The sequence below is a fragment of the Haliotis rubra genome, unplaced genomic scaffold (genome assembly GCF_003918875.1).
Source record: "Haliotis rubra isolate DU_JTF1 unplaced genomic scaffold, ASM391887v1 Scf353, whole genome shotgun sequence".
Lineage (NCBI taxonomy): Eukaryota > Metazoa > Mollusca > Gastropoda > Lepetellida > Haliotidae > Haliotis > Haliotis rubra.
In genome coordinates, this window is record NW_025767028.1 from 353,819 (window position 1) to 591,498 (window position 237,680).

The following is a 237,680-nucleotide window of genomic DNA, read 5'->3' on the forward strand; positions in this document are numbered from 1 at the left end:
GATCACTGGATTGTCTGGTCCACACTCGATTATGTAAAGACCGCTGCCTTATTGCTGGAATATTGCTGAATATGACGTTAAACAACAATCCCAGCCAAAACCAAACCAATATTTATACCACAGTAATACTAATAGTATCATCATGGCATGGTAGTACAAATAGTAATGTCATGGTTATACCAATTGTAATGTCATTACTACCAACTACCGAAATGACAAGTGGTGTTATTGATGTAAAACATATAACCTGGGCGGGGAACACCAGAAATGGCTTCATACGTTGTACCCATATTGAGAATTGAACCCGGGCCTTCGTTGTGACGAGCAAACACTTTAACCACTAAGCTACCCCACCGCCCCCTAGACTAACGCTTAGTCTCTGAATATATATAATTCTGATAGCAACAAACAAGCCCATTTTAATTGAAAAGGAGCCCAGGGAGACCAGAGATTCAGACCAGACTTGCATTATTTAGGGCTTTAGCACGGCAGATAGGGCTTGGCAGTAAGGAAAATAATGTGGTTCAGGGACTGTGAGACAGACTTACTATTATCCAACATGTTCTGCTACCATTAGCCTAGTGGTTAAAGCGGTCGCTAGTCACCCAGAGACGCGGGTTCGATTCCCACATGGGTACAATTTATGAAGCCTTTTTACTTGTGTCCCCCGCTGTGATGATGGGATGTTGCTAACTCACTCACTCACTTGTCACATATGGACAAATATACGCACATACACACGCCATATTGAGTTTTGTAGTGCTCCTTATATGAACAATGTAAATACGCGGTATATTAGTGACGCCCACGGGAGAACACGTATAGTTTGGTTGGTACTTTCTAACATCACGTGACACATTTAAACACTGGCATATTTAGTGGCATCCGAGAGGCGAGGTATATTCTGGTACACTCGGGCTTAACGTGTTCTGTTACCGGTTACATTGTGAGATTAGGAGGATATGAAAGTGACTCAACTTTATCCCGAGAACACAACTGTGTGTCTCTATAACGATGCAGGTAACCCATGGTGAAACAGGCTGTACCGCGAGAAGAGCTGTTTACTAACATACCAAGAATAACACTAGCACACGACGCAAACTTGGAGTGCAGCGGTTTTATTCCATGTTGATTGGTGTACATACCGCGACGGAAGCACATGGCCCATTTCCCATCATGCATTACGTTAATAGGGAGCTGTCATTTACATCCGGTAGTTAAGGGAGCATTACGAAAAATGTCAATTACGCTACATTACTACAAATACTTGGGATTCGAACTGACGATCAGAATATCCTGGCGGATGCAGTGCATCGTGGCACATCCCAGCTGATAACCCCATCAGCCAGAAAATATGCTGAAGCATTTATACCAAACACTGAAAGTGGAAGACAGGGACCTCATAATTGGTTTGTAAACATGCATGCAAGATTTATCTCCCTTATACTTTCACGGTCATGTTTCAGTTCATACATTCATTGCTTTTGACTGACTGACTGAGTTTGGTTTTACGCCGCTTTTAGCAATATTCCAGCAACATCACGGCGGGTGACACCAGAAATGGGCTTCACACATTGTGCCCATGTGGGGATGAACCCGGGTCTTCGGCGTGACGAGCCAACGCTTTAACCATTAGGCTACCCCACCGCCCCTCATTGCTTTTGAACGAGAAGGGGATAAATGTAGCCAATTATGAAACCCCAAAACAAACATGAAGATGAACAATGAGAAAACCATTACATATGCAAAGGTGAAAGTTTACAACATGTTGGGTTTTGCTCTCAGCCAAGGAAATCAGTGACAAGTTTGTTATAACATGACGTCGTTGCTCTGTTATATCATGACACTATATGACGTCACGTCAGTGTTACCTTATGACACCATGTTACGTCATTTCACTGTTACCACTATGTGACGTCATCGATTGAATGTAGCTGTAGGCTAAACAAGGCGAATAAAGAATTGTACTGTTGCATCCATTTGCGCAGATAGAAGTACACATACAGATTAAGATACAGATTTGATGCGTTTCATCAACACGACGGCAGATAACATTTTGCAATAAAACAATTTTCACAAAATAGTTAATCAAGATTTGCGTATTCAAAAGTATACGATCATTTTCGTTTCCTAGTTTGCAGTTTAGGACATATTACGTTTACTACTGTCCTTACATACTGAATTCGGTAATACGTCTCTCCGCAGTAAATAAGTTTAATAACATTAAAGAAATTAAACTCATTCCGCCTCTGGACATAAGTCAAATAATATAAATCAGAACGCATAAATATACTTGTATATAATATTTTATTTCTTTTTAAATACATTTGGACTTAAACAGCCATTTCGTTAAATGAAAGCAGGACTTTATATACACTCACTCACTCATTGTTCCTGCCAGGTTGTAGTGTAACGTTGTTTTCACCAGCCTAGATTCAGTACTACAACACCTCCAGAGACGTGCACAACGGCAACGTGTCGCTTGGAACCACACCATCATACATGCATTCTGATGTCTAGCGCTAGTTTAGAGAAGAAATTATAATTCGATACTAAACCATCAAGGTCATACAAAGACAGATAAATCTGAAATCAAAACTCAAATTTGTGAATGAGATATACACTACTCAAAAGGAGTTAGGGAGCGCCAACAAACCCACTAGCCATAACTACAGTCAGTTCTTTAACTTCTTATGAGCAGTATATGACAGAAATCCAGGCCTGTGAAGTAAGATGCGACATTTCCTGGGTTTGGTTCTACAGTAGGATCATCAGAGTCGCTGCTGCCTCAACAAACAGAAGTAACGAACACATGTACAAATACAATGTAATTATCCGCACGCATCCCTATTATAAGGTTTTGCATCTTAAACACATGTTAGAAGACGAAGAACATGTTGTCTCTCAAAATATATTAAATTTATAAAATCTTCTTTTATCCGACAATGTTACGAATATACACATAGCCATGTTATTGTTTAGTAGCTATTCATACAATGTCTGAATGCTGAAGGAACAACTATCCACGGTTCTTCGCAGATATATTCTACATGTCTCTTCTGTGGGAAGTGTGTATGGGTGTACAGATCACGGCTGTGAAGCACTGTCAGTGTCGATGTAACAAGCCGGACTATAGCCTGGAAACTCCACACACTGATGTTACAGTTGAGCCTCTGAAACAGAACAAGGTGTATATGAATTACGCCATAACATGGACTTGTTAAAATATCGAAACGCAGTTTACACACAACTACAGCAAAGCCTACAGTGTAAGGACTGACTGAGTTTGGTTTTACGCCGCTTTTAGCAATAGTCCAGCAACATTTTACGGCGGGGGACACCGAGAAATGGGCTTCACACATTGTACCCATGTGGGATTCGAACCCGGGTCTTCGGCGTGACGAGCCAACGCTTTAACCACTAGGCTACCCCACCGCCCCTACAGTGTAAGGAAATGTGTACATGTTTTTAACAGATCAATTCGTGTTTGTTTGTTTGTTATTTAACGCCGCACTCAGCAATATCCCAGCTAGGGAAGGATAACAATATATGGATGAACAACTTCTGTATTGCTGTGAGAGCGACGTTCCGGTATAGGTTCTAACACCGTTATCAAGCAAGTGATGAACAACTTCTGTATTGCTGTGAGAGCGACGTTCCGGTGTAGGTTCGAACACCGTTATCAAGCAAGTGATGAACAGCATAAGGATGAAGGAGCTAAATGCCTCTCAAAGAAAATACCCCAGCTATATGACGGGAGTCTGTAAGTAATCGACTCTGGACCAGACAATCAACAGCATGATCATTGATCTACGCAATTGGGATACGATGACATGTGTCAACCAAGTCAGCGAGCCTGACCACCTGATCCCGTTTACGGCAAGCATGGGTTCCTGTTCACGCATTCCTTACAGATTTACCAAGTTAAACTGATACTAAAGCCCAAAAGAAAACATAGACGTTTCTCATCGTTACCTGAAAAAGTGTCACATCAATATTGAGGTTTTTCTTTTCGGTTGCGAGCAATTAAATATCATGAATATATCTGACGTCATATTATGCTTTATGAATGGTTTTTCGTTTGGTTGGTTGGTTGGCTGTCTGTTGAAGCTGTAAATAATCGTGTCAGGACCAGACAATCAATTGACGGATGTTGTCAACGACCTGGACGTGTTGATACGTCATCAACTACGTCATCAGCTACGTCATCGAGCCTGACCACCACCTTCATTAGAATACATCTTTATACAAGCAGACTGTCCTCCGGATCAGTCCCAACAAAGAGCTATTGCAGAAATATTGCTACAAATCGGAGTAACACTATACTCACTCACTCCTACCCAGATCTAGAATCCTCATTGGGTTTCAACATTGATGGGACTATACGATGCTTACCGATATTATTCACAGAGAACCCGCGTGGTACCGATGTAGAACTCGTTGCTGCAGACCCCGCCGCAGTCGTTGAGGCTGAAACAAATAATCGTCTTCATTACAGGTGATGTCAGTATCACACTGTCGTTGTTTTGTTTGAGAATGTTTGTTCGCTGACCGTGTAAATGTTTTATTCAAACATATGTACCAGTGTGTAGGTATAAGTAACAGCAGTCATTACATTCACCTCAGCATTGAAACTAGGGTGTGTGGTCCTGAGATAGAGCTCAGATCACAAACCAGTTGAAGTTTAGCAACGCTGGGTGCGGAGACTCCTTGGATGGGTAACCGTGTGTGACAGCCTGACTCCTGAGAGTTTCTCGGACTTCAGTCCTACCCCACAACGAAGCACACGTGATACATGTGGTCTCACCTTAGGCAAGTGAGTTTGTTCAAAATTGCCTCTGTTTACCCAGCAGAAAATGGGTACCCGGTGAAATAAGTCACAGGCAGCTTGGGTTATCCAGTGTAATAATCATCAGATTGTGTGCTTTGAGCAGGATATCTTGCCAGGAAAAGGAGCGTTATAAATAGTCTCATTATCATTAATACATTCATCATCCACTGTGTACATTTATCTCGTACACGCCCTTGGTGACAACTATTAAATACTTACATGCATTCCGCTGTTGGATTGTTTTTACATCGGCAGAAATCTCTGTTCCATAGGTGCATGGCTTGAAGAGTTTGGGTACAGTCGGCCCTCGGGCTGCCCGCGTAGCAGCCTGGGAATAAACAATGTCATGTTAAACTTCGTTCTGCATGATTCAGTACAGATTGTACAGTCTCCTCGTACAGTTATGTCAAACACAATGCTTCTCGTGGAAGTCAAACGGCGCGAAGATGGGAAGTTCTAATCCATTCGGTATGGAAGGCGTGTGGAGGGTGAACTGATATACTCACTGGGGACCCGGGGCAGTGTCTTCGTAATTTCAATGACATCTGAAAATACACAGAATATAGGAGTGAGGAGTGAGTGAGTGGGTGAGTGAGTGAGTGAGTGAGTGAGTGAGTGAGTGAGTGAGTGAGTGAGTGAGTGAGTGAGTGAGTGAGTGAGTGAGTGAGTGAGTGAGTGAGTGAGTGAGTGAGTGAGTGAGTGAGTGAGTGAGTGAGTGAGTGAGTGAGTGAGTGATAAATGAAAACAGTCTTAAGGGACGCAACTTAGCACACCGACTTGACGCTGGATAGACAAGTCAGTTATGTATTTAATACACGTGAACTGTGTTGTACTACGCTAAACGTTGTTGACCTCTGCTGGTCTGCGCCATAATATGTTGTACTATAGTGTATTATCCTGGCCCCTCTTTCACAAAGCGGTCTTAGTGCTAGGCCTTTTTAAGTCTCAACGGTCAACCTATACCCGATTGGTTAGATCGATGCTCATGATGTTGATCACTGGACTGTCTGGTCCATATAGCTGGCATTATGTGGAGTGTTGCGTTACACAACAAACAAACAAACAAACAATGTAGTACTAAGACCGCTTTTGGTAAGTGGGCCTGTTCTGTGTTGAACTATATATGTTGTACTATACATGTTGTACTATACTATATATGTTGTACTATACTGTACTGTGCTGTTGTATACTTGCTGTAGTATACACGTCTGTATGTACTGTACGATGTATTACGGTTCAGTATGATATGCTGTACACTTCCCTGGAGTTCACCTTACCGAACAACCTGTACACGTGTAGTCCATCTGGAACACAGAACAGAAACAAGGTGAGCCCAATCGTCAACCCTGGCGTGTACTAGCACGCGTTAATGCACAGTATGGAATGGCCTACATTGATACACATAAAATAACATGAGAACTATGGTAAAGAAATGATGAACATGGCCAAGTCCGAGGGGTGATTGGTATGTTCTGAGATGTTCATTGAAACACTGGACTTCAAATGCTGTATGTTCTACACCTCCAAGATAAACTCTCAGGTAGAACGATACAACAGCAGCGCACGTTGAGCAGGTATTACAGTACATGCATCCCTGTGGACCATGGGGCTTTAGATGCAGACAGACTTGTCACTTGTCACGCTTGTTCTACACATATTCAGTTGTACCAGCGATTTTAGAGGGATTTCATCCTCGTTAAGAAGAAGTCATGTGAGTGAATGAGTATGGTTTTACGCCGCTTTTAGCAATATTCCAGCAATATCGCGGCGGAGGACACCAGAAATGGGCTTCACATATTTACCCATGTGGGAATCGAAACCAGGGTCTTCGGCGTGACGAGGGAACGCTTTAAACACACACAGAGAGAGAGAGAGAGAGAGAGAGAGAGAGACGAGAGTGAGACGCGCACGCAGAGCACGCACGCACGCGAGCGCGCACACGCGCACGCACACGCACACACACACACACACACCCCAAAGTCATGTAAAAGAAGCAAGTCTGACTTAACCAGATCAGGAGAGTAAGGTTGACGCTGATGGAGTTCAAAGTCAAACTTGTGGATTGTAGCCATGGCAGTGACGTGTTTACTCGACGGACGAGCACACGTTATCTCGGCTTCCCAAGTTTCTCGGTCGTCATTTAATGCCTCACAAGTGCAGCATTTGTTTGTACCATTTGATTTGATAATGCAACCATATAATGAGGATCTAAGACCACGGAGTCCATACCCTTTCCGGCTGATGAAACATGCCTTTGTGTTGAAGCTTTCAATGTTTTGGTTGGTGTTTAGGTGTGAACGCATGCTTCATGTATCAGAAATCGTGCAAGAACCTTTCTGGACCAGCTTCAGTCCTAGCCAGACTGCCACGACGTAGATTGTGGCTGGTGCGGTTAAGTTGTTAGAGGATTTGCAAACCAGTGAGATACCCTCATTGCGACAGTGTCTGAGATTATGGACTGCATTCTCTGCTGGAAAATACCTACATAGCTGGAGAAGGTAATTGCTGTATCATGGATTCTCTGTATTATTTCCGGTATTGCTGACGTCACAGGCCTTCCAGGACAGATGACGCCTTCACGTTCTTCCCCTGCCAGCCTTAAACAGCGCTGCCCACGTCTGCCTAGAAGGTGACACTGGACAGACTATCCTTCAACAGTGTTGTACTAGATGGATCTTGCTGTTAAACCCTTGCTAAGGACACTTTCCTCAATTGTGTCATTTTGCCAAAGTCTCAGATCGTTGCTGATGCTACTGACTAGTCACTGAACGATCAGCTCCACCGGCGTGGGTATTCCGCTAATGTCCACGAGGAAATAGTTCACATGTACACAATTCCTTCTGTCCTAAGCTCAGCACCAATCAGTCAACCGAGTGAGTGAGTGAGTTTAGTTTTACGCCGCACTCAGCAATATTCCAGCTATATGGCGCCTAGTCCACCGAGAGGTGTGCGAATAGTGAGCAACGGAACCATTCCAATGCTCGGCTTGAGCAGAGGTCAGCGAGGTAAGCTTTGGGGTGCTGCGGCCAATAATAGGCTAGGATAGGCGTGGCCAATGTAAGCTCCATGAACACTTAGAGGAGAGACATTGCTGAATATCACCCACGGCAGACAAATAAGTAGGCAGAATATGATTTATAACGTGATATAAACTTCTGAACAGGACAGGAAAACTTACCTCCATTATACCGACACAGGTCGGGGATGGTTGGGTTCATCACACACGGCTGTGTCTTCTGCCAGGCAACGAAGGCGGGGCCAGGAGGGGGGGGCGGGGCATGGGTGCAGCAGGGGCCATGTTGTAAGAATTATAACCAAAGGTGTTGTTAGGCGGTTGTGACTGGTATGGTTGTTGGGGTGGTTGATAAGGCCGGGGGACCTGTGGTCTCTGTGCAGGCTGCGGTTTGGGCTGAGGTTGGGGTTGAGGTTTAGGCCGGACTTGCTGTGGTGGTTGTTGTGGTCGAGGCTGTGGTCGCTGCTGTGGTTGTGGCTGTGGTTGCGGTTGTGGCTGTGGTTGATTGGGGTAGGTATTAGGGTAGTCCCTCACAGCGCCAGCAGGGGGCGCCGAATTCCGGCCGCCCTGATTGGATGACGGTGGTGCGAAGAAGTTATTGGGTATATCGGGATAACCTAAGGTGGAAGAATGCCATAATTAACATTTACAATCATACACATTGACAAGTATGAGCACTTTATACTCACCGAAACATTTGAATTTTGACATGGAACGTACTTAAATGAATGTCTGCCGCTACCTGATAAATATTTGGGTGTGTGTTCTCCTATACAGACACAAGCCCGGACCACAGTGTGACGTAAACAACAAGGAGATCTCAATATGTGAGACGGAAGTTACAAAACATATCATAGAATAATGTGAAGCCCATTTCTGGTGTCCCCCGCTGTGATGTTGCTGTAATATTGCTAAAAGCGGCGTAAAACCAAACTCAGACTCAGTATCACAGAATAATCCATTGTATACTGACGTACTGAAAAAAGTACACACCTTGTGTTTGGAGACTCATTTCATAAGAAGAGAACGTCAATATTTTGAAAATTGTGTTTTGAATTATTACTTACAAGTCACAAACATTGTGTACGTGTTGCCTGTTCTGAACTATTCATTCCTTGTTCCACTAAGATAAACCTGTTATCATTATTCACACTCAAGACACAAACTGTCAGTTTTAAAGATGGACGTTTATATATTTTACGGCTATGCCGCTTGTGCTTGTACGAATGTTATCTGTACGGGATATAAACATCATGCATTTTAGAGGCGTTTTCACATTCCATCGCTGTCCACTCAATACACCCTGAATGGGGATGTGAGACTAACTACCCGCGATAAACTCTCAGTAAACTGGTCATGTAAGGAGGAAAGAGCTAGCGGTCATTTACCTGAGTACTTTCTAGATTCGTGATGCACATCATGCCATGTTTCAGCGATAATCGAGTGAGTGAGTTTAGTTTTAAGCCGCACTCAGCAATATTCCAGCTAACGTTTCGAATTTTGATGCTAAAAATTATTTTTAGAAAAATATATTCATGTGCAGATATTGGTATGGAAGTTTTCAGGGCCCGAATTTCATCCCCATTTTAGCAATCATATAACAGCTATACTCATATAGGTTTTACAGCTGTGGTTGTATAGACTTGCCTCCTTGCCAGTGGGACCCGCCGCCAGGTTGGGCTGGAACAGGGCAACAGGATACATTAGTGAGCATCAATACAGTCACGTGATAAAACTATTAAAAACTGTGAATCTAACACAGAACTAGGTGTTTATGTTGTTTGATATCTTAATTAACATTGGTATGTTATCTTTATTTGTATTAATTTTGATAAGAGATAGATAGAGATCCATGAGCAAGATATTGTTTTTATGTAAGAAACTGTATAGTCGAGACAGAATGAAAAAAAAGGCTTTGATTAGCGCGACGTCACACTGTGACGTCACACAGCGACGTCATGAGGGTCCAGTTCGAAATACCATGGTTACATGAATATGTATGAATGATCGTCTATACATGTTGGATGGCAACTGCAACCTCTAAAAGCACATTGAAGCATTAGCTTATACAGCAAGTGGTTAGTGAATATTGTATGATGTTATATGTTTTATCACATAAAGTCCGTGGATCGCATCAAACTTGATTGTGCTTCTCTGGTACGGACTGTAGGGAACTTTAGAAGAAGTACAACAAAAATTATGGTTCTCCTGCGATATATCCGTTAAACTCCATATCGATATACCATATCAGTATATTGATACTCAATTGATAAAACTGTTTTTTCTCTAACATTACAACGTAGTTTTATTGATTGTAAATTGTGTGTTGTCAACATATAAAACAGAAATAAAGACTGATTGTGATACATACGAATTTACATGCATGGATGGACTGTCACGCCATTATATTAATGAAGTGAATCGCACAGAAAATTCGTGGGGCGTGACATGATCTGGCCTGCCAGTGATTGGAGACCAAGGATGATATGAGTGCCTGCATACCGGTTATATTGTAGTATCGTTATGTGGGTCATTGGCAAGGTTCGCACGCTGTCGCGTGACGACGTGGTATGTGGAGCCGGGAGTGACATTGGAGGCGCAGGATCCTTGGGGAGCCGCTGGAGCTGTTGATGAGCCAAAGTCAGCGTCAACCAACGGGCTACCTTCAATCAAGTCTTTTATACTGTATATATCAACGTTTGATTACAGAAGCAATATCTTGTTCCACACCAGCTTTATAGTGTCTCCACAAACTGCATTACCCATTTCCCATAGCTTGATTATACTACTCAACCATTGCTAGGGATCACAGTTAATATTTCGGGAATGACATCATGAAGGAGACACACGACATTCTTTTTCGGTTCAATGATGTCGATTCATATGCATAATTGGAATTTAATGTTACACTGAATCAGGTTCATGTGGAGAGAAGGCAGAATTATCCTCAGAATGGTTTGAGTAGTATAAGAAATGCCCTGCTGCACCCAGAATGCGTGAACTGACCAGGAGTATCTGCAGGGTCTGCTGTAGGCGAGCCTTGTTGCCATGCCGGTCCGTCTGAAATAATAACCCATGTTCCCAGGATATGACCTTTCACACATGACATTAAAACTCTAGTTGTTCCACAAACCTTCATCAACCTATCATTTGCTGTTTCCAGTCGCTAAAACGCACAATACATAATTAAACCTTGTCAACTCCGAGTGTGACTATATATTTTCTTGGTAGGGCATGTTCACGCAGAACATATTTGCAGAAACTTTGCAATTCTTAACCAGTCGGGCAGTCAAGTAAATAAACGTATCAGCCAAGGTGGGGAAGGGTGACTGTTTCTGGAACCTCGCTTGGTGTCTCTTTTGGAGATATAGACACGCCGTATCACTCGTTAATTAGGTATTAGTCTTACCTACATGGTACACAGCGACACTGAATGATGAGTACATGCGTGTGAGGAATAGATGACGCTAAAGGTAAACAAGTATATGACGAGTACAAGGGAGATTGGGTGAAGCAATGAACGCCTACATCAGTTAAGCATGCTGCTATGATAAGTTAAATAAATGATGTATATGAAAGTTAAAATGATCTTTGGAGAAATTGGCGGACTTACTCTGTTGTCCCCACGGCTGCGCGGCTGCAGGAACTGAGGAGGGTGAAGAAGACAAAATCCATTATGCTTGACATATTACACATCCTTGAAGGATTAATTATCACACATCTTTGCAAGATGAATTTACTACCAGATGAGTGAGTGTGTTTAGTTTTTCGCCGCTGTTAGCAATATTCCAGCAATATCACGGCGGGGGACATCAGAAATGGGCTTCACACATTGTACCCACGTGGGGAATCGAACCCGGGTGTTCAGCGTGACGAGCGAACGCTTTAACCACGAGGCTACTCCAGTCCTTCTATTACCAAATGAACCAGGTATCTAATGGAAACAGTGTCGACAATGACGACATGCCGATACATAGGCAAGCTCGTATTATTAAGCTTAATATAACAAGAACATTCACCCGTTTACACAACAGTACACATAATCAGTCGGCGATGTTGTAGCTATTCTTTGTCTCGTCGACAATTAGGTCACTAGGTAATGACATGACATACATTTGCACTTACAAACATGTTTTAGTAGTCAGGTATATTGTATGTTTTGTACAAGCATCACAAAGCTAAGTGGCATTAGATATAATAGCCACTGCGTATGTGATCTGTCCAAGTTCAAGGTTACGTGATATATTATGTCAAGGTCACAAGGTTACCATCGGGCGGGTCAGCTGGATCCGGCATTGACGATGGGTCAATCCCTCCCGGTATGACTGGTCAAAGGTCAGAGGTCAGAGATTATTTAGAGTACATTTTTAGCTACGTAAACCGTTACAAAATATGCTTCGTTTTTTAAACTTTTATTATTTTATTAATTTCTTTTTACATCGTTTATTATTTACACGCACGTCTAGCTTACAGTTACTTACATTTAAGGCCATTGAACATAATTATTAGCAAAGATTTCATCATCGAGCACAATTGTTAGGGAATGGATATAATTAGCTTGAATATATTTCGTGCTAATACTCAAGCGTAGATATTTTGAAAATAACAGACAAATGCGCATGCATGTATATGTTTATATACAGTTATTATGCGTTCAATGTATTGATAAATCCAGAGTTATATAGACCTATTAAAACATGTCGCTGAATCATTGGTGGAATCCGGGTTGACATATTCCCAAGCTACCAATGACTGAAGAGACTGCATATACTAGGTATAGCTGCAGTGTTGTGCTGATATACACATCACTATACATGGTATACTTCATACATACCTACCGCTATAGTATTGTATACACTCACTATTTACCAAACCTATACCAGGCAGCTATACCACCCTGTAGCCCTTACCCTATGCAGTAAGAACATAGTTTCCATATATACCGATTGACGTACTCCTACAAGGAATTATTCATGGCCAGTATCGGCGTCTATATACCTCCATATATAACAGCAGTGTTTAATGGCCTGTATGCCCTGGTCAATGACAGCGTGTTCCTACCTGTCTGAAGCAATATACTCTGTAACTGTGTAATACCCAAGTTGCTTTGCTTTATCACACTTTGCATCCAATACAATTTAATTGAATAAGTATTATAATAAATATGTTATAATACGTAAACATGGCAATCAATGTGCACACTCGGGCGGTTCATTCAGGAGCAGGTGATGGTTTGAAGTAGGTCACATGTACGTGAAGATGGACGATGCTATTACGGTATAACAAAATGACACTCTATTGGGATTGTATTGGCGTACACCTCTTGTTATTTTCAGATATCAATACAGATTTGAAAACTCTGCCGGTGGATTATTTGTATATCTAATAATAAATGGATATGCGTATATATATTATTATGGTCAAAGGCCGTTTCGCGCAGGCTTCATGCAATAATGCTACATTATAACAAATGATACAATAATGCTACATTATAACAAATGATACAATAATGCAGCGCAGTGTTATGTTGTTGTCACAGTATCAAGGAAGTATCCAGCATTATTACCTACGAGGGCGAAAATATCGGGGTTCATATTTTTCATACGATGCCCTAGGGCAAAACATCACTTTGTCATGGTGACGTGACGTCATGGACAATGCTATGGCGTCACGTTTCTTCTGTGACGTCGCGTTCTACATACGGCAACGGCGGGTAGCCAGCCTATGTATGAAAATAGATTTGGGTTTATTTTCCTCAATTCGTGCCAATAGCATACTATGTTTGCGACACGAGTGCCTAAATATCGCGATATCCCTCGCTCTCGCTCGGGAAATACCAACATTTGGGGCTCGTGTCGTAAACATAGTATGACATGGACACTCATATATTATCCTCTATTTAACTTGATGAAGTAAATGTGTTGTAACTGTGGCCGGTTCAGGTATATTGACACTCTGTGACAGTGTGCACTATACGTGTTTGACGTTCGCTCTACTGGAACAGACAGAACTTGGTATATGCCTGACCACACCATGACTGACATGCTACTCTATATGCATACATCCAGACACGCCAGTAGACTGTTGAACATACCTTGCAGCCATGGCGAATGAACAGTATGAGCATGTCTGTTTGCACGTGGCATGTTTACACGTGGCAGTCCGCTACCTAATGCGAGTCCAGGTATTTGTCTTACTGCACATTTTGAGCAATTGTTCCAATACAGTGACACTTCTAAGAACTACTGGCACTACGGCGAAGCTATCATTAGTGGCACTAATGTGACTATACAACGACATCATAGTGGCACTAATGCGACAGTACTACGACATCATAGTGGCACAAATGTGACAGTACTACGACATCATAGTGGCACTAATGTGACAGTACTACGACACCACTGTGGCATTAATGTGACAGTACTACGACGCCACTGTGGCACTAATGTGACAGTACTACGACGCCACTGTGGCACTAATGTGACAGTGTGGCACTAATGACGCTACGACGTCACTGTGGCATTAATGTGACAGTACTACGACGTCACTGTGGCACTAATGTGACAGTACTACGACACCACTGTGGCACTAATGTGACAGTACTACGACGCCACTGTGGCACTAATGTGACAGTACTACGACGCCACTGTGGCACTAATGTGACAGTACTCCGACGTCACTGTGGCACTAATGTGACAGTACTCTGACATCATAGTGGCACTAATGTGACAGTTCTGACTACTACGACGTCACTGTGGCACTAATGTGACAGTACATGACGCCACGACGTCACTGTGGCACTAATGTGACAGTACTATGACATCATAGTGGCACTAATGTGACAGTACTACGACATCATAGTGGCACTAATGTGACAGTACTACGACGTCACTGTGGCACTAATGTGACAGTTCTACGACGCCACTGTGGCACTAATGTGACAGTACTACGACATCATAGTGGCACTAATGTGACAGTACTACGACACCACTGTGGCACTAATGTGACACTACTACGACGCCACTGTGGCACTGATGTGACAGTACTATGACGTCACTGTGGCACTAATGTGACAGTACTACGACGTCACCGTGGCACTAATGTGACAGTATTATGACGTCACTGTGGCACTAATGTGACAGTACTACGACGTCACTGTGGCACAATGTGACAGTACATACTACGCCACTGTAACATTAATGTGACAGTCACGACGTGGCACTAATGTGACTACAGTTACTGACGACGTCACTGTGGCACTAATGTGACAGTCCTACGACGCCACTGTGGCACTAATGTGACAGTACGACCACTGTGGCATTACGTCACAGTACACTGTGGAACTAATGTGACAGGTATCTATGGCACGACGTCACTTTGGCACTAATGTGACAGTTCTACGACGTCACTGTGGCACTAATGTGACAGTATTATGACGTCACTGTGGCACTAATGTGACAGTTCTACGACTCACTGTGGCACTGAGTTTAGTTTTACGCCGCTTTTAGCAATATCACAGTACGGGGACACCAGAAATGGGCTAATATGACAGTATTGTGCCCATGTGGGGAATCAGAACCGGGTCTTCGGCGTGACGTAGCCAACGCTTTGACCACTAAGGCTACCCACCGCCCGACAGTTCTACGACGTCACTGTGGCACTAATGTGACAGTACTACGACATCACTGTTGAAATGTGACAGTACTACGACGTCACTGTACCAATGACGTCACGACGTCACTGGGACTAATGTGACAGTTATCGCTGACGCCACTGTGGCACTAATGTGACAGTACAACGACGTCACCGTGGACTCACGTCATATGGCACTAGTATTACGACATCACTGTGGCACTACTGTGACAGTACTACGTCATCACTGTGGCGCTAATATGCCAGTAGTGCGGACCACTGTGATACTACTGCGACACGATTCTACTGAAATTACAGTGACATTACTGAGGGCACTACTGCAACACTACAATATTCCGCTACTGGCGGCGCTCTGTAAACAATACTGCCGCAACACGACGTCCAGTAATGCGCCACTACTGCAACTACATCTGCGACATTACTAAGGCGTTACTGCGGCCTAATGCGCCACTACTGCAGCTTACACTGCGACATTACTACGGCGTTACTGCGCCCCTAATGCGACAGTACTACGACACCACTACACTAATGTGACATTACTATGGCGTTACTGCGGCCCTAATGCGCCACTACTGCGACTTCACTGCGACATTACTACGACGTTACTGCGGCACTAATGCGTAACTACTGCAACTTACTGACTGCGACATTACTGCGGCGTTACTGCGGCCTAATGCGCCACTACTGCAACTACACTGCGACATTACTGCGGCGTTACTGCAGCCCTAATGCGTAACTACTGCAACTACACTGCGACATTACTACGGCGTTACTGCAGCCCTAATGCGCCACTACTGCAACTACACTCCGACATTACTACGGCGTTACCGCGGCCCTAATGCGCCACTATTGCAACTACACTGCGACATTACTACGGCGTTACTGCAGCCCTAATGCGCCACTACTGCAACTACACTGCGACATTACTACGGCGTTACTGCGGCCCTAATGCGTAACTACTGCAACTACACTGCGACATTACTACGGCGTTACTGCAGCCCTAATGCGCCACTACTGCAACTACACTGCGACATTACTACGGCGTTACTGCGGCCCTAATGCGCCACTACTGCAACTACACTCCGACATTACTACGGCGTTACTGCGGCCCTAATGCGACGCTACTGCAACACTACCGCGGCACTACTGCGACACTACTGCAACTACACTGCAACACTACTACGGCGTTAGTGCGCTACAACTGTACAGCGTCTCTGCATGCAATCACATACCTTGCTGCCACTGAGAATACGGAAAAGCTGAACACAAAGTCAAATTCAAAGAATAGGATGAAAAGTTGATTTTTAGCATGAAACTGTGAGTGAGTTTAGTTTTACGCCGGTTTAAGCGATATTGCAACAATATCATGGCGGAGGACACCTGAAATGGGCTTCACACGTTGCACCCATCTGGGAAATCAAACTCGGGTCTATGGCACAACAAGTGTACGATTTAGCCACTGGGCCATCCCACCACCCTGAAACTGTGGGATGTATGTGTGTGCACAACATGAACAAGTTTTAGAAACAAGAACTGCATCTATATGCAAATGAATTAATTGTTTCCAGGTTAATATAATCTCCAAACTCTAACATGATGGAGTCGAGTTAATATCTGAAAAACTACTACCATCAACTTTTCTACCTTTATACTTTTCTGTGTTATTTTTACAAAATAGTAACATGAATGCTTACAAACACTAGTCACCCTATTCAGTTTTGTCGTTGCTGTTTTACCTGCTTCTTTCTTTAAACAACATTACATGTTCTACAGTTTGTCGCTGAACAACCGGAAGTAACATTCTGAATACTGAAACAATAGTACGCAATTGAGGTGAACACCGCTTTGGGATATATTCCACTTATATCTCACCGTGTGGTGAGAAGAAGGCACAATGTGTATCTCGGACGAAGCATACGAGCACGGTGATTACAAGCCCCAATAACAGGATCCTTGTCAGTCTAATGGGACGTAACTCTGCAAATCTAGTTCCCTTGTCTTATTCAGGAAATGACTGCATGAGTTACGAATTCCTTCTTTAAGAACAAACTTATTGCTGGGACCTTTCTGACCTATGTACAGACGACATATAGGTTACATTGGCAGTTGTCTGATCTTACTGTCGGGCTCCTACTGGCCCAGGCCGTGGAAGTGTCATGGCTTATGTTACTTATTGGCATTACATTTGAGACATAACTATTGCAATTCTCCGGATATTTTCCGAAGAAATAGATCTCGGGGGAATAGCTATGTTGCATCTATTGTCTGTCTCTTCGTTGGAGTGGACAAAATGAGGTATTTGTTCAATGTTGGCCTATAGGATACATGTATAAGACGTATAATTAGGTATGCAATGAGATAAATTCATAATCCACCGGTTATATGGGTTGGTGTTCCCGGAAGTATCCGGAACGTAAACTTAGACTGCCATCTTAAGTCCCGAGAACAAATTATAAGTTGTTCACTGGTCACGAGGAGGCAATGGGTTGATGTACCCTCGATGTTTCTTATGTTCCCCTCGCCCTTCGGGGATCACGGGCTGATGTTCCCTCGATGTTTGTTTATGTCAACCCATGGCCCCCTCGTGACCAGTGAACAACGTATTTATCTTACCGAACACATCAATGGTAATTTTGAACTGTTTGAAGCAGGGGTATCGGATCATAGTATGGAGTACCAGGCGACAAGAAAAACAAATTTAGAGTTATCTCCCTTCCATCGATATACATTCGCAAAACATCGGTAATTTCCGTACATCATACGTGATTCAATCTTATTCGAGATAAAGAATTACTACTACGAAGTACCAAATGAGTTTGGCATTCCCAGCGGGGTACATAGAAAATGTTACTCGCTTGTAAGCGGGGTACATTGAAATTAATAGAAGAGCGCTCAGCCAATCAGAAAACGACATTTATGTGTCAGGCAAGATAACATAATATGCATGTCGATACTAATCAGAGACATGATCACATCTGTATTATCAATTGTAGGATGAGGGTAAGGCATTTTACTCACCCATGTTGTATGTAGGTTGAATATACAATTGTGAGTGAATAAGGTTTAGCGCGGCTTTAAGAAATATTCCAGCAATATCACGGCGGTGAACAACAGAAATGGTCTTCGGTGTGGCGAGCGAACGCTTTAACCCCAAGGCTACCCCACCGCACCAAAACTTACAATTTTTTTATCACATACACATGTGATGCAACATTAAAAGTAAACATTCTGGCCCATGGGCCGTCCCTTCAGTGAGTTAGTTAAAATTTTGAGGTTTTATTTTTCATTTTTTAATCCTCAGCATTTAGTCATGATAACTGCCAGTTGAAGTTTAGCAAATCCTTTGTCAGAAACTGGCCACAGTGCGGATAGTTTCTGGACTTTTGGGTTTCCAGAATTAAATTGTGACGTCATATTTGAAATAAAATGTACATGCTTTTGTGACAGTAATACAATGACATATGTCGTCACTTACCTGGTTGTTGGTAGGGAGACGGTTGCTGGTTGGCTGATAAAATAGAATTGATACAATAAGCAAAACTGTTCTTGGGATAGTACAAGTGTACACCATATGAACAGATCTAGGTCAGCATTCTTCACGACAATTAGTGCAAAGTAATTAGTCAATAGGATTTATATTAGTATGTTGCTAACTATGCAGCTCGGGGAAGTTGTGATGAGTTGTGAAAACATGCAGAACTAGAATGCTATGATTAGTATCACAAGCTAACGCTGGTAAACAAAGGTAATTACTGTACTTTGAGGTAAAGAGACACTGAATGATGAACGATCACAACCAACCTCCCGCGGACTGGCTATTCGGGGATGGCTCCCATCCGGGTGGGGGTTTGTCAGGCGGTGGTTGCCAGCCAGATATTGCGCCATCTGGCGGTGGGTGCCAGCCTGGTGGTGGACCATCTTGCGGCGATTGCCATGGATGCGGGGGTTGATCTGGCCCTGGTTGCCATCCCGGAGGTGGACCATCAGGCGGTGGTTGCCATCCAGGAGGTGGACCATCAGGCGGTGGTTGCCATGGTTGCGGTGGCTTATCAGGAGGCGGTTGCCAGCCAGAAGGCGCACCATCAGGCGGTGGTTGCCATGGTTGCAGATTTTGATCTGGCGGTGGCTGCCATCCAGGAGGTGGACCATCAGGCGGTGGTTGCCATGGTTGAGGTGGTTTATCAGGAGGCGGTTGCCAGCCAGAAGGCGCACCATCAGGCGGTGGTTGCCATGGTTGAGGTGGCTTATCAGGAGGCGGTTGCCAGCCAGGAGGCGCACCATCAGGCGGTGGTTGCCATGGTTGAGGTGGCTTATCAGGAGGCGGTTGCCAGCCAGGAGGCGCACCATCAGGCGGTGGTTGCCATGGTTGAGGTGGCTTATCAGGAGGCGGTTGCCAGCCCGGAGGTGCACCATCAGGCGGTGGTTGCCATGGTTGTGGGGATTTACCAGAAGGCAGTTGCTGGCTTGATGCATCTGGCTGCGGTTGCCATGGTTGCGGGGGTTTATCGGGTGATGGCTGCCAGCCTGGAGGAGGGCCGTCAGGAGGTGGTTGCCACACTTGGTTTGGACTATTTGGTGGTGGTTGCCATGGCGGGCTCTGGTGGTGATGGGGTGACTGCCACCTCCCCCCACCCTGGCTAGGAGCATCTGCGGGTGGCTGCCACCCCGTCCTGGAACCACCTCCTGTGGAAGTGGATGGTGGATCCCAGCCACCAGGGTTGGGACTATTAGGGTATTTCGGCCACGCCCGGCTCTGCTCACTTTGCCAACCACCTTGGTTTTGTGGATTGTTAGGTGGCTGACCGCCTGAAATATTTCAAACGTAGGACAAAAACTTATATCCTGCCTTAAAACTCTCCACTACTGCTCCCATTTCAGTCGTAATAACAAAATAAACCTTCCTCGGATCAAAATCTGCATCCATAACGTTCTGATTTCTTTCCAAGTGAGCGGGTTTAGTTTTAGGCCGCTTTTCGCAATATTCCAGCAATATCACGGCAGGGGACACCAGAACTAGGCTTCGCACATTGTACCCATGTGTGGTATCGAACCCGGGTATTCAGCGTGACGAGCGAACGCTTTAACCACTATGCTACCACGACGTCCTTTCTACCATAGAACGTATCGTTGACGTTATGTATGACATTGAGTTATTTCCATGACATAATTATACTTCAGTCAGAATATGGGTACGGTGCATCACGGTGGAAGGCTGTATTGATTACCTAAGCTGTCTGGGAGATCTGGGGGTGGGGCTCCATAGGATGGCTGCCCCGGGGGTGAGGCAGTGTGACCTTCACCTCCAACAGGTGCTGCTTAAAGGTTAGAAGTGAAAGTTATACAAGTGCATCTATAACAACATGCAAATATTATTAAAACTAGACTAAGAAATCTAACGCACGGTCATCACTCACAGTTTACAAGTTCATATAAAAGTTTGATTGACGGTTGAGTTCACGCCGAAATGAACATTGCTGTCTGTCAAATGTAATTCGATTTAGAGAGGACTAGGGGAATAATGTGTTACCCTGGTAATCTGGCGAGAGTTTTTCCGAGTATTTAACGAAGTATTTACTCTCTTTCTTTCTCTTTCTCTCTATCGTTTCGCTCCCCCCTCCTCCAACCCTTCCAGACTCTATTCTTGTCCTATCTCTGCATCTTTGTCTCTCTTCCTATCTCTTCCTCTCCCACCCTATTTTTAATGAGGGCGTGGGTTTACTTTTGCGCCGCTTTTAGCAATATTAACACTTTGTACCCATGCGGGGGATCGAACCCGGGTCTTCGGTGTGACGAGCGAACACTTAAACCAATAGGCTACCCCACCGCCCCTTAGTTATAAGAATTGTTACAAATAACTATACAATACCAGCAAAATATGAGTTGAAACTGTGGGTGATGATCGAACTAGACGTAGCTAGTTGACATGCATCTATGTGAGGAGACAGTGAGGGGTAGACGTAGCTAGTTGACATGCGTCTATGTGAGGAGACAGTGAGGGTGGTCACGCACGTTAGTCTAGTCTAATGTATTAACTACATAGAGCATCACAATAGGTGAGTGAGTGAGTGAGTATGGTTTTACGCCGCTGTTTAGCAATATTCCAGCAATATCACGGCGGGGGACACCAGAAATGGGCTTCACACATTGTACCCATGTGGGGAATCGAACCCGGGTCTTCGGCGTGACGAGCGAACGCTTTAACCACTAGGCTACCCCACCGGCCCCATCACAATAGGTAACTACTATAGCATCACATTAGTAACTAGGTAACTACAGTCTATACAGTATGTAGAAATATAACATCAAAATAGCTAGTATTATATCGTTCATGAACATGCATGAAACACAATACACAGAATAAATATTACATTGTTAAGATGTAAATACAATATAATAAGAATCATGTCAGCTGTATTCAGAAGGCACTGGTAATAATTGACTAATCCACGGATATAACGAACTCTGACAGCCGAATTCGTAATACCCGTTGTACGCTTTCGCGCTAGAAGTGACGTTACTACGGCCGTGTGCACAAAATGACTATAGTGTTACGTCTGTTGTATGGGAACACGCCTCTACCTAACTGAGAGTGCGAGAACATTTGCGGCAAAGCATCCGCTCTCTATGTGGCTCACATAGGATGCTACACGGCAGATTAACACTCATTGAGAACCTTTATTTAGAGCTGATGTCTGTTTCATACAGGGTTCTGTCTTCAATAGTTATTGAGTGAGTGAATATGGTTTTACGCGGCTTTTAGCAATATTCCAGCAATATCACGGCGGGGGACACCAGAAATGGGCTTCACACATTGTACCCTTGTGAGGAACCGATCTCGGGGTCTTTGGCGTGACGAGCGAACGCTTTAACCGCTAGACTACCCACCTCCCTACAGTTGACAGACAGAGTGTGTACATCATGGCAGGTGGAGACACTGCCGGTAGACTACCCACCGCCCTACAGTTGACAGACAGAGTGTGTACATCATGGCAGGTGGAGACACTGCCGGTAGACTACCCACCGCCCCACAGTTGACAGACAGAGTGTGTACATCATGGCAGGTGGAGACACTGCCGGTAGACTACCCACCTCCCTACAGTTGACAGACAGAGTGTGTACATCATGGCAGGTGGAGACACTGCCGGTAGACTACCCACCGCCCCACAGTTGACAGACAGAGTGTGTACATCATGGCAGGTGTAGACACTGCCGGTAGACTACCCACCGCCCCACAGTTGACAGACAGAGTGTGTACATCATGGCAGGTGTAGACACTGCCGGTAGACTACCCACCTCCCTACAGTTGACAGACAGAGTGTGTACATCATGGCGGGTGTAGACACTGCCGGTAGACTACCCACCTCCCTACAGTTGACAGACAGAGTGTGTACATCATGGCAGGTGGAGACACTGCCGGTAGACTACCCACCTCCCCACAGTTGACAGACAGAGTGTGTACATCATGGCAGGTGGAGACACTGCCGGTAGACTACCCCACCTCCCCACAGTTGACAGACAGAGTGTGTACATCATGGCAGGTGGAGACACTGCCGGTAGACTACCCACCTCCCCACAGTTGACGGACAGAGTGTGTACATCATGGCAGGTGTAGACACTGCCGGTAGACTACCCCACCTCCCCACAGTTGACAGACAGAGTGTGTACATCATGGCAGGTGGAGACACTGCCGGTAGACTACCCCCACCTCCCCACAGTTGACAGACAGAGTGTACATCATGGCAGGTGTAGACACTGCCGGTAGACTACCCCCACCTCCCCACAGTTGACAGACAGAGTGTGTACATCATGGCGGGTGTAGACACTGCCGGTAGACTACCCCACCGCCCCACAGTTGACAGACAGAGCGTGTACATCATGGCAGGTGTAGACACTGCCGGTAGACTACCCACCTCCCCACAGTTGACGGACAGGTGTGTACATCATGGCAGGTGTAGACACTGCCGGTAGACTACCCACCTCCCACAGTTGACAGACAGAGTGTGTACATCATGGCAGGTGTAGACACTGCCGGTAGACTACTGTGTACATCATGGCAGGTGGAGACACTGCCGGTAGACTACCCACCTCCCTACAGTTGACAGACAGAGTGTGTACATCATGGCAGGTGGAGACACTGCCGGTAGACTACCCACCTCCCCACAGTTGACAGACAGAGTGTGTACATCATGGCAGGTGGAGACACTGCCGGTAGACTACCCCACCTCCCCACAGTTGACAGACAGAGGTGTGTACATCATGGCAGGTGTAGACACTGCCGGTAGACTACCCCACCTCCCCACAGTTGACAGACAGAGTGTGTACATCATGGCAGGTGTAGACACTGCCGGTAGACTACCCACCTCCCCACAGTTGACAGACAGAGTGTGTACATCATGGCAGGTGGAGACACTGCCGGTAGACTACCCCACCTCCCCACAGTTGACAGACAGAGTGTGTACATCATGGCAGGTGGAGACACTGCCGGTAGACTACCCCACCTCCCCACAGTTGACAGACAGAGTGTACATCATGGCAGGTGTAGACACTGCCGGTAGACTACCCACCGCCCCACAGTTGACAGACAGAGTGTGTACATCATGGCAGGTGGAGACACTGCCGGTAGACTACCCCACCTCCCCACAGTTGACAGACAGAGTGTGTACATCATGGCAGGTGGAGACACTGCCGGTAGACTACCCACCTCCCCACAGTTGACAGACAGAGTGTGTACATCATGGCAGGTGGAGACACTGCCGGTAGACTGACTGTGTACATCATGGCAGGTGGAGACACTGCCGGTAGACTTACCTTGGGGCCACTGGTGCTGCATGGACTGAGACGGCACTGGATCAGACGCAAATTCATGTTAGAGTTCGTGACACAAATATATATATTCGAACATTCATTAAATAAAACATTAATTACTGGAAATAAATGTTTCGACACCTATTGTTACAACGTCGTGGCCAGATTTCAATGTTGAAGTATATATGACTGAAAACATTCGCACTCATTACAAATTAGAGTCAAGTATGGCTGTATGCGGACTACTTACAGGCCCGTGGTCATCAGATAAGGAAAATGTCTGATTAACTGATTCCTCATCGATAGTGATAGCTCACTTACATTTACATACTTACACTTGGTAGTAGGGTGTTAATACACTAACTACACAGACATGGGTCTAGGTCAAGTTATATATACTCTCATGCTACGAAGGTAAACGGTTTAGTAGTTTTATATGCATATACTTGCATTGTACGTAAGTGGGATGGATTAATCATGTCAAATGATTGTATATCAGTAACAGTCAGGTGGGGGTCACCAAATGGCCATCTTTGACATTGCACTATAGCTTCGTTCTACAGTAAAGAGCAATGAATGTTACGTATTTACGGTTTAAGTGAGGTTGTAGTTCAACAGTCCAGTATAGACCAGACAAGCCCGTGATTGATAGTATCGTAAGCCATTCAAGCACTAATTCTCGAGCTATGGAAGGAGGGGGGCATTCTGCTCCTGAAGTCCCGCGGGTGGTTTAAGTGAAGTTGCTGTTTCAACAGTCGAGTATGGACCAGATAATCACGTGACTCATAATATCATAAGCCATCCACGCTCGAGGTATGGACAGCAGGACTTGGGACCAATACTGCCCCTGGAGCCCCACGGGATCATGGGAAAAGAACCATACCTCGTACCAACGCATACTATACTCACAAAACACACGATCACTTTACATTGCACTCGAATACCCATAGCTTGGTTCTAATGAAAGGAAATGTCTTTAACACAATGACAGTCGATGTTGTTTTAGGTGACATGGTTGTTCACCGCCACTCTGAGCAATATTGCAGCGACATGACGACAGTCAATAGTCGAGTGTGGACGAGACAATCCGGTGACTGATAATGTCAACCGCCATCCACGCTGTCTGGTACAAAGGCACAGGACCAAACACGTCACTGTGGTTGACAACCAGTGCCACCAATTCTCGTGCAATGGCCACCAGGCGTTAGTGGGGCCTAATGTGGCCCCTCAAAGTCCACGGGGGTATTAGGACAAGTACCTCACATCGTAGCCACTCATGCTATACTTATATGACACGTAAAACCAGATAGTTTGACAGTTGTTGAGAAAGGTCAAGGTCACACAGTTTACTGAAGGTCATGGGGTTGGGACGCATGCAGTGACCTTGGTTGTAGTGGTAAGGACATTAATCAAGGTTAAGGTTACAGTTCTGGGGAATTTCGGGAACATCAAATAAGTTGTTTTGTTGCAAAATTATAAAATATATTAGTTGTATCACGTGACACGCGGTATGACATTGCATGCAAAATATAAATGATATTTGTCTTGTATCTAACATGCACATTAGATTATAGCACAGGATCTACTACACACATGGATAAGTTGCTCTAATAACTCTTCCCCAGATACAGTAGAACGAAACTTGGTTAATCATTAAAGTGGTCACTTTAGAACACCAAAATATTAGCTTCTTTCATCTGATATTTACTACGAGAAAAAACACACAATACACCCAAGGTCGCTAAAAGAAACAAAACAAGAAAAATATATTCGATGAAGATATATTTGACACGGTGTCATAGTTATGTTTTGGACATTTTTTTCCAGCTAAGTGATACTTTGTTAACAATAACTATTTGATAGTCAAATACACTGTTCATGTACATGCTTGCTTCTGCAGGCAGTGTGTAATTGCTCTGTTTTATAACATCTGTATTCAGGGAAAGCATGGATGTACAGTCATGCATATTTGTAATAAGGGATCCCAGCACTGATGCAATGCAGGCGTTCAAGCTGGTGATTCTGACCCGAAATAACTGTAAATATAGTCATTATTTTGATTGATAACACGTTGTAGATTTGAGCCAGGTGACCGGTTGCATTGCGAGACAGTGCTGGTTCTATCTACTGTACACGGGCGAGCTACAACTGGGCTCTGTCTTTACTCATGTGTTCGTTACCCGGAGCGTGGGTATGTTCCCTGGAGAAAGAGCGGGGAGATCAAACTGACGAACACAAATCCAACACAACCACGTTGGCGAGTTAATAACCATTCGAACATAAACAGAGCGCGGGTAGAAACTGTTCCGCGATCACAAGAGAAATGAGCGGGAGCGATCAAAACTGTTTATGAACACAAATACCAACGCATTCACGAACATAAACAGAACGCGATCACAAACACGTTTATGAACGCGATCACAAGCATGATAATGAACGCATTCACGAACATAAAAAGAACGCGATCACAAACACGTTTATGAACGCGATCACAAGCATGATAATGAACGCATTCACGAACATAAAAAGAACGAACGTTTATGAACGCAAAAGCATGTAATGAACATGACGCGCGATTGCATACATATGAACGCGATGAACACTCATGGCAAAATGTTCATGACGCCCACTAACACACTAACAGACAAACACGCTTCCAGACAAATTCACGAAACCGAGCATGTGAAAGTCTACACACAGAACCAGGCAAGACTATTAAGCAGAGAAAACCCTTCACGCTAAAAGTTAACCTGAAAGTGTAAACATTGGGAGTTTATCAACTAAGCAATTCCATAGATTACGGCTATGCATCACATCAGTACAGTAAGTTGCCACGGACAACTAGCTACATAAAATACCCTATATTAGTGACCTGGGCTAGGAGGCGAACAGTGAAGGGATTTCTTCTACATGTCACGAGATCGTTCTTACACAACGCCGACACAAACTACTGCAGATCTAACACAAAGTAGTTTACACTTACGATATCGACTAACACTATCATCTGAAATGGATTAAAAGAGGGCCATCTATGTTATAGACTAAAGTGACATTGTTTAGTTTTACGCCGCACTCAGCAATATTCCAGCTATGTGGCGGCGGTCTGTAAATAATTGAGTCTCAACCAGACAATCCAGTGATCAACAACATGAGCATCGATCTGCACAATTGGCAACCGATGACATGTGTCAACCAAGTCAGCGAGCCTGACCACCCAATCCCGTAAGTCGCCTCTTACGACAAGCATGGGTCGGGTCTGATATAGCCTAAACTAATCTCGGTAATGTAATGATCATGTATGTATGTATGTATGTATGTATGTATGTATGTATGTGTATGTATGTATGTATGTATGTATGTATGTATGTATGTATGTATGTATGTATGTATGTATGTATGTATGTATGTATGTATGTATGTATGTATGTATGTGTGTATGTATGTGTATGTATGTATATGTATGTATGTATGTATGTATGTGTATGTATGTATGTATGTATGTAATTTGCGTGTGTGCGTGCGTGCGTGCGTGTGCGTGTGTGTGTGTATGCATGTCTGTTTGTGTGCGTGTGTGTGTATGGATCGATAGATTGATGCAGATATGATAGGATGGATGGATGGATGGATGAAGAGATGGATGTGTTATGCAGAGATGGATGGATGGAAGGGTGAGTAGATTGATACAGCGACAGCCAGGAATTATGTTTTGTGTTTGCTTTTCAGAAATGTTTTCTTTGTGTACATTGGGTCAAGAATGAAAACCTTCTACTAACAGCGTACAAACCAAAATAACGACACATGTTGTACATTTAGACATGTCTTTCTGTGTGACAAATGTTATATTTGGGATTACACTTTCTCAGTAAAGTACAGATTCTAGTACTTCAGTACTTTTTGGGGTTGAGTCCCATCCGGGATTCGAACCCACACCCTCAGAGTCAGGCGCCTAATCGCCAGCACACAAAGTCAGACGCCTAGACCGCTCAGCCACCGCGGCTTCCACAAAAATGGAAGTCGGACAATTGGTAGTCATTGTGTATTTCAAGTCTTTCTGTACTCAGTATTAATGTACAGAGCACAAACATTTATACCAAAATAGAAGTTTGCGTGTCAACACGCCCGTCTTATATATAGGTAAGCCGCATCTTAAATCACAAGGATGAATACGTTATGAATCTAGAATATTCGTGTTGTAGGATGTTACTCCTGTAGATTGCTGTGGACATTAAACAGTGTGTCACAAAGCTTCCCATGTCTGTGGATCCGAGCAGGAACATATTTCAGCCCAGCTGTATACTTATATCACACGAGTACCGTGCGTCCTTGTTCTCGTTGGTGATCCTGTTCACGTCAGAGACGAGATTTCGGCTATATTTACACATTAATAGCAGGCCTCGTAGTTTCACAAGACAGAACATTTTCTGTTTTCTTCATTGTTCATTTTTTTGGGACATTTCTATAGTACGATCGCCATGACTTCAGGTAAAACTGACAGTCTACCAAATATACTGACTGTTTATGACAACATTTGGATTTGAAATCGCACTGTATCAGGAATTTGGAGCGTTTAACGAATTTTAACAATTTTTGAAAGGTAACAGTATATATTTCCAAAGATGACTCATGAAGTTGAAATAGAACATGCTGAGTAGCATACACAATGGGGCTACGGGACCAGGTCCCTCCCAAGGGCTCAGTTGATAAATTAAGCCCTTGGGAAGTCCCTGGGTTAACAGAAAAACAGCTATTCTAACATCTGACATAGACTAATGTGTAAGTAATGAAGAACGCTATGTAGCCTCTGTATGTAGATGGTAGGAAGTTCAATCTATCATCATAAGGTAAACATTTAGAATTTGCAGAATATGAGTTTGTGTCATCAGCTGCCTTCACTTCCTGGCTGCATATCTGTAAAGTTTCATTATGAAATATACAACTTTACTTTTGATAGGGGTAATCTGATATCTCAGAAATATTAAGATATACTCTTGTCATTTGAGAATAATTTTGGAGTAAGATAGTAAACTACAAATGTCACTGTCAATGTTCACTGTGAACATCCTGAGACGCCATGGTCACCTGGCAAGGACTATACTCACATCCTCCTTGGGCGTCCACCATCCCTACAACAGAGACAACACGTGAATAAAGACTGATCATCTCACGGTGTTCAGTCAACAGTCAAGACCGCATGACAGCAGGGATATTTTCAACTTTCCAAGTTTTACCTTTATGCAGGGCATCATTCAAAATGTCCAGACTTGGGTGTAAGAATTTCACTTTGAGGTGCAATCTATGTGTGCTTTCTCAGATGTTGAAGAGCTTGAAAACATTTATAAATGACAAGAGAGGGACATTTGTAACATTGATGCATGCACATCATCCACTCGCAATAAATAATATACCTAAAGAGGATATGATTTGTAAATTTTGCAACTTAAATGTAAAAGAAGATGAATTCCACAGAAATACATTAAAAATTGTATTTTTGTAATGTTTGGTATACTTATGTCTGATAGTAATAACGAAAACTGCGTGGGGAACGAATGCGTGGAACGTATGCAAATTTTGTAAACACACCATTTCTATTAGATAAGAAAAAAAATAAAAGACAAAATGTAAACTATAAATGCCAAAAAAGTTAAACTTCCATTACCAATGTATATATGTATGACATTATGTTTATTTGTGTATGGCCCCACATGGGTACAATGTGTGAAGCCCATTTCTGGTGTCCCCCGCCGTGATGTTGCTGGAATATTGCTAAAAGCGGCGTAAAACCAAACTCAGTCAGTCAGTCAGTCAGTATTTGTATATGGGGCTAAGGCCGCGAATACAATATACTGAATTGATTCTCTGTGGTAATGACGTCCAACAAGTCTGTCACGATGCATCCACATACAGCTGTTTCTGTTGGATGAGCGGTTGATATGCAAAACTATCTCCACCAAATATTGAGTAGTATCGTCGGAAGTGTATAGTGGATGCACCTTTTAGAAGAGGTATGCTTGAAATTGTTTTGTCTCTGATGCGTCAAATCTGAGTACGTCCTTCACATATCTACCGAGACATTTGAAAGATTTACTGAAGTTTTGAATGTTTTGAGCAAGAGTCGTATTACTTTGAAATCGTCCAAGAAAATGCATCTCCGATTACACGTCAAAAGTATTGAAATATAGACAAGTTTGAAGCGACTGGAAAATTGCTCAACATAAAGGTATAAAGTTGAGTACTGGAGAGCTGAGGTCAGCCAGGTCATGCAGGTTTGTGGGGATTGTTAGCGTGTGCAAGCATGTATTGAAATTAATATTTCCTGGTCTGGTCATATAATTCTCAACAAATAGAAAAACATTAAAAGGACATGTTGTTTTGATATGATGTTCACGTACGCCATCTTTACTCAAATAGTTATCAGTAAAGGCTATGCAATCTGCAATTCCTAAACATATTGCGTGATTTTCTAGCGACTGTTTGAAACAAAAGAACATTGATTAATATGTAATACAGTAAAAGTTGAAATGGTAATCTATAAAATCAGTTTGTCAAAAGTGTATACACTTTAAAACTGAATTGGGCTAAAAGATTATATACGTTATCAGAACGGTACTAGGATGAAAGCTGTCTCTAAAAGACTCAAAATGTAAGGTGTACAACATAATAAGACCCGTAAATAGATTCATCAAAGTCGCTTAAACATAAGCCTTTTTTAACCAACTCTAAAATTGTGAAAGTATGCTTTCTTTTGTGCTGCAAATTTAGTTGCGCTAAATCTTCGCCATTGCGCAAGAAAAGAATCAGTCGATGTTCAAAGTGATACGGCACTGTTCATCATGTACGAGACAGTCATTAAAAGGCAAGATGTTTCATATTTACCCGTCAAGCATGTCGACACCAGTGCTGAAAAACACAAAAGGGAATCATGAATAATGTATTTAAGCCTGCACACAACACATGGAGGTGTTCATACCACAACCAACAGAAGAATCCTCTCTCAGAACATCCACACTCCTTGATTGGCAGTCTAGATACTGGTCAGTTCATAAAAGTAAACCCATCTAACTTTAAGGAAGCTCAGGTTATGAATTAAGATGTTTCTAGAAAACGTTATGTTCTTTTATTCAGAACATCTATGTTGAAAAACACAAGGTCTATTCTAAACAAGGTCCCATGGTAATGAGGTTTACGCTGTAGGACTATAACAGACAAGGTCTATTCTAAACAAGGTCCCATGGTAATGAGGTTTACGCTGTAGGACTATAACACACAAGGTCTATTCTAAACAAGGTCCCATGGTAATGAGGTTTACGCTGTAGGTCCTATTCTAAAGAAGGTCCCAGGAGGTTTACGCTATCTATTCTAAACAAGGTCCCAGGGTAATGAGGACTTTCTACGTCCCAGGGTAATGGACTATAACATTCTACAAGGTCTATTCTAAACAAGGTCCCATGGTAATGAGGTTTACGCTGTAGGACTATAACACACAAAGACAAGGTCTATTCTAAACAAGGTCCCAAGGGTAATGAGGTTTACGCTGTAGGACTATAACACACAAGGTCTATTCTAAACAAGGTCCCATGGTAATGAGGCTGTTATTCTAAACAAGGTCCCAGCGCTGTAGGACTATAACACACAAGGTCTATTCTAAACAAGGTCCCAGGGTAATGAGGTTTTGCGCTGTAGGACTATAACACAAGGTAGGACTATAACAGACAAGGTCTATTCTAAACAAGGTCCCAGGGTAATGAGGTTTACGCTGTAGGACTATAACACACAAGGTCTATTCTAAACAAGGTCCCATGGTAATGAGGTTTACGCTGTAGGACTATAACACACAAGGTCTATTCTAAACAAGGTCCCATGGTAATGAGGTTTACGCTGTAGGACTATAACAGACAAGGTCTATTCTAAACAAGGTCCCATGGTAATGAGGTTTACGCTGTAGGACTATAACACACAAGGTCTATTCTAAACAAGGTCCCATGGTAATGAGGTTTACGCTGTAGGACTATAACACACAAGGTTACGTGATGACTGTTTATACAATGCAGGGCTATAATAAATAGAGTGAGTGAGTGAGTATGGTTTTACGCCGATTTTAGCAATATTCCAGCAATATCACTGAGGGGACACCAGGAATGGGCTTCATGTAATAACTAGAAGCGACAAAACCCTTTCCACACCCATAATAACATCTGCTAAAAGTATAGTCGACTGTACAATTCTGACTATAGACTAACGCTTAGTCTCTGAATATATAATTTGGATTGTTACAAATAACCCATTCAAAGTGAAAAGGAGCCCAAAGGAGCCCAGAGATTCAGAACCTGGGGAAGTCTAGACTAGCTTCATTTAGGACTTTAGCACTGCAGTAGACTGTAGGGAAACTAATATGGTTCAGGGACTGTCATACAGACTATTCTGACCACATCATGATTCTTTCTTTGTTTCAGCAGTATTACATCTGTACGGTATTCTTTGTAAAAAATCGAGTCTGGATAAAGAGTGAGTGAATGAGTTTAGTTTAACGCCATACTCAGCAATATTCCAGCTATATGGCGGTGGTATGTACATAATCGAGTCTGGACCAGACAATCCAGTGATCAACAGCATGAGCATCAATCTGCGCAATTGGGAACCGATAACATGTGTCAACCAAGTCAGCGGGCCTGACCACCCGATCCCGTTAGTCGCCTTTTACGACAAGCATAGTCGCCTTTTGTGACAAGAATGGGTTGCTGAAGGCCTATTCTATCCGGATCTTCACGGGTCTCGAGTCTTGATAAAGACAATCCAGTGATTGTCACTATGCGATACAATGACAGAGCATGTGTTTATGAATCATTATGAAATAGTCATGATACCTGGTGTTCGCTTAAAGGTGAGCGTATCCTGACCTACCGTGGCACCCGTCATAAACACATGCAAAGTCAATTGTTCAGGTATGGTACGAGTCACAATAAGGAACTGCATCGGACATTTTTCACTGATGCATCAAATTTGGAAATGGCATCCACATGTCTGCTATACTGTCTACCATAAAATGTTTTGTAAGTTCCTTGAAACAACTATTGAGCAAGAGTGGTGTGACATTCTTTGAAAATGTGGAGAAAAGAACACGCTCGACTGTACCTCACAAGTTGTGATCTGTAAACACTGAAGGCAGGAGCTGTTGGAATATTGTTGATAGGACAGTTGACTGCTGGGGGGGGAGGGGGGAGGGGGGGATGTGTGTTGTCACTGAATCTTGTTTGATCGGCATTATAGAAGTTTGTTTCTCAAAACTGAAACATACAACTTTATGGATGACAACTAGAGCGACGTTTCGATGTAGATTCTCACATCGTTATCCGGCTAAAGTTTAGCTCTTTGTATTAAATAGGAAGTTGTCATCCATAAAGTTGCATGTTTCATTTTTTAACTCTGAATCTTTATGCATAGATGTATATATGAAACAGTTCAGGGTGGTCTCACTGGTCTCCATAATTTTAATTTCAGCATCGATGGGCGCGGAGAGTCTTTGGATGGGCGTTTGACAGCTTGACTCCTGATAGTTTCTACGACGTCAGTCCTGCACCACAACGAAGCACGTGTGATACATGTGGTCGCATCTTAACAAGTGAGTTTTTTGTTCAAAACTGCCTCTGTTCACCCAGCAGAAAATGGGTAACCGGTGAAATAAGTCATGAAACTATTAATCTTCTAGCGCCTCACAGGCAGCTTGGGTTATCCGGGGTAATAATGACGGACTGTGTGCTTTGAGCAGGATATCTAGCCTGGATAAGGCGCGTTATAAATATTCTCATTATTATTATATTATTATACATCAGTGGAAGGGGATTGGCTATTTCGTGGTTATTGAACGGTATTAGATCATCGATATACTCGAAGCTTAAGGTAAACTTCTTGGCCAAATTAATTTGTTTTGATTTCGCTATCCGAAGCAGAAATTCTGATTCATGTACATAAAGAATCAGATCCGCAAGGAGGGAAACATAATTGGGGCCAATGAGGATGTCTACTTCAATTCTTGTCGAAATCTTTTGCCCCAAACTATTACAAAACAATGCACGACTATATTTCACAAGGTCCCATGGTGATGGTTTGTACGTTGTAGGTCTAATATAAACAAGGTCCCGTGGTGATCGTTTATACGTTGTAGGTCTGTAATAAGCAAGGTCATATGGTGATGGTTTACACGTTGTAGGTATATAATAAGCAAGGTCATGTGGTGATGGTTTGTACGTTGTAGGTCTATACTTAGAGAATAACCAACGAGGGACGAGTGATTACGGGAAATATGCCCGAGTTGAAATAATGTTCACAGTGCCGAGCCTTGGCGAGGCACTGAACATTATTTTAACGAGGGCATATTTCCTGCAATCACTCGTACCTCGTTGGTTATTCTATTTATTACCCATAATGTAATTTAAAAGGAAGAACCACGAAATAAAAATCACCCGGAGACAGGACTTGTGACCTTAAACAGCTGATTCATGCGCGTATTAAACCTAACTTCTCCAGCGGTAATAACATAACTACGCTATGGAAATAGTACATCATAAACTCGCTTTAAAATACAACAAAATTATTATGCCTGGAATAATTAATTAACATTTGTTAATTTGATAAAAATGATCTTTTAAATATATCACTGAACTTAATAACAGCTAAACATTTATTCGACCAAGTCAGTGCGACGGAACATCGTTCATTCACGACTGACGTGTTTTCTAGTGACGGGTGACGGTGTAGTGTTGAAACACACTGTCAAACCTGTCAATTTTTGGGAAAGTCAACGGTTAAAATGTGGGAAATCTAAAAGACAACCATCCCACGAATACATCTAGAAAAAGTTTTCTGTCAAGAAACTCAACAAGTTTGAAGATTAAACAACAATTTGTTCTGTGGAAGGCGTGTTACACTCTCGTCTTAGTAGAGTACAGCAGTTCCAAGAAGGGTAACTCTAGTCGGAATCCGAGTCTATGAAATGTGTCAATCTCTGCATCGGCTACTGGGACCAACCTCTCGGATTGATTAGGAATGCAAGGATATAAAAAGTCATCTTGAAAAAAAACATTTAGCACTGATTCCGGTAAGAAAGGAGCTGTTTTCTGGTTCGATGGCATGGACGCCGTGTCCGATTTACTTGTTACACTTTCAGATAACATCTTTAGTCGGTATCTTGCTGTTTCTATTTCCCCGAATTCAGTTTCAACAACAAACAGGTTTTGGGAATTCAATGGCTGTAAAATTCTTATCACTCTTCCTATTTGGTCACCGTCAACTTGAACTAGGTAAGTGACCGTGATCGGGGTTAGCCTAACGGCGGCCATGTTTGTTTACAAACAATGCAAACGATTGTTTGGTTTTTTTAAAGAGTATATAATTTAAAAAGACTACTATTTATAACGCAGTTTTATTCCAAATTAATAACGTCTAATAAAAGAATATTCATATTCTTTAACCTTAATGTTTTCTTTTTTAGATCTCGGAATGTGTGATTACATTACATAATGTCAATTTATCAATGAATCAATGAAACTTTATGAATGAACGTAGTGTGTGAAAGTAGTTCCGGCATCCAATGAAACTGTACAAATATACGATCAACCAATCAGCGTCGAGAATCACTAAATTGCACACTGTGCAAATATCAAAAAGATATTACACGGGATCTCCTCACCCGTATGGGTAATAATAAACAATAATAGCGCTCAGGGACTTGCATCCATAACGACCGACACTTGTGGTAAATATATACTTTCAGCAACACTTTCCTGTGCTGGTATTTACACTTTCTGCGACAGAAGTAAACACTGCCCCATACTGTAAACACTGCCCCATACTGTAAACACTGCCCCATACTGTAAACACTGCCCCATACTGTAAACACTGCCCCATACTGTAAACACTGCCTCATACTGTAAACACTGCCATACTGTATACTGTACTGTAAACACTGCCCCATACTGTAAACACTGCATACTCGTCATACTGTAAACACTGCCCCATACTGTAAACACTGCCCCATACTGTAAACACTGCCCCATACTGTAAACACTGCCCCATACTGTAAACACTGCCCCATCTTCTGTAAACACTGCCCCATACTGTAAACACTGCCCCATACTGTAAACACTGCCCCATGTGCATTTCTACTATTATAATAAACACTGTCCTATGCGGTTACAGAGAGGAATACCGTTCTATACACAGAAAACATAGACAGTGTCCTATGCTATTCCTTATACATTGTTCAACAATAACACACCCGATCTTATATTATTCTGTTTACAATACTTTTGAGTCCCATCCGGATGTGAGGGTGTGGGTTCGAATCCCGGATGGGACACAACCCAAGAAGTTATCCCAAATATAACATTATGTTAAAACACTGTCCTGTTCCGTTCTTTACATATTGTTCAACAATAATAAACACCGTCCTATTCCTTTATTCATACATTTTTCAACAATAAACCACACGATCCTATGCTGTTCTTTATACATTGTTCAACAATATAACACTGTCCTGTTCCCTTCCTTACACATTGTTCAACAATATAACACTGTCCTGTTCCCTTCCTTACACATTGTTCAACAACAATAAAACACTTTCATGTTCCCTTCCTTACACATTGTTCAACAATAATAATCACTGTTTTGTATATTTCTCCACACATTGTTCAACAATAAAACACAACGCTAAAACACACGATCCTATGCTGTTCTGTATAATTTGCTCAACAATAAAACTGTCCTGTTCCGCTTCTTACACATTGTTTAACAATAATAAGCACTGTCCTATTCTTTTCTTCGTACATTGTTCAACAATAAATCACATGATCCTATGCTTTTCTTTATACTTTGTTCAGCAATAATAGGCACTATTCTTAATGCGTTGTACAACTTTAGTAAAAACGTTTCTATTCTGTTCTTTAAACATTGTATAATTGTCTTAAATACTGCTCCATATTGTTGTTTATACACCTACACTGAGCATAAACAATGTCTTATGTTGCTGTGTTTACATACATGTAGTACAAACAGATGTGTTGTTGACGTACAATACAACTATCAACAATCTAGCTGTCCTGGCGCAGCTGACAGCGAATATCATGTAAAACTCTGTACCGTCCAACGTGAAACTCTGACCAAGGTCATATACATGCCTGGAGTATCATGTACTGCATAAGACCTTCACAAAGTGTCTTATTTATTGTTATATTTGTTTATCATGGTTAAAACCTGAAATAGTCAGATTATGTCCTCCAGAGTTACGAATTTCCAGGCTCTCCCGTGTATTTATTACAAGCAGAATACAGCAGAGCACGAACAGAGCATAACGGGCTATGACTTGGGCCAGTGCGTTAATGAGTGGAATACTGTCCGCCTCCTGCCAGACATCGTGCCAGATATATAACACTTTCCTTCATTCTGCAGGTTATAGCTTCACGCCAGTAAAAACAGGGCTGTCGAGCACTCATTATTACCTCGGCTACAGCAGTGACGTACTCTCATGTGACGTACTCTCATGTATTTGTACGTTTATAATTCTGCAATGTCTTGCTCTAAGTTTGTCATTTCTCAACTGTACTATCTTTGTATCGTTATTTATAGTTTGGGGCGGAGGGGATAGCGTAATGGTTAAAGCGTCCGCTTGTCACGCTGAAGACCCGGGATCGATTCCCCACATGGATTCAATGTGTGAAGCCCATTGCTGGTGTCCCCCGTCGTGACATTGCTGGAATATCGCTAAAAGCGGTGTAAAACCATATTCACTAACGAACTCGCACTTTATCTGTTGTTTCGTGTTTTGCCGCTTTGCGTCAGGTAGCACCACACTGAACATGGCGTCTTGCATGTTGTAGTTTTCTAAGTTCGTTATGTCGGTGGCATGCATTAAACCACCTTTCTGAAGATCCCGTTTGGTATTGGCCACCAGAACCAATACTGGTTGTAAGAGGCTGATATCTGATGGAGTAATGCATGTCGGTCTATCCTGACTGAGTTAATGCTCATGGTTTCAATCAACGGGTTGTCTGGCCCAAACTCAATTGTTTACAAACAGCCGTAATGTAGCTGCAGTATGGTGAGGTGAGGTGAGGTGAGGTGAAAGTTGGGTTTAACGTCGTGCTTGAGAATATTTCGCTCATATGACGACGTGCATGCGTATGTGTATGTGCGGCTGCTTGTACTAGCCGACCAGTCCTCGTTGTACCCATAAATGCCGAGCGCCAGGCAGGGACCAACAAGTACCATATTTTAACGTCTTTTGGTATGACGCGGTCGGGGATCGAACCCGCGACCTTCCGCTCTCCGGGCGGACACTCTAACCACTACACCACGGAGGCGGTCAGCTACAATATGGCGTCAGTATAGAATTCACCATGACATAAAGAAAACTAACATCAAACATTATAAAGGGAGACTATTACCCCGATTACAGCAAAACCTCGTCCATGTATGTACCACTTATAACTCGTGGTCGGTTTCAGCAATACGAGTCTAGAATAATGGGATTCTGGACAATTGGGCCCTCTCTGTTGTGGATTGAATTACGTGAGTGAGTGTTGTTTTGCTTCCCTTCCAGCAATGTTCCAACAGTAACAAAGCAAATCACCGTGAAATGAACTTAACACATTCTTCATGTGGGAATCAAAAACCCAAACCTGACAAACCACTGGACTACATCGTTCAATTTAAATCAAAATATTGTACGAAACGGTCAAAACCGGATATGAAGACATCCAAAACGACCCAATCAGTTCCCAGTGTGTCTATGGTTCCTGGAGACGCGGTATGAGACAGTGCTGGACTTCGTTATAGTCACAGTAAGAGATGACATGTTTTATAATGGATGGTGGGACATTAAGCCATACGACAAATTTAACGTCACATCAAGTTGACGAGACGTTCACAATGACATTAACAAATAGCCGGAAACACCACCACATTCCGAATCTGTGATATGTCACTTTAATGGCATCACCAGAAAACATGACAAATTGAATAAGCGTGAATTTCACCGTTAAAAACAGAAAACCAAAAAATCGGAAGAACCTACTAAAGTGAATAACTACTGTTTAGTATCAGGTGAAATAGAAATACCTTTTAACACGATAGAGTTAATTTTCTAAGCTGTCCAGGTTTGCGTTTTGTTTAATTATTCATAACAAAGTTCATGTCTAATAATTGCTGCTTGACACTTCTACGATGTAGTTCTCCATGACAGGCATACACTGCCTGGGCATTAAAAAAGATGGCGAATGAGACTTTGGGTATAAACTGATATTCCTGATATTCCAGATGTTCTATCAAGCTGAATTGACCTACCCCATACAACGATTCCGACCATTGTCCTCGTGTCCACAATGGTGTCCAGTCCAAACAGTGTCCGTCAGTTCCTCGTGAGCTGTATAACACTCCGGACACAGCTTTCCTTCCACCTGTCACGTGACGAAGCCGACTGTTACTTGTCACTCAACCCGTGGACGTGTACATCACCCAACTTATACAGCCATGACGGGGCTGATTGATGTTGGTGAACTGTAAGGATATGGTCGCCGTGCTTCATCAAGGAACCGTTGTCCTTCGATAGGTGATCAATTGATGGACAATTGATACATGAACCTGTCAATCATTGTTATCTAACTCACATGTCAGAAATTACTTATACGTTGGGGTAACACAGCTGCCCTTTCTTTCCCTAACATGGCCTGGGGTGGTAGAATGTTTTATGGCATGCCCATCTTGATGTCTTGTTTCTGCATACAAATGTTTTGTGTGTTCTACAGGTAGGTGGAGGCATTGTTTGAACACGAGGATACACATATTAAGTTATTTCTAAAGAAACACAGAACTTCTATAAACATATCTTTCATTCCCTCAATGATTTTTAAATGTCTTTCACAGAATTATATTTTACTGCAAATATTTATATGGACTGATGCGTTTTTCTAAAAATATCATTTAATAATACACAGATACCCTCTTAAGAAGATATCCCATCAAATCCCGACCCCTGCAGCAACTATGGTGTAGACCAGGTACACAGACCCTGTGACTTTGGGGAACCTACAATTGTATTCTACAGTGTCTACTTTGTATATCGTACCATATATATATATATATATATATATATATATATATATATATATATATATATATATATATATATATATATAGATACTGATTTACCAGCGACTACAGCATCAGGACAGTGCATCTATACTGTTTGTGGATTCTTGCACTGGTCAATATATTTCTTTGGTCGACAACATCAACAACGGAGGACTGATGTCAAAGGAATTGTACATATGAGTCCGTAGCTTACACACGTTGTCTAAATACATACCCGTGAAGATCAGGGTTAAAACTGGTCTTCAGTAACCCATGCCTGTCTATACCCGTGAAGATCCGGGTTAGAATTGGTCTTCAGTAACCCATGCTTGTCGTAAGACGCGACTAACGGCATCGGGTGGTCAGGCTCGCTGACTTGGTTGACATATCTCATCGTCGATGATCGATGCTCATGTTGTTGATCACTGGATTGTTTGGTCCAGACTCGATCATTTACAGACCTCCGTCATATAGCTGGAATATTGCTGAGTGCGGCTGTAAACAACAATCAATCAATCAATCTAAACAGTATTATCTTATAAGGCAAATATAGATGGTGCAAATCTATCTCCAAATTACTCATCAGTAGTGAATGAGTGAATGTTGTTTAAAGTTTCACACAGCGACATTCCAGCTAAATGATAGAGACATTTCACAATTGAGTCTCCACGTGAACAGCCGGGTTAAAGTTTGTACTGAACAACCAATACATGCTGTTGGAGGTTAGGCTCAATGACTTGGTCGATCGTCTCCCAACTGCTTAGATTGATGTTAGATGGATTCTCTGATCTGTACTGAACAACCAATACATGCTGTTGGAGGTTAGGCTCAATGACTTGGTCGATCGTCTCCCAATTGCTTAGATTGATGTTAGACGGATTCTCTGATCTGTACTGAACAACCAATACATGCTGTTGGAGGTTAGGCTCAATGACTTGGATCGATCGTCTCCAACCAATTGCTTTGGAGATTGATGTTAGCTTAGATTGATGTTAGACGGATTCTCTGATCTGTACTGAACAACCAATACATGCTGTTGGAGGTGAGGCTCAATGACTTGGTCTATCGTCTCCCAACAGCTTAGATTGATGTTAGACGGATTCTCTGATCTGTACTGAACAACCAATACATGCTGTTGGAGGTTAGGCTCAATGACTTGGTCGATCGTCTCCCAACTGCTTAGATTGATGTTAGATGGATTCTCTGATCTGTACTGAACAACCAATACATGCTGTTGGAGGTGAGGCTCAATGACTTGGTCGATCGTCTCCCAACTGCTTAGATTGATGTTAGATGGATTCTCTGATCTGTACTGAACAACCAATACATGATGTTGGAGGTGAGGCTCAATGACTTGGTCGATCGTCTCCCAAATGCTTAGATTGATGTTAGATCGATTCTCCGGTCCATCAAACAAACACCAAACATGACAACAGAACACAATTGGGTATGTCTCAACGAGGGGAACATCAACATGATGTCCCTATACTTGTCCCTTATGTAGCTTATCAGAAATATTGAAAGTAAGGGAATAGAAATTAGTTTTGCATCTGTAGATTTCCGAAAAGCTTTCGATAAAGTTTGGTGTTCAGGTCTTTTGCAAAATATATTACAATATAATATATCTGGGATTTTTTCAAGTTGTTTTTATTATTTATCAGTATATCAAATCATGCATCTCTTGTAATGGAAATATCACAAAAATCTTCCCATGGAAATCATGTGTAAGCCAAGGAGAAAGCGCATCGCCTCTTTTGTTTGCATGCTTCTTAACGACGATGAAGGGCGCTGGGGTGGCCTAGTGGTTGAAACGTCCGCTCGTCACACCGAAGGCCCAGGTTCGACTCCCGACAATGCGTGTAGCCCATTTCTGGTGTCCCCCTCCGTGAAAATCCTGGAATATTGCTAAACTCGGCATAAAACCAATTTCACTCACTGACTCACTAACGACGATGAAACATTCCTCATGGGTGACTCTATAAAGGTGTTGAGATAATCAATGAATGTTATGAACGAACAGAAAATGTTGCAGCTATGTTAAACTTTGTATCATTATCTGCAGTACTGTTTGGGTGACATGTGAAGGATTTACAAAATATTTCACACTTAAAATCTGAACAGATTTGTCTGAGAGCCAGGAGACCCGACGTCGGGACCGCACTATATCGTCACCATCGCACTCATCGTCTCCGTTATCTAAAATTATCCACTTGGTTGTATAGACATTACCTTTTTCTAAACTGGTGTAAAAACTCATGCACTAAAGATTATTTGTGGACGAGTTATGCATGTTTGAAAATACAACATTTTCGCAACAGATTTCTGGCCTATACGTTTCTTTCTTTGGATAGTATATTATATTGTTTGGCAGAGGACCGTTTATCCCAGGGGATGTCATCTGGCCCTTGGTGACCTCATGGCTAAACCAATTCCAGAAGCTAGACTTGGGCAAACGAAAATCTTTCCTTCACAGACCCTATTTGTCTTAGCTTTCTGAAGCTCTTTAGGTCACTGGGGAGAGAGAGTTACTAATTGTATAATGTATGGGGCGGTTCTCATCTCTCTAAGGTAGTCACAATTCAAGTGCTATCTTTTTGAATACTTTTGAAAACAACTAAGTTATTTGTCATTAAGTTTTGGTTACTTTTTCAATGATATTATAATGGGAACAGGCTAACATAAATAGACAACATGCCTGAAACAAATATTTGACGAACGTCCTTGTGGATTCTTTGAAAGGCATTCAGATGTGATACACGTAAAGGCGATCATTTATGGATGTCAGCTTCTTTACTGGAGAAACGGGGTGGTGGGGTAGTCTAGTGGTTAAAGCGTTCGCTTGTCACGCCGGATGCCTGGGTTCGATTCTTTACATTGGTACAATTTGTGAAGCGTAAAGCCATACTCAGTCAGTCAGTTTCGGGGTGTATTCTTACATGTACTCCATCATCAGGTGAATGAAACAATTAGGAAACAGACAGCCACATGTGTACACTTACTGGTGGGTATTCCAAAGTGTCTATCTAAAACTATAGATAAAGTTAAACTCCGTGATATTCATCTACAGGAGATAAATCTTTTTCAAACAGTTCAAATAGTTTCATATTGTGAACTGTACAAAATGACTTTTTTGAAATTTTGAAACGATTTAATTAACATAGCTAATACCGTTTCGAGAACTTGACTTGAGCAGAAACATCCAATCACAATTAACAGGTTGAAACAAGCAGGTGGAGGACAGTCACTTGTCCGTCATTTGAAGGAGAGGAAAACCACACTCAATAATACTTTAAACTTCAACATAAATAAAATGAGTTTATTTTTTTAATAGAACAAAAATGGCAGCATTAGGAAAAAAAATCTGACAATGGAAAATAAACAAGATAATTTTCAAAACAGGAAATAATAATTCGAGAATATACATAAATGCTCCGATGACTTCAGTAATAGATCCGTCTGCATGAAAATATGTTAATACACTGTCATAGCTTCAACAATATGATCATCACTTGATCTGCATGATCATCACTTGATCTGCATGATAATCACTTAAAACTGTATTATCATCACTTGATCTGCATGATAATCACTTAAAACTGCCTTATCATCACTTGAACTGTGCCTCTGAAGTCACTGCTCCTGACCTGTTGCAAAGTTCAGCTCAGTTCAGGGGATCACGCCTCGGGGCACATGCTGTCATACTTGTCAGGATTAACCTATTGAATTGTTGTGGCTTGTAATCTTGTGACATCACAACTATCTGATTGTACCCGTATCCTTCATGGGTTGTACTATTTCACCTGAATGCAGATTCTTGTACCGTTGTCATGCAACTCCTGCTTGACAACGGTACAAGAATCTGTATCGAAACGTCGCACTGACCAAATAAAGAAGTTGTTATCCATAAAAAATCGTTCTATATATTTATTCACGTCCTCACTTCACGATGCTTAGTGATAGACAAGCCAGGAATTACATTAGCATTTTTTTATTTAAAAACATTTTTAATATTTTTATTCATTTCAGATAGGTATACAAAGACAGGGAGTACACAACTCCATGTTAGGGCTGTTTACATTTTGGCAACAAAGAGTTACAAATTTTCAAAATAAGAAAATATAGTTACTAGTATACAAAGTCAGGGCGTGCACAACTCCAACAGCAAACTTCATGGGTTACAGGCATGTTCTAGCTAGTTATACATCAGCAACAGAGATTTACCAATTTCGAAATGTGGAAACATAGGTACATAAAGTCAGGGAGTGACGGGTAATTCGCCATAGACACACAGGGAGGGAGGGGATGTAGCTCTGACAGGCCACAAACCTTGTGTCCTGACAGTAAACAAGCTGACATCCATGATACTCTCCTCTATGTGTGTAACTTATAATGTCATTAAAGGATATTCCTTCCCTGTTTTTCCATTTTAAATGACCCGCTGTAACGCTGACGGGAATGTTTACAGGTGTTGCTACATATGCTTGATAGATATTTCTCTAAGAAAGTTATTATACATTATGGATCACAACTTGGTTTTTATGATACAAATTCTTATATCGTTGTCTCTGGTTCGAGCAGACTCAAATTCTTTATAGACTTACGTGAAATTTACTTTAAGCACATAGAAAGAATATTGACACATGGATTCTGAAATAAGTGCAGAAAGACATGGGATAGTCTACCCGTTTACCCAGACATCCAAATAAATACAAATCACGAGACAAAAAACCTCGGATATCCAAGGCCTATGTGAGAGGTGTTAAGACTGGTGTGAGGTCTTGACTTCTACATGACCATAAAGCGAGGAGACAGCACGTATGTCACTCAGTCCCAGGTTCACGTGATGTATCAGCTTGTCATTGGCGGCAATCAATGTCTCATGTCGCAGTGTGTGTTCTGAGTAGACAGGGAACATCATTAAATACAGATATGTGGTTTATTGTCTTTAGCTGAACACACTTTGATGTCGAAAAGACAAGGCTAAATCACATCGTAAAAAACCTCGCAGCACTGTACACCTAACGTCCTTAGTCAGGTTTTGTTGGTTATACATTGAGGTGAGGTAAGGTGAGGTGAGGTGAGGTGAGGTGAGGTGAAGCGAGAAGTTGGGTTAGGTGAGGTGAGGTGAGGTGAGGTGAGGTGAAGCGAGAAGTTGGGTTAGGTGAGGTGAGGTGAGGTGAGGTGAGGTGAAGCGAGAAGTTGGGTTAGGTGAGGTATAGCGTGGCGAGGTGAGGTGAGGTGAGGTGAGGTGAAGCGAGAATTTGGGTTAGGTGAGGTATAGCGTGGCGAGGTGAGGTGAGGTGAGGTGAAGCGAGAAGTTGGGTTAGGTGAGGTATAGCGTGGCGAGGTGAGGTGAGGTGAGGTGAACCGAGAAGTTGGGTTAGGTGAGGTATAGCGTGGCGAAGTGAGGTGAGGTGAGGTGAGGTGAAGCGAGGAGAAGTTGGGTTAGGTGAGGTATAGCATGGCGAGGTGAGGTGAGGCGAGGTGAGGTGAAGCGAGAAGAGGGGATTTTCGTAGAGCCGTGGAATAATCTCATGTTCGCAGAAAACACAAACATATGACAAGATATATTCCTGGTCAGATTAGTACGTCTCTGTGTATGCCTTTGTAACGTACATTAGTAATTGACGTGCGTATACGTGGCATATGTCTCAACTAGGCTGTTGATAACGGACGCTCGGTGGACGAGTGAGTTAGTGAGTGAGTTTAGTTTTACGCCGCACTCAGCAGTATTCCAGTTATATGGCCGCGGTCTGTAAATAATCGAGTCAGGACCAGACAACCCAGTGATCAACAGCATGAGCATCGATCTGCGCAATAGGGAACCGATGACATGTGTCAACCAAGTCAGCGAGCCTGACCACCCGATCCCGTTAGTCGCCTCTTACGTCAAGCATGGGTTACTGAAATCTATATTTTAATCCAGGATCTTCACGGGTCCCCGGTTTACGAACTGCTGGTGATAGCATAGATGGTCCGTATCATTTGTTTATCTCAATACTGTACGTGAAAAGGTCAATACTTAGTGTCAAGTTCTAAAATCAGCCTGTAGGATATATTTCGGAATTATCCTTTTACGTGGTTAGGTTATAAGCCTAAAATATGGAAGCTTTGAAAAGAACAAAGTCGCTTTCTTGTTCATAGACGTTAACTCCTGCAAATGTCCAACTGGTCTCCGCAACTGACACTTCACAATTTAACCTGATTTGTGATCAGTGATATGAATACACCAACCCGCACGCACGCACGCACGCACACACACACATCCTCTACACCAAACTGTAAGATATTTGGTGAATAAGGAAACTTCTATATCCCCATGGTAATGGTTTTATATTGTTATGTCAGTCAGTTGGAAGTGTAGACATATGACTTAACGAATTTAGAACTCGGGTCTGTAAATATGCTTCACCAGGAATGGCATTTCACTTTAAAAGATAGCCCTTCATATGTTTATAACAAAACTTTCAAGACTTAATTCAACAGGAAACGTAGAAAATTTAAGGAAACATTTTATCAAATATCGGCCAAGTTTATTAGACCTCTTTGTAAATTGAAACATCGAAACGAATATGTCAATAATGCGATATGGAAATAGAAACTGGAATTCACTTTGTGTTCGTCTGTCCATTTTATACTGACCTTCGAAAGAAGTATATTAAAGATTATTTGATTATTTGCCACGATTGAAAGCTCTCGTGTATATTTTAACGACGAAGAACGAATCTGCTATATTAAATGTTTCACTATATATTAAACTTGCGCTAGTTACAAGAAATGAACTGTTTAAAGAACGTGTATGTAACTTCCTGTGTATAAAGTATGATATATATACATATATGTAGAATACTCTCGTGTATATGGGGCTGAGGGCTTCAGTACAATAAACCTCTTTGACTTGACACATACAAACAAACACACACGTGCGCGCACGCGCTTACACTCCCACACACAAACAAACAAACAACCTCAATACAATCACAATTCTGTAAGAAGGGTCGGAACATTTGACAATCTGGAAGTGGCCTTCGAAGGCTTGAATGTATCTTCGTGTTTCACAAAACAAATTCGTTCGTTTGACATGCTGCATGTGCTCACAAAAAATAAAGGCTTCAGAAATTATTGTTAAATTTTAGTGTCTCAACGTCCTACCCCTACACTAACACGTGGACCGCCTGGTCCCATTTCTTCAACCCCGCATGATAGGATGTGATAGTCGTGTCACAATGTATCTTCTAGATCATCATATGCAGCTTGAGTTGTAAACATCCCTACATACATCAAGACAGACCAGTCCCAGGCCGTGTCCCCAATCTGACAACTCTAACCGGATGTCACCGGAAGGTGAAGGACGTTCCGAATGGAGAGCAGTCACCGGAAGGTGAAGGACGCCCCGGTGTATTTACGATGACAAGTGGTAACGTTTTCACCCTTGTTGTTTCACGCTGGCCTACATTCCAGACGGACGATATAGGTGTGTATACAACGGAGAACGAACGCTTTATCACATATCTACTGATGCAGTTTCACATATATTTTCCGAAGGTGTGAGTGAATATTGCTTTAACTTTCGAAGCAACTGTGCAATTATCAGAAAGACAATTTACTCGGACTTGTTTATCGAAACGTATGTACTGTATTTGAAAAGTTGCACAATATTGTGGTGTGTTCATGTAAAATATCACTAACCATGCAGAATTTTTGTTTTTAGCACTAAAGAGCAAAACTAGCGTTTTATATTCTCCCTCTCCCCACAATCCGGGGCAGTGGGGTAGTCTAATATTTAAAGCGTTCTCGGGTTCGATTCCACACATGGGTACAATGTTCGAAGCCCGTTTTTGGTGTGCCCCGCCGTGATATTGCTGGAATATTGCTTAAAGCGACGTAAAATTTTACTCACTCACTGACTCCCCACACTCGTTCTCCTAAACAACAGGAAAAGTCAAATTAACGTCGCCACCCGAATCGTCTAAGGTAAAGGGCCATAACTCGCTGTACAGAGTTGCGTCCCTTGCGCACACCAGGCACCTACGATCCTGCGTTCGAATCACGCACGTTTCTACGTTTGTCACTGCACCAGTCCTTGTGGATTTTACCAAAGTGGAAGCGTCTGAGATTTTTACTTTGGGCTCCCTTCCCACATCAATAGACAGCCCACTGTGAACACTATTCAAAGCTACGTTCAACCAAACATAAGCCCTTATTCACTATATTATTCATAAGAAATTACCTCAATGAGCTTGAATTTTCTTAAAATCTAATTCCCGAACTCCCACCCAGGTGGCCCGAAGTATGCTGACGTTGTATGCGCATGCGCTGTTCGAGTGCATATGTACTCACGTGACTCTGAAGGTAATGAAACTACACCTGGATCAACTCACCAGGCGCCATGTACAAGTTCACATCACGTGATATACGGATAAAGCAGTATACATGACATTGACAACGAAATTAAACATATTTGCTCACATGGTGTGTATTTCCTGAATATGATTGATCGCATTCCTATTATTAGAAAATACCTCTTCCCCCTGTTGAGGTTAGTGCAAGACCTCCGTTAGCACCGTCTTGTAAGGTCTCATCAGACAGCAATTGTTGAACTTCGAAACTTGCATAAAAACGATCAAACTGGGAGGCATTTTGAAACACAATTGAAATATCATATTACTCATCCATAGCATGCTCATCCAATGGCATTTGATTGTTTGATTGTAAATATTTATTTAGTCAGTGAGTGAGTTTAGTTTTTACGCCGCACTCAGCAATATTCTAGCTATATGGCGGCGGTCTGTAAATAATCAAGTCTGGACCAGACAATCCAGTGATCAACAGCATGAGCATCGATCTACGCAATTAGGAACCGATGACATGTGTCAACCAAGTCAGCGAGCCTGACCACCCGATGCCGTTAGTCGCCTTTTACGACATTCATTGATTGCTGAAGACAATTCTAACCCGGATCTTCACGTGTCTCAGGAAGGGGATTCACACAGGATATTTGGGAAGGCCGGTGGATACTTGACAATCGTATAAACATATGAGGCGACATATGTCGCCCGCCGTGATATTGCTGGATTATGTTTATTATCGCGTGACCTCGTGTTGAGGTCAGTTATTCGCGGAGTGTCGGCCATCGCTGCAGTACGTGTTGTAACAATGTTCTATCCGACGTTTGCATTTACTTTCTTAAATTAATTTCTTAAAGAGAGTCATTTCAAATTCTTTTCATAGCCAAATTGTTCATGATATTAATATGTTAAACGGGAATATAGGAGGACACACATGATACTGTAGGAGGTCCTACAACTGACGCAGGTACTCATATAAACTTCTACATATAAATATATATGCATTCACTTTCAACCTATTTATAGGAGTGCATTTAACATACTCTTGGCCTGCCCATTTATCTACTAGATTCTATTTTTACACGAAGTGAGCCACATCCTCACCCTGTCGAGCCACTGAAATGTATTTATAGAGAAACAGCCACTTTATGATTCACCGCCAAGTAGGTTTATATCAGTAGGTAAATGTTGTGGAGCTTTGATATCAATATTATTTAGTCATTCACTAATCGATCACCTGTATCATAACGATCTCGTCCCCTCTTTCCTCCATCAAAACTGTTTCATGTCACGAGCTATTCAATTAAAGTACGTTACAGGTTAATACGTCAACATAATGCTGCAGTACGTCATGGCGGCATTAGCTGGTCACGATACGGCAATAAACATCCCCGTGTGTGTGTGAGTGTGACGGATGTTGACGGACGGTACGCCGATGTGACGGCGAGGAGGTCGTTCAGGTAAACGTAACAGCGTTGTTTATGTGTAGAACATAGTTAAGAAAGCATTAACAACATAGCTGTTCCATATTTAACTGGATTTGTTATGCAGGAATGTTTAAATGGGAATTAGTCACATAAACTGAGAGAAGGTAACGACGGACGGCCAACAGAGCGAGATAATTAAATGTTTTCCTGACTTGTGTGTATGTTTTACGTTATGGACTGGAAACAACTGCCATATATGGTGTCTGACTTCTCTCATGTTCGTACTTTCGCACCTATACTACAAGCATCGCGCTATAGGCTGTCGGTGTATATAGGACATATAGTAGGTGTATATGGGTGAGGTGAGCTGAAATTGGGTTTAACCAGAGACCATATCTCTGGTTTAACGTCGTGCTTGAGTTTATTTCGCTCATATGACGACGTGCATGCGTGTGTATGTGCATGTGCGGCTGCTTGTACTAGCTGGTTTTATAGTGCTAGCCCACTGAGATACCATGCCGCAGTGAAGCATGAATACCCCACTCAGACACATTATACTGACTCCGAGCCGATCAGTCTTTGTTGTACCCATTAATGCCGAGCGCCAGACAGGGACCAACAAGTACCATATGTTAACGTCCTTTTGTATGACGCGGCAGGGGATCGAACCCGCGACCTTCCGCTCTCCGGGCGGACGCTCTAACCATTACACCACCGATGCGGTCAGAAGGTGTATATAGGTGAGGTGAGGTGAAATTGGGTTTAACGTCGCGCTGGAGAATATTTCGCTCATATGACGACGTGCCTGCGTGTGTATGTGTATGTGCGGCTGCTTGAACTAGCCCAGACTGAAGCTGGTCTTATAGTGCTAGCCCACTAACATACTATGCCGCAGTGAAGCATGAATACCCCACTCAGACAATTTATACTGACTCCGAGCCGACAAGTCCTTGATGTACCCATTAATGCCGAGCGCCAGGCAGGGACCAACAAGTACCATATTTTAACGTCTTTTGGTATAACGCGGCAGGGGATCGAACCCGTGACCTTCCGCTCTCCGGGCGAACGCTCTAACCACTACACCACGGAGGCGGTCAGGTGTATATAGGACATATAGTCGGTGTATATAGGACATATAGTCGGTGTATATAGGACATATAGTCGGTGTATATAGGACATATAGTTGGTGTATATAGGACATATAGTTGGTGTATATAGGGCATGTAGTGTAAATTGGGACGGATCCCATGGCCGCGACACCCACAATGGCGGTGGCTGAGCGGTCTAGGCGGCTGACTTTGTGTGCTGGCGATTAGGTGCCTCACACTGAGGGTGCGGGTTTGAATCCCAGATGGTACTCAACCCCAAAAGTACTGGAATTTGTACTTTACTAAGAAAGTGTAATCCCAAATATAACATACAGTATGTTGCATTTGACCACTTTCTAAACGGCATTGTGCAATCATAAGTTACGGCTGTCTAAGATATGTCTCTCTAAGTTTTAGGAGATAACCCCTTAGCCTTTACTGGCTAGTGTAAAATTGTCGATTTTGATAGCAATCAAAATTTGACCTGAGAAATGGTGTCTGCATTAAATGTGTTCCAGCGACACGGAAGGGTGGTATTCAGTTGCAGGTGGGTAAAGGAGAAACAATGCATTTTTACACACATGTATATATTTTATTCACATACTAGCACAGTGGACAGTTACGAAGAAATATTGTATTGTTTTTTAACAAGACGTTCAACATACATATCACTGATATTGGCAACAGTCGTCGAAAGGCGTTGCAAGTGTGTGCCGAATGTTTGGATTTCTTTCCACCGAACACCACAACGAAAACTAAAGCGTGTTTACGAGTAACTGCGTGTAATGATAAAGTGCATTATAAGATTAGAGCCAGCGTGTTTTTCTTTGAAATACGTTGACAAGATGAGGATAGGTGTTACAGCATCTGTGCACGGCTAGAGGCGCCATGAAAGGCAATGCACTTTGAACGCCCACAACTATTGGGTCACATCTTTGCGTGGCATATGTCAGGGTGTTTCTACTGTGGGTTTCTTGACCACTGTCCCTTCTGGACAGGGCAGTCGACGATGACGATGCTGTTGTTGTTGACTTTGTAGAACTCGGTGCCGCAGTCGGATCCACAACCGGTCACCCTGAAATTACAAGTCGTTCAACCATGATTCGTTTGTCTCAGACTGACTCACGTGTCTCACATTTTATTCACATGTCTCAGATTTCAGTCGAAGGTCGAAGGTCTCCCATGTGACGCGCCCAGTGCTGACAAATCGGTCACATTGTCCTCATACATGACTCACATTTGACTCACTTGTGTTGGAGTGGGCTGACATATGAATACTCACATTTGGTGCATATGACTCACAGTGGACGCACATAAACTGACATTTGGATCCCATTTGAGCAAGTTTTAATGTCACTGACTCACATTTGGACCACGTCGACTCACATTTGGACCACGTTGACTCACATTTGGACCACACTCATCTCACAGTTGGACCACACCCAGTCCTCATCTGGACCACACCCATCTCACATTTGGACCACAAACCTCTCGCTTTTGAGTCACGTTCCACTCACATTTCGTTTACACTTGACTCACACGGTACTCACAATGTGTGGCTCACATTTTATAGAAGACGCAAATGTATGCAAAATGTGACAAGGGACGTTGTACTTGACAAAGAGAAACATTTAATGGATGTTTCACAGGACGCGGTATAAGGCGGGACTTGGAAAACCTGTGATACAATGGGCCACCTTCTAACGCTGTCAGGGGACGAGAACCTGCAGATAACCTACTAACACCCCATTCCATCCCCTAGCAGTAGGATTACCCATGAAGCCAGCCACCCTCTATCTGCAGGACCGTTGGACTCCGCCCCTAACCACCCCCACCACCCTACCCCATGACGTGTTCTACTGCCATGCACCACGTACCTGCACAGTGCCTGTCTGCCTGCCTGACAATGGTTGTACCAGCACTTCCACTAACACCCCCACGGCCTCCCCCTCCCGATCCCTTCCCCCTTCAAATGCCATGCAACACGTACCTGCACCGCGCCTGTCTGTCTGTCTGACAATGGTTGTAGAAGCAACTGCACGTCGGTTTCTGGTCCTGGGGACAGGCTGCAGCCAAAACACATATTTACAGTTCACAATTAGCCTTTTCATCAACATTGGAGCAATACTCCAGTCGCATACAGCGATATATCACTAAACGACTAAACCCGCAGCTTCCAGGAGGGACCAAACTGAAGCATTCGTGAATAAGCACACTTGAGGGCTGAAACATTTGGCTTGCTTTAAACAGAGAGGGAAGGCAGTGAAAAGTGGACAATATTTCTACTTTGATATCACCTCGGTGAGACAATCATTGAATACTGGACAATATTTCTACTTTGATATCACCTCGGTGAGACAAGCATTGAGATACTGGACAATATTTCTACTTTGCTATCACCACAGTGATCCAAGCTTTGAATACAGGACAATATTTCTACTTTGATATCACCTCGGTGAGACAAGCTTTGAAAACAGGACAATATTTCTACTTTGATATCAACTCGGTGAGACAAGCATTGAATACAGGACAATATTTCTACTTTGGAATCACCTCGGTGAGACAAACACTGAATACAGGACAATATTTCTACTTTGATATCACCCCTCAGTGAGACAAGCATTGAATACAGGACAATATTTCTTCTTTAATCACCTCGGTGAGACATGCATTGAATACAGGACAATATTTCTACTTTGATATCAACTCGGTGAGACATGCATTGAAAACAGGACAATATTTCTACTTTGATATCACCTCGGTGAGACAAGCATTGAACACAGGACAATATTTCTACTTTGATATCACCTCCGTGAGACATGCATTGAATACTGGACAATATTTCTACTTTGATATCACCTCGGTGAGACAAGCATTGAATACTGGACAATATTTGTACTTTGGTATCACCTCGGTGAGACATGCATTAAATACAGGACAATATTTGTACTTTTATATCACCTCGGTGAGACATGCATTGAATACTGGACAATATTTCTACTTTGATATCACCTCTCAGTGAGACAAGCTTTGAATACTGGACAATATTTATACTTTGCTATCACCACAGTGATCCAAGCTTTGAATACAGGACAATATTTCTACTTTGATATCACCTCGGTGAGACAAGCTTTGAAAACAGGACAATATTTCTACTTTGATATCAACTCGGTGAGACAAGCATTGAATACAGGACAACATTTCTACTTTGGAATCACCTCGGTGAGACAAACACTGAATACTGGACAATATTTCTACTTTGATATCACCCCTCAGTGAGACAAGCATTGAATACAGGACAATATTTCTTCTTTAATCACCTCGGTGAGACATGCATTGAATACAGGACAATATTTCTACTTTGATATCAACTCGGTGAGACATGCATTGAAAACAGGACAATATTTCTACTTTGATATCACCTCGGTGAGACAAGCATTGAATACAGGACAATATTTCTACTTTGATATCACCTCGGTGAGACATGCATTGAATACTGGACAATATTTCTACTTTGATATCACCTCGGTGAGACAAGCATTGAATACAGGACAATATTTCTACTTTGGTATCACCTCGGTGAGACATGCATTAAATACAGGACAATATTTGTACTTTTATATCACCTCGGTGAGACATGCATTGAATACTGGACAATATTTATACTTTGGTATCACCTCAGTGGTACAAGCATGGAATTTTCTATTTGGGACGAGCTTGGAAATATCTAGCATGGACTAGTCTACGCCATGACAGCCCAAATGTTAGAAACAAGTTGACTCACGTGATGCCGACCAAGGGATGTCACACTTCACTTCTCTGTTACCAATGAACCACTGAGCTCTGCACGACCCGCACTTGGAATATCTATATAAATAACATGATATATAATAACAAGAGTGAGTGAGTGAGTGAGTGAGTGAGTGAGTGAGTGAGTGAGTGAGAGTGAGTGAGTGAGTGAGTGAGAGTGAGTGAGTGAGTGAGTGAGTGAGTGAGTGAGTGAGTGAGTGAGTGAGTGAGTGAGCACCATTTGAGTTAAATATGATGGAGGAAAGCCCAAACAATGCATGTTTGAGAAATGTCCACACGATGTGTGGTATGGCGCTGAACAAGCATACAATGTAAGACGAGATTTAAGCGTACATTCAATGTGCCAAGGAAAAAACAACTGTTGTGCATTAGGCGAGTGGACCTACCGTACCCCGATATTAATCATAACAACAATAACAATCAATATTTTGGGGACAACATCTGAAAATGGTTTCTAACTATATTTCTGCATCCCACTATGAAATGCGATAATAAAGGGCCGATACTACAATTCTTTATAAATATCTCACTAACCAGCCAAAATGTCTTCAAGTGATGCATTCCATATGAAAAGAGGGTCTTATCATTATTTCTGTTTGTTTTAGTGTTTTTACAAAATATCTGGCAATATATTTCTTTGTGATTATGTCATCTCCCGATTTACGTCCAGCCTAAAGAAGTTCTGTTCTCATCATTTCGACCTTTTGAGTTTTGGGTGAAGATTTGGACTTTCCCTTTCCAGGAAGACAACCATGCTGAAGTTTGACAGGATTATGTTCCCAGAAGGGAGGTAACTCTGTCTTGTAGTTTATACAACTGTTTCACTGATACAGCAACCATTGCACTTCGACAAACAAGGAAACAACTGTACATGCGAGGCATGAACATGACAACACCAACTACCTTGAACCTTTGGTGAATGGTGGGTTACCTCAGTCATTACCTGAAAACTTTGATAAGGGTTCACTTGAGTGAATTATTTTGGGTGTGGATACATTCCTTTGCCTCCACCACAGAACAGACGGATGAAGAGCTTAATGGATGATGTACATATAAACTTTAAAAGTGCAAATGTGTAAGAAACGAACAAAACCCCATCCATTGTTCAATTCCGACGACAGTTTATGTTTATGAATCGCTGACACTTGGTGTTGCAAAATGTTAACCGTTATTACAAACGATGAGACAATGAGACCCACAAACAAGACAAGCACATGCAGATCAATTGCTGACTTAAACAAACTGGGGAACATGAGCTCTCGGTAGTGAGTATATACCTACCTGCACAAGGTGTCGGTCGGGAGGGCGGGACATGAGCTCTCGGTAGTGAGTATATACCTACCTGTACCCGGTGCCGGAGGGCGGGGCATGAATACGGAGTGTAATGACTATATATCTACCTGCGCACGGCGTCTGGGAGGGCGGGGCATGAATACGGAGTGTAATGACTATATATCTACCTGCGCACGGCGTCTGGGTGGGCGGGGCATGAATACTGAGTGTAATGACTATATATCTACCTGCACACTGCGTCTGGGTGGGCGGGGCATGAATACTGAGTGTAATGACTATATATCTACCTGCGCACGGCGTCTGGGTGGGCGGGGCATGAATACTACCTGGAGTGTAATGACTATATATCTACCTGCGCACGGCGTCTGGGTAGGCGGGGCATGAATACTGAGTGTAATGACTATATATCTACCTGCGCACTGCGCGTCTGGGTGGGCGGGGCATGAATACTGAGTGTAATGACTATATATCTACCTGCACACTGCGTCTGGGTGGCGGGGCATGAATACTGAGTGTAATGACTATATATCTACCTGCACACTGCGTCTGGGTGGGCATGGACATGAATACTGAGTGTATGACTATATATCTACCCTGCGCACTGCGTCTGGGTGGGCGGGGCATGAATACTGAGTGTAATGACTATATATCTACCTGCCTGCGTCTGGGTGGGCGGGGCATGAATGCGTCTATATATCTACCCGCGCACCGCGTCTGGGGCGGGGCATGAATACTGAGTGTAATGACTATATATCTACCTGCGCACTGCGTCTGGGTGGGCGGGGCATGAATACTGAGTGTAATGACTATATATCTACCTGCGCACTGCGTCTGGGTAGGCGGGGCATGAATACTGAGTGTAATGACTATATATCTACCTGCGCACTGCGTCTGGGTAGGCGGGGCATGAATACTGAGTGTAATGACTATATATCTACCTGCACACTGCGTCTGGGTGGGCGGGGCATGAATACTGAGTGTAATGACTATATATCTACCTGCGCACTGCGTCTGGGTGGGCGGGGCATGAATACTGAGTGTAATGACTATATATCTACCTGCGCACTGCGTCTGGGTGGGCGGGGCATGAATACTGAGTGTAATGACTATATATCTACCTGCGCACTGCGTCTGGGTGGGCGGGGCATGAATACTGAGTGTAATGACTATATATCTACCTGCACACTGCGTCTGGGGTGGGCGGGCATGAATACATGAATACTGAGTGTAATGACTATATATCTACCCTGCACACTGCGTCTGGGTGGGCGGGGCATGAATACTGAGTGTAATGACTATATATCTACCTGCACACTGCGTCTGGGTGGGCGGGGCATGAATACTGAGTGTAATGACTATATATCTACCTGCGCACTGCGTCTGGGTGGGCGGGGCATGAATACTGAGTGTAATGACTATATATCTACCTGCACACTGCGTCTGGGTGGGCGGGGCATGAATACTGAGTGTAATGACTATATATCTACCTGCACACTGCGTCTGGGTAGGCGGGGCATGAATACTGAGTGTAATGACTATATATCTACCTGCACACTGCGTCTGGGTGGGCGGGGCATGAATACTGAGTGTAATGACTATATATCTACCTGCGCACTGCGTCTGGGTGGGCGGGGCATGAATACTGAGTGTAATGACTATATATCTACCTGCGCACGGCGTCTGGGTGGGCGGGGCATGAATACTGAGTGTGTAATGACTATATATCTACCTTCGCACACTGCGTCTGGGTGGGCGGGGCATGAATACTGACTGAGTGTAATGACTATATATCTACCTGCGCACTGCGTCTGGGTAGGCGGGGCATGAATACTGAGTGTAATGACTATATATCTACCTGCGCACTGCGTCTGGGTGGGCGGGGCATGAATACTGAGTGTAATGACTATATATCTACCTGCGCACTGCGTCTGGGTGGGCGGGGCATGAATACTGAGTGTAATGACTATATATCTACCTGCACACTGCGTCTGGGTGGGCGGGGCATGAAGCAAATACTGCATGAATACTGAGTGTAATGAATATATATCTACCTGCGCACACTGCGTCTGGGTGGGCGGGGCATGAATACTGAGTGTAATGACTATATATCTACCTGCGCACGGTGTCTGGGTGGGCGGGGCATGAATACTGAGTGTAATGACTATATATCTACCTGCACACTGCGTCTGGGTGGGCGGGGCATGAATACTGAGTGTAATGACTATATATCTACCTGCACACGGTGCGTCTGGGTGGGCGGGGCATGAATACTGTGTGTAATGACTATATATCTACCTGCGCACTGCGTCGAAGGGTGGGCGGGGCATGGGTGTAATGACTATATATCTACCTGAGTGTAATGACATGAATACTGAGTGTATCTACCTGCACACTGCGTCTGGGTGGGCGGGGCATGAATACTGTGTGTAATGACTATATATCTACCTGCACACTGCGTCTGGGTGGGCGGGGCATGAGTACACGGCACATGGGTTCCTGGGACACGCCACTGTTATCTGAGATTCTGTACACCCTGTGTAAAGATAAATATACTGAAAACATTGCAGAAATACCAATTCATTTAACAACCTAAAATTTAGAAAAACAGTTAATGAAAAGTCGAAATTTGCTGATATTTGGTATGTCATGCTGTAACAAGCACAGCTGGCTTTAGTGCACTGATTACTAGATATCCATTGTTGTTAATCTCCCTTCATGCATTCCATTTGTATGTATATAAGTCTGTTCTGTGCTGTAGTACTTCAGTAATGCTTGACAAAGCTATAGGAATCAAGGCGGAAGCGTCGCGTCATAACTTATGTAGAATCTGCCACCCATGAGGTATCCTGCCATTTGTATGTCTCCATCAAGGAACAGGTAAACCTAACAATAGGATTAGAACATATTCCCTCAACTGTCAAGAAAAACCAAAGGAAACAACAACAAATATTACGAAAACGATATTTTTCCTCCCCTTAATGGGGCATGCGCAATGTCCATTTGGACCGCGAAAGCGGCGCCATCTCGACCAGGGGTGGTTTGCAAAGTTTAACCTATGGGAAGCGACACCTAAGGGACGTCACTCTGTATACACGATCATGTTGAACAACACCCCAGAAGGCCCGTCCCCCAACACCAGTGCACGACGGTGCTACCCACCTCCTGAGCAGTCCACCTCCTGTCCGTCTAGGTACCACCGGGCGAAGCAGGAGCCGCAAGCATTCGGGCTGCACAAAGAAAGGTATGTTAGTTTTCTTTTTGGTTGTGTGTGTGTTATGTTTTAATATATATTGTATGTGCTTTGTTATTTGGAGTAGCCCCCGTTATCCAGCTGCTAAATGGAACATTTACAGGAGAGGTGTCTAATACCATTAGTGGGAAGATCTCTCCATGTCGGCGCGGTGGGGTAGCCCAGTGGTTAAAGCATTCGCTCGTCCCGACGAAAACCCGGGTTCGATTCCCCACAAGGTTCCAATGAGTGAAGCCCATTTCTTGTTTTCCAAGCCGTGATATTGCTGGAATATTGCTAACAGCAGCGTAAAACCCAACAACTCTTCTTTCTATGGCATCAATTCCACACAATTTCCTGCCTGCATACGGCGTCAGTGATGATTCATCATAAACGCCGCTTTTTGGTTGTTAATACTACCTTCGAGTCAATCTGTAACGCATATAAGGCCTTTCAGATACGAAACATTCCCGGTATAGTCAAATTCTTAAAAGAATATCCCTACAAACAGTGAGATATTTTCCATTGTAGAGCAAGTAACACATGGACCATTCGAACCCGTTAGTCGTCAGTGGTATATGTGCCATATATGGAACTAGGGGAGGTAACTCTCTTTCATAGACAAAGGATATCACGTGCATAAGACTCATGCAACCGAGTATGCACGGGTAAACCGTTAGCCATGGTGCTATACGCAAGAGGCACTGTAACCCCAACCGAAATAAATATCTGACCCCGACGTCTAACGCCTCATACTAACGTCCGTATACTACGGATACAACACCGTCTCTTACAACAATCATCCGTGAAAGTCCGGGTTAGAATGAACCTTTAGTAACCCATGCTTGTCGTAAGAGGCGACTAACGGGATCGGGTGGTCAGACTAGCTGGCAAGGTTGACACATGTCATCGGTTCCCAATTGCGCAGATCACTGGATTGTCTGGTCCAGACTTGATTATTTACAGACCGCCGCCATATACTAGTAGCTGAACTATTGCTGAGTGCGGCGTAAAACTAAACTCACTCACTCTTACAACAATCATAGGCAGCTGAAGACGAACTCTGTCCTTCGTGGTTTCCACGGTAGGAACTAACTTTGGCCTTGCAAGACATGGCTATTTCAATCTTGGCACCCATACTGCATGGTGGTGAATCATGGGGTGTGGCAGTTGAATGCCTGATACATACATGCAGGTTGCCCCCGGGATGTGGCAGGTCTGGTTGGCGCAGGGGTGGGAGGAACATATCGCCGGGGACGTACCCGCGGGGCAGGTTTCAGCTGAAACAACATATACGGGTTAGTACATACCGTGTATTGAATGTATAACATTCCTATACGCCACTTTTTGAGCGGTGGGGTAGCCCAGTGGTTAAATCGTTTGCTTATCACGTCGAAGACTCGGGCTCGATTCCCCACATGGGTACAATGTGTGAAGCCCATTTCTGGTGTACCCCTCCGTGATATTACTGAAATATTGCTAAAGTATATTGTAGAAAAAGTTGCTTACTCCTTTACAACTTCAAAGAGTAATTCAGAATTGATAGTTGTTTCGAAATATTAACAATATATGCACACACAGGTTCTCATAAACAGGCATTGACATTTATACTGTTTTTAACATTCTAATATGTTCGGGTGTAAGCCTCTTCAACGCGGCTTTGAACAGACCTCATGTGACTGTTTAATGTTGGAGGAAATCCCGAAGTACTCACATTTACAACTTTTGTCAAAACCCATGAGAACAGGTGCGTGTTGACAAACCTACTGGCATTATGAGGTGAGGTAGTGAGTTTATATCTCCCGACTGTACACACGGTGTATGGTGGGGGCGGGACATGAATACTGAGTGTTGGGAGTTTATATCTCCCGACTGTACACACGGTGTCTGGTGGGCGGGGCATGAATACTGAGTGTAGGGAGTTTATATCTCCCGACTGTACACACGGTGTATGGTGGGGGGGACATGAATACTGAGTGTAGGGAGTTTATATCTCCCGACTGTACAAACGGTGTCTGGTGGGCGGGGCATGAATACTGAGTGTAGGAGTTTATATCTCCCGACTGTACACACGGTGTATGGTGGGGGGGACATGAATACTGAGGGTAGGGAGTTTATATCTCCCGACTGTACACACGGTGTCTGGTGGGCGCAGGACATGAATACTGAGTGTAGGGAGTTTATATCTCCCGACTGTACACACGGTGTATGGTGGGGGGGACATGAATACTGAGTGTAGGGAGTTTATATCTCCCGACTGTACACACGGTGTCTGGTGGGCGGGGCATGAATACTGAGTGTAGGGAGTTTATATCTCCCGACTGTACACACGGTGTATGGTGGGGGACATGAATACTGAGGGTAGGGAGTTTATATCTCCCGACTGTACACACACGGTGTCTGGTGGGCGGGGCATGAATACTGAGTGTAGGGAGTTTATATCTCCCGACTGTACACACGGTGTATGGTGGGGGGACATGAATACTGAGGGTAGGAGTTTATATCTCCCGACTGTACACCACCACGGTGTCTGGTGGGCGGGGCATGAATACTGAGTGTAGGGAGTTTATATCTCCGACTGTACACACGGTGTATGGTGGGGGACATGAATACTGAGGTAGGAGTTTATATCTCCCGACTGTACACACGGTGTCTGGTGGGCGGGGCATGAATACTGAGGGTAGGGAGTTTATATCTCCCGACTGTACACACGGTGTCTGGTGGGCGGGGCATGAATACTGAGTGTAGGGGTTTATATCTCCCGACTGTACACACGGTGTATGGTGGAGGGACATGAATACTGAGGGTAGGGAGTTTATATCTCCCGACTGTACACACGGTGTCTGGTGGGCGGGGCATGAATACTGAATGTAGGAGTAATACTGAGGGTATGGAGTTTATATCTCCCGACTGTACACACGGTGTCTGGTGGGGCGGACATGAATACTGAGCGTATGGAGTTTATATCTCCCGACTGTACACACGGTGTATGGTGGGGGCAGGACATGAATACTGAGTGTAGGGAGTTTATATCTCCCGACTGTACACACGGTGTATGGTGGGGGCAGGACATGAATACTGAGTGTAGGGAGTTTATATCTCCCGACTGTACACACGGTGTATGGTGGGGGCAGGACATGAATACTGAGTGTAGGGAGTTTATATCTCCCGACTGTACACACGGTGTATGGTGGGGGCAGGACATGAATACTGAGTGTAGGGAGTTTATATACGAATGGACATAATTGGACCAAAGGTAAGAACAAGGGACGTAACTTTGCATTATGAATCCGGTTCCTCCAAGAATTTAGACAGATTGAATATGAGAAAAAATAATATATTTCATAAGAAGTTCATTGTTAATGTGTGTGCCAGTCAGAAAGGAATTATGTAAGGTGATTTGTAGAAAACAACTTTTAATTTTTTAAAAACATTTAAAACGGTAATATTTTAAAATAAGTTGTGGATACCTGTGGTTGGGACGAACAGTCCTCTTTGACTCGGCAAAGGTCCAAGAGACGTCCTCACAACACCGCTCTGTCCACCAGCGGGAACCAGTGTGCTGCCTGTGGCGCCGGATCTGGCTCTCCAGGCCGCTAGGTTATTCTGACCTTGACCTTGTCTCGCCTGCCATGCTGTACCAGCGGTGGTGGTGAACGAGGAAGGAGGGACGACCCCAGAACCTCTGCTGAACGACTCCTGTCCAGTCTGGCCCTGAGATCCGAAATTGTTCTGTGCTCTGTCCATGGAATTGGTCGGAAGTGGGCCGCCAGGTTGCGATGCTGAGGATACCTGTGGGGCAGTGTTCTCATCGGGAAAGAGGGCTCCAAGTCCGAACACATTCTGTTGCAGTGCTAGGGCGGCGTCACCACGAGACTGGGACCGAGAGTTCTGTGGGACGGTGCTCTGACTGGACACACTACTAGCGAAAACTCGGGGACCGGTAGCAACACTGCGTGGGGTAACTTGAGTGATACGGGTACCGTCAGTCCATGGTGACGGTGGTTGGGTGAGGCTTGGAGAAGGCTGTAGAACCTGGGGGCCTGTCCACCCAGGGGCGGGGCCTGGTACCTGGGTGAAGGGATCAGGGCCTGCAGGGATGATCGGGGGAGCTGAAATCAGCATATTGAGAACAGGATTGTCAGTGACACATGTTTGTGTTGTTGAAAAGGACGAATGCACGTGTTTGGTTTTCGTTAAGGACGATGCACGTGTTTTTGTTGTCATTGAGGACGGTGCACGTTTTTATGTTGTAACTGAGGACAGTGCACGTGTACTTGTTGTCACTGAGGACGGTGCACATGTGTATGTTGTTACTCTGGACGGTGCACGGGTATGTGTGGTCACTGAGGACGGTGTGTGTGTTTATGTTGTCACTGTGGACGGGGCGCGTGTTTATGTTGTCACCGACGGTGCGCGTGTTTATGTTGTCACTGTGGACGGGGCGCGTGTTTATGTTGTCACCATAGACGGGGCGCGTGTTTATGTTGTCACTGTGGACGGTGCGCGTGTTGATGTTGTCACCATAGACGGTGCGCGTGTTGATGTTGTCACTGAGGACGGTGTGTGTGTTGATGTTGTCACTGTGGACGGTGCGCGTGTTTATGTTGTCACTGAGGACAGATGCACATATATAGCACGTCTCTAACGTAGAACACCGTATGCACTTACGTTGTCTCTAGCGGGGAGCACCGTATCTACTTACGTTGTCTCTAGCGGGAGCACCGTATCTACTTACGTTGTCTCTAGCGGGGAGCACCGTATCTACTTACGTTGTGTCTCTAGCGGGGAGCACCGTATCTACTTACCTTGTCTCTAGCGGGGAGCACCGTATCTACTTACCTTGTCTCTAGCGCGGAGCACCATATCTACTTACGTTGTCTCTAGCGCGGAGCACCATATCTACTTACGTTGTCTCTAGCGGGGAGCACCGTATCTACTTACCTTGTCTCTAGCGCGGAGCACCATATCTACTTACGGTGTCTCTAGCGGGAGCACCGTATCTACTTACCTTGTCTCTAGCGGGGATCACCGTATCTACTTACGTTGTCTCTAGCGCGGAGCACCGTATCTACTTACCTTGTCTCTAGCGGGAAGCACCGTATCTACTTACCTTGTCTCTAGCGGGGAGCACTGTATCTACTTACCTTGTCTCTAGCGCGGAGCACCGTATCTACTTACCTTGTCTCTAGCGCGGAGCACCATATCTACTTACGTTGTCTCTAGCGGGGATCACCGTATCTACTTACGTTGTCTCAAGCGGAGAGCACCGTATCTACTTACGTTGTCTCTAGCGCGGAGCACCATATCTACTTACGTTGTCTCTAGCGGGGAGCACCGTATAGAAGTCTACTTACGTTGTCGACCCTTGCTATTGGTGTAGGCGCTCCTGTCCTTCACCATGACGGACGCTGGGTCAATGAGTTCCGGGAAACTGGTCCGTCCGCACTGTACTCGCATGCCTTCCCTGAAGAATTCGGCCATGCAACCTCCACAGTAGTTGGGTCTGCAGAGGGGAAAATATCCTGACACTTGGCGTAGCGTAACAAATAGAAGTGTATCTGATGTACGTATGCCGAACAGTATTTCAGTTACTTCACATCACGTCAGCTTTATGTGAGAAGAAAACCCACAGCCGATCTTAGAGGTGTAACACTCTCATAACACTGGCTGCCATTGGTTTGATATTCCCAGAACAATTATTGGGCTTATGGGAGGTGATTGTGATGAGCATATTCAGACTGTGGAGCCCGTTTGGCGCAGATTTGTCAAGAAACATACTCAGGCAAAAAATTGGATTCTAATCCTTCATCATCAGTTCCGAACACGTGTAAGGGACGCAACTCTGCATAGCTAATTGCAGCCTCGTGAATTACTCATGTTCACTATTATTATATCATAATTACAGAAATAGTATCATCACCGTCATCACCACCACCATGATCAGCAGCAGCAGCAGAATCGCCATCATCACCATGAGGGGGTGGTGAGGTAGCCTAGTGGTACCGAAGACCCTGGTTCAATTCCCCACATGTGTGAAGTCAATGTGTGAAGCCCATTTCTGGTGTCCCCCGCCGTGAAATTGCTGGAATAGTGCTAAAAGCGGCGTAAAACCATACTCACTTACTCACTCTTCACGACGACAGACGTACCTGCACACAGCATCCGGCATGCTCCTGCAAGATGTCCGCATGCATGGGTCGTCACGACACCGCACATGCATCACTTCCGGTGGACAGTCTGGAATAGCAAATGACATCGGACATTATTGGTTGTAGGAAGCAACATAAACACGTGTTTCAGAAGGTCTATACTCCACGTGGGTGGTTCGGGCTCCACCGGCTTCATATAGAAAATACCTTAATATATGGTACTTGTTGTTTCCCTGACTGGAGCAGAAGCTGGTGTCTCTGAGTGGGCTACACAACTGGCATTAATTCAGACTACTAAAAGCAGACCAATACACGTGCAAGCACGTGGCTATGTTGCAGAAATAATCTTGAAGGCGATGTTTAACTGTATTACACCTGGCCATACCTCACCTTACCTCGCCTCACTCACCTTACCTCACCCCAACTTTTCAGATATTCTGCCAGTAAAAGCTTTTCTATCATATTATGTATACCAGTAATAATGGTTTTTCATCCAACACAGTGACACACACACACACCCACCCCTCTCAAATTAAAAATTGAAGGGGTGACAACCATGTGGCATGAGTATATATGTATTTACAAAGTATTTTGGCCTATCTATCTTCGAATCTCAATAACAAGCTGAGACGGTGGGGTATCCCAGTTCGTTCGCTCGTCACGCCGAAGACCTGGGTACAATGTGCGAAACACATTTCTGGTGTCCCCCGCCCTGATATTGCTGGAATATTGCTAAAAGCGGCGTAAAACTAGACTCGCTCACTCAGTCAATGACAAGCTACCATGGTTCCAGTTATTAACCTTGATGTACAAGAGTGGCAACGCTTCCCATAATATCTTCGAAAATGCCTGGAAGCTTTAATCCGTTCGGAGACAGGGATTTCAGGCTAAACATCAAACCCTGATATGTTGACCGTTATGTATTGTCTACACAAGAAGAATTATCAGTTTTGTAAGAATCTACATATGTTTAATGATTCAAACAGATGTTGCTACTTTTGTGCATGTTACATGACTGGTAATATGAAGTATTTACATTCGTTCAGTCTGTATGCACAACAAAATCAAAGCCCTTACCATTCTGTGGCAGCTGTCTCCGTTCTGGCACAACTGATAACAAAACAAATCAAAAGTCAGTCAACTATATTTTTTAAAAACTTCAAGTAAACGTTTAACGTCTCATTCAACATTTGGTCTTCTATCGGACAAGGGCTATATAATCGAACCTGGACTAGACAATCCAGTGATTGGTGTTGCCAGATTCGATCCATGTCTTCGGGTATAAGGACATGCAGTCACTGACGTTGACCACCTGTTGGTTTAAGTCGACCATCTTTATGTCACTGGGGATCTTTCTGTTTTGTCCACTGTCGACGGGTTGTGACCATTTCCGTGTGATTGCTTCAATACAAGACACTTCTCTCTTGTCGAGATCGCGATTTTACCTCATTGATAGTAATTAAACCCTTTGGAAAATCAAAAAGGTGCGCTGTGTCCAGTGTTGGTCCAGTGTTGGCCGGCTAACAGGGATCTGCACCTGCCTGATTGTGGCCATCATACTCTGAGGACTTTAGACCTTTCATCGCTTTGTCACTCATCAGTTTTTAAACTCATCTCACTCACTCTGCTAATGCACATCTCACTCACTCTGCCAATGCACATCGAAAGAACTTACCTCGTTGCACAACGGGTGTTGATGGTGCCACTCTTACAGCGGGAGCTGACAACATAAGATGTTAACATATAGAGTTGGTCAGAGCATATCATGGCAACAATAATATCATAACAACAATGGTTTGATGAAGCAGAAAGAACTACCCCGATAACGCTGCATGGGACCACTAGTACAACCTGTTGCCGTTGTGTTTGCCGTTGTATCGTGCAGCAACCCGTGTATGTCCACACACCAAGACACATTCGTTCTTAAGTTCATAAAGAAAGTTTTACTAACCGGGTAATCTTGATGACGCCACTGCGACTTCTGAAAGGACAATGGAAACAGGTGAGTTTGTGTCATGTCCGTTATTGAAGGGACACTAGAGTCTGGCAGCCCCAACAAATTGGATCGAAGCAGATGAAGGCAAATTATCGAAGTTGACGACTCTGATGCTGGCTGATTGTTGATTATATAATTATTGATCAGCTGATAACGATTGCCATGACTGCACTAAAAGAATGTCTCAGTTTCATTCAGGGCAACCACAACGCCATCTGGACCTAAATCGGAAGTTTGCACCTTACGCTAGAGTAATCTCCCTTGCCTTCACATTAGCAATATGTTGCATTTATGTATAACACTGGCTAGGTGCATTACGAAGAATACCACTTTATGTATAACAACCTTTTGTTTAAAGAATGGTGATACTTTTATCACTTGCTGGAAAACGACATTAGAATCTATGTCGCCTTTTACAAAAAAAGAATTTGTATATCGATAAAAAGCACCATCATTCTTCATCACCACAAATTCTAAAATGCCCATCAAAGAAAAAGGTTGTATTTATTGTACAGAACGACTTTCCTTGCACGGCTATCAAGCAAAACGTGACTCCAAGCAGGCGGTGAGAAGCTGATATGCTTCGTATGTAGTAACAAGCAGCAAATTACCATTAACAACAACAGGTAACTGATAACAAGTAGCACGCAGTTGGGTGAGACCAGGCGGAGAGTAAGAAGAAAAATTAGCACAAGTCTTGAAGCTGACAAATAGGAAGCAATAAATTGTAAACAAGCAGAATGGACGCTCATTGAACTGATTGAAACTCTCGCTTGATTCGCTTCGTATGTAATCCCCTTGATATCTGTTGATCACAGTTTTGTGATTATAGGTAAAAACGGTGCCTCCCAAGAGTTTTCTCTCAGTTGTTGTTGGAATTTGGGTTATGACCATCCGATTATTGCTGCCTCCCCATCCATCAGCAACTGCCACAAACCCCATCAAACAGTGGGGTGTAGGTGGATGATTTGGGAATTGTTGGAAGGTGTCATTGCTGTTGATGGAGGGTATCAGGTTGTTCATACAATGATACAACCACCATTTCATATTAACACTTCACGTGGAGAGAAACCCTTGTGCTGCTTTGTCCGGTTTAACGAGGTTCTGGATTACGGGTATACGATCTATATACACTTCAGATTTCCCCGGTACTCTTCCTGACTGTCTGGTTGGGTTTTTGTTGATGTTGTTTTGTTTTTTTTGTTGAACGCTGCACTCAGCAATATTCCAGCAATATGGCGACGGTCTGTAAATAATCGAGTCTGGACCAGGCGATCCAGTGATCAACGGCATGAGTATCGATCGACGCAATTGGGAATAGATGACATGTGTCAACCAAGTCAGCGAGCCCGACTACCCGATCCTGTTAGTCGCTTCTTGCAAGGGTTGCTGAAGATCAATTCTAACCCGGATCTTCACGGGTGTAGACAAGCATGGGTTGCTGAAGATCAATTCTGACACGGATCTGCACGGGCTTATTTTTCCTAAAAGAGTGTTTCTTGATCAACGGGGTTTGCACCGAGGTGGTCGCTAAGAAGGGCTTCTGGATTAACGAGTCTGCAGTGTATGGCAGGTATTTGTCTGAAATGTCCCTAAAGCATTGATGAAATAGGCAAGCAAGGCCTGACAGCTTACCATGTCCAAGTCTGATTCGCGCTGTGAGAAAAACAATAACACGAATCAGTTGAATTTCTTTTTCAGTTAAAGTTTCTACAACAGGAATAATTGTAAAATATGTTTTGAAATAGTTTTTTTTTGTTTTGATTCTTGTTAAACGCCTTGCTCAAGTTTATGACGGCGGACTGTAAATAATCGAGCGTGGACCAATGATCAATGTCATGAGCATCGACCCACACAGTGTAACACGATGACATGAGCATCGATCAACCCAGTGGAACACGATGACAGGCATCATCCATCCAGCGAGATATTGAGTGAGTGAGTGAGTTTAGTTTTACGCCGCACTCAACAATATTCCAGCTATATGGCGGATCTATTGAAGGAAGGTTGGCTGGTTGATGAGTTATTTAACGCCGCACTCGGCAATATTCCAGCTATATGGCGGATCTATTGAAGGAAGGTTGGTTGGTTGATGAGTTATTTAACGCCGCACTCGGCAATATTCCAGCTATATGGCGGATCTATTGAAGGAAGGTTGGTTGGTTGATGAGTTATTTAACGCCGCACTCGGCAATATTCCAGCTATATGGCGGATCTATTGAAGGAAGGTTGGTTGGTTGATGAGTTATTTAACGCCGCACTCGGCAATATTCCAGCTATATGGCGGATCTATTGAAGGAAGGTTGGTTGGTTGATTAGTTATTTAACGCCGCACTCGGCAATATTCCAGCTATATGGCGGATCTATTGAAGGAAGGTTGGTTGGTTGATGAGTTATTTAACGCCGCACTCGGCAATATTCCAGCTATATGGCGGATCTATTGAAGGAAGGTTGGTTGGTTGATTAGTTATTTAACGCCGCACTCGGCAATATTCCAGCTATATGGCGGATCTATTGAAGGAAGGTTGGTTGGTTGATGAGTTATTTAACGCCGCACTCGGCAATATTCCAGCTATATGGCGGATCTATTGAAGGAAGGTTGGTTGGTTGATTAGTTATTTAACGCCGCACTCGGCAATATTCCAGCTATATGGCGGATCTATTGAAGGAAGGTTGGTTGGTTGATGAGTTATTTAACGCCGCACTCGGCAATATTCCAGCTATATGGCGGATCTATTGAAGGAAGGTTGGTTGGTTGATGAGTTATTTAACGCCGCACTCGGCAATATTCCAGCTATATGGCGGATCTATTGAAGGAAGGTTGGTTGGTTGGTTGATGAGTTATTTAACGCCGCACTCGGCAATATTCCAGCTATTCCAGCTATATGGCGGATCTATTGAAGGAAGGTTGGTTGGTTGATGAGTTATTTAACGCCGCACTCGGCAATATTCCAGCTATATGGCGGATCTATTGAAGGAAGGTTGGTTGGTTGATGAGTTATTTAACGCCGCACTCGGCAATATTCCAGCTATATGGCGGATCTATTGAAGGAAGGTTGGTTGGTTGATGAGTTATTTAACGCCGCATTCAGCAATATTCCAGCTACATGGCGGCGGTCTGTAAATAATCTTGTCTGGACCGGACAAGCCAGTTATTATCAACCTGTTGAAGGAATGGAATAGGGTGTTGACAAAGTCGTTAATGCCTTACGTGGACCGTTACAGTTGACTTGACCGAAGCTGGTGTGCCATACAGCCCGACATCCGCATCGCAGGTATAGCAGACTGAAAGTGGAAACACGTGGGTGAGTGAGGGAGTCTGTGAGGCGGTCATAGTCATAGGCTGTGTAATATAAATCACAGCTTGCATGCGTTTGAGTGAGTGAGTGAGTGAGTTTTACGCCTCTTTCAGCAATATTCCAGCAATAACGCGGCCGAAGTCACCAGAAATGGGCTTTATACGTTGTGTCAATGCTGGGAATCGAACCCGGGTCTTTGGCGTGACAGGCAAACGCTTTAGCCACCGTATACACCATCGCCCCATTTTGAGTTTGAACACGCTTTGTGTAGGCATATTTATTTACCTCCAGATGTTCTTGATTCACCCAAAGTATCATGCATAGCTTGTTTATACTATAATCATTGATTCAAGCAAAGCGGACCTACATCTCCTCCCTCACCCGTGAGATAACTGATGTTCAAGAACGGTAACTGATGTTCAAGAACGGTAACTCTACCTGCATCTGGCTTGGGGATACAGCGGACACACAGATGACCTGCACGGGTTGAACCAACAGGTGATGATGTCAACAAACGTGCAGCGGGTTCCTGTAACAAGTGGCAATATCATGACGTGAAGACGTTTTGACGATAGGTAAAGATACCGTAACTAAACGTGAGGACTGACTGACTGAGTTTGGTTTTACGCCGCTTTTAGCAATATTCCAGCAACATCACGGCGGGGTACATCAGAAATGGGCTTCACACGTTGCCCATTCGAGATTCGAACCCTTGTCTTCGGCGTGACGAGCCAACGCTTTACCCATTAGGCTACCCCACCGCCCCAAAGGTGAAGACAGTGATTGTAGGTGAATATATTGTAATTAAAGGTGACTGACTGAGTTTTGGTTTTACGCCGCTTTTAGCAATATTCCAGCAACATCACGGCGGTAATTAAAGATGAAGACATTGTGACAATAGGTAAAGACATCGTGACAATAGTGAAGACATTGGACAATAGGTGAATACAATGTGAATACAATGTGCACACACGCGCACACCGACACACACAGACGCACGCACACACACACACACACAGACCCAAACACACGGATCGTGGGGACGGGGTAGGAGTATCAGGGGTTACACATAGCAGTATATTTGTCTAGAGATATGTAAACATTGCATCCGTGATCGGGAAACGTCACATCAAATTACTTACTTTCTGACAGGAAAGCTGTGGTAGTTTGTGTGATGCCTGCAACATAACAAGAAAAGACTGTATTGATGGGCAACTTGGTACTCTGCGGGACATTTCGCCAGCACGGTCCTGACACTTGCACTATTTTTCCAAAATCGTGTCAATCGCATTGGTGTCAAAAGCTACAGTGAATTCAAAGATATAAATAGTTTCATTTAATGTTTTTTTTAAAAAGGACATGGTCAGGCGTGTTGGTCTGGCTGTATACAAGCCAGTTCCAAAGAATTCCAATCCTTTCCGTTCCCAAGCCACAAACACGGCGAAGACAGTGACAACATCGTCGATACTGTGTTTGTACCAAGTCCGGGCATCCACGGGCAAGAAGTTGGACAGTCTCATTACATTCATTACATAATCTACATTTCACATGTACATTTTGATACTAAATTACATATTGACGGGTGCCTTCTTATTTACTTTTTAGTCCAGCTCACTTCATTCAAGTGAAGGACTCGGCATGGTGGCTTTCCTCCACCCACTGCACATAAATACAATGTGCTGGGTATGCGCCAGTTTCACGTGGATCTCGTTGACACTCAATTCTGTACAGAGCTGTTAGTAGAATCTACATTGACATTAGGATCATATCCTACACCCAGGGTTCATCAGAGTAATAAATATGTACCAAAGTGCACAAAACTATTTTGAGTTATGCCTTTGTGTTCCCCGGTTTCAGATGTACTGTTGACACCACAATTGCTCGTGTTTGTGAGTGACTGTCTGGTTGGGTTTTTGTTGATGTTGTTTTTGTTTTTTTTGTTGAACGCCGCACTCAGCAATATTCCAGCTATATGGCGGCGATCTGTAAATAATCCAGTCTGGACCAGACAATCCAGTGATCAACAGCATGAACATCGATCTGCGCAATTGGGAACCGATGACATGTGTCAACCAAGTCAGCGAGCCTGCAATTGTTCGTGTTTGTGACGGGTATAGTCAGATGTACAGGTAACACCACAACTACACGTGTTTGTGACGGGTATAGTCAGGTGTACAGTTGACACCACAACTACACGTGTTTGTGACGGGTATAGTCAGGTGTACAGTTGACACCACAACTACACGTGTTTGTGACGGGTATAGTCAGGTGTACAGTTGACACCACAACTACACGTGTTTGTGACGGGTATAGTCAGGTGTACAGTTGACACCACAACTACACGTGTTTGTGACGGGTATAGTCAGGTGTACAGTTGACACCACAACTACACGTGTTTGTGACGGGTATAGTCAGGTGTACAGTTGACACCACAACTACACGTGTTTGTGACGGGTATAGTCAGGTGTACAGTTGACACCAGTATTACACGTGTTTGTTACGAGTATAGTCAGGTGTACAGGTAACACCACAACTACACGTGTTTGTGACGGGTATAGTCAGGTGTACAGTTGACACCACAACTACACGTGTTTGTGACGGGTATAGTCAGGTGTACAGTTGACACCAGTATTACACGTGTTTGTGACGGGTATAGTCAGGTGTACAGTTGACACCAGTATTACACGTGTTTGTGACGGGTATAGTCAGATGTACAGGTAACACCACAACTACACGTGTTTGTGACGGGTATAGTCAGGTGTACAGTTGACACCAGTATTACACGTGTTTGTGACGGGTATAATCAGATGTACAGGTAACACCACAACTACACGTGTTTGTGACGGGTATAGTCAGGTGTACAGTTGACACCACAACTACACGTGTTTGTGACGGGTATAGTCAGGTGTACAGTTGACACCAGTATTACACGTGTTTGTGACGAGTATAGTCAGATGTACAGGTAACACCACAACTACACGTGTTTGTGACGGGTATAGTCAGGTGTACAGTTGACACCAGTATTACACGTGTTTGTGACGGGTATAATCAGATGTACAGGTAACACCACAACTACACGTGTTTGTGACGGGTATAGTCAGGTGTACAGTTGACACCACAACTACACGTGTTTGTGACGGGTGTAGTCAGGTGTACAGTTGACACCAGTATTACACGTGTTTGTGACGGGTATAGTCAAATGTACAGTTGACACCAGTATTACACGTGTTTGGTACGAGTATAGTCAGATGTACAGGTAACACCACAACTACACGTGTTTGTGACGAGTATAGTCAGGTGTACAGTTGACACCAGTATTACACGTGTTTGGTACGAGTATAGTCAGATGTACAGGTAACACCACAACTACACGTGTTTGTGACGAGTATAGTCAGGTGTACAGTTGACACCAGTATTACACGTGTTTGTGACGGGTATAACCGTAATTGTAATGGCGACTCTGATTTTGAAGATATTTCTGATGCATATGGGTTTTGTCACTCTTTACTTTATCCATGTTCTGTAAATGGCGCCAGCTAATGGCGGGGTAGGATAGTCTACTCCTCTCTGAAAGCGTGGGACTATTTTAGTTATCCATTGACACAACTGGCTATTCTCGACTTGAGACTGTGTAACTGAACGTTCATTGTGCGTGTTATGTTAGTCATCATAGAGGCAGTATGTTTATTGGAATATGTCCCTCACATGTCGTAACGATGTCCTCTGTCAGTAGTCTGTTTGATGAGGCTGGTGATTGATCGCCTGTCCCCTACTGATCTATTGGTGAACAGGGCGGGGTGTGGATGCTCGTTATAGCATTGCTGAGATGAACAATCAGGTCACGTGACAGCACTTCCAGAATGACATTGCGCTTTTGAAAAGTCACATTAAAACTTTTACAGTGGATGTGAATAGCAGCAAGGTTTCTGGTTCAGTGCTTGTCAAGGCCAACGTAAAATCTTGAATACACAAAACCATTTACAAAGCGTTCATACGTAACACGTGTTATATGTGGGATTACTTTCTCTGTAAAGTTCAGTTGTAAGTCACATCCGGGATTCAGCACACAAAATCAGCCATCTAACCCACTCAGCTATCTAAACCTCTCAGTCATCTAACCCTCTCAGCCATCTGACCCTCTCAGCCATCTAACCCTCTCAACCATCTAACCCTCTCAGCCATCTGACCCTCCCAGCCATCTAACCCCTCTCAGCAATCTAACTCACTCAGCCATCTGCCCTCTCAGCCATCTAACCCTCTCAACCATCTAACCCTCTCAGCCATCTGACCCTCTCAGCTATCTAACCCTCTCAGCCATCTAACCTCTCAGCCATCTAAACCTCTGAGCCATCTAACCCACTCAGCCATCTGCCCTCTCAGCCATCTAACCTCTCAGCCATCTAAACCTCTGAGCCCTCTAACCCACTCAGCCATCTGACCCTCACAGCCAAAGTAGGCTTCCACTGAGTGGGTTAGATGTGTGTGCTGGCGATTAGGTTCAAGAGAGTGTGGCCTCGAATCCTGGATGGGACTTAACCAAACAAAAGTAGTAGAATCTGTACTTTACTGAGAAAGCGTCATCCAGAATATAACACCTGTGTAAAATCAGATTGAGCTTTTGGTAAAAGCCGTGAACCTAAGCTTGATAAATGGATCGAAGAAGCTATATATCGGTAAAAACCTAAACACATGACAGACGGACGCACAGACAGACAGACCGTCCGATCCCTATTTCGGTGGTCTTACGGCTAGTATGAGGACTTCTTCATGCCTGGTTTCATGGTGTTTTTATGTGCATATGGTCACGGGTCATACATGTACAAAGGAGTAACTATACAATAGGTTCATCGTTCTTCACAATGACTTGACTCAAGACGCCACCTGGCGGCCCTGTGTTGTTGACTTCTTGCTAATTAATCACGGTCTGTGAGACACTGTATCCGTTACCGCAGCCCGAGGCAAGGAGAGTAGGTAACAGGCCAACAAAGCATGGCGTGATACTCATCCTTACGTCCTACCTGGAAGTCGGTCATGCGCGGAACATACTTCCGGTTATCTGGCTCGGAAGATAAATGGCATGTTTTCTTCAAGCGGAAACGTCACTGCTGAGATATGGGAGGTCGTAAAAGTCATATTTCTACATCGTAATACTTTTCACCCGGTCAGTGTGTGAGAATAGGCTTCAAAAAGTGATACGAGCGGCTTTGTGGTTATCTGTCTTTCATGTTTTATTCTGAATCTAAATATTGTTCACAGTTGAAGGCTAGCTTCGCAGACAATCGTTAAGCTGCCGTACAATCTGTCGGACGTTGTCGCAGACTGTGGTTCCGGAGCTGGGGATGATGACGTGGAGGAGGACGAGGGAGCAGGATCCACGAAGATTTTCAACCAGCACCATCTGTCGGCGACTATCCGCGACGGCCAAGTATACGTATTTTGTCAGCGTCGGAATGACACCAGTAACTTCATCTCCTTCTTGGATATAGCGCACGAGTTTCCACGAGAGAGTCGTTTTTCACATGATTCAAGTTGGGGTCAGAGTGAGTGAGCTTGGATTTACGCCGCTTTTAGCAATATTCCAACAATATCTCGGCGAGGAACTCTAGAAGTGGGCTTCACACAACGTACCCATGTGGGGAATCGAACCCGGATTTCAGCGAGACGCTTTAACCACTAATCTACCCCACCGCCCCAGTTGGGATCAGAACAACGATCAAGGCCTGTGTAAACACCATCATTTAATACAGACATGACACACATCATTTGAGGATAAGGAGTTAATATGCAAACATGGCAATTATGCTCGTTTAAACGCACGTTTTGTGTTATGACAAGAGGAGAACACTTAGGTTAGTCAAGCCATGTTTAGGGTACATACGGTACAACCTGGCGCGACCTTGTGCGGCTTGGGCGCCCGTCTATGACAGTTATTAATGACTGGATGAAGAAGGCTTCGGAACATCCAAGCACTGACAAGGAGACAAGAGGCCTCTGTCACGTGAATGAGAAGGGTTACCGCACAATGGGTGTTTGTGACAATCTGTTCTTGTCATGGGTTTGATGACAAACGCCTTTAGTCTATGTATAATATTGTTTATCGCTTTGATTGATTAAGTAGACAGAAAATACTGAATGTTACATAATGATCCCTACATGTGGGACACACGCTATGCAATGTATAGTCAAAACAATTCGAATATAGCAACTTGTGATGACCACAAATGTAATCATGGTCGATGAATACAAATACCAGCATACATCCAAAACAAATCTCTGATAGAACGATTATGATGAGCAAGTGTTTATGAATCACTATCAAACGGTGATTATCCCAGATGTTCGGTGGGAGAAACACACGCAAAGGCTCGTCAATTGTACACCTGAAAACAACTCAAAAATGAAAACTGCATCGGACATCATTTGTGTCAATGACATCTCAAACTTGAAACTGTCCTCAACATGCCCAGAACTTTGAGAAACTCTACTGAGACATTGGATGTTGTACATTGATCGAACACCTTCTCAGCGAGTGTCGTATGGAGCTAATTGAAATCTCGATGAAAAGCCTTCTGGATTATATAACAAAAGCTGTGAACTGTAAACACCACAGGCCGGCGTCCCACCCCTTGTTGTATAGTCTTGGGTAGACGGGTGTCACTCTATGTATAGTGAGTGAGTGAGTTAGTTTTATACCGCACTCAGCAATATTCCAGCCATATGGCGGCGGTCTGTAAATTATCAAGTCTGGACCAGACAATTTACTGATAAACAGTATGATCATCGATCTACACAATTGGGATACGATGACCTGTGTTAACCATGCCAATGAGCCTGACCACCCGATCCCGTTAGTGGCCTCTTACAACAAGCATGGGTTTCCGAAGACGAATTCTAACCCGGATCTTCACGGGTCCTCTATGCATAGATCTAAGTAGGAAACACATGAAGCGGCTTCACAAGTCTCTTCTAATTTAAGTCAGTCAGGGAACTGCCATTACATCTTGGAATATATCTGTGAGTAAAATGAGGTCACACCAGACATTTTTGTTCCAATACACATTACATTGAGGTTTAGGCAACTATGATGGTCTCCGCATTAGAATATGTTCACATAAATCTATGCAGGGGTACTTCTTAGAAAAGGTCCCCATCAATCTATGCAGGAGTCCTTCTTAGAAGAGGTCCTTAGCAATCTATGCAAGTGTCCTTCTTAGAAGAGGTTCTCAGCAATCTATGAAGGTGTCCTTCTTGGAAGAGGTCCTGAGCAATCTATGAAGGTGTCCTTCGTAGAAGAGGTCCTTAGCAATCTATGCAGGTGTCCTTCTCAGGAGAGGTCCCCATCAATATATGAAGGTGTCCTTCTTGGAAGAGGTCCTGAGCAATCTATGAAGGTGTCCTTCGTAGAAGAGGTCCTCAGCAATCTATGCAGGTGTCCTTCGTAGAAGAGGTCCTGAGCAATCTATTCTGTTCTCCAAGGGAAAAATGTCCCAAGAGTGGTCAACTTGACGGGTCAAGTGGTCATTTTTGCTGCCTTGATTGACGATGTGTCGTGTCGACCGCGAGGAGCGTTGTTTATCATGAGTTTGTTTGGTCGATATTTGATTACAGCTTCCATCACATACCTGGAAATGTGGTGAGTGTGTTGCCAAACAACAAACAAACAACATCCCAGGTGTGTTAGTAAAACATTCACATTCACCAAAGAATCACCAGTGACAAAATGCTGATAGGAACAGGGTCATTGCAGCTGTGTTGCCCAGCATACAGCAGGAGGTTCTATCTGGCTATCTGGGCTTGGTATTCGTGGAATATTGTTGTGTGTGCACTGATTGGGGCCGTGGTTCACGACTCGTCAAGTGACATTGATGAACATACTGATGAACGATCGCTTGTATTTTTGTATTTTATTTTCGTATTTTATTTTTCTTTACTTCTTTTCGTTGCACTGACACACACGCTATCAATGTACTTTGAAAAATAGTCGAATATTCAACATTATATTTTCAGTAACATTTGACATTATTTAAAAAAATAGAATATATTCTTAAAACACGTGTATGTTGTATGTGAATCGTTTTAATGTTAAACATAATATGTTAGCTTTCGAAACACGTCATAACATTCTTGCCTTGTGTGCTTTTATTCCAGTGTTATTCAAATGGATTCAACACTACATATTATCAGTGATAATGCAAAGCAACTACGTTCTTACACCCGGCTTTCTCACACCCGGATTTCTCAGACACAGGGATATTATTAATTCTATAGTAGTGAAGTAATAAAGTTGACCGAAAGTTGTTAAAAACCCTGTAAATTTCGTCAACAAATTACACCATGTCACGATAGGACTCAACCGACATATGACACGGCCTTGACAGCACACAAGTCATCATCTCGACGACAACAACAATCTCTCAGACAAGTATGAACGCAGCCTTTACACCACACACGACACAACAACAATATAAATCCCGTCTACTCACATAGTAAAGCGAAAATCCTAATGGCGAGTGTCCACTTCATGATTATCCTGTAAATATAAGTCCTGGCTTCAGGAGAGTGTTCTGGGATAGTGTTGTCGGTTCAAGCAGCTGCCTTGTGAGCTTGTATTGAGCTTATGCTCTGGTGTTCCGTGGGAGATGTTCACAATACCTGCTTGCCGTGACGTATATAGGCCTTTGATAGATTGTAGGTGTCTAGCTCGCAGTCGATCACGATTGTGACGTATCGGTACGTCATGGACGAGGGGAGTGTTTCTGAAACAGTTTCCCAAATAGTCTGACATATATGTGACGGAAATTTTGTATTTGTGTATCTGAATAATACCCTTTTTCTTAATTTGACCTTGATTGTCAAACGACTGTCAGCGAAACCACTCGTGTGGTTGTGTAGTCTGCGTGATGGAGCATAATGGCAATATTAATGTCATGGTTCCACACTTCATCATATTTTATCATACTTTGTGGGTGTCGAAATTTTATAAAAAAAGATTAGTGATGTTAATTCAGTTTATGGGTGTTACGCTGGTTAGCTTCCACGCCGCCTTGACGATAGAGACCGAGTTATACCGCAGTATAAGAGGAAGGCAGTCACCTAGGACGCAGGTTGATCAGTATAACAGCACGGGCTTTTTTATTGCTAGAGGCTGTGGGGAAGACCAAGTAATCATCATTGTATTTTTATCACACGGACAACTTGATGAATATATGAGTTTAGTTTTACGTCGCATTTGTTTAACGTTTCTGTCGCAATAGCTCTTCATCAGGTTGTTCACCGGTGAAGATCCGGGTTAGAATTGATCTTCAGCAACCTATGCTTGTCGTAAGAGGCGACTAACGGGATTAGGTGGTCAGGCTCGCTGACTTGGTTGACACATGTCATCGTATCCCAGTTGCGCAGGTCGATGCTCATGCTGCTGATCACTTGATTGTCGGTCCAGACTCGATTATTTACATATAACTGGAATATTGCTGAGCACGGTGTTAAATAACAAACCACACCAACAACCCTTCGAGACCCTCTGGTTTCCTCAACGATAATATACTGAACAAAAATAGTTAGGGAAAAATGTAAATTTTGAAATTATGAATAATGATGTATAAAATATCAATCACAAAAATACCAATATCCCTAACTTATTTTGTCCAGTATATGTTTATCCACCTCCAATTACCGTCCAGTTGAACGAGGAGTTTTCTTGTGCTATATCCATCAATAACACCCACTGATCCCTTCTAAAGCACACACATTTTACAGTTCTAATAAGGGCTGTGCAATATTACCGGTAAACCGGTATATACAGTATCTCGCGATACGATTATTGCGATATGGTTGAGATTCTGCAATATAATGGGTCATCCAGAGTTAGCCCCCCTTTGAATTATATGCCCTTGACTTCCATGGCAACAATATGTGCTCTAAAAGTTGAAGTATCTTTGTAAGTGGCTCCAAAGGAGCCAAATATTCTACCAAGTTTTGTGGGTTTGAATGGTTTCATATGTGACAGTTTGGAGGAATTAAGTGGCCTCAAATGGGTCAATGTTTTATTTATTCTTGTTAGTAGAGCTTCTGGCTCTGAGGGACCATTTTCACAATTCAAAATATTTTATTATTTTTGTTTGTTTCATAATGGGACATATGTTATCAATTTATCATAAAGGCTTAAGTCTTATAAATTTTGTAGGACTGTATAATGAAATTTTAGTCAGGATCTTAGCATTGGAGGTTACATGAGTTTTTAAGCTCAGGTAGTTAACCTAAATCATGTTTTTGTTTCATTTTGTTGATGTTAATACATGTTTATATTGGAGTTGAATCTGAATGAATCACTGACATACGAGGGGCGATAAAATAGGATGTAGAATCACCAAGAAAACGATACGAATGCAGTTATTTTTATGTTTTATGTTTCTACATATTGTTTGTCAAGCTCATGCAATTTGGTTTTGCTATGTTCCAGTCTCACGATGCCCATTTTGTTTGACCTTTTATCTTGGTACCCTCAAAAAACGGAAAATCTATAATAAATGCATCAAAAACTTCAGAAAACAAAATATGCAAGAAATATTTTGTGTGTTTGAGATTGATAGAAGTCCCCTAGAATCACACTTAGATATTAAAGTTCATGAAAAAGCAATTTGAAATTACAACCGCTTGTTAAAGTGACTCCCCCCTTCATGTTGACTGAAAGAGCTTGTTTTGGAGACACTACCCATCCCCCTATGGGGAATCGTAATCATAAGGGCATAGCTTATTCAATACATGCATACATGATACCAAGGGTTCAACCTAAATACTGAATGGTCACACAAGTGTCAGCTCACAATATATTGTAAACTGTGCGAGCTTGAATATCTGGACACAATGTTTTGAAAGATTAAAATGGGGGTGTCCTTACAAAATAGCCCCCGACTAAATATAAATCAGGCAATCCAAATCTTTGACTGTTGATCATGACGGGAAGTTATCCAATACTATACTGAACATATTTTATATGACATTATCTGAGGACTTACCATTATCCCAGAGGTACCAAAAGACAGATCGTTTTTCATTTTCTGCAATTTTGTTAGAAATATTATACTCCAATGTGTTGTGATGACAAATATCTGGTTAACCACATTACCCACACATGTGAAGTTTTGGATATGGCTTTGCTAACGATTCCTTCAAAATAAAATGGAAGCTTTTCAAACATTGGACATCGAGAATATAGTTAGGCTACGTACTTTTTGATCGACCCTCGTACCGTAACAATAAGTACATCCTGCATTGATGTGTACTCTGTTGAAGCAAACAACACTGACCTTGAAAATCATGTTATACTATTACCTTTATCATTATGTTCGCAAAACTTTGTTGCAATACTTCAATTAAATATTCCACATAAAAGCTTTATATCAGTTTATTTATCTGTACACCACTGGCATACAGCCATACACAATGGGGACGGGGAGCCTGAAAGTATGGTGTAACAGCAACTAAGAAGATTATGTCGCACACAGAGAGCTATTATGAATTTATGATGTACGCACTTTTAATATTTAATAAAATATATACACGTGTATTTCGAAATGTTTGTTTTTTCCATTTACGTTGATTTGATGCCAAACAGGTGCGCGTATTGTTTATATTAAGACACACAGTCAAACCACCAATTATTTATCTATTCGAGCAGGGGAGACAACTCAAAACCGTAACTACGGACATGCTTGAGTCTTCTGCACTGAAGATTTCATCCTTAGTTAGGGTTGTCGCTAAGTATTGTTCCAGAGTTAAGGTTGTCGCTAAGTATTGTTCCAGAGTTAAGGTTGTCAGTAAGTATTGCTCCAGAGTTAAGGTTGTCAGTAAGTATTGTTCCAGAGTTAAGATTGTCGCTAAGTATTATTCCAGAGTAAAGGTTGTCGCTAAGTAGTGTTCCAGAGTTGTCACTAAGTATTGTTCCAGAGTTAAGGTTGTCATTAAGTATTGTTCCAGAGTTAAGGTTGTCCCTAAGTATTATTCCAGAGTAAAGGTTGTCGCTAAGTATTGTTCCAGAGTTGTCACTAGGTTGTCAGTAAGTATTGTTCCAGAGTTAAGGTTGTCAGTAAGTATTGTTCCAGAGTTAAGATTGTCACTAAGCTAAAGTATTATTCCAGAGTAAAGGTTGTCGCTAAGTATTGTTCCAGAGTTGTCACTAAGTATTGTTCAGAGTTAAGGTGTGTCAAGGTTGTCAAGTATTATTCCAGGTTGTTCCCTTCCAGAGTTAAGGTTGTCGCTAAGTATTATTCCAGAGTAAGTTAAGGTTGTCGCTAAGTATTGTTCCAGAGTTAGGTTGTCACTAAGTATTGTTCCAGAGTTAAGGTTGTCGCTAAAGTAAGTATTGTTCCAGAGTTAAGGTTGTCGCTAAGTATTATTCCAGAGTAAAGGTTGTCGCTAAGTATTGTTCCAGAGTTGTCACTAAGTATTGTTCCAGAGTTAAGGTTGTCGCTAAGTATTGTTCCAGAGTTAAGGTTGTCATTAAGTATTGTTCCAGAGTTAAGCTTGGCGCTAAGTATTGTTCCAGAGTTAAGGTTGTCGTTAAGTATTGCTCCAGAGTTAAGGCTGTCGCTAAGTATCCTTCCAGAGTTAAGGTTGTCGCTAAGTATTATTCCAGAGTAAAGGTTGTCGCTAAGTATCCTTCCAGAGTTAAGGTTGTCGCTAAGTATTGTTCCAGAGTTAAGGTTGTCGCTAAGTATTGTTCCAGAGTTAAGGTTGTCGCTAAGTATTGCTACAGAGTTAAGGTTGTCACTAAGTATTGTTCCAGAGTTAAGTTTGTCGCTAAGTATTGTTCCAGAGTTAAGGTTGTTACTAAGTATTGTTCCAGAGTTAAGGTTGTCGCTAAGTATTGTTCCAGAGTTAAGGTTGTTACTAAGTATTGTTCCAGAGTTAAGGTTGTCGCTAAGTATTGTTCCAGAGTCAAGGTTGTCACTAAGTATCCTTCCAGAGTTAAAGGTTGTCGCTAAGTATTGTTCCAGAGTTAAGGTTGTCGCTAAGTAGTGTTCCAGAGTTGTCACTAAGTATTGTTCCAGAGATAAGGTTGTCATTAAGTATTGTTCCAGAGTTAAGGTTGTCGCTAAGTATTATTCCAGAGTAAAGGTTGTCGCTAAGTATTGTTCCAGAGTTGTCACTAAGTATTGTTCCAGAGTTAAGGTTGTCGCTAAGTATTGTTCCAGAGTTAAGGTTGTCGCTAAGTATTATTCCAGAGTAAAGGTTGTCGCTAAGTATTGTTCCAGAGTTGTCACTAAGTATTGTTCCAGAGTTAAGGTTGTCGCTAAGTATTGTTCCAGAGTTAAGGTTGTCATTAAGTATTGTTCCAGAGTTAAGGTTGTCGCTAAGTATTGTTCCAGAGTTAAGGTTGTCATTAAGTATTGCTCCAGAGTTAAGGCTGTCGCTAAGTATCCTTCCAGAGTTAAGGTTGTCGCTAAGTATTATTCCAGAGTAAAGGTTGTCGCTAAGTATCCTTCCAGAGTTAAGGTTGTCCCTAAGTATTGTTCCAGAGCTAAGGTTGTCGCTAAGTATTGTTCCAGAGTTAAGGTTGTTGTCGCTAAGTATTGTTACAGAGTTAAGGTTGTCACTAAGTATTGTTCCAGAGTTAAGTTTGTCGCTAAGTATTGTTCCAGAGTTAAGTTTTTCGCTAAGTATTAGAGTTCCAGAGTTAAGGTTGTTACTAAGTATTGTTCCAGAGTTAAGGTTGTCGCTAAGTATTATTCCAGAGTTAAGGTTGTTACTAAGTATTGTTCCAGAGTTAAGGTTGTCGCTAAGTATTGTTCCAGAGTTAAGGTTGTCACTAAGTATCCTTCCAGAGTTAAAGGTTGTCGCTAAGTATTGTTCCAGAGTTAAGGTTGTCGCTAAGTATTGTTCCAGAGTTAAGGTTGTCACTAAGTATTGTTCCAGAGTTAAGGTTGACCAAAGGTACGGTAGCTTTGTGTAACGGGCATAACGTTCTGTTAAGGTTACGTTATGGTTAACCTTAGTCACTAAGTTCAACCTCAGTAAAGGTTGTTTTGTACAACGGGACCCTAAATTCCAATTCGTTCTTTCATAAGAAAATGGTATTTACAAATTAATTTCAATTTTAAAGTTTGAAAAAAAATTGGTATTTCTATATTTTATGTCGAGATTTCAGCATCCTGTTGTTAACTAATACGTTCCAGACCGCCCCTGTTTTACGAGGCCGTACAATGATTCATAATTCATCTGGCTGACTGGTTACACCTGTTATGTGTTCTTTGCGCTTATTAAGTGTATTTTGTAACGTTAAATGTGATTGATATAATGCCAGACCGCCAAACTTTTCCAGCAGCCGAGCCTCGTTTTGAGATTTCCACGATTTCCAGATTTCCGTTTGTCAGAGCACGCTGTACGAAAGAGCACGCTGTACGACAATCTCTCAACGATTTTAAGGAGCGTAGTGTTGCAATATATAAGTGATTAGATGTATCAAATAATACTCATTAATATTCATATATCCAGTTGAATGAGTTGGTCTCAAACTTCTGGACTGGTTGTTGTACTAGATTGCGTAATAGGACGGAACCCAGTCAGCAGGAAACGAGACTGTTGTGTAATCAATGATTTGACTTAAATAATTTCGAACATGTTGTTGAAGTGAAAGTGGTAGTCTGAGTGTTAGTATTGGTAGTAACCACAGTAGTAGTAGTGGTGGCGGTTGTAGTAGTAGTGGTGGTTGTAGTTGTAGTGGTGGCTATAGACGTGTTGGTAGTAGTAAAAGTAGTAGTGGTGGTGGTAGTAGAAGTAGTAGTGGTGGTAGTAGTAGTGGTGGTAGTAGTAGTAGTGGTAGTGGTGGTTGTTGTAGTGGTGTTAGTTGCAGTAGTAGTAGTAGTAGTAGTAGTAGTAGTGGTAGTAGTGGTAGTAGTTAGTAGTGGTCGTAGTGGTTGTAGTAGTAGTAGTAGTAGTAGTAGTAGTGTAGTGGTAGGTTGTAGGTGGTGGTAGTTGTGGTGGTGTAGTAGTAGTTGTAGTGGTAGTAGTAGTAGTAGTAGTAGTAGTAGTAGTAGTAGTAGTAGTGGTGGTAGTAGTAGTAGTAGGAGTAGTAGTGGTGGTAGTAGTAGTAGTAGTAGTGGTGGTTGTGGTTGTTGTTGTAGTGGTGGTAGTAGCAGTAGTAGTAGTGGTGGTAGCAGTAGTAGTAGTAGTAGTAGTAGTAGTGAGGTGAGTGGTAGTAGTGGTAGTGTAGTGGTGGTGGTGGTTGTAGTAGTAGTGGTGGTGGTAGTGGTAGTAGTAGTAGTGGTGTGGTGGTAGTAGTAGTAGTGGTGGTAGGTGAGTGGTGGTGGTTGTGGTGGTGGTTGTAGTAGTAGTAGTGGTGGTAGTAGTAGTAGTAGTAGTAGTAGTGGTAGTAGTAGTAGTAGTAGTAGTAGTGGTGGTGGTTGTTGTGGTGGTGGTAGTAGTAGTAGTAGTAGTAGTAGTAGTAGTAGTAGTAGTAGTAGTAGTAGTAGTAGTAGTAGTAGTAGTAGTAGTAGTAGTAGTGGTGGTGGTTGTAGTGGTGGTAGTAGTAGTAGTAGTAGTGGTGGTAGTAGTAGTAGTAGTAGTAGTAGTAGTAGTAGTAGTAGTGGTGGTAGTAGTAGTAGTAGTAGTAGTAGTAGTAGTAGTAGTAGTAGTGTGTGGTTGTTGTGAGTGGTGGTGGTGGTAGTAGCAGTAGTAGTAGTAGTAGTAGTGGTGGTAGTAGTAGTAGTAGTAGTAGTAGGGGAGTAGTAGTAGTAGTGGTCGTGGTGGTAGTTGTAGTAGTGGTAGTGGTAGTAGTAGTAGTAGTAGTAGTAGTAGTAGTAGTAGTGGTCGTGGTGGTTGTTGTAGTAGTAGTAGTAGTGGTGGTTGTTGTTGTGTAGTGGTAGTAGTAGTAGTAGTAGTAGTAGTAGTAGGTGGTAGTAGTAGTAGTAGTAGTAGTAGTAGTAGTAGTAGTAGTAGTAGTAGTAGTAATAGTAGTAGTAATAGTGGTGTTGTAGTGGTGGTTGTAGTAGTAGTGGTAGTAGTAGTAGTAGTAGTAAGTAATAGTAGTGGTGGTAGTGGTGGTTGTTGTAGTGGTGGTAGTAGCAGTAGTAATAGTAGTAGTAGTAGTGGTGGTGGTGGTTGTTGTAGTGGTGGTAGTAGTAGTAGTAATAGTAGTAGTAGTAATAGTAGTGGTGGTAGTGGTGGTTGTTAGTAGTGGTGGTAGTAGCAGTAGTAATAGTAGTAGTAGTAGTGGTGGTAGTGGTGGTTATGGTAGTAGTGGTGGTAGTAGTAGTAGTAGTAGTAGTGGTGGTGGTAGTAGTAGTAGTAGTAGTAGGAGTAGTAGTGGTGGTAGTAGTAGTAGTAGAAGTAGTAGTAGTAGTAGTAGTAGTAGTAGTAGTAGTAGTGGTAGTGGTGATTGTTGTAGTGGTGGTAGTAGTAGTAGTAGTGGTGGTGGTAGTAGTAGTAGTAGTAGTGGTGGTAGTAGTAGTAGTAGTAGTGGTGGTGGTAGTAGTAGTAGTAGTAGTAGTAGTAGTAGTAGTGGTAGTAGTAGTAGGTAGTAGTAGTAGTAGTAGTAGTAGTAGTAGTAGTAGTGGTAGTGGTGGTGGTGATTGTTGTAGTGGTGGTAGTAGTAGTAGTAGTAGTGGTGGTGGTAGTAGTAGTAGTAGTGGTGGTAGTAGTAGTAGTAGAAGTGGTATTCGTAGTAGTAGTAGTAGTGGTAGTGGTGGTTGTTGTAGTGGTGGTAGTAGTAGTAGTAGTAGTGGTGGTGGTAGTTGTGGTAGTAGCAGTAGCGGCAGTAGTGGTAGTGATGATAGTAGTAGTAGTGGGGGCTGTAGTAGTAATGGTAGTAGTAGTAGTAGTAGTTGTGGTAGTTGTAGTAGTGGCGGTAGTAGTAGTAGTGGTGGCTGTTGTAGTAGTGGTAGTAGTAGTGGTGATAGTTGTAGTAGTAGTGGTTGTTGTAGTAGTGGTGGTAGTTGTAGTAGTGGCGGTAGTAGTAGTAGTTGTGGCTGTTGTAGTAGTGGTGGTAGTAGTGGTGATAGTTGTAGTAGTAGTGGTTGTTGTAGTAGTGGTGGTAGTAGTAGTAGTTGTGGCTGTTGTAGTAGTGGTGGTAGTAGTAGTGGTGGTGTAGTAGTAGTGGTTGTACTGGTGGTGACAGTAGTAGTAGTAGTAGTAGTGGTAGTAGTAGTAGTAGTACAAGCAGTTGTAGTGGTTGTAGCCGCAACAGCAGCAGTAGCATTAGTAGTGGTTTTAATCATACAAATCTGCTCCAAGAAACGTGCTATGATAGCTGTATGTGTAAATATCAGAACCTGCTGGTATTGTGTGGATGAAAGACACATTTACCTGTTTACCGCGCTGCACTAACGCAATAAATGTTAGAAATATGGCGTTCCAACCGAAAAGAGGGCTTCTGCTGAGAACTTCGTGTGAGGGTCTGTCACGTTTTCTCACGCTGATCACGTTTCCTTAGCAACCCATTCTTTGATGTGACTATTATTGTCTCGAAAATCAGAATAACATACTTTTTATTTAAAGCGAAACAATAGGATACTTTATGAAAATCTACAATGCCCCTCCGAGCTGTTCATGTGTCAATGTCTGAAGGTTGTCTGGTATTTGTCGATGCAGTGCAAGGCGTCTTTGACAAGGCAGAGACACAACATGCCAGTGTGGTTCGAACGGAATGTGCGCAGTTCATCATCTGCGCATCGTAATATATATGTAAACAGGACATATGTCGGAGGTCATAGTTCACTGAACACAATACACCTGTCACCACTGGTCCTCGACGTCACAGTGATGGATGACGAAGCCCAGTCCAGTGACAGCCACGACCGATATTTTGTCAAGTAAATTACTTTGTCTTGAGGGGTGACGTCAGTGGTAGGAAACTGGCTACAGAACCCGGATTCAGCTACCTCCTACAGACTTTCGCATTTTGTACAATTAATTACACATATAGTGTGATAGGATTTCGCTGAAACTCCAGGAGGATTAAACATTTTCTGATTTAATCTGTGTAACTTTATAAATAGTGTACGTCTATGCATATTCGATATCAGGATTAAAACAGATATGTTCGTTTCCTTGAAGAATATACTACATATCATTATTACAGGGTGGTGGGGTAGGCTAGTGGTTAAAGCGTTCGCTCGTCACGCCGAAGACCCGGGTTCGATTCCCCACATGGGTAAATTTCCTGGTGTCCCCCGCCGTGATATTGCTGGAATATTGCTAAAAGAGTCATAAAACTAAACTCACTCACTCCTTATTACAGATATTTAAACTATAGGCTCACACGGGGGTTATCAGTCATTATCACGTGATATTTTTGATGAAACGAAAGTTTGCTGGACAAATGTAAGTTTGAAACTGCAGTTTTTGATTGAGAGTTGATCGTTGATTTATTTGTGGTCTTGGTCACTTGATGAAATTTACCGTGCCATTGAATCTGGTGGATAGAAACTTGGCCCCGTTTCCTAAAGCTCTACGATTATATACATCGTAAGTCAATGTTACAGTGTAGGAGATTCGAATGCTACGAGAAAAGATACGAGATCTTAGGCTTAAGAGAGCTTTGTGAGTTTTTCACAGATGTATTCGGGTCTCTTTCATGTCTGGTTTAAGTGTGAAGGCAGTCTGCAAAATTTATAATCATTGTGACTATCCTTTTGTGTGATTGCAGGCAAACTGAAGCACAAATAGGTTGGCAAGTCTATCTATATACGAGCGAAGCGAGCAAAGGTTGGCAACGTGCTTCCCTCGTTTCGGTTCGAAAAATATTTTGAATATCAAAATAAAATATCGTCACCATCAAAGGTAGACACCCACTTCCTCAGAGGGTTGTGCTCTCAGATTTCTGCTGGCTTCCGGTTCAGTGGAGCGATGGAACATGACCATATTGCTTGGTTTTACCATTAAGCTGTTGAAGATTAGTTTTCTTATCTGCCGTCGTTATTGTTAGAATTTTCGTAACATTTATTCTACAAAAAACACTTCTGACGTAGCGGGTGAATGAAAGCAAGGGAGGTAACTCCACAAGTACCCCATATGGCGGACATGGGATTCAGCAAGTATATTTAGATTTAACTCCCTCTGTTCCTTCACTCCGTTGAACCGGAAGCCGGCAGGGGTAATGGTGGCGAAGAACGGTTTGATATGCTACCAATGGCGCTTAAAATGTTGAATTCAATATATTTTTGTGAGTAATTATTAAATATGAGGTTGGAAATCTGAGAGCACAACCCTGTGAGGTCTACCTTTGATGGTAGCGGTATTTTATTTTGATATTAAAAATAGTTTTCGAACCGAAGCGAGGGAAGTACGTTGCCCTACTTTGCTCACTTCGCTCGCATATAGGAAGGCTGGGCATTTTCTTGCGCAACCCTATTTGCGCCATAGTTTGCCTGTGATGTGATGTCCGTCAGTCCCTTTTCAGATGCAGCCAAATAAGGCTTCCAGCCATTCATTGAAGTTTATGCATGCGCCCATGTAGGATATGCAAAGTTTTCATAAATATTTAATTTAAGAATGGTATTAACAATAAGTCAGCCTTGTGGTATTGTCTTGTGGTGTGTGTGGTGGTATGCGGGAGTCACAGTGTCACGGCATGTACAGGCCCACTCCTCATGGGGAAGTACTGAAAATATACGTCGCTCAGGTATGTTGAAGAAAAATGTCACTGCCTCTTACAATTAGTCCATATCACCCGACCAATCACGGGGCGTGATGAATATTTCCCCTCCATTCATCTCGGAGATTGTAGGTCACAGATTCGGCACGCGGAGGGTTTCACGCGGTTATCTCCCATTTGACAGACACCCATTTGACAGACACCCAATTGACAGACACTGAACTAGAAGGTTAATTATGGTTACACCTATGGGTATAATGGAACAGTCCACTGTCTAGTGAGTAGAGCAGGGTGAGCCTGAAACAGGTTTGTTATTGAGAAGTTTGATTGTAGGTAAATAGAAATTTGTTGTGTTTAAATGCTAAATGATTTCTCTTCTCAAATTTGTTTTTACTATTAATTACTATCGAATATAAAACAGGTTTGTCACTGAGAGGTTTGATTGTGTTTATTGATAGAAAAGACCCCTCCAAATAATAGCATATGTACAACAGAAGTTAACTGAGAAAACGTTTTGTTGGAGAGATATAGATATGTACATACTTGAAAACATTCTGATTTGCAGTCAATGAGACACCTGCATTGCCATGTAAGATACGATTAATACAAATCAGTGTTCTAATTTTAACAATAGTTTCTAAAGATTGTAACAGTTTATGTCTTTGAGTAGTGTACAATGGATATTCAAGGAAGTAATGAAAAACATTCTCACATCCATGGCCACATTGACATGATGTGTCATATTTTAAATATTTATTCTGAATGAATCGTAATTAAGTGCACTCGTCATATATCTTAATATTGTGTGCAAAACATACAACTGATTTATTCCATATGAATAATGTTTAGGTTCACATTTGTCTTTATTTGATTTATATGATACAACAGTGTCGCAATTTCTAATAGCTAAGCTAATGTTTTCAATATGATGATGGCCTACTCCCGTTAGACTAGAAGGTTAAACCGAAATGTTTATGAAAATAAACTGTTTTTATATTGCAGCAATAAAAATTCAAGTTACTGTCTTTTCGTCCATCTTTCAAAATAAATAATATAGCTTCAGTTTGTTCCTGTGTTTTTATTTGGACTATTCCATTATAATGTGTAGGTAACAGGTAGTAGATAATCTGTTCACTAAACCGTAAATGTTGTTTGTTTAAGGTGTCTGCGAACTGGCTGTCTGCGTAATGGGAGGACACCTTTCACGCTGGCTACACACATTTAAAGTTGCACAAAGACCCGTGGTTGCTTGTATGGTGTGGTATACATTGAGCTGAAATACAGAGAGAGAGAGAGAGAGAGAGAGAGAGAGAGAGAGAGAGAGAGAGAGAGAGAGAGAGAGAGAGAGAGAGAGAGAGAGAGAGAGAGAGAGAGAGAGAGAGAGAGAGAGAGAGAGAGAGAGAGAGAGAGAGAGAGAAAGAGAGAGAGAGAGAAAGAGAGTAAGACAGAGAGAGGGGGAAAGTGTGACAGAGAGAGAGGGAGTAAGAGAGAGAGAGAGAGAGAGGAAGAGAGAGAGAGAGAGTAAGAGGGAGAATCATTTCATTTTAAAGGCATGTATGAATGAAAGGCTAGGTTACAATGTTGCAGATTAAGATATAACATGATTGACGACATGCTGCAGTGAGTTATTCGTCAAACACAAGTATAATGCGCCAGCACGGTCACACACTGACACCAACAAAAGATGGCCAAATCGCTCACGCGCGCACGTACACGCACACACACATAACGAACACACAGACACTCCTGATAATCACTGATGACAGCAGGTGTTTGCGACAGGTGGACTCATTTCCTACTCCACCGGTAGCACCAGCAACTCTGACAGCATCAACTACACATGAAAGGTAAGTGTTTGTTGCCCGTCCGGAATTCGCTCGGCATGCGCACCGCATATCCAGTGTTTGCAGCCAGAACAATAGAGTTACGCAACTCATATGCATCTCATACGCAACGGATGCGCTGAATTCGTTACTTATACGCTAGATGTGAGTCACACATAAGTCGAAATGTAAATCAAAATGTTTTTGCAATTCTGAGCTACGGCTGCGTATTGATTTTTTTTATAAAGACCTCATAAGTATTTAGTATGCGCAAAAGTGTGACAGGGGCTTAACATGGACTTGCACAATCCCCCAGAATGTAACATGCTACTGACATGTACTGCGACCAATAACTCTAAATGCATATAAACTATAGTCAGATACAATACAATGCAAACGCTTTACTCAGCTTTACATTTTTACTTTAAATGTCGCCGCTTCAAAGCTCTTTGTAGTGTTCGGGCGGTGGGGTAGCCTAGTGGTTAAAGCGTTCGCTCCTGACGCTGAAGACCCGGGTTCGATTCTCCATGTGGGTACAATATGTGAAGCCCAATTCTGGTGTCCCCCGCCGGCGTAAAGCCATACTCACTCACTCACTCACATTGTAGTGTTCATCATTTGATACATCAGAAATATGAACTGAAGCTTTATACACCCGGAAACAGTAACAAACAGTTCTGAGCCTCAACAAAGATATGCGCTTTGCCAATCACGCATACTGTCCTGTTCACGGCAAACCTTTCACACAACCGCTTCATAGTTAAATGGAAAGTTTAACTTAAAATATTTCCAGACAGCAGGTTTAGACGTCCCGGGCGGGCTCTCAAAAATCCATGCCAATACTTTGGATATCCAGACGAAATGGTACGTTTCGATTTTTCTGACTGACTACCGCCCCTACCACGGTGGGGCCTTATCCAGTCATAGTTGGCGTAATGTGCTAGCTGAGGCGTAATGTGCTAGCTGAGGCGTAATGTGCTAGCTGAGGCGTAATGTGCTAGCTGAGGCAGAAAACTAAAGCTTATAGGTTATCGTGGAGGTTTCATATTCGTCATATGGCCAATAGGATCATAGACGGGCTATAGAAAAAGTGTTTTATATGTAATATCGGTGCAACATCGAAGTAATAATCGATATATGTTAAAGTATATATCGATACTAAAACAAATGAATCGTACAAAACTTCATGCAACGGTGAATCGGTGACATTACTACTAACTAATTCCGTAAACTTCAAATTACATGTGCAGAAAGTCTGCTACTAACCATGAAAGAGCAGCACTTGGAAATATGTTCGTTTTGCAACACGTACAGGGGATGGAGGGCTGTGTGTGTGTGTGTGTGTGTGTGTGTGTGTGTGTGTGTGTGTGTGTTACAATTTGAGTCTACGTTCAGACATTTCCATTCGCATTTGACACCAACAACTGCCACTGAGCCAATGATGAAACACGGATTCTTGAGTCCACCAGCAAAAACATCGCCCCAGATCAACTACCTATAAAACGAGCACTCCAGTTTCAATCATTCGTCATCGTTCGACTATTAAATGGTGATCTCTTTGCAATATTTCGATACACATTTTAATGAAGCCCATACATGCGGGAGTGAGTGAGTTGGGTTTCACGCCGCTTTAAGCAATGTTCCAGCCATATCACGGCGGGGACACCAGAAATTGGCTTCACACATGGTACCCTTGTGGGGACTCCAACCAACCTGTATTGACTTGCATAGTCAATATTCCTGAGGGGTAGCCTTGTGGTTAAAGCATGCTTATTCACATTTAATGCCTGGGTTCGATTCCGCACAGGGATACGTATGGAATTCTAGTTGGGTCATATTCGCTGTGTCGCATTGTGGCGTTGTCGCTATTACAAAAGCAAGCAACAAGTGGCAAAATTAACCTAAGCGCGACAATACGACAACCCGATAATGTCCCTTCTAGGTTTCCATAAATGCGAATTGTAAAGGGTTGTAAAATATTTACCTTTGGGGAGCAAGTTCATAAAAATCCCCGGAGAGAGTGAGATATATTTTTCAAAATGACCCCCATGAAAATGCACTATTCAGTCGGGCCAGTGACTGTAGATTTACTGGCTCGACTGGATTTTTACTGGCCACGGGCTAGCGGTTCCAGCTAACATGTAATCTTTCCCCACTGTGTTCGTAGATAAACAGTAAATACTGACAAAGTTATTTCTGCTGAACAAACATAAAGAAATAAGCAAAGAGACAAGACATGTAGGTGTGGTGTAGATACTTTCATTTGACTGCTCACTGTAAAATAGGGATTCACCCAAAATGACTTTTGAACACAAATGTTGCTTCCGGACACGTGACATCTCACGGCTAGTGTTTCGGGTTTTCAACTGTTAACAACACGTGATATGGTTTTTAAGTTGACATTCTTTGGCTAAATCTATAATAGCGATAGTAGAATTTATGGTTGAGATGGATTTCTACGGAGTTGCTTCCCTTGAGTATATGAGACTTGTTTTTATTGGTTCGATTCCAAGATTTGGTTGGCTGTTTTCTTGATCTTGATCAAAGCGTCAAATCTCTTACATCAGCATCACTTTCAGCTCATACGCTGATGTAACTGAAATACTGTTCAAGCATTGATAAATCCAGCTCACTCACTCATACACTTACTCACTCCACCCAAATAGACTTAATAATGTATATGTTATTAATTTACAGGGTTAGTTTTAAATTATGTTACGTTGAAGAAATCTTTGACGTTGGTATCATTCAAGAGCTATGTCATGCTGACTAGACAATGACTCAGCAGTTTTATTGCTATCCTTCAAGTCTTCAAACTTCCGGCGAAAAAATAGAAACAAAGACATTAATCTTATAAACAAATACACACCTCCGTCACATATATGTCACTCATTTTCAGGAAACGTCGGTTTGAACAATATTTATATCACAGCGTGTCAGATTCACGTGGGTGGTGTGTGAGTGAGTGATGATGAGCTGGGTTAAACCAAGCCTTGAACTGTATGCCGTGTGTGATGTAGTCGACATAAGTCAGTTTTAACTTTGATAATTTTCAATTTGAAATCGTGTTCAGGTTCCTTTATTTAAAAGTCTTAGTTACAGAGTACAGTGGCTGTACTAAGGGAGATAATGTCTGTGAGACTTCACCAAGGGAGATAACTGCTGTGAGTTTGTTAAGTAAGCAGGCAGGCGGGAAGGCGAAAACGTTCACGGCCTGTTTTTCAGTGTTGTTATAAATTAGGGAGAATTGTTGTTAAATTTGCTGTATTAGTTAGAAATGTGACCAAATATGTCAACAACGTCATTTTGACTTGTAAACTAATGTGTCAAAAGTTATTCTTTCATAATTTGTATTGAAGCCTAAGCAATTATTGATGATGTACCCTTCAGGCAACATTTGGTAAATCGGGTTCTGTTATGGTTTCAGCCTGAACCCGCCGAATGACCATTATACTGTTCAAGTTATGAAACGCATCATGATTGATATAAACTGCGGTGCAACAAGAATCGTTTGTTGGGACTGTAACCTAACACGTGAAAAAAGCCAGAGGTGATGGTGGGCGTGTACAACCTGTGATATTCTGTAATCACCCTATTTGTACTTCCAACACAAATTCTTTACCCACGTGACAATAATTATGATAAGGTAAACGTCCATGAGACAAAGCAGCACCAAAAAGCTTGCTCAAAGTCATAGACCAGTGTTCACTCGATTTCCGTCTCAGCTTCCCGGGGAGAGTGGGGTCTTGTGCAGAGCCTAGGTCACAAATCAGTCGAAGTCACGTAGAGTCATTGGATGGGTCAGTGCGCTTGACAGCTTGACTCCTGACAGTTTCTTGGACTTAAGTCCTGCCCCACAACGAAGCACATGTGATACATGTGGTCTCACCTTAGACAAGTGAGTTTGTTCATAAATTGCCTCTGTTCACCCAGCAAAAATTGGGTACCCGGTGTTATAAATCATATGACCATTTAGTTGCGTCAAATCGTGAAATAAAATTTGCACTTCCAGATTCACAAGTGTCAGCGCAAGCAAGGATCCACTGGCTATGAAATACGATTATTTTTGAGGATGTTATCATTTCGTCATTAACAGTGTGTGCGTATGTCGGGGTGGGTGGAAACACGCATAACTTAGTTCTTTAAGTTGTATTTTATACCCTGAAACAGCAAGAAAACGTTACACGTGAACAATGGTGAACATGTGATTGCGTAAACACATTGTACAGCCTCTTCGATCGATGTAACAAGTCTGTGGTGACCTGTAAACATGTGACCTGTAAACACGCTACCTGTAAACATGTGACCTGTAAACACGCTACCTGTAAACACGCCACCTGTAAACATGTGACCTGTAAACACGCTACCTGTAAACATGTGACCTGTAAACACGCTACCTGTAAACATGTGACCTGTAAACACGCTACCTGTAAACACGCCACCTGTAAACATGTGACCTGTAAACACGCTACCTGTAAACATGTGACCTGTAAACACGCTACCTGTAAACACGCCACCTGTAAACATGTGACCTGTAAACACGCTACCTGTAAACATGTGACCTGTAAACACGCTACCTGTAAACATGTGACCTGTAAACACGCTACCTGTAAACATGTGACCTGTAAACACGCTACCTGTAAACATGTGACCTGTAAACACGCTACCTGTAAAAATGTGACCTGTAAACACGCTACCTGTAAACATGTGACCTGTAAACACGCTACCTGTAAACATATTACCTGTAAACATGTTACGTGTAAATCTGAGTGTTTACGGTACTACCTTTCACTTTCCCTCTCATTCGGGTGTTGCTATAAGCTGCTGTTATACACAGACAGTGTTCAATACATCTTCAGATAAGTCGTGCGACTTTCCAGGGAAGCTCACATACTGCAGAAAGTTAATGAGGCGCACATAAAATATTCACAAGCAATCTATGAAAGGGAAGAAAAAACACTTTCACTCATCACCCCTCAAGTATGCTCCTTGTGATCATGGTCAAGTTTGCTGGTTAGTCATACGGAAAAGATATATCTGCTACTGCGGCAAGAAAACATTTCCTAGAGGATACCCTTGCAATTCGGGATAATGAGTCACACACATAGGTGGTGGGGTAGCCTAGTGGTTAAAGCGTTCGCTCGTCACACCGAAGACCCGGGTTCGATTCCCAGCATTGGTACAATGCGTGAAGCCCATTTCTGGTGTCCCTGTCGTGATATTGCTGGAATGTTGCTAAAAGCGGCGTAGAATTAAACATATAATAGGAGGTGACGACTATATTGGATCGCTGACTTCCTGGTCGACTGCGTGACGTCATAACTCGTCGGTATTGAACGTTTTTCATAATATCTACCACTGGTTTGTCTGATCCAGACGTGGTACAGGAGACTGTGGCGTTACACAGAATCCATTCACATCTTGTGTAAACCATGTTCCATATATGTACACTCCCTTTTTTTAATATATCACGCTAAGGTAGCTTTTCCAAAACTAGAGATTTTGCTTTGTGTTAGTACTGGGGATATATGCAAGAAAATATCGCCGAGTTGGAAGTGCATGACAGTCTAGAAACCACTGATCACACTGTCACAGCTGCTATTATATTTAGCATTACCGTCTACACTGAGGACGCTGCGTGTTACAGCTTTCAAACAAAAGGTTGGACGGGTTGGGTTGGATGATTACGAGTGAGTGAGTGAGTATAGTGTTACTCCGCTTTTAGCAGTAATGCGGCGGGCGACACCAGAAGTGTGCTTCACACATTGTACCCATGTGGGGAATCGAACCCGAGTCTTCGGCGAGACGGGCGAACGCTTTAACCACTGGGTTAGCCATCGTCCCTGAAGGACAGTAAATGAAACCATTTCCTCCTATCCTATTATAAGCAGATGTATCAACACTTGTGACTTAAAGTTCAAAACGTTGCCAGCTTTCATCAACTGTGTTGCGATATTCTGTATCAAAAAACACACGTGTGAAATAATCGATGTTTGTACGACGAAGCACATGCCAGCGGTCTAAAAGACAAGCCGTTTCGAGTTATTGCCTTTTCAATAACGCTTTTTAATCGCAGTCGTGGGATGATTCATCAGCATGGCAAAACATGAAGGATGCCCCTCAAAGGTTACTTTTGCTGAGAAGACGAAATACAACGTGAACGTCAACGTTAAAGTGAAAACTGTATAGAACTGCTGAGGACCTGGGCCCCGTTTCACAAAGCTACCCTAGCGCTACGACTGTCGTACCTCCTATACTGTAACATAAACTTACCACAGTCGTAGCGCTACGATAGCTTTGTGAAACGGAACCCAGGGCCCCGTTCCTCAAAGCGATCGTAACGCTAAGATGATCGTAACTCCCATACTTTAACATAGACTTACGACAGTCGTAGCGCTACGATCGCTTTGAGGAACGGGGCCCAGAATGGTAATGGACAGAATGACTGACGAGTGAGTGAGGCGGAGGTCAATGTGGGACGACGGTCACCTGTCGGTGCAGTCAGCGATGGCGATGGCTACTCACAGACCAAGCTAATACGTAAACTGCCTCAGATGATATGTTAGTGAGTGAGTTTTGTTTTTCGTCGCACTCGTATAAATAGACAGGGGCTGTGTGGTCGGACAGAGCGTCTTAACTGACTGTCTTTAGTACAGCTACTTCTCGAGCCAACATGAAGTTGGCACCCCAAGGTAAACAAGGCTTGAAAGATTACGACGATGATTGCCACCAAATACTTCATTTTCTAAAATATAAGCTCATGCGTGATACGATAGTTTCTATCATAGGTTATTATTCTGATTTGAGACTTCCGATTGACCAATACGTTTTGGGAATTTATCAATTCATGGCAGACCTTACCCTCTCAGAAGCTGTTTATACTCCGCACCGAAAAAAAAACCCCGTAATGATACCACAGCAAGATGAAAGATTTGAAAAGATACGACCAAAAACATGACTATAATTGTAAGCCAAAAACTAGTTCGTTGTACGATTCTGAACACACCATAAGCGTGTGTTTATGGATCATTATCAAATACTTTTAATACTATTATTGCAACATCGATTCAACGTACAATTAAACCAATGTGTAGAAGATCGTGCTGGTAATAGCGAGAACTAATTTGGTGCGTTGATTCAGTTCAGGCAGATATAGCATGTCTAGCAGTCTAGTGATATCTCAGCTCCATAGGTCCATGATGACAAGGGTTATTCGAACTTGTTCCTCACAATCTTTCAACTGTGTGAGTGAGTGAGTGAGTTTAGTTTTACGCCGCACACAGCAATATTCCAGCAATATGGCGGCGAATAATTTGTATCTAACAGTTTTACGAATCAACATTAGTACATTGTTTTATTTTTTTATATCTAGCCAAGAATGTGTATCTATTATTTTCTTATTGGTTTTGTATAACGCCGCACGCAGCAATATTCCAGCTATATGGTGGCGACCTGTAAATAATCGAGTCTGGACTCATCAGTATGAGCATCGATCTACGCAGTTGGGAAACGGTGTCGTCCCACGAGGCCTAAAATTATTCAGTTAGGTAGGTACAGTTCATTAGGCTATTTGGGACTTCATGACTCACTGGTTTTATTGGATTAAGGTGGATTATTGCTGAACTGGTCCATTATTGAACACAGAAGGGGTGAATCATAAGAAACAACAAAAATCAAATATGATTGTGAAATATTTATTTTAACAGTGATTTATCACATCTGTATCACTGGTTTTATTGGATAAGGGTGGATTGACCACAGGAATCATAACAACATATTATCATGTATTATGTTATCACAACAAAATCTGTATCATTTAGCCTGTTATCACAGGTGACAAAGTGATATTGTTTATGTTTATTGTTATTCACTGTTCCCAAACACCAAGTAAGTGGGATACTGAGTCTGTGTACTCCAGGACAGTGATGGTGCCAGTGAGTCGCCTGGTCTTGGCTCGCAGCAAGCCCTGGTCAACTGTTACATAGCGACGTCTCCTTGCTGGTTCACGTGGTGACCTCTCTGCTGTGTCTCACTTCGGTCCTAGACTGCTCACGCTTGATCAGCTTCACAAAGTCAAATATGTTCGGGTGACACTTGGATAACGAGTGGAGCCTGCTATGCCATCCTTCTACGTGGTTGTTTGTTTGATGTCCATCATTGGTGAAGTGGTTCCATTCTTCTCTTGTCCATGACGTACCCTCCACCCAAGTTGTTGTCACATAGTCCAGGAACCGAGTTACTCCTTCTCCTTGGGGACTATCGGCGATTGCATCTACCCACACATTCTCAACTTCCTCACGTGGAACAAGAGGAGGAGTCTTGGCACGAGCTGCTAGCAGATGGAAGTCAGGGTCTTCCTTGTACATTGGGACGAGTCTTCTGCCTCTCTCTATACATAGCTGTCTTGACGGAAGGAAGGACTGAAATGTGTTGGAATCCATCCAAAGGGAAGACGTCAGGAATATTTCTTAATGCAGTAACTTCATCGTCATAAATGTTTGGGATGGGGGTCGTCTCAGTTCTTGCCCGATCCAGGAGTGTTCTCTTGAAGTCGTCCATGTTGAAGATGTCCAGATCCAATCTTCAGTAGGCGATCATCTTGTGTGTGAATGGATCCTGTACAGCGTGGCACTGTACATGTCCAGCAGCAGATGTCATCTACCTGTCGGTTGACTTTAAACTTATGTCCTGCATAGTGTGCAAATCTGCCGTCACGAGCATTGGAAGGTATCTGACATTAATTTGTGCATTCGCCATAGCTATGTAGATATGGATATAGCTACAAACATACATACTTATAGCAAGTTTCTTCCTTCTCATGTTAGTTGTAGAAGGGAACTGAATAATATCCACTTCATGTAAATACTCCTCCAGTAATAATAGATCTAATCTTATTAAGATTAACAGTAAGTGCTTTCATCTATCCAACCTTAATGTTTTCACAGTAGACAAGTCTCATTACTAAACTAACCCTAACAGAGTGACCCCCGTCCACTGATCAGTGGCCTCTCCCACTCTTGTTTCACGCCCCAATTACCTCATTAATTATGTCATGTGGGCAAACTGTAACTAGGCCTTGTGGGATTTATTAGGTGTGAATTTTAGGCCTCGCGGACTGTAACCTAGGGAAACAATGACATGTGCCAACCAAGTCAGCGAGTCTGACTACCCGATGCCGTTAGTCGCCATTTCAGAAATATACTCTCCCAAAAAAGAAACGCATCATGAAAATAGCAATTTCATGTCGCAATGAATTAAACGTTATTCATTTTACAAAAGGTTTTGCTCTGTTTATGAGTCCTATGGTGTTTATGTTTTGAAACATCACAACAAAACGCACCATCCGTAAAATACCCGTATTTAACAGCATGATTTTAAATTTCGGCGTGTAGTGTCACAGAATACACAATTCACATGCAATGCACGTGAAAGTTGGGGGTCAGATAGTCTCAATGATGGGTATAAAAGTTTGATCGCTGTCTGTCGATTATTCACTGTATTTGGAATATTGTTGACGAACGCAAAATGCCAGGAATAAGTGAAGCCAACCGTCATATCGCCATTGGTTTGCTTGAAGCTGGCCAGTCTCAACGTGCAGTTGCCCGACGCATGAATGTTCACCAAAGCACCATTTCACGGCTCTGGGAGAGATATCGCCGGCAGAATGCGGTAGCAGATGCCCCTCGTAGTGGGCGACCTCGAGCGACCACTGCGGCGCAGGATCGCTACATCCGGGTACATCACCTGCGTCATCGAACAGCTACGGCGACCAGTACCGCTCGACAAATACCCGGATTGAGGAGGCTTTCTGCACAGACCGTCAGGAACAGGTTGAGAGAAGGCTGGTTTACGTGCCAGAAGACCTTATTTTGTCCCTGTGCTTCGACAACAACATCGTCGACATCGAGTTCAATGGTGCACCAACGTTCAGGCCTGGAACCTACCGAATTGGCGTAGAATCTGGTTCAGTGATGAATCACAATTTCTATTGGAACGACGCGATGGAAGAATGCGGGTGTACAGACGTCGACGTAAACGTTTCGCCGACGCTTGCGTTCCCCAGGTGGACAGATTCGGCCGGGACAGTGTTATGATGTGGGGGGAGATCACCTGCCGTAGGAGAAGTGATTTGGTGATGATCCAGGGTAACCTGACAGCTCAACGGTACTATGACGAAATCCTACGCTCACACCTCCTTCCAATCATTGATCGCCAGAGGGAGTTTTTTCAACAGGACAATGCCAGGCCCCACACAGCACGTCACACTAGAGACTTCCTCCAGAACCATAACATCAATGTGCTCCCCTGGCCCTCAAGATCACCGGACTTAAACCCTATCGAACATCAGTGGGATGCCCTGGACAGACGGGTGCGACGCCGTAACCCTCAGCCCCAGACACTTCAGCTACTCGCACAGGCACTACAGGCAGAGTGGGCTGCGATAGGGCAACACGAGATTCTGAGACTTATTCGTTCGATGCCGAGGCGATGCCGTGCAGTTCTGGATGCCCACGGTGGTCACACGAGGTATTGACTTCAGCGCCACCACACGTCTCCATGTGACACTCAAACTGACTTTCCTCGAGTTGGTGCCATAGACGGATAAGTCTGCATTCCCAGTGTGCAATTTCGCTATATTTCATTGACTCATAAAGCCTACAAGATGTTTCAAAATAAACAAAAAAATACAGTTGAAATTCCTATATGCGTTTCTTTTTGGGGAGAGTATAGTTTCCAAATTTGCTAGCCAGTCGGACTCGCTATGCCTGAAAGTTACTAGCCCACAAAATAATTCACTAGCCCGAAATTTGAATGCAGAAACTATGCAAAATATTGAGAAATATGAGAATAAGATATTGTCGTCATTAACCTGCTGATATGATGAACATTTTTATCAGGCCATAATCTTGCATGATTTAAAAGTGTACCACAACTTAACTAACAAATCGGAGATAGTGATATATTTACAAAATGACCCCATGAAAATTCACTAGCAAGCCGGGCCAGTGACTGTGGAGATATACTGGCCACACTGGCTGTGTTTAATTCAGCACAAATCCATGTAAGCGGATGACACGTGTGCCAGGTCCCCTATGTCGTGTCATGCAGTGCGGTTGTGGCGGACTGTTAAAGCACATTCCTTTCCGGTCTTCAGTCGTCTTTTATGCCGTTTATCCACGATTATCCTACTCGGCAAAGATTATATATTGCACAGCGTTTACCGTTCTTAAATAAATAAAAAATGCTACATTCTTGTTGAAAAGAAACGAACGAGCACTTTCATCCCAAAATTCCGATCACGTGACAGGGTAGGGTGCAACTTTGCCATAAACCAGTCTGACATTTTTACGACATGTTTTACCGCTGCCATGTTCCATGTAACGGTTTGGTCGGGGAACTATACAACACGAAGGAAACGACTGAAATCTGTTCTTGATAAAATATGTACCGATAGTAAACACGCCTTTCGTGAGTTTGATAATGTTTCAGGAGTGTAATTATGTCTGTCAGGCACTGCAGTCAGAAACGTTAACATTGACTGTAAGGATTGACACTCACTATGTGTACATGTCGTTATTAGGGACAGGAATAGAGTGAGTGAGTGAGTATAGTTTCCAGCAATGCCACTGCAGGGGACGCCAGAGAGAAATGGAACACTACAAACTAACAAATGGAATCGTCATTTATATCATCGAATCCTAAAAATATCAAGATGAAGATAGTTTATTGTAGGTCTCCGGTCTGTATACGGGGTGTGTTAATGACAGGAGAAGTGTGGACAGTGCAAATAGGGGAAAGCATCATAACATTGTGGAATTTGGTGACAGGAGAAATCAGACTCTTCCTTAATGACAACGAAATCTGTTATAAACAGGGCTAAGTTACCCAAATATTTCTGTGGAATATACTCCTTTCTTAATCGGCATAAGCATCACATATAAGTAACAGATGATATTCGTCTTCGATATCCGCCATACAGACAGGGCAAAATCTGAGATGTTTGGCGAGTGACTTGTTACGGCCAGTATTGATCATTATATCTGTCAAGCCAAGTCTAAATCTAATAACTGTATTTCTAAGTTTCTTGCTTGTAATGTTTAAAATATATCTCTCAGGTTCGATCAATGTTTTAAAGGATCTATATACATGTAGAACTTAATCTAAGGGTATCCATCCAATTCTGACGAAACATATCCACGGCTCTTTGACGAAATTAGTTTATAAACAGCCACTCGTAACCAACACCTTGGAAAATCCACACACATCCAAATCCATACGAAAATAGCAAATATCTTGTATGTGATGCCCATGTTACATATTACATAACCAACATGTTGTAAGATTGTTTGGTTAGACGCTGTTCATGCATTCTCGGTGGTTTGAACCAATATTTTATGCAAAGAAGGTGAGGGTTTATATAAAGCGGGTATCTTCCACAATCACCATATAGTTTGGTGTTGTAATGTTAACATTAAGGAACTTCTTACAAGCCAATAAATGTATTTTTTAAATGTATTAATGTTGATTCGTAAAACTGTTTGATACAAATTATGTAATATTGTCTGCAGCATCGAGGTGCGTTCACTTTCTATCAAGAAGAACACAAGTCAAAGAATATTCAAAGGTATTTAAAGATTCTGCGATCAGAATTCCTCATTGTATTTTCATTCAGTTTTAAGAAAGTGAACTTGCACCGAAACCCCATCAGCGTACTGACAGCAATAACGACTGCTTGTCATCAACTAGCCGCGTCCTTAAAGTCACGTGGTATTAAGGAAATCTCGTTCCATAACGCGTCATTTTGTTCGACTCCGAAGTCCTGACGTTGTTTAATGTGTTCACAGTACTTTTTTTATTACATATATGTATCATGACTTTGTATTAAATCTTTTGGGTATATAATAATAATCGCAGTGGTTGTCGTATCCGTTTAACGGTCTTATCAAATGCCACAATTACTTACCGTATTTTTAAACACTTAGTACCTCATCTAGACTGACAGGCATGTGAAGGAGAGGAGACGACACGTGTCAAAAACTGTGACGTCATTACAGGCTCTTTGAATCAACGCGCTCGCCCCGATACCAGTCCCGGGGAGTTTGTTTTCTACCGGCGTATTTACGGATATATTCAGAAACAAACAAGCCCTTAAGGGCTATGTGGATAGACAGATGAAGGGAGAAGGAAACAGCACAGAGAAGAACTGTATTCGCCCATATGTTCTTTCTTTCACTTTCGTTCAGCTGGCTCTGATATGTTCGTTCGGTGCAGTGTTTTATGTACAATTTTTGGACCTTACCCGACTAAGAGGACGGGTCGACAAGCTAGAAACACTGTGCAATTTCGCTGTTCATAACCGGCATGAAAGAGCAAAGGTACGTATTTTAAATTTTAAATTAAAAGTGTCTTTTTTAACTTTTGAAAGTTCACCCTCCCCCTACACGCCTCCCAGATGCCAAATCATGTTTTGACATTTTGATTGTGACAAGTTTGGGCGAGAGATTGTTCTTTGTCTTGAACAAGTTCGTGCAAAAGTAATGTAACCTAGTGACAAGCCTGACCTGGCAGACGTCGCAGAGGAATTTGACGGAAATTGCTGATTTGCGAATTATTCGATATTTGCTTGCTACTTCGTTGGTCTAATCAAAACTAACGGAACTCTTTTTTTCACTTACACGTAAATACTGTTGTTCTTCCTTTAGAACATCGAAATATAGAAACACATCTGCAAGAGAAAATAACGATTTTTTTTATGTACTAGCCGGAAGCTAATGTTTCTCATGTACATTGATTATGTGATTAGCTATACATCCGAATGTGTGATTAGACATACGTCCGAATGTGTGATTAGATGTACGTCAGAATAAGTGATAAGATGTACGTCAGAATGTGTGACTGGTTATACGTCAGAATGTGTGATTAGATGTACGTCAGTATGTGTGATTAGTTATACGTCAGAATGTGTGATTAGTTATACGTCAGAAGTGTGATTAGTTGTACGTCAGAATATGTGATTAGTTATACGTCAGAATGTGTGATTAGTTATACGTCAGAATGTGTGATAAGTTATACGTCAGAATATGTGATTAGTTATACGTCAGAATGTGTGATTAGTTATACGTCAGATGGTGTGATAAGTTATACGTCAGAAGTGTGATTAGTTATACGTCAGAAGTGTGATTAGTTATACGTCAAAATGTGTGATTAGTTATACGGCAGAATGTGTGATAAGTTATACGTCAGAAGTGTGATTAGTTATTCGTCAGAAGTGTGATTAGTTATACGTCAGAAGTGTGATTAGTTATACGTCAGAAATGTGATTAGTTATACGTCAAAATGTGTGATTAGTTATACGGCAGAATATGTGATTAGTTATACGTAAGAATATTGTGATTAGATGTACGTCAGAATATGTGATTACATGTACGTCAGTATGTGTGATTAGATATACGTCAGAATGTGTGGCTAGATGTACGTCAGAATATGTGATAAGATGTACGTCAGTATGTGTAATTAGATGTACGTCAGAATGTGTGGCTAGATAAACGTCAGAATATTGTGATTAGATGTACGTCAGAATATGTATTTAGATGAACGTCAGAATGTGTGATTAGTTATACGTCAGAATATGTGATTAGATGTACGTCAGAATGTGTGACTAGATATACGTCAGAACGTGTGATTAGATGTAAGCCAGAATGTGTGATTAGTTATACGTCAGAATATGTCAGAATATGTGATTAGATGTACGTCAGGATGTGTGATTAGATGTTCGTCAGAATGTGTGATTAGATGTACGTCAGAATGTGTGATTAGTTATACGTCACAATGTGTGATTAGATGTACGTCAGAATGTGTTATTAGATGTACGTCTGTTTATGTGATTAGATGTACCTCCGAATGTGTGATTAGATATACGTCAGAATGTTTGAGTAGATGTACGTCAGAATGTGTGATTAGTTATACGTCAGAATGTATGATTAGTTATACGTCAGAATGTGTGACTAGATGTACGTCAGAATGTGTGATTAGTTATACGTCAGAATATGTGATTAGTTATACGTCAGAATATGTGATTAGTTATACGTCAGAAGTGTGATTAGTTATACGTCAGAATATGTGATTAGTTATACGTCAGAAGTGTGATTAGTTATACGTCAGAAGTGTGATTAGTTATACGTCAGAATATGTGATTAGTTATACGTCGGAATGTGTGATTAGTTATACGTCAGAATGTGTGATTAGATGTACGTCAGAATGTGTGACTAGATATACGTCAGAATATGTGGTTAGTTATACGTCTGATTATGTGCTAGATGTAAGTCAGAATACCAGATTAGATTACGTCAGAATGTGTGAATAGTTATACGTCAGAATATGTGATTATATATTCGTCTGTTTATGCGATTAGATGTACCTCCAAATGTGTGATTAGTTATACGTCAGAATGTTTGATTAGATGTACGTCAGAATAGGTGATTAGTTATACGTCAGAATGTATGATTAGTTATACGTCAGAATGTGTGACTAGATATACGTCAGAATATGTGGTTAGTTGTACGTCTGATTATGTGCTTAGATGTAAGTCAGAATACCAGATTAGATTACGTCAGAATGTGTGAATAGTTATACGTCAGAATATGTGATTAGATGTTCGTCAGAATGTGTGATTGGATGTACGTCAGAATGTGTGATTAGATATACGTTAGTATGTGTGAATAGAACTACGTCAGAATGTGTGATTAGATGTACCTCCGAATGTGTGATTCGATGTACGTCAGAATGGGTGATTAGATATACGTCAGAATGTGTGATTAGTTATACGTCAGAATGTGTGACTAGATATATGTCAGAATATGTGATTAGATGTACGTCAGGATGTGTGATTAGATGTTCGTCAGAAAGTGTTATTAGTTGTACGTCTGTTTATGTGATTAGATGTACCTCCGAATGTGTGATTAGATATACGTCAGAATGCGTGATTAGATTTATGTGGGAATGTGTGATTAGATGTAGGTCAGTATGTGTGATTAGATGTAGGTCATAATGTCTGACTAGATATACGTCAGAATGTGTGATTAGTTATACGTCAGAATATGTGTTAGTTGTACGTCTGATTATGTGATTAGATGTAAGTCAGAATACGTGATTAGATTACGTCAGAATGTGTGAAGATGTACGTCAGAATGTGTGAATAGTTATACGTCAGAATGTGTGATTAGATGTTCGTCAGAATGTGTGATTGGATGTACCTCCGAATGTGTGATTCAATGTACGTCAGAATGGGTGATTAGATATACGTCAGAATGTGTGATTAGCTGTAGAATGCATGATAAGATGTACGCCATGTGTGATATGTACGTCACGATGTGTGATATGTACGTCACGATGTGTGGCATGTACGTCAGATGTGTGACATGTACGTGACGATGTATGACATGTATATCATGATGTGTGACATGTACGTCATGGTGTGTGACATGTACATCATGATGTATGACATGTACGTCATGGTGTGTGACATGTACGTCATGTGTGATGGTGTGTGTGACATGTACGATGTACATATGCGCGATGATGTACATGACATGTATGTCATGATGTGTGACATGTACGTCATGGTGTGTGACATGTACGTCATGGTGTGTGACATGTACGTCATGGTGTGTGACATGTACATCAAGATGTATGTATGCTATGTATATCATGGTGTGTGACATGTACGTCATGGTGTGTGACACGTACATCACGATGTATGACATGTACGTCATGGTGTGTGACATGTACATCAAGATGTATGACATGTACGTCATGGTGTGTGACATGTACATCACGATGTGTGACATGTACGTCATGGTGTGTGACACGTACATCACGATGTATGACATGTACGTCATGGTGTGTGACACGTACATCACGATGTATGACATGTACGTCATGGTGTGTGACATGTACGTCATGGTGTGTGACATGTACATCACGATGTATGACATGTACGTCATGGTGTGTGACATGTACGTCACGATGTGTGACATGTACGTCATGGTGTGTGACATGTACGTCATGATATGTGACATGTACGTGACTGTATGATATGTATATCATGGTGTGTGACATGTACATCACGATGTATGACATGTACGTCACAGTGTGTGAGATGTACGTCACAGTGTGTGACGTGTACATCACGATGTATGACATGTACGTCACAGTGTGTAAGATGTACGTCATGGTGTGTGACGTGTACATCACGACATGTATATCACGGTGTGTGAGATGTACGTAACGATGTGTGACATGTATTTCGGAAATTTTGACGTTTGCGTAATGATGCGCGACATGCAAGTAAATATTTACTGTACGGAGGAATATTTTCGTAATTTTGCGTGACGCGCACATCAAAATGTGTGATATAGAGTGTGTAGACAATGGCATGTAAATGTCATGGATCCCGAATTGCGTATGTCATGATGAGTACTATATCCAGCTTACATCCCACATAGCGTAGACCTGCATGTCACGGTGAGAGAATGTCACGTCTTGATCTGGAAGGGAGCCGCATCGGATCTGCGCGGTTTGTTGTCCTTGCCCAATGCTGCGTGCATTTTCAACATCAATCACTTTAGTGTCGAAGGGTGGCTAAAGAATTCACAGACCGAAGTGTTTCTGTTAAAATAAAGGCAGAATGAGGCGTAAAGCAACATTCGCTCCCAGTCCCAGCATACGACCCCACACCCGTCTAGATACACACACACCTTCATTTTTTAACAAAGCGTTTGCTAAATTGTTCAACGACTTCAGAGAAATGTCGACCTTAAAGACAAGATGGGGACGACACAGACACCGCTGATGAGCAGCGACGTCATGCCCGACGCCTACACGAATCTCCCTTCCTACGCCGACACCCCTGAGATGGCATACGTCACCCAGATTGCCGAGAAGATCAACCTCACAGACAACATGGGCAATATCGACTACGGCGGGGTGCCCCTCTCCAACTACGGCATGGAGATGGTCATTGATCAGGCCATTCAATATATCCTGGACGCTCAGGTCAGCAAATGTTAAGAAAACATTCATATGTTTAAACCATGTAAACAGCTGTTCTATTTTTCTGGCATACTTTTTTCTGTTAACCTTCTAGGGACTCACAGGCAGCCTGGGTTATCTGGGATAATAATGCATTAGGACTTTGCGTGTGGAAAACATTTTATTTTTCATGTATATTCCCAGGTATTGTTTACAGCTTCATAGTACAGTAAGTTCAGAGTATATAGGTAGCTTCATAGTACATAAGTACAGTATAGGTAGCTTCATAGTACATAAGTACAGTATGGGTATTCATAGGTACAGTATAGGTAGCTTCATAGTACATAAGTACAGTATGGGTAGCTTCATGGTACATAAATTACAGTATAGGTAGCTTCATAGTACATAAGTTACAGTATAAGGTAGCTTCATAGTACATAAGTTACACAGTATAGGTAGCTTCATAGTACATAAAATTACAGTATGGGTAGCTTCATGGTTACATAAGTACACAGTATGGTAGCTTCATAGTACATAAGTACAGTATAGGTAGCTAGCTTCATAAACATATAGTAGCTTCAGTATATAAGTAGCTTCATAGTACATAAGTTACAGTATAGGTAGCTTCATAGTACATAAGTACAGTATAGGTAGCTTCATAGTACATAAGTACAGTATAGGTAGCTTCATAGTACATAAGTACAGTATAGGTAGCTTCATAGTACATAAGTACAGTATAGGTAGCTTCATAGTACATAAGTACAGTATAGGGTAGCTTCATAGGTACATAAAGTACAGTATAGGTAGCTTCATAGTACATAAGTACAGTATAGGTAGCTTCATAGTACATAAGTACAGTATAGGTAGCTTCATAGTACATAGAAGTACAGTATGGGTAGCTTCATGGTACATAAGTACAGTATAGGTAGCTTCATGGTACATAAGTACAGTATAGGTAGCTTCATGGTACATAAGTTACAGTATAGGTAGCTTCATGGTACATAAGTACAGCATAGGTATAGGTAGCTTCATGGTACATAAGTTACAGTATGGGTAGCTTCATAGTACATAAGTGCAGTATAGGTGGCTTCATGGTACATAAATTACAGTATAGGTAGCTTCATAGTACATAAGTACAGTATAGGTAGCTTCATAGTACATAATACAGTATAGGTAGCTTCATAGTACATAAAATACAGTATAGGTGGCTTCATGGTACATAAATTACAGTATAGGTGGCTTCATGTACATAAGTGCAGTATAGGTGGCTTCATAGTACATAAAGTACAGTATGGGTAGCTTCATAGTACATAAGTACAGTATGGGTGGCTTCATAGTACATAAGTTACAGTATAGGTAGCTTCATGGTACATAGAAGTACAGTATGGGTGGCTTCATGGTACATAAGAGTACAGTATAGGTGGCTTCATAGTACATAAGTTACAGTATGGGTGGCTTCATGGTACATAAATTACAGTATAGGTGGCTTCATGGTACATAAGTGCAGTATGGGTGGCTTCATAAAACATAAGTACAGTATAGGTGGCTTCATAGTACATAAAGTACAATTATGGGTGGCTTCATGGTACATAAATTACAGTATGGGTGGCTTCATGGTACATAAGTACAGTATAGGTAGCTTCATGGTACATAAGTACAGTATAGGTAGCTTCATAGTACATAAGTACAGTATAGGTAGCTTCATAGTACATAAGTACAGTATAGGTAGCTTCAAGTACATAAGTACAGTATAGGTAGCTTCATAGTACATAAGTACAGTATAGGTAGCTTCATAGTACATAAGTACAGTATAGGTAGCTTCAAGTACATAAGTACAGTATAGGTGGCTTCATAGTACATAAATTACAGTATGGTAGCTTCATGGTACATGAGGCATTACAGTATAGGTAGCTTCAAGTACATAAGTACAGTATAGGTAGCTTCATGGTACATAAGTACAGTATAGGTAGCTTCAAGTACATAAGTACAGTATAGGTAGCTTCAAGTACATAAGTACAGGATAGGTAGCTTCAAGTACATAAGTACAGTATAGGTAGCTTCAAGTACATAAGTACAGTATAGGTAGCTTCATAGTACATAAGTACAGTATAGGTAGCTTCATAAAACATAAGTACAGTATAGGTAGCTTCAAGTACATAAGTACAGTATAGGTAGCTTCATAGTACATAAGTACAGTATAGGTAGCTTCAAGTACGTAAGTACAGGATAGTTAGCTTCATATTACAAACAGGCGCTTTATGAATAGCCAGTTTATTTGTATTATTATTAAATGTCTTGCCTGTGCATGTGTTTCTGACATGTGCGTACAGTAGGGTAGGATAAGCTGACATTTTCGCGAACACATAATGTCATATATCCGTGATAGTCATACTATTGCTCGTTATACAGTCGGGACTGTACGATTGACCCTTCATGGCGGTTGTCCAGCTGTGAAAACATTTTCAAACTTTTGTTTTTACATTTTTGGCAACAAGAACATTGTCCACCAATGACATCTTTATTTGAGTACTCAATAAGGCCGCAGGCCTATAGTACATTACTATACAAACTATACAATCATAGTATTCAAATATGTACAGAAATGTCAAAGCTCACCCAGATAGATTGCAGACTCATTTTGCCATTACGTTAACTCTGTACATGGATGCATGATAAATGAACATAGCTAAATCTTGCAGAACTTTACCATTTGTATTTGATAACAATAATAGAATTTAGTTAAATTTGGGTATGTAAAGTAATAGGGTTTGCAGATATCTTTCTCTAAATTGTAGGTCAACAGTACATACAAGCAGAAAATGATACTCATCTTCAACTGAACGCAAGTTGCAAACATTGCAAATTCATTATTATTAAAATCTGAATTATTTACAACTGTTGTTCCAGGCACAGGCACTAGCAGTTCATTGTTCTGCCGCACACAGCATCTGCCTCTCAGGTAGGTCACTCGTTAATACGGACATCCGGGGAAATTCGGATTAATGAGTTGGTTAGTTTAAAAGATAGTTGGTGGTGTGTATGATTTTTTTAATAATGTTTTTTGATGGCCTTTGAAGTGTTCTGAGGGATCGGGTGGTAAGGTTCGCTGACTTTATGAATGTCACCGTGTGCCATCTACATAAATTAGATCAGTGATCATGTTGTGAGTCGCTGGGTTATCTGGTCCTCCGTCAAATAGCTGGACTGTTTTAGTCTGACTGTTGATGTTATGTACATCTGCTCCAGTGGTTTTCCTCGCCGACTTGGTTGATACATGTCATTGTAGCCCAGTTGCGAAGATCGATGCTCATTATGTCTATCGCGGCGATTTTCTGGTCCAGTCTGAGTCCTTAATGATCACTGAATTTGTAGCTGGATCATTGCTGAGTTCGTTAAACTACAAACAAACACAGTGTAGGGTGTTTTCAGTGTCTCTTTGCTGATCTGTCACGTGACCCTGATGATGTTTGTTTGTACTTTGTGTTTGTTTGTCACGTGACATTTACTAACATATGTTTGTAGGTCCAAAGGGTCCACCTGGTTTCGACGGCTTCCCGGGTGAGTACTGGCCATCTGTTTCACCTTGGGCCTCTGGTACATGACGTATCTCCCACCAAGCGGCATGCTACGAACTATTATGTATATCCCGCCCTAGTATGTACATTTGGACCTGTAGTATATCATGTATATCCCGCCATAGTGTACACACTTGGACCTGTAGTATATCATGTATATCCCGCCCTAGTATGTACACTTGGACCTGTAGTATATCATGTATATCCCGCCCTAGTATGTACACTTGGACCTGTAGTATATCATGTATATCCCGTCATAGTGTATACACTAACACCTGTAGTATATCATGTATATCCCGCCATAGTGTATGCACTAACACCTGTAGTATATCATGTATATCCCGCCATAGTGTATGCACTAACACCTGTAGTATATCATGTATATCCCGCCATAGTGTATACACTAACACCTGTAGTATATCATGTATATCCCGCCATAGTGTATACACTAACACCTGTAGTATATAATGTATATCCCGCCATAGTGTATACACTAACACCTGTAGTATATCATGTATATCCCGCCCATAGTGTACACACTTGGACCTGTAGTATATCATGTATATCCCGTCATAGTGTATACACTAACACCTGTAGTATATCATGTATATCCATCCCTAGTATGTACACTTGGACCTGTAGTATATCATGTATCTCCCGCCATATTGTATACACTAACACCTGTAGTATATCATGTATATCCCGCCATAGTGTATTCACTAACACCTATATCATGTATATCCCGCCATGTATATCCCCTGTAGTATATCATGTATATCCACCATAGTGTACACACTTGGACCTGTAGTATATCATGTATATCCCGCCCTAGTATACACACTTGGACCTGTAGAACACCACGTATATACCACTACACTGCCTACAAGGACCTATGATATATCATGTATATCCCGCCATAGTGTATGCACTAACACCTGTAGTATATCATGTATATCCCGCCATAGTGTATGCACTAACACCTGTAGTATATCATGTATATCCCGCCATAGTGTATGCACTAACACCTGTAGTATATCATGTATATCCCGCCATAGTGTACACACTTGGACCTGTAGTATATCATGTATATCCCGCCATAGTGTATACACTAACACCTGTAGTATATCATGTATACCCCGCCATACTGTATGCACTAACACTTGTAGTATATCATGTATATCCCGCCATAGTGTACACACTTGGATCTGTAGTATATCATGTATATCCCACCATAGTGTATACACTTGGACCTGTAGTATATCATGTATATCCCGCCATAGTGTATGCACTAACACCTGTAGTATATCATGTATATCCCGCCATAGTGTATACACTAACACCTGTAGTATATCATGTATATCCCGCCATAGTGTACACACTTGGACCTGTAGAACACCACGTATATACCACTACACTGCCTACAAGGACCTATAATATATCATGTATATCCCTCCATAGTGTATACACTTACACCTGTAGTATATCATGTATATTCCGCCATAGTGTATGCACTAACACCTGTAGTATATCATGTATATCCCGCCATAGTGTACACACTTGGATCTGTAGTATATCATGTATATCCCACCATAGTATGTACACTTGGACCTGTAGTATATCATGTATATCCCGCCATAGTGTATACACTAACACCTGTATATTATGGACCTGTAGATCACCACGTATATACCACTACACTGCTTACAAGGGCACCTATAATATATCATGTATATCCCGCCATAGTGTATGCACTAACACCTGTAGTATATCATGTATATCCCGCCATAGTGTACACACTTGGACCTGTAGAACACCACGTATATACCACTACACTGCCTACAAGGACCTATAATATATCATGTATATCCCGCCATGTTGTAACAGATATTACATATTACAACACCACTAAAACATATGTTGTATAAATATACGTGTGTGAAATCCCCTATAGACTGTAAGAGGTCACGTTGTATTGCAGGTCCCGAGGGTCCGGTCGGTCCAGCAGGGAAGGATGGTGAGAAACGTCTTGGGCCTCTGTGAAATTGTCGGCGTTTTAAATATTGCAAATGAACCAATCATGAGTATTTACATGATCTACCTTTGTGTGTGTTAATGTATGATATAGTTGTGCACATATGTATATATAGACGGGATATTTTCTTCTGTTCGAACCCGTTTACTGAGTGGTACCCGATCATGTTTTAGCAATGTGGGTGTTGCAATAGCTACCACTTTCCCACTTTTCTGAAACGCACAAACAAGAGGTTATGGTAATGACAAAATCAATTGAACATTGATACTGAATAACAATATCAATAAATGATCAGTCAAATGGTGGCTCTTAGCATGACTTATCTCATTACCTGTACTATATGAAATATGTAATACTAACATGATGTAACGTGATCTCATTGTATCAACTACATAGTTTAACCTGTTTCAGGTGCCCCAGGAGAGAAGGGTATTACAGGAGATAAAGGTAACAGAATGTCCCATGTGAAGACTTTGCCAGAAGTACCCTTTAATTTCCTAACAAAATGTCGAAATACGGTTCAAAAACAAAATGTTGGTAACTCCGTGATTAGAGTGGAGCAAATGTTTAGGTTGGTCATGCCAAAGACAAGGGGTGTATTTCAACAAACGTAAAATAGGGGAGGACGGTATGTTGTCCCTACTAGGAGGTTAGTAGGAGGGGCGGTGGGGGTAGTCCAGTGGTCGCAGCGTTCGCTCCTCACGCCGAAGGCCGGTGTTCGATTTCCCACATGGGTACCACATTGCTTGAGCATTGCTAAAAGCGGCGTAAAACCATACTCAATCACTCACTCACGCTAGTACTACGAAGACTTATGCGTTGAATATGGAGGTGGCATGATTACATTTCAGGTAGTGGACATATTTTACTTCAATGTTTGTAAATTGGGTGACAGAACAATGAGCCCTGACGTATGCTCCGTTAGTTTGAAACCCGTGAAGGTCAAGGTTGGAATGAATCTTCAGTAACCCATACTGTCTATACCCGCGCAGGTCCGTGTTGGAATGAACCTTCAGTAACCAGTGAAGGTCCGGGTTGGAATGAACCTTCAGTAACCCGTGAAGGTCCGGGTTGGAATGAACCTTCAGTAACCCGTGAAGGTCCGGGTTGGAATGAACCTTCAGTAACCCGTGAAGGTCCGGGTTGGAATGAACCTTCAGTAACCCGTGAAGGTCCGGGTTGGAATGAACCTTCAGTAACCCGTGAAGGTCCGGGTTGGAATGAACCTTCAGTAACCCGTGAAGGTCCGGGTTGGAATGAACCTTCAGTAACCCGTGAAGGTCCGGGTTGGAATGAATCTTCAGTAACCCGTGAAGGTCAGGGTTGGAATTAATCTTCAGTAACCCGTGAAGGTCAGGGTTGGAATGAACCTTCAGTAACCCGTGAAGGTCAGGGTTGGAATGAACCTTCAGTAACCCGTGAAGGTCAGGGTTGGAATGAATCTTCAGTAACCCATACTGTCGTAAGCGACTAACGGGATCGTGGTCAGGCTCGCTGACTTGGTTGACACATGTCATCGGTTCCAATTGCGCAGATCGATGCCCATGCTGCTGATCACTGGATTGTCTGGTCCAGACTCGATTATTTACAGACCGCCTCCATATAGCTGGAATACTGCTGAGTGCGGCGTAAAACTAAACTCACTCACTCACGTTAGTTTGAAGAAATAGTAATACGTGTATATTTCGTTGGTTGGTTAACATGTTTGCTACGTTTTTGTTGACGGAAGCTTGTCGTTGTCCCTAAACTCACGAACGTTGTGTTGTGCAGGTGATGCTGGACTTCCGGGGGAGAAGGGTAGGTTGTTTGTTGTCGGAAACATAACATAATAGCACCGTCTTTCTCTTTATAGGTATTTTACTTAAATAAATATCATCCTTTTCGTAAGAGGCGACTAACGGGATCGGGTGGTCAGGCTCGCTGACTTGGTTGACACATGTCAATTGCGTAGATCGATGCCCATGCTGTTGATCACTGGATTGTCTGGTCCAGACTCGATTATTTACAGATCGCCGCCATATAGCTGGAATACTGCCGAGTGCGGCGTTAAGCAACAACAGTAGGTACATGAAAATGCACATTCTTGGCTAATTTTTTTTTAAAATGGACTAATGTTGATTCTGGAATCTTTGAATTGAATGAACTAATGCACACTAGCTTAAAAAATATATCTACCAACATTCAGTAGCTCACATTGTTGTGTGTTTGGTTAATAGATGCATGTTATTAATGACAAAAAATATCAAACATCTCTTTTGGCCAGGAGCGGATGGTCTTCCAGGACCGAAAGGTAGGTTGTTAGTTTCCGATTAAGAATTATAAATTTGATGTAATTGCAAAAGCGAAAGTTGGTGTTGGCTGTTAGCCGTTTTCAGCATAATATAAGGTTCCACACTCTTACAGTTTCTGCCAATAGTAGGAGTGTGTCACCTCTGTGTTGTTATATAGTGCCAAATACATTTATTCAAAAAATTATTAAAATTTGTGTTTGTTTATATAAAAATGTACATCGCCGTGACTTGTCACGCAGTAAAGTGTTTACCTAAGTGGGTAAAACGCTCGCTTGTCACACTGAAGGCCGGAGTTCCATTCCACACATGCGGACAGAGTGTGAAGTCAGAGTTGGATGTCCCTTAATAGCAGCAATGTGGTGGAAATGTTGCCAAAAACTGCTTAACCGTTAAGGTACTAAAACGTTAAATGTATATTGCCACACATGACGTAATCTGACCCCACTGACCTTTGTGACCATGTGTGTATGTTCTTCAGGTGACCAGGGGCAACAAGGAGAACGAGGTATGTGCCACAAAGTAAGCTCAACATTCCATATTTGGAAACAATATATTTATTTCACCCTGTCTATAGCTCGAATATTGATCCACGAACGAACGAACGAAACATGATGTAGACAATACATTTATCTCCCATTTATCACTACCATTTACACCTGAGACAGTACATGTTATAGCAGTGTATCATTATTGTTTCTCTTCGTTAATATCAGTAAGGTATATGAACTCTGACTTGAAAACAGTTGAAGCCTTAAAGTTGTAATGAGGTAACTACGGCTCCCAAACAGAAGTGATGAACACAGGCCTAATGCTCGTACCAGTAGTTTCAATCACAAGCGTCCTTGTATTCACGGATGCAGCGTCATTTGGTGGTATTACATTTTATTTCTGATACAGTGACATCCTTTATCACTTGGGCTTCTCACGTCGAAGGATTAACGAGAACGTGTTAAACTGCACCCTGGATGCCAGGAAGTTTTGTTAATGAATGAGCGCAATTTCATGCTTGTTTCAGAGGCCACTAAATAGCTTTTAAGTGAGAGGGGGTAGGGAAGGGGGTTGGGATGGGGTGTGTCTTGTTTCGGAAAACGAAATGATAATTCGGGGCGATGTTGTTGATGTCAATGACGAAGTTGATGATGATTGTGTTAATGTTTACTTTGATGTTGTTTCAGGCTGGCGAGGTTGGGTTGGCATCAAGGGTGAACCGGGTAACGTATAGGTCTCTACATAGACTGGACATAACACCGGGTGTCTTCAACACATTGGGCGATGGGGTAACGTATATGTGTCTATACTGGAAATGACACTTGATGCCTTCAACAAAAAGAGCGTCGGTGTAACGTAAAGGATCAAACATTTGTCGTCACACTATTGGCACAGAAACCTCAGGTTTCCCTTGCTTCAGGGAGCCGGAATGTTTCTAAAAGTGCCATGACACTTAACACCTCCATCTCTCACTGGTTCTAATATTGATATAATATTATTCCGGTACTAAATTTCAATACCAACATGCAGAACTACCATCTTGTCCTAACTCCCAGTGCTTGACTTCCGGTACTATCTGTCAGTGTTAAATTCCGATACTAAATGTCGGTACTACTACCGTGTCCGAACTCCCAACACTAACTCCCAACACTAACTCCCAACACTAACTTCCAACACTAACAGTTTGGTCTGAAATTGGAGTCTGTAGAACCAAATTGTTGAAAACGTGCATGTAGAGGAGCGTGTTAGATCCTAGTGTTGAGAGGACAGCGTCACATAGCAACCGTCTTACTTTGTAATATAACCTGAGTGAGTAACAGGTGCCTCTGGTAAAACACGCTTAACCCTTTTGGAAACCCCTGGTGTCATCCCTGGTATTCACAGTTTCATTTGTGCAAATTTTCATCACAATTTAGCCTTTCGACAAATAGCCGAGAATGATTATTTTTGTGGATAGCATCGTGAATCACGGAAGTTAGACGACTACAGCTTGTTCAGCTTGACCTGAGCTACTCGGGAGGTCAAAAGGCACAAGAAGCAGGTCAAGTTAACTTTATTAAAAAGGGGAGCAGAGAAGGTTATTAATGCCTAAAAGCCCGAATCGGAAAATTAAACCGTCTCTAGCTTCCTTTTAAAAGAAAGTTAGGACATTGCTGACGATTTCTCGACACTGAGATGTCAAACGGCGACCTTGTCTCGGATGTTGACAATGAACTGACAAAGGTGCACCCCTTCACAATAATGGACCCAACCAGTTGTGACACGGTCACGCAATGCATTAGTATTCACTTGATCAGGTCAAGCTGAACAAGCTGCACCCTGTGTCGAGATCCTATACATTGTGTATGACACTAATACTGTGCAGTATGATTCGGAGCGACGTTTACCTATACAATAAACAATTACTGCCTAACCAGATAGGTGATTAAGGCCTATCTTGTGTCAGGATCAGAGCTTATTGACATCTGAATTGTCGCAATATGTTGATACTAGATTCTACACTGAGTGGACCACACAGACATTCTTACCTTACTTTACTGAACTGAAATATTCCAGAAATGTCATCATAATTACGAATGACGTTACATGATAACTAGGTCAATAATGTCAAGATTCCGTTGCATATATTAAATGTTAGCTTGGCAAGGATGCATGTTCTATTTACAAAGACTCACAGAATACAATATTTTACCAGTGCATAGATATAAACATGTACATAAACATCTTATAATATAGTTGTCATTAATATATGTTCTATTTACAAAGACTCACAGAATACAATATTTTACCAGTGCATAGATATAAACATGTACATAAACATCTTATAATACAGTTGTCATTTATATATCATGTTCTATTTACAAAGACTCACAGAATACAATATTTTACCAGTGCATAGATATAAACATGTACATAAACATCTTATAATATAGTTGTCATTAATATATATTTCTATTTACAAGACTCACAGAATACAATTTTTACCAGTGCATAGATATAAACATGTACTCTTATAATACAGTTGTCATTAATATATCATATCTTTTACTCAGTGCAATAGATAGATATAAACATGTACATAAACATCTTATAATACAGTTGTCATTTATATATCATGTTCTATTTACAAAGACTCACAGAATACAATATTTTACCAGTGCATAGATATAAACATGTACATAAACATCTTATAATACAGTTGTCATTTATATATCATGTTCTATTTACAAAGACTCACAGAATACAATATTTTACCAGTGCATAGATATAAACATGTACATAAACATCTTATAATACAGTTGTCATTTATATATCATGTTCTATTTACAAAGACTCACAGAATACAATATTTTACCAGTGCATAGATATAAACATGTACATAAACATCTTATAATACAGTTGTCATTTATATATCATGTTCTATTTACAAAGACTCACAGAATACAATATTTTACCAGTGCATATATATAAACATGTACATAAACATCTTATAATATAGTTGTCATTAATATATGTTCTATTTACAAAGACTCACAGAATACAATATTTTACCAGTGCATAGATATAAACATGTACATAAACATCTTATAATACAGTTGTCATTTATATATCATGTTCTATTTACAAAGACTCACAGAATACAATATTTTACCAGTGCATAGATATAAACATGTACATAAACATCTTATAATACAGTTGTCATTTATATATCATGTTCTATTTACAAAGACTCACAGAATACAATATTTTACCAGTGCATAGATATAAACATGTACATAAACATCTTATGATACAGTTGTCATTTATATATCATGTTCTATTTACAAAGACTCACAGAATACAATATTTTACCAGTGCATAGATATAAACATGTACATAAACATCTTATAATACAGTTGTCATTTATATATCATGTTCTATTTACAAAGACTCACAGAATACAATATTTTACTCAGTGCATAGATATAAACATGTACATAAACATCTTATAATACAGTTGTCATTTATATATCATGTTCTATTTACAAAGACTCACAGAATACAATATTTTACCAGTGCATAGATATAAACATGTACATAAACATCTTATAATACAGTTGTCATTTATATATCATGTTCTATTTACAAAGACCCACAGAATACAATATTTTACCAGTGCATAGATATAAACATGTACATAAACATCTTATAATACAGTTGTCATTTATATATCATGTTCTATTTACAAAGACTCACAGAATACAATATTTTACCAGTGCATAGATATAAACATGTACATAAACATCTTATAATACAGTTGTCATTTATATATCATGTTCTATTTACAAAGACTCACAGAATACAATATTTTACCAGTGCATAGATATAAACATGTACATAAACATCTTATAATACAGTTGTCATTTATATATCATGTTCTATTTACAAAGACTCACAGAATACAATATTTTACCAGTGCATAGATATAAACATGTACATAAGCACCTAATAATATAGTTGTCATTAATATATCATGTTCTATTTACAAAGACTCACACAGAATACAATATTTTACCAGCGCATAGATATAAACATGTACATAAACATCTTATAATACAGTTGTCATTTATATATCATGTTCTATTTACAAAGACTCACAGAATACAATATTTTACCAGTGCATAGATATAAACATGTACATAAACATCTTATAATACAGTTGTCATTTATATATCATGTTCTATTTACAAAGACTCACAGAATACAATATTTTACCAGTGCATAGATATAAACATGTACATAAACATCTTATAATACAGTTGTCATTTATATATCATGTTCTATTTACAAAGACTCACAGAATACAATATTTTACCAGTGCATAGATATAAACATGTACATAAACATCTTATAATACAGTTGTCATTTATATATCATGTTCTATTTACAAAGACTCACAGAATAATACAATTTTTCACCAGTGCATAGATATAAACATGTACATAAACATCTTATAATACAGTTGTCATTTATATATCATGTTCTATTTACAAAGACTCACAGAATACAATATTTTACTAGTGCATAGATATAAACATGTACATAAACATCTTATAATACAGTTGTCATTTATATATCATGTTCTATTTACAAAGACTCACAGAATACAATATTTTACCAGTGCATAGATATAAACATGTACATAAACATCTTATAATACAGTTGTCATTTATATATCATGTTCTATTTACAAAGACTCACAGAATACAATATTTTACCAGTGCATAGATATAAACATGTACATAAACATCTTATAATACAGTTGTCATTTATATATCATGTTCTATTTACAAAGACTCACAGAATACAATATTTTACCAGTGCATAGATATAAACATGTACATAAACATCTTATAATACAGTTGTCATTTATATATCATGTTCTATTTACAAAAGACTCACAGAATACAATATTTTACCAGTGCATAGATATAAACATGTACATAAACATCTTATAATACAGTTGTCATTTATATATCATGTTCTATTTACAAAGACTCACAGAATACAATATTTTACCATTTCATAGATATAAACATGTACATAAGCACCTAATAATATAGTTGTCATTAATATATCATGTTCTATTTACAAAGACTCACAGAATACAATATTTTACCAGCGCATATATATAAACATGTACATAAACATCTTATAATACAGTTGTCATTTATATATCATGTTCTATTTACAAAGACTCACAGAATACAATATTTTACCAGTGCATAGATATAAACATGTACATAAACATCTTATAATACAGTTGTCATTTATATATCATGTTCTATTTACAAAGACTCACAGAATACAATATTTCACCAGTGCATAGATATAAACATGTACATAAACATCTTATAATACAGTTGTCATTTATATATCATGTTCTATTTACAAAGACTCACAGAATACAATATTTTACCAGTGCATAGATATAAACATGTACATAAACATCTTATAATACAGTTGTCATTTATATATCATGTTCTATTTACAAAGACTCACAGAATACAATATTTCACCAGTGCATAGATATAAACATGTACATAAACATCTTATAATACAGTTGTCATTTATATATCATGTTCTATTTACAAAGACTCACAGAATACAATATTTTACCAGTGCATAGATATAAACATGTACATAAACATCTTATAATACAGTTGTCATTTATATATCATGTTCTATTTACAAAGACTCACAGAATACAATATTTTACTAGTGCATAGATATAAACATGTACATAAACATCTTATAATACAGTTGTCATTTATATATCATGTTCTATTTTACAAAGACTCACAGAATACAATATTTTACCAGTGCATAGATATAAAACATGTACATAAACATCTTATAATACAGTTGTCATTTATATATCATGTTCTATTTACAAAGACTCACAGAATACAATATTTTTACCAGTGCATAGATATAAACATGTACATAAACATCTTATAATACAGTTGTCATTTATATATCATGTTCTATTTTACAAAGACTCACAGAATACAATATTTTACCAGTGCATAGATATAAACATGTACATAAACATCTTATAATACAGTTGTCATTTATATATCATGTTCTATTTACAAAGACTCACAGAATACAATATTTTACCAGTGCATAGATATAAACATGTACATAAACATCTTATAATACAGTTGTCATTTTATATATCATGTTCTATTTACAAAGACTCACAGAATACAATATTTTACCAGTGCATATATATAAACATGTACATACACATCTTATAATATAGTTGTCATTAATATATGTTCTATTTACAAAGACTCACAGAATACAATATTTTACCAGTGCATAGATATAAACATGTACATAAACATCTTATAATACAGTTGTCATTTATATATCATGTTCTATTTACAAAGACTCACAGAATACAATATTTTACCAGTGCATAGATATAAACATGTACATAAACATCTTATAATACAGTTGTCATTTATATATCATGTTCTATTTACAAAGACTCACAGAATACAATATTTTACCAGTGCATAGATATAAACATGTACATAAACATCTTATGATACAGTTGTCATTTATATATCATGTTCTATTTACAAAGACTCACAGAATACAATATTTTACCAGTGCATAGATATAAACATGTACATAAACATCTTATAATACAGTTGTCATTTATATATCATGTTCTATTTACAAAGACTCACAGAATACAATATTTTACCAGTGCATAGATATAAAACATGTACATAAACATCTTATAATACAGTTGTCATTTATATATCATGTTCTATTTACAAAGACTCACAGAATACAATATTTTACCAGTGCATAGATATAAACATGTACATAAACATCTTATAATACAGTTGTCATTTATATATCATGTTCTATTTACAAAGAGACCCACAGAATACAATATTTTACCAGTGCATAGATATAAACATGTACATAAACATCTTATAATACAGTTGTCATTTTATATATCATGTTCTATTTACAAAGACTCACAGAATACAATATTTTACCAGTGCATAGATATAAACATGTACATAAACATCTTATAATACAGTTGTCATTTATATATCATGTTCTATTTACAAAGACTCACAGAATACAATATTTTACCAGTGCATAGATATAAACATGTACATAAACATCTTATAATACAGTTGTCATTTATATATCATGTTCTATTTACAAAGACTCACAGAATACAATATTTTACCAGTGCATAGATATAAACATGTACATAAGCATCTTATAATATAGTTGTCATTAATATATCATGTTCTATTTACAAAGACTCACAGAATACAATATTTTACCAGCGCATAGATATAAACATGTACATAAACATCTTATAATACAGTTGTCATTTATATATCATGTTCTATTTACAAAGACTCACAGAATACAATATTTTACCAGTGCATAGATATAAACATGTACATAAACATCTTATAATACAGTTGTCATTTATATATCATGTTCTATTTACAAAGACTCACAGAATACAATATTTTACCAGTGCATAGATATAAACATGTACATAAACATCTTATAATACAGTTGTCATTTATATATCATGTTCTATTTACAAAGACTCACAGAATACAATATTTTACCAGTGCATAGATATAAACATGTACATAAACATCTTATAATACAGTTGTCATTTATATATCATGTTCTATTTACAAAGACTCACAGAATACAATATTTCACCAGTGCATAGATATAAACATGTACATAAACATCTTATAATACAGTTGTCATTTATATATCATGTTCTATTTACAAAGACTCACAGAATACAATATTTTACCAGTGCATAGATATAAACATGTACATAAACATCTTATAATACAGTTGTCATTTATATATCATGTTCTATTTACAAAGACTCACAGAATACAATATTTTACCAGTGCATAGATATAAACATGTACATAAACATCTTATAATACAGTTGTCATTTATATATCATGTTCTATTTACAAAGACTCACAGAATACAATATTTTACCAGTGCATAGATATAAACATGTACATAAACATCTTATAATACAGTTGTCATTTATATATCATGTTCTATTTACAAAGACTCACAGAATACAATATTTTACCAGTGCATAGATATAAACATGTACATAAACATCTTATAATACAGTTGTCATTTATATATCATGTTCTATTTACAAAGACTCACAGAATACAATATTTTACCAGTGCATAGATATAAACATGTACATAAACATCTTATAATACAGTTGTCATTTATATATCATGTTCTATTTACAAAGACTCACAGAATACAATATTTTACCATTTCATAGATATAAACATGTACATAAGCACCTAATAATATAGTTGTCATTAATATATCATGTTCTATTTACAAAGACTCACAGAATACAATATTTTACCAGCGCATATATATAAACATGTACATAAACATCTTATAATACAGTTGTCATTTATATATCATGTTCTATTTACAAAGACTCACAGAATACAATATTTTACCAGTGCATAGATATAAACATGTACATAAACATCTTATAATACAGTTGTCATTTATATATCATGTTCTATTTACAAAGACTCACAGAATACAATATTTCACCAGTGCATAGATATAAACATGTACATAAACATCTTATAATACAGTTGTCATTTATATATCATGTTCTATTTACAAAGACTCACAGAATACAATATTTTACCAGTGCATAGATATAAACATGTACATAAACATCTTATAATACAGTTGTCATTTATATATCATGTTCTATTTACAAAGACTCACAGAATACAATATTTCACCAGTGCATAGATATAAACATGTACATAAACATCTTATAATACAGTTGTCATTTATATATCATGTTCTATTTACAAAGACTCACAGAATACAATATTTTACCAGTGCATAGATATAAACATGTACATAAACATCTTATAATACAGTTGTCATTTATATATCATGTTCTATTTACAAAGACTCACAGAATACAATATTTTACCAGTGCATAGATATAAACATGTACATAAACATCTTATAATACAGTTGTCATTTATATATCATGTTCTATTTACAAGACTCACAGAATACAATATTTTACCAGTGCATAGATATAAACATGTACATAAACATCTTATAATACAGTTGTCATTTATATATCATGTTCTATTTACAAGACTCACAGAATACAATATTTTACCAGTGCATAGATATAAACATGTACATAAACATCTTATAATACAGTTGTCATTTATATATCATGTTCTATTTACAAAGACTCACAGAATACAATATTTTACCAGTGCATAGATATAAACATGTACATAAACATCTTATAATACAGTTGTCATTTATATATCATGTTCTATTTACAAAGACTCACAGAATACAATATTTTACCAGTGCATAGATATAAACATGTACATAAACATCTTATAATACAGTTGTCATTTATATATCATGTTCTATTTACAAAGACTCACAGAATACAATATTTTACCAGTGCATAGATATAAACATGTACATAAGCATCTTATAATATAGTTGTCATTAATATATGTTCTATTTACAAAGACTCACAGAATACAATATTTTACCAGCGCATATATATAAACATGTACATAAACATCTTATAATACAGTTGTCATTTATATATCATGTTCTATTTAGAAAGACTCGCAGTGTTTATCGCCAAACTGATATTTGCGATATTGAAGCATCTATGTTGTTTTGTTAAATCTCAGGGGAGGGCGGATCAGGCCTTGGGCTGAAGGGAGAGAAGGGTAGGTACTCCTCACATCTGGTCCACATATCACACCAACTGGGCTATATACTCATCTGATTGTCCTACCCGACATCCGCAGGTAGAGAGATGCAGAAAGTAGAGTTTTGTCAGAATCCTACAGGTGGTGCATTCGTTTCCCGACCCCCTCATGTCAGGTGCACGGGGGGACGGGTTACATTGGCGTCCATCTGCTGTTCAGACTTGGGTCTCAGAGACATACAGGTTCTTCTTGGTTCGAGTCCTGTTTCTGCCTGATAATAATTCCTGGTTTGTCCGCACCGTAACCGATCTGGTGGGTTTCTGCCGTGGGGTCGGCATCATGTGGTGCTTTCCTTCAGCGTGAAGCTGACATGCCGTGAAATAACTGGGATATTGTTCAGTCGGCATTACTCACTCACTCATTTATGCCACACCCCATTACTGGCGCTTCCTTGTAATATTCTATACGTCATACGTCACACACCATATATCACACCTACACATAGGTACGTCGTCCAGACAGACGAGAAGGTGTAACAAATTCAAAACAAATCTTTTCTATCACTTCAGGGGATCCAGGAACGCCAGGCATAGCTGGACCAAAAGGTTGGTGATGACTTCAGTACAGGTCTTCAGCTCCATCATCATTTCATACATTAATCTACCAGGTGTTATAATGACGTGAAGTGTTCACGGTGACGTTAAGAATCCTGCATTCACACAGGTATCGACTCTACGACCGTAGGATATTACGTAATTCAGGCAGCTACGAGGGGCGGTAGGGTAGATTAGTGGTTAAGGTGTTTACTCGTTACGCCGAAAAATCGGGTTCGATTTTTCATATGGGTAGAATGTATGAAACCCATTTCTGGCATCCTCCGCCGTGATAATGCTGGAATATTCAATTTTTGCTAAAAGTGGCAAAAAGTAAACTCACTCACTCACTAACTTACTCAGTTAACTACGGTTATGACGACATCGAGGTGACCACTGATTCTATAATACCTTCGTTATAGTTCGCGCGTAATACGCATTTGGATTAGAAGTAAGTGCCTTGGACCCTCAAACACTTCGTTACATATGTCAGTTCGCCATAGGCGTCTTCGTCATATACATAGGTAACACTTCATGACGTCATGTAAACAGTAATGTTGGTTTGTCTGGTCCAGACTATGGTCACAGGATGTGGGGACACTATAACTAACACATTCAGTCCAGTAATTCCTGACTCATTCATTTGATGGGGCGTTAGAGTAGCTTAGTGGATAAAACGTTGGCTAAACAGGCACGTACAAGCCATTTTTTCGTGTAAGCACGATTGGTTGCAAAATTTTATAATTATAGTATTGCGGGCTTGCCCAACCTTTTCAGCAACAATTATGTGTAAGCCCGGGCTTTTTTTTAATGGTGGCTACGCCCCTGCTAAAGCGAAGACAGGGTTCGATTCCAAACATGGGAGCCAATTTCTGGTGCATCCTGCTGTGGTATTGTCAGTATTGCTAAAAGCTGTGTAAAACCATACTCACTCACTTTGTCATTCTAGTAACCACTGTGTTTTTCAGGAGACATGGGATACCCCGGACTGGCTGGCGAGCAAGGTCAGTGTGCGAGATAAAACTTTGGGTTTTTTATGAAATGATAAGGGTTGAGAGGTGCTTATGTGGGTTAAATGGCCCATTAAAACTTCGAAAATATGTTCTTGAAGTTATTGGGAATCGTATCACAAACACATTCCCTCACTCCTTTGCCTTGACCCTCCCGTATTGCACAAATACATGTAGTACACTGCTACCAGTGCCTGAAACAAGTGTAGTGTACTCACAGTTTCAAATTCTACAAAAACTACTCAGACCAGAGTCAAATCGAGGTTATTCTGAGTAAGAAATTGCTATAAGCAATTGCTCATTATATCGATCACTGGATTGGCTGGTCCAAACTTGACCGGCCGCCACAACATAGCTGTTGAGACGCTCCACAAAAAACAAACGTTGTCTTTGTACCGTTGCTCCCTTGTGATTTGGGAGATGGCGTTTTGTAACCTTTGACGTTCACCTTGACATTAAACAATGTTTAGAACTGATGTTAAGTGCATGTTATTTAATAGCAGAATCTGTTGACGTTCTAAGTGTCTAGCCACGTGTATCTGATGACGGTCTAGGTGTCTAGCTACGTGTATCTGATGACGTTCTAAGTGTCTAGCCACGTGTATCTGATGACGGTCTAGGTGTCTAGCTACGTGTATCTGATGACGTTCTAAGTGTTTAGCCACGTGTATCTGATGACGTTCTAGGTGTCTAGCCACGTGTATATGATGACGTTCTAAGTGTCTAGCCACGTGTATCTGATGACGTCCTAAGTGTCTAGCTACGTGTATCTGATGACGTTCTAAGTGTCTAGCCAAGTGTATCTGATGACGTTCTAGGTGTCTAGCTACGTGTATCTGATGACGTTCTAAGTGTCTAGCTACGTGTATCTGATGACGTTCTAAGTGTCTAGCCACGTGTATCTGATGACGTTCTAGGTGTCTAGCCACGTGTATATGATGACGTTCTAAGTGTCTAGCCACGTGTATATGATGACGTTCTAAGTGTCTAGCCACGTGTATATGATGACGTTCTAAGTGTCTAGCCACGTGTATATGATGACTTTCTAGGTGTCTAACCACGTGTATCTGATGACGTTCTAGGTGTCTAGCCACGTGTATCTGATGACGTTCTAGGTGTCTCGCCACGTGTACCTGATGACGTTCTAGGTGTCTAGCCAAGTGTATCTGAAGCGTTCTAGGTGTCTAGCAACGTGTATCTGATGACGTTCTAGGTGTCTAGCCACGTGTATCTGATAAAATTCTAAGTGTCTAGCCACGTGTATCTGATGACGTTCTAGGTGTCAAGCCACGTGTATCTGATAACGTTCTAGGTGTCTAGCAACGTGTATCTGATGACGGTCTAGGTGTCTAGCCACGTGTATCTGATGACGTTCTAGGTGTCTATCCACGTGTATCTGATGACGTTCTAGGTGTCTACACACGTGTATCTGATGACTTTCCGGTGTCTAACCACGTGTATCTGATGACGTTCTAGGTGTCTAGCCACGTGTATCTGATGACGTTCTAGGTGTCTAGCCACGTGTATCTGATGTCGTTCTAGGTGTCTAGCCACGTGTATCTGATAACGTTCTAGGTGTCTAGCAACGTGTATCTGATGACGTCCTAGGTGTCTAGCCACGTGTATCTGATGACGTTCTAGGTGTCTAGCCACGTGTATCTGATGACGTTCTAGGTGTCTAGCCACGTGTATCTGATGACGCTCTAGGTGTCTAGCCACGTGTATCTGATGACGTTCTAGGTGTCTAGCCACGTGTATCTGATGACGTTCTAGGTGCCTAAACACGTGTATCTGATAACGTTCTAGGTGTCTAGCCACTTGTATCTGATGACGTTCTAGGTGTCTAATCACGTGTATCTGATGACGTTGTAGCCGTCTAGCCACATGTATCTGATGACGTTCTAGGTCCCTAACCACGTGTATCTGATAACGTTCTAGGTGTCTAGCCACGTGTATCTGATAACGTTCTATGTGTCTAACCACGTGCATCTGATGACGTTCCAGGTGTCTAGCCACGTGTATCTGATAACGTTCTAGGTGTCTAGCCACATGTATCTATTGACGTTGTAGGTGTCTAGCCAATTGCATCTGATGACGTTCTAGGTGTCTAGCTACGTTGATCTGATGACGTTCTAAGTGTCTAACCACGTGTATCTGATGACGTTCTAGGTGTCTCGCCACGTGTATCTGATGACGTTCTAGGTGTCTAGCCACGTCTATCTGATGACGTTCTAGGTGTCTAGCCACGTGTATCTGATGACGCTCTAGGTGTCTAACCACGTGTATCTGATAACGTTCTAGGTGTCTAGCCACGTGTATCTGATGACGCTCTAGGTGCCTAACCACGTGTATCTGATAACGTTCCAGGTGTCTAGCCACGTGTATCTGATGACGTTCTAGGTGTCTAGCCACGTGTATCTGATGACGTTCTAGGTGTCTAGCCACGTGTATCTGATGACGTTCTAGGTGTCTAACCACGTGTATCTGATGACGTTCTAGGTGTCTAGCCACGTGTATCTGATAACGTTCTAGGTGTCTAGCCACGTGTATCTGATGACGTTGTAGGTTTCTAGCCACGTGTATCTGATGACGTTCTAGGTGTCTTGCCACATGTATCTATTGACGAGGTAGGTGTCTAGCCACGTGTATCTGATAACGTTTTAGGTGTCTAACCACGTGTTTCTGAAAACGTTCCAGGTGTCTAGCCACGTGTATCTGATGACGTTCCAGGTGTCTCTCCACGTCTATCTATTGACGTTCTAGGTGTCTAGCCACGTGTATCTAATGACGTTCTAGGTGTCTTGCCACATGTATCTATTGACGACGTTCTAGGTGTCTAGCCACGTGTATCTATAGACGAGGCAGGTTTCTAGCCACGTGTATCTGATAATGTTCTAGGTGTCAAACCATGTGTATCTGATGACGTTCTAGGTGTCATGCGACAAATATCAATTGACGTTCCAGGTGTCTAACCACGTGTTTCTGAAAACGTTCTAGGTGTCTATCCACGTGTATCTGATGACGTTGTAGGTGTCTAGCCACGTGTATCTATTGACGTTCGAGGTGTCTAGCTACGTGTATCTGATGACGTTGTAGGTGTCTAGCCACGTGTATCTATTGGCGAGGTAGGTTTCTAGCCACGTGTATCTGATAACGGTCTAGGTGTCTAACCACGTGTATCTGATGACGTTCTAGGTGTCAAACCACATGTATCTATTGACGTTCTAGGTGTCTAGCCACGTGTATCTGATGACGTTCTAGGTGTCTAGCTACGTGTATCTATTGACGTTCTATGTTTCTATCCACGTGTATCTGATAACGTTCAAGGTGTCTAGCCACATGTATCTGATGACGTTCCAGGTGTCTAGCCACGTGTATCTATTGACGTTCTATGTTTCTATCCACGTGTATCTGATGACGTTCTAGGTGTCTAGCCACGTGTATCTGATGATGTTCCAGGTGTCTAGCCACGTGTATCTGATGACTTTCCAGGTGTCTAGCCACGTGTATCTATTGACGTTCTAGGTGTCTAGCCACGTGTATCTGATGACGTTCTAGGTGTCTAGCAACGTGTATCTATTGACGTTGTATGTTTCTATCCACGTGTATCTGATGACGTTCAAGGTGTCTAGCCACGTGTATCTGATGACGTTCCAGGTGTCTAGCCACGTGTATTTGATGACGGTCTAGGTGTCTAGCCACGTGTATCTATTGACGTTCTAGGTGTCTAGCCACGTGTATCTGATGACGTTCTAGGTGTCTAGCCACGTGTATCTGATGACGTTCTAGGTGTCTAACCACGTGTATCTGATGACGTTCTAGGTGTCTAGCCACGTGTATCTGATGACGTTCTAGGTGTCTAGCCACGTGTATATGATAGCGTTCTTGGTGTCTAACCACGTGTATCTGATGACGTTGTAGGTGTTTAGCCACGTGTATCTGATGACGTTCTAGGTGTCTAGCCACGTGTATCTGATAACGTTCTAAGTGTCTAGCCACGTGTATCTTATGACGTTGTAGGTGTCTAGCCACGTCTATCTGATGACGTTGTAGGTGTCTTACCACGTGTATCTGATGACGTTCTAGGTGTCTAACCACGTGTATCTGATAACGTTCTAAGTGTCTAGCCACGTGTATCTGATGACGTTCTAGGTGTCTAACCACGTGTATCTGATTACTTTCCAGGTGTCTAGCCACGTGTATCTGATGACTTTCCAGGTGTCTAACCATGTGTATCTATTGACGTTGAAAGTCGCTAATTATATCGATCACTGGATTGCCTAGTCCAAACTTGATCATGTACTGACCGCAGCAATATAGGTTTGGAGAACAAGGCCTCCTTCACAAAGCACTAAGGTGATCGTAAGTCAATAAGGTAACCTTAGTGCAGTGTTGAAGAATGGAAGTTGAGGTTGACCTTGGTAAAGGTTGCTCCGTGAAAGGAGCCCCCAGAGCTGAGACAATATAATATCAAACAAACGTGGGGACATGGCTTTCTTGAGATTGGGAGATGGTGTTTTATAATCTTTTACTATCTTGACGTTCACCGTGCACGCGTGACATTGAGATTTGTTAAGAGCTGGTATTAAAAGAGTATATATGTTATTTCGTAGTAAAGTCTGATGACGTTCTCAGTAGAGTATCAACCATGCATATATCGGCCATTGCTTCCAGGTGCCCCAGGCCCGCAGGGACCGAGAGGTGTTCCTGGTGCTAAAGGTATCGGTGATTTTTATTAGTTACTATTTATTATGAGGATATTTGCTAGATTTGTCAGCATTATTCCCGTGGGTTTCATCGAAGTGACTAACGTCTGGGACCTGCACCCGCACACAGCCACTACAGTGTAGAGGGAGGCAAGTAACCCACTGTTTTGGAGGGAGTGGATGTACACAATTTAATGTCATATCATCTCTTCTTGAGATTTGGGTCACCATGACCTAATAATTTTGATTCTCACGCTCTCAGTCACTGGGTGAAACATTTCTAAAACACTGGCGCCTGTGTGTTCGTATTGACAGGGCGTTTTACCGGGTTCGCACTACGGTTGTGTCATGCCAAAAGGGTGTTAAAAGATAATACTTGCTGTCACCCTGTTCGACGCTCGGGGTAACAAAGGACTGGTTGGTGTCTGTATACTGGGTGTGGGTGGAGTGTCTGTAGGCTGGTCGGTGTCAGTATACTGGGTGTGGGTTGGTCGGTGTATACAGGGTGTGGGTGGGTGTCTGTAGGTTGGTCGGTGTCAGTATACAGGGTGTGGTGTGGGGTCGTCTGGGTGTGGGCTGGTCGGTGTCAGTATACTGGGTGTGGGTGGGGTGTCTGTAGGCTGGTCGGTGTCTGTATACTGGGTGTGGGTGGGGTGTCTGTAGGCTGGTCGGTGTCAGTATACTGGGTGTGGGTGGGGTGTCTGTAGGCTGGTCGGTGTCAGTATACTGGGTGTGGGTGGGGTGTCTGTAGGCTGGTCGGTGTCAGTATACTGGGTGTGGGTGGGGTGTCTGTAGGCTGGTCGGTGTCAGTATACTGGGTGTGGGTGGGGTGTCTGTGGGCTGGTCGGTGTCAGTATACTGGGTGTGGGTGGGGTGTCTGTAGGCTGGTCGGTGTCAGTATACTGGGTGTGGGTGGGGTGTCTGTAGGCTGGTCGGTGTCAGTATACTGGGTGTGGGTTGGGTGTCTGTAGGCTGGTCGGTGTCAGTATACTGGGTGTGGGTGGGGTGTCTGTAGGCTGGTCGGTGTCAGTATACTGGGTGTGAGTGGGGTGTCTGTAGGCTGGTCGGTGTCAGTATACTGGGTGTGGGTGGGGTGTCTGTGGGCTGGTCGGTGTCAGTATACTGGGTGTGAGTGGGGTGTCTGTGGGCTGGTCGGTGTCAGTATACTTGGTGTGAGTGGGGTGACTGTAGGCTGGTCGGTGTCAGTATACTTGGTGTGAGTGGGGTGACTGTAGGCTGGTCGGTGTCAGTATACTGGGTGTGAGTGGGGTGACTGTAGGCTGGTCGGTGTCAGAATACAGAATGCGGGTGGGATGTCTGTAGGCTGGTCGGTGTCAGTATACTGGGTGTGGTAGGGGTGTCTGTGGGCTGGTCGGTGTCGGTATACTGGGTGTGGGTTGGGTGTCTTTGGGCTGGTCGGTGTTGGTATACAGGGTGTGGGTGGAGTGTCTGTAGGCTGGTCGGTGTCGGTATACTGGGTGTGGGTGGGGTGTCTGTAGGCTGGTCGGTGTCGGTATACTGGGTGTGGGTTGGGTGTCTGTAGGCTGGTCGGTGTCAGTATACTTGGTGTGGTGGGATGACTGTAGGTGGTCGGTGTCAGTATATACTGGGTGTGGGTGGGGTTTCTGTAGGCTGGTCGGTGTCAGTATACTGGGTGTGGGTGGGGGATGTCTGTAGGCTGGTCGGTGTCGGTATACTGGGTGTGGATGGGGTGTCCGTAGGCTGGTCGGTGTCAGTATACTGGGTGTGGGTGGGGTGTCTGTAGGCTGGTCGGTGTCAGTATACTGGGTGTGGGCGGGGTGTCTGTAGGCTGGTCGGTGTCGGTATACTGGGTGTGTCTGTAGTTGGTGTGTCTGTAGGCTGGTCGGTGTCTGTATACTGGGTGTGGGTTGGGTGTCTGTAGGCTGTCGGTGTCAGTATACTGGCTGGTCGGTGTCTGTAGGCTGGTCGGTGTCAGTATACTGGGTGTGGGTTGGGTGTCTGTAGGCTGGTCGGTGTCAGTATACTGGGTGTGGGTGGGGTGTCTGTAGGCTGGTCGGTGTCAGTATACAGGGTGTGGGTGGGGTGTCTGTAGGCTGGTACTATCAGACCGGCATTAGTCTGGGCGGGAACAAATAACAGGTACACATTCACTGAGATTGCGTATATACATTGTTATAATAATCACAATAATCTTGAACACAACGAGAAACCATGTTTCACTTTACCAAGGGCCGGTGGTGTGGCCTAGTGGTTAAAGCGTTCGCTCAGCACGCCGAAGACCCGGGTTCGATTCCCCGCATGGGTACAATATAATTATGAGGCCTATTTCTGGTGTCCCCCGCCGTGATATTTCTGGAAAAATGTTAAAGCGGCGTAAAACTAAACTCACTCACTCATCTTACCGCCTAACGTTTAGGACATGCCACCAGTGTTATGATAAACAGTAGGATTCGCGCTTGAATGAACCATCGCACAGTATTAGTCCGAATGTGAATAGCAATAACCAATTGACTCTCAACCTTGCAGGTGACAACGGGCTTCCTGGTGTTCAAGGTGTCCAAGGTAAATGTCCAGTATCTTGACCTACTGTCAATGGGAACTATCAGCAGGTTCCTGTAATATTAGAATTCCCCATCCTCTCCTCATTAACCTTCCACTTCCTGCCCGAAACGATGATTCCGAAACTGTTCTAGGATAACATGGTCTGTGATTTACAGTCTGTGAATCTGAACACGACATGCATAGAAACAAGTATGAAATCATTTATTTTGTCCTAAACTTATAGGACGGAGATACGTGAAGGCATTTGATAGCATATTTTATTTATGACATAAGTGAATAGGTTCTTGAGCGGCATGTAAAAGTTGGTATTCCAGTATAAGATAAAATATTATGGATGTCAACTTCTTTTTATTGTATACACAGAAATCGTTGTGTATGCAATACAAAGAGGCGGTGTGGTAGCCTAGCGGTTAAAGCGTTCGCTCGTCACGCCGAAGACCCGGGTTCGAATCCCCACATGGGTACAATGTGTGAAGCCCATTTCTGGTGTTCCCCGCCGTGATGTTGCTGGAATATTGCTAAAAGCGGCGTAAAACCGAACTCAGTCAGTCAGTCAGTATGCAATAAAACAAGTAGACATCCATAATAGTTTGTCTTATATAGGTGACTAGGTTCTGGAGCAATGGCCGCACTACATCTTGTCTTGAAAAATATCACCGCTAAGCCACCACCACCACGTTGTGTCGATCTTGTTATTATCTATTAACCGGTTGTGTCGAACTCTGATGTGTTGAACCGTGCTGAAATAGGATATATCTGGCCAGCTGCTGCTGTCTCTTGTTTAAGAGTCATTTTAGATGTTGAGAAGTACAATATGGACAAACTTTATGGATAACAGCTTCTTTTATTTCGTGTATGCGACGTTTCGATACAGATTCTTGTACCGTTGTCTTGTACTGTTATCCAGCTTGACAAGGATAACAGGATTCTGTATCGAAATGTCGCACTCATGAAATAGAAGATTGTGCTCATAAAGTTTGTCTGTATCGCTGCTGTAACCACAGGCAAACTGTAGCGCAAACAGGGTTGCTTCGCTCGCATATATGAAGACTGGTCATTTTCTCTTTGTTGCGCAACCCTGTTTTCGCTACAGTTTGCCTGTGCTGTAACGTAATATTATCTTGCAGATGTCCGAATGTTCCAAATAACAGATAATAACATTTAATACAGACTGACTCATACTCGATGCGTCAGAATTCTAAGGTATGTTTATCCCAATGTGTACACACTGTTAATTCTATCATAACATTGTTTCAGGGTTACCGGGTCCGCGCGGAGAAATGGGATATGACGGATTCAAGGGTTTGCTTAATCTCTTTACAATGTATATTTTGCCATATAGGTACCCATCAAACATGTTTTGTATTCATGCATGAGAAATCGTATTCCATCGGGAGACATTACCAGAAATCTTGATTCCGTAACACTGACTGAGTTTGGTTTTACGCCGCTTTTAGCAATATTCCAGCAACATCACGGCGGGGGACACCAGAAATGGGCTTCACACATTATACCCATGTGGGGATTCGAACCCGGGTCTTCGGCGTGACGAGCCAACGCTTTAACCATTAGGCCACCCCACCACCCCTCCGTAACAAATAGACTTGGCAGTAGTGGAGTAGCTCCATGGAGGAAGCAGTAGGTCGTTTACACCTGGGGTCCGGGTTCTATTCCCCACAACTGATACAATGTTGTATTTGTTTAATTTTGTGATGTGCCCCGCAATAATACAGCTGAAACGGCTGTAAACAATATTCGTTCACTTACTGATATTTCCTGACAGTTGTATGATATCGCTGAGTACTACAGAACACCTGGGAGGCACAAAACCTCAGATGACTCGTGTGTTGACTTTACAAATATCTGTATGTTAGCGATATTGTATCCTATGCTGGCGCTTTGCCCGCTCTGTAAAAGGCATGGTTATACGTTTCAAGATATGTTTTGATTTAAAACGTTTCAGAAGTATTATCCTAAACATATAATCCTTAAAATTGAAATAATTTGCTTTTTTCTGCACAACTTAATTCAATTTCTGAAATGGCGGGTGTTCTGTCGTGTAGTAGCAAAGTCTCCTCTGACTCCATTCTTCATTGATACAGCTTCAATGTTCACAACACTACCCAGTCAGCGTTACTTGTCACATACAGGTGAATGACGAGTGATGGTTTATTTATGGAATCCTAGAAGGGACATTGTCTCGTTGTCGGGCATTTTAAGGCTTACTTACACATCTTAGATGGGGCGACAACGACATGTTTTGACCTTGAAAAAAGGCACTATGAGGCATTTTCGCTCTTTGGGTGAATAACAAAAATTTTTTTTTCATTTTTTTTCATGAAACCCAAGTCTTCAATCATAAACGGTCCTTACATAATGACATGTACAAATACATGAAACATACTCAGATATCCAACATACCAGGATGTAACATAGTTAGACCAGTGAAATATAAGCCTGTATAGGGTGTTGCATGCAAGGCAACATCCAACATATCATGTTTTACATAGCGCAACATGCAGCATACAGTGTTGCATATAGCGTCATATCAGACATAGCATATTGTATATGGGGTCACATCCAACATAAGTTGTATATAGTGTCATATCCGAAATATCGTAATGTATATAGCATATCATACGACCTATTATGTTGTATATAGCACCATATCCGACATATCATATTGTATATAGGGCCACAGCTGATCTTTCCTGCTGTATATTGCGTCACATCCAACATATCGCATTGTATATTGCGGCACCTCTGACATATCATGCTGTATATAGCTCAGTACCAAGCATACAATGTTGTATATAGCGTCATATCAGGCATATTGTATATGGAGTCACATCCGACATATGTTGTACATAGTGCAACATCCGAAATATCATGCTACATATAGCGTCATATCCGACATATCATGCTACATATAGCGTCATATCCGACATGTCATATTGTTTAAAGCACCACATCTGACATATCATGCTGTATATTGCATCACATCCCTTCTATCTCATTGTATATTGCATCACATCTGATCTATAATGTTGTATAATGCATACGCCTCTGACATATTATGTTGTCTATAGCGCCACATCCAACATACCATGTTGTATATAGCGCCACATCCAACATATCATGTTGTATATAGCGCCACATCCAACATATCATGTTGTACATAGGGCCACACCCAACATATCATGTTGTATATAGCGCCACATCCAACAAACCATCTAACATATCATGTTGTATATAGCGCCACATCCAACATACCATGTTGTATATAGTGCTACATCTAACATATCATGTATATAGCGCCACATCTAACATATCATGTTGTATATAGCGCCACATCCAACATACCATGTTGTATATAGTGCCACACCCAACATACCATGTTGTATATAGCGCCACATCCAACATACCATGTTGTATATAGCGCCACATCTAACATACCATGTTGTATATAGGGCCACATCCTACATATTATGTTGTATATAGCGCCACATCTAACATACCATGTTGTATATAGCGCCACATCTAACATACCATGTTGTATATAGCGCCACATCCAACATACCATGTTGTATATAGTGCCACATCTAACATACCATGTTGTATATAGCGCCACATCCGTATATTGCGTTGTATATTGCGGCACCTCTGACATATTATGCTGTATATAGCTCAGTACCAAGCATACAATGTTGTATATAGCGTCATATCAGGCATATTGTATATGGAGTCACATCCGACATATGTTGTACATAGTGCAACATCCGAAATATCATGCTACATATAGCGTCATATCCGACATATCATGCTACATATAGCGTCATATCCGACATGTCATATTGTTTAAAGCACCACATCTGACATATCATGCTGTATATTGCATCACATCCCTTCTATCTCATTGTATATTGCATCACATCTGATCTATCATGTTGTATAATGCATACGCCTCTGACATATTATGTTGTCTATAGCGCCACATCCAACATACCATGTTGTACATAGAGCCACATCCAACATATCATGTTGTATATAGCGCCACATCCAACATATCATGTTGTACATAGGGCCACACCCAACATATCATGTTGTATATAGCGCCACATCTAACAAACCATCTAACATATCATGTTGTATATAGCGCCACATCCAACATACCATGTTGTATATAGTGCTACATCTAACATATCATGTTGTATATAGCGCCACATCTAACATATCATGTTGTATATAGCGCCACATCCAACATACCATGTTGTATATAGTGCCACACCCAACATACCATGTTGTATATAGCGCCACATCCAACATACCATGTTGTATATAGCGCCACATCTAACATACCATGTTGTATATAGGGCCACATCCTACATATTATGTTGTATATAGCGCCACATCTAACATACCATGTTGTATATAGCGCAACATCCAACATAGCATGTTTTATATAGGGCCACACCCTACATATTATGTTGTATATAGCGCCACATCTAACAAACCATGTTCTTTATAGCGCCACATCCAACATACCATGTTGTATATAGTGCCACATCTAACATACCATGTTGTATATAGCGCCACATCAAACATACCATGTTGTATATAGCGCCACATCCAACATACCATGTTGTATATAGAGCCACACCCTACATATCATGTTGTATATAGCGCCACATCTAACATACCATGTTGTATATAGCGCCACATCTAACATACCATCTTGTATATAGTGCCACATCTAACATACCATGTTGTATATAGCGCCACATCCAACATACCATGTTGTATATAGTGCAACACCCGACATACCATGTTGTATATAGGGCCACATCCTACATATTATGTTGTATATAGCGCCACATCTAACATACCATGTTGTATATAGCGCCACATCCAACATATCATGTTGTATATAGGGCCACACCCTACATATCATGTTGTATATAGCGCCACATCTAACATACCATGTTGTATATAGTGCCACATCCAACATACCATGTTGTATATAGGGCCACATCTAACATACCATGTTGTATATAGCGCCACATCCAACATACCATGTTTTATATAGCGCCACATCTAACATACCATGTTGTATATAGCGCCACATCCAACATACCATGTTTTATATAGTGCCACATCTAGCATACCATGTTGTATATAGCGCCACATCCAACATACCATGTTGTTTATAGGGCCACACCCTACATATTATGTTTTATATAGTGCACATCTAACAAACCATCTTGTATATAGCGCCACATCCAACATACCATGTTGTATATAGTGCAACACCCGACATACCATGTTGTATATAGCGCCACATCCAACATACCATGTTGTATATAGCGCCACATCCAACATACCATGTTGTATATAGTGCAACACCCGACATACCATGTTGTATATAGTGCAACACCCGACATACCATGTTGTATATAGAGTTACGTCCGACCTATCGTGTTGTACATAGTGTCTTATCTGACATATATTGTATATAGGTCTTATCTAACATATGTTGTATATAGTGCCACATGTGACACATCATGCTGTGTCTTGTGTCACATCCAATGTGCATTGTATATTGCGCCACATCCGACTTATTGTGTTGTATGTTGCGTCATATATCCGCCCTATAATATACTCATGCAAATAATGGTTGTCACCCCCTTCAATTTTGTTTATTGGAGAGGGTGTGTGGGGTGGGGGCGTGGGGTGTGTGGGGGTTGGAGGTGGGGAGGGGGGTGACAACCATTATTGGCATGAGTATATATGTTCCCACCCTAATGTTACATCAGTGCACCTACACATATGTTAACTAATTACTCAATACATAGCTAATACAAAGATATTTTTCAAAAGGGGAAACAGATCAAGATTTTACAAAAGCGGTTGCTCCATACACAGGTCAGGTTTGCATACTGGGAATAATGGATGCCATTTATTTGCAAATTTCTTCATTTCTTTCTTTCTTTTTGCAATGAAGTTTGCAACAGAAAAAAAATCTTTTAAAGTCTTTATAATGTTCTTCCATTTGGAATGTTGTTTTTCAAAGAAGAGACATAAATATGTCTTTTTGTTAAAATGATTATGTGATTAAGTAATGGGATTTTACTTAAGGAACCAAAATACACCAAAAATGTAGTCAAATTAACTTTTTGTATGAAATGGGTGTTAATCCAAATTTGAAGATCATTCCAAAACTTCTTAGCTTCACAACATTCCCAGTAAACATGGCACAAGTTTTCATCCTCATCTTTACAAAAGCTGCATAAGGCTCTTTGGATAAGCTTCATTTTTAACAGTTGCTTTTTGGTATAGATAATACCATGTAAGAATTTAAATTGAAAATCTAAGAGTTTTACATGATTAATGTCTTGTCTGTAAGACATAAAAGTCATTGGCCAAATCAAAATCGGTATCATCAAACACTTTCTCCCATTTATGACACATATGAGGGTTATTATTGTTAAATAGCAATATATCATAAAATAGTCTTGATCCTTGTAATGATTTCATAAAATTCTTTTGATAAGAATTTAGATTCAAGTCATAGTTATGTATATACCTGTGATTTGTTATTGTATTTTTCCATGATTCAGGTAAAATATTTAGCACATATCTATGCTCTAATTCTGTCCCTTTTATTGAATATTTACTTTTCAATAAATATAACAAAATATTATTCAAAGTGCGACAACGCGACAATGTTCCTTCTAGGACTCCATATTAAATAGGCAATATTAAATTTTCCGACAATTCTGGCGATGTCAATTGCATTAAAACAGACTGTGTCTGGATTCTTTTGCACCTCTGTATATATCCGGAAATCATGCTATTTTTTGCTTTTTTGAACAGGTGATGCCGGCCCAGCCGGACCAAAAGGCGAACCAGGTAGGTCAGGCAGGCTTCGCTGGGGGCGGGACCAGAATAGCCACGCCAATGACACGCCCATCACTCTTCCCCTAACTGGGTCAATGTTAATAACGTGTTAAATGTAAACTTGCAAATTTCCCGTGTAGAGTTGCCTCCCTTAGACGAACCATAATCCAATATTGTCGTCGATTTGAATTTGAACTGCGTTCCGGTTAAATCATGAAATCTGATGCATCACTTACTCAACTATATTCCATATAATACTAACTTATTTTAGTGTTCATATTGCAAACAAATGTTTGTTTATAGTTCGTTGAGGGTAATTCTTCACAACCAATCGCGTCACTTAATCTGAAGCCCGACACGAAGGTATCGTCTACTTGATACAGTGTAACCACGTACATGTTGATGACATGCAAGACTGTAAAAAACAATTTAAGCAATTTACGTGACAAAAAATTGTCAGTTAGAAAATGACTGTGATCTGTGAGGAATCACGACGCCTGTGGTGACTGTTGGCGAGTATACACGCCGTCGTGGTGACACACAATCAAACAAGTCTCCACGGCTTATTCCATGTATGTTTCATCTCGTTACTGTCTGTTTCAGGCAGCGCATCCCAAAGTGCTGCTCTCAAGGGAGGCCAGGGTAAGCAATGGACCCGTCCAAGACATGGCGACCACAGGAGATATCAGCCTATCTCTCCCAGGAAATATACCTCCAATAACAATGCTTTGAAAATCATTGATCTCATAATGGCTGAAAACAATGTGTATCAACGCGCTCACTCACACTCGTGTAGAATATAGTGACAATGTCAGTTACCTTGATGTCACAATCAAATGGTTGTTAATGGAACCCATCAAACCACTCATCAACCACAATGCTGTTGTTTTTGTTTTTACTTTGTGACCTAACGTGCCGGCTCTTTTGTTTCTACCGCATGATCCCATGACTTGTACACGTGCCGTTTTGGGTGTGTCAATTTAAATTTCAATTAGTTGTTTAAAAACCTAGTTTTTCGTTGTTACTAATTACGTGTTCTCACCAATCGTGATTTTCCTTTCTAGGTCTACCTGGACCCCCGGGTCCACCTGGACCTGCTGGCTATGATGGCTTCAAGGGTAGGTTGGATCCAGTACAAGGCATTGTGGTAACAGGGCATTCAGCCTCCCTAGACAAAACATGAAACGTGCTGCACTAGTAAAACAATATCACTCTACATTGGGTTACGTGTTGGTTCTCAAGTTAAAACTTAATCGGAAATCAGTCCGTAAATGAACTCTTTTGTTCCTTGTAGCATATTCGAGATATTCCTGTCTAAATCTAGCACAAGTCTAATTTAGATGACATGACTGCCTCCCAATGAATGCCATTGCCTCCCCAAACGATACAGTACCTATGGTCTTGCTCACGTATAGCATTCCTCACACTCCAATGAATATGTCAATGAAAAGAGATTTAAAATAGGTAGGACACGTCATCCAATCCTCATAGATCACGCCATGTTGCAGGTGAACCCGGCGTCGCCGGACCGGCAGGACCAGCAGGTAATGTAGACGAAGTTGCTGTCATGTAGACGACGTTGCTGTCATGTAGACGACGTTGTTGTGATGTAGACGACGTTGTTGTGATGTAGACGACGTTGTTGTGTCATCGTGTACCTAGGAGTAGCCCTGTGGTTAAAGCGCTCCCTGCTCACGCTGCAGCAGAGCTTTTGAATCTGCATGCAGCCCACTCTGGCTAGAGATCCGCTTGAAGCGGCGTAAACCAAACACGCTCAGTCACACCCTGAACACGTGGCTGCCCTGTGGATTCAAGGAGATCACGTCTAGAGTGTATTATGCTTGTCGTAAGGCTTGACTACTGAGGATCGTATGGTCAAAATGTCTGATCCGATGTAATCGTGCCCCGCCGTTGTCTCAGCATCCCTCGAGGGTCTTAATAGAGGTATAAATCCTGTGTCATGTCGAGATTTCTTTAATCAAGAGGATAGGACCTAACGTAACTGCAATAGTGTTCAACGCTTTCACTCAGTCATTTGTATGTCACACGATATCATTAACACCAGACCCGAGCAGATCCGGGTTAGAATTGATCTTCAGAAGCCCATGCTTGTCGTAAGATTCGACTAACGGGATCGGGTGGTCAGGCTCGCTGACTTGGTTGACACAAGACATTGTATCCCAGTTGCGTAGATCGATGCTCATGCTGTTGATCACTGGATTGTCTGGTCCAGATTCGATTATATACAGACCGCCGTCATATAGCTGGAATATTGCTGAGTGCGGCGTACAACTAAACTCACTCACTCATTCATTAACATCAGATCCCCCCCCCTCCGAAGGTTGCGTCAAGTGAACCCCGAGCGACCTTGACCTCCATCTTAAATAACGATGTAAGAATCGATGCTGCATCGATTAGAGCCTTAGGCACTACAGAAGATAAACACATATATCATCGAAATTATGTCATGTATTCGGAATTATATATATAATAGATACGTTGTCGACTTACAGAAATTAGACACGCTCGTTTGAATTATGATACAAGCGTCCCATAAGCCAAATGGCTGACTTCCATATCCGCCTGATGCAGTCACCTATTTGTGTGTTCTCGGACCTTCAAACTATGTATAGAGTGTGGGAGATAATGAGGTGTGTATCTATCCCTCCCAGGACCAGCAGGGCCGCCAGGAGCCGAGGGTGCCCCCGGACAGAGAGGATGGAGAGGTAGGCAGTGAGTGAGTGAGTTTAGTTTTGCGCCGCACTCAGAATATTCCAGCTCTACGGCGTCGGTTTGTAAATAATCGAGACAGGACCAGACAATCTAGTGATCAACAGTAGGCAGATATAAAAAGGGGGTGTTTTACCAGGATACCCTGAAAACATACAGGTTAGATTGGTGTTCAACATCCCATGTTTGTCGTAAGGGGCGTTACATGGGGTAGGAAAATCATAGTGCCTCAGTTGGTTGACGCATGTCATCAGATCCAGGTGGCGTTGACCGATGTTCATTATATCAATCACCTGGTTGTCTGGTTACATGCTAAGGAGAGTTATATGCTGCTGATGATAGTTATATGCGGCTGAGGCGAGTTATATGCTGAGGAGCGTTATATGCCGAGGAGAGTTATATGCTAAGGAGAGTTATATGCTAAGGTGAGTTTTACCGTTTCAGGTTTCAGTGTCTTATATAAAGTAGGATTTACCAATTGTAAATAAGAACTGTGTTGGCTAGAGGCTATATAGAAACTATGTGTATAATATCAAATATCTATATATGTTATACATGTTGTATTCCAGGCTGGCGCGGACAGCAGGGTCTGAACGGACCCCCCGGGCCTAGAGGTAAGTGGCTAGTCACCCCCATCCTGCACCCACACGACACATACTACTCATCTGTGACACCCTGAGATAATTCACACAGTAACCATGTACATACTGCACGTAGTCTGTGTAGCACGCAATGATGTGATCCCTATCGAATGTTGAGCGTTACAGAACCAAATGCGATTCTATTAAGTAAAACGCTGCTGTCACATATTCGCTGCTCCACGTATGTTATGGAGCAACAAAGCCGTTGATGTTGATGCTGCAAACTGATTATGTTTCCAGGTTTACCGGGTCCAGCGGGTGGACCCCCAGGAGAACAAGGTCAGGGCCCGAGCTCACTCCAGTTTATAAAATAAGGAAGCTGTTGGTACAATGAGGAAATCGTGTGACAAAATATTATGAAGAGGATGTGTAATGTACTGTTACACGATTAGTCAGTCATGGAATAAATATATGACACATGTCAATCCGTTTGTCAAGGTCACACCGTGTTTAATGTTATATAGAGATTATTACACGAGCAAGTGTGTCATATACGAAACTAGTGTGAAAATTTATTCATAGTTTTGCACGAATTTCGTATAAGTCGTATGACACACTTGCGCGTGTGTAATAATTTCTTTATTATCCTTTTTCTTCATGTACATTTGTGCAGTAAAACACGTTCAATTGTTTAATGACGTCACAGACGACGAAATACAGAAACAATGTTTGCTAGGCTAAGGTGATATGTGCACATATGATATACATGACACTGATTATATTTCACCATATGGATAATAAACTGCTGTATGCCTCAACATGATCTGTGTCACGACACATGTATCCAAGTGTGTGTATCAAACGCCCTGTACGTGTTGGGTTAGGTTCACTGCCACGCTAACGACCCTGGAGACGTTCTTCAGGACATTTGGCGCACCTGTGACCGATATTATGCTTAATGACATCCCTGTTTTGACTTGTACTCTATGTTTTCGCATAACAGTTGTCTTGCCTTTGCATGTGTTTATGACGGGTGCCTCGGTTTGGGGCGAACACCTGGTGTCAGTACAAGTTTGTAGTGATTCGGAGACGCATTCTTATGTTATAGTACGAATCGTACAGAGGTATACCTGTGTAAGTTGATGCTGTGACTGTTTGTACACCCCACATGTTTCCACCCCCAGGACTGCCCGGTCTCCAGGGTCCCCAGGGATCACAAGGCCTCCCAGGTAGGGCTAATCATGTCCCCCCACACTAGGCGTGTCAGGGCAAGAGAATCTCTCCTTTGTAGCTGCAAATGTCATGTTTATTCAAACATCGTGAATTCTTCGGCGTCGTAAATTTCAGTAAAGACGAAGTCCATCTGCCCATGGCACAGCAACTAACGGCAGACATCATAGTGTTATAACAAGACGTTTTTTCCTTTGTTCTAGAGCCTCATAAACATATCTTGCCAGACATCTTATCAGATCAACATCATCTGTCTGATTGTTCTATCTTTTCTACACAAACACCTGATATTATACTAAGCATACTACATTGTAATATATGTATTATTGGCTAGTGATAAAACAATGAGTATACTTTGTCGGTCTGTACAATCAAGTGACGTCATGGACCTATTGTGACGTGTTCCAGGCCCTCAAGGCCCGGCAGGAGGCCCTAAGGGAGACAAAGGTAGGCCAACCGACAGGAAAGTATAAAACACGTCCCATTCAAATATTCGAAACAAATAAAGGAAGTACTAAGAGGTATGGAACATGCATTAAGACGGAGGGTACACCGAGCCATGTTTTCACCGAGGTCAGTGGATGACGTCATAGTGCTGCATGTTATATTTATCGATGGAACTGGTTAAGTTATAGTGAAATCTGGATTTGGATCGTGTCATACATTTGTGTTACCTTGAAATAACGTAACATGAAAATACTTCATTTTTCACAATTTTCTGCTTACTGTATATTGTGTCATGTGTTGTATCATGAATCCATTCCATCGATATAACTCCATCAAGACATCGGGCATCTAACACAGTGATCCACCGGAGAACCATCATTTGTTGGATGTCACGTGATATGTTCTCTGTTGCTAGGTGACACTGGACTGCCCGGATTCGACGGTCTGGCTGGCCCCCAGGGACCTCAAGGTATGTCCGGTGACGTTGAGTGTTTCTATTCGTTTGGTTTGTAGGATGTTCAATAGATATATCTGTAAATTATCCATTTGTGTAGAAAATCATTGAACTGACGAAATTATGAAGTACTACCTTCCTGAGTGAGCCATGTTGTTGATGTGTTGTATTTATTGGTCCAGGTCCCCAAGGGCCGAGTGGATTACCTGGCTTAAAGGGTATGTAGAGCAGGGGGAGCAATGCACGTGTATATTTAAGAGTTAATAAATTCAAATTTACAAACAAATAGGCTGAGGGCAGCATAAATGTTTCTAATTTTCATGAGAAAGAATTTCAGACAATCGGCTGCATCAAATTCTATTCCTAAAGTGACACGTGATATCACCAATATGTATCATACAATAAATAGAAACATTCAATTATTCTATTGTCATCATTTCTGATGAACGCTATCATTTTGTACATATTTACAAGTGCATGTAATTAAATCTTATCCAGCATAGTCTGGCATATAAACCATAAAACCATTAACAACTGCGTTTTTCTGTGACGTATGTTCATTTAAGAGATTTGATGTTAGTTTAGATGCAGTACCGTGGGTGTTTGTTCGAGGATTGGTATCTTCCCAAAACAAACATGCAAAACCTGCTACATCTGAAATCAACAATCTAAAGAGTCCAGTTTGTGTGACGACCCTTACCAGTTACTGTAATAATCTTCTGATCAGGTCCGAAGATATCCAAACAGCCTGAAACAAAGTTAAATGGTCAACTGGCCTTCAGCGTGATGAGAGAAACTGCAACCACTAGGCTATCTGACGCCTATTTCCGTAAACCTAAATTTGATACCGTTAAGCCATTATCACACTTAACGTCAAATGTCAGCGGATCCTGACAATGGTAAGGGATTCCACTCCGTACAACCACCTACAAATAATGAACCCAGCACAGGTGATGTGCAAATGTCGACCAGATGGTCAATGTGTATCGACGTGACTGTTTCAGGTGAGCCTGGTCTGCCAGGTGCAGATGGCCTCCAGGGCCCTGTAGGTTACGACGGAATGGACGGTACGTAGACGCTATTTTCATTTAAATATATCTTCAAATATCATCAATACTTGATTCAATTATGTTTGCTTGTGTTTGGCGTTTAATGACACCCTCCGCAATTTTCTAACTATATGACAGCAGTGTGTAAATAATCCAGTCTAGACCAGACAATCCAGTGATTTATACCATGAGTATCGATCTACGAAACTGGGATATTATTATTATAGGATATTTACATAGCGCACATATCCAGGCAGCTAGTGCATGCTCAAGGCGCTGGTATTTTTTCCCTTGATCATTGACTGTCAATCTCAACGGCACATCGTTTTATCAATCTCAACGGCACATCGTATTATTAATCTCAACTCCCTGGGGAGTATACAACTCTTGTAGCCACAAGGCGCACTGAGTAAATGTGGCTTTCCCATCCTTACGGGGTACCAATTCACAGCTGGGTGGACTGGGACACATAGTCACAGTACTTTGTCCATGTTCACAATGTTCACCCGACACCTCAACCGACACCTCAACCTCGCTGGATCACTAGCCTGGCGCCTTAGCCATCTCGCCCACCGCGCCCCCATACGCCCCTCTATACGGGATACGAATAGGATGACCTGCATCAACCATGTCAGCGAGCCCGACCACTCGATCCCGTTAGGGCAGCATGTTTATTTTTTGTGTTTCTCATCGCCCGACCGACCCTTCTAATTTTATTGCCGACCCCCTCGGACCTAAAACGTACCGCCTCGTCGTATAAAAGGTTTATCTTTAAATCAGCTACCACAAGTCCAAAGAATGCGGGAAATAGTAATAAAACTTACAAACAATGAGAATCAAGAACATTATTCAGATAATTTTGCCTTTATTAAGTTGTTTTGTTTTGTTCCCGACCGACCGACCCATGTTCAGAATTGGGTGGTTACGTGAAACCCATAAAAGAATGATGCCCTCAGTTGTCTATAACACAAGTATGTGTTGCTGGAGACCAATTCCCACCTGGATCTTTATGGTTTATTTCATGCATGACGTTGTGCTAATTTTACCCTTCCAGACAACCCTTTCGGGTCGGCGTTATATTTGCCAAAATCCGATGCCTTTCGTCGATGAATATACCATTAAAGACAAATACTAATGAAAGATGTTATTGTTTTTGTTGCAGGGAAACCAGGCCCGCCAGGTAAGTTCATACACTTGAGTGAGTGTGTTGAAGAGCAACAATGTTGCACTGCGTATTGTCCTCATGTCGGAGGACAGACCGGGAGAAGTTAGTGGAGACCTAGGATACTGTAGTGAAACCAACGAGATTAAGTTGTCAACAGGTGGTGAGGTGAAGTGAAATGGGGTTTAACGTCGCACTTAAGAGTATTTCGCTCATATGACGACGTGCATGCGTATGTATGTGCGGCTGCTTGTCCTAGCCTAAAGCTGGTTTTATAGTGCTGGCTCACTGAGATACCATACCGCAATATCTCACTCAGACACATTATACTGACTCCGAACCAACCAGTCCTTGTTGTACCCATGAATGCCCAGCGCCAGCCAGGGACCAACAAGTACCATATGTTAACGTTTTTTGGTATGACGCGGCCGGGGATCGAACCCGCGACCTTCCTCTCTCCGGGCGGACACTCTAACCACTACACCACGGAGGCGGTCTTTTGTCAACAGATTCGGACCAAAAGTCAAACGTTTTTCCACCATTCATCCTGCCACCGTTCAACTCCATACAACATCTCAAAATACATTTAATGACAAAGAAGAAGAAAAAGAACCATAATAATAGCATGTGTTCGACAGCGGAAGAATGAAGATTGTGACGTCATGTTTTTGTGACGTCATCATTAACTGACTTTATACATTGTCATTAACTTTGCTTTTTATCTTAAAATCTTTTAACATTTTACATGTTAACTCTCGCATTACTAAATTGTCATCTTTGACGTAAGCAATGGTACTTTCTTAAATAGGATCGTCATGAGATTGCCTCTGTTGTTTCTCGTATAGGTCCAGCTGGCGAACGGGGGCTGCAGGGATATGACGGTAAGAGGAATGATGAAAGTGAAATGTGTTTTATCAGTATTCGACACTGACGAGCCAGATCAATGGCGGATCAAAGCCTACATCCACACAAGCCAACAACAAACACGAAAATGGTTACAATACAGATAGAGTATGGGCATGTCACTTTAAAATATTTAATATTATTTTTGTACAAAACGTCAGACTAGGGCCAATGATAACGCGCAACATTTACAGTGTGACTGCCTCACACTGTCACACTGTAGGGAAAACAAGTCTACATCTTGCAGCTGGAGCAGTGTGAAAACAATTATAATAACATGAACTCCTTTATAATAATAAAATGATTTTTCATCCAAAGTTTATATGTTCCAGGTTTACCTGGTCCTGATGGTCTGCCAGGTGAGAATGTTTAGTTACCTGTGTTGTGTATGGTTCCATTCCTTTGATGTTGGCGTCAAGATCAGGTGGAAACAAACATCAAAGTTGTACATGCAGATGTATGGACATTGCTTTCTGTATGTTCAAATGAGTGAGTTTAAGTCCGCTTTCGTTATTATTTCCGTCATGTCCGCCTTGTGGAGGGGAGAAGTCCAAACACAGAAGTTTACCTCTCTGTGGAACCCCATGGGACTGATTCTGAGAAACCAAGCATTGGCTCCATCGGTTCCCCGATCATTAAAGCAGGTGCTCGCTGCTGGTAAATGTAAGGACACCGCTTTACAGAACACAGCATGACGCCTCGGGTATTACACGATCGCAAAAGGGAAAGTCCGGCAAACACGAGACATTCCTAATGACAGTTACGGGCTGTTCTACAGATTGCGAAGTCTAGATATCATCCATCTTTCGTTTCGTATGAAACGGCAGATCTGTTATTGTCACTTGGGAGCTACTGCCATACAATCTGGGTCATCAAAGAAAAGTCCAACAAGTTGATTTTGTTCAGGATTTTTGATTGAGAGCTTTGTCAAAATAGCTTTCAGGCGTCGCCAACTTGAAACGAGTGGGTAAATGTCGAGCAACCTGCTTTCTGAATATAAGTTATTGACTGTAAGTCATTTCATCTCCCGGTCAATGTTCGCGACACGTTGCCCTGGTATCACGTCATCTGATGGCTTCAGATCTTTGGAGCACTAAGATATGTTTCTAATGAGACTGACACCCTTTGCAATTGCTATTAGGCTTTGGTATTGACTTTTAGTACTGAGTTTTAGTATTGGGTATTGGTACTGAGTTTTAATATTGACTTTGAGTATTGACTTTTAGTCGGGTAAGTGGGATCTTCCTGTGTGACAGGCAGGTATGTAGCAATTCAACCCATATTTACTGATGTTTCAGGACTTAAGGGGCAGAAGGGAGAACCAGGTATGATTGACGTCTTTCGTACATGTCTTGTGTAACTGCACTGTCAGAAGTACCACAGCTGTCTGTATATAATCATCCCTGGAGCAGACAAACCAGCAGTTGATGTTGTCAATCCCCACACCACTGGGCTATAATAACATGTTACCAGACAACCTGGTCTGTCCAGCTCAACCTGTTTATTCGCGTTTTTGGTCTGATATACCTAGATCGTTTAGAAAACTTTCCTCATGTCTTTTAAATTTCCGGCCCGTCCTACGAATTCTGCCTCAAGTCTTTAGAATGACTCTCAACGGTGAAAATAAAAACTGTTTTTAAAAAAAAGAAAAAAGAAGGAGTACAACAATATCGGGTACATAAAATGAAATGTAAGTTTCATTAGGACCGTGACGGCTTGAGTACTCCCAGGTGATATAGCACGTGCCTCTATGTGTGTGTTTGTGTTCCAGGAGCCGAGGGCCTTCAAGGACCAAGAGGTTATGATGGATACCAAGGTACGACAGAAATTTAAAATGAACACAAATTCCATTTAGTTATCATATTTTGTAATCCTAATTCTGTGATAATACATTGATGGTATAGGAAAAATGCGATAGTAAAATAGGGTAGACTAGTGGTTAGAGCGAATAATCGTCACGCCAAAGACCCTGCATATTACAGTGTGTGAAGCCCGTTTCTGGTTTCTGGTGTTCCAGGTCCTCCCGGGGTGTCCGTGAAGGGGGAAGCAGGTAACAGCATACATACACTCACTCATACACGGAGAAGTTTCTAGTGTCAAAGTTATGGTTTTGTTGAATAAGATTACACTTGAAAATTATCACATTTTATATGCTGCAAGCATTCGTAATAAAGTAAATACCAGCTAGATTCGGTTTCCAACCCTTGTCTTGCTCTTGTTGTCTTTACGCTAAGAAATCGTAAAGAGAAGAGTTTAGCAACTCAAGGTCTTGTCTTTTCTTAATACTATGTCAAAATATCAAATTTATCAACATACGTAAGTGTTACGTGGTACACATCATATAGTGACGCATGATTTATTGTTTACCTGCCTGCATGTATTGCTCGTGTGTTGGTGTGTTGGTGTGTCTAGATCTATACCGATCTCATTTGTTTGTTTTATTTAGGTCCGCCCGGCCCACAAGGATTCGCAGGTAAGACACACATCGATTTCTGTTGTACCTTAAACAATTCAAACTCAATGAGACCCTCAGAATTCGTGCGTTATATCGTAGGTCACATACAGGCAATTATCTTTCCTGAGGACTAGAATTATACTTGTTATCGGTATGTCCGTCTTCCTGTCATCGTTAGATTCAAAGATGACTGACAGGAGTAGAAGATGAAATCGTTTAACTGGTGTTCTTAACGGAAGAATTGTGTGTTGCGTATTTCCTGTCTTCAGTTCTCCACGTAGTTCCAAGTACGAGAGTGGAAGCAGTATTCCAGCGTATCAGATCAAACTGCATAGCGATGTTTATGGGATAAGAACCGACATTGCTGGGACTGTCAAATAAGCTGAGCCCAGTCTCCCTTTAAGATCAATTTTCTTTTTATCAGTACAAGTAGTTGTCGATATTATAAACATCTTCTTTGAGTGGTATGTTTAGAAGTTGGTGAATCAGATAAGGAAAAACTTTATGGATGAACAACTTCTTTATTCGGATGATGATTTATCGGAACGTCACATCATCCGAATAAAGAAGTTGTTTATCCTTAAAGTTTGTTCTTATCTGATTATAAACAACGGTTTTAACTCTTTTTCCCCCTAGAAGAGTAATAACAAATAGGTATCATCTGTCCAACTCCAATGTGACTTTGTTCCTATTTCAGGACCTCCTGGACCCATCGGACCTCCGGGTATGTTAGTTTATGAATATTCTCGATATCTTTGTGTCGCTGTTACTCAAAGCCGTAATGCTCCGACTTGTGTTACGTAATGCTCCGACTTGTTTTACGTAATGCTCCGACTTGTGTTACGTAATGCTCCGACTTGTGTTACGTAATGCTCCGACTTGTGTTACGTAATGCTCCGACTTGTGTTACGTAATGTTCCGACTTGTGTTACGTAAAGCTTGGTTTGTTGGTATGGTGTTTTACGTCGCACTCAGCAATATTCCAGCTATATGGCGGCGGTCTGTAAATAATCGAGTCTGGGCCAGACAATCCGGTGATCAACAGCATGAGCATCGATCTGCGCAAGTGGGAACAGATTACATGTGTCAACCAAGTCAGCGAGACTGACCACCCGATCCCCTTGGGCGTCTCTTACAACTGACTGACTGACTGAGTTTGGTTTTACGCCGCTTTTAGCAATATTCCAGCAACATCAAGGCGGGGGACACCAGAAATGGGCTTCACACAATGTACCCATGTGGGGATTCGAACCCGGGTATTCGCCTTTACGAGCCAACGCTTTAGCCACTAGGCTACCCCACCGCCCCGTCTCTTACGACAAGCATTGGTTGCTGAAGACCAATTCTAACCAGATCTTCAAGGGTCGTTACGCAAAGCAACTTACAGCATAAAACTATACTTGGAATATGCGCCCGCGCGCGCGCGTGTCATTTAACGCTGCTTTGAGGAGCTGTCCAGTGTTATAGGGGCGTAACAGATAGTTGTGTGAATATTTCAGTTACGTCACTGAGTGTCTTCTTGTTGTGGTAGGACATGGTGAAAGGCGTTCATCAAGTTTGTTTAAGTCGGATATGTTCCTGGATTCATTACACCCCTGTATTTCAGGTAACCCTGGAGGTTTAGGGCCCGCTGGTCTACAGGGCGAAAAGGGACTATCAGGTAGGTTCATTGTTTTATGCAGAAAATACACATTTAAACGTTATTTTATTCACTCCACAAGGAAATAAGTTCTATAATTCATATGGAGGAAAACCTTAATGTGTTGATTCCCAAGTTAAAGTTACTACAGTACAGTGAACTCAGTGTGAAACCAACAACCAAGAAAACAATGTAATATAGTTTACAATTGTATTCCAAATATTTACAAAGTTTTTTAATTAATACAAATCACTGCAAAGGGATCACAGAGCCAGTACAATAGACTGGCACTACACATTCCAAGTCAGTATGATACAAAAACAGTAGGTATAGGAATAAGACACTGGCAGTAATAGTCACCCCAACAGTGGTCAACTACCAGCACAGGCTGAGTATCCAGGGTAATAATAATCGTCACACAAATGCTGGTCTTCGTGTATCTTGAGATGTAATGTGAGATGACAAGCAAGAGTTGGCTCCACCTATATACCCAGGACAATGTTTGCGGATACTTCTATAACGTTCTCTACGTCAATGGAGGGCTGTAGTACGTTCTAGAACAATCTCGTAATCTAGCACACGTCGGAACATACAGCACGCCGCAGATCCGTACAGGTACAATGTATTATTCTTGGAGCACTGAGTAACACCGCCAAAAAAACAACCTTATGTACTTAAGGCGCGGTCACATCTTACCGTCATGGACGTTGTTCTACTGGACCGTAGTGATTAACGTAGTAAACCGTAGTTTGATCGTAGTGCCATGTTACCACGACGTCAACGCAACGGTGCAGTAGGGTCAATTACGGTCTACAAGGGAGAACTTGCGTCAACCACGTTCAAACTGCGGTAACGGTAGGGTCTTGGCATTCAAGCTAATCGTAGAAATATTTTGAACATGTTGAACATTGTTTGGTCTAACCACGGCCAAATCATGGGTTTGCTGAAGTTCAAAGTACAGTCATAACTACGTTGATCTACACTTAAATACGTCTAACTACGTTTAACTAAGGTCAAATATGGGTCTACCTCGGTCCACTACGTTCACCCACCACTACGGTCAACTTCGTGCGTGTCCGTACAATGTGACCGCCGCTTCAGTGACACAATACTTATTGTGCCTTTGGTACACAACTGAAACGTTGTGAGCTACGACCCTGCCATCATAGATGATTACACAGTTACATCGCTCTGTTCAACCTCACAACCCCGATCTACACCACTGTCACAACAAGTGTTGTTACTTGTCTGTTAGTATTACAATGGTCCGTGAATATCTCTCGGTCAGACAATCCTGGGGTTGATATTATTTGCAAAGTCTCAGGTTGTGGGGTTACCATGACGATGGGTTAGTTTCACGTGACCAAACATAGGATAATGCGGACCTAGCATAAGTTAATGCGAAACTAGTATAGGTTAATGCAGACCTAGCATAGGGTAGTGCGGATCTACCATAAGTTAATGCGGACCTAGCATAGGTTAATGCAGACCTAGCATAGGGTAAGTGCGGATCTACCATAAGTTAATGCGGACCTAGCATAGGATAATGTGGACCTAGCACAGGATAATGTGGACCTAGCATAGGATAATGTGGACCTAGCATAGGATAATGTGGACCTAGCGTAGATAAATCCGGACATTGCATAGGTTAATACCTACCCAGTAAAGGCTAATGCTTAATTAGCATAGGATAATGCGGGCCTAGCATAGGATAATGCGGACCTAGCATAGGATAATGTGGACCTAGTATGGGAAAATGCGGACCGAACATAGAGTAATGCGGACCTAGATTAGGATAATGCGGACCTATCATAGGGTAATTCGGACGTAGCACGGGTATAGGTTAATGTTGACCAGGTATAGGTTAATGTTGACCACGTATAGGTTAATGTTGACCAGGTACAGGTTAATGTTGACCAGGTATAGGTTAATGTTGACCAGGTATAGGTTAATGTTGATGAGGTATAGGTTACTGTTGACCAGGTATAGGTTAATGTTGACCAGGTATAGGTTAATGTTGACCAGGGTTAGGTTAATGTTGACCAGGTATAGGTTAATGTTGACCAGGTATAGGTTAATGTTGACCAGGTATAGGTTACTGTTGACCAGGTATAGGTTAATGTTGACCAGGTATAGGTTAATGCTGACCAGGTATAGGATAATGTTGACCACGCATAGGATAATGTTGACCAGTTAATGTTGACCAGGTATAGGTTAATGCTGACCAGGTATAGGATAATGTTGACCAGGTATAGGATAATGTTGACCAGGTATAGGTTAATGTTGACCAGGTATAGGTTAATGTTGACCAGGTATAGGTTAATGTTGACCAGGTATAGGATAATGTTGACTAGGTATAGGATAATGTTGACCAGTTAATGTTGACCAGGTATAGGTTAATGTTGACCAGGTATAGGATAATGTTGACCAGGTATAGGTTAATGTTAACCAGGTATAGGTTAATGTTGACTAGGTATAGGTTAATGTTGACCACGTATAGGTTAATGTTGACCAGGTACAGGTTAATGTTGACCAGGTATAGGTTAATGTTGACCACGTATAGGTTAATGTTGACTAGGTATAGGATAATGTTGACCAAGTATAGGTTAATGTTGACCAGGTATAGATTAATGTAGACCAGGTATAGGTTAATGTTCACCAGGTATAGGTTAATGTTAACCAGGTATAGGATAATGTTGACCACGTATAGGTTCATGTTGACTAGGTATAGGATAATGTTGACCAGGTATAGGATAATGTTGACCAGGTATAGGTTAATGTTGACCAGGTATAGGATAATGTTGACCAGGTATAGGTTAATGTTGACCAGGTAAAGGTTAATGTTGACCAGGTATAGGATAATGTTGACCAGGTAAAGGTTAATGTTGACCAGGTATAGGTTAATGTTGACCAGGTATAGGTTAATGTTGACCAGGTATAGGTTAATGTTGACCAGGGTTAGGTTAATGTTGACCAGGTATAGGTTAATGTTGACCAGGTATAGGTTAATGTTGACCAGGTATAGGTTACTGTTGACCAGGTATAGGTTAATGTTGACCAGGTATAGGTTAATGTTGACCAGGTATAGGATAATGTTGACCACGTATAGGATAATGTTGACCAGTTAATGTTGACCAGGTATAGGTTAATGTTGACCAGGTATAGGATAATGTTGACCAGGTATAGGATAATGTTGACCAGGTATAGGTTAATGTTGACCAGGTATAGGTTAATGTTGACCAGGTATAGGTTAATGTTGACCAGGTATAGGATAATGTTGACTAGGTATAGGATAATGTTGACCAGTTAATGTTGACCAGGTATAGGTTAATGTTGACCAGGTATAGGATAATGTTGACCAGGTATAGGTTAATGTTAACCAGGTATAGGTTAATGTTGACTAGGTATAGGTTAATGTTGACCACGTATAGGTTAATGTTGACCAGGTACAGGTTAATGTTGACCAGGTATAGGTTAATGTTGACCACGTATAGGTTAATGTTGACTAGGTATAGGATAATGTTGACCAAGTATAGGTTAATGTTGACCAGGTATAGATTAATGTAGACCAGGTATAGGTTAATGTTCACCAGGTATAGGTTAATGTTAACCAGGTATAGGATAATGTTGACCACGTATAGGTTCATGTTGACTAGGTATAGGATAATGTTGACCAGGTATAGGATAATGTTGACCAGGTATAGGTTAATGTTGACCAGGTATAGGATAATGTTGACCAGGTATAGGTTAATGTTGACCAGGTAAAGGTTAATGTTGACCAGGTATAGGATAATGTTGACCAGGTAAAGGTTAATGTTGACCAGGTATAGGTTAATGTTGACCAGGTATAGGTTAATGTTGACCAGGTATAGGTTAATGTTGACCAGGTACAGGTTAATGTTGACCAGGTATAGGTTAATGTTGACCAGGTATAGGTTAATGTTGACCAGGTATAGGTTAATGTTGACCAGGCACTTATCTTCACATACATTATGCGCATACTTTAGCAAGTGCCCTGTTTGTATCTCATTTGTCATTTCTCTGATTGACTCCCTGTTGTTCCAGGCGGAGAGGGTCCACAGGGACCCAGAGGCTGGCGAGGGTTTGCTGGTGAGTATTGGCTTTCTACTTACTTTCTTTACATGTAAACAAATCAAGATGTGCTTGACAAGCGATGCTGACGTAAAGCCACTTAAACACCTTCAATTTCGAGACAAACATGTAAATCCTGGGCGTGGTTTTTTTATTTGTGTGGGCTGAGATTTTTCTTAAGGGAGAGGCTGAGATTGTGATAGTCCATTAATGGAGATTGTTTTATTACGTTTATATGAATGCATGTATTGAGTCAATTGATGCGAGATACCAATTAAAAGTCTTAATGCCAATGTTTTTATAACAAGAAAAAAGATACTGTAGTATAACTATCAATCTAACCGCACAGTGCGCTACAACATTTCATTATTTTACAGTTCCCTACTATTTCCTGTAGTAATTATTGGAATTCCTTATGGCGAGTCAATATTATTGTAAGAAGTTAGCGTTAAAATCCGTTGGGATTGCCATACATCTAGTGTTTCATACTGCAGCACGGCTGGAGTCACTAACACATTTAAGGATTATATGATATCAATTGTGAGGTAGCGCAACATGGAATGAGAACAAGAATTTGCAATACATTGTCAACCTAAAGTAAACGACTACAGACAAATGAATGACTGTCATCTCCTTGTAATGACTAATTTCATCAGAGGCCCATTTTCCAGGGTCTGGGCCACTGGATAAACGGCACGGAGCCAGAACACCGATTGTCTCCCCTTGGCGGAAGTACAATAGCCACGTGTATCGACCAGCGCCACCACTACCACCACGGCCGCAACCGCCACCACCGCCCACAACAACAACAACTACTACTCCAAAACCAACAACTACTGCACCTAGATTAATTGATTCTCATGTAAGAATACGTCTAGTTTCTGAGCCTAAGAAAACAGAATCATCCATTTCAGGACAACCTTATAGAAAACATGGTTCTGATCCGAGATGGGGTGAAGGTCGTTCACCATCGGAAACACAGTATGGAGCAGGAATAGACGTACCTGTAGGTGCAGACACATTCTATGGTTCGACCCCTCCCCCTTACCAACAGGACATAACAAAGAGACCTTATGTAAAGAAAGACGCAAATTACCCAAGTTCAGGAGCTCAACATGAACTACGACCCAAGACTAGCTTTGGTCAGGATATAAAGAGACCACACTACCTAACAAATAGTCCAGATGGTCATCCCGATAATTCAGGGCCTATCAGTCCAGGGACGTTTTTTAATTCAGCCAAAACAGGCCCAGAACCACTGTACCCGTCAAGAGGTTCAAGTCAATCTAACAATGCCGAACCGCCTAAAACAAGGATATCTGTCCTACCAAGTACAGATCCAGTGGTACCAGGTTCTAGAAACATCGGGGCAGGGCTTGAAAGAGGGATGACTAGTTTGCGTAAAGAACCAAGGTTGTTAGGGCCAAGGAAAAAGGTAGTCGCATCTCTGTCACCAGCAGAATTCTCGATCCTTGAAAATGATGCTACTAGATTTACTGGTGACAAGCTTGCAGATGGTACTTTCCCCCCGGGCATGTCTGTCTCCAGTGATTTACGGGTTCCAGAACAGACAACACCGAGTCCAATCAGTTCAGCCAGGCTCAAAATACCTGGGACCATCCCATTGAAGCAGATAGTAGATCCGGCTCAGTATCTTGAAAAGTCAAAATCAAATCTTGGTCAAACAGACACGTCTGTCTCCTTAAACAATAGACCTAATGCTGACCCGAACTATGCATCGGGGTATCAAAAGCCTGTTGAAGAACCAAACACCCAGATCAAACATGTCGTTGTTTCTCTGTCAGCCTCTACCTCGTCACGTCTGTCCAGTTCTCCATCACGTCTTAAACACAATGAGAAAGGGGAGATAATCCATCCTTCAACATCCGGATCCATCACTCGCCAGGAGTCCCCGGTAACTATGTCAACAAGGAACCAGGAGCGAACCAAACACCTGCTCAAACCCGGCCTCAAGGCTATGATACGAACAGACAGCAGATAACAACAGCAGAACCCTACGTAAGAGTCCGCTCTAACTCGTTTTCCAAACCTATTATTCGGTTTTCTGGTTTGAAGGCTGCAACGCCACGGACAGGATTCAGGTCCAGATCTTTGACTGTAAGAGCTCCACTTTCAAGACCTGGTTTCACGAAAGCTCCTTTGTTTAGGGTTAGGCAGACCAATACATCCTCATCAACGTACCGACCTCGGTTTTTACGCAGGAGGGGACAGAAAATCACAGATAATGGTAGATCCAGTACCATGCCCATGTCGTCAGCTGCCCAATCACCTCCACGGGTTCAGTCGCGTGTACCCACACCCCAAACCGCAGCAACCTTCCCAAAGAACCACTCACCCAATTACCGACCCAGAAGTCCTGGGCATCGTACTGGTGCTGGTCTTGGGAATGCTCATCCAGTGCAACAAACTGGATCAAGTGTACGGGAGTACCAAAAAACATCAGTGCTCAAACCTGAGCCTAGCGCTGGTAATCAGCAAGCTCAGGGTACAGAACCAACGTATCAGTCGAGGTTTCAGAACAATCAACAACAAACTAACAAACCTCCAGTTCAACCTTCAGTACCTCAACCTCCACGAAAAATAACCTTCACATTGAGGCGAATAGCAGGAGGGTATAGCACAAAGCAAAATTCTCAACCCACAAACAATAAACCCTCGAATACAAAGGTTTCATTTGACAACCAACCTCTTCAAAAACCGCAAGATCCTCCACCACAAATTCATTCCTATAATTCTCAGCCAAATCCCAAACTTTCAAACATCTACGGCACTCAAAAGAAGCAGAATTCTCCTCCGAATGACCAACAATCACTGTCATCAAACAACCAACAGCAGCAAGCAGGTTACTACAGTAAACAAGCATCATCTACTTCTCAAATAGTGATGTCCAAACTATCGCAGAACTCGGGGTATCAAACTAACAAAGATCCGACCCCACCAGAGCAATCTCAAAACCTTAACACACAAAGTCAGAATGTGCAGCCTTCAGTCGGCTTGCAACAAGCAGGAAGTACAGTCAGTCAGGCCAACAGCTGGAAACCAGGAACCGGACCGGGCAGCGACCTAAACATGCCAGCCTCTGGTCTTACCTCCTATCAAAGCAGTTCAGGTACATCCTACCAGAGTCGTCCAAATCCGCCCCAGAAGCAACAGCAACAAGTTGGATATCAACAAACTCAGCAAAAATTAGGACAGCAACAACAGCAACAGAATCCTCAAAACGGGGGGTATCAGAAATCACAGCAACCACAGCACAAGGTCGGATATCAACAACAGCAGCCACAGCCACAGCAACAGCAGCCCCAACAGGGAGGATATCAACAGAAACCACAGCAACCACCGCAGAAGGTCGGATATCAACAACAGCCACAGCAACAGCAACAGCAACAACAGCCCCAACAGGGAGGATATCAACAGAAACCGCAGCAGAATGTAGGATATCAACAACAGCAACAGCAGCCTCAACAGGGAGGATATCAGAAGAAGCCACAGCAACCGCCGCAGAATGTAGGATATAAACCTCAGCCACAGCAACAGCAGAATGGTGGATATAAACAGCAACAGTCTTATCAGTCAAAGAGTCAGCCAGTGCCACAACAAAATCCCCAAATGGGAAGTAAAAACGGAGTTGGACAACCAGCATATATGCACGTTGATAATAAAAACACCAACAACGTCCTGAGTGGGCAAGTCAACAGACCAGCTGCTGGTCTGACACAAGGGATGGGGTCTCCCGCAAACAATCAGGGCACAAGCTACGGTGGACAAGTTCAAACACAGACCAGCCAAACTAAGCAAGGTGGCACCATGCAACAAGCTGCCTTGAAATATAAGTATAACCTGCAGGGACAACAGCAGATCAAAGGACAGGGCCAGACGAGTGCTGCTTCGTATGGTCAGTCTGTAAATAATCAACCAGGAATGCAGAACCAGAATAGTAAGACCCCTGGAGCGACACAGGTATCAGGTTACGGTAATACCGGATCTCAAGGTCAGTCCACTTCAGGTGGACCTCGGCCCGGAAATACACAGACTTCAGTACAGAGTCAGAATCAGATCAATAGTGCACGGACATATGCTGGACAACAGGCTCAACTGCCCATACAGTCATCAGCTGCTGGATCGGGACAAACGCTGAGTCAGCATATTGGTCAGTCAAATATCGGTCCTAATAACCAGGCAGGCGTGTCCAACTCTTACAACACGCAGGGGCGAGGCCAGGGGACTGGACATTTAGGGTCCGCTGGTCACAATGGTCTGGGGCAGACAGGAACCGTTAATCCTGGACTATCTCAGACCAATACTGGACTGATGGGGAATACAATGTCAGCACAGATGAATCAAGGAACGCAGAACGGCTTAGGTCAGGGTTATACTCAGGGAGCTCAAAGTAGTGTTAATCAAGGTATGCAAAGTGTTGCTGGTCAGACCATGCAGAATGGCGTCAGTCAAGGTATGCAAAATGGCGCCAATCAAGGTATGCAAAATGGAGCCAATCAAGGCATGCAAAATGGTGCCAATCAAGGTATGCAAAATGGTGCCAATCAAGGAATGCAAAACGTTGTTGGACAGAACATGCAAAATGGAGTCAATCAAGGTATGCAACATGGCGCCAATCAAGGCATGCAAAATGGTGTCAATCAAGGAATGCAAAACGTTGTTGGACAGAGCATGCAAAATGGCGTCAATCAGGGCATGCAAAATGGTGCCAATCAAGGAATGCAAAATGTTGTTGGGCAGAGCATGCAAAATGGCGTCAATCAGGGCATGCAAAATGGCGCCAATCAAGGCATGCAAAAGGGCGCCAATCAAGGCCAGCAAAATGGAAACACTCAAGGCATGCAAAGTGGAGTCAGTCAAGGCATGCAAAATGGAAACAATCAAGGCATTCAGAATGGCGTCGGATTACAAAATGGCGTATCAGGTGGAACCTTTCAAAACAATAATGTGGGCACCCAGATGAACACTGGCCAAGCTAGTGGTCTAGCTGCCGGTGGACCTATTCAGAGTATTGGAACATCTGGTGTACCTGGACAGATGAACACAGGTAGCCAAGGCGGCATGGCTCAGAATAGCATGGTTGCCAAACAGACGATGGCGGGAAGTAAAACCATGATGGCTGGAGGAGGAGGCACAGGAGCTATGGCAACTGGACTTGGAGGGACGATGACGGGTCCGGCCCGAGTCAGGGATCTAGTCCTGCCCTACAGAAACAAAGGAACCGGACTGCTAGGGGCTGAGCCAATTTCCTTTGAGGTTGGCGTAGGCGGGAGGATGGTAATGGACCCCACAGATGCCCTGAGGTACAAAGCTCAGGGAGGACTGTTACCAATAAACGGTATGCCTGGAACACAGGGGGCCAATGCTGGACAAGTCATTCACCTGGAAGGACAACCGACAGGGAACATATTCACTCAGGCTGCTACAGGCACGGCACACGGTGCCATTGCTGGAAATGCTGGCATGACCGGAACTGTCCGGAATCAGGCATCTGTCAATCTCCCGTCACCACCCGGAACAGGGGTCGTTGCCGGGCAACAAAACAATCAGCAACAAATCGTCACTAACCAGCAACCAGTCAATCAGATCAGCTTCAGAGGGAAACGATCAGCCAACACCGGGTTATTTTCTAAATACAAACTAAAACCATCAAGCGCCGGAAACAAGGCGGCCCTGAAGTAATAATGACATATATCATCTATATATCATCTATATATCACATATATGTCTTGAGTCTGTAGATGGATCTCAGTTTAAGAATTATCTATGGTTGTTTGATGTTCATCGCTAGTTATGATGAAACAAGGTCACTCTCTATGCCAGATTTCCCCGGTTCACATCCTCAGATATTGTCACAAGCTATCCTCATTATTTAATCCAATCTGGCAAGGTTTAATTCAGATGAGAACAAATGTTAAATAACGATACACAGGATAAACAGCACACTACATATAATGAATAAAATGACTGTGTTAAAGTGTGCAAAACAATGTGACAGTTAACTCTCAAAATTCTAAAATTTATCTTATGGCATACAATATATATATCATGCAGATCATGATACAATGTCAGATACAGTATGATATTTCGTTTCAATTTAATGACTAAATTTGCATATTAATTGCTGATTAATTTGTGAACCTGTTTTGTAAACTAATGTATCAACAAGAATCTGACTACAATATAATACGTAATTATATAAACGTTTCAATTTCTGCAAACCTGCTGAAAGGGAAACAGTGTTCATGAACACTTGTCATATAAAGTTTATATATTCGTGTATATGTGTATCCCGACAAACAATCAATAAAACGATTTTGTAATTCATTTTTTGTTTTCTACATTTCTGTCGACCGCTAATGATAGAAAATGACTGTAGTGATCCAGGATGACATGATCCTGACTGACAATGATCCATCCTTGAGACAGCACTGTGAGACTCCCTCACTCACACTTTCAGTTTCGAGATAATTCTAGTCTGATGTATTTAGGTATTGTACTTGAGAACTCGTTCCTCTGAAGTACAGCTGTTTTAGTACTGTCTACTCAAACACTGACAAAGTCTAAGGTGCCAATACCGGTACATGTATAACACTTTTTCAACAACGTATTTTGGTGGAAAAATCTCAGCCCCGTTCAAAATATACCATGTGTTTCTCTAAACACGCTAGAGCTATTTCGCAAACCTCCTTGTCACTATTCAAGGTGCAGAAGAATATTCGGATGTCATGACGTCATAATATTTGATGTGACGTTACTTGCTTGTGACATCACAATTGAACATAAGGAAGAGCGTATTTATGGACGTCAACTTCTTCATTATGAGGAACACAACGTTTCGGAGTATATCTTTACTCCTATATCAGGTGAATTAAGGACGAAGAAGGAGTAAGGATAAACTGCGAAACGTTGTGTTCCTCATAATGAAGAAGTTGACGTCCATAAAAACTCTATTCCTTATGTGTATCAATTCTAAATGTCATTCAAAGACCACAATTGAACATGTTTGCATTTCGAGTTACAATGTTGAAAGCATGATGTGGGTCACCAGATTGACCCTATTGTCGTACATAAGAGGATCACCGAACCTATAGTCTGTTTGCAGTGAAAACGTACCGATGAATTTCACTTTAAACAAAAAAGTAAATCAAATAAAGTGAAATTAAGATTGCGAATCCTCATAATTTTACCTTGCCAATTGGACACTTAAATCTGAGAATCGATTTAACTTAGGATAAAAGTTGTTTAACAAACGATCATAGTTTCAAATCGCTATTATTGGTTTGTATTACAAGGGGGTAAGCACAATTGAATGAAACCCTGAGAACAAGAAGGGTTGTAGAAGGGTTCAGTAGTTGGAACAGTGAAACAAATGCACGTGCGGTGCGTGATGAGCGTACTTAGACTACCGTAGAAACCAACCCTTCTTGTTCTCGGGGTTTCATTCAATTGTGCTTACCCCCTTGTAATACAAACCAATAATAGCGATTTGAAACTATGATCGTTTGTTAAACAACTTTATCCTAAGTTGAATAAAATTCTGAGATTTAAGGGTCCAATTGGCAGGGTAAAATTATGAGGATTCGCAATCTCAATTTCACTTTGCATGTATTTGATTTACTTTTTTGTTTAAAATGAAATTCATCGGTACGTTTTCACTGCAAACAGACTATAGGTTGTGTTGCATGTGAACACGTAATGATTAAAGATGCACGTGGCGCATGTTCCTGTCACGCCATGACACCTTCCGTCAGGTATCCTGTCCTACTAATGTTGCTACTGACGCTGATCCTACGGGGTACAAATGGGATCATTATTTCATTTTAAGGTCTACCTGGGCCGCCTGGTAAAGATGGCCTCTCAGGTGAGTACTCCTCTCTTTCTTGTTCCTGAGGACAGACCAGTTTGAAATTTGGTTTACAAATCCGCTGACTCAAAAAACAAAAATTAAAATGTGAACACGGAAAACTAAGATTGTTGAGAATTTATTTCGCTGACAGAAATCGGTAGAATGTTAAAATATGTCATTTATTCTCGCTATCAACGTAGACCAATTATCAATATATACTATTGACAGATTCTTATTGAACATTTATCTTTAAAACTCTTACCATGTTATGTTTGTTGTATGATGCCTTTCTTTCCAGTATACGGATATCTAAACCAATGACTAAGTTTCTCCGCTTATTCGACCTTCTGGCCTGAATATTTGGGCAAAGGATCTGGAAACCAAACAAAATGGTCTGACTTCATTAATGATGTTATTGGAATAAATTTGACATGATTTGCCTTTCGTACTTCCTCTTGTTCAACAGCATCAGAACCTTGCTTAAAGTGTGATTCTGTAGTCTAAGGTGGCGCAGTTTGCATCCCCTTGCTTTTGCAGGATCCGGTGATTTTCTGTGGTTGAGAAATCTCGTAACAGAAACATGGAGCTGAAACAGCCCACTCCCCTTTATCTAAATGTCGGAACAGGTAGCCCAGTCGCCCAGGCTCCACGTCAAGCTGAGCAGAGTTGCGTCCCTTGGGTACGCCAGAAACGTGGTTTAGGAGCCGGGTTTGCTCTGGTTATGTTTCCTGTGTTTTTCATCATACCTGTGTTTTTTGGGTTTCATCAAAGAGTTAAACCTTTGAGACCTGCATCACATCTGACTTTCCGGATGGTTATGGGCTGGCATATAACTGAGACACGGTTCAAAGCGGCGTCCAAACCAAGTCACTGTTATTTTACTCACCCATTGTGGTTCAATAAGATAATTTCTTCCCAGGTCCGCCTGGCCCACCAGGAGCACAGAGCGCCCCAAGACCAACTGGATCGCCAACTACATTCCGACAGGGCCACAATCATAACAGCATAGTGATGACCGGACAACCAGTACTCAGACAGCCAATGAATTCAGCTCAAACACGCGTGAACCCGATCTACCGAACTATTCCTCCTGACCCTCCAGCCTCTCAGCAATATCCCCGACAGTTTGCTCCATCTCACTCCAGTACCCGGGCCCAGACCGTGTCCATCCGGCAGCCCCGCTACCCTCCAGGATCATTCCCGCAATCCGCAGCGGCAGGATCAGGAACTAGAACGTCAGTCGCTGTCCAGAGATCTCTGGACCCCAGATTTATCGGCTCCGGTGGTTCGGGTGCTGCTAAAAATTCAGTTTCAGTAAATAGACCAAGCCCTGACGGCAGCTCCGTCAACACAGTGAAGATAAAGACTGGCATCTCCTCTCTTGATTCAACCTCAACAGGAAAGGGAGGACAGGCTGGAACCTCAAGCAGAGACACTCCTGGAAACACCAAGACCAATCTTCCACAGGCTATTCTTAAAGCATTGTCACCATCATCTAGTTCATCTGTAGCATCATCGAAACCAGCAACAGCAACGGTGACCGTTAAACGAGCTCCAGCCTCCCCAGCAACTGCTTCATCTTCAAAAGCCTCCATTGTAATCTCTAGATCCTCCAAGACTAGTGCGAAATCAGCTTCTCCCAGACCTTCGTTGACTATATCCCGGTCGGTGGTTAACAGACCTGGTGGCAGTAATCCCCGACCAGCTGCCACCATAACCATTCCCAGGCCCTCTCCAACTGGAGCAATCCCTTCTAAGTCTCGGGCCCTCCCCGTCACAGTTCCAGCCCAGTCTGAACCCACAGCTAGGTCCTCAATCAAATTGACACGTCCCGATCAATCATCTTCAGTCGCAAGCCCAGCTCGAGTCTCAATCTCCCGTCCTTCTTCCTCAGCCTCTATCACAATATCCAGACAATCTCAATCAGGATCAAACCCCTCCCTATCGCGACCCTCAATCTCAGTCTCCCGCCCTGCTACTTCAGCCTCTATCACAATATCCAGACAATCTCAATCAGGATCAAACCCCTCCCTATCGCGACCCTCAATCTCAGTCTCCCGCCCTGCTACTTCAGCCTCTATCACAATAGCCAGACAATCTCAATCAGGATCAAACCCCTCCCCATCGCGACCCTCAATCTCAGTCTCCCGCCCTGCTTCTTCAGCCTCTATCACAATAGCCAGACAATCTCCATCAGGATCAAACCCCTCCCCATCGCGACCCTCAATCTTAATCTCTCGCCCTGCTTCTTCAAGCTCCGTCACAATCTCCCGACAATCTCAATCAGCTTCAAACCCCTCCCCATCGCGACCCTCAATCTCAATCTCTCGCCCTGCTTCTTCATCCTCCGTCACAATATCCAGACCTTTCAAATCAGCCTCAGTTTCTTCCCCAAAACGAGCGTCAGCGTCTGTCTCCCGTCCTGTCCCCTCTATCACAATCTCCCGACAATCCCAATCAGTCTCGACACCCTCCCAAACAGGATTCTCAGGGACGATATCCCGATCAGCCCAGTCAACTTCAATATTTCCCCTGCAAAAATCATCAAACTCAGTTTCTGGTCCTGCTTCGTCCGCCTCCGTCAGAACAGGTCGACCTTTCCAGTCCTCCGCAGTCTCCTCCCCATCAAGACTTGCAGTCTCAGTCTCCCGCCCCGTACCTTCAGCTTCAGTCTCAGTCTCCCGCCCCGTACCTTCAGCTTCAGTCTTAGTCTCCCGCCCCATACCTTCAGCTTCAGTCTTAGTCTCCCGCCCCGTACCCTCAGCTTCAGTCTCAGCCTCCCGCCCCGTATCTTCAGCTGCAGTGTCAAGCTCCCCTGGAGCATCTGTCTTCTTGAAGCGACCTTCACCTAATACCCAAAGCCTTTCTACGGGAGGATCCATCCTGCTGAGACAGAGACAGAGACAAGCAGCAGCAGCAGCATCTCCTGCTGCAGGAAGCCAGGACCAGGCAGCAACTCAGCGTCGTCGTCCCAGCTTTTTGTCCTACCGCCTGGCGGCCACACGCCGATCCTCGTCCCCGGGAACCAACGTTGCCAGCAGCATCGTCCGTCGCCCTCAGCCGTCTCTCGGCGGCACAGGGGCATCTTCACTACAAGCACGAACACGTGAGTACAGTAGGGTCTGTGTCTGAACGTTCTTTGTGAGACAATTCATCCCGAGTTCGGGGTTCGATTACCTACCATGCCTCACTGTTTGGAATGGTGTCCACACTCGTATTGAAATATTACAAAAGGCGGAGTAAACCCATACTCGCTCATGTTCAACAGTCACTAAAATGAAAGATTGTAGTAAGATATATGGCAAGAAAAATACAGAAATATCTTTAGACCATTAGTTACAATATGTGAGTCTCATTTATCATAGTATTACGTCCTCTGTATAAGCTGTAAGGATGACAACTCCCTCCATCTTACAAATCCGTAAACCAGACACTGACCCTCCTGAAAGAGGCGGTGATAAGTTTTCTGGGGAAACCTTTCGCTCGTCAGGCATACGGCCAAGACGTGGCTTTGATGGAATAATGGTAACCTCGAAACTTTGCATATTCACTCAAGACGTCAGCACACAACACCGTGAAATATTGTATTCATATCTTTCAGCATTCATGCGTTACCAAAGCAACAGAAATAACAACGCATTAAGAAGCAGCACGTCATCCGTGCGTATTATACGGCATGGTGGCCAAGCAACAAGGCCAGGTAACCCCCCTGGACATGGAGGCGGGAGCGGTGCAGCAGGCGGTGCTGGGGGCGGTGCTGGGGGCGGGGCTGGGGGCGGGACTGGGAGCGGGGCAGCAGGCGAAGCTGTATTACAGATCTCTGCTGAAGTGGAAACAGAATGAACCACTGTGACACGGACCACGTGACTAGATGAGTGGTCAGGTGGCTAAGTGACGAATACGTAGATGAATATATCAAATAACAGCTCTATCATTTTCTATTCTGGATATAGTTGAGAGGACTGGTTCATAGTGAGACTGTGCCGCAAGGTCTGCTGCCCAGGTTTAGATACGTCCAGACGCTGTCGTTAATAAAACATAGGACATTTTCTTTGTTTTTACTGTTAGCAGATATGTCAAATTAGTACATATTGAACTAGTAATTTTGACCTAGCACACCAGCAACCTGTTACCTGAAGGAGTGGAATGTGTTAGTTGTAGCCGAGCCGAGCCGCATATACCCTTGTCTTGCCTGTTTAATCCATCTGTTTATACGAACAATCACAGTGCACTGCTATATACTTACTGCCTATTAATGAATTAAATAGGACAACGTCATAAGTTGGAGCTGCGGTTATTCAGGTGATGGTTTACATATTGTTTTATTCCATTTCAGTGACAGGAAAAATAGTAATTTTCAATTTTCTAGTTTTGTTTGTTCCATGGAGGATGGATATCTGTATGATCTCGGACACACTGACCTTCTACATTCCTTTTATAACATTATAGCTCCAGCTGACTTACTTCAACCAACTGTTTTCAAAAGCTCGTATTATAGGAGAGGAAACATTATCTATCAGCGTTGAGGGTTTTCTGAACAAAGTTTGCTTTTCACATTACCGACACGCTCCTGCCGTTGTGAGAATTATCCTTCAGTACAGTGCAGGCCAAACCTGGAGAGGCACGTGATCTAGTTGGAATTGTATTAATTGTAAAATTGAGTATGTAGACGTAGAACGAAATAAAATTCAGAGTACTATTTTTCCATTGTTGTGTCTACGAATAATATTGATGCCTGTATGTTGTTTTAATCTTGCCGATGGAATAGAGAGTGTTATTGACACCTTACATCATGACCTGTCTGAAGAGTGAGTGAGTTAATTTTACGCCGCTTTTAGCAATATTCCAGAAATATAACGAAAAGGGACACCAGAAATGAGCATCACATAATGTACTCATGTGGAGAATTGAACCAGGGCTTTCAGACTGACGAGCGGACGCTTTAACCACGGTGCTACCACAGCGCCCCCTGTGGGTGCTGCTGAATGTCCATTGAGCGACATCTCTTATAAGTTAAGTGGCAAGTGACATCGGTTCAATGCTTAGGGAAGTCACCATGTTGTATTACGGTGTTTCCATGACCACCGAGTGTGAATGATCAAACAATATCACGACGGGTGAATCTAGAAACAACCTTCACACAGTCTATCAAAGTGGGAATGGAACTAGGACCTTCTGCGTAATGAGCTAACGCTTTAACCACTAGACTACCCCCCTCTTCAACATCCTGAAAGGCATACACGGGCGAACCGCCACTAAACGAACACATACCTATTAGAAACATATTCTTCTCGAACCCTGTGTAAATCGTGAGGAAATTAATGTTATTAACACAGGCCCTTAATCCATCGGGATTTGGGCTTATCAGTCATTGGTCAGATTTGGATGAGCTTATCAGTCATTGGTCAGATTTGGATGAGCTTATCAGTCATTGGTCAGAAGTTGTCCGTTTGTCCCTTCCCCGATAGGACCGTCTCCGTGGTCTAGTGGTTAGAGCGTCCGCCCGGAGAGCGGAAGGTCGCGGGTTCGATCCCCGACCGCGTCATACCAAAAGATGTTAAAATATGGTACTTGTTGGTCCTTGCCTGGCGCTCGGCATTAATGGGTACAACAAGGACTGGTCGACTCGGAGTCAGTATAATGTGTCTGAGTGGGGTATTCATGCTTCACTGCGGCATGGAATCTCAGTGGGCTAGCACTATAAAACCAGCTTCAGTATGGGCTAGTACAAGCAGCCGCACATACACATACACACGCATGCACGTCGTCATATGAGCGAAATATTCTCAAGCACGACGTTAAACCCAATTTCACCTCACCACACCTTCCCCGATAGATTATGTCTAACCATCTTCATAAGTAAGGGGGACGTTGGTAGAGCCCATACTAGTTCAATATATCTGTATTACACACAAACCAGATCGGTATCAGGATGCAACAAACAGGAAAATGATTTGACCCAAGAGGAACTGCTTGCAATAAACTCCATTTATAACCCCAACTGCTTCTGAGCGGTATTTCGTACCTTCTTGTTGTCTTAGGTACATTAAAAAGAAACCGGCAGCTTTGTCAAGCAGTAAAAGTCTTGCTGACCTTTTACAGATGCGGGGGCGGTGGGGTAGCCTAGTGGTTAAAGTGTTTGCTCCTCACGTCGAAGACCCGGTTTGATTCCTCACAGAGGCACAATGGACAAAAGTCATATCTGGTTTTGCCTGATATTGGTGGAATGTTGTTAAAAGCGGCGTAAAACCACGCTCACTCACTCACTCACTCACTCTTTCAGTTGCGTGTTAGACGTGTCCCCATGGCTGTTGTGTTGCTAAATCACTTTGCAGCCATTTTGTATAATATCTATGGTGACGATGAAGTCTTTGCACTATATAACGGGTACGGCCTACGGGTACGGGTACGGGTACGGATGTTCCTGTAGAAACACTGGCCAAGACATACATACCACGGTTGAATATAATCCCCCTCAGGTCACAAGTTTAATAACCCCGACTTTCACGTGCAGCCCATGCCATGTCGACTGCGACGTCATCACAAATCCCTTCACGCGAACAGACAACACACGTGAGTTATAATCTGCAATTATACGTCATACATAAAATTTTCCATTATCGATTATCGTACACCTGACTCACTTATGTGACTCGATTCACTTTCCCTTTAAGGCGCCGCAATTTGCTATGCAGAGTTGCCTACCTTGGCATATCTGTAATTTGTGTCCCTTTATTTGCTACTCACACTTTGCTAAGGATCACAAAAATTCGCAACTTTACTTAAACGTAGGTTCATAATTTGGAATTGTATCATTTAAAACTGGATAAATAATGATATGGTAACACAGCCACTGTGGCTGAAAACAGCCACTTTCAGCTAACCGTATGCACTTGATACCTGAGTAACCCTAAAAATTATTACCATGGCACCGATCAACCATTTTGCAAATCATGGCACGAGTCATTGATAAGTACACAACACCTGTCAATAGCAGGTATGGGATCCACCAGATGAAATGACATACTGAAAACTTGGATCCATGTTTACAATAGTCTCAGATATTCAAACCAAATTTGACCCCGCATCATAGTTTTCTGTTGAATCAATGATTTGATCCTTAGCAAAGTGTGAATAGTATGTATGACACACAGTCAGTTATTGTCCTGTCCGATTATAGCGTATTGCCAACAACATCCTTCCTTTCAACCTGCCCTACCTCGACAGCATCAGACACCACAACCACGTCACCCACAACCTCCTTCCTTTCAACCTGTCCTACCTCGACAGCATCAGACACCACAACCCACGCGAGTGAATGTTATGAGACAACTGTGTATCTTATATTCCGGTTCTATCATCCGGAACAGACAAACCAGCTACAGATGTCATGAGATCAAGCAGAGCCCCAATATGCGGACCCCAATGTAACAAGTCCCTAAACCTGACCACCATATATAACGCGAACTCGTGATTTCATGCCTATTTAATATCAAAACGTACAAAAATATTTTAAAAAGCCATATGATATCAGTAAAACATTAGGTGACATTAGCGTTGCATGGATCCGTGTTTTCCTAATGCTGAAAGAAGAATACCATCAAAATGGCCGCTGAATTCTACCGAAGTGCGACCAAACATGCGTCAGCTGAATACTTTGAGCCACCCGCCGAGACCTATTTCATAAATGACTGATAATCATAGAGGCTGTTTACACCCGGAAAATTTGTTTCAGCTGTAGAAGTTAAAATAGTCTGCTCGAATCAAATTGTGTGTGTGTGTGTATGTGTGTGCGTGCGTGCGTGCGTATGTGTGTGTTCCTAGAAGGAGAGTTATTTGTTCATACTTCGCCAGTAAACGTCATGTGATACCGATGACCAATCACTGACACGTTTAGTGTCGCCCAGTCACAGCCTGCGAGAAGTCAAACATTGAAACTCTGTTTAGACCGGAGCCCAGTCGGTGAACTGTTATGAAAAGCAATTCAGCATAAAAAAAAAAAAAATTACAATAACAAAAAAATCGTTGATTCAACCATCTCTTTTACAGGCGACCCTGGGAAATGGGATAAAATATCACTGACAAAGCGGGTGGATTCCTCCGACATATATAAACAATATAGCCCCTTATCTCACCACTACAATATTCTGTCAGCACCACATGCTGTTCTCCCACCTTATCTCCACCGTTCAACCTCCACAGGGTCACGTGGCTGTCGGCGACACTTTACAAAACATGAGTGTGAAATCTCAGCCTCAAAAACACAGCCTGAAAACATTGGCGGCTGCCGTCCTTGGGGTGACGGCGTTGGCGGTGTTGGGGGTGTTCGTGTACTACCAGAACAGGCAACTGTCTCTCCTGGAAGCCCGGATTACCAGCGTGGAAGGGAGAACAGAGCGTGAGAAGTCCAGACTGAGGGTGAGACCTTATCTAATACTGGACAACAAGCTGTAGTGCTACACGTGAAGCTTGACACTCATTCAAGGAGAAGTGTGAGCGAGTGAGGGAGTTTAGTTTTACGCCGCTTTAAGCAATATTTCAGCCATCTCACGGCGGGGCATACCAGAAATGGGCTTCACACATTGTGGGGAATCGAACCCGGGTCGAGTGCCGAGCGAACGCTTTAACTACTTGGCTACCTCACCGCCCCAGTGCCAGAAGTATGCATTGTAGAAATATAGCTAACGCTTTTGTTTCCACACTTCCACACAACATAATTCCAATAAAACATTGGATGACCTCTGGAACCACATACGCCATTCAAACCCACGCAATGATATTTATGTGCTTGATGTGATTCCTAAACAACAGGAACACAATAATTTGTTCTTTGTGGCCATTTTTGCCCAGTACAAAAAAATAACTCGAAAATACATTTTCATAGTGTGTTTGTATATTATATTTATCAAAGCTCTCGAGTGAGACATCATAAGTGTGCCGCTTGCGTCAAATTCATTTCATTTCGTAATATATTATGCTACTTTAATAAAACAAACGTTTTATTAAGGCCAAGGTTTCGTTAGAAGACCACTGTGTATATACGGAGTAGCAGAAAACATACTATGTTCGCGCAGATCGGTATCGTTACCTGACTTGGTAAATGTCGCCCATTCAAACATGCGCGACAAATTCGTTGTACAGAGTTTCATCACTTGGCCATAGGTCAGTGATTCTGGACATGAATTCTAGACTCACCCATATTTTGTTTCCATGTCGTTATGAACAATCCTACCCTGGACGTGGGTTTCTGCGTTACTTCGGGTTTTCTCCCATTTAAAGCTTACCGTGATATAACTGAATACCTATCAAACCCCATACAGTATGGTGGCTGATTAGGGCCATCGCTTTCTCGCCTTAGAATTCAGAGGCGAGAAAGCGAGAAAGCGATATCACGAGACGAGAAAGCGATAACACGAGACGAGAAAGCGATAGCACGAGACGAGAAAGCGATAGCACGAGACGAGAAAGCGATAGCGCGAGACGAGAAAGCGATAACGCGAGACGAGAAAGCGATAACACGAGACGAGAAAGCGATACCATTACGCGAGAAAGCGATAGCGATAGAGAGCGAGCGAGAAAGCGATAAAGCGAGAAAGCGATAGAGCGAGAAAGCGATAGAGCGAGAAAGCGATAAAGCGAGAAAGCGATAGAGCGAGAAAGCGATAGAGCGAGAAAGCGATATTACCCACAATTCAGTGCTGTCTGCGCATGATCGACTGCAAACGGGAGCTCAGTCGCCATCGTAGTTTCTGGATAGTATTAAATGGTTTTCAGTAATGTTCTTGCCCACGAATGGCGGTGTATGACTAGACATTTAGAAAATATCTTATAGAGATGTAGACTTTCTTTTGACATGCAATTTGCACGTATGCAATAGTCATATCGTGAAATAACGGAAACGTTCATTTTGTGATGTGACTTAAGGAATTACATATTTTTTGACATAACTGGATTCGAATTGTCTTAACCAACTTAATCACACCAACCAATTGAATTGTTTCTTTGATGGGCATTTTAGATTTTGAGTTGATGAAGAATAATGACAATTATATTGGATATACAACTTCTTTTATTCTGTGGAGGCGACGTTTCGACATAGATTCTAATGTCGTTGTCAAGCAAGTGATACATGAGTAACAAATTGAGAGAATATATACATGAGTTGTTATTACGGTAGATAGGGGATGAGTTGTTTATACATTAAATGAGGTTGATGTACAACGCTTGTAGAAGAGATTGAGTAAGTTGATTGGAAGCCAGAAGGGTGATATACAAGGACTGAATTAGAATTTATAGGAGGCCAGGTGGATGTATATACAAAAGATGGGTTTGATGTACATAGTTGAATTGAAACAGATAATGTACACAAGAAATATTATTGATTACTTTATCAAGTAATAATAGGCATTGGGAATGTAGTATCCTTCATCTCTGTTGAGAGCGGATCATATCTTCTTGATGTGTACTGCTTCCAAAAGTTTCCGAATTTTCTAGTCTGACTGGTTCTTTTTTATGTTTCTCTTTGAATTATGATGTTGTGTGAGAAATGTGTCGGAAGTGCCAGATGAACGGGAGGGACCTATGACAAATAAGGCATTTTGACGAGTATATTTTCATGTCGATTTCCACCATGAGTGGCCAGCACTAAGACAATCAACCACATCCAAACCAGCATCCTAAAATAAAATCACCGAGTGAGTGTGTGAATTGAAATATATGTCGCCTAAGAGCAATATTCATGTCTTAGGTTCATTGTTGATGGTTTTGTGACGCCATATTGTACGCCATCAGTTCAATTCCAACTTAATGGAATGGTGAGTTACACTTACATTTCAAACAAATTGGAGCTTGCGTTTCTTTTGCAGCTCAGTTTATTACATATACATCACATTCAGAGAGTTTTGAAGTATGTGACACTATAAATGAGCTGTATGTAGACAATTCAAAAATAATTATCAGTTCTCGCTGTTTGGTTATAGGTGGAGGAATTAGAAATGAGGCATGGGAACTTAACCGTTTATGTTTATGTCACTTTATTGTATTTCAGGGTGATCCAAATACAGCTGTAGTTTCTTTGAATTAATAAAGACGATGAAATTTATTAACTGAAGAACTTCACCTACATGAACCCAATTCGCTCCTACCCAAAGATAGAGGAGACGCACGTGACAGTAAAGCACCTTGGTACCTCAATGTAGTAACAGAACCATTCCACAGTCAATGGTGTAATCTAAGCAAATAAAAGGATGCAGTCAAACGTTCGTCTAATCAAAGCTGAAAATAGTACGCAGTTAAACGCTGGTCTAGCCATATATAGTGAACTTCTTTGGATGGCATTTAGAAGTTGGTGTGCTTAACAACGGGGAAAGTTATATGGATATACAACGCCTTTATTATAATGTAAGAGACATTTTGGTCCGCCAATTTCAAACCTGTTCTGCCATCAAAATATCTATCAAAACCCATCTTTTCCGCCATGTTTTCTTCTGACAAAGTTAGATAATAGACATGTTATACCAACAACTGGTTTTCTACAATATATTATTACCCTCCGCCGCTATTTTGACTGTATGTAATGTGTTGATGTGTGTGATATGTGATAAGCGAAAAGCGATAGCGATAAGCGAGAAAGCGAGAAGCGAGAAGCGAGCGAGAGCGAAAAGCGATAGAGCGAGAAGCGATAAGCGAAAGCGATAGAGCGATAAGAAAGCGATAGAGCGATAGAGCGAGAAAGCGATAAAGCGAGAAAGCGATAGAGCGAGAAAGCGATAGAGCGAGAAAGCGATAGAGCGAGAAAGCGATAGAGCGAGAAAGCGATAGAGCGAGAAAGCGATAGAGCGAGAAAGCGATAGAGCGAGAAAGCGATAGAGCGAGAAAGCGATAGAGAGCGATAGAGCGAGAAAGCGATAGAGCGAGAAAGCGATATTTCACATAATTCTGCCCTGTCTGCACATGACGTCTAACCTGCGTATGATTTAATCCAACAGGAGGCTTTATTGTCATTTGGTTTAATCGTATAGAAACAAAATGAACATGCTTTCGAATTCTGTGGCATTTTTGTAATTAATCCTTTGACTTGTCCAAACAATAATCCAACAATAACACCAGAAACCGAGTGTGTTTTCGTTGAAATGAGGTCTGGATTAATTCCCGGCTTGCATTTCTTTATTGTCATTTCCCTTGTTAAATGCCACCATTGTTATCTCATTATTCATGCCGGGATTAACAATCCCTGGCTTCCATTTGTCCATCAACCCTACCAATTTAGCGCTAATTAAGTACTGGCTTCCCTTGTTATCTTATCACTGTTTGTTTATCACTGTACGTTTTCAGCTTTCATTCACTCGATGGAGAATAAGAATGTACTCCGTTGCATCGTGTTATACAAATACAGAAGTTTACGCCCATAACTGCTCTTAATACCTTTAGGTATTTTATGAGTCCTGTTTTATGAGCTCTGTTTTCACTGGGCTAAGCTACACATTTGCCTACTCCCCATGTTACCCGTGAAGATCCGGGTTAGATTGGTCTTCAGCAACACATGCTTGTCCTAAAAGGTGACTAACGGAATCGGGTGGTCAGGCTCGCTGACTTGGTTGGTTGACAATGTCATCGTAACCCAACTCCGTGGCGTTTTTTGCTCATAATGTTGATCACTGTATTGTCTGGTCCATACTCGAATATTTACAGATCGCCGCCATATAGCTGTAATATTGCCTAGTGCGGTGTTAAACAACAGACCAACCAAACCAACTCCCCGTCGGGCTGTATTGTATCAGTGGTGGAATTTTATGCACCATGTGCCTTTCATCTGGTCGTTTAATGTGTGCATATTTCACACATATATATATCTACTATTATGTGAAAAAGGTATTGTTCTAAATGTATGTGCCATAACCTCTCATACTTCTACAAGAATGGCTTCTGTACATACGTATATGTTTGTCTGTCCCCGAACTCCCAACTATCGACTTGAGACAGTGCCACAATTCATCGACCGACGTGGTAGGTGTGTTTAACCAAAACGTAATAAAATTATTGCTTGGGGAATAAAGCACTATATGATAAACACCTGTATATTGAAAATAAGTTAGTTTAGATGGGGAGCTGAGAAGTTGGACGGAAGAAGGTGGGAAGTTGATTGCCTATAAGTTCAACTAAGTAAGTGGTGTAAAGTATATTGTGACTTATTGTGCAGAACAGTTAAACTGTTGCTGATAAGCTCATAAGGAGTCTACTAAATAGATGAATTGGGGTTAAATGTTAAAAAGTAGGGCTGGGAGCCAGGGTACGGTGTTTATGTTTTGGTTGTGAAACGTGTGGTGCGTGGCCTTGACATTGTGAGTTAGTCTGGATAATCGAGTTTACACTGTAATGTGTGGCTGGATAGGGATGTTTTAAAGGGTTTATTCTGTATATATTCTGATATTTTATTTTCTGACCCAGTCTGGTAGTTATTGAGTCATTTGGTTTCTTCTAGTAAGTAATAGGTAGTAGGTACTAGTCTTTGCACCTGTGGCTTTTTTAATATATTGTAAGGAGTTTCGTTGGGGATAGAGAAGGACGGGAGCGACTCACTCCTGTGTGTACAAGATAAATGTTTTGTAGATGTGTAGGAGGGTTTATTTGTCTGCATCCCAGTGAATGCCACCTATTGCTCTATTTGATTTGAATCGTTTTGACATGAGTTGACCAGGTTATAAACAAGATGATACAGGTAGATAGTTCCATATATTGAACGAGTTTCAAGTCCTCCTCTGGAAACGAAAATGTTACGAAGGATTAACTGGATACACTAATCAGCTTTTCAAAACCTATGCGACCACGTCCAGCTGTAGCCTTTACTTTACTTTTATTCTCAATAGACCACCAATGGTGGTATAAGAGTACATATCACACACATCAATTATTACATACAGTCAAAATAGCGGCGGAGGGTAATAATATATTGTAGAAAACCAGTTGTTGGTATAACATGTCTATTATCTAACTTTTGTCAGAAGAAAACATGGCGGAAAAGATGGGTTTTGATAGATATTTTGATGGCAGAACAGGTTTGAAATTGGCGGACCAAAATGTCTCTTACATTATAATAAAGGCGTTGTATATCCATATAACTTTCCCCGTTGTTAAGCACACCAACTTCTAAATGCCATCCAAAGAAGTTCACTATATATGGCTAGACCAGCGTTTAACTGCGTACTATTTTCAGCTTTGATTAGACGAACGTTTGACTGCATCCTTTTATTTGCTTAGATTACACCATTGACTGTGGAATGGTTCTGTTACTACATTGAGGTACCAAGGTGCTTTACTGTCACGTGCGTCTCCTCTATCTTTGGGTAGGAGCGAATTGGGTTCATGTAGGTGAAGTTCTTCAGTTAATAAATTTCATCGTTTTTATTAATTCAAAGAAACTACAGCTGTATTTTGATCACCCTGAAATACAATAAAGTGACATAAACATAAACGGTTAAGTTCCCATGCCTCATTTCTAATTCCTCCACCTATAACCAAACAGCGAGAACTGATAATTATTTTTGAATCGTCTACATACAGCTCATTTATAGTGTCACATACTTCAAAACTCTCTGAATGTGATGTATATGTAATAAACTGAGCTGCAAAAGAAATTTGTTTGAAATGTAAGTGTAACTCACCATTCCATTAAGTTGGAATTGAACTGATGGCGTACAATATGGCGTCACAAAACCATCAACAATGAACCTAAAACATGAATATTGCTCTTAGGCGACATATACATGTATTTCAATTCACACACTCACTCGGTGATTTTATTTTAGGATGCTGGTTTGGATGTGGTTGATTGTCTTAGTGCTGGCCACTCATGGTGGAAATTGACATGAAAATATACTCGTCACAATGCCTTATTTGTCATAGGTCCCTCCCGTTCATCTGGCACTTCCGACACATTTCTCACACAACATCATAATTCAAAGAAAACCATAAAAAAGAACCAGTCAGACTAGAAAATTCGGAAACTTTTGGAAGCAGTACACATCAAGAAGATATGATCCGCTCTCAACAGAGATGAAGGATACTACATTCCCAATGCCTATTATTACTTGATAAAGTAATCAATAATATTTCTTGTGTACATTATCTGTTTCAATTCAACTATGTACATCAAACCCATCTTTTGTATATACATCCACCTGGCCTCCTATAAATTCTAATTCAGTCCTTGTATATCACCCTTCTGGCTTCCAATCAACTTACTCAATCTCTTCTACAAGCGTTGTACATCAACCTCATTTAATGTATAAACAACTCATCCCCTATCTACCGTAATAACAACTCATGTATATATTCTCTCAATTTGTTACTCATGTATCACTTGCTTGACAACGACATTAGAATCTATGTCGAAACGTCGCCTCCACAGAATAAAAGAAGTTGTATATCAATATAATTGTCATTATTCTTCATCAACTCAAAATCTAAAATGCCCATCAAAGAAACAATTCAATTGGTTGGTGTGATTAAGTTGGTTAAGACAATTCGAATCCAGTTATGTCAAAAAATATGTAATTCCTTAAGTCACATCACAAAATGAACGTTTCCGTTATTTCACGATATGACTATTGCATACGTGCAAATTGCATGTCAAAGGAAAGTCTACATCTCTATAAGATATTTTCTAAAAGTCTAGTCATACACCGCCATTCGTGGGCAAGAACATTACTGAAAACCATTTAATACTATCCAGAAATTACGATGGCGACTGAGCTCCCGTTTGCAGTCGATCATGCGCAGACAGCACTGAATTGTAGGTAATATCGCTTTCTCGCTCTATCGCTTTCTCGCTCTATCGCTTTCTCGCTCTATCGCTTTCTCGCTTTATCGCTTTCTCGCTCTATCGCTTTCTCGCTCTATCGCTTTCTCGCGTAATGGTATCGCTTTCTCGTCTCGTGCTATCGCTTTCTCGTCTCGTGTTATCGCTTTCTCGTCTCGCGTTATCGCTTTCTCGTCTCGCGCTATCGCTTTCTCGTCTCGTGCTATCGCTTTCTCGTCTCGTGCTATCGCTTTCTCGTCTCGTGTTATCGCTTTCTCGTCTCGTGATATCGCTTTCTCGCTTTCTCGCCTCCGAATTTTAAGGCGAGAAAGCGATAACTAATCAGCCAGGTATGTCCAGGTATGTCCAGGTATGCCCAGGTATGTCCAGGTATGACCAGGTATACCCAGGTATGTCCAGGTATACCCAGGTATGTCCAGGTATATCCAGGTATGTCCAGGTATGTCCAGGTATGCCCAGACAGGTTATGTGTAATTAGATCAATGCTTGGACCAGGTTTAAAACGATCTAGTCCGGGCAAATACAGCTGTTTATTGACGACCAAACTGTGCCTGGGATTCCATAATGCAATGTGCATTCCTAATGTGTGATACTACGTTGATTGGCGGGACTACTCCAACAGTTTCTTAAATGTGGCTTTCCCGGGCTGTAACCCATGAACCACGTTTTCTTAACGAATTCCTCGCTGATATCCCTGGGGTTACAGCCCGGGAAAGACACATTTAAGAAAAACGGGGTTGAAATGGCAATGGACATTTTTGAGTGATCGTGTGAATGTGGCTCTCACGGCAATGCGCTGTTAGCTAATCCTTGTTACCGTAAATAATGTGAAATATTCATTATGTAAAATCTAGAAATCCTGTTGAATTGTTCGTTTAGAAAAGTCCAGACTACGCAAACCAGCTGCCTCATGTTAAAAACTAAAAACTTGAACGAGAATAAAGAAGCCGCCCATCATATGTTAACTAAACAAACAAAGGACAAGTCACTAAGACAATTTTATTCCATTGTGATGAATGGGTGACGCTTATTTGAAATTACGGTATTGATGCCCATACTCATTGTGGCATTCGCGGCGATCCGCGTAACCGAGGTTGGTACTTGAAATGTGGCTTTAGCGGCAATTGTTGTTCTTTTTTTTCAAATGTCGATTTCCCGGGCGGACACCATCCCTGGTAGGCATGTCAGCTTTACTCAGTCGGACACAGATTCAACAAACTTTGCAGTAGACTTTAGTGTCAGATAGTTAATGTGTTTCAAGTGTCTTCAACATATAAACTAACCACAATTCCAAATGGAGGCAGGAACAATACAGTGATCGATGCTGGTGCAGTCTTGACTTGCCAGATCACTCTAAACTTCATTAGGGTTAATGTGTGTAATTCATCCTCCAGAGTGAGTGAGTGACTTTAGTTTTACGCCGCCTTTATCAATATTCCAGCAATATCACGCGGGGGACACCAGAAATGGGCTTCACACATCGTACCAGTGTGAGGAATCGAACTCGAGTCTTCGGCGTGACGAGCGAACGCTTTAACCACTAGGCTACCCCACCGCCCCTTATCCTCAAAAGCCTTGTAGACAGAGGACAGGGGAGTGTAGCTGTGCTCCAGTATGGCAGAGGTTACACAGCATTATCGCCATGGCCGCCATCACGGCTTTATGATGATTTCAGATTCATTATAATTTTTATTCATACTTTATGTTCATCTCTGCAGAGGAATCTGGATGACCTCGACGCTGACGTTGAGAGGCTGGTGAAGCGACACATTGACCAGCACCTGGATACTCGGCAGGTGCCTAGTCAGGATGCAGTCGAGGTACTGGTCAAGCAGCTATTGGCGTCGGAGGTACGTGGAGTTACCCTCATCACGTGATATCACTGTCATCACGTGGAATTACGATAATCACGTGATATCACTGCTATGATGGGACATTACCCTGATCACGTGATATCACTGCCATCACATGATATCATCGTCATCACGTGATATTTCTGGGTTTGAAAACTAAACATTTCTAATCGTTAAAGAGTGGTGTGGTTTGGCTCCACGAATCGGTTTGGTCAACAATTCTTCTCATGTATTTATGCCATTGTGTTTGACTCGGAAGCGGTGTTGACTTACTCCGTGGTTGTGCTCTCAAGCCGAAACATGAGTCTCATTAACCTATTCAGACAATGACCTACTTTTCAGCCGATCCGAATTTTCTCGTGTGAAAGAGAAAATAGACATAAAAAACAACTATAGTTACACTGAATTCCAAATTCCTTGTTTCATAAGAAAATGGTAATTACAAATTAATTTTAATTTTAAACTTTAATAACATCGTATTTCTATATTTTATGGCGAGGTGTAGGCAGCTTGACCTTAACTAAGATATCACAGACTGCCCCTGTTTGATGAGGTCGTAAAATGATTCACAATGCACCTGGCTCACTGGTTACGCCTGTTATGTGGGTTTTTTTGCGCTTATTCAGAGTAGTTCTGTAACGCACAATGTGATTGATATAATATCAAGTCCGTACCAGACCGCCAAACTTTTCTAGCGGCAGAACCTCGTTTTGAGATTTCCACGATTTCCAGGTTCCTGTTTGTCAGAGCTCGCTGTACGACAGAACACGCTGCACGACGTGTTTGCAAGGATTAGAAGGAGCGTAGTGTTGCAATAGATGTGCTTTATGGTGGCTCATTCGGGCCATCGCTTTATCGCCCTGAAGAAATCTAGGCGATATCGCGACAAAGCGATAGTAACCATAGTGCTTAGATGTATCAAATAATACTGATTGATATTTATGTGTCCAGTTAAATGAAATGGTCTCAAAATTCTGGACTGGTTATTGTACTAAGTTGCGCAATAGGACGGAACCCAGTCAACAGGAAAATAGACTGTTGTGTAATCAATGTTTTGACTTGTGTTGTAGACGCAACTGTTACAGTCCTACTGCGACAACTCCACTATCGTGTGTCATCCCGGTGAGTCGTAGACGTCTTAGTGAGTGGTCTTACAGATGATTGATTGAGTGAGTGAGTGAGTGGTAGAAGTCTTACAGATGAGTGAGTAAGTGAGTGAGTGGTAGGCGTCTTACAGTGAGTGAGTTTAATTTTAAGCCGCACTCAGCAATATTCCAGCAGTATGGCGGCGGTCTGTAAATAATCGAGTCTGGACCAGACAATCCAGTGATCAACAGCATGAACACCGATCTGCGCCATTGGGAACCGATCATGTTTCAACCAAGTCAGCGAGCCTGACCACCCGATCCTGTTAGTCGCCTCTTACGACAAGCATGGATTACTGAAGGCCAATATTCTAACCGGATCTTCACGGGTAGAAATAATGTACAGACATACGTTCATACTGTAATGAAGGTGCAAGATGTGCTGGATGTGTCAGCTCCTTTTACGACACTGAGGAAGCTTTACTCTCCAACCCCAGCCCCAAACGTCACATGCATGAAAATATCTGTTCCATTTAACATCATCACATTTATAAAGGTCTGCACTTACTTTTGACAAACATGGTGTATTTCAAGTCCTGGGTGTACACTTGAACGTCATACAAGTCATACACAACATCGTGTCATCACATCACTGGTAGCTCGGTGTGTAACTTCGCTCAACTGCCACAGCAGTTACTGATTCTCAGTTGGTGCAGTAGAATCGCATGTAGCAACTGAATAACAGATAAGACTGAATAAGGTTATATTCCGATTTCGTTACAATATCAAGGCGGTGGCCACAAGAAATGGGGAATCCCATGTGGGGAATCAAACCCAGGTTTTCGGCGTTACGCTTTAACTACTAGGCTATGGACGATGTGGCCAGGCTGGGAGAAGTGTGAATACACCGGTCGGGTAGGTCGCGGTTCTCTGGGCTCGATCATTTATTAGTGAGTGAGTGAGTTTAGCAATATTCCAGCCATATGGCGGCGGTCTGTGAATAACAGACAAAAACGCGTCTGAACCAGACAATCCGGTGATCAACAGCATGAGCAAGCAAGTCACAGAGATCCCACTCGATCCCATTAGTCGCCTCTTACGATTGGCGTCCAAAAAGTATTCAGCCTAACCTAGAAAATGATACAAATGCAGCTGTGTTATGTTGTTATTTTTGTACATATTATCTGTCACCCTCAAGCAAATTGGATTTGCTGTGTTCCTGCCTCACGATCCCTATTTTGTTTAACCTTTTATCTTGGTAAAACCTCCTCTCTCTCTCCCCCCTCCCTCCCCCCAAATACGCTAACTCGGCAAAAAAATGCATCACAAACTTCAGGAAAAAAATATGCAGGAAGCATTTTTGTGTGTGAGGTAAGCAGAAGTCCGCTAGAACTAAACTTAGATATTAAAGTGCATAAAAAAGTAATTTGAAGCCACAATCGCTTGTTAAAGTGACTCCCCCCTTCATGTTTACTAAAAGAGCTTGTTTTGGAGAAACTACCTACCCCACCCCACCCCATTTCAGATGATGTAATCAACAGGACATAACCTATTCTAATGCTTTTACTTATTCCTACATGATGCCAAAGGTTCAATCGAAATACTGAATGGTCAGCCTTAAAACTGTAATGTTTTGTAAGTCAGTCATAACGTTCGGTTGTCTTTTCAGGCGTCAAGGGCGAGAGAGGTGATTCAGGTAAGTGATTTAGAACATGAGTAGCATCAGAATGACTTTCTTGTGAAATGTGAACTTTGCCAGTTTTGTCAGAACTCGTGTTGAGCACGGAGACGTGGCATCAGAATAACCAGTTGTCATATGTACTCAGAAACTGTGTGTATTCTCACATTAACATGTTAGTGCATAATTTATGCTCATGTATATGTCAATAGAGCTGAGAAGGAGTTGGATGTAGCCTGAAAGGGCTGAGAAGGAGTTGGATGTAGCCTGAAAGGGCTGAGAAGGAGTTGGATGTAGCCTGAAAGGGCTGAGAAGGAGTTGGATGTAGCCTGAAAGGACTGAGAAGGAGTTGGATGTAGCCTGAAAGGGCTGAGAAGGAGTTGGATGTAGCCTGAAAGGGCTGAGAAGGAGTTGGATGTAGCCTGAAAGGACTGAGTAGGGGTTGAGTATAGGCTGCTGACAAGGAGGCGTGTATGTGCCGCTATAGCTACTACAGAAACGAATATAGACTGCTTGATGTGAGAATCAGTTGGGTATAGTCGCCTAGTGCGGAGAAGATGACGAGGGGTCGAAAGGGAGGGGCTGGTGGTGTGGTATGTTCTGGAGGCACCAAGAGAGACCCATGATAACGCATGTCTCTGTGCAGGGGACAAGGGTGCGGTGGGCCAGGTCGGTCTTCAAGGGCTGCAGGGGCTGAAGGGAAACCCAGGCGCCCCCGGGTACAACGGACCTCCTGGACCCAAGGGGGAGATTGGCAATCCAGGTAAGCACGTCCATCAGGCACATTGTATTCCGTGTTGTGTTGTGACAGATATACGCTGCAGGGACAAACAAAGTATCCGCAAATGATTGATTGCTGCTAAAACTGAAACAAACCCGAAATAGTAACTCGATGGCGATCTTTTTGTTACAGGTATCACAGATGTATTTTGATACAGGTATCACAGCTGTGTTTTGATACAGGTATCACAGGTGTGTTTACATACAGGTATCACAATGATGAATTTGATACAGGTATCACAGATGTGTTTTGATACAGGTATCACAGATGTGTTTGATACAGGTATCACAGACGTGTTTGATACAGGTATCACAGATGTGTTTTGATACAGGTATCACAGGTGTGTTTTGATACAGGTATCACAGACGTGTTTGATACAGGTATCACAGATGTGTTTTGATACAGGTATCACAGATGTGTTTGATACAGGTATCACAGACGTGTTTGATACAGGTATCACAGACGTGTTTGATACAGGTATCACAGATGTGTTTTGATACAGGTATCACAGATGTGTTTGATACAGGTATCACAGACGTGTTTGATACAGGTATCACAGATGTACAGTGTTTTTGATACAGGTATCACAGATGTGTTTTGATACAGGTATCACAGATGTGTTTGATACAGGTATCACAGACGTGTTTACAAGATACAGGTATCACACAGGTGTGTTTTGATACAGGTATCACAGGTGTATTTAGTTACAGGTATCACAGGTGTGTTTGATACAGGTATCACAGATGTGTTCTGATACAGGTATCACAGATGTGTTCTGATACAGGTATCACAGATGTGTTTGATACAGGTATCACAGATGTGTTTGATACAGGTATCACAGATGTGTTTGATACAGGTATCACAGATGTGTTTGATACAGGTATCACAGGTGTGTTTAGATACAGGTATCACAGACGTGTTTGATACAGGTATCACAGATGTGTTTTGATACAGGTATCACAGACGTGTTTAATACAGGTATCACAGGTGTGTTTAGATACAGGTATCACAGGTGTGTTTAGATACAGGTATCACAATGATGAATTTGATACAGGTATCAAAGGTGTGTTTTCATACAGGTATCACAGATGTGTTCTGATACAGGTATCACAGGTGTGTTTTGATACAGGTATCACAGATGTGTTTTGATACAGGTATCACAGATGTCTTCTGATACAGGTATCACAGGTGTGTTTTGATACAGGTATCACAGATCTGTTCTGATACAGGTATCACAGATGTGTTTGATACAGGTATCACAGACGTGTTTGATACAGGTATCACAGATGTGTTTGATACAGGTATCACAGACGTGTTTGATACAGGTATCACAGATGTGTTTTGATACAGGTGTCACAGGTATCACAGATGTGTTTTGATACAGGTGTCGTATCACAGATGTGTTTGATACAGGTATCACAGATGTGTTTGATACAGGTATCACAGGTGTGTTTAGATACAGGTATCACAATGATGAATTTGATACTGGTATCAAGGGTGGGTTTTGATACAGGTATCACAGATGTGTCTTGTTACAGGTATCAACAGGTATCACATATGTGTTTTGATACAGGTATCACAGATGTGTTTTGGACCCTTACGTTTGCATTGCATCATGTTTGGTGGTTTCTGTTGAGTATCTTTAGGAAACGTTACTGTAGTAAATGTTATTTATTAAGATGCACTAAATATATCGTACACGGGATGAACGGAAATAGAGAGTTCACACCCCTGTCTGTCTAAGATGTCACCTGGTCAATTAATTCTAATAATCTCTATGCCAGCAACCTAACTAAAGTACTGTCGGAAATGCTAGAAAAATGCTTTTTAGCCTTGATATCTTTAGAAAGGTGATAAATGTATTATGTTGTCAATATATCAACTCACCTATAGTGTACCTAATTTTTATTTCAATTGATTTAACATTCCCATGCATTTAATGGGCAGTTTACAGGAGAGAATTTGGTACCAAAACAACAACTTAAGATTTTTTCAGAGTTCAACAACAGAAATCTGAAATAGTTCACATTTATGCTAATAATACAGGTGGTGTACAAATATAAATTAACGTTTTTCTTAAACAAATAAACGTTGAATGTTTGTGTTACTTTACATAAATATCGTTTCTTTATGGAAGAAATATTAATATAAATGTTAAGTCTTGATAAATAAGTTTCCCGTCATGCATGCACATCTTTATCACAGCGTCCACTATGGCTAACTATTTGCAGACGATTGTTGCAAAGGTTTATAAGTTTTTGTGCTTGAAAAAGACAGAGGTAAACCTTTCATTAGTATAGAAATGGTTTAGTACAGAACTTGTAGAGCTGTTGGTATGTCTTACCAACAAGTTTACAATATTGTAAACAAATCAGACAAGACAGGGACCGTCTCAAAAGCAAAACCGGGACGTACAACCATCCTTGACAACTTTGACAAGGGAGTACTTAGACGGGCGGTCTACAAACTTTAGGAGAAGAAGAATATATATATTCTAAAGAAGCTACACAAGTGACTTCGTTAAATCTTTGGCCACTGTTCACAACTAGATTAAACTGACCGAATTACATCCATATTTTTGCAATGACATATACTGTTGACATGCAAAACATTTATTAAAACGTTGCTCATTTCCACAATCAATCGATAAGATAACACAAGTGATAGGGTTCTTTCCAATGTAGGATTTTTTTTCACAACAAACACACATACACAAATGATCCCTTACATAACCAATACGTATACTATACGTACACATATTCAACATTTTGAAGAAAACATCTATTGAGATGACCCCTCGCGCGAGCTTGTGCTCAGGTGTCAATTTCACCTGTCGATACCGTGCATGCTGATGACGTAACACAGGCAGTTAATGTTTGTATCAAATAACGTCCCACTACCCCTTATTTTTCCAAGTTTTTTGGTATTTTCATCAGTAAAAACGCATTTTAGGGCATGTCTCAAAATTTATTCCCTCGGTCTACATTAGGTAGATGTTTCTTAAAGTGATATTTGTTATTTAAGTAACTGTAATACCTCTGAATTTGAAATATAAGTCAAAAAGCATTTTTCTAGTATTTCCGACAGTACTTTAGTGACCTTCACCTCGAGAAATGCCTCAGTCCTACTCTCACGTTGCTCTCTTCCCTACATTGAGGAAGTGCTCTCCCAAACAGTGATAGCCATACATGATTACATCTTGTGCTGATATTCACTAATATTGAACTCAGTGTACTGTTCCCAACAGTGTTAAACTCACCTGTTATGCCCATATTCCCTGACTTTAATTACAGGTGCCACAGGTGCAAAGGGCGAGCCGGGCACCGCCGGTCAAACTGGCCTCGCTGGACCTAAGGGAGACAAGGGTGACAGAGGTAGTATTACCGACATTCTACCATGACTTCAGAAAATACTGGATTGTGATTGGTTAATCAAAGTCATTCAGCGGTATATAATCACGTTATATACCTCTGATTTTCTAACACAGTATGTATTTGTTTTAAATCTTAATAATGCAGTCATGGTACTGTGTTGGAAAATCAGAGGTATATAACGAAATCATAAGAGCTCTAAATTTGATTTTAAACCGAACACAACGCTATTACCAACACAGTATGTTTATCTCCTAAATATCAATGAGTTAGCATAAAATGAATCGAATATGAAATGTGCCATACCTGAGGCCCGACACAGCTGATAGGAGAACGGCTGGACACAGCTGCTAGAAGAACGGCTGGACACAGCTGCTAGAAGAACGGCTGGATAAAGCTGCTAGGAGAACGGCTGGACATAGCTGCTAGAAGAACGGCTGGACACATCTGCAAGAAGAACGGCTGGATACAGCTACTAGGAGAACGGCTGGACACAGCTGCTAGAAGAACGGCTGGACACAGCTGCTAGGAGAACGGCTGGATACAGCTGCTAGAAGAACGGCATAATGTCGTCAAAACAGACGTTGGTGGAATTCTGTGTGGATGAAATATAAAAGTAGCTTGCCATTGTCGGCTGCCATTGTCGGCTTAATGTGCACCAGTCTCTTAATTGCGTGCCAGGTTTCATAACTCGAGGTTAAGTCTTAATCCCATTTTTGTTTTAGGTGCTTTTCACTACCGTAGCGGACCACAATTGTATGTTTTCTGATTTTTTTCTGCCTAATATGTAGGTTGATAGGGCAAAAACTATTTTAAAAAGGACATAAAAAAGTCCAGTTTCAAATCTTTAAAATATATCTTAAAGAACAAATAAACTTTTGTTTTTTGTACTCTTTTAACCATTACATATGAAAGACGTGTGGTTAGTCTTAAGCGGAACACCAAATTCGTGATTAATTAATACCGAGAGACTAAAAGTTGCCAAAAAGTCGCCTGCTTCACTCTCGCCCGCCAACGAAACCACAGAGAGGTTACGTAACTCTGTCGCTAGAGCACTGCAGCGAACAGGAAGTGACGTCATGTGAGGAATGTTTTGATTTAGTTGTATATAAAATGTGTAACAAGCTCGTCATTTTGCTGATTTCTTAACGTCAACCAAGACATTCCGAATCGTTGCGTTGCCTTCAATTACTCCCAGTGATCGGGTGATGGTGTCGCAATGCACTGATTTCCACCGGACCCCGCAGTTCGTGCTAAATGGGTTATGTTTGTGAGAGCGAAGCGAGCATTGTGGAAGCCTGGAACGATATCTTAAATGTGTTCAGATTGCTTCACGGAAGTTATAAAATCAAAACTACTTACTAGTTGTAGTAAAATCTTACATGATTGATGATCGAAAAGATTTTCCATGACAGAACTGTTAACATAACGATTTCTTCCTCGGAGGCGAGGTTGGGGTCGAAGTGACAAGAATATTGTAAGTAGTATTATATTGACACCCACCTCGCTTCCACGAGAGAAATTGTTATGTTATAAGCTATGTCATGCAAAATCCTATTGGCAATCAATAAAATACATATTTTATTACCAGTCGAAAATAGTTTTGATTTTGTTACTCAGTGAAAACAAAGCTAACTAGCATTTACTCTCAGACTGGCAGATGTTCGCGACAGGGCGCCGCCATTTTTAAACATCGTGACGTCACGGGCTAAAGTGTGTTAAAGAAATAATGAGATTATGGGTTGTTTTCATCAAGTTAAAACATCAAAACTACATTTTACTCGTAGTTAAATCTGTATTTGAATCATGACCAAAAGGATTTTGCATGACACAACTTGTAACATAACGATTTCTTCTACGGAAGCGAGGCGGGGGTCGAAATGACAATACTGGGCGATAAATGTCTTGCTACATCACCAGTATGTAGATACTAGTCAATGTACGTCTTTATATTTGGTCTTATAGTCTTATTAGTACTTTATCATACTTGTATGCATTTTGAAACTTAATTAAAAACTGTGTCCTCTCATTCTGCCTACAGCTCATTCTGCCTACAGTTAAGAACAACACACGTCATGGTCTGCTGGTCACAACTGTGTAGGCAGAATGAGAAAGCGATAGATAATACTTGACCCTACCTCCCTACAAGGAAAAATGGAAGAGCTTGATTTTATTTGTGTCTTGTATTTGTGTGTGTGTGTTCGGTTTTTTATTTGAGTTGTTTGGATAAGCGGACTGCTTGATTCTTCCTTGTTTATATGGACATTCTTATGTATTTGTTATTAACTGTTTTCTTATTAAATACACAAAGCCATTTTAGAAAGTGTCAAATGTAACATATTGTTACGGTTAATAATTTGCCGTGACAAAACGTGTAAAAGTCCCCTCTGAACCAGCAAAATAGAACACAGACAAGTCTAAAATATTCAATAATATATTGAACAAACCATGAGGAATCTACAATGAATGACAAACACAAACAATTCAACGTAATTTATATCAGAATTCATAACCGCTGAAAAACCTCTAAAGTCTGCTTTCTAATTTTTATCTCTTCCTTGTTCTTAGCTTTGTTAAGAAAGATTCAATGTAATTATATCAGAATTCAGAATTGCTGAAAAAAACACTTAAGTCTGCTTTCTCATTTTTATTCCCTCGTTCTCTTTCTTAACATAGCTAGGACATAGTTCATACTGTTAATAAATGGTGTTATTTGTCAAACAACTAAAACATTTCAGTTACTTGAAGACAACTTTAACTATTCTACAATTCTCAGAGTTTGAAAAATGTTCACACTCTTTCACTTATATACCAACTCCTTCGTTCATGTTACAAATATGGCAGACACAAACAAATTCAGAAGAATTTCAAAGAGACTCCCTTTCTGTTCCTAATGCAATAGGTAGTATTTTAGTTGTATCGGGATATATCGTCTCTTGTGGCAATACATCTATGTATCATGGACCCTCGCCGTATATATTATGTTGTCTACTATAAATAAAATAAAATAAAATCAAGATTGTGTTATGCTATGTCATGGACAAGTCCATTTCTAAATTAGGGGTGGCCTGAATTTTTTTTCATTCTGCCTACACTTTTAAAATGTCTGTAGGCTGAATGAGATGTAGGCAGAATGAGAGTAAACCAATAACTCTTATAACCGTGATACGGTGGCAGCCGAGGGCGTTGGCAACAGCATTGTATGTCGACCCCAAGTGCACCATCACACTGGCTCTTTCCCTGTCTTCAGCTGTTAATCGTGGAGTATTTCCCATACTTGTGTATCAGATCATGTATTCTAGGCTCTCTTCATACCCTATAGAATCATTCTACATGTGAAATGGATGCAAATGCTGCTTGAATATTGCTGTGTTTTGGCGATTAAAATTGCTATGAGTAAACAGAAAATGGAAAAATTGTTACTTAGCAAGCAAACATGTTAACAAAGATAATCGTAGATGTTCCTAAACATTTTTTCACAATATCAAAGACACGTTTTACTTGTTTTCACTAATGCAAATCAGCAGAAAATGTTTTAAAGACCGAAATCATAGGAATGATTATTTTACACTTTTACACACTCTACAACAGTTGTTTTGCGTTTTAATAGTTGCGAAATGGTGACTTTAAATGGTTTATCTTTGTCCCAAAGCAGACCTTTATTTCAACTTTTCTTTTGGACATGAAATTCACTGTTATTGGTTTATTTCGGCATGGACGAATATAGGACAATTTAACTCTTATGAAAAAAGATGCATTTCACCTAAATATGAATGCATTTGAGAATTATGTTTTCGTGGTTTGCATAAAGCTGTGTTGTTAAGCTTTCTGGTAAACTAATACCTGCTAACATATCTTTGATAGTTTTTCAGTAATTCATAAAGGTAGGAGGGTAACGTTTCTTTTGGCGTTTAGTGTATGTGATCTTTAAAGATAGCAACGAGCAACGATGTGTGGCTCCATGGTCTTGATGTGAATAAGGCCTTTTTGTACCAGGTTACCCCTTGAGAACCTCCTCGGATGATATTAAAGTTAATGTGAGATTCAACAGGAGGCCAGTGTAGAAGTTATGTGATTTAATTTGGTTTCAATTTATTTCAAATATCATAATAATGGATCTAAGACTAAAAATTGATACCACGGGGAATAAATAGTCTTAAAGGAAAAGAGCCCGTTGTTGACACTGACAGGAACACAAACCTTAGTAGCCTTCTCTGAAACGAGCGATCCGTGGAGGTCCGGGTTAGAATATTGATCTTCAGTAACCCATGCTTGTTGTAAGAGGCGACTAACGGGATCGGTTGGTGAGGCTCGCTGACTTGGTTGACAGATGTCATCGGTTCCCAATTGCGCAGGTCGATGCTCATGCTGTTGATCACTGGATTGTCTGGTCCAGACTTGAATATTTACAGACCGCCGCCACAAACCGAAACATGAGTCTCATTAACCTATTCAGACAATGACCTACTTTTCAGCCGATCCGAATTATCTCCTGTGAAATTGAAAATAGACAGCTCAAACAACTATGGTTACACTGAATTCCAGTTCTTTGTTTCATAAGAAAATGGTAATTACAAGTGAATTTTTATTTTAAACTTTAATAACATCGTATTTCTATATTTTATGGCGAGGTGTAGGCAGCTTGACCTTAACTAAGATGTCACAGGCTGCCCCAGTTTGATGAGGTCGTAAAATGACTCACAATGCATCTGGCTCACTGGTTACACCTGGTATGTGGTTTGTTGTGCATATTTAGTGTAGTAATGTGATTGATATAATATCAAGTCCGTACCAGACCGCCAAACTTTTCTGTGGCAGAGCCTCGTTTTGAGATTTCCACGATTTCGAGGTTTCCGTTTGTCAGTGTTCGCTGTACGACAGAGCACGCTGCACGATATGTTTGCAAGGATTATAAGAAGCGTAGTGTTGCAATATACAAGTGCTTATATGTATCAAATACTACTGATTAATATTTATGTATCCAGTTAAATGAATTAGGTCTCAAAATTCTGGACTGGTCATTGTACTAAGTTGCGCAATAGGACGGAACCCAGTCAACAGGAAACGAGACTGTTGTGTAATCAATGTTTTGACTTGATGGCTGGAATATTGCTGAGTGCGGCGTAAAACTAAACTCACTCACTCACTAAACCGAGCCGTGTTTGCACCGAAGCGTGGCTAGTCCAGCTATGGGGATGAAAATCATAGTCTATGTGAACATTTATAATTTGCTCAAAAAGTACGTGATGTGTGAGGTCTACGGGATTGAAGTGTCTTTGACGGCCAGAAATCGTGAATAGATCTCAAAAACACATCCAAGAACACGTTTCTGACACGAGAGCGGATCTCTTGAAGACAGCCGAGGTCGCGGGGTCATGTTCTTTTTAAGTAGTCCGGGAGAAGAAATAGTTCCCTCTTTAACATGTAACTCCGTTGTTCTAATGTCTATACCTAAAACAGATAGTGTTCTGGAATATGCAGGATCTGAGCTATCAAACACAGCGGCCTTAAGAAAGAGTTTTCAGTATTTCCCTGTCACGTTCCTTAAACACAAAGTATGGAAATTTTGGAAGCTCTGGCGCTGATGGTTCGAGTTCAGCACATTTTGAGAGACAAGACTCAGGAAAATGCTGAAAACCACGACCAAAAACTTCAATCCAATATGGCCGCCAATCTGTGCCTTGTAGCTACATGGGTCTTGCACTTGAAATTGTAGGGATTCTGATTCCCGGTCTGTACCAGACATTTGGAGGTCCTTGGGCCAGTAGTCTGGGAGATTTTTAGTCTAGACACTGAAATATTTTCATTAATTTTGAATTATGTCCCCTTTGTACTTGAGTCCAGAGACTTGAGAGATTTTTGTGGTAACGACTTCAGGACCAGGGGCACCTTAATGATTTTTTGGAAATTATTCTAACTACTGGTTCTTTAGTTATGATTGAAACAAAAAAACGCCGGAATAATGATGAACAATTTCAATAGGTGTCCAGTCTTTTAGGCACGGTGACTTAATAACTGAAAGTTGGTAGGGAAAACTAAACAAATGCTGTGGTACCAGGTGCTGGTTTCCACAATTTCATAATACACATGGAAAGCAACAGGAAATGAGTTTTTTAATCGGAATTTGAAAGCTACCCCTTTTAAGAAGGCGTAAAGTCCCGTTACTTAGGACACCGCTGATTACGTCTGGGAATATCTCTAGTCATGTAACTAAACAATACTCCTGACGCATCAGTCCGGATGAAACAGTTTTTTATGCGTCATACATTTTGTTTCCAGGTGACATAGGCCCCCTAGGGCCGTCTGGGCCTCCAGGTCCCAAGGGGGATATCGGAGGTTATGGGAGTGGCAACGCCCCTCTCCCACAGGACTGCTGCCTCCGCCTTTGTGAGTGAACTACAGAACATAAGTCAGACTGTATGTTTAGAACCAGTGATAACAGCGGCGGTAGCCCATACACGCATTTATAACACCGTCTAACCACTCTATTTCAATTGAAGTCACCCATTTTCAGTTTTATACTCTTTCACCAACCAATGTCAAAAGTTGTACTCGCAAAAGAGTCCCGCCCCTGTCTATAGCTGTACTGTCAATCACCGAGTCTCGCTCCTGTCTATAGATGTACTCCTGTCAATCTCCGAGCCCCGCCCCTGTCTATAGCTGAACTTTCAATCACCGAGCCCCAACCCTGTCTATAACTGTACTCCTGTCAATCACCGAGCCCCGACGCTGTCTATAGCTCTACTGTCAATCACCGATTCCCGCCCCTGTCTATAACTGTACTGTCAATCACTGAGTCCCGACCCTGTCTATAGATGTGCTCCTGTCAATCACGGAGTCCCGCCCCTGTCTATAGCTCTACTGTCAATCACCGAGTCCCGCCCCTGTCTATAGCTGTACTGTCAATCACCGAGTCCCGCCCCTGTCTATAGATGTACTCCCGTCAATAACCGAGTCCCGACCCTGTCTATAGCTGTACTGTCAAGAACCGAGTCCCGACCCTGTCTATAGCTGTGCTCCTGTCAATTACCGAGTCCCGCCCCTGTCTATAGCTGTACTGTCAATCACCGAGTCCCGCCCTGTCTATAGATGTACTCCCGTCAATCACCGAGTCCCGACCCTGTCTATAGCTGTACTGTCAATCACCGAGTCCCGCCCTGTCTATAGCTGTGCTCCTGTCAATCACCGAGTCCCGCCCCTGTCTATAGCTGTACTGTCAATCACCGAGTCCCGCTCCTGTCTATAGATGTACTCCTGTCAATCTCCGAGCCCGGCCCCTGTCAATAGCTGAACTGTCAATCACTGAGTCCCGCCCCTGTCTATAGCTGAACTGTCAATCACCGAGTCCCGACCCTGTCTATAGCTGTACTGTCAATCACCGAGTCCCGCCCCTGTCTATATATGTGCTCCTGTCAATTACCGAGTCCCGACCCTGTCTATAGCTGTACTGTCAATCACCGAGTCTCGCTCCTGTCTATATATGTACTCCTGTCAATCTCCGCGCCCCGCCCCTGTCAATAGCTGAACTGTCAATAACCGAGCCCCGCCCCTGTTTATAGCTGTACTGTCAATCACCGAGTCCCGACCCTGTCTATAGCTGTACTGTCAATTACCGAGTCCCGCCCCTGTCTATAGCTGTACTGTCAATCACCGAGTCTCGCTCCTGTCTATAGATGTACTCCTGTCAATCTCCGAGCCCGGCCCCTGTCAATAGCTGAACTGTCAATAACCGAGCCCCGACCCTGTCTATAGCTCTACTGTCAATCACTGAGTCCCGCCCCTGTTTATAGCTGTACTGTCAATCACCGAGTCCCGCCCCTGTCTATAACTGTAGTCCTGTCAATCACTGAGCCGCGCCCCTGTCTATACCTGTACTCCTGTCAAGCGCCGAGTCCCGCCACTGTCTATGGATGTGCTCCTGTCAATCGCGGGGTCCCGCCCCTGTCTATAGCTGTACTGTCAATCACCGAGTCCCGCCCCTGTCTATAGCTGTACTGTCAATCACCGAGTCTCACCCCTGTCTATAGATGTACTCCCGTCAATAACCGAGTCCCGCCCCTGTCTATAGCTGTACTGTCAAGAACCGAGTCCCGACCCTGTCTATAACTGTACTGTCAATCACCGAGTCCCGCCCCTGTCTATATATGTGCTCCTGTCAATAACCGAGTCCCGGCCCTGTCTATAGCTCTACTGTCAATCACCGTGTCCCGATCCTGTATATAGATGTGCTCCTGTCAAGCACCGAGACCCGCCCCTGTCTATGGATGTACTCCTGTCAATCACCGAGTCCCGCCCCTGTCTATAGATGTGCTCCTGTCATGAACCGAGTCCCGCCCCTGTCTATATATGTGCTCCTGTCAATAACCGAGTCCCGACCCTGTCTATAGCTCTACTGTCAATCACCGTCTCCCGATCCTGTCTATAGATGTGCTCCTGTCAATTACCGAGTCCCGCCCCTGTCTTTAGATGTACTCCTGTCAATCACCGAGTCCCAGCCCTGTCTATAGCTGCACTGTCAAGCATCGAGTCCCGCCCCTGTCTATAGATGTGCTCCTGTCAATAACCGAGTCCCGGCCCTGTCTATAGCTCTACTTTCAATCACCGTGTCCCGATCCTGTCTATAGATGTACTCCTGTCAATCACCGAGTCCCAGCCCTGTCTATAACTGTACTGGCAATCACCGAGTCCCGCCCCTGTCTACAGCTGTATTGTCAATCACAGAGCCCCGCCCCTGTCTACAGCCGAACTCATGTCAATCTCCGAGCCTGTTGCTGTGTATATTTGTACTGCAACAAATACACACACCCATGAGTGCTAATGCTAAGATGATAACATTTCAGACAGCAAATGGTATCAAATTGAATATTGAACATGAACTATTTTCAGCTGCACCTAAAGAGATTGGATCCCATTCAGTGACTATCCACGCAACAGTGGGCGACAATGTACTTCTCGGTTGTAAAGAATCGGGCTATCCACCCCCAACAATACAATGGATCCCCTCCCTATCACTGCTGGGAACCACACGTTATGTACAGTCAAAGGACGGGCTCACCCTGATGGGGGCGCAGCTCTCAGACAACGGAAAGCTCTTCACCTGCAAAGTGACCAACATGTTTGGTAGTTCTGACACACTTTACATGCTGGATATTTCAGGTAAATGGTCTACAACCCATGCAAAGATGATCAAAGGGTAACTATACGTATGGCAAAAAGTAGCGCAACACCTAATATTTTTCATAGTATCCACTTGCTACCGTCTGTTGACGCCACTCCCCACCAACGGCACTGCACGATGTGGCCTAGCAGTGTTGTCCATGAAGGATTGGCATATTTTCAGAGGATGGTCATCGAAATGTGGTACAACAACCCTGTCTGGGATGTCAGTGATGTATCGCTGTCCATTCCGATTTTGTCTGATCGTCACAAGGTCACGATTACTCCCATAGCAGAGGCACACCCACACCATCAATGAAACCCCGCCAAAACACTCGTTTGTCAGCGGTTGGACAAGGTTCACATACTCAACATGAAACGGATACGTGAATCAGTTGCCGTGTTAACAAAATGTCTTAGTTGTGGCTGAGATCTTGCAAATCTTGGGATTTCCGGATTAGTATTGATCCTTAGCAAATAATGTTGTTCGTCAAAAGAATTTGAAACTCGATGATCTGGCTGATTTTGTGTCGTAGTGACCCGTTGCTCATAATATCAATCACTGGATTAAAGGCGAGAATTATGAATGTCTAGTTGACATCAATAAATTCTCGCCATTATGTCAATCACTTGATTGTCTGGATCAAACACGCGTAATAACAGGCTGCCGTCATACAGCTGGAATAGTGTGGGTTTCGGAGTTGATACAGTCGCACGCACGCATGTACGTATACGCACGCACGCACACACATGCACATATTTTTGTTTCAATTAAACAAGGGTGTTTGGACCACTTATAGCGCGGTTTATGGCAACATGGTACCAACTCAGCTGTCATAAATGACGGGTCACATGGGCTCAGAATTCTTGGATGCCGTAATTCATAATACAAAGTTTCGATTCTTAGCCGAACTCTGTGAGTTCGAATCCCAGAATTAACACAGATACATTACTCGATAACAGCACATCCACCTACGTGTTCATGTTGGACGTTATAAACTGATTGTGGCTTTCGTCCCCCATGGTGATAGGACCACGTTTCAAAGTCACTCACTCACTCATCCCTGACAGTCAAGCACACTTACCCACTCATCCATCCACTTGCTCGCCACCTCACCTGCACGCTCAAACCCACAGATCCACACTCCCACTCACTCAATCTCACCACCAATCCACTCACTCACTCATTTACAAACTCACTCACTCACCCACACACTTAACCTCAAGCACACAAACACCCGCACTTACCGGTTCCCTGTTTCTACACTAATCATAACTGCCAACAGATGTCTATCCACCACTGTGCCCTGCATATGTACATAATGCACACCGTTCCTCTTGTTATTTCTGTTCCAACAGTAATCACTCCACTGTCAAAGGCAACATGGTGACTCGAACATACCTAAGAAAGTCCATATGAGTACTACAAATTTCCTTGCAGAGCCTATCAACGTGTCTGTTACGCCTACGGCCTTGAACTTCACTGAAGGCAGCCCAGGGGACATAACTCTGACTTGTTCGTTCAGTGGCTACCCACTACCAACAGTGCAGTGGATACACGAGAAGAAAAATGGTCAAACGGTGCTGGTCAACGCAAACATTGACAACAGCAAACAGGGCGTCAGCATCCTCACAGTTCCCTCTCCCACGACCTCTGATGGCGGGAACTACGTCTGTAGGGCGACCACGTCCAAGGGGGTGAGGACAGAGGCTTCTGCTAGTCTTACAATTTTCGGTAAGTTAAATGTATCGAGCGGGAAAACCATATATGCTGATTCAACAATATTAGAACAAGGAAAACAGTGAATTGTTTTATATACTTAGGAGCATTCTAAGTACGTATATTATTCAAAGATTAAACATAATTAAATAGACTAGATCTTTGGGTATATATAATATTCCCTTGTATAAACTGATCAGACCAGCTTGATACCCCATTTGAAACATTAACGGGGATATGAATAGAAACAAATATATTGTATTCACATCTGCAATAAAGTTCACAATAACATTACAATTAAGATATATGGTTCTATTTAACAAGTCAGTAATGCACCTGTCCATGTCTTGTTGGGGCGTGGTTGTTGTGTCTGTAATGTCAGCAGTATGTGACTCTCCTGTCCATGTCGACCTCCACCTGTTGGGGGCGTGGTTGTTGTGTCTGTAATGTCAGCAGTATGTGACACTCCTGTCCATGTCGACCTCCACCTGTTGGGGGCGTGGTTGTCAGCAGTATTCCTGTCCATGTCGACTGTTGGGGGCGTGGTTGTTGTGTCTGTAATGTCAGCAGTATGTGACACTCCTGTCCATGTCGACCTCCACCTGTTGGGGGCGTGGTTGTTGTGTCTGTAATGTCAGCAGTATGTGACACTCCTGTCCATGTCGACCTCCACCTGTTGGGGGCGTGGTTGTTGTGTCTGTAATGTCAGCAGTATGTGACACTCCTGTCCATGTCGACCTCCACCTGTTGGGGGCGTGGTTGTTGTGTCTGTAATGTCAGCAGTATGTGACACTCCTGTCCATGTCGACCTCCACCTGTTGGGGGCGTGGTTGTTGTGGCTGTAATGTGAGCAGTATGTGACTCTCCTGTCCATGTCGACCTCCACCTGTTGGGGGCGTGGTTGTTGTGGCTGTAATGTCAGCAGTATGTGACTCTCCTGTCCATGTCGACCTCCACCTGTTGGGGGCGTGGTTGTTGTGTCTGTAATGTCAGCAGTATGTGACTCTCCTGTCCATGTCGACCTCCACCTGTTGGGGGCGTGGTTGTTGTGGCTGTAATGTCAGCAGTGTGTGACTCTCCTGTCCATGTCGACCTCCACCTGTTGGGGGCGTGGTTGTTGTGGCTGTAATGTCAGCAGTATGTGACACTCCTGTCCATGTCGACCTCCACCTGTTGGGGTCGTGGTTGTTGTGTCTGTAATGTCAGCAGTGTGTGACTCTCCTGTCCATGTCGACATCCACCTGTTGGGGGCGTGGTTGTTGTGGCTGTAATGTCAGCAGTATATATGTGTGGTATATTGTGCTCATGTACGAAGTTACATATTGACTTGCAGGTGTCCCTCGAATCGAGAACGCCCCGAGGACAAAACCATTACCACTGGCACCACCGTGACACTGCACTGTGATGTCGACAGCGACCCCCCTGCCACCGTCACGTGGATTTACCCTCACGTACGTACACAACAGGCATGCACATGCATACAGACAGAATAAACAGACATACATTTGATGACCATTTTTAAAAAAACGTGATTGCTGGCGTACTAAGCGATGAAGCTTAGTTACAATGCAACCATACTTGTGCCAACATTCTCGTTCTTCAGTGAAGCCCATTTCTGGTGTCCCCGCCGTGATGTTGCTGGAATGTTGCTAAGAGCGGCGTAAAGCCAAACTCAGTCAGTCAGTCAGCCTTGTTCTTCATTCAAAAATTTTAAGTGATTCGAGGACCATGTTTGATAACAGGAACAGACGCCATTCCCTTCTCACACCTCACTGACCTTAGAATGGAATAACTGATCATTACATGACTGAAAATTTCCATGCGATTTCCCCTAAGCTGTCTCATTAATCCTGCAAGTATATCCAGTAAGCACCCCGAACCCATCCCCCCACCACTAATCCAGTTCCGTACTAACTCCCCCACCGTTAATCCATTTCCACCCCAACTCCACCTCGTTAATCCATTTCAACACCCACCACCCCATCCGTTATTCGAATTACACTGCCAGCAGTGCCCAGAACCCCGCCCCGTTTCCACACCCACCGCCTCATCGGTTAAGCCTTTCTAATGCAACCCCCCATTCCATTAGGCCATACTCCACCAATTAAGCCAAATTTAGCCATACTCCACCGTTAATCCATTTACACTGCCAGCAACCCACCCGTTAAGCAATTTCCGTACCCACCACCCCATCCGTTAAGCCATTTCTACACCGACCACCCATCTGTATAGTCACAACCCATCCGTTAAGCCATTTTCACAGTCATCACCCAATCCATTAAGCCACACACCACCAAATAAGCCGCTTCCACACCAACTGCCAGTATGTTAAGAATAAATCCTCTAAACCATCCTTCAGTTCATACATTCTTGTAAAGATTCCTCCATTAGACATGCCCACCCACATCCCACCGTGGCCCACCCACCGCTCCCTCAACACCACACCCACATGCCCGTTACAACGTCTCCACCATCGGACCCACCCGGTACGGCACCAGCAGCCCCCAGACATGACTGATACTTAATCGTTTACTTTCAAGCCACCCGATTTGGCACCAGATACAGACTTTCAAAGATTTTCCCATACGCAGAACGTTTGACCTATCAGTATTTTGTTGTTCCAGAATGACCCCCACCCCAGGTTCAACGTCGTACGCAACCCCGACAGCTCCATCACCATCACCAGTGCTGACAACGAGAACGAAGGCGTGTACACCTGCATAGCTCGCAACGACTACGGCGTCGCCCAAACCAAAGCGAGGCTGCAGATCGTTAGTGAGTAAGGCCTAAAATACATTAAATGAAAGCGTTAGTGAGTTGACTTTAAAGACGCTCTCAACAGTTGGTGGGTAATCTCTGGCCTGCACTGGCTGAGTGAGTGAGTGGGTGAGCGGTTTGTGAGTCGCCCCTTGCGTACAAGTCAGTGAGTTGACTTTAAAGCCGCTTTCAGCAGTTTGTGAGCAATCTCTGGCGGACATCAAGTGAGTGAGTGAATGAACTTTAAAGCTACATTGGTACTTTACTTACAGCGTTAGTTTACATGGCAGTTCTTTACGTACAAGAATGGTTCTTTACTTACAATGTTGCTTTAGACAAAATGGTTCTTTACTTACAATGTGCTTTAGACAGAATGGCTCTTTACCTAGAATGTTGCTTTACACAGAATGCTTCTTTACTGACAATGGTACTTAATACAGAATGGTTCTTTACTTACAATGGTGTTTTAGACAGAATGGTTCTTTGCTTGCAACTTTACTTTAGACAGAATGCTTCTTTACTTAAAATGGTGCTTTACGCAGAATGGTTCTTTACTGACAATGGTACTTAAGACAGAAGGTTCTTTCCTTCACATGTACTTTAAACAGAATGCTTCTTTACTGACAATGGTACTTAAGACAGAATGAATCTTTACTTACAATGGTACTTAAGACAGAATGGTTCTTTACTTACAATGGTGCATTACACAGAATGGTTCTTTACTGACAATGGTACTTAAGACAGAATGGTTCTTTACTTACAATGGTTCTCTAGACAGAATGGCTCTCTACTTACAATTAGACAGAACAGTTCCTTACTTACAATGGTACTTTAAACAGAATGGTCCTTTAGCCAATGGTACATAACATAGAAAAGAATTTATTTCGATAGTAATATACGTCGGGAAAGAATATACATAGTGAGGCATTTTCCACTATAAAGTATTCACATTGCGAGATATTGTACAAAGATTACAAAGTGTTACTTACATGTGTCACGTGCTGATACTAACGGTAGTTAACCGGAAATCATTCCGTAAAAGAAATTTTTTTTTATCTTTTTTTTTGAATCTCCATACATCCGGGTCATACAGTTCATTACATAACGGGTTGGTATAAACACGATTCGCAAAATATACAAAGTCGATTTACAGGCAAATGTGCATTCAGGTAGAAATGAATAGGTACTTGAAAATATAATAGCAGCACATTATATATAGCGCTAGATTAGCAGAACAGATTGTGACATAGTGACCAAAATTTTGTGAAGCTGTCATATTTGCAATTTGAATAGGCGTTAAAACGTTCAGCATAATATGTTGTCTTTACGTCTCCTATAATGTAGTTCAAATTTGGTGTTTTATCTCTTTGTTTCAGTTTGTATATATTATATTTCACTACTGTTATTATCAAATTCAGAACATGGTTTCTCTTTTCACAATATCCTAAAATAATATTTTTCTTTGAAAAGATAACATTTGACCCTGTTTTTTCGAATATCCATTCTTCTATTTTCTTCCAAATAGTTTTTATGACTTTACAGTCACAAAATAGATGTAGAATTGATTCTTTCTCGGATTTGCAAAATGTGCATGTGTTGGAATCTTTATATTTCATTTTTGTTAGCAAATTATTTGTTGGCAGAAACCTATGCAGTATGCTGTATTGAAAGCACGCGTGTTTTACACTATTATACGATTTAAAGGTTGTTTTTTCTATCGTTTCCCATATGTTATCGTCAATAGACTCATTAAGTTCTTTTTGCCACTTGTTTCGATATGTTAAAGGTTTTCTAGATGTACCATTTATGAGTATGTCATAGATATCTCTACATCCTTTTGGGTTTCCTACTATATTTCGTAAACGATAGGGCAAGATCGGAGCTTTGATTTTCTCTTCAATATGGATGTTTATGGATTTGGAGTAGTAAAAGAACTTGGTGAGAACCTAACAACCAACAAAAATGATTGTACTCTAAAATGAACCAAGTTTTCAAGTTAATGTAAACCACAACAAAGGGCATCACAGAGGCAGTACTAAAATGTGAGTGAGTATGGTTTTACGCCGCTATTAGCAATATTCCAGCAACATCACGGCGGGGGACACCGGAAATGGGCTTCACACATTGTATCCATGTGGGGAATCGAACCCGGTTCTTCGGCGTGACGAGCAAACGCTTTAACCACTAGGCTACCCTACCGCCCCAGTACTACAAAGAGTGGCAGTATCTACACAAAGGCAGAATCAGACATAAGCAGTTATTATAGCAATAAAGACAATGATAGTAATATTCATCTCACGGCAACAGTGTGCTAATTTTCAAAATAGGCTGAGTTTCCAGCTTTAGAGTGATCTCCACACAACTGCTGGGCTTATTGAAAAGGGGATGTGAGAGGAGAGAGTTAACTCCCCTTGCATACCTAAGGAAACGACTCCAGGATCTACAGCTCCCTGGGTCGGAATATAGTAGAAAAGCCCATAGGTTGTTGTACTCGGTAGTACCTTCCAGAGCTTTGTTTACATATAGCACAAGTCTAAATATAGCACACCACTACCAATTACTGACTATCCATAGATGCAATTTGTTACACTTGGTGCATTGTTACACAAAGAGTGAGTGAGTGTTTTGAGTGAGTTGAGTTTTACGCCGCACTCAGCAAGTTTGTTACACAAAGAATTAATGTGTGCACAGAGGTAACGTACATATATGGATATTGAAGATAGAGCTACTGTACGCGGAGAGCTACTGTACAATGTTTAGCATACTCGTATCTCAAAGAACAGGATGTCTTTAGACATTGGTTTGATAACGTTGTATATTTGTCGTAAAGTTACAGTTCTGAAAGTGTCTAGTAACAAAAGCCCGCCGTGATATTGCTGGAATATTGCTAAAAGCGGCGTAAAACTAAACTCAGTCAGTCAGTCAGTAGTAACAAAAGAGAAACCAAGAGCCCCGTCCTTATAAAACCTATGTCTTCCTTCGCAGGCAATGTCACAGTGACGCTGACCCCTAAGAGTACCTCGCTGACGACCACGCCCGTTGTAGCCCTTGACTGCAAGAGCACAGGAGACCCTGCCCCAAGTACCACGTGGTCCAAACTGGACGCGTCGATCGACAAGACTGACCCACGTTACATCAACGTTGGAGGGAACTTGGTGATAACGGGGGTGACCCCGGCTACACAGGATAAGGACGCCGGCGTGTACATATGCATGGGGAAGAACAACATTTCCACAACATCCGAGAAGGCAATAGGTGGGTACTAGCGGTGATGTAGGTGTGAGGCGCAAGACGGTGCCATTGCTGTAGTGAACGTGGCTGTATCATCGGACTTATTGCCGCACCTCTCCATACCTTTGTCATATTACTGATACGTTAGTCAGTAGTTCTTTTACCTCACCCACATTTCCGTACCTGCAACAACACCCACACCCACACCCACACCCACACCCATGCCCACACCCACGCCTACACCACCTGCCCACAATCACACCCACGCCCACACCCACTTTATACCCTCAGGCCTAACACTCCGGTAATACCCGTGAAGGTCCGGGTTAGAATTGATCTTCAGTAACCCATGCTTGCCGTAAGAGGCGACTAACGGGATCAGGTGGTCAGGCTCGCTGACTTGATTGACACATGTCATCGGTTCCCAATTGCGCAGATCGATGCTCATGCTGTTGATCACTGGATTGTCTGGTCCAGACTCGATTATTTACAGACCGCTGCCATACAGCTGGAATATTGCTGAGTGTGGCGTAAAACTAAACTCACTCGCTCACACTTCGGTATACGTACACAACCCCTTGATCTATTCCTGTAATCACACAATTTCCCCACCCCTGATTTTCTTCAACATTTTACCCACCCATCAAATGTCGACACGAGGGAAGGGGAAACTCGTGCCCCCAGTAATCAAAACAACAGATAGTTGTAATCGACATAAAGACACCCTTTCCATAAAATATCGAGCTGTTTCTTCCGTGTGCCAGCCAGTTTTTCAATGTTGAATTTCTCGCAAACTGGATCAAAATCAAACGGACTGGCCCCCTGTTGTCGATATTGCCAAACCAACAAAGAGGCAGGTTTATCACACTCGCATTCTGATTGGTACGTTTGACCAAGTAAAGTAGCCAATCAAATTAGCTCATGAAAATCAAGGGAGGGAGGGTGGTTTAAGATTGCGAGAACCTCGGGACCTGATTCGACGGGTAATTCAGGTTAGTTGTCGACTTGAACTTATATAGAAATATACGTCTCTCAAGTTCTTTTTTGCTGTAACTGAATCCACAGCTCGTCACCACCCGGCCTATCACGGAAACACACGATGCTGTAACTATAACGGAAACAGACGAGGCTGAAACTGAATCCACAGCTCGTCACCACCCGGCCTATCAAGAAAACACACGGGACTATAAGTGAATCCACAGCTCGTCACCACCCGGCCTATCAAGGAAACACACGGGACTGTAACTGAATCCACAGCTCGTCACCACCCGGCCTATCAAGGAAACACACGGGACTGTAACTGAATCCACAGCTCGTCACCACCCGGCCTATCAAGGAAACACACACGGGATTGTAACTGAATCCACAGCTCGTCACCACCCGGCCTATCAAGGGAAACACACGGGACTGTAACTGAATCCACAGCTCGTCACCACCCGGCCTATCAAGGAAACACACGGGACTGTAACTGAATCCACAGCTCGTCACCACCCGGCCTATCAAGAAAACACACGGGATTGTAACTGAATCCACAGCTCGTCACCACCCGGCCTATCAAGGAAACACACGGGATTGTAACTGAATCCACAGCTCGTCACCACCCGGCCTATCAAGGAAACACACGGGATTGTAACTGAATCCACAGCTCGTCACCACCCGGCCTATCAAGGAAACACACGGGATTGTAACTGAATCCACAGCTCGTCACCACCCGGCCTATCAAGGAAACACACGGGATTGTAACTGAATCCACAGCTCGTCACCACCCGGCCTATCAAGGAAACACACGGGACTGTAACTGAATCCACAGCTCGTCACCACCCGGCCTATCAAGGAAACACACGGGACTGTAACTGAATCCACAGCTCGTCACCACCCGGCCTATCAAGGAAACACACGGGACTGTAACTGAATCCACAGCTCGTCACCACCCGGCCTATCAAGGAAACACACGGGACTGTAACTGAATCCACAGCTCGTCACCACCCGGCCTATCAAGGAAACACACGGGACTGGACTGTAACTGAATCCACAGCTCGTCACCACCCGGCCTATCAAGGGAAACACACGGGATTGTAACTGAATCCACAGCTCGTCACCACCCGGCCTATCAAGGAAACACACGGGACTGTAACTGAATCCACAGCTCGTCACCACCCGGCCTATCAAGGAAACACACGGGACTGTAACTGAATCCACAGCTCGTCACCACCCGGCCTATCAAGGAAACACACGGGACTGTAACTGAATCCACAGCTCGTCACCACCCGGCCTATCAAGGAAACACACGGGACTGTAACTGAATCCACAGCTCGTCACCACCCGGCCTATCAAGGAAACACACGGGATTGTAACTGAATCCACAGCTCGTCACCACCCGGCCTATCAAGGAAACACACGGGACTGTAACTGAATCCACAGCTCGTCACCACCCGGCCTATCAAGGAAACACACGGACTGTAACTGAATCCACAGCTCGTCACCACCCGGCCTATCAAGGAAACACACGGGACTGTAACTGAATCCACAGCTCGTCACCACCCGGCCTATCAAGGAAACACACGGGACTGTAACTGAATCCACAGCTCGTCACCACCCGGCCTATCAAGGAAACACACGGGACTGTAACTGAATCCACAGCTCGTCACCACCCGGCCTATCAAGGAAACACACGGGACTGTAACTGAATCCACAGCTCGTCACCACCGGCTCCACGGGATTGTACCCACAGCCTATCAAGGAAACACACGGGACTGTAACTGAATCCACAGCTCGTCACCACCCGGCCTATCAAGGAAACACACGGGATTGTAACTGAATCCACAGCTCGTCACCACCCGGCCTATCAAGGAAACACACGGGACTGTAACTGAATCCACAGCTCGTCACCACCCGGCCTATCAAGGAAACACACGGGACTGTAACTGAATCCACAGCTCGTCACCACCCGGCCTATCAAGGAAACACACGGGACTGTAACTGAATCCACAGCTCGTCACCACCCGGCCTATCAAGGAAACACACGGGACTGTAACTGAATCCACAGCTCGTCACCACCCGGCCTATCAAGGAAACACACGGGACTGTAACTGAATCCACAGCTCGTCACCACCCGGCCTATCAAGGAAACACACGGGACTGTAACTGAATCCACAGCTCGTCACCACCCGGCCTATCAAGGAAACACACGGGACTGTAACTGAATCCACAGCTCGTCACCACCCGGCCTATCAAGGAAACACACGGGACTGTAACTGAATCCACAGCTCGTCACCACCCGGCCTATCAAGGAAACACACGGGACTGTAACTGAATCCACAGCTCGTCACCACCCGGCCTATCAAGGGAAACACACGGGACTGTAACTGAATCCACAGCTCGTCACCACCCGGCCTATCAAGGAAATCACACGGGACTGTAACTGAATCCACAGCTCGTCACCACCCGGCCTATCAAGGAAACACACGGACTGTAACTGAATCCACAGCTCGTCACCACCCGGCCTATCAAGGAAACACACGGGACTGTAACTGAATCCACAGCTCGTCACCACCCGGCCTATCAAGGAAACACACGGGACTGTAACTGAATCCACAGCTCGTCACCACCCGGCCTATCAAGGAAACACACGGGACTGTAACTGAATCCACAGCTCGTCACCACCCGGCCTATCAAGGAAACACACGGGACTGTAACTGAATCCACAGCTCGTCACCACCCGGCCTATCAAGGAAACACACGGGATTGTAACTGAATCCACAGCTCGTCACCACCCGGCCTATCAAGGAAACACACGGGACTGTAACTGAATCCACAGCTCGTCACCACCCGGCCTATCAAGGAAACACACGGGACTGTAACTGAATCCACAGCTCGTCACCACCCGGCCTATCAAGGAAACACACGGGACTGTAACTGAATCCACAGCTCGTCACCACCCGGCCTATCAAGGAAACACACGGGACTGTAACTGAATCCACAGCTCGTCACCACCCGGCCTATCAAGGAAACACACACGGGACTGTAACTGAATCCACAGCTCGTCACCACCCGGCCTATCAAGGAAACACACGGGACTGTAACTGAATCCACAGCTCGTCACCACCCGGCCTATCAAGGAAACACACGGGACTGTAACTGAATCCACAGCTCGTCACCACCCGGCCTATCAAGGAAACACACGGGATTGTAACTGAATCCACAGCTCGTCACCACCCGGCCTATCAAGGAAACACACGGGACTGTAACTGAATCCACAGCTCGTCACCACCCGGCCTATCAAGGAAACACACGGGATTGTAACTGAATCCACAGCTCGTCACCACCCGGCCTATCAAGGAAACACACGGGATTGTAACTGAATCCACAGCTCGTCACCACCCGGCCTATCAAGGAAACACACGGGATTGTAACTGAATCCACAGCTCGTCACCACCCGGCCTATCAAGGAAACACACGGGACTGTAACTGAATCCACAGCTCGTCACCACCCGGCCTATCAAGGAAACACACGGGACTGTAACTGAATCCACAGCTCGTCACCACCCGGCCTATCAAGGAAACACACGGGATTGTAACTGAATCCACAGCTCGTCACCACCCGGCCTATCAAGGAAACACACGGGACTGTAACTGAATCCACAGCTCGTCACCACCCGGCCTATCAAGGAAACACACGGGACTGTAACTGAATCCACAGCTCGTCACCACCCGGCCTATCAAGGAAACACACGGGACTGTAACTGAATCCACAGCTCGTCACCACCCGGCCTATCAAGAAAACACATGGGACTATAAGTGAATCCACAGCTCGTCACCACCCGGCCTATCAAGGAAACACACGGGATTGTAACTGAATCCACAGCTCGTCACCACCCGGCCTATCAAGGAAACACACGGGATTGTAACTGAATCCACAGCTCGTCACCACCCGGCCTATCAAGGAAACACACGGGATTGTAACTGAATCCACAGCTCGTCACCACCCGGCCTATCAAGGAAACACACGGGACTGTAACTGAATCCACAGCTCGTCACCACCCGGCCTATCAAGGAAACACACGGGACTGTAACTGAATCCACAGCTCGTCACCACCCGGCCTATCAAGGAAACACACGGGACTGTAACTGAATCCACAGCTCGTCACCACCCGGCCTATCAAGGAAACACACGGGACTGTAACTGAATCCACAGCTCGTCACCACCCGGCCTATCAAGGAAACACACGGGACTGTAACTGAATCCACAGCTCGTCACCACCCGGCCTATCAAGGAAACACACGGGACTGTAACTGAATCCACAGCTCGTCACCACCCGGCCTATCAAGAAAACACACGGGACTGTAACTGAATCCACAGCTCGTCACCACCCGGCCTATCAAGGAAACACACGGGACTGTAACTGAATCCACAGCTCGTCACCACCCGGCCTATCAAGGAAACACACGGGACTGTAACTGAATCCACAGCTCGTCACCACCCGGCCTATCAAGGAAACACACGGGACTGTAACTGAATCCACAGCTCGTCACCACCCGGCCTATCAAGGAAACACACGGGACTGTAACTGAATCCACAGCTCGTCACCACCCGGCCTATCAAGGAAACACACGGGATTGTAACTGAATCCACAGCTCGTCACCACCCGGCCTATCAAGGAAACACACGGGATTGTAACTGAATCCACAGCTCGTCACCACCCGGCCTATCAAGGAAACACACGGGACTGTAACTGAATCCACAGCTCGTCACCACCCGGCCTATCAAGGAAACACACGGGATTGTAACTGAATCCACAGCTCGTCACCACCCGGCCTATCAAGGAAACACACGGGACTGTAACTGAATCCACAGCTCGTCACCACCCGGCCTATCAAGGAAACACACGGGACTGTAACTGAATCCACAGCTCGTCACCACCCGGCCTATCAAGGAAACACACGGGATTGTAACTGAATCCACAGCTCGTCACCACCCGGCCTATCAAAGGAAACACACGGGACTGTAACTGAATCCACAGCTCGTCACCACCCGGCCTATCAAGGAAACACACGGGACTGTAACTCAATCCACAGCTCGTCACCACCCGGCCTATCAAGGAAACACACATGGGACTGTAACTGAATCCACAGCTCGTCACCACCCGGCCTATCAAGGAAACACACGGGACTGTAACTGAATCCACAGCTCGTCACCACCCGGCCTATCAAGGAAACACACGGGATTGTAACTGAATCCACAGCTCGTCACCACCCGGCCTATCAAGGAAACACACGGGACTGTAACTGAATCCACAGCTCGTCACCACCCGGCCTATCAAGAAAATACACGGGATTGTAACTGAATCCACAGCTCGTCACCACCCGGCCTATCAAGGAAACACACGGGACTGTAACTGAATCCACAGCTCGTCACCACCCGGCCTATCAAGGAAACACACGGGACTGTAACTGAATCCACAGCTCGTCACCACCCGGCCTATCAAGGAAACACACGGGACTGTAACTCAATCCACAGCTCGTCACCACCCGGCCTATCAAGGAAACACACGGGACTATAAGTGAATCCACAGCTCGTCACCACCCCCGAGGTTGAGGGGTTCTCAGTGTACCCTCACAACCAGGCTAACAGTACGTCTTGTGTTTTCAGTGTACAAAGAGGTTCCGGCCGTGGACTGTACGTCTACTTTCCAGATATGTACGGGGCCTATCGGCGTTGCTTGTGGGTCAGTATTTACGTGTGAAGTTCTGTTTAGGTTGAAGCGCACCTATAATGTACCACTTTGAACACGCCTTGGTGTGATGTTAGCGCATTATGATTATGTACATGATGAAAACATGGCACGGTTTATGAATAACAGCTTCTATTTAGTCTTTATACGACTGATTCGTGCTCCTTCAACAAGTTCATGCTGTGTCAATGCACAGAGTAAATATATATATAATATATATATATAATAGATAGATAGATAGGTATATATATATATATAGTCCCTATTGTGACGTCACAATATATATGTAATGACGTCATACTGTAACCGCTACAATCTCCCCGAAGAGTAAAGAACGAAACATGTTGGAGAAAAAGGCATTCTGTTTTTACTTATCTATGTGATATTTATGACTGAACACCTGTACTATTTTGGACATTTTGTGCGTATATATATATATATATATATATATATATGCAAAGATGGGTACAATGTGTGAAGCCCATTTCTGGTGTCCCCTGTCGAGATGTTGCTGGAATGTTGCTAAAGGTGGCGTAAAACTCAACTCACTCACTCACTCATTCTTGTTGGTATTTTTGTTCTTGTTATTATTGTTATCATTGTTATTTTTCCTTTCCTTTTTTTATTATTTTTATTTTTCACCTTTTCTGGGTGAATGGTTTGGTGAGTGGGTACATCACTGGATTCTTACTAGCCTTGCAGCAACGTTCTTAGGAATTTGGTAGAAACCGTAAACATTTCGTACTAAAGATGGGACTAACTGGTGTGATGTATTCTGCAGTGCCACGTGTCCGGCCGGCTGTGCGTCTAAACCTGGAACTCTGTTTGGATTTAGAGATTATACAGCAGTAAGACTTTACTCCAGTAACATTCCATGGCGTTGATCCGTCATGCTTGTCGTAAAAGGCGCGTAACGGGATCAGGTGGTCAGGTTTACTAACCTTGATGATTCATTTCAATTGCCCACATTGTTTTATGTTCATGATGTCAATCACTGGATCGTCTGGTCCAGACCTCCTTCATATAGCTGGAATATTGCTGACTGAAGCCTTTAACACATACACGTCCGACTATAGCACACAAGTACACTATCTAACGTAGCCTATCTGTTTTTGTCGTGGGGCAGAGCGGTAGCTAAGTGGGTAAAGCGTTCGCTCGTCACGCCGAAGGCGCGGGTTAGATTCCCAACATGGGTACAATGTGTGAAGCCAAGTCTTGGTGTCCCCCGCCGTGATATTGCTGAAACATTGCTAAATGCGGCGTAATACCATACTCACTCACTCACTGTATTTTGTCACCAGAACTCCCAACTGTGTTTGGCTGCTATCCAATCAGGAGCTGTGACCGACGCCGGCGGGCTGGTCACGTGGTCTATGAGGGACGGGTCGTACCTGAGTTTCCAGGGAGTAACACAGAACGGCATCACAAGCACCGCGTGAGTAGCCAACTCTGGCATCGCCAGCAATCAGGGGTCATAATCGCATTGCGACACAACTGATGATCACAAAGGACGGTTGATGGAAAATATCTGGTATAAGCGGTGTTATTCAGTGACGTTAAATATTGCAGCTCAATGCAAGCTATAAAGGCACAACCCGTGAAGTTCCGGGTTAGAATTGATCTTCAGTAACCGATGCTTGTCTACACCCGTGAAGATCCTGGATAGAATTGATCTTCACTAACCCATGCTTGCCTACACCCGTGCAGACCCAGGATAGAATAGATCTTCAGTAACCAATGCTTGTCTACACCCGTGCAGATCCGGGTTAGAATTGATCTTCAGTAACCAATGCTTGTCTACACCCGTGAAGATCCGGGTTTGAATTGATCTTCAGTAACCAATGCTTGTCTACACCCTGATGATCCGGGTTTGAATTGATCTACAGTAACCCATGCTTGTCTACACCCTGAAGATCCAGGATAGAATTGATCTTCAGTAACCGATGTTTGTCGTAAGAGGTGACTAACGGGATCGGGTGGTCAGGGTCGCTGAATTGGTTGACATATGTCGTATCCAATTACGTAGATCGATGCTTATGCTGTTGATCACTGGATTGTCTGGTCCAGACTCGATTATCGAGAGCAATGATTGTCGCCAGGCCATGTCGTCGTATTCCATCGATGCTCATGATGCCAGTCACTGGTTTGTCTGGTCCATTCATAGCTGGAATATTGCTCAATACGACGTCATACAAAACCAAAAACAAATAATTCTCCTGATTGTGGCCGTCAGGTTTTAAATATGCACGTGCATTAAGTGGAAACATCTTTCTTATGATTACTACTTGTGAACGGAAATATAATAATAATGATAATAGTAATTGGCCTCTTGTACAGCGTGCGGCCACAGGGGCGTGTCACGCTTAGAAACAGCGTTAGAAAGACATATAGGTACATAGACCCTACCCTAGTACTATATAAAATGAAAGGGATGTAACGGCGGAACCACCCCCTCCTCAATCTAAGTTAGATTTCACCACGTAAAGTACTTTTATGGCCGACAAGTGAGTATGATTGCCGATGGTTTTGGAGAAAGTGTCTGCTTACTGTCGAGGAAATGATTTGTAGATGTTGCAATAAGTTTTTAGACCCGTGGAATGCCGCTGCCGATCGAATCTAGCCCTACATAGGTGCTATCAACGTGGCTGGACTTAATAAACGAATTTAAAAGGTGAGTTTTCGCTGTCTTGGGTGATCCATGATTTTGGCTTGGAATTGCGGAGGTAGCTGTTTTCGGTGAGTCGTGGCGTATAACTTTTGATATAATGATCCGATTGTGACCATTTATAGCTCATTTTGTAGGGAAATCATCTCGCTTTCGATCCGTAGGCCTCGACGGGGCCTTAAATATAGTTTACGTGGTGAAATCTAACTTTGATTGAGGAGGGGGTGGTTCCGTCGTTACATCCCTTTCCTTTTATATAGTACTAGGGTAGGGTCTATGTACCTATATGTCTTTCTAACGCTGTTTCTAAGCGTGACACGCCCCTGTGCGTGCGGCTACGTTTACTTCTGGGGATTAATACCGGTTCCGTTGCGCTGGCACTCCTAGACACCACGTGACATTATAGCACAAAACACATCTCCGACATGGATTCCCAGTCCGACAGTCGGAGTTACGTCCCTTGACACAGTGCATCAGACCGGAAACAGTGACATATTCGAGTGGCGGTTGACCGGTGGTGGTTGCATCCCGGTTGAGGATGTCCCAACATTACCCCATCGGAATGCCCCTAGTCTATCTCACAGTGCCTGAACCACATTATTTTCCCTACAGCCTAGCCCTCCTGGTCTGTCTCACAGTGCCTGAACCACATTATTTTCCCTACAGCCTAGCCCTCCTAGTCTGTCTCACAGTGCCTGAACCACATTATTTTCCCTACAGCCTAGCCCTCCTAGTCTGTCTCACAGTGCCTGAACCACATTATTTTCCTTACAGCCTAGCCCTCCTAGTCTGTCTCACAGTGCCTGAACCACATTATTTTCCCTACAGCCTAGCCCTCCTAGTCTGTCTCACAGTGCCTGAACCACATTATTTTCTCTACAGCCTAGCCCTCCTAGTCTGTCTCACAGTGCCTGAACCACATTATTTACCTCACAGCCTAGCCTGTCTCACACCACATTATTTTCCCTACAGCCTAGCCCTCCTAGTCTGTCTCACAGTGCCTGAACCACATTATTTTCCCTACAGCCTAGCCCTCCTAGTCTGTCTCACAGTGCCTGAACCACATTATTTTCCCTACAGCCTAGCCCTCCTAGTCTGTCTCACAGTGCCTGAACCACATTATTTTCCCTACAGCCTAGCCCTCCCTGCAATGATTTGATTTAAACATATTTTATTCATGGAAGAAAAGGACCTGGCACAAGTTATCCAACTTAATGAAGCCTTCTCCCAATGCTAAAGCCCTAAATGAGACAAGTCTAGATGTCCACAGGCCCCAACTCACCAGGGCTCCTTTTCAATTTAAATTCGTTTATTTATTACTATAAATTGTTTATTTATATCCAGGGACCAGAGACCATAAATATGGTTTCTGCAGGGACTAAGCGTTAGTCCATACTGCCCCTAACCCTCCTTGATTTAAGTTGTGGTGTTTGTTCAAGATGGTCACCTACTGATATTGATGAGTGTGGCGTCACAGAAGAAATCAACTTCCATGCTCAAGGCGTCAGTCTGACAGTTTTAGCAATGTGTCCTCCTTAATTCACCATGTTGCTTTTGTTCTATTTCAGAACTGGTCCGATTCATGCGGCAGCGTCAGTATTTATTTGAAATAAATGTCATTCGTGAACTCCATTAAAACAATTTGTCGATAAGAGTTGCATTTTGTTTTCAATTTCCGTTACCAGAACGATATTGTTACATAGATTAATGACAGGAAAACGTCCTATTATGTTTAGGTCTTATATTGTAAGGGAATTGGCAGCTCTTTAGTGATGAACAGTGGTGAAAGTCCGTTCTTATATAAAGGAAGACATTCCCAGCTTGGTGATCACTTAGAAACACTGGAGAAGAAGTTGATGAAATAATCTGGTGCTGCGCTACGATCTGTGGCGGCAAGGCTGGTGAATGGCTGGCGCACGACTGTCAACTAGCGGGACGAATCACTAGCTGGTATCAAGGTGTTCACTGGCACCTAGGAATCACGTCCTTGGTGTATGTAATGGCACGTGAGTCACATGTGAATGTGGGATTTTGTATAGTGAGCCGACGGTTGTGGGTACAACAGCACAAGAGATATTGGGGTGGGGGTGGGGTGGTGGTGGTCATGAACCAATGACATCTGAAAGGTTGGGATGTGGGGGAAGGGGGGGGAGGTGTCGTGAGCCACATAATATACAGCCGTAAGCCTTGTCATAACAGCTCTTTATAAATCGTTCATCAAAGTTCTGCTGTATTTTTAACTCTTTAGAAACACTCTAAATTCTGAACAGATATATATGCTGTGCCATCCCGTGATAGATCAAAGTGGTTCTCTGTCGATTGTGATGCTGTAATGTTACAGTTTGTTTGGACAGTGGGTCGTATAACCGTCTCCTGTATACTCACTGTAAATCTCGAGGCTCACATTTCACTGCATGTGTTGGTTTTATTCGCAACACAAAACTAAGCGCGATCCTTATCCCATAGTTTTCATGCGTATGGGTGAAAACATGTTCTGGACCTCGTTTTAAAATAGCTAGGCTGCTTGGCTGTTAACCCAGATATAGACAGGCTATATACACTATGTTCAACATTCGTTAGCTAGGCTGCTTGGTTGTTAACCCAGAGATAGACAGGCTATATAGACTATGTTCAACATTCGTTAGCTAGGCTGCTTGGCTGTTAACCCAGATATAGACAGGCTATATACACTATGTTCAACATTCGTTAGCTAGGCTGCTTGGTTGTTAACCCAGATATAGACAGGCTATATACACTATGTTCAACATTCGTTAGCTAGGCTGCTTGACTATTAACCCAGATATAGACAGGCTATATAGACTATGTTCAACATTCGTTAGCTAGGCTGCTTGACTATTAACCCAGATATAGACAGGCTATATACACTATGTTCAACATTCGTTAGCTAAGCTGCTTGGTTGTTAACCCAGATATAGACAGGCTATATACACTATGTTCAACATTCGTTAGCTAGGCTGCTTGACTATTAACCCAGATATAGACAGGCTATATAGACTATGTTCAACATTCGTTAGCTAGGCTGCTTGGCTGTTAACCCAGATATAGACAGGCTATATACACTATGTTCAACATTCGTTAGCTAGACTGCTTGGTTGTTAACCTAGAGATAGACAGGCTATATACATTATGTTCAACGTTCGTTAGCTAGGCTGCTTGGTTGTTAACCCAGAGATAGACAGGCTATATAGACTATGTTCAACATTCGTTAGCTAAGCTGCTTGGTTGTTAACCCAGATATAGACAGGCTATATACACTATGTTCAACATTCGTTAGCTAAGCTGCTTGGTTGTTAACCCAGATATAGACAGGCTATATACACTATGTTCAACATTCGTTAGCTAGGCTGCTTGGCTGTTAACCCAGATATAGACAGGCTATATGCACTATGTTCAACATTCGTTAGCTAAGCTGCTTGGTTGTTAACCCAGATATAGACAGGCTATATACACTATGTTCAACATTCGTTAGCTAGGCTGCTTGGTTGTTAACCCAGATATAGACAGGCTATATACACTATGTTCAACATTCGTTAGCTAGGCTGCTTGACTATTAACCCAGATATAGACAGGCTATATACACTATGTTCAACATTCGTTAGCTAGGCTGCTTGGCTGTTAACCCAGAGATAGACAGCCTATATAGACTATGTTCAACGTTCGTTACCAACCTCAGCAATGTCCACGCATATTCATGTATAAATCCGTATAACTTTCATGAATTTTGAGTTGCGTTTCTATTGCTGGTCAGTATATATCGTAATACGCTTTATTCAGGTATTCACTATGGCAGTACGACGTAGATCGCTTACAGGTGTCACTATGGCAGTACGACGTAGATCGCTTACAGGTGTCACTATGGCAGTACGACGTAGATCGCTTACAGGTGTCACTATGGCAGTACGACGTACATCGCTTACAGGTGTCACTATGGCAGTACGACGTAGATCGCTTACAGGTGTCACTATAGCAGTACGACGTAGATCGCTTACAGGTGTCACTATGGCAGTACGACGTAGATCGCTTACAGATGTCACTATAGCAGTACGACGTAGATCGCTTACAGGTGTCACTATGGCAGTACGACGTAGATCGCTTACAGGTGTCACTATGGCAGTACGACGTAGATCGCTTAGAGGTGTCACTATGGCAGTACGACGTAGATCGCTTAGAGGTGTCACTATGGCAGTACGACGTACATCGCTTACAGGTGTCACTATGGCAGTACGACGTAGATCGCTTACAGGTGTCACTATGGCAGTACGACGTAGATCGCTCACAGGTGTCACTATGGCAGTACGACGTAGATCGCTTACAGATGTCACTATGGCAGTACGACGTACATCGCTTAGAGGTGTCACTATGGCAGTACGACGTGATCGCTTACAGATGTCACTATGGCAGTATCGGCGTACATCGCTTACAGGTGTCACTGGCAGTAATGACGTAGATCGCTTACAGGTGTCACTATAGCAGTACGGCGTAGATCGCTTAGAGGTGTCACTATGGCAGTACGACGTAGATCGCTTACAGATGTCACTATGGCAGTACGACGTACATCGCTTACAGGTGTCACTGTGGCAGTACGACGTAGATCGCTTACAGGTGTCACTATAGCAGTACGACGTAGATCACTTACAGATGTCACTATGGCAGTACGACGGAGATCGCTTAGAGGTGTCACTATGGCAGTACGACGTAGATCGCTTAGAGGTGTCACTATGGCAGTACGACGTAGATCGCTTAGAGGTGTCACTATGGCAGTACGACGGAGATCGCTTACAGATGTCACTATGGCAGTACGACGTAGATCGCTTACAGGTGTCACTATGGCAGTACGGCGTACATCGCTTACAGGTGTCACTATGGCAGTACGACGGAGATCGCTTACAGGTGTCACTATGGCAGTACGACGTAGATCGCTTACAGGTGTCACTATGGCAGTACGACGTAGATCGCTTAGAGGTGTCACTATGGCAGTACGACGTGAGATCACTTAGAGGTGTCACTATGGCAGTAATGACGTAGATCGCTTAGAGGTGTCACTATGGCAGCACGACGTAGATCGCTTTACAGGTGTCACTATAGCAGTAACGACGTAGATCGCTTACAGGTGTCACTATGGCAGTATGGACGTAGATCGCCACAGGTGTCACTATAGCAGTAATGATCGTAGATCGCTTAGAGGTGTCACTATGGCAGTATGCGACGTAGATCGCTTAGAGGTGTCACTATGGCAGTAACGACGTGGATCGCTTACAGGTGTCACTATAGCAGCACGGCGTGAGATCGCTACAGGTGTCACTATGGCAGTCACGACGTATTAATCGCTACAGGTGTCACTATGGCAGTAACGACGTAGATCGCTTACAGGTGTCACTATAGCAGTACGGCGTAGATCGCTTTTACAGGTGTCACTATGGCGGTACGACGTAGATCGCTTACAGGTGTCACTATAGGCAGTAATGACGTGAGATCGCTTACAGGTGTCACTATGGCAGTATCGACGTAGATCGCTTACAGGTGTCACTATAGCAGTACGACGTACATCGCTTACAGGTGTCACTATGGCAGTACGACGTAGATCGCTTACAGGTGTCACTATAGCAGTACGACGTAGATCGCTTACAGGTGTCACTATGGCAGTACGACGGAGATCGCTTACAGGTGTCACTATGGCAGTATGAATTGATGGCGATAAACTACAGGTGTCACTATAGCAGTGCGACGTAGATCGCTTACAGGTGTCACTATAGCAGTACGGACGTAGATCGCTTACACAGGTGTCACTATGGCAGTACGACGTGCATAACGCTACACAGGTGTCACTATAGCAGCAATTCGATCGGTAGATCGCTTACAGGTGTCACTATGGCAGTACGACGTAGATCGCTTACAGGTGTCACTATAGCAGCACGACGGAGATCGCTTACAGGTGTCACTATGGCAGCAGCAACGAGATGAGATCTTAGAGGTGTCACTATGGCAGCACGACGAGATCGCCTTAGAGGTGTCACTATGGCAGTACGACGCATAAACGCTACAGGTGTCACTATAGCAGCACGACGTAGATCGCTTTACAGGTGTCACCTTCATGGCAGTACCGACGTAGATCGCCACAGATGTCACTATGGCAGTCTGACGTAGATCGCTCATACAGGTGTCACTATGGCAGTAACGACGTAGATCGCTTACAGATGTCACTATGGCAGTCACGACGCATTAACGCTTAGAGGTGTCACTATGGCAGCAATGGCATCGAGATCGCTTACAGATGTCACTATGGCAGCACGACGCATTATCGCCACAGGTGTCACTGTGGCAGTCGCTACAGGTGTCACCATAGCAGCACGACTTACAGGTGTCACTATGGCAGCACGACGTAGATCGCTTACAGGTGTCACTATGGCAGTACGACGTACATCGCTTACAGGTGTCACTATGGCAGTCTGACGTGCAGATCGCTTACAGGTGTCACTATGGCGAGTACGACGTCAGATAAGACAGGTGTCACTATGGCAGTACGGCGTAGATCGATAAACTACAGGTGTCACTATGGCAGTGCGACGTAGATCGCCACAGGTGTCACTATGGCAGTGCGGATGGCTAAACACGTGTCACTATGGCAGTCGGACGGAGATCGCTTACAGGTGTCACTATGGCAGTACGACATAGATCGCTTAGAGGTGTCACTATGGCAGTACGACGATGCTTACAGAGGTGTCATGGCAGCAGACGAGATCGTAACGGTGTCATATAGCACGCGAGATCGCTTACAGGTGTCACTATGGCAGTCTGACGGAGATCGCTTACAGGTGTCACTATGGCAGTACAGACGTAGATCGCTTACAGGTGTCACTATAGCAGTACGGACGTAGATCGCTTTAGAGGTGTCACTATGGCAGTACGACGGAGATCGCTTACAGGTGTCACTATGGCAGTACGACGTGATCGCTTACACAGGTGTCACTATGGCAGTACGATCGACGTAGATCGCTTACAGGTGTCACTATGGCGATATGACGGAGATCGCTTACAGGTGTCACTATGGCAGTCTGCGACGTAGATCGCTTTAGAGGTGTCACTATGGCAGTAACGACGTAGATCGCTTTACACAGGTGTCACTATGGCAGTAACGGTAGATCGCTTAGAGGTGTCACTATGGCAGTACGGCGTGGGTCGCTTACAGGTGTCACTATGGCAGTATGGATCGCTACAGGTGTCACTATAGCGTATGCATCGAGATCGCTACAGGTGTCACTATGGCAGTAATGACGTGAGATCGCCATACAGGTGTCACTATAGCAGTAATGACGAGATCGCTTAGAGGTGTCACTATGGCAGACGTGCAGAGATCGCAACACAGGTGTCACTATGGCAGTACGACACGACGTAGGTGTCGCTTTACAGGGTGTCACTATGGCAGCAGTGCGATGTAGATCGCTTACAGGTGTCACTATGGCAGTGTCACGTGGCAGCACGACGAGATCGCTTACAGGTGTCACTATGGCAGTACGACGGAGATCGCTTTACAGGTGTCACTTATGGCAGTACGACGAGATCGCTTTACAGGTGTCACTATGGCAGATGTCGGCGTAGATCGCTTAGAGGTGTCACTATGGCAGTGCGGCGTAGATCGCTTACAGGTGTCACTATGGCAGTACGACGTAGATCGCTTACAGGTGTCACTATGGCAGTAATGACGGAGATCGCTTTACAGGTGTCACTATGGCAGTACGACATGACGAGATCGCTTAGAGGTGTCACTATGGCAGCAACGACGAGATCGCCTTACAGGTGTCACTATAGTACATAGCGCTACAGGTGTCACGTAGATCGCTTACAGGTGTCACTATGGCAGTACGACGTGAGATCGCTTAGAGGTGTCACTATGGCAGTAACGACGTAGAGATCGCTTACAGGTGTCACTATGGCAGTGCGACGGAGATCGCTTACAGGTGTCACTATGGCAGTACGACGATAGATAAACACAGGTGTTACTATGGCAGTAACGACGGAGATCGCTTACAGATGTCACTATGGCAGCACGACGTAGATCGCTACAGGGGTGTCACTATGGCAGTAACGGGCGTGACATCGCTTACAGGTGTCACTATGGCAGTACGACGGAGATCGCTTACAGGTGTCACTATGGCAGTAATGCACGACGTACATCGCTTACAGGTGTCACTATGGCAGTACGGCGTAGAGAAACTTACAGGTGTCACTATAGCAGTAATGACGTAGATCGCTTAGAGGTGTCACTATGGCAGTACGCACGAGATCGCTTACAGGTGTCACTATGGCAGTACGACGGAGATCGCTTACAGGTGTCACTATGGCAGTAATGACGTAGATCGCTTTACAGGTGTCACTATAGCAGTAACGACGTAGATCGCTTAGAGGTGTCACTATGGCAGTACGACGGAGATCGCTTACAGGTGTCACTATGGCAGTACGACGTGAGATCGCTTTACAGGTGTCACTATAGCAGTACGACGTCGAGATCGCTTTACAGGTGTCACTATGGCAGTACGACGGAGATCGCTACAGGTGTCACTTCATGGCAGTACGACGGAGATCGCTTACAGGTGTCACTATGGCAGTAATGACGTAGATCGCTTACAGGTGTCACTATGGCAGCAATGACGTAGATCGCTACAGATGTCACTATGGCAGTACGACGTACATCGCTTACAGGTGTCACTTCATGGCAGTAACGACGTGAAGATCGCTTTAGAGGTGTCACTATGGCAGTAATGACGTAGATCGCTTACAGGTGTCACTATCATAGCAGTACGACGTGAGATCGCTTAGAGGTGTCACTATGGCAGTACGACGTACATCGCTTACAGGTGTCACTATAGATCGCTTAGAGGTGTCACTATGGCAGTACGACGGAGATCGCTTACAGATGTCACTATGGCAGCACGACGAGATCGCTTACAGGTGTCACTATAGCAGTACGACGAGATCGCTTACAGGTGTCACTATGGCAGTACGACGTAGGATCGCTTACAGGTGTCACTATGGCAGCAGCGACGAGATCGCTTACAGGTGTCACTATGGCAGTACGACTGAGAGATCGCTACAGGTGTCACTATGGCAGTGCACGATCGAGATCGCTTACAGGTGTCACTATGGCAGCACGACGTGGACGCTTACAGGTGTCACTATGGCAGCAGCACGACGAGATCGCTTACAGGTGTCACTATGGCAGTAATGACGTGAGATCGCTTACAGGTGTCACTTCATGGCAGTACGACGTAGATCGCTTTACAGGTGTCACTATGGCAGTCGATCGTTACAGATAACGCTAACAGGTGTCACTATGGCAGTCTACCGCACACGCTTACAGGTGTCACTATGGCAGTACGACGAGATCGCCATTACAGGTGTCACTATGGCAGCAACGAATCGTAGATCGCTTTACAGGTGTCACTATGGCAGTAACGACGCATTATCGCTAACTAACAGGTGTCACTATGGCAGTACCGAATGTAGAGATCGCTTTATACAGGTGCCACTTTGGCGCACGGCGTCGATCGCTTAGAGGTGTCACTATAGCAGCACGACGAGATCGCTTACAGGTGTCACTTCATGGCAGTACGACGTTTATAGGTGTCACTATGGCAGTACGACGATCGCTTCACAGGTGCCACTATGGCAGTACGCACGAGATCGCTTACAGGTGTCACTATGGCAGCACGACGACGAGATCGCTTTACAGGTGTCACTATGGCAGTACGACATAGATCGCTTACAGGTGTCACTATGGCAGTAATGACGTGAGATCGCTTACAGGTGTCACTTTGGCAGTACGACGTAGATCGCCACAGGTGTCACTATAGCAGTAATGACGTAGATCGCTTACAGGTGTCACTATGGCAGTACGACGCAGATCGCTTACAGGTGTCACTATGGCAGCACGACGGAGATCGCTTTACAGATGTCACTATGGCAGTAATGACGTAGATCGCTTACAGGTGTCACTATGGCAGTACGACGTAGATCGCCATACAGGTGTCACTATGGCAGTAATGACGTACATCGCTTAACAGGTGTCACTATGGCAGTACGACGTAGATCGCTTACAGGTGCCACTATGGCAGTATGACGTAGATCGCTTTACAGGTGTCACTATGGTAGTACGGGCGACATCGCTACAGGTGTCACTATGGCAGTATGACGTAGATCGCTTACAGGTGTCACTATGGCAGTATGACGTAGATCGCTAACAGGTGTCACTATGGCAGTAATGACGTAGATCGCTTACAGGTGTCACTATGGCAGTACGACGAGATCGCTTACAGGTGTCACTATGGCAGTATGACGTAGATCGCTACAGGTGTCACTATGGCAGTACGACGTAGATCGCTTACAGGTGTCACTATAGCAGTATCGACGTATATCGCTTACAGGTGTCACTTCATGGCAGTAGACCAATGACGTCGAGATCGCTTTACAGGTGCCACTATGGCAGTATGACGTAGATCGCTTACAGGTGTCACTATGGCAGTAATGACGATATCGCTATACAGGTGTCACTATGGCAGTATGACGTGAGATCGCTTAACAGGTGTCACTATGGCAGTACGACGTAGATCGCTTCACAGGTGTCACTATGGCAGTACTGACGTAGATCGCTTACAGGTGTCACTATGGCAGTATGACGTAGATCGCTAACAGGTGTCACTATGGCAGTAGTACGACGGAGATCGCTAACAGGTGTCACTATGGCAGTACGACGTAGATCGCTTAGAGGTGTCACTATGGCAGTACGACGTAGATCGCTTACAGGTGTCACTATAGCAGTACGACGTAGATCGCTTACAGGTGTCACTATAGCAGTACGACGTAGATCGCTTACAGGTGTCACTGTGGCAGTACGACGTAGATCGCTTACAGGTGTCACTATGGCAGTAATGACGTAGATCGCTTACAGGTGTCACTATGGCAGTCACGACGTAGATCGCTTACAGGTGTCACTATGGCAGCACGACGTAGATCGCTTTACAGGTGTCACTATGGCAGTAACGACGCATTATCGCTAACAGGTGTCACTATGGCAGTACGACGTAGATCGCTTACAGGTGCCACTATGGCAGTATGACGTAGATCGCTTACAGGTGTCACTATGGCAGTACGGCGTACATCGCTTACAGGTGTCACTATGGCAGTATGACGTAGATCGCTTACAGGTGTCACTATGGCAGTACGACGTAGATCGCTTACAGGTGTCACTATGGCAGTACGACGTAGATCGCTCACAGGTGTCACTATGGCAGTACGACGTAGATCGCCACAGGTGTCACTATGGCAGTATGACGTAGATCGCTTACAGGTGTCACTATGGCAGTACGACGTAGATCGCTTACAGGTGTCACTATAGCAGTACGACGTACATCGCTTACAGGTGTCACCATGGCAGTACGACGTAGATCGCTTACAGGTGCCACTATGGCAGTATGACGTAGATCGCTTACAGGTGTCACTATGGCAGTACGACGTACATCGCTTACAGGTGTCACTATGGCAGTACGACGTAGATCGCTTACAGGTGTCACTATGGCAGTACGACGTAGATCGCTTACAGGTGTCACTATGGCAGTATGACGTAGATCGCTAACAGGTGTCACTATGGCAGTACGACGTAGATCGCTTCACAGGGTGTCACTATGGCAGTACGACGTAGATCGCTTACAGGTGTCACTTGCTTCATGGCAGTATGACGTAGATCGCTAACAGGTGTCACTATGGCAGTACGACGTAGATCGCTTACAGGTGTCACTATGGCAGTATGACGTAGATCGTTAACAGGTGTCACTATGGCAGTACGACGTAGATCGCTTACAGGTGTCACTATGGCAGTATGACGTAGATCGCTAACAGGTGTCACTATGGCAGTACGACGTAGATCGCTTACAGGTGTCACTATGGCAGTACGACGTACGCCGCTTACAGGTGTCACTATGGCAGTACGACGTACGCCGCTTACAGGTGTCACTATGGCAGTACGACGTAGATCGCTTACAGGTGTCACTATGGCAGTACGATCTTCTTACCTCTCCAGTTGTATCTTCTTACCTCTCCAGTTGTATCTTCTTACCTCTCCAGTTGTATCTTCTTACCTCTCCAGTTGTATCTTCTTACCTCTCACGTTGTATCTTCTTACCTCTCCAGTTGTATCTTCTTACTTCTCTCCAGTTGTATCTTCTTACCTCTCCAGTTGTATCTTCTTACCTCTCCAGTTGTATCTTCTTACCTCTCAGTTGTATCTTCTTACCTCTCAGTTGTATCTTCTTACCTCTCCAGTTGTATCTTCTTACCTCTCCAGTTGTATCTTCTTACCTCTCCAGTTGTATCTTCTTACCTCTCCAGTTGTATCTTCTTACCTCTCCAGTTGTATCTTCTTACCTCTCCAGTTGTATCTTCTTACCTCTCCAGTTGTATCTTCTTACCTCTCCAGTTGTATCTTCTTACCTCTCCAGTTGTATCTTCTTACCTCTCAGTTGTATCTTCTTACCTCTCCAGTTGTATCTTCTTACCTCTCCAGTTGTATCTTCTTACCTCTCAAGTTGTATCTTCTTACCTCTCCAGTTGTATCTTCTTCTTACCTCTCCAGTTGTATCTTCTTACCTCTCCAGTTGTATCTTCTTACCTCTCCAGTTGTATCTTCTTACCTCTCCAGTTGTATCTTCTTACCTCTCCAGTTGTATCTTCTTACCTCTCCAGTTGTATCTTCTTACCTCTCAGTTGTATCTTCTTACCTCTCAGTTTGTATCTTCTTACCTCTCCAGTTGTATCTTCTTACCTCTCCAGTTGTATCTTCTTACCTCTCCAGTTGTATCTTCTTACCTCTCCAGTTGTATCTTCTTACCTCTCCAGTTGTATCTTCTTACCTCTCCAGTTGTATCTTCTTACCTCTCCAGTTGTATCTTCTTACCTCTCCAGTTGTATCTTCTTACCTCTCCAGTTGTATCTTCTTACCTCTCCAGTTGTATCTTCTTACCTCTCAGTTGTATCTTCTTACTTCTTACCTCTCCAGTTGTATCTTCTTACCTCTCCAGTTGTATCTTCTTACCTCTCAGTTGTATCTTCTTACCTCTCCAGTTGTATCTTCTTACCTCTCAGTTGTATCTTCTTACCTCTCCAGTTGTATCTTCTTACCTCTCAGTTGTATCTTCTTACCTCTCAGTTGTATCTTCTTACTTCTTACCTCTCCAGTTGTATCTTCTTACCTCTCAAGTTGTATCTTCTTACCTCTCAAGTTGTATCTTCTTACCTCTCCAGTTGTATCTTCTTACCTCTACTTGTTCTTCTTACCTCTCCAGTTGTATCTTCTTACCTCTCCAGTTGTATCTTCTTACCTCTCAGTTGTATCTTCTTACCTCCAGTTGTATCTTCTTACCTCTCCAGTTGTATCTTCTTACTTCTCCAGTTGTATCTTCTTACCTCTCAGTTGTATCTTCTTACTTACCCTCTCAAGTTGTATCTTCTTACCTCTCAGTTGTATCTTCTTACCTCTCCAGTTGTATCTTCTTACCTCTCCAGTTGTATCTTCTTACCTCTCCAGTTGTATCTTCTTACCTCTCCAGTTGTATCTTCTTACCTCTCAGTTGTATCTTCTTACCTCTCCAGTTGTATCTTCTTACCTCTCCAGTTGTATCTTCTTACCTCTCAGTTGCATCTTCTTACCTCTCAGTTGTATCTTCTTACCTCTCAGTTGTATCTTCTTACCTCTCCAGTTGTATCTTCTTACCTCTCCAGTTGTATCTTCTTACCTCTCAAGTTGTATCTTCTTACCTCTCCAGTTGTATCTTCTTACTTCTTACCTCTCCAGTTGTATCTTCTTACCTCTCAGTTGTATCTTCTTACCTCTCCAGTTGTATCTTCTTACCTCTCCAGTTGTATCTTCTTACCTCTCCAGTTGTATCTTCTTACCTCTCAGTTGTATCTTCTTACCTCTCAAGTTGTATCTTCTTACCTCTCCAGTTGTATCTTCTTACCTCTCCAGTTGTATCTTCTTACCTCTCAGTTGTATCTTCTTACCTCTCCAGTTGTATCTTCTTACCTCTCCAGTTGTATCTTCTTACCTCTCCAGTTGTATCTTCTTACCTCTCCAGTTGTATCTTCTTACCTCTCAGTTGTATCTTCTTACCTCCAGTTGTATCTTCTACCTCTCAGTTGTATCTTCTTACCTCCAGCTGTATCTTCTTACGTCCAGTTGCATCTTCTTACCTCTCCAGTTGTATCTTCTACCTCCAGTTGTATCTTCTTACCTCCCAGTTGTATCTTCTTACCTCTCCAGTTGTATCTTCTTACCTCTCAAGTTGTATCTTCTTACCTCTCAAGTTGTATCTTCTTACCTCTCCAGTTGTATCTTCTTACCTCTCAAGTTGTATCTTCTTACCTCTCCAGTTGTATCTTCTTACCTCTCCAGTTGTATCTTCTTACAAACAAACTACATGGAAACGTCGCTCTATGCAATAAACAAGAATTGTTATTCTTAAAGTTGTATGCTTCATTTTTTAATCATCAACGTCTAAAATGCCGATAAAATAATTTTCAAGTCAAAAAACATCTACCAACATCACAAGACTTCATACAGTCTAATCGACACACCTTCCTCGAGAAGAGGGGAAGACAGGCAATTGACTCCAAGACACTCCACCACATGATAACACAATGCTTCACTTACGACAGTGACAGTCCTCCACATGATAACACAATGCTTCACTGTGCACAGTGACTGTCCTCCACATGATAACACAATGCTTCACTGGGGACAGTGACTGTCATCCACAAGAAAAAAATGCTTCACTTGCGACAGTGACAGTCCTCCACAAGAACACAACGCTTCACTGAGGACAGTGACTTTTATCCACATTATAGCACAATGCTTCACCAAGTACATTGACAGTCCTCCACATGATAACACAGTGGTTCACTGGGACAGTGACAGTCCTCCACATGATAACACAATGCTTCACTGGGGACAGTGACAGTCCTCCACATGATAACACAATGCTTCACTGGGGACAGTGACGATCCTCCACAAGAAAACAATGCTTCACTTGCGACAGTGACAGTCCTCCACAAGAACACAACGCTTCACTGAGGACAGTGACTTTTATCCACATTATAGCACAATGCTTCACCAAGTACATTGGCAGTCCTCCACATGATAACACAATGCTTCACCATGTACAGTGACAGTCCACCACATGATAACACAATGCTTCACTGAGGACAGTGACTTTTACCCACATTATAGCACAACGCTTCACTTGCGACAGTGAAAGTCCTCCACATGATAACACAGTGCTTCACTGGGGACAGTGACAGTCCCCCACATGATAACACAACGCTTCACTTGCGACAGTGACTTTTATCCACATTATAGCACAATGCTTCACCATGTACAGTGACAGTCCTCCACATGATAACACAATGCTTCACTGGGGACAGTGACAGTCCTCCACATGATAACACAATGCTTCACTGGGCACAGTGACAGTCCTTCACATGATAACACAATGCTTCACTTGCGACAGTGACAGTCCTCCACATGATAACAGGAATGTGAGTCGCACAGAGAGGAATACTGAGAGAAGAGGAATGCGTGGTGCAGAGAAAGGAATACTGAAAGAAGAGGAATATGTGTGGTGTACACAGAGGAATACTGAAAGAAGAGGAATATGTGTGGTGCACACAGAAGAATAATGGGAGAAGAGGAATGCGTGCTGCACAGAGAGGAATACTGAGAGAAGAGTAATGTGTGGTGCACAGAGAAGAATAATGAGAGAAGAGGAATGTGTGGTGCACAGAGAGGAATACTGGGAGAAGAGTAATATCTGTTGCACAGAGAGGAATACTGAGAGAAGAGGAATGTGTGGTGCACAAAGACGAATACCTAGAGAGGTAGGAATGTGTTGGGCACAGAGAGGAATACTGAGAGAATAGGAATGGGTGGTGCACAGAGAGGAATACTGAGAGAAGTAGGAATGTGCTGTGCACAGAGAGGAATACTGAGAGAAGAGGAATGTGTTGTGCACAGAGAAGAATACTGAGAGAAGTAGGAATGTGTCGTGCACAGAGAGGAATACTAAGAGAAGAAGAATGTGAGGTGCACACAGAGGAATACTGAGAGAAGTAGGAATGTGTCGTGCACAGAGAGGAATATTGAGAGAATGGGAATGTGTGGTGCACAGAGAGGAAAACTGAGAGAAGTGGAATGTGTGGTGCACTTTGAGGAATACTGAGACGACGAAGAATTCGTCTTACACAGAGAGGAATACTGAGATAAGAGGAATGTGTGGTGCACAGAGAGGAATACACAGAGAGGAGGAAATGTGTGTGCACAGAGAGGAATACTGGGAGAAGAGGAACGTGTGGTGCACACAGAGAAATACTGAGAGAAGAGGAATGTGTGGTGCACAGAGAGGAATACTGAGAGAAGAGGAATGTGTGGTGCACAGAGAGGAATACTGAGAGAAGAGGAATGTGTGGTGCACAGAGAGGAATACTGAGAGAAGAGGAATATGTGTGGTGCACAGAGAGGAATTCTGAGAGAAGAGGAATGTGTGGTGTACACAGTGGAATACTGAGAGAAGAGGAATGTGTGGTGCACAGAGAGGAATACTGAGATAAGAGGAATGTGTGGTGCACAGAGAGGAATACTGAGAGAAGAGGAATGTGTGGTGCACAGAGAGGAATACTGAGAGAAGAGTAATGTTAGATGGACAGAGAAGAATGCTCAGAGGAAGAGGAATGTGTGGTGCACAGAGAGGAATACTGAGAGAAGAAAGGAATGTGTGGTGCACAGAGAGGAATACCTAGAGGAATAGGAAACGTGGTGCCTGCACAGGAAGAATACTGAGAAAAGAGGAATGTGTGGTGCACAGAGAGGAATGCAGAGAGAAGAGGAAACAGAAAGAAAAAGGAAATAAGAAAATATGGAATGGAGAAAGAAATAATGGAATGGAATGGAGGAAGATGAGAGGGAATAATGAGAGGAATGGAAAAGAGAGGAATGAGGAAGAGTGGAATGGAAGGATGGAAAAGAGTGGATAATGGAGAGAAGAGGAATGGAAGAATGGAGAAGAGGAATGGAAGGAAGAGTGGACAAAGAAGAGAGGAAACGGAGAGAAGAGGAAGGGACACAAGGAAGAGAAGAGGGACGAAGAGGGAATGAGGAGGAAAGAATACAGAAGAGGAATGGAATTGAGGAAGAGGAAGGGACGAAGGAATGGAAGGAGGAAGAGTGGAATGGAAGGAGAGGAATGGAAATGGAAGAATGGATAGAAATGGGGAGCCAATCAGAGGAATCAACTGAGGAACAAGAATACCCCAAGAAGAGGAATGGCCAAGGAACACAGACACACAGACACTGAGAGGGACCACTGAGTGACACAAGAACACACAGAGAAGAGGAAAGCACACACAGATGGAATGGACACACCCCAGTGGACAAAGACACAGACACACCAAGGAGGAATGGACCACACACTGAGACAAAGAGGAAACACTGAGGAATCACACACAGGAAGAATCACACCACAGAAGGAAGAAGGAAATAATGACTGGAGGAAGACACACACAAGGAAGGAACTGACCACACACACACTGCACAGAGAAGAACGGACACACACACCCCACACTGAGGAACACACACAAGGAATGGACACTGAGACAAGGAACACACAGGAAGGCACAGAGGGACACAGAAGGA

General features: G+C 42.6%; 5 protein-coding genes across 16 annotated transcripts; 3 read left to right on the forward strand and 2 right to left on the reverse strand.

Annotated features, from left to right (window-relative positions):
- Window positions 1-5,089: 5,089 nt before the first annotated feature.
- Window positions 5,090-39,767, reverse strand: LOC124285135 (basic proline-rich protein-like). Of its 8 annotated transcripts, none has more exons than XM_046721298.1 (17): window positions 39,636-39,767; window positions 31,176-31,199; window positions 29,402-29,425; window positions 24,306-24,341; window positions 20,723-20,812; window positions 19,915-20,303; window positions 19,299-19,683; window positions 18,973-19,005; window positions 16,730-16,756; window positions 12,113-12,169; window positions 11,458-11,490; window positions 10,851-10,904; window positions 9,492-9,524; window positions 8,010-8,461; window positions 6,109-6,135; window positions 5,338-5,376; window positions 5,090-5,159 (listed from the first exon to the last, which is right to left on the reverse strand). In XM_046721298.1, exons 1-14 carry the CDS (start codon window positions 39,655-39,657, stop codon window positions 8,049-8,051), a joined length of 1,620 nt encoding a protein of 539 aa, XP_046577254.1. In that variant the 5' UTR covers window positions 39,658-39,767; the 3' UTR covers window positions 5,090-5,159; window positions 5,338-5,376; window positions 6,109-6,135; window positions 8,010-8,048. The 8 variants fall into 8 exon arrangements, with proteins under 8 accessions (XP_046577254.1, XP_046577250.1, XP_046577248.1 ...); XM_046721294.1 differs by having other exon boundaries at window positions 19,299-19,881; XM_046721292.1 differs by having other exon boundaries at window positions 19,299-20,303; window positions 20,723-20,809.
- A 12,087-nt stretch (window positions 39,768-51,854) lies between these two features.
- Window positions 51,855-79,865, reverse strand: LOC124285136. 2 transcript variants are annotated; one of them, XM_046721299.1, is made up of 17 exons: window positions 79,547-79,865; window positions 72,206-72,241; window positions 71,502-71,592; window positions 70,976-71,049; window positions 69,400-69,420; window positions 67,720-67,749; window positions 67,444-67,488; window positions 66,846-66,878; window positions 65,769-65,856; window positions 64,974-65,122; window positions 63,087-63,728; window positions 60,806-60,896; window positions 59,547-59,614; window positions 58,833-58,920; window positions 55,069-55,151; window positions 53,275-53,350; window positions 51,855-52,359 (listed from the first exon to the last, which is right to left on the reverse strand). In XM_046721299.1, exons 1-17 carry the CDS (start codon window positions 79,584-79,586, stop codon window positions 52,245-52,247), a joined length of 1,770 nt encoding a protein of 589 aa, XP_046577255.1. In that variant the 5' UTR covers window positions 79,587-79,865; the 3' UTR covers window positions 51,855-52,244. The 2 variants fall into 2 exon arrangements, with proteins under 2 accessions (XP_046577255.1, XP_046577256.1); XM_046721300.1 differs by lacking the exon at window positions 69,400-69,420.
- Window positions 79,866-105,438: 25,573 nt separating this feature from the next.
- On the forward strand, window positions 105,439-173,782 carry LOC124285131 (collagen alpha-1(I) chain-like). 4 transcript variants are annotated; one of them, XM_046721286.1, is made up of 42 exons: window positions 105,489-105,853; window positions 110,280-110,531; window positions 113,415-113,466; window positions 114,030-114,065; window positions 116,061-116,096; window positions 116,526-116,561; window positions 117,885-117,911; window positions 118,378-118,404; window positions 118,884-118,910; window positions 119,581-119,616; window positions 128,701-128,739; window positions 129,291-129,326; window positions 130,283-130,318; window positions 134,999-135,043; window positions 137,539-137,574; window positions 138,832-138,876; window positions 144,448-144,483; window positions 145,075-145,113; window positions 145,536-145,589; window positions 145,980-146,015; window positions 147,144-147,197; window positions 147,771-147,815; window positions 148,083-148,121; window positions 148,967-149,011; window positions 149,421-149,459; window positions 149,875-149,928; window positions 150,096-150,131; window positions 150,918-150,980; window positions 152,125-152,142; window positions 152,970-153,005; window positions 153,360-153,386; window positions 154,326-154,352; window positions 154,799-154,843; window positions 155,045-155,077; window positions 155,474-155,500; window positions 156,180-156,206; window positions 157,089-157,142; window positions 161,187-161,231; window positions 169,063-169,098; window positions 170,003-171,718; window positions 171,752-172,189; window positions 172,685-173,782. In XM_046721286.1, exons 1-42 carry the CDS (start codon window positions 105,650-105,652, stop codon window positions 172,924-172,926), a joined length of 4,281 nt encoding a protein of 1,426 aa, XP_046577242.1. In that variant the 5' UTR covers window positions 105,489-105,649; the 3' UTR covers window positions 172,927-173,782. The 4 variants fall into 4 exon arrangements, with proteins under 4 accessions (XP_046577244.1, XP_046577242.1, XP_046577241.1 ...); XM_046721285.1 differs by having other exon boundaries at window positions 105,490-105,853; window positions 170,003-172,189; XM_046721287.1 differs by lacking the exon at window positions 119,581-119,616 and having other exon boundaries at window positions 105,491-105,853; window positions 170,003-172,189.
- On the forward strand, window positions 163,476-167,561 carry LOC124285132 (glutenin, high molecular weight subunit DX5-like). Its single transcript, XM_046721289.1, has one exon. The coding sequence runs from the start codon at window positions 163,476-163,478 to the stop codon at window positions 166,914-166,916; it is 3,441 nt and encodes a 1,146-aa protein (XP_046577245.1). The 3' UTR covers window positions 166,917-167,561.
- Window positions 173,783-177,228: 3,446 nt separating the features above from the next.
- LOC124285114 (hemicentin-1-like) lies at window positions 177,229-221,580 on the forward strand. The gene is made up of 17 exons (XM_046721266.1): window positions 177,229-177,501; window positions 186,619-186,750; window positions 187,824-187,875; window positions 189,508-189,534; window positions 190,163-190,279; window positions 193,591-193,671; window positions 199,948-200,055; window positions 202,555-202,824; window positions 204,266-204,559; window positions 205,001-205,106; window positions 205,878-205,995; window positions 207,169-207,319; window positions 210,287-210,556; window positions 217,182-217,257; window positions 218,045-218,111; window positions 218,565-218,698; window positions 221,497-221,580. Exons 1-17 carry the CDS (start codon window positions 177,244-177,246, stop codon window positions 221,534-221,536), a joined length of 2,301 nt encoding a protein of 766 aa, XP_046577222.1. The 5' UTR covers window positions 177,229-177,243; the 3' UTR covers window positions 221,537-221,580.
- The last annotated feature ends 16,100 nt before the right edge of the window (window positions 221,581-237,680 follow it).

Coding starts and splice junctions, on each gene's coding strand:
- LOC124285114 (XM_046721266.1), top strand. CDS start 177,244: ATGCTGTTCTCCCACCTTATCTCCACCGTTCAACCTCCACAGGGTCAC. Junction 202,825..204,265: donor TTACATGCTGGATATTTCAG/GTAAATGGTCTA, acceptor ATTTCCTTGCAG/AGCCTATCAACGTGTCTGTT. Junction 207,320..210,286: donor AGCGAGGCTGCAGATCGTTA/GTGAGTAAGGCC, acceptor CTTCCTTCGCAG/GCAATGTCACAGTGACGCTG.
- LOC124285136 (XM_046721299.1), bottom strand. CDS start 79,586: ATGAAGTGGACACTCGCCATTAGGATTTTCGCTTTACTAT. Junction 67,750..69,399: donor GCGAATCAGACTTGGACATG/GTAAGCTGTCAG, acceptor TTGTCCTTTCAG/AAGTCGCAGTGGCGTCATCA. Junction 55,152..58,832: donor CACCCAGACGCAGTGTGCAG/GTAGATATATAG, acceptor TTATTTATATAG/ATATTCCAAGTGCGGGTCGT.
- LOC124285131 (XM_046721285.1), top strand. CDS start 105,650: ATGAAGGGAGAAGGAAACAGCACAGAGAAGAACTGTATTCGCCCATAT. Junction 117,912..118,377: donor TGGACTTCCGGGGGAGAAGG/GTAGGTTGTTTG, acceptor TCTTTTGGCCAG/GAGCGGATGGTCTTCCAGGA. Junction 149,460..149,874: donor AGGCCCTAAGGGAGACAAAG/GTAGGCCAACCG, acceptor CTCTGTTGCTAG/GTGACACTGGACTGCCCGGA.
- LOC124285132 (XM_046721289.1), top strand. CDS start 163,476: ATGCCCATGTCGTCAGCTGCCCAATCACCTCCACGGGTTCAGTCGCGT.
- LOC124285135 (XM_046721291.1), bottom strand. CDS start 39,657: ATGGTCGGAATCGTTGTATGGG. Junction 12,170..16,729: donor GTATTCTCAGTGGCAGCAAG/GTATGTGATTGC, acceptor ACCTTTGACCAG/TCATACCGGGAGGGATTGAC. Junction 8,462..9,491: donor CGGGTCCCACTGGCAAGGAG/GCAAGTCTATAC, acceptor CTTCCACCTTAG/GTTATCCCGATATACCCAAT.